Source organism: Ambystoma mexicanum, chromosome 2q (genome assembly GCF_040938575.1).
Source record: "Ambystoma mexicanum isolate Mex_15411 chromosome 2q, UKY_AmexF1_1, whole genome shotgun sequence".
Lineage (NCBI taxonomy): Eukaryota > Metazoa > Chordata > Amphibia > Caudata > Ambystomatidae > Ambystoma > Ambystoma mexicanum.
In genome coordinates, this window is record NC_090924.1 from 963,188,219 (window position 1) to 963,476,576 (window position 288,358).

Below are 288,358 nucleotides of genomic sequence, written 5' to 3' on the forward strand. Positions count from 1 at the left end.
GCTTCATTTTTTGTACTCATTATTTCTTTTTTATATAGGGAGGATGCATTCATAAGATTAATTTTATGTTCCTCTGTGGGATTTGTTTTTCAAAGGGTTTCCATTTTGGTTTTCTTGTTTCTTAGTATTGTCAAAGGGAAAAACTGAGGACAGCTCAGTTTAGTTCCCCAGCCGCACATGCTCACTGAGCCATGCAAGTGCTGGGGCGTTTTGCTTCGCCAGCATTGCATAGCTCATTGGAAATGCTGGCTGGGGCACTGCATGTCTGTATGTTCGAGGGAGAGCTCCTGGACTTCCTTGCACATACGGACAGAGCAGCCTGGAGCAGGGTGTTTCAACACCCACACGCAGGCCAATGCAGAAGGTACGTTTATGTTCATTGTTTTTATTTAAACATGTGTATGGATGCGTGTATGCTTATGTTATGAGTGAGTGTATGGTGATGGATGATCGTGTGAATGATAGAGTGATTGCTGTATGAATGTGCAGCGCCTTGCTTACACACATAATCATGTTGATTGTGTAACGCCCAGTGGGGCCCAGGGGACAGGGATGGTATCTTTTTACTGGACATCTATCATAGATGTCCAGTAAAAAATGTCATGCCTGTCACCTGGGCCCCCCAGCACGAATTGCAAACTGTTTGGCTATTTAACAATTTTTTTGTTAAAAGTATGCTCTACAAAGCAACATTTTAAACCATTATTTAAAAAATATTCACAGGGGGTAACCCCCCCAAACCTCCCTTTATTGGTTCGGGCTCCCTCACTATGCTCGGTCGCTATGGCATTTTTGGGGGAAATAGTTATGCCCCTCCACTTAAAAAAATCACCAGCCTCCACTGGCCCTCAGACTGTGTTGGGGATGGAGGGAACCCAGGGACTATGGTGGGAGCACAATGTGCGGGAACCATGAGATAGTGGTGGGAGCAGAGTGGGGAGAGCCGAGGGTGTGTGATGGGGTGGGGAGAGACCAGGGACTGGGTAGGAGTGGGATGACGGAGCCCAGCGACTGTGATGGGAGCAGGTGACGGCGCACAATATATACTGTCCATTTAGCATTTCTGGGGGGTCCCAACCTGCCCAAATTTTGCTTTGGGGGGCCCCGGCCAAAAAAGTCTGAAGACCACTGGTTTATAGGGAAGGTTAATAATCACTGAAAAGTTCCCAGTGAACATTTCTTGTCTTTCAAAATGGGGTTATGGCTACAATATGCCAGCTACTACAAAAGTATTTTGGGGGTGTTAGGCCAAATGCACCAGATAAATGGTTTCTGAGTAAATGTAAAACAAAGTGAAGGAGGTGAAAGCACAGTGGCTAAGGCCTCATTGTTTGCATTTCAGCTTTATTACAGTAATCCATCAAAAGTCATTACCTCTTTTTGTATAGTGATAACATTGCAAAGCCCATGGTTTGTGCATTTCTTTCACCCCATATGTGCATTTGTTATCATGAATTCCTAGGCTGTGACAGAAATGGTCTCTGTGCTCTATAAGATAAGTTCACTTTTCATCCTAAAGATTTACTGTGCCAACCACAGAAGCAACACAACCTGACAAACCCAGTTGCCACCCATTGAAACTCTACTTTTCTGATCTTATCTGGGGTTGCTGTTGGTACCCTTGTTCAAAGGAGAATTGCCTAGCATTTTGGTGCTGGACTGCTCTTGTGGGTGCGAAAAAGACTGATATGCAAATTGATATTTCTCCTCTGTGAAAGGTACAGTGAGCTAAAAGGTGGTTGTAGACCCTCCTGAGTGGGCACCGTCCCATATAACTTTCTCGGTAGAGGGGCTAACAGACCTTTTTGTGTATATATGTTTTAAGAATTATTTTATAGCCGTGGCAACTCAATGCACTCCTTGCCAGTGGCTACTAATTAGAAGCATCTGCACAGAGTGCCTCGTATACCCACGGGCAACAACGCTGCACATGGGGTGGGTATGGGATAGCCATGTATAAACACCCCAGTCATTACTGTTCCTAGGCGTGATCCTCAATACACCAATCACACCATTTTAGTACAGTTGCAGCAGTAAGTTTTCTTTTTAAAAAAAATATGTAAGTATGGAATATAAATGACGAAAGAGACAGTAGTGATAAAATGGTAGTTAAAAGATCAATACAGTAAATGACTGTGATACCTGCAAACTTCAACTACATATAGGTACAGAACTGTGAATAAACTCACTACATATAGAAAAGGAAAGATATAATAATATCCTTCTACCTGTAAAAAAGAAAACAAAATTAATTATAGAAGAGACACACTTTAAGAAACACAATTTAATATACAACATATGTGCATACAACGCTTTTGTTCTCTTCACACATAGTAATTATTGGGTCATTGGAGAAAAAAATCCAGGGTGGATTAAAAAAATAAACACTAACGCAACTAGCAGCACTAATAACAATGTCATGAGAGCCATCCAGTTGTTGGGAGAAAAAACATGGTAGATTAAAAGAAACTACATGAAAACACGGTGTGATTTACGGCTGGACTGGACCATACAGCTGCATTGAACTACCCATGCCCCTGGGATTTCCCCGATATTCCCTGTATAATGCTCGAGAATCACAAATGTTTGCCTGTCCTCACAGGCAGTCACCAAGTGCCCCCTCCTCTTTCCATGGTCTCTCATTTGCCCTCAATTGCTTTTTTCCTCCCTGTCCCTCTCCAGGCCATTGCCCCCTACCACTGTTTGGTTCATGTGACGCATTTTTGTTCTATGAGGTGGACTTGACTGAAATGCGAGTGCTGAATTTCATGAGTTTTGTTGCATTACATCTGATCATGTTGACTCTCTCTTAACAAATGGGTTTTCACTGAATTTCAAGGGTTTTGCTATATTTTCGTTTCCTCAGGTGCCACTAGTCATGGCCTTTACACGTGGCCACTGCACATGTTCTACCAATAGTTTTCTTTTGGGCCCACCAGCCATGGCCGAACATGTTGCATAGTTTCTTGAGGTCTCACTAGCTATGGTCTTCAGACATGGCCTCTGTGCTTGTTGAACCCATTTCTTTTGTTTGGGCCAATTAGCCATGGCCACTGGCCATGTCAAACCATTTATTTGTTATCAAACACCCATTGCCTCCTGCCCAGTAAATGTAAACCTTTTTTTTTCCTAACACCTTATTCCGGTGATAATTTCACAGCAATCATATCCAATAGCAGACATTCATGTGATAGAGTACGTTCTCACGGGCACTCAACATGTGTCCCCATTCTGTTTTATGGGTCCCTTCACTCCACTCAATTGCTTTTTTCTCCCTAAACCTCTCCCATTACCCCATCAGTCATTGTTTTGATTGATGTACATTTTGTTCTCAGCGCGTCTTGGAGTTTTGCCGCTATAATCTTGTGAGATTCCAGTGGTCTTACCCTGATAAACCAAAACTGTTCTACCCTTAATTGTCTCCCCAACCCTCCCAAATCACCAACTTCACATGGTGTCTTCTTTCCTACTCCCAACCTCTAGCCTGATTTATTTTGCTGCTATTGTATGTATATAGTGCCTATGGCCAGGCCATCTAAGCGCTGTGGTTCAAAACAGTCTTTCAATAACAGTGACTACATAAACAGAAGAGTTTTGCGTCTCTTTCTGAAGTCGAGAACATTATTAGACTCTGTAAGGTTGTGGGGGAGTTCATTCTAAAGATTGATGGCATCCTGTTGCATCCCCCAAATAGAATTAGGAGTTTTATATTTTGCGGCTTCTCACGGTAATATCACGGGAATCACCAGCATCAAGAAAAAAAAATAAAAGCCTTCTTTTCATATCTGAAAATCCTCTCAGCTTCTCTGCTGCAAAGCACCAAAGCCAATATTGAAAGATTTTAAGGAAAAGGGGGGCAAATATTTTAAAAACTACTGGATGGATTTACTGCAAACCAGTCAAAGAAATTAAGTCAATACTTTGTGCCCATATTTTGTTTTATTTGATCCAAATCTGCCCAGTGGTTTTCGTGCTATGGAAACTGCATTTATTCTTTATGGGCAAATTAATGCGAGTAGGCTGAAAACAGTGTATTTTATGTTTTCTTAATAACCTTTTCATTTTTTAACTAATTGTTCCCGAAATGTCCACTTTGGGGGACCCTTGAGAAGCCTTTGGTTTAGAACATTTCATCCAAATCCATCTAGCATGTCAAAAGTTATTAGCCTCTCTCAGTCCCTCCGCTGCAATACCTGAAGATTGATTTAAAGGTTTTAAGGCAAAGGGGGCACCCCGTTGTCTGTCAAATATTTCAAAAACTACTGGATGGATTTACCCCCAAACCAGTCAAGGAAACTAAGTCAATACGCTGTGCCCAAATTGTTTTGGTCCAAAACTGCCAAAATGTTTTCACACTACGACTGTTCAAAATCTGCACTTTTTCTCTATGGGAAAATGTATGTGAGTTGGCTGAAAACAGTGGTTTCATGTTTTATGAATAACTTTCTAGCTAATTGTTCCCAATATTTTCAGTTTAGTAGGGCTCTTGATAAACGTTTTGTTTGGAAAATGCTTTCCAAATCCATCTAGAAAGTCAAAAGTCATTAGCCTCGCTCAGCTTCCGTGCTGTAAAAAGCACCAAAGCTGATATAAAGATTTTAAGGAGCAGGGGGCACCCCTTCTCAGTCAAATATTTTAGAAAATAATATGAATTTATGCCCAAACCAGTCACAAAATGTATGTCCATGATTTGTGCCCAAGTTGCTTCTCATTTGGTCCAAATCTGACCAGTGGTTTTCAAACTACCACTGTTCAAAAAATGCACTTTTTCTCAACGGAAAATTGAATGGGCTGAACACTGTGAAACTGTGGTGTTTTGTTTTCTTAATAACTTTTTCATTTTATAATATTTTGTTCCTAAAATGTGCATTGTGGGAGGCCCTTGAAAAACCTTTTGTTTTGAACATTTCATACAAATCCATCCAGCATGTCAAATGTTATTAGCAATAGAATTTTGGGGAAAAAAGGCTGCTTTTTCTGAAAAGTCTTTCTGCTGCAAAGCATCATGGAAGAAATAGCTATATTTTTGAGAGAAGGAGGAAACTCCTCCATAAAACATTTTAACAACAACTAGACAGAATAAACTCAGACGTATCCTGGAAATGGAATCAAAGCTTTGTGCTCAAGTTGTTTTGTACCTGGTCCAATTCCATGCAGCGGTTTTTGCTGTGCGCTTTGCAGAAATGTGCAATTTTTTCGATAATGGGAAAATGAATGGGAGTAAGCCGAAAACTGTTTTTTTGTGCTTTCATAAGACGTTTTTCCTTTTTAACTAATCTTTACCAAAATGTCCCGTCTAGGGCGACCTGTGACAAACTTTTTATTTGCAAAATCACAATCAATTGTCTGGTTTACTATGGAACTTAAACTATGGAACTTGACACTCATCTTAACTATAGTGCTGCAACCGCTACACTATAATCTATATTATGGGGTGGCAGTTACCCTATAATTTATGAATTCATAACTGTTGACTTGTGCCACAGATTTGGATGACATTTTGCTAAGTATATGTTTGTCACAGGCCGCTCTGCCCGGCTGGAAAGTTGTGAAAAGAAACTTGAAAAATGAAAAAGTTATTAAAAAAACAAAAAAAGTGCAGTTTCGGCTTAGTCCTCATTTATTTTCCTGTCAGCAAAAAGGGTACATTTTTGCCGGAGCGCACAGCCAAAGCCGCAGGACAGATTTGCATCAGGTCCAAAACAACTTGGGCACGAAACGTTGACTCACGATTCTTTGGTGGTTTGGGGTTATTCCGTCCAGTACTTATTTTAGTAGTTGAAGGAGAAGTGTGTTTATAAATGAAACAGCCGCCCAATTTTCTTTTTCTCAATGCAAGAGATAACTGTGGCTATAACCTCGGTTAGCCGAAAACAAAAAAGCAGGAACATGCATTTAGGGTAGAGGTGGGTGGAGGTAATAGGACACCAAGCTAAATTTAGGAGTTGGAGGAGGTGTAGGAACATAGTTTGCAACAGAATGCGTGTCTGTAACCTCGGCTATCGGACAGAATATCCGCAAATAGCTGACATTTTGAAGCAAACTGCATCATAGAAACAGTAGAGGGGGGAATGGGTGAGGACAGTGGAGGTGAGGAGGCTTTCAGAGGAGTTGCAGGATAGCCGGCACACATGAGGGGGGCACTTGGTGAGAGTCTGGGCATTTTTGGGTTTTGCTGCTTTTCCCGATAACCACGGGTATAAGGACTACAATAAAATAACCAAGGGTATTTGTAGTTCATAGGTTCGGGTATGAAAAAAAAAGAAAAAATATATATGCCTTTTTACAGCTGCAGTGATGTTGGACCTGGCCAGTGACAGGATAGACATCGGGGACAGACCCATCTTAGCTTCAAAGCATGGAAGGGGCCAGTAATATCAGTTAAGGTAAGATCAGTTAAGGTAAGAAATTTATCGCAACAAAACTCCTGAAATTCAACGCATTGGGGAGCTCAGGACCGGCTTAACTTGACGCATTCTAAAGCCGAAGGGGACATATTTATTAGAAGAAAAGGGATTCACAATATCATATAAAATGGCATTATGGGGGATATATTATTATAGGGGAGATCAATGGGAACATGCAAGTACTTTCAAATATAGACTGGGCACAGCCGAAGGTCATGGCTAGTGGTCTGGTAGTGATTTTAAAAATACAATGGGACTGATCGGAGGTCATGCCCACTGGCTGGTCTGGCAGTAATTAAAAAATATGGTAGGCACTACCGGAGGCCATGTTCATTGGCCATGGCCAAAGGCCATGACTAGGGTGGCTGTAGAGTTCAAAAATGGATGGTGGGCACGACAAAGGCCTGGGCCACTGGCCATGGCCAAAGGCCATAGCTAGTGGTCTAGTAGCATTCTAAAATATGCACGGGCCATGGCCTTCCAGCGGTGTCGAAGAAATCTATGGAATAACAGAAGCCCTCAAATTCAATGAGAATAACTTTAGTTAATGATCAGCTGAGGTACAAAACGTATCCCAACAAAACCCTGGAAATGTAGCTAAAGCCACCTTAACTTTGCGTGCCCTTTTGCACAGCCTATAACCTCAATGAAGACATCAAAGAATACTTCACTGGTGACTCAGCTCTCCACTCACCAGTGGCCAGATTAGAATTCCTTCATGCGGACACAGTTTTCGTCCCTGTTATGTGTGGCAGACCCTGTCCTTGAACAGCCAGTGCTGGCTATTTGTTGAACTCTGTTTTTCCAACATGTTATGATAACAGGCCCTGTGTGGGCTCATCATTGTGACATGTGCCATGCAGTCCTCATCATTGTGACTCTATGCTTCTCTCCATGACGCAGCTGTACCCTGCTTCTGACCCTGCTGTGGGACTCACTTTGTCCTCTACATCTAACTCTCCTACTCCCTTTAATCTCAGCCTGGGAGTGGGATAAGACTGCTGTGGGCAATGAGTCTCCTCTATCTCTCACTCCTTCATACCATGGGCAACAGACAGAAGGACTGTGCAGTGCTTATGAGGAACAATGGCGAACACAAACGGCGGCCAACAAACTCCCTAAACCACTAGGGAAAACGGAGGTGGTCTTCAAATCCTTCCACCATGGAATTTACCTTAGGGGCACCAGAAGCCAGTCCCCCAAACACGAAGAGTTGCCATTGTCGATCCATGCTGGGTCGGGTGGGGCTTAACCTGCTACTTTTTAACAACTTTTTCTAACTTTCGGATTCTTCATGCCATCTTGTGTGGGGAAGACAGGGCCATGTTGGCCAGGCACAGAGGCTCAATTCTAGAAGGAGGAAGGGTTATTTGGATTTGTTTGGTCAGAGAAGGAGGTGGGTGACTCAGAGAACAGCTTCGGGGAGGAAAGAGCTGCAAAGTGTGGTGGCATTTTCTGCTGCAGGTGAGATATTGGCTACTTAGTGGAAGAGATGCTGCACTGTCAGTGTGCATGTTATTGTGACAAGAGTGGTTAAAGTAGTTAGTGCAGGGAGTGACTGTGAAGTCTATGGTACTGAGTGAAAGGAGGGTGTTTGAGTAATAGCAGTGGCCTCGAGGTGGGTTGAGTCGTTTTTAGAAGGGAGTATCAGTGTGGAGTAGTAATTAGTAACGTGGAGGAGGGAGTAGTAGTGTAGAGGTGGTAGTAGTGGTGTATGTAACAACAGAGAATACACTTTAAGAATGTATTATTCATTTATGAATACACTAAAGCAAAATGTTTCAGGGTGGCGCAAAGCTCAATAACCAAAGTGTCAAGGATAACAGCGCCTCCAAGTTTCAGGGTGTAATATGTGGGAAGAGCCAATATATCTATAACAACTGGTCAAACGAATGGGGTCCTCCCATGCTGCACCAAAGGCGTCCATCGAAGAATTTTTAAGTGTGACCAAGTAACCGAAACAAATGAAAACAATCCAGGTCAGGAAAACAAAGTCTTTAAAAAGTTCATCCAAGTCCCAGCAAAAGATAAAAGGGCACGTGCCTGATTCACCTGATTTCTCAGATGTATCAAATATATCTTTACACGCTAGTGGTGGAAAACTAAATAAATCTCATGAAGACCTTTCGTGTGGGGTAGCAAATCAAAGCATTATGGCTCAACCATCAACTCTGTACATGACTCCTTTTTGCTACCAACACCTAGACGTTGTTTACCAACTAATACGTCTGCAAATCCAATAGAAAATTTGGCTCTAATTGAAATCACTTTAGTAGCCGTGAATACTGCACTAGCCAGTTTATACAAATTGTTTGAATCGCTTGACCAGAAATCCACATCTCAAGCTCTGCAAATACAACAGCTGGCTGAAGGATTTGCAAAACTACCTGACACTATCCAGTCGCTCTCAAAGCCCATTAGCAAGGCTGATGTGGCCATAGGTCCTGATCAGCCTATGATTATGACACAAGAGTTTGAAGGGCCTGCTGCCCCTAACTCGGTTTTACACTTTTTTGCAAATATTATTCGTCCTGTAACATCTCCTGCCCCTGATTGTTTGTCTATTAATAAATCTTGGATCAATCTTGACAACAGCCCAAAGAAAATAACAAAAATAAATATGGCTATTGCCAGACAGCCTTCTGTTTCACTGGCTGATTTGCAAAAAATAGCAAAAGTCTGCAGTACTCGTTTAACAAAGGCAAAATCCAAAATTGCATCCAAAAGGAAGGATGCGATGATCACTCAACATCAGATGGCTCTGCAAATATTATTACCAGCTTGCTTGTCTGACGTGCCAAACATACCTCCAGCACTCCCTACTTTTAAATCCGCAGTTTCCATTGGTGTAGGCTCAGTGCCTCCTGTGAATTCAACGCTAACCAATGTACCAACTGAATATGCTCCTCTGACAGAAATTATTGATCTAATTGATGAACCACTCAATAGAAATTTGCCATCAAATCCTCCTTCCTCTCAACCTACACAGATTCCGGTGAATTTTCCCCCGAATCCCAAACAGAGCCAATCTATTACAGAGTGTCTAATGGGGAAGCTTTCTGCTAGACAGTTTGATTTACAAGAACAGATGGCCTCTATTAAGATGGCAGTAGAGGCATATATGAATGAACATGTTGCTTTATGTCCCCCTGTCAATGTTGCAAATGGGTCCAATTTGAATCCGCAAACTCACGCACATTCAATGTACACTAATTCTAACCCTATGAGTGTCGTGCAAAACTCATCCAATGAACAGTTGGATGGTTGGAAAAAAAAAGTAAACTTTGTATCTGAGGTTGGTCCCTCTAAGAGAAGTGAGGATATTGCTTCCATCCCTACTGCTAGAAAACAAGGTGCACAAAAATTTAAGCGGACATGTGGCAATACTTTTGCAAACTGTCATTCCTTAATCTTAAAATGCAGAGATGCGCCCCATAAACAGTACGATCTATGCAGGGCCAGCATCCTAAACATCTTTGGGGATGTAAGCAATCTCCAGGATATTGCTTCAAGTGATATTGACCAGGTCGAATTTGTGTGCGAACAAAACCTCGCAATTGTGCGACTTTGGATCAAATCTGGGCTTGTTCTGAATTCAATCTGAAAAGAAAAAATGGTACTCTTTAAAATGGGCTTCCTTATTGCCCAAGATCCGGACCGTTTAATTGAAGAAGCCAAAGAGTTTGAACCAACTGTGCCCACTCCACTTGTTCCACAAAATCCCTCTGGATGTCTCTGCTCTTATTGTGGCACAGCACAAATTCCCATTATACCCACTTTCAGCAACCTCCAAGCATAACCATTAACCGAGCAATCCCAAGTAAAACATAGTTTAGTTTCATGGAACACGAGAGGTAACTCTCACCTGCAATGGTCAGATTCATCTAACATTAACAAATATGACATTGTGGCCTTGCAGGAAACTTGGTTGGTGACTCCCCCTATATGGGATGATCATGATGTAATTCTGTTCCCAGCTTCAACGGCCCCTAAAGGGAGACCAACATCTGGCCTTCTGGTGACGGTTAAAACGAGTAAAGGATTAAGGATTACCCAATGGGCCTCTCCCAACAACTTCATTCAATTAGTTAAAATTACAAGCTCCGTACTATCTTTGGCCTTAATAAATTTATATCGAAATCCTATGGGTCTGACTGAGAACACCTTTTATAAAGATTTGACCGCAATGTTGAAATTAATAGCCTGCGATAATTCTGTTGGTGGCATACTCATGGTTGGGGATATAAATCTCAATTGTTTTAGCCCAAAAACATCCAGTCAGAAGCGTGACACTAGAAAATGGCTAAATTTTGTGAAAGACCACAACTTACACATGGCCAATGGTGCTATCTCAGGTGACATTCCGGCTAATGCGACATGGGGAAGAGGAAAGTCCCAGTCAATTATGGACTATGTTTTTGTGTCTGATAGTCTCTTCCATAAGGCCACCCAATTGAAAGTCATAACGCGAACCATCAGTGATCATCATATGATAACTTTTGAATGGGAAGGCCTTTACGACTCCACAATATCAACACAACGATGGTCAAAACAGATTTTGACTGTCAATACTGCGCAAAGACGTATTAAATGGACTCCTGCATCTTTACATGACCTTGAGCTTGCCACTCAAGGATTGCTTATTTCTAAAAAGGACTTCTATGCAGATATCCTTCCAAACTTTGGCTCAGTGTTTGTTGATAGATCAAACAACACTACTGCACACAAACATCATTATGATCAAATTATGCAACAAGCCAAACGTACTTATAGAAAAGCTATAAGAGCTATACGAAAAATGCCCATGGTTGATCGACAAATGAATCGACAGAAAATTAAATGTCAGTATAGAAACTGGTGTCGATCTAGAAGAGCCACTTTATATCAGCAGGATGGCGAAGCCTTTCTGGCAGCTGCAAATAACAAAAATTCAGGTCAAATATGGTCCCTACTCAACAGTGCGGTGTCTCCAACTCAACTGAACCTTCAACTGTGCGGAGTCACCGAAGTTCAGTGGCTTGAGTACTTTTCGAAATTGTACTCTGATCCGATGTATGCAAACTTTAACTACATTTCTACTACACCAAATCATTGGGACCTGGAGTGCTCACTGAGTATAGTTGAGGGTTTAATCAAAAAATCCTCTTCCTCACGTGCTGCAGGGCCAGATGGGCTAAGTAATTTCATGTTCAAGCAGAACCCCTTGGAATGGGCGCTGATTTTGAACAACATATTTCACAAAATCATCAGTTGCAAAAAAATTCCAACCTCATGGCAAACATCTCTACTTGTTCCAATCTTTAAAAAGGGCGACAGGAAATCCCCGGCGAGCTATCGACCTATTGCCCTGCTCGATGCTCCCGGGAAGATCTTTGCTCGCCTTGTCTTAGGGGATTTCTCTCGTTGGACGTGGTCCACCAGCAGCGAGACCCCTATCAAACAGGCTTTGTAGCTGGTCTGGGTACATCAGTCAACCTAATAACTCTTAATGCCTTAAAAGCCCAAGCGCAGTCCTCTAAACAGCCAATGTACTTTGCATTTGTTGACCTCCACTCAGCCTTTTATTCTGTATCCAGAACCAGATTGATGAATAAATTACATCTGGTTAATTGCCCTAAAACATTATGTGACATTATATATGCCTTGCATTCTTCGACTTCAATCAAAATCAGTCTGACTGTCTCAGGCCTTCTGTCAAGGGCAATTCCAACTTTCCGGGGGTTGAAACAAGGATGTGTGCTGGCTTCTGCCATTTTCAACTTCTTCATCCAAGACGTCAAACACATTTTTTCTGATGTGATTTCAGATTCATCAAAAATGAATGGCTCACCTATCAAAGCCTTGTGGTACGCCGATGATTTAGTGTTGGTTTCTAAGACACCCATAGGCCTTCAAAAATTATTGTCTGCTCTCCATGAATATTTAACATTGAATGAGCTGATAATTAATCTAAATAAGACGCAAGTAGTCATCTATGCCCCTAGGTCCATGAAAAAAAGACCCTTTGAGTGGAGAATAGATAATAGAATTGTTGAAGTTGTTCCAACATATCTATACTTGGGAATTTTATTCGATGGTTCCTCACCTGTGGATTCGCACTCAATCATGTTGGACCACAAGATCAAATCTGCCATTTCTCAGACTAAAATCATTTTGCACAAATTCGGAAAATTCACGATCAGCCCGGCCATAACATACTGGAAACAGAAAGTAGTTCCAACTATATTATATGGCCTTGAAACTAAAAGAATTGGCTGTTCAGACAGCTTACAAAAAATGGAGGCAAAATACTGGCGAGCTGTATTACAACTTCCTCAATGTGTCCCAGGTCCCTGGCTAAGATTTGAACTAGGTTTAACATCCTTGAGTGCTGAATACCACTGGAGATTATGTGCCTTGTTTCGGAAATGTCTTATTTGTGATAAATCTGATACTATACTGGCTTCTTTATCCCTCTACTTGTTAACATCGGATCATCAATTTGCAAAAGCGTGGATGGCCCAGATATTTAACATATTGGCTAAAATTGATTTGTCTTTAGAAATGCTCATCGACCAACCAAACAAGGCAAAAGAAAAATTGTTCAGATTTGACTGGATTGAAACAAGAACGAAGTGCCTGTTATATAAAGATTTTGAAATGCTAATCTTTGAACATAAAACCCGTGGAACTCTATCCCCATATTTAAAACAGTCACCCTCTGTGCAACTAAGGTCAACTATCTTACGGCTGCGATTTAAACTCTTTCCAACTAGAGATGTTCTAGCTAGAAGAAAGTTGTTGCCGGTTAATAAAAATTATTGTTCCTTTTGTAAGACTGAGGGAGTTAGAGAAACACTTCGACATGTTGTATCTGCTTGTCCAGCACTAACTGAACTTAGAATTAAATTTTTTGCACCTCATTTATCCTACCTTGGTGAACTAACTCCTGAAACCCGATGGTCGTTACTGTTGTCCACCAACTCAATGAGTCTTCATATTGCCACTCACAATTTTTTGGAAGTCATTATGTCAAAACTTAAGGATGTGTCGACCGTGATTTAAAGGCATAAATATGACGACCATCAAGATTGCAGCTGCGTTTAAGCATTGGCAAAGTAAATTTGTGAAGGGCCTATTAGCAATTGTTAAAAGAATCGCATGCTAAATGAGGATGAGTCTCATACTATATACTAATGACACAATGGTTCTATGATTTATGTCTTCCAACTAAGAACATATTGGTTTAGTCAAGCTCCTAATATGTTAGGCCCTTTCTCTTCTTCCTTCTTTCTTTCAAATCGTATTTTCTTGCTTAAACCTTTTCTTTTTTAAATTGCTTTCAAATTGTTTTTTATTACCTAAAATTATTACAATTAAGTCCTAATTGTTTTAGTTATCTTATCATATGTTTTTATCTATTTGGACTATTTGCACAATGTATTACATTATTCATTGAATGTTTCTTGTTAAAGTAAATGCTGAATTTCGTTTTTATTAGTAAATGAATATTGTCTATATATTGAAAAAGTTGTTTATTCAACTATATTCAATAAAAAAATAAAAAAAATAAAAATAAAAGGGCAATTGAAATGGTTCTGTCCACAAGCAGGATATCATCACTCCTCCTATTGTCGAACCAGGAAGGGTTGTCTGGTCCTCCGACCCTTGACTCAGGCCATAGATGTTCTCCAACCTCTGACCCACACCTCTCAGGCATCCAGTTGTTTTTTGGGTCCTCATGCTCTCTACCTCTTCGAGGTCTCTTTTGGTCACTGCCCTTGCGGGCTGGCAATGACTTCCTGCTAGGCTGAACTGAAGGTCTGTGTTATCGTTTGGATCTAATCCGAACTGGTGGATTTTGTTGAAGAAGTCTGGCTCGACTCTCACCTTTCACCCCATGCTCCTCAGGGGGCTTCTGTCAGCCCCTTTTCTGCTGTGACGCCTCCTGTGCTTTTATTTCTGTCTTTTCCCTGGTGTAGTTGTGCCATCGCATTCCTCCACTTGCCTCCTTATTCTTCCCTGCGTCAAAGTGGTCTTTCAGAACCTCCCTATAACTGATAACAAAGAAATTGGTCATTTTTTCACTCCCCAGCAAAAGATGGGCTACTGCTATTTCCTCTCAAGATCTTCTTTCTCTCTGTCTCTCTCCTGATATTTTCATTTTCCTTTCACCTGTCAACAACAATTCCTGCGCTGGGGATATTTCTCCTTCGTACTATATCCCTTCTGTGCATCCAATTCTTCTCCTTCCTCCTCTCTACAACAAGCTTCTCCCCCTAGATCTTGACTACCCACATTATGCCCAATACAAATCTCAAATCGAGTCTTCTGCTCCCCTCTCCAAAATTATTTCAGTATCTGTCTTGTTTTGCCAAATGGTAGCTCCATCCTTCTCTCTAGCAACATCTCCCTTTTTTCTCTCCTCATTCAACACGCCTCTCTCCTCCACTGTCACCTTCCATGTAAGTTTTCTCTCCTGCACATTACTGCTCTCCGCCTCATTCCAGATACTGCTCCCCACGCTCCTAACTCTTTATCCTAGACAATCGCGCCAGTCGCTGTAGACAAAACCTCTGCCCCCTTACCTAGCACTACTCTTGGCATAGGGACTATAGGGCACAGGTCTCCAAGGCCTGCTCTTCTTTTCCTGCAAGCTCCCCCAGGGCCTGACCCTGACTGACTTGGCTGGCAAAGCCCAATGAATCAGAAATCATCCTGTTATCCTTTGGACAAACCCATGCGCCTATTCCAAGCATGTGCAAGTGAATGTATGTGTTTGTTCCGCTTTTGAAAGCATATTTTATTTGTGAATACGGAATGCCCTTTAGACTGTGTAAGAATGGCTCTTGATTCATTTAAAAGGGCAGTTGAATGTGTGAATGATGATGCTGACATTGAAATGCACGTTTAGAACAGGCCTCAACTTGTTTTGGTGTCCTCTTTGGTACCAGTAACTGGCCACGGTATGTGCCACTTTTAAAGAATAGTGTGTGACTGCCTCTCCTGAGAACGAACTTGGGTCAACTATCCTGTTCTATGGAATGTCTTCCAATCAGAAGGGTCCACATTGACGTTTTAACTCACTGCACTCTTTACAAAGGAGAAATATGCATTTGCATATCACTCTGGTCCCACCCACAAGGGCAGTCCTGCACTGAAATGCTAGGCAGTTCTTCTCTGAACAAGAGTACTAACAGCAACCCCAGACATGCGACCCCTTTACCCTGGACCTGACGATACAGTTGTTTCATTGTTGTAAACAAGTAGGATCAGGTGACAGTTGTTGGGTGAGCAGTACATCTGGTGGTAGTTCTCCATAGAGGTTAGTGGGTTTTGTCATAATCATTTCGGGAAATGTGGTCATGAAGCCTGGTCTAAGGCCTTCAGAAAAAAGTGTGGTCTAGCATTCATAATTTCTTTTAAAGTCATTAGAATGGTTGGAGAGTTTCCAGTGTTGAATACGAAACAAGGAGGTTGCACTAATAGATTTCGGAACGTTCATTCGGCATGCATAAGTACATGCAAGGACAGGGGCTCAGAAGGGTGAGCTGTGATGCGGACGGCTGAAACACTGGGGGCTTGGAAAGGCTGAGAAGGTTAGGGGGAGGGGGAAATGGTTTGGAGAAGGTAGAGTAGACTCGAGAGTGAAGGAGGGGGACGGGAGGCGGGAGAAGAGAAGAGGGGCACTGGAAATAGATGTAATTCCAGGGATGTCCCTCAGAACAAGAGGAGTTGAGGAAGGTCTGGGGGTTGGAAAGGTGGGGCCGGAGAAAGGGATCAAGTTCCGAGGCCATCCCCCAGATTAGGAGGGGAAAGGGTGCAGTCAGTAGTTGTTTCAAAAATGAAAGTGTGCGAAATGAACACATAGGACTGGTTGGAATGTAATAAAGGAGTACTGCAATATACATATTTAGAGAAATAGAATGTTATAAATACATTCCTAAATCTAAATAGCCACATTTAAAAAAAACTAAAGCAAATATGAAAATCACAGAGAATGCGGCTAGATTCTTTGCATTAGTTTCAGAAATGAGCAGGTCGCATTATTCTAAAAGGACGCCTTCACATTTCTCTCCCTTCTATTTCCATCCCACTTGCGTTTCTATAGAAGTGTTTTACACTGTTTTATACTGCTGCTGCTCCACTTTAATGGAACATAACGTTCTGTTATCCTTTATACACCCCCTGACAGCTGTTCCAAGCAATGTCAGGGGAATTGATGTGTTTGTTCTTCTTTTAAAGCATTTACCATTTGTGAATAAGGAATGCACTTTGAAATGTATAGGACTGGCTCTTGTTTCATACATATCTGCAAAGGGTTGAGAATGGTCATTTGAATGTGTGAATCATGATGCTCACGTTGAAATGTTTTTTTTCATTTGTTTTATTGATACAGTTAATAAATCAACTTTTCAATACGTAAGTGCAATTTATAAAATACAAAATTATGCATACAAAGCCGAACAGATATGAATCACATCATTACACATCAAATCGTATCAAAACAGATCATATTAACTCAGAGTCAAAAAAAGAGAAAAATGACATTCAAATTTCATGTTTTCTCTTTCACACTTAGTAAAAACAGTATGTTAGCTTTAACTTAAGCCATAAAATATATTAAAAAAACCTAATCAGAACAGCTAATTAATCTTTTCTGTCACTACAAATTTCGTTCAGGTATCATTATAGTTTCTCCTTGAAGTCTTCCTTTAATTTCAATGCCATCAAATAGTTCACAATTGCTAATCTTATAGTTGTTATTTGAGTATTAAAAATCCGGAGCCAAAACTGTTCAATCGTTAAAGGAGTATATGTTACAAAATGTTTTTTGAAACACTCTATTCTTTTGTGCAGTAGCATGGGAAATTCCGCAATTAGATGGAATAAAGTTTCAGGAATTCTTGGATCTTTACAAAAACGGCAATAATCCTCCTTTTTTGTAATGATGTTCAATTTTGCTAGAACATTTCTTGTATGCCGTAGGTTCATTCTAAATCTTAAAAATGAATCTCTCGCTTTAGCACCAGGAAATTTCAACAAATAATTTTCCGGTGTTCTTACATTCTTCATAATTATCTTATGGACTTTGTCATGTTTGGTGTTTTGGCATTGCTCATATGTATTAATCCAATCCCATATCATAACGTTCTCCTTAGCTCTGTTGGGATTTGTTATTAGTAATTCCTCTGAAACTTCAGCACTTTGCAGGAAATATTTAACACCTTGACGCCATGTCCACTGTTTTCATATAGATAGACAGAATATACAGTAAAGATCTTTCTTGTGGATCCATGATACGTTTACGATACAGACCACATAATCTCCACATGTACATGCCATATAACGAAGATAAACCCAATTCATATCTTAACAAACACATCTGCACTGTGTTGGGTACATGCCATATATTTTTCCAAAATTGGCCTTCCAATCTCGACCAGGCCATCTCGTTTCTCCATGACCTGGTCTCAGCACCATATAATACCGTTGGTACTACCTTTTGACAATAACACATAATTATAGGTTTTAGAGAAAAGGTACCATATTTTTGATTTATGATGGAGGCTTGTGAGGTAGAGGTTCTGATTTTCTTTTTAAGTTCTTCTAGATACGGAATGTCAGCCATAGATATATTGACATTCATCCCCAGATATTTATATTGGGTTATATTCTCTAGCGGTTGGGACATTAGGGACCACGAGAAACGAGATGCTCTGGCTTTGCTGTTGGGTACATTCTTCATTGTTTTAGTTTTGGAGACATTTATAACCAGATTATTTTTTTTCCACATATTTCCCTAACTGGTCAAGTAAAGTAAATTCTGCCAGCCCCTTGGTGTTTTTGCCAGCAGAACCAAGTCATCAGCATAAAACATCCAAGGGATTGCATGAATTCCAAGCCGAGGTGCGCCTGATATCACCATCCTAAACTCCTTCACCACGTCTGCTATAAAGTAGTTAAAAAGGGTGGAAGCCAGTAGGCACCATTGCTTCAAACCTTTGTAAGTACTAATCGATTTGGATAGAGTTCCATCTATTGTCAATCGAACTTGTATGGATGTTTCTGTATGGAACTGAACTATCCAATGTTGCAAATACTCAGGACATTAATTTTTAGCTAATTTATTGAATAAAAGTTTTCTTGATACAGAATTGAATGCAGTTTCAAAGTCGATGAAGGCCATAAAGACTGATTATTTAGCTTGTAGCCCATGTTGTTTAATGGCATTCAAAACCTGTAGATTCACTGAGGTGCCTATGCCTGCGACAAATCCTGTTTGAAAGGGGTCATTTAGACCAGCTACTTTAGACCATTTGTTGAAGTCTCTTAAAACCAAACGCGCAAAGATCTTTCCCGGTGCATCAAGTAGAGTGATAGGTCGATAATTTCTTGGATCCAATCTGTCCCCTTTTTTGGATTCTTTCTCAGCATAAAGTTAGAAAGACCGTCGGGTCCCAGGGCTCTCGATTTGCTTAGTTTTTTTTATATACATTTCAATATCTAGGTTATCGAAAATCAACTGTTCTTTTCCCTTGAAGTTGTGATCTATTTGTCTCATCGGAATATGGGTTTTGGCATATAAAGAGTTATAGTACTGTACCCATATTTCCTCAGGAACTACATTTATTTGTTTTATTGATTGTTTGCCCCCATAGGTAGCTTTTATCAAGCCCCATACTAAAGCAGATTTCTTTGAGGCTATTGAGTACAACATGGTGTGAGCATCTTTCAGTATCATTTTTGCTTTTCGTTGTTTTAACCAATGTCTATATCTATTTTTGCACTTAGAAATCATTAGTGCTTTACTGTTACAGTTCTGATGCATAATAATACGTACCTCTCTTCTAAACTCCGCTTTCCTAATTCTGATTTCTTCATCATATACATGTTCATGCTGTTTGTGATCGATAGAGCATAATTGTTCAGGTTTTTTAAATAGCTGTAATGTTCCCACATAGTCTCCATCTAAATAATATAGGTTCGGTTTCAAAATGTCTTTTGGATATGACACCGCCAAGAGAAGATTATTTAAGACCGCTGGAGTCCATCTAAAACGATTGCCTTTAGTAGAGATTTCCAGATTCTTAGTATATTTTTGGCAGTGATTTGTAACAGTTTTAGCTTGCCATGTCCATGTAAGTTGGAGAATATTATGATCACTTTTTGATTGCTGTAAAACTTTGAAAGAGGTGACAAAGGAAAATAGTTCATTGTTGGTGTAAACATAATCAATTGTTGAGGCATAATTTCCTTGCTGCCATGTGACTTTGGGAGGAACATCACCAGACACTGAGCCATTTATCATGTTGAAACCTCTCTCTTTCATTAGGCACATCCACTTTTCCTTTGTTTCCTTTAACTTCCCCGTTTTTTCATTTATGCAATCCATGTTTAAATCACCTGCAATAATTGTATATTTGACAAGGGGATCTTTATCAATCATATTTAGGCATTGTATCAAATCTTTAAAAAACCGATTGTTAGGAATACTTATATGGTTCCAATACAAATTAAGGCAGGCAACAATGTGATTATTCGAGATGATTCAAACCAACTGGATATAACTATTAGGAGAGGCCCATGCTTCAACTTTCATTCCACTTGACATTTTTACAGCTGTTAGAAGACCCGCCTTAGGTCGGCCTCTAGTTGGTTTAATGGCCGGTTCCAAGATCACATAATGATTCTCCCACACTGGGGGAGAGGTAAGCCATACTTCTTGCAGCATGATAATATCATATGCACCTAATATGGACATTGAAGTTGATGCAAGATGAGCATGGCCTCTGGTGTTCCAGGAAGCTAGCTGAATATTCTGTTTACTTTCATCAAAGGGTAGCTAACATTCATTTAACCCCTTGCTCTGAGAGAAACTCGTTACCATTCTTGTTTGATTATCATTAAATGTGAAGCATTTTATCGTCAACGGATCAGCTGGTCTATCAGCAAACCATACCTTTCCGTTTGGAATGTTCGTATTGGTTAAACTTGAAGGATATATGTTAGCTACATTCAGAGGAATGGTATTTACTATATTTGATGTTACTGTAGGATTGTGCAGCAAAAAACCCAATTGATATATTTCGTACCTTGCTTGCCAGATTGTATATTTAACTATGGCTGATGACATCCATATCTTAACAACTGACCTGTCGTGATCATGGATGAACTCTACTTGTGCTATATCATCAGACTTTAACCCTTGCAAAACAGGAAAACTCTGTAGTATGTTTAGTACTGAGGATCGATTCAGATCATATAACCAAAAATCTCCGCCTCAACATTGCAAAATTAAGCTCACATGTGTTGCATCATTGCATTTGTTATGTCTGTTCCTCAGTGGTAGTTTCATTTCCTTTTGTTTATTTGTTGCCACAGCATTTACACTTGCAGGAGCTGCTCTTCCTCCACCAAAGATGTTATTTTGATGGGATTCTGTCTCATGAACATTTGAGTTATATTTCCCAGTCTGATTTGTCTTAGTCTCAAAAGGCCTGGTTACATTCGTTTTTATGCTCTGTTGATTTCACGAGAATAAAATGCCCATTGATTTCATAATTTCTTCACGCCTATCTTCTAAATTTAAAAATTAGGAATCTTGTGGTCTATTATCATGATCGCCTCTCTGTTCTTTCAACTGAGACAATTGGGACGAAGGGTAAGTTCTTAAAACACTGGTGGTTTGTTCATTTTTCGCAACCTCATCCACTAAATTGTCAAGAGGATCATATCTGAGGTCCATATTCATTGCAATTTTATTTTCTCGAGATGCCAGTTGTATAGATGGCAAGGTAACTTTATTTTTATTAATAGCAAAGTATTTTCGAACAATTGCTGCAATCTTTCTTGACTTCTTTTGTCAGGTAGAGACAATAGCTTAATAAATTGCAGTGAATTTCTGTTCTTCTGCATTTTCATTATCTTTTGATTCTTAGTTTTTTTTTGTCTCAGGTTGTTCAATAACAAGTTTTTTTTCCCTCTCTTAGTCACACTGAGTATGTTATATGTCTCATTATTTGGGGCGGGAGGCAGACAGGACACACTAGCCTTTTCAATAGTTCTCTCTCCTATTACTTTTTTCTTCTCTTCCACTTCCTCTTGATCAATGATTTCAATTACACTCTTATCATGCATCACAAAACCAGTGGCCACTTCCTTTTCATTCACACACAGTGGACTTAGCTTTTCTTCGTGTAAGTTATTTTTATTGTCAAGCAAGACAGAGGCAGTTTCTTTTGTAACTGCTAGTTTTGGTGAACATACTTTCTGGTCACTTATATTTTCGCCCAGTAAGTTTTCAATTACCAGACTCACAGCATTCTTACTTTCTAACAGTTCTTTTAGTAAAAATTTCTGATCTATTATTCTTGCGTCTAAGGTTTCATATAACTTAACTAAGGAGAACAATGCTGTGTTCATAGCTTGTAATGTTATTTTTGTGGGAATCAGTGAAGCTGGATTTTGCGGTCATTGAGATCCAACATTGCCATGCTCAGAGTACTTAGGGGAGTGTTGCGTGAATGATATAGATAAGATAGATGAGTCATAGGAGCATTCCGGAAACATTACCGGAGATTGAGACAAGGGTTTTACCTCGTCTTCTACATTGGCTTGTTCTGCTATTTCACTGCTAGCCGGTGATGCCATACCATTTAGCGGATTAGAGATAACCTCCACGTTATCGTTCATTTCTTCAAGTTCGTTATTTGCAGAACATATATTAAGTGGTTGGACTGGCTCCGGGTGTATAATTGCATCAATCATGGATTTTGCATTTACAGGTAGGGCAAAGTCGCCCAACAGGTTATGTTCAGTGAAAGCAGCTAAGAGTGAGTCTGACGGCGTACACAAGTCGATCGCAGGCGTTCCCGATTCAGAATTTTCAGGGATCGCCGTGACCCCTTGGGGGTTGTCGCTAATAGGTTTACAATTCTTTTCCTTCCCTTTTGAAAGATTACAATCAGCTCCAGACAAGCCATCGGAATAGAACTTACTAATGTTGCAAGTATGTAATAGCGAAGATCCGCGTGGGGGAGGCCCATTCATAATACATTTTGGTGTAGTATGAAAATCATATGGTCGATCAGTTAAAGGTTCAACATCAGGCATGTTTGTCTGCAAAGTATACAATTTTACCATTAATACAGTTGACCAATATCACCAGTATTACCTCACCATATAAGGACCAAAGAGGGAGGTCAAAAAGAAATACCAAAAAAGTGGATATATATTATTGTGGTTGGGGGTTTATTTTAGTTATTCAGACGCTAATCTATCTGCCACTCACCGCTCGCCGTTCACCGTTAACAGTGAACAGTGTACTTCGAGGTACTTCCAGGTGCGCACGCGGGTGCGCTGCACACTCAGAACTTGAAGCTGCTGTGGGGCGGGTTCAAGGGAGTGGCTAAAGAGGCTGGGCAAATCACAGTTGTGCTACAATAGTAGGAGACAAAGAAACAAATGAAGGAAATTATAAAATGTCAGTGACTCACTCACTACACAACACACCAGGCTCAGATCCGCATCCTGATTGGCCTGGAGTCCCTATTTTCTGGCCAATAGCAAGCCGTCAGGCCCTTAAGCCGGCCCACCACCAAAGGCACACTGCCTAAGGCTTCCTCCTGTCGTGAGCCTGGCAGGAGCCGGAAAGTGCTGAGTGCCAGAGCCCCTGCTCCTCCTGGGACCCACTTGTAACATCTTGTTCCTGCATACTCATATATTAGGGTAAGCAGCTCACCAGTGTTTTGGTCAAACCTTCATTGCAACCATTGTTATGCTGTTTATTCTGTCAGATTGTTACTCACATTGCTGCAAGGAACTGTTTAAAAGGTGAGCCCTGTTTGCACATGCATTTTTGCCCTAATTTGAAATCTGAATCTACGGTGAACCCTGTTTGCACATGAAGTTTTGCCCTAATTTGAAGTCTGAATCTAGGTGAACCCTGTTTGCACATGTATTTTTGCCCTAATTTGAATTCTGAATCTAGGTGAACCCTGTTTGCATATGCCTCCTCTAACCCCCTGCTCAACTGTATCTGCTTTCACATGCATTCTTAGCCATAGCGTGAATTCTGATTCCTGCATCTAGGTGAACCCCCCCCTGCTCAACCGTATCTGCTTACACATGCATCCCTAACCATTGCGCGAACTCTGAATCCAGGCGAACCGCTTTTGCTCAATCGCATATGTACTTGCTATCACACTCACCTCTGCCTATTTTAGTAACTGCCTTGCAAGTGCCTGTATCTGCCCACTAGCCTCCAGCCCATCTATTCTTGCCTGCTTCCTGCACCCTGCAAACTTGCATCTAGCGTGCCTGTTTTAGTAATGTGCGCTTAGGTTCCTTGACCTACACTAGCCCACTATTATGTATCTACCACTACTCTACACAGTTCTACTCAGAACCATCCTCCACTTGACCACCATTGACCACAATTGGATGACCACCCTTCACAACATGAACCTAGTTCAACCACAGAATCAGCTACATCATGGTAATGTACCCCCGGAACAAACCAACATGGCCATTAAACCATGCAGCCTCCAACAGCGTAACCTTAGACTCTGCGCCAGACTCCCAAGAATTTATGACCCTTTAGCCAATGCCCAACCCGCCTCTAATCACAACAAGCACACCCTGCTTACCACCAACAATCCACTACACATAACCAACACCGGCCAACACCGACTACAACTCAACAGTCGAATCTTTAGAGATTCCTCCTCCCCTAAATGCCAACACAAAGCCCAACCGTCTTCTGCCCCACCCGCCCTACCTGGAATAAAAGGCGCCTTATTAAACGCCCGCTCTATGGTAGCCCATGCCACCGAAATACCGGACACAATCCAATATGAGAACTTGGATTTCTTGGCCATCATGGAATCCTGGCTCCATCCCGCAGCAGGACCAGCCATTATGTTAGCTATCCCAGACAATTACACTCTTATACGCATGGATCGCACCACGTCTAGAGGTGGCGGCCTGGCTATAATTGTCAAAAACAACCTAACCCTAAGAATAAAACCTATAAAACCAATTCCTGCGAATCCCTCACAGCTAAACTCACCATTGCCAACAATCAAACCATCATTATCCACCTGATTTATCGACCACCAGGCCCCATAGGCTCCTTTGAGGAAGACCTCACGAACCTATTATCTGACAATTTAAAAAACTCCACTCAAAGCCATATCCTAGGCGACTTCAACCTTGGATTCAATGACCCACGTGGCCCCAATGCCACAGAAATTAACAACACCCTGGAGGAACTAGGATTCTCCCAAAAGATCACAGATCCCACACATATCAAAGGAAGGACCCTCGACTGGATTGCCGAACATAACTGCCCAACTACTATCACCTCTATAATGCCTCAGCTATGGTCCGACCACTACATGGTATCCTTTACCTTAGAAACCACCACACCTATGAACAACAGTACCCTAGCCCCCACTGCACCTACTAGAAACAAACAAAATATTACCCCTGAAAATCTTATCCCCCTCATTCTCCCCACCTTAAATTCCATTTCAGATCAGTCTGACCCAGCCTCCATGGTAGAAAAATACAATGAAGTGATGCTCGCCTCTCTGGACACTATCGCAGCACTGAAAATTAGGAAGAGCAAACCCTGCCAACACCTAAATACCTGGTTCACACCCTTACTGAAAGACATCAGACAAAAGAAACGCATAAGCAAAAAAACTTGGAGATCAGACCCCTCAGACACCAACAAAAACAACCTGAAGAAATAAGCCACCCTCTACAAAAAAGAAATCATCTTAGCGAAACAAACCTCCCACAACACCTGTATCACTCAAGCCAAATCCAAAACAAAAGAATTATTTGCCATCCTGAAGGAAGTAGAATCCCCCACCCAAGCGCCTGACTCCTGCCTCAAGGACAAGAACTGGTGCACAGGCATACAAAATGCCCTTGCCAACAAAATAACAATGCTTCAGGCGAAGATCAACAACAAAAAAGCGTCCATAACTGCCCCAAACACTGTTAACATAGGCCCCCCCTCCAAGGCTACCACTAACCCATTACCGACTCTGAAACCTCTGGACACCCCCCCCCAATCTACTTTCGCAAAGTCTCCACCAAAGAAGTCGAGAAAGTCATCCTCACCCTCAAACCCTCTAATTGCCAGGGCGACCCATGTCCAGCCCAAATCATAAAAGACGCCGCCCGTGAACTCTCACCCTTCATTACTAAACTTATAAATGCCTCTTTCACATCAGGTACCATACCTAGAAACCTGAAACATTCCTGGGTCCTCCCCCTCCTCAAAAAGCAAACCTTGGACCCCTCCATCCCAACCAATTACCGCCAATAACCACTGTGCCGTTCCTACTGAAAATCCTAGACAAAGTAGCTTACCAACAAATTCAGCACCACCTGGAACTAAACCACCTCCTAGGAGTCCGACAGTCCGGCTTCAGACCACAGCATGGCACCGAGACTGCACTCCTAAACCTTAAGGCACAAATAGACACACTAAGAGATAAAGGCACAACTTCACTCTTACTACTCCTTGACCTCTCTGCCGCATTTGATCTGGTAGACCATGCAATACTATGCAATCATCTGGTCACGGCAGCCTGCTTCTCCCAGGAAGCAGTCGCATGGATCCAGTCTTTCTTAGATAACAGGACAAAGCGAGTCTTCTCTACTCTAGCAGCTGCTGACCCCGCACCCATTTCTTGCGGCGTACCCCAAGGATCCTGCGTATCTCCCACCCTCTACAATATCTTCACAAAGCCCCTTTTCGATGATCTAGACGGTCTTGGTATCACCTACACCAACTATGCAGACGATACACAGATCCTCATCCTGTTGACGGGAGATTATGACAAGGATTTGGCCTTTGTGAATAGAGTCTACCTCATCATCCAGGCATGGATGGCCACCCACGGTCTATGCCTGAATGATGACAAAACTGAACTCCTCATTCTAGGCACTTCCAACATCAAAAAACTGGGCCCCAACTATGACTCCTTCATAATTGACAATAACATCATTACTGTAGCCAAAGTAGTTAAAACCCTCGGTTTTTATATAGACTCCACACCTACCTTTGGTAAACAAGTGAATTCCATGGCTTCAGCCACCTCCTACACCTGCAAGCTAATTAGAGCAACCAAGCGCTTCCTCTCACCTAATAATTGCGTCATTCTAGCAAGGGCATTAATCCTGTCGAAACTAGATTACTGCAATGCCCTCTACATAGGCAGTAACAAATACATCACCTCCAAAATTCAGACACTTCAAAATAATGCCCTGAGAGCCGCCCTAAACTTCCCTAAAAATGCCCACTTATCAGACCTTAGGAGATCTACCAACTGGCTTTCCACTAAAGACAAAACCCTCCTCAAAACAGCCTCCCTTACACACAAATGCCTCAACCATGCAGCCCCGCAATACCTTATAGACAGATTCACCAGACAAACAGCCTTGCGCCCCTTATGAAAAGCTAAATCTAACCTTTTGTTAGTACCCAGATTCAAACTTACTAAATCTGGCGGGAGTAGCTTCGCTGTTGAAGCCGCACAACTGTGGAACTCCCTTCCAACTGCTCTAAGGGAAGATCTCCCTTACCAGCAATTCAGATCCAATCTGATCCAGTGGCTAAAAGATGATGATCCCTAACTTCGCCCTTCTGTCATTTGGGATCTCATGGATATTTTGTATATTTGCTCTGCTCTATTTATCTGTCACATCTGCACTCTTGTTAACTCACTGTACATACTTCTGTGATTTTTTGACACTACATGTCTACAGCATTGTAACCATAGCTGTACCCCTGTTTATTTGTAACATGTAACCTAAGTTGAACAACCCTCTTTCTGCCTTCGCGCCCAAATACCCTTGGGTCTGGTGCGCAATATAAATAAACAAACAAACAAACAAACAAACAAACAAACTATCCTCTGCATTGCATAGGACTCTCATTACAGTTCAAATTTTCGAAGTAACAAGGAAGGAAGATTACTTTGAGATCAGGCAACTTCTGTGTTGCTTCTAGCGACGTCCTCTCCTTCACAAGGCTCAGCCACAGTATAAGCCTTACAGGGGGGGAACAACCGCAATACGAATTCTGACAGCAAAGGAACTCTGCAGTGAACAGTGTACTTCGAGGTACTTCCGGGTGCGCACGCGGGTGCGCTGCACACTCAGAACTTGAAGCTGCTGTGGGGCAGGTTCAAAGGAGTGGCTAGAGAGACTGGGCAAATCACAGTTGTGTTTGAGGTCAGGCAACTTCCGTGTTGCTTCTAGCGACGTCCTCTCCTTCACAAGGCTCAGCCACAGTATAAGCCTTACAGGGGGGTATGACCGCAATACGAACGCTGACAGCAAAGGAACTCCACAGTGAACAGTGTACTTCGAGGTACTTCTGGGTGCACGTGCAGGTGCGCTGCACACTCGGAACTTGAAGCTGCTGTGGGGCGGGTTCAAAGGAGTGGCTAAAGAGGCTGGGCAAATCACAGTTGTGTTTGAGGTCAGGCAACTTCCGTGTTGCTTCTAGCGACGTCCTCTCCTTCACAAGGCTCAGCCACAGTATAAGCCTTACAGAGGGGTAAGACCGCAATACGAATGCTGACAGCAAAGGAACTCCCGAGTGAACAGTGTACTTCGAGGTACTTCCAGGTGCGATGCTCACGTTGAAATGCACTTTGAGAATAGGGCACCCATTTTGTTTGCAAATGAAGAAACGTGCTAGCACATCTCATCATTTCTGAATTTTAAACACTCACAAATGATTATTATTTTTTGTGGTGTTAATAGTTTAGGATATGTTACTGGTATATCTTTTTCATTTACCATGAAAGATATTTTTGCTCATCGGTCAATGTGAAAAAGATCAAAAGACTGCTTTCTCCAAATTGAGAAAGTTTTGCATAATGTCAATAAAGCTATCTTTGAATTTCCGTACAAACAATGTATGCCATCTGTTGAAAATCCCGACAACAGTCATGATTCAATTAATGTTTTCTGAAAGATTGGACTACATATCACTTGATCAGCTCTTTTGATGTATTATTCACTGTTCAGTAAAATAGACACCCAAAAGTTCATTTTGACAGCCACTGGTATTGAATTAAAAAGAGATTGGCGATATTTGTTTTTTTATTATTATACAGTTTAAAAAAAACTTTTAACAAAACAATTTATCAGGATACAACACTAAAATTCATAAGAATAGCAAATGCAAGAACATTTAAAAACCTGTAACATAGAATAGAAAGAGAAAACTGATATTTGCAATTCATTCCAAATGCAAAGATTTAAAAAAAGCATGTTACTGCCAAGACCACAGAAGTCGAGCATCCTGCTAAGGACAGCTGCATAAAAGAAAAACATGACATTGTAGTTCAAATTGATAAAAATCGTCTAAAATGTATCTCTCGAAGACCCCGAAGATGAGGACATGAAGTAATTAAATGTTCAAGGGTTTCAACAGTGTTGAGAGAACCACAGAACCTGCAAGAACCTTGGTCAACCGTTAACATTTTATAACAAATCAAGATCTTTTTAGTATACACTTCATTCATTCGAAACCTAACAAATAGACGTCTCACAAATCTTTGAAGGTACACAGCGAGATAAGGAGCAACCATTACAACTGGTTTAAAGTCGTAGTGTAAATGTGTATGAGATTTATATAAATGAAAAGATTCAATTGTATTTACCCAATCCTGCCTATAAAGTAGATTTCTGACTCACAATGGGTTATCTTTAAGATCAGCTGTTACCAGATCCAAGCTGTTACCAGATGCAAATCAGCAAGCAAATGATCACAGTAATATGAACATTCACGTATACAAACTTCCATTCTATCAATCAAAACCGTTTTTAAATCCATATATAAAGAGGGACCACAAGGTGGACATAAGAACTTATGGTAAAGAGATAAATACTTCCAATGGGCATGACCTTTAAGTGAGATCAAACCAAGTTCAAAGCGGATAGTGGATAGAGGAGTACCATGAGAAACCTGGAATATCTTTCTCCACAACCAGCCCTCTATATCTAAAAGAAAATCTAGAGCCCAAAATGGAAGTATCTCAAAGCCATAAAGTATCTTGGGGATCATTTTCCCTTCATAAAATGTCAAAGAGGGTACAATTGAAAACTTCCCATACGCAATGTCCACTCATACCAATTGATTGCCTAGTGCCATTCCAAGAGAAAACAGCCAGTCCTTAATGAATATTATATTCTGTTTGATAGAACTAGGGAATCCCAAGTATTCAAAATCTTTCACTTTTTCTAGGGGCACATGATCGATTTGCCAAATAAAATAATTAGATCTACGTTTGCCAGTGCAGTGCATAGTTTTAGTTTTTTTGGGGATCATCTTCAATTTATGAACATCCGCAAATTTAGAAAAGGTCGTCAAAAGATGCTGTGATCTGATTGGGGTCAGATCAAAAATGTAAAAAATCATCAGCATAAGCTAACCAAACTAGCTTCAGATGCTGTATTACCGGGTTAGCTAGGAGTGCCGGATTTAGGTACTCGCTAATGTCACTCAAATACTAATTAAACGAACATGGTGTGAGAACACAGCCTTGCCTTACGCCTCTGGTAGTGGGTATGCTACTCTACTTGAAAGATTACCCTCATGATCTAATAAAACTTGTATTTTAGTATTGGAGTGTAACCCAATAATTGGAGGCATTTAGTTTTAGCAATTTCATGTTCTCTGCTTTGATCATCAGTTCCTCAGACACTAGCTCAAGAATGCCCTTTTCACCAACTTGTGCTTGAATAGTCTAATACAATCTAGCAGATCGGCAATAATGGCAGTAAAAGACTGAGGTCAATTGCACTGTACATTTTTGTTATCTGCAAGGAATGTAAAATGTGGTTATATGTGTGTAGTGGGTGTATATGCTACTATGTTTGACCAGCAAATGTGGTTCTGAAAAGAGCCTTTTTCATTATTTATAAGTTTTGATTTATTTTTGATTGTAGTACAAAAAACAACAAAAAATCAGGAAGAATGGTCGCAGAAGGTATACACACTGAGAGTAAAGTAAGTGTACAAATAAAAAGGGAGCATGAGCCTTTATGGCAGCATCCACTGCAATCATGACCTGCTTCCCTCTGCAATACACGCACAGGCTAGTGGTCCATGCTAGCTGCAATACAAGCACAGGCTAGTGGTCCATGCTAGCAAGGGATCTGCTGACGTCTGTATCGAGGCAGCAGTGGATGCCGGAACCCTCGGTCCAACTGGGTTTGTATTTTTCTGGGAACTGCAGCTCTCCGTTCAGCTAGATCAAACTGCCGACAGGGCGGCACATGGAAGTAGTGCCACAGGAATACTTCCCAGTTGTGCCACTGCTGAATATGAGCCCACACCCACTGCAGCGCACCTTTGAAGCGTGAGCGTTTGGTGCCCTTTCTCAATAATAAAGAAACACCACTTCTTCCTCTTCCTGTAACTGCTCCTCCTGGGCCTCTTCTTCAGTGACACTTATTGCCTTGCCCTCGCCTGTCTGCTCCAGGTAGTAGGGAGGCTACTGATGGCCCAGCTGGGTCTGCTGTCACTGTGACAGATGTAAGTCCAAGACATGTGCATAAATAAAGTGAAGAAATAGAAGGGTCCCCTGGGCGAGCACTATGTGTGAAGAGTTTTACCTGTCTGCGGACAGCAGAGCCCAAAAAAAAGAGGAAAAGTACCAGAAACTCAAGGGAATTCCTGAAAAGGGTTATGGTCCATGTAGGGGCGATGAGATTCCACATGTAAGCTGGCGGTACCTGAGTTTTGGATTTGTATATGGTCCATAGACACGGTGAGCTTTCTAGGGACAGCGTAGTCATGATGAAAGGATGTTGTATGTGCTTAATATATATATTACATACAAACAACCCTTTCAAATCAAGAGTTAAGGTTAATCTCACAAAAAGTTAAAAGAGCAGGACTAACATGTTTGAGATACATCCACCCACTCTATGCCACTACAGACTGAACCATAACACCCAGAAGTATAAACACGTACTTCATACCACTACAAATCCAATGTTAGTCCTGACTTTGATGTCAGTTTTTATATGTAGTGTACATGTATGTAATGTACATTTCATACTGATACTTGTCCAGTTTGTTTAGAACACGTCCATTATTTAGCACATGTCTTGATGCCTTCCTAATATTGCAAAATTGGGTACTCCCAGTTTTTTGTTATCAGGGGGGCGGCACTATCAGTGGGAGACTGATACGTAAGAAGCAAGGGGTGATAGGTCGCCTTCCCCTACCTAAAGACCCTAAGTCACACCAGGTTAAATCCAAGGTAATCTCATGTAGTTTTAAGATTACATATACCACACCTAATTAATGACATCTAATTAACAGGGATATTTACTTTTTATTTTCCGATTTGTTAAAAAAGGTTAAAAAACCTTTGAGGCATACATTAATAGTTGGGAGACTCCAATATCTTTTGACTCTTTCTTGTAATTATCTGTGTTTATATCTGCAGTAATACATACTGTTTTTTTTCCCGTTACCTATCTGTATGGAATCTGACATCCTGATAGGCCTGGTCGATTTTCACCAGTTAGATTGTAAGTTACTAGCACAGTTTGTTTTTATAGATTTAGGTGTCTTTGTTTTTATACATTTGTCATTTGAAAAACAAATCGGAAAATAAAAAGTAAATATCCGTGTTAATTAGATGTCATTAATTAGGTGTGGTATATGTAATCTTAAAACTACATAAGATTACCTTGGATTTAACCTGGTGCGATTTAGGGTCTTTAGGTAGGGGAAGGCGACCTATCACCCCTTGCTTCTTTTGACGCCTTCCTATACATAGGTGAGTGGGTGGCATACGTGTGAATTGTAAGTGAATGCGTCTTTAAAGTGTATGGTGTAAGGCAGATGCTTGTTTGGTGTGTAAGTGTCTGTTGTATAAACACATATTCATAATTAATATCTCCAGTATGTTTTAGATGCAAATAAATAAATGTATACTAAGAGTGACTTGTTGGGGTAGTTCTCCCAGCTATACCAGAGGTCGTCTGGGGGTCCGCCTGACTCTCAAGGGCCCAACTCCCTTCCACAGAATAAACAGAGGACTCAGCCAATGGCAAGTTAGAACTATGGTTTATTGCAAAAACCAACAGGGATCATACAAGACAATCAAGATTCCACACTACTACTCAGTGTTGCCCCGTGCGCATTGCGTTTTTGTGAGCAATTTGCATCATCTCTGGGCCCTTCCCTGAAAAACCTATCACCACACATGATTGGGTATCGAGTGATAATACCTATGGAAGTACCCTATAGAGGTTTTTCTACTGGTCCTCACATGTCAGGTGGCTGGCCTGTCCCATCCCCAAGAAACTATTACATTGTTGCAGAGTAATGGGTAAGGGTAAGTAAGGGTTCTTGCCCCTTGCCATCCATCCCTGATTTTCTATGCTGTGTTTGGTTAGAGCTGATCTCCCCAGGCCTGGGACTCAATTCAGTTCTCAGACCTCTGTGCACCTCTTCAAGGTGATGTGAGTGATTATTTTTCTGTATTGTAACTGGTAGTGTACCACCTTTGCCTATGAGAGTGCGCTCCTATGTTGCAACAATTGTTGCCTTCTTCATCTGGCTTGCTGGGATCAGCTCTGCTTTCCCACCACAGGTGAATGCCCATTGTCTACCTCGGCTGTATCACGTGCTTGGAGACCACAAAATCGAGCTCTTGATCTTGCATTTATCAGGATTTATTCAATTTCTGTGCAACTGGTTCCCTGTTGCCTAATAGTTTGGAAAGCGGCCTAAATTAGCTCTTCTCATCTCAGGCTCTGTGGCTTGAGGCCTGCTGTAATTTTCCTTAAACTTATAATATGATTTCTACATGCTCTTCTTATGCTATGTAACCTATACGTTAGTCACACATGGTCCTTTCAGGCTACATATATACTCAAGTAGTTCCATATAGTTAATAGCTTCAAACACCTGGAAGTTTGTTCGGGATCTCTTGTTGCCTTGCGTTTCTGCGTTACTGCATTTAGCTAATGAGAAAAATAATAAAAGCGTTGACAGTATACATATGTATCTGTACTCTAGCTATAGAACTGGAAAAGCATGTTCTTCATGTATGCGAGTGTGTGTCTCTGTAATGCGATGCAGGACTGTGAGTTTGCTTCATGACTAACTCAGCTATGTCGTGGTGACACTGGTGACATCAGCACAATGGTTGTTTCATGTTTAATCAAGACTGTCCATTAAGGTGTTCCCTTCCATGATCTCTGTTGTCTCCCCAATACCTGCAAGAACGTGCAGTGGATTGGGTCTGTATGGTTGATTGAGGGGAAATCTTTAAATGTACGTGTCAGCAAATGGTGCTCTTAGGTTTAGTTCGAAATAAGATGGGTGGCTGCAAGCGTTCCTAACTCGTCGTCCCATCATGTTTCTGAGGGTGAGGAGGGGCATTCTTGGGACCCACTCTTCTGTCCCCCTATGGTCGGCCTGTCGACCACATCCTCATATGGCACAACCTTTATCCTGGGTAGCCACATTTTGGTCAGCCCTCCGAGGTGTCCATAGTAGTTTGCATGATCGTCGAAATTGCATGTCATGTAGCTGCATACTCCTTCTGAGTTGCACATATCCAATTTTCTGCATAATGTTTACCGTTGTATGGATTATCTAGCATCATCTTGTCATGTGGGAATTGTGGACATTCTCTTATTCTCTTTCCCAGCTTATCTCTTTCCTCCACTATCTTGTCCTTTGTCCCTCTGACATTCACATCCATCATTACCTTCATCCCTATTGATTTCTCTGTTGTCTTGCGACATTGAGTAATGAAGATCTTGATCACACACAGTGCAACTAGTACCAATATTAGTGCCCCTAGTACTACTTTTAGTCCATCTGCCAGCCATGAAGGCATCCATGACCAGAGGTATGCTATCCAGTTTTGGTCTTTTCCAGTCCCCTTGGCTTCTTCCTCCATTTGGCATGCATCTTTGACAGTTGGGTGACTGCTTCTTTCAGGGTGCCATTCTCTCTGTCATTGGCAGGTCTGAATGTGCAACAGGAACTCCCAATGTTTGTGCAAACTCCTCCTTCCATTGCTGTGAGCAGATCCAGAACATATGTTTTCTGGAGTGCCATCTACATAACTTCTCAGAGCTCTTCTTTTATTGCATTGAATCCATTCACTGTACAGTTTATTGTCAGCATCAGCTCCCATCTGATAATCTGAGGTCATTTTGCTGGAACTAGTGATGCAAAAAGCATTTCAGTTCTGCTAAACAACCTACATTCTGGTGGCACATAATCTAGCACTGTTTCTGATGCATCTGAGAAATAGTTGTTTCTTTTCACTCTACTCACTTCCTCAGACCTTTTCTCGCTTCCTTTACTTCTGTTTTCATGGACTGCTTCTTAAGTTAGTGTCGACCATTGGAAAGTCATCGAGCTTTATGTCCTTGTGGGGCACCCAGACAACTCCCTCCAGATATCCTCTGAACATCACACCGGATAACATACTCCCTCTCATCTCAGCATTGACCTTAGACCCACCCTGTTCAGCCCTTTGAATATAGTCACGCTATACAACCAGACCCTCCTTGATGCTATCAACAAAATTGCCCCATTGGGCATGTGCAAGCCTAAACCCACCGCCCAAAAAACTTCCTGGTATATCTCTAGTCCTAAAGCTTCACGTCTAGAAAAAAGAACAGCAGAAAACCCATGGGAAAAAAACTCCCACGCTAAAAAGAGGCAATTTGTCACCCTTGCCACAGAATATAAACTAGCAACCCTCCAAGCAAAAGGTAATTCCTACAACCTCAGAATTGGGCAAGCTAAATCTGGAACTAGAGAACTTTTCTCGATACTACGTGAGTTGGAATCCCCTGCCCCATCTCCAGAACACTGCAACAAACACTCACAATGGTGCAATAACATTCAAAAGGCTCTTCTTGGCAACATTTCAACACTCCAAGAAAAAATGAACGCCAAAAAAAACAAGTTAGCGTCGCCTATCCATAACTTTGATACAAAATCTACTCTGCCCATTTCTCTGCCCATATTCAAATTCACTCCTGAAACCATCTCAGACACCATGAAAACCGTCCACGGCCTAAAACCCTCCAAATGTCAAGGTGATATCTGCCCAGCCTCGCTCATAAAAGAGTCTGCCATAGAACTAGCCCCATCTATCACGACCTTAATCAATAATTTGTTCTCCTCAAACGATATACCATAAAATCTCAAAGAGGCTGGGTTCTCCCTCTCCTCAAAAAACCAACACTAGACCCAAACATCCCAACAAACTACCAACCAATCACCACCATATCCTTCATTCTCAAAATACTGGATAGGATAGCCTACGTGCAAATACAAAAATTAATTCCTGGACACACATAACCTCCTTGGCCTCAGACAATCTGGCTTTCCCCATGACCATGGTACTGAAACCACCCTTTTGGACCTAAAAATCCAAATGGACGAGATAAAAGATAAAGGCAATATGGCTGCACTCCTTCTACTGGACCTCTCAGCAGCCTTTGACTTGGTTAACCACAAGATACTGTGCAAACACCTAGCTGCAGACACCCATTTTTCTGACAACGCCACTAAATGGATTGAATCATTCTTATCCAACCCCACCATGAGGCTATTCTCAACTACAGCACCTGTCCCACCTGCCCCAGTCACCTGCAGAGTCCTCCAAGGTTCCTGCATCTCCCCCACCATCTACAAAGTCTTCACCAAACCTTTGTTCGACCTACTAGACAAATTGGCAGTCACCTACACCAACTATGTGGATGATACCCACATACGCCTGCCCATTACGGGAGATCAGAACCTAGATTCCAACACCCTAAATTAAATATACCTAACCATTCAGGCCTGGATGGCACATAATGAGCTCTGCCAGAATGACAATAAAACAGAGATACTGCTCACAGGGAATCACTCTCACATTAATAACCTCTCCAATGACTACAAATCATTAATTATTGACAGCAACATTATCAGCACATCCAAAGAGGTAAAAACACGAAATGTGTACCTTGACTCATCACTCTCCCTAACCAGGCAAGTTAATGCCATTGCATCAGCAGCAGCCTACACAGCCAAATTGATCACTGCCAGCAGACCCTTCCTGACCACAGACAACTGTGTCACCCTTGCTAGAGCTCACATTCTGTCAAGTATCGACTAATGCACTTCTCCCTTTGCAGACTCTGACACCAGGAACATTAAAACACTACAAATCATTCAGAATAACGCAGTCAGAGCAACACTTAACATCGTAAAAATGATCACATCTCTGAAGAGAGACGCAAAATCCACTGACTCCCAGTCCGAGAACGCATATCATTCAAAATGTTATCCCTTACACACAAATGACTGTCCAAAAAAGCCCCTAGATATCTTTATAGCAAATTCTCCAAAGCTCAGTCTATCAGACCCACCCGAGCATCCTACTCCTTCTGCCTAGACATCCACCGCTTCAAGCGCCAAAAAGCAGGAGGTTGTAGCTGCCCAGTGATCACTGCTAAACTCTGGAACTCCATGCCAACATCATTGAGATCAGATCCATCCCTATGGTCCTTCCAGAAAGAGCTCAAAACATGGCTTTTCAATCAAGAGTAATACCCACTCTTGACTCCCCTCTCCAACACAAACACCAAACGTGTCATTCATGTGATCCACATCAGACTCTCTAACTGTACCGTTAATATGCAACCTCTGTATGTAATTGTCAACTGTAACCTATGTACTTACTGATGTTTACCTGATGTAACCTGAATGCAAACTAAGATAACTATTGCAGCCACCATGCTTCCTAACCTGCGCCTGTAATGCCTCCGGGCTAAGTACTCTTAACAAATGTCTAAATATATAAATAAATAAATATGTATGTGTACCAACGAGCAAACTCCTCCCCAGTTGAGTGGCAGCTTCTCATATGACTTGGATCCACATGCCCAGTAGTGGTCCATCAGTACTGCAGTGCCTATCTTCATTGCTGGGTGCTTTTCTGTGTACCTACATTCTGTGTTCTCCCCAACTTTGACTTCTCCTTCATTCTTGTAGCACAATGCTGGTTTCTTCAGGGGTATTACGGCATTGGTCCAGCTTCATTTTCTACCCAAGTAATCAGCTTTGCACTTGCACCCATTCCTTGAGATACTCGTAATTGTATCCTTATACTGTATTCACTGGTGAATGTACTAGGGTGTGTTCTCTGCTTACTAATACTCCGTCTTTCCATCCCTCTTCTGTGTTTACTTGGCCATACACAAGCATCTGCGGTCTTTCCCAACATTCTGGTTCTCTGCCCATTTCATTCACCCACCTCTTCGGGCTTGACTTCGATATTATTGTTTTTCATATCACCTTTCTATTGCCTGTCAGTTATGTACTATATAGCTTGTTCTAATTTCCAAGAATTGTTCATCATGTCGAGAGTCTTCATGTAACTGTCTTCGTACGGGAATGTAGCTCGAGACATCCATCTTAATGTTGCTGTTTATCCTTGAAATCTTCCTCGAGTTGTTACCATAAACAGGTACATCAGACATCAGGCTCTTACTGCTGGTATTTCATTTGTTATGAATGTTCTGGAGTCACTCATGGCATAGGGGATGAATGAGCAGACATAACAGCTCTCCCAGGTGGTTTCTGTGACTACATTGGTCATGTGCTTGTTCCACGTGTTATTAGACAGGCGAGCAGTGTCAGTGAGATAGAGATCCAACCCCTCATGTTTGTGTCAGCACTGCGCTTACCTCTCTTTACCGTGCTCTCAGTACTCTCCTGTCCGTGTGACATGGTCGTTTCACCTGCTGGGGTTGGGGTAATGTTAGTAGAGGATACAGCGGTTTCACTAGATACGAGCGATATTCACCAGAATATGAATACAAATACCCCATTTGGAAATAAGAGATATGACAAATTAAGCACTTTTTAATTATTTCACCCATCTTTACCTATGCTGTTGTATTCTTGTGCACCTTGAAGATATCAGTTGCCTGCCTGAAATGTGTAAAGGTGAGTGTTAGTGTGTTAGGGTCAAATTAGTTTTAATGTGGACCAGATAATCGCTCATTGCAAATATGAATAGCTGTTCGCACACAGTTTTAATTCCAGGCTCTCTCATATGGCAAGAATGGAAGGATTTACACATTCAAGTTGTGGGTCAACTTGGCCCAAATATGCTGTGAAAACAAGATAATATACTCTAGGTGGACATGCTCGGAATCGATTGGGTCTCGTAATATAATGATCAAATTGGCCCGAAAAGGCATCAGGCATCATTGGGCAACTTGAACAAATATTAAATATCACAGTTGGCTTTCATGATGAATGCATGTAGAGAATAAAATAACAAACAGTGTATTCTCACTCTGGATGTGTAGGAAGTCCTTGCCCTAACTCTGCTGCCCTTGAGCGAGTAACCCTTGGGTGTCCTCCACTCGGCAGTGTAAGTTCGGTATTATCTTGTTGTTCCTCTGGCTGCTGATCATTGGCCCTGTCCATCTCATTGCCAGTTGAGGCCACAACTTTGCAGGGCTTGACATCTGAAAGGTGGTTCCAGACTATCTTCCCTTCCAATTTGACAGCTGTGTCAGCCACCGTCTCGACAGTACATGGACCAGTGAATCTAGGTGCGTCCCACCAATGGTTGAAATTGCGTAGGAGGACACTGTCTCCATGGCGAACAAGCTATTCTGTCAGGGAGTCCTTTGGTTCATTGGCACCGTTGCTGTCTTTGCTATCTTGCTGTCTTCAGGGACTTACTGGTGTCATGTCATCTGGCGAGAGATAAAACAAGCACTAGCAATCAAGGAAGTAATGTAGTCAAACATTTCCTGGCCTAACACAGATGCACTACTCTCTGCATCTTTTAGTGCCCTAGTGGGAGGAGCCAGAGGAAGTTGCATGCGCCGCCCATTCACCACCTTATGTGGGGTTAAATAGCGGTCGAACCCGGGCTTGTTGTCCAATGCAAAGAGTGCCATGGGTAAGCAATGGAGCCAATTTGTATCCGTAGTCTTTTTGGTCTTGGCAATACTTTCCTTGAAGAGGCCATTGAGGCGTTCACACACCCTGTTTGCTTGTGGGTGATAAGCACAGGAGAATTTGCGTTGAATGCCCAGCAACGTTAACATGTGCCTGAACAGTTCATTGGTGAAGTGATGGCCATTGTCAGACCACAGGACCTCACACATGAACCATCGCCAGAATACTTCCCGGACAAGGAACTTCACTGCCCTGAGGGCATCAGGATGGAAACAGGGTGCTGCCTCAATCCACTAAGAGAATGGGCACACAACGATTATCATGTAGCGTTATCCTTGGCAAACTTGGATCATGTCAACATAGTCGACATGGAGATGTTAGAATGGACCAGCTGGTCGAGGTATGGCTCCTCTCACAACTCTCAGTGTATGTCCTGCAGTAAACTGTTTACAAGTTAGGCAATTGGTCATAAATTCAGGCACATGTTCCACCAAATTAGAAACAGAACCATGTTTCTCCAATATGGGCGGCAAGTACTTCCTTCACTGTGTGTGTTGAATACTGCAACTGTGTCAGTGCTGCGTGCAATAATGCTAGTGGCATGACCTCTTTCCCTGTGATATTCTGTCACCATAGGGCGTCTGTTGGAGATACTGTACACCCTCTCCTGGTCCACAAGTCTTTTTCCTCCCTGGGTATAGCTCCCTGCAACTCCATTATTTGTATTTCTGGCAATACATTGTACCCCTCCTTTAGTATCATTATTCTCACATAGTCACGGGCATGTGATGATGCCTCCATTTCTAGGAGCTACCCAAAATATGCGGCACACTTTGTTTCCATTCTGCTGCTTCATTTCCCCTTTAGATCGGATCCCCCCTGTATGTGTGCTTGGCATTTCACTACAGCTAATTGCTCAGTATACTGTATAACTTCTACTAGCTTGCCCAACAAAAGTGCATGCTGTACTGGGGACCCATCAGCGCCCCTCATCCATTGTGCCAGTCCTGACTGTACTGTGGATGTAACGTACGCTGAGTCTGAGTAAATGGTCACCTCCTTCTCTGAATAATGTGACGGCAATCACACACTGACCACTTATTCACTTGTTCCATTCTCCCTTAGACTTACCACTACCATTCCTGTATATCTGACACAATCTGTCTAGTCAATTGTCGAAGACCCATAAATGTTAAGCATGTCTCCTCCCTCAAGTGTATCCTCTTGTACCTTGCAGCAATCACTGAGTTCCTGTATGTTTTCTGTGAAGTAATGTGCATAGTCACCATCCTGCAAGATGTTGGTGAGAAAGGTCACTGGGTTAATAAGTCTATACCTCACTACCTTAAGTGATGGGTTTGACAGTAACACCGCATACTCTGATGCTCTCTGTGTTATCAGTGTGCTCTTTGGTTTCTTCAGTATGGCAAAGAGGGCTTGCTCCACGTAAAGAGTGGTGGTGCACCCAATTGTAACACTTGCAGATTTGTCCACTGCGAATGCAACAGCAGGCAAAACTTGTTTGCAAGGATAGTGTTCTCTCAGCTTGTGCCCCAAGCGAGTCGTCTGTGTCAGCACTGTTGTCATTACTACCCCATTGGAGTGTGAGAATAAGAATAATTCCTTTCTGTAGTCTGGGATCCCTAACATTGGAGCTGTGTACATTGCTTCTTTCAGCTCATCGACTGTCTCAGTCATTTCTGTTGTCCATCTTAGTATCTTGTGTCCCTTTTGTGCTTCCTTCAGGGCACCCAGTAGAGGTCTGCTGTACGTGCTGTAGTTAAAGACCCATGCTCTGCAGTAATTGCATAGCCCCAAACATTGCTACATCCCTCTCACTGTCATGCGTTTTGCTGTCCTGCGTATTGCCTCTGCCCTTTCTGGCACCACTTGTCAGACATTTTTTGAGATCATCCGTCCAATGTACAGCACTTCTTTCTGATGGTACTGCAGTTTGTCTTTGTCCACTTTGTAAACCTTGTCAGCTAACACTGTCAGCATTTCTACACTGTTCTTCTGTCTTGCTGCAAATCAAAATGTTGTCTACATATTGTATGACCATGCTGTCCATCTGTATGTTACCTGGAGGGAGCTATTGAATATGGAGGGTGACTCACAGTACCCTTGAGGAATTCTTGTATGTTTCCACTTCTTGTTTCTATACATAAAGGAAGTCAAATCTTGTGAGTCTGGGTGTAATGGTATAGAGAAAAAGGCATGACCATGAAACAGGCAGCTTCCGCTGGGATACTACATAAAATTGTCACTGGATTTGGAACCAAATGATACTCTGCTTCAACAATATGATTAAGAGGGCGCAAGTCCTGAATAAAATGCCATGATCCCCCTTTTGCTTTCTTGACTGGGTACCAGCAGTGTTACATGGTGATTCTGATGGTATAATAATGCCCCTCTCCACTAATGCTGCAATTGTCTCTTAAATGCCCTCATCTGCTTCCTTTGATAGTGGGTATTGTTTGACTCTGGGTAAAATTGCTCCTGGCTTCAGTTTTATCTTTACTCCCCCCACTCCTTTCAAAAGCCCCACATCATAGGGACTAGTGGTCCATAGGATGCTGGGCACCTTGGCCAAGTCCTCATCGCAGAAGGATGGCGGTGCTTTCAGCACCATTGCCATCCCCTATGGTACCTCTCTATAGTGTATCTTCAACAAATATGTCACACTCATTTCAAACACCACCTCGTGATCTGATCTTTTGTCTCTGAATAGTTCTTCGTCAGGCAATGTGGTCAACCTGTACCCTTCAGCTATGGTGATCACTTCTCTCCATGATCTTCCTGTGTTGTCCATCCCATGTACTGCTATCCACGCGTCCTTCGCAATCACTGCCTCAATTTCCAACTGTATTATTGTCCCTTCTGCCTCATCCAATGGTATCTCTGGTCTGAACAAATACTCATTTGGAACACACCATATCTTCCCATGAATCCCTGGGTGCCATGCAATTGCAATCTCAGCCCATATTGGAACAGCTCCTCATCCACTGGCACCCCCCTCTGTACCTTCCATCCACAATATGCTTGAATGATTTCCCTTATGTTGAGAAAGTGTATCCCTGGTGTAGATCACACTATCTTCGTCATGCATATTCTACTCATAATGTCTCTACCCAGTATGCTTACGGGTGTCTGTCGAGAGTAAAATACAGGCATAGATAAATCACGTTCTTCTATAGAAAGGGAGATATTCAAGGAACCACTTCCATAGCCCTAGAGAATCCTTGAGTATTTATGGCATCGTCTGATAAACTATATGATCACTCTCAAATGAGGGACCTAGTCACCTGTTTGTCTAAAAGAAAGGAAAACCTATTGCCTATTGCCACTCCTGTGCGTGGTTCCTCCACAGGGTTGGGTGTGATCGACAGGATGGAACAAATCAGACTCCTAATGGGGGTTGTTGCCATGGAGTCTATGTGTGCCACTGTCCCGTCATTTGGCTGCATGCTGTTCTGTATCTGTGACACCTGCTGTTTGCTGCCTCGAGTCTGGGGTGATTGCAAATACTGTGGTATGGGTGCTTGTGACTGTGGTATCTGGGTCATGGGCTGGTGTGTCTGCAGGAGTGTGCTTGGTGTTGGTCCGTGCTGTTGCTGTGGTTGGTCCTGTGTGTAATAATTAGCCAGATCCCCTTGATATGCTAGCTGGTACTGCGCTCCCCCATCTGTTGCATCCCCCTGCTTGTGCACACTCTCAAAATGCGTCCAATCAGTCCGCACAACCAGCACTGTGGTGACTCCATCCCTTGCCTTTTGCAACCCCCTGCATAATCCCCTGCACCTGTTGCTCATATCCTTGAAACCCTCCGGGGAAACCCCCTTGGTTGTGATGTATCTGAGTCCCATACCTGCGTCCTCTGTATGGCCCCCCTCTCCCTCAAAACCCATGCTGCATGCTTCCCCACCCAATGAATCCTCTCCCCGTGGGCGGCAGTGCATACTGCTGCTGCTGTGTCCCCAGTGCTCCCACGCTCGTCAGTCACACCCCTTTCAGGGCGTACTTCGATAGTTTCTTCTGTACTATCTTTGCTTCTACTAGCTTTGTTTCCTCAGCCTTCTTCCTAATTTTCTCATGTAATAGCCGTCAATGATGTATTATCCTGAGCTGTATTTCTGGCCATGGTTTTGTCTCCATGCCTACTAAGCTGCTTCAGAACTGGCTCTGGCAGCCCCTGGCACAATATGTGGTAAAATAAAGCTACTGTTTTGCCCCATGGTTCATGTGTTTCAAGACGCCAAAGCTCTAGGATCACCTGAATGTAGTGTAAGGGGTCTTTTTTCTGGCCCCATCTGCGGGCCATAATAGCACTAATGTATCATGTGTCTGGGTTTTGTGTCCTTAAAGCTTGCCATACAGCAGCTCTGCAATTCCCAAATGGTGAACAAGTGTGCGCCATGTCCTGGATAGTCACTCCTGGGAACCCCGCCTTTTTGCATATGTCATCAGCAGCTTCTCTGAGAATCGCAACTAGTAGCCCCTTTACACCCCCACTGCTAATATCTGTCCTGCTGTCATTCTCTCCATCTCATATATCCATTCCCTGCGCCCATCTTCAACAAAGGTAACCTATATCTCACGTTTTCAATGTGTTTCCATGGTATATATTGAGGTTGCGCCCCCTCCCTTTTCCAGTATGTGGATTTGTGTAAACCCATCTCCCCACTTGCTCCTCTAGTCAGCCTGATCTGCCCGTCAGCGTTTCTAATGTCGGTGTACACATCTATTGGTTCTCCAATGGGTATTCAAGCATAGTTGCCGAATCCCCCATGATTGTCCTGGGAGATTTCTCAGTCTCTCAAGGTATGGTACTAGGTCATCTATATTGCATAACTCATCCGCTGACCGTGGTGTTCGATCATCCTCGTCACCCTTAGTTCCTCCTGTACGGGTCCCCCTCTCCCATGTCACACATTTGTCTGCACCTTTCCCTGTGGACTGAGGCTTGAATCGCTCACTTCCCTGGTCCCCACTATCCCGTCCTTCGTTGTCTGAACCAGAGTACATATTACTGCAAAAGTCATCCATGAAGTTCAGTCCCTAGTAGTGGTGTATGTGGTAGGCTTCATGGTGAAGTCGATGGCACCCAAGTCCTGTCTGCTTCCTCCCCCGTATGACTGCTGCTCTCCTTAAGGCCTACTATTATTATCTCTGCCTCTCCATTCATCTTTCCTTCCAGCTTCAGGAAAATCTGTCCCTGTACCCACTTGTTCGTGGCTATGCCTCCTAGCCCCTCCTTCATGCCCGTCTGCACCTCACTGCTTGCTCCCTTTTTGCTGGTTTGCTGCCCTGTACCTTTCTGTCCCTCTTCCTTAGTTTATGGTGGTGGTTTATATATCAGGTTAGAATAATCCTCAGTTGCTTTTAGCTCACGTAATGGCTATATCCTCTGCTCATCGTCTGTGTCCTCGGAGTTCTCACAGGAGCGGGTGGGGAGAGGAGGGTGGGGGCATGGACCCCTGCACCTCCTGCTGGTTTAGCACCCAATGACGCCTCCGTGTGTAACCCTTGTCCTCTTGAAACAGCCTCCATAACTTAAATATTGTCATGTGGTTTGTTAGCTTCTTCCCCTTCTAGGTACCCTGTAAGTGTGTCAGTAGTGATTGCTACACATACTTGGAGAAACTTCTGCATGATGGCCATGGTTTGGTTAAATGTCCCTCTGTGCTTTTAGACCATTGTACGCTACATTTGCAAATCTTGTCTTTATAAGGTGGGAGGGTCTTCCACAGGTGCTGTAGGGGTGTGTCACCTCTGAACTTCCCTTGATACATTGCTTTTGATCTTACTTGACATCAAATCGAGGATTTCGATCATCCGCAGTTAAGGGGAAAAACAAAGTGTAACCATAATGCTTTTAAATGCACTACGAGCTTATCTGGCTCCACAGCCTGTCAGGCGTGCTCCACACACTGCCCTCACCCAACACTCTGCCTCCTCAAGCACGCCCCCATTCTTGTGCATGCGCCTTCCACACATCGCCACTGTTTCACCTAGGCTGTCAATCTCAAGCTTTCCAACGCTAGCTCCTCACCCTCTCGTGTTCTCCAAGTCCTATGTACAAACCTACAGGTGACATCACCAATTTACTGGACAATATAGTGCTAAGAAGTCAATTACAGCATGCACAATGCTCTAACACGCTACCCAAAAATACACACAACCCCGACACAAACCCCACAGCTGTCTTCCTGCCTCCTAGCAGAGTATACCACTATTCTTCTGTGTTTGACCTGTACCTGCATCGTTGCCATACAAGTAATACGCCTCCACGAGACTTAACCAGACAAATCACCTTCCGCAATCTAGGTCAGCCCCCTTGCTAAACCTTACGGAGAAACCGTCATCTATGACCTGAGCTAAAACGCCAAACCCACAGGAAATCTTCTGTCATCAGTGCCCTGAAGTAAATAGTCTAGGTTGTTCACCAGAACCTTTTACCTCGAACCCAAATGTGCCCTAGCCACAAATAATGACATCTACCTCCGCTTCTGTCCCTACTAAACTTGACAATGCTAGACTTGACAATACTCAATGATGCTAAACAACATGCTACAATACTCCACAATACTCAATCCCCCATCACACCGGAGTTGCCATGTGGCATGGTCAATACTTACACTCCGTGGTGTGCTGATGCTGCGCGGCTGCCATGTCCCCCAAAGCTGCCACTTTGCCTTCCAGGTCTGCTGGACGCCTCATAGACTTCAGGCTGGATGTTTCACCTCTGCTGGCTACTGATGGCCTTTCCACGGGGCACGCATTCCCTGTCTTCTCGAAACACGCAATGGGTGCTGCAGCATCTGCGGCGGGAGAGTCGGCATTGCGCTGGACTAACGCAGCCAAACCATCACCTCTACTACCAACTTGTTAGGGTAGTTCTCCTAGGTATACAAGAGGTTGTCTGGGGGTTCATCTGACTCTCAAGGGCCCAGCTCCCTTCCCCAGAACAAATGGAGGACTCAGCCAATGGCAAGTTACAACTGCGGTTTCCTGCAAAAATCAACAGGGATCATACAAGACAATCAAGGTTCTCCAGTACTCAGTGTTCCATGGTGTGCATTGCATTTATGTGAGAAAATTGTGTCTTCTCTGTGCCCTTCCCTGAAAAACCTATCACCCCACATGATTGGGTATTGAGAGTGACAATACCTATGGAAGTACCCTATAGAGGTTATTCTACTGGTCCTCACATGTTAGGTGGCTGGCCTGTCCCGTTCCCAAGAAACTCTCTATTACATCATTGAAGAATAATGGGTTTACCATTGGTTCTTGCCCCTTGCCATCCACCCCTGATTGTCTACGGTGTGATTGGTTAAAGCTGTTCTCCCCAGGCCTCACGCTGGATTTGGTTCTCAGCCCTCTCTGCACCTCTTCAAGGTGATTTGAACGATTATGTGTCTGTATTGTAACTGGTAGTGTACCACGTTTGCCTATGAGAGTGTGCTACTACGTTGCAACACTTATTGCCTTCTTCATCTGGATTGCTGGTATTGGCTCTGCTTTCCCATTATGGGTGAATGCCCATTGTCTAGCTCGGCTGTGTCACATACTTAGAGACCACAAATCAAGCTCTTGAGCTTGCATTTATGAGGATTGATTCCATTTCTCTGCAGCTGGTCCCCTGTCGCCTAATAGTTTGGAATGTGGCCGTGTATCTCTGACCTTGGCTGTGAGCCTGCTTTGCTCTTCGTGCAGCCTGAATCAGCTCTTCTCATCTCAGGCTCTGTGGCTTGAGTCCTTCTGAAATGTTCCTTAGACTGAGGTGATTTCTACATGCTCTTGTTATGCTAGGTAGCCTATAAGTTAGTCACACATTGTCCTACCATGCTCCATATGTACTCCTGAAGTTCCAAAGGGTTAATTGCCTTAACCATCTGCAAGCTTGTTCAGGATCTCTTGTTGCCTTGCGTTTCTTTGTGACTGCATTTGGCTAATGAGAAAAATAATAAAAGCTTTGACAGTATGTATATGTATCCGTCCTCTAGCTATAGAACTGGGTAAGCATGGTCTTTGTGTGTGCAAGTGTGTGTCTGTGTAATGCGATGCAGGACTGGGAGTGTACTTCATGACTAACGCAGCTATGTCGTGGTGTCACTAGTGACATCAGCACAATGGTTGTTTCATGTTTAATCAAGACTGTCCATTAAGGTGTTCCCATCCACGATCTCCATTTTCTCCCCAATACCTGCAAGAACGTGCACTGGATTAGGGCTGTATGGTTGATTGAGGGGATATCTTTCCATGTACCTGTCAGCAAATGGTGCACTTGGGTTTCATCCGAAATAAGATGCGTGGCTGCGAGTGTTCCTGGCTCGTAGTCCCATCATGTTTCTGGGGGTGAGGAGGGCATTCTTGGGACCCTCTCTTCAGTGTGTCATAAGAGCATGTGTCATAAGTGTGTGTGTGTGTGTCTGTTAAGTGTTTGTTGTTAGAGTGGTTCATAAGTTTGTGAGTGAGTGTGTCATAAATGTGTGTGTCATAAGTGCGTGTGTTGTAAGTGCGTGTGTTGTAAGTATGATTATTGTGTGAGTGTAAAAGGTGTCATAATGTGTAAGGTACAAACTTGCATGTCCCTTTTTTTACATCAAATACCAAGCCCAGCCTCAAATGCTCAAATGCCCCAGTGTATGCTCCATATTCACTCATCCGTCTCCAACTCCCTCAGGGTCAACCGCTTCTCAAAGCAACGAGCTGGGGGTAGATCTCTCTCCGCGGCAGGGGCCTCCCTCTGGAACAGCCTTCCTGCCTCCCTGAAACTTGAGGAGAACCATCTCCGGTTCCGGAAGCACCTCAAAACCTTCCTCTTTGCCTCTGCCTTCTCTGTCCCTCTCCCCTGCTAAATTCTACACTGAAATTGCACTGAATCTGCAACTGGGCCACTCTCACCGACCTCGGTCCTGGGCCCAGCCATTCTCCACTTGCACTGCCTCCCTGGCATCGCATCCCCTGCACTGCGGGACTGTCTCTGTATCCCTACAGCACCCCCTTCCCAGCACTTGCCTGCACCTACCTTGCACTTGCCACCAGCTGGCCCTATTTATTTATTTTAATTTATTCTACTTACTTGTACTGCACTTCCCCCTCCCCTTCCCCTTGCACTTTTTCCCTTCCCCTACCCCTGCACTTGCGCGGTCTGAATGATACTTGGCCTAGTAGGATCGTTGTCTGTCTTCCCCTTGTTTGCCCCCCCCCGCCTCGTCGCGCCTTGAAACACTTGTGTATAGGCGCGTTACAAATGCCATATCATATCATATCATTAGACCTACCACGTGTTGAGGGCGTTAGACCAGGATACTTGAGGGTGTTAGACTGCTACTGGCATGATCAGGTCATCATAATAATAATATGTATTATTATATTTCTAGTCATTGTTTGATTGTTCCCTACAATCCTTCTAATTACTGTCTGCGTCATGGTTTGGATAGAGCTTCTCTCCCATTTACACTTGAGGTAGACCTAGCACCACTCAGCCTGAATAGTAATTTCTCACTATAACTCCTCCGCTCTAAGATGGCGCCTGTCATTGCGTCATTGTAACCAAAAAAGGACTTATCCCTCGTGTTGCCATGGTAACATGCAAACACTACTATCCAGCCTCCCAGCGCGGCTCACATATTGTATCGAACAGGACCCGCGATCGCCGCTACCCTCTGTGCCAGGCTACTAGACACTTCGTACTCCCAACGAGGTCTACTTGAAGGTAGGGTCTCTACAAGCCATGACATGTTATCGGCCTGAGTAGACTAAACAAATCCGTTTTATAAACAGTGATTATATCGATCCCAGGCATCTTTTTTCAGCATTCCGGCTGCAAATCCAGCAGTCTGCGTTATTCACTTATGCCGTGACTATGGACTAAATTAACTCTGGCGGCTTATAAATTCTAGTCACGCTTAGGGAACACTAGAGGTAATACTATTCCAACTTTCATTAACCCTATCTAGACACGGACCTTACTCTGTCTAGATAGCTGCCGTTTTTCATGAACATAGTCATTGTGTTTTCCTATCCACTGGCTAATGCTGCACATCTGCTCATTTGACTAACTAAGCAAGCGGAACCAAGAGATTAATTATATACTAGAACCTCTGCTTCTATTGATCCGCGCACCACGATTGGAGCTCGAATTCTATTACTAGTTCATTTTTTCACTTTCAAGCTGGATAACAAGCCATCCAGGTGAGTGCATGTCTCTGCTTGGCTGTTCATCTGATTTTCACCCATCTAGGTAGAGTGTGTTAGCATTACCTATGCAATTGCGAAGAGCTAGGTTTTCGTTTTTCTTGCAGTTTCGGCACCAAGGGCCTACTAATAAGTCCCCTACAACCACACTCAAGAAGTTGCTTGCCCCCACAAGAACCAACTAAGTTAATCTAACCCTAAGTTTATAGGTTCCAAGTTCTACTATTGAACTGTCAGAAGGAAATTTAGCTAGTTTTAGCTTACCCTTTGTTTTCTTTTAACTTACAGGTTGTACGGTTTTACCCCCTGCAGTTAGACTCACGGAATAGGACTCTGTTATGCAAATACCATCCTGATGAATGTTCAGTATTTAATTCTTTAGAACAGAAACATGTTGAGAACCTAACTCTCTGGATTGTAACAGGGATATAAATGATTGCATATGTTAATGAACTGATGATTTTATGCAATGACACAACACTTTGCTTTCCATTCTGTAACAAGAGTCATTCATTGGTTTTGACATATTCCTATAAGAATTGTTTTTTATATATTTGATTATTTTTTATTAGCACACATGTGCAATTGAATGTCTAGTGATGTTGTACTTGTTTAGCCATGTGTTTACATTTAATAAAGTACCGTTGGTGGTTTTTATGAAGGTTTGCTATGAATTGCTACCTTAAAAAGCACAACCTGTTACCTTTAGCTCTATCTCATTTAAAATGATTGTCTATCCTCCCCAGACCTAGATAGAGTTTACACTCCAAATGTTTGTTTGTATAGTGTTAAATGGGATACCTCTGATATTTGGAGTTATTTTTATTCCGGCCACATTCCATGAAAGTAATGACAAATGCTCGCCCCCCACGACACCCACATTGAGAGGGCCCAGAGCAACACTTTATACCTCCTGCTGGGACTGTCCATGGGCTACCCCTGGGGATTGGCATCATTCAATATCGTCCATATCGGTCAAACAAGCAAATTGGCTCTGGCCAAACACAGAGTCAGATACACTGCCCTCATGACCAGTCATACCCCCTCCCTGCGACCCGGACCATATGGGAACTGAGCCACATTGATGGGTGTCCGACATGGGCCTAGGGCTCTTTTGAGCAGATACAACCCTTGTCCCTTGGTGCTGCCCTACAGTTCTCCCTGTCGTATGGGTAGAAGAAATGTAACCAACCCCTACGGTTATGGTTGTGGGTGCCCAGGTTAGACTCAACAAAGTACTTAGTCACCTGTGCATCTTTAAAGGTTACCACCACACAGTCCATGGCTATTGATTTGGCCATGGAGTCCACCCACGGTACTCTATGAGCCATTAGGTTCAGACAAGGATCGATACAGCCACCCCGAATGTTTGAGTTAACCCATTGAGCTGATTTATTAATCAGGGCCCCACAATCTTCATTGCACCGAATTTCCACAGTTGGCTGGTACATACAATATTACAGCAACTAATCGTAGAGCCTCTGGGGCAGCTAGAGGGGGTAACGCCTTAAGTCTGCCTTATCCTGCACCGGCAGTGTCACCTCTCTTATTGAAGCTTGCTCCCTGCGTGGAGTACCCAAAGGTCTCGAGAGCTGACGTCTGACAGGGCTTGTTCTAACATTAAGGGAAGAGTACGCTGGCAAGGAGGATGGTTGGAAGGGGCATGTATTTCCACGGGCACCACTAATTCTTGGCTCTTAGCATTCTCCACACTCTTCCCCCCTCCTCTTCCTGAATTAGCAAACTGCCCAGGGGGTAGACTTACAACTCCCAGACCAACCTCCTTCCCTGATGGATCGCAATCACGCCTTGTCTAATCTGGGTGCTTAATGCCTCAACCTCTTTTTTTAACAACCTTACCTGGTCATCTATGATCAGCAAGGTGTTTGTGATACCAGTTTTAAAATTCATCATAAAATTCATCAGCAGTAACATTAGTTGACTATTTGATTTCACAGCACCCAGTTACAGGGAGTAAAGAATGTGTTTCTGGTACAATGGCCAAACCAAAAGTTTCGCCCGGGGTACTGGTATGGCTGTCTCTTGGGTGCTTGCTAAAACGGGCTTGCGGAGGGTGGCAAGCCTCCCCGTAGAGGTGATTGCCAGCTCTGCCACCCTAATCTGTTCATCCAATCGTAAAAATGTTTGTAAATAAGAGTCCAAAGCCCCCCCTTAGAAACCGCGACATCCCGGGTGCTCCCTCTGCTAGTGCCACCATGTTCTCCAACAGAGGGAATTTTTACTTCTCATTGACTTTCCTATGTTTCTTCGGGTCCTGGGTAGCCATAAGGCTTGTGGTCGCTTTGCGTTCGCCAAGGTTAGTGCCCCCATGGCACAATCACACAGTCGCTCTAATGTTTGTTTAATCTCTGTAGCTCCTACGGTATCATTAATTTACCACAGACCAGATCTTACGGGATTTTCTACTGACCAGGCTCAACAACAAAAGTTACCATGCAAAGTGATAAAGATGTCCGTGGAATTCCAATTCACTTCATAAGAGTCCAATAAAAAGTCCCAAATAAAAAGGGAGCAGTGAGACGAAGCAAAATAGAAACCTTACTGTCCACTCCATATAAAGTAGGGAGACAGACAGTAAAAAATGGTTAATAGTGAGAGAACAGGTAAAAAGTCAAAAAGTTAAAAAAGTTAAAAAGTTAAAAGGTTAAACATTATGATGGTTACTGAGGCCAAATGTAGTCATGATGAAAGGATGTGGTATGTGCTTAATATATTTATTAAATACAAACAACCCGTTTAAATCAAGAGTTAAGGTTAATCTCTCAAAAAGTTAAAAGAGCGGGACTAACATGCTTGAGGTACAACTACTCACGGTATGCCACTACAAACTAAACCATAACACCCAGAAGTATAAACACTTACTTCATACCACTACAAATCCAATGTTCTATTAATACAAAAATGTACATCAAAGTTAGTCCTGACTTTGTTGTCAGTTTTTATATGTAGTGTGCATGTATGTAATATACATTTCATACTCATTACTTGTCGAGTTTGTCTAGACCACGTTCATTATTTAGCACATGTCCTGTAGCCTTCCTAAACATAGGTGAGTGGGTGGCATAAGTATGAATTATAATTGCATGTGTATTTAAAGTGTATGGTGTAAGGCGGATGAGTGTTTGGTGTGTAAGTGTCTGTTGTATAAAAGACTAACAGGTCACACATATACATAATCAATACCTCCAGTATGTTTTATATGCATATACCTATGTGTGTTGTAAGAGTCTGTGCAATAAGAGCATGTGTCATAAATGTGTGTGTCTGTTAAGTGTGTGTTGTTAGAGTGGGTTGTAATTTCATAAGTGTGTGTGTGTCATAAATGTGTGAGTCATAAGTGTGTGTGTTGTAAGTATGATTATCGTGTGAGTGTTATAGGTGTCATAATGTCTGAGGTACAGACTTGCATGTCCCTTTTCTTACATCAACTACCAAGCCCAGCCTCAAATGCCCAAATCCCCATTGTATGCTCCATATTCACATTAGACCTACCACGTGCAGGGTGAACCTCACACATACAGTTGATGCCACCATATGCCAACTGCAGTCTCAAATGCTCAAGCGATGGATCTAATACTGGTTAATGCTTTATGCACATGTCATAGTCACCAAATGTAATGTGCAGTTACACATGCATGTTTAATTGCTTCTTTCATAAGCAAAGTGCAGTCTCAAATGCCCTGGAAATGCCAGTTATTGCCTTATGGGCATTGTATAGTTACCAGAGGAGGTGTGCAGCATCACACGTGCAGTTGCTGCCATCATACTGCTTTAGATATCGACTATGTTCCACTTATTGCCTTATATGCATGTATAGACATCACATGTAATGTGCAGCCACATATGTTCAGTTGCTTCAATAATATGCCAAATGAAGTCTGAAATGCACCAGAAATGCCACAGTAATGCCACATTGTTCTTCATAGCTATGGTATTGGTACTGTCCAGGGTATGCAGCTCATATGTCGAGATACTGCTATACTATGCCAGGTACAGCATAATATGCCCCAGAAATAACAGTTACCTTAAATCTCAAACTGTGGGCAAAATGGCCCATTATCGAAATCAGATGCCTCCCTATTACGGACCTCAATCTGATGAATGTCTGAAGTGCACCTGTGAACCAGATATTAGTTTACAGTTCTTTGTAACTGATGCATTGGCCCACTGAGCTATTATGTGACGTTGTTCCTGCCATTTTAAATACACAATTCTTAACCAGAGTTTACATTAAGTATTAAAATAACTAAGCAACCTTTAACATATGTGAGATAAAAATGTATTTTGACTGCTTGGCTGGGGTGCCTTCTCCCCTTTGTGTCTGGCTTGAGGTGATGTTGCTGGGAATGGGGCAGGTTTAGCCACACAAGACTAAAAGATCCAAGTGAAATCATTCTTGGCTTCAAGATAGTGCCTCAGGAAAATACAGCACTGAAGAGCTGGCGAGATCCTGTCAGTACAGAAGCGGGCAGTGAGATCCACTACCATTGTAAAAGGCAATGCGGAGGGGTGGCTAAAGAAAACATGGATTTGTTGCAGGGGAACAGACTTATGAATTTCCCGGGGGTGTCCAAATTTAGGAAGTGACATCTCCAGCAGTTATATGACCGCATTTGCACGTAGTCGCCAACTTGTTGCAAGTGGGGTGGGGGAGGCGCAGAACAGTGGAAACATTGGCTGCAACTGTTTTCCATTTTATAGCCAAACCTCAGGATAACATCTTTTAAAATGGCAGAGTTTGTGTTGTAGTGCTAGACTTTTGAAAACAAACAAAAAACATCTCCTCTACCTGAAGATCTTCTTTTGCAATGGGAACGACTACAGAGACATGCTCTTTTATTGACACATCAGCAGTCTCATCTAAAATAATAGAAAATAATTTTCCATCATGAATCTCTTTCATCGGGCCACAGAGCAAATTATGGAACATAATTGGCAGAATTTCATTTGATGTCATGCAACATCCATTTGCACTCTGTTCTTTGAAGCCAAGTTTGCAGTTCCGGGACATCTCTGCCACGAAGCGACATAATTGCCTTTAGAATAGAGTCCTCATTATTATGGCCCCAAATTGCAAGACCTTGCCTAGCTAAAGCCAATAATGTGGTGAAGATATCACTCGTCTGCTTGAGGTGGCCCAACGACAGAGCTGCTGCAACATTCGTATCCCTTTTCACAGATGCTAATGCCATTGCAGCCGCCCAATGAATATCTGAAGTCTGATAACTGGTATATCTCTCTGTGGCCTTCCTAAACCTGTTAAAGCCATGTTTAATAAAAGCATTCCAGACATCCTTATTACGACTACTTTTTGGAAATGGTGCACCCTTTTCATTAGCAGCCTGGCATACCTTACAGAATATGTTTTGAACAGACTCATCATATGTAAGCCAATAATAGGTTTCTAACCATTTCTTTTGAAAAGTGTGGCCCTGCTGGGACTTAAAACCATTTGATTCACTCAGGTTTGGGCAGCCTTCCTGTGTCACATTGTGGCTGCCAGCATCACTGACTGTAGGTTCATCTGGTATACTTTCCACGCATTGTGATGGCAGTTTGATGCAACTGTGCAGCTCGAAATTGCTACAACTGCTTTGTCAGACACATGGGACCTCTGCTTTGGTTTAGCAGGGGGTATTGTAATAAACCTCTCCATGATCGGTTTGGGTTTTCAGATGCATCTTCTCCAGGGGACTTGGGCGAAGTGGGCGCTGCTAGGTATAACGTCTCAGAAAACATCTAACTGGCCTACAACTGCAAGAAAGAAAATTGGTTGCTGTAATCCATGCAAAATGTATCTCTTGATGCAAGACATTGTCTTATATTTCTATTTGAGTTTCCTGACTTTATTTTGTATTAGGTTTAGTTCATCATCAATCAAGTTATCGTCTTCAGGGGTTGATCTTTAGTTTTTTGTCTTTTTCTGAGGGGGCACAAGGTCCAGATGCCTGGTAATGTCACAGTACATAGCCATAGGTTTCTCATGATTTGATGACATACGGTTCTCCCACTTGGGAACAAGAAGTTAGTACATAGCATCCGCAAATCGAACTTATAATTTTGTCCATTATATATATGACCCCATATACTGTTAATGCTATACAAATGTGCCCTAAGATATGTTCATAGATTGTCCGAAGCACACAGAGTTAAAATGTACGTAGGTGGGTTCGATGTGCATGTGCCAATATGTGTGGATGCTGTTGTGTATGTTTTCCTGCAAACCCATGTATGGGACCTGTGTAAGTAATGGCGTGTTTATTATTGTGCCTGTGTGTGGGAAATGGAGTTCAGAAAGGTCAGTGCACCCTGGAGCAAATGTCACAGTGACAGCCTTTAGTTCGCCTCATTCTCAGAGATGCACCAGATCCAGTGATAGGGCTAATCACTCCTGTCCACTCAAAAGCAATGGTGGCGCCACTGATTAATGGCTATTATGGATGGCCCCTCTTGTATTAAACTTCTGTAAAGATGCCGTGCACAAATGACATTTGCTACGATGTTACCTGTGGGTCACCAGATTCTCAAATCGTGTTAGGGATGTAACTTTCTCTTAACCTCTTAGTGGACACATCAGATGTTTCGGATGAAGTATGACACAATCACGTGTGGTTTCAGACTTGGGAGTGAGCGTTAAGTGCTTTTAACATTGTAGTTTACCAGAAATTCTGCTAAAGTATTGTACAATATTAAAAGCAGTTACCTAGGCTCACCCTGCACCCAGGTGATGTTTGGGACTGATGGAAACACTCACGTCTAAAAGTTGTAGCCATGGTTGTCTCAATTCTTTTTAAACACCCACATTCCTGGTTTTTAACATTCATTTTAAACACCCCTTATTCGAAAAATGAAGGAGTCAGTAAAATAATTGCACCCCACTTATGCTTAATAACATACTACCTTGCAAGAGACAAGCATACACCTCTTTATACTGCCTTATTGTATTCACAACACAGAAGCCACTATTTCGCACACGCATCTACAGAAAATATGAAGCATACAATGAATTGTTAACACAGTTTACATATCCACAAATTAGATACTCACAGGCTAGTCATTGGTAAATTAAAAAAGGCATGGGGCAGTGATTAAATTGTGGAAAGGTTGGGGGACCAGGAAATACAGGGTAGGGGAGGGGAGAGTTTTCTGACCTCACAGGGTTGCGTAGGTAACATGACAATTACAGAATCAATGGGGGGGCACCATTAATTTGGCTCAGGCCGGACAGTCAAGCACTGCCAGTTTCCCCAAGTCACAGCTAGGCAGACACACAGTTTCCGTGGCTCTGCAGATCATTAAAGAGTGCAGGCTTCAAACACATTTCTTTTATCTGTGGCACAACCTTTCATATGCATGATGGAACATTTCCAACTCAAAGAGCTCGCAAAGCGCCACCTTGCAAATCTGTGATAGTTAAAGTAAGGTGCACAGATGTAGAAGTACACCCAACCCAAAACAATTTTAAAAATGGAGGCATAGATGCAAAGCATGAGGGGTGCACAGAGGTAGAAGTACACCCAACCCAAAACAATTTTAAAAATGGGGGCACAAATGCAAAGCAAGAGGGGTGCACAGATGTACAAATACACCCAACCCAAAATGATTTTTAAAAAAGGAGGCAAAGCAAGAGGGGTGCACAAATGTACAAATACACCCAATCCAAAATGATTTTTATAAATGGAGGCGAAGCAAGAGGGGTGCACAGATGTATAAATACACCGAACCCAAAACGATTTTTTAAAATGGGGGCAAAGCAAGAGGGGTGCATACATTTAGAGGTACACCCAGCCCAAAACGATTTTTAGAAATGGAGGCACAAATGCAAAGCAAGAGGGGTGCAGAGATGTAGAAGTGGGGAAGGGAAACGGTGTGGGTGTGGGGTGTTGGGTAAAAAAAAGAACAGCAATCGGGGGGGAACAAAACCTTGTGGGCAAAGGAAAAAGAGGGCCGAAATGGAAAAGGAAAAAAACACCATAACTGCTTCTAGACATGCTGCTCTCTGCTTCAGCTGGCGTTGTGCCCCGTGTGCCTGCTGCTCCTGCCTTCAGCATGGCCGAACTGGAAACAAAACATCAGAAGCTTCCAGTGGCCTCTAAGCCCTTCCCTCCAGGACCATCCACCAATATGAGGCTTTGAGGGGAGGGCTTAGTTGGACATTTTCACTGCTTTTATCCGCGCCAGAGAGAGATACAGTATGGCGCCCAAAACAAAGGGCCATCCATACTGCGTTGCTTCTCTCCGGCCCGGGGGAATCAGCTCTGAGTTCTTTTTGCCGGAGAGTGTCCGGCCCCGGAACACCCGCGTGATTTGTTGTGTTGTATGTCCACTATGTTGCTTCCATGACTAGTAGCTTGTTAGCAGCTCCTCTGATCACCTCTTACCTACCATCAGTGTCAGGACTCTGGATGCGGGGCGCGCTTAAAACTCCCATCACTCATTTAACTTTGCAACAGCAGGCACAGCATGGAAAAGAAATACTTAAATGCGAAGGCCGTATCTAAAATGTGCCCCTACTAAAGCAAACATGTATAGCCCTTTTGCAGGCTTGTTGTGGGGACGCCAATGGCATTCTGAAGAATCATGTCGCCCCTCGGAGCCTGCTCAAGGTGGCTGAATGAAATACTGTGCACATGCGCCTCGCCAGCATGCAATGGAGAAAGCCAAATGTATTCCATACCTTTGTATGACAGAATGTTTCCTTCTGTTTTAAGAACGTCTCATGAGTTAGCTATGATGGTAAGCAACATCTTGTCTTGTTTGGTAATCTCTTCATTCCCCTTCCCCCCTTTACTTGCCCTGCACATGCCTTTACCAGTTGTGCTCTGGAGTAATGTACATGTATGTGGTGCTTTACAAACTAACAAATAAATGAAAGAAATGCAAGTAAAATAAGAGATGGACTCCGGTACATGTTCCATGAAAACAAACATCCCACCATCATGTTTAAGAATGCTCTTGAGGCTTCACAAATGGAATTCATATTTTGAACACTATATAATCTAATGAAGCCTTTGACTTCATGGCTTCTATTTGTGGAAGTTCTTTGTCTCCTCTCAGACAAAAAGGAGATTAGTGCACAATACATTTCAATGTATGATTTCCATTTGTTGAGCTTTGTGCCTCTTTGCGAAAACAGCTGTAAAATGCGTATAAAATATTGTGATTTTGAACAGCACCCTTCGGATTTTAGATGGCTGAAGACTCTTTTTACATTTTCAGGCCCTGCATTTACATAAACGCAGTGGCTTATATAAAATTCGGCGTTCATATACAGTGGACATGTGCATAGAATGCTGCTATTTATGTGCATACATTCTCGACAGTATGTAATGGCTGAAGGTAGGCTTCCTGGGGCATGTAATGAACCTGGGGAAGGCAAGGTCGAGCAGGGTGTGCAGTCCTGGTGGCAGGCCAGTGGACCAGTGGGCGCATGGATTTGCACTAATAGTGTCCATCAGATCCGTGAAAGTTACAGGAAACTTAACTAATACAGTATTAATTATATGTCCATCCCAAAAGTAATGCAAATTGAATGTAATCAGTGAAAACACTTTCTAACATTGTTCATCCTCTTTCTAGTGTGATTAGCAAGAGCCCAGCTGAGGACATGCGTTATTTTTTTCTATTATCCACTCCTCCCACTCCATCTGCCCGGCTCAGAATGATCCACAGGGGAAGTATCTGTTTGCCTCTTTTGTTTCAGAGGGCATTGCTGTGCTAGTTTCAGGAGGACCTGGCAGTGTCCACGGGCCACTGGGCGTGGCAGCCTGTAGGTTAGTGCACATCTTGAAGAGCTTTGTTAAATACACTTATGTTAACCTATTATAATAAAACACATTCTGATTTACTGAAAAGGCTTTCATTGAAGGGAGCTTATGAATGAGTCGCTAAACTTCAAAACCCCAGAAATATGGAAGTTATGGTTCCTAAAGCAACCATGGATCAACCGCTGAAATGCAACGCTCATGACGTCACTACATCACAAATGACAGGCACACACATGCATTCATCCACAGTTCCTAAAGTACACCGGGCACAAAAAGAGCTAAGGAAAAAGGCCAGACTGGGTACATTGAGCTTTTTTCTTTGAATGGCTCACACAAAAAAACATCCAACTCGACCATAAAGATTACTATGAAGAGCTGATGTACAATGCAAATGGGCAAATGCCGCGAGGTCATGAGCAAAGAAAACCTTAAGCAGTTCCAGTTCACCAGTACATTTCACATCCGTTCTCCTTTTGTTGTCCTTCTTCCCTGAATCTTTACTGTCTGCTTCCTTTTTTTAAAACGCTGGGCCTATGAATGGCAGCGCTCCCACTGATTCTTTTTTACACTGGAAATTAACATTGATGGCCTCATTATGAGTTTGGCAGTAATTCAGTGGTAATTGCACCTGTTTTCAGCAAGATAAGTCAAACAGGAATTACTCCAGATGTTGAAAAGAGTTAAGGAAGGATTTGTGCAGTGTGAGATAAATTACAGAACAATAAGGGAACAATACCCCAAATTAGTTTGACAATAACAACATTAGTCACGTGAATCCTGTATGGCCCTTGTGAGAGAACCAGTACGGAATGTAGCAGGATATGCCCCAAGAGTCAGAGCGCATACAAAGAAGACATTAGAATAGGGTGAAGTTATAACTGCCACTACCTACAATCCCTCTAGCACTAGGTTGTGCAGGTGTGCTGCTTATCTAAAAGTAGACAGGATACGGAATGGAAATATTTACCAACATTTCTAGTATGCACCTGAAAGCCGATATTGTTTGAGGGCTGGAGCGCTCCTGTTGGGAAGAATTTGTAAAAGAAGCTAGATGAAACGTGACAGGCAGTGATAAAATCGATGTTTGGAAAAACAATGTGAGATAAACCCTAAGAGCTAGTTTTTGGAAAAAATGGGGATTCTAAAAATATCAAAGCAGATATACTTGTTCTAGACACCAGGTCATGCACAAGGCACCTTGTCCACAAAGGTGGGCTGCATATTTCTAGGTTGCTGTGCTGCATCACAAAATATGCAGTGGCCAGACCCCTTGTCTACATTACTGTCAGGACCACACACCCAACATGACAAAAACCATTTTGATTACTGTTTTGGGGAGAACAATGGAACTGGGAGAGCAGTGGTTCCTCCCACTCTCTTTAATCACTTTATAAACAAATGCATGAAAGGTTCAGAAATGTGTCTGTCATGCATTTCACATACTGATGCGCCTGTTGCACTGGGTAATATATTTGTTTTCTCTGCATTTTAAACCAGGACCTCTTTGTAAATTCAGGATTCCCTTTGAAATGCACAACAACAACAAAAAAATCATGATTTGCACAATCGTGCAAAGCCGGTGAATAAGGGCATCCGAATGTACACGTAAGGTGCAAACATTCAGAAGCTGTTTTGTGCATTATGCACAACCTTTTTGGCATATTTTCTCTGGGCATGTATTCTCACCTCATGAATTCATGACATTGCACTACATGATATTGCAGGACTCTGGGAACCATAACATGGCCTGTCCAGTGCCCACCTGCTCTGGACCAACCTTGGTGCCCGCTGGTGCACTTGAACGCCACTTGGTAGATCAATGCATATCTCCTCCTCTGAACTCTATGCTTTATCGTGAGGCGATGCCTGTGTCCTGAAACTTCAGCCACTGATGCTAAGTGGCTGTATGTACTAGCAAGTGCTTTTCCGCATTTCAACATGCGCAAGTTAGAGCTCTTTGAGGGCAAGCACAAGGCATTGCCCAACTTGGTTGCAAGCCCTGAAAGGAGTTCAAGCTTCCTCTAGATATCCAGGCTCTCACTGGTCAAGGTTAGAGCTCTGCAAGGGCGAAAGGGGCACTCAGGACTACACCCAGGCTCTAGGGCTGTAGCCAATGAGTAAAGACTGCAAGCCTCCTCCAGCCAGCTGAGCAGTGACCCATCCAAAGTAGGACTCTACGAGGCCCAAAAGAGGTTACTGGGTCTGTACCGCAAGGAGGGGAGCACCCAGGGAAGTATCTAGCATTGAATGAGTGTGGGGGGGAGAGTCAGGACACAAAAAAGTCTTGGTTTCCCCCGAATTGCAACCTGTAAAATGAATTCTAAACTGACACACAATTACCCCCACTCCCCATGATGACTTTAGCATGTCCCCTCTCCCTGCAATATTCAGACCTGAGTGGGGCATGGAGATGTGTGCTCCTGTTCTGCATCTGGATCTGCCCCTTATTGGGCCTGCAGGGCAGCCAAGGGCTGGGAGTGGAACACAGAGGGTTTTCCTGCTATGCCCTCCATTGTGCATCGAGGGCAAAGCAGGAGCACACAGCAACACTGCTGTCCCAGACAGGATGCCCAGAAAAAAGTCATGTCACAGTAAGAGAGGGCTAGACTGGCTTCTCCAAAATGCCAGTCTAGCATGGATTGATACCAATTTAAAAAGTGGCACTGCCATTATGACACACTGACAACTCATACATAACATATCAAACCACTGAGAGGATAAGGGTTTCGAAATCATGCTAGCTTGAATACATCTTCAGTAGGGAAATTATTTGGGGGTCACCGGGGTTTGCAGCTGCAACCCCTGTGTTCTCCCTTGCTATCCCTGCAATCTCCCTTGCTACGCCTGTAAAAAAAGAAATTAAGCTCCTAGAGTAGCTGGGTCCCCGCCACACCATGTCTGGGGGTGCCCCCATCCAGTTGAAGGCTGGGCCTGGGCTTGCAGCATGAGAAGAAAGCGCACAGTAGGTGTTGGAGCTGACCGTCACATGCCACGTTTAGCTCCAACCTCTTCTCCTCCGGCTTCATCATGGCTCATATCCTCATATCCTCATATATTTTGCATGTTTGAAGTAAGTGTGTGTCAGATGTATGGGTGTCCAGACATTTGGTCGAATGAAAATTGGTCGAAAGACATTTTGTCGACGCAATTTGGTCGAAAACCAAATGGTCGAATTTATTTTTAATTTATATATATATTTTTCGGGTTTTCGTTTTTAAAAAAAAAGGGGGTTTTAGAAAAAAAAGGGGGTTGGGGGGGACCCCCCCAAAAAAAAAAAAGGGTGAACAAAAATAAATAAATAAATTCAACCATTTGGTTTTCGACCAAATTGGTTCGACCATTTGTCTGGTCGACCAATTTTTTTCGACCAGATGTATGTATGTGCTATGGGTCAGTGAGTGGTGGGTGAAACCGATAAAATGTGATATTGTGTGTGTTTGAATGTTGTGTGTGTGTGTGTGTGAGGACCTGGGAGACTGGCGATCACTAGAGCATTTATGACACATCCTTTATTGACTTTGCATATTTTAATAGTATTTTCGGGCAAAGCCACGTTCATGTGGGACATTACCATTTTGGAACAGCCAGTCTAGCCATTGCCTACTGTGGCATGACATTTATTACTCAGCATCTTTGATAAAAAAAAGCGTGATAAGTTGCATTACTTCGCTAGACTGATATTTTGGTTTAGAGGCCTGCATATTTTTTACTGTAGCATGACTTTTTATTAACTGAGCATCTATGATGAAGCAACGATGATAAGTGTTCTAATGGGTCTAGACTGGCTTACATTGGAACCAGTTTCAACATGTTTTCTTATTGTGACATGTCACTTTTAATGGCCAAACCAATGGGAGTATTTTCTTACATAGGAGTACTGTGCCTAGTGCCAGTAATGATACTATAAAAAAATTTTCAAAGAGAACATGAGTATGTACTTATATGGGAATAATAGCATATGTTGGGGGAGCCAGCATGGAAATGTATGGGCACAGCCAGCATGAACATGTTCTTTATATTGGCATATATTGAAGGGACCAGCATGTGCCTGTGCGCTTTTGGTGACTTGCACCTATTGTACTTTTTTCCATGAGTTACCCTACACCCCACAAAACTGATTGCAAACAGTCTGGCCTTCTACCCAAATGTTGACAGAAAGTGTGCTGTGTAATGAACCATTTTAACCCATTATTCAAAACATTTTCTCATGGTAGGCGAAAGAATCCCCCTGAACCCATCCCCCAATCTGTTTTTGTTAGTTCAGACTCCCTTGCTATGCTCCGTCGCAATTGCATAGCTGTGGCAAATATTTACACTCTCCAATAAACAACTCACCTGCCACCACTAGTTGCTGGTATATTTTGGGACCAGGCACTGCCCCCTTCTTTCTACGCCAGGTGAAACATTTAAGCTTTGATTAGAAAACATATTTGCTTCTTTCAGTTGAAGTAGTGCATGCCCCTGCAGCCGCATAATCATCATGGACATTACACACACGTGGTGGTCCGGGCTGGTCCAGGGTGTGGTGTGCCCCGTGTTTTGTTAAGGAGCTTGGGCGGGGGTCCCCCTCATTGGCTCGCAAAGGGGCCCTCACATTTTGTGCTACACCACTGATTGTGCTTTGCACACCTTGAACGCATTCAAGTGTGATGTGAATCGTTTAGAGGGGCCACAAACTCAACCAGGACCCTCCTCTGGTGCAACACTGTTTAAGAAAATAAGCCTTGGGCATGGCGTCTCAGAATTGAGCTAGCCATGGAGTGACCCACCTCTCCCCCTCAAACTCCTTCTTGGAAAGCGCTTTGTCAAAGCTTCATTCATGGGCCGTCCTGGGGGGGGATTATTGAATAACATACCTCACACATAGAGCTCTGAAAATCATAGATACATTGAGCCCCAGCATCCCCCTTTTGCCCGACACCTCACCCTGTTACAAAAGATTGAAGAAGTGTCATGTATCAGAGTTTAGGGCATTCCGGTGTTATGTTCGGATCTGGGTTGTGGGGGACAACATGTGGTTGCTTGTCACATAACTTAAAGATAAATGCACACAGAGACAGATGGCCTCAGCTTAAACCTGCACAATAGGTTTTTTCTATCATATGTGTTAACTGACTCATACATACATTTATAACCAGGGAATTCTGTTGATACTAAATCCTGGTCAATTATTTAATTTTGAGGTCTTCCTTGTGCAGCATTTTGCTCCTGGGTAAACAGACATCAATGCCACAGATAACGAGTACTTCTGTGTCCATTGATCTATAGATGTTTCATATACTAGCAGTAGCCTGCATTATGTATGTTTTACATATAGGCTCCATGTCAAATCTGGAAAATGACATTTCCCCAAATGTGTAATTGTGGCCAAATCTCGCCTCCCTCTGTTCCTCGGTTCTTATGTGTGGCTGAAATCAGAGTGCCCGGAAACATGAGTGTTAGAAGCATCGAAGGTCAAATGCCATCACTTCCTGTAATGTCACTTAGTGCGGGGTCAAACAACATCAGTTCCTCTGATGTCACTGGAGGTCAAGGGTCACTGATGTCACTTGCACTACCCCTGGCATTTTGGTGAAATTATGTCCCTGATCTTCAAGGCCTTCTATACTAGGCAGCACTTCTAAAACCTGATTCATCTCGGTACTGACCTGGCATTGACTCAAATTACTGAAACTGGCTCTGCTTCAATTAAGGCATTCCTAGCAAAGTAGACATAAACCCAGGGCAATTGAGTGTGCGGCTCTCAGCGGATGGTAGGCATCACATGATTAGGTAATCCATTAACAAAGGACAAAGAGACGTTGAGATCTCTAACCACATTGTAGAGGGTCACAGTAATCTTTCTCAGAGCACTGCCATTGTTCATAGAGTTCGTTAAGTCACATGCTGGCGGGACATTTATTTCTGAACGCAAACTTAATATGTTCTGATCGCATAAGTGGTTGATAAGATAACTGTGTTAGGTTTCAGTATGCAAGCCAGGTCGAAGCAAATGGGGCGGACCAGGATAGCAGAGGGAGGCAAGAAGTGACGGAAAGAAAAGCCTCTGCTTATGAAAAGGAGATCTTTTGGGATTATAGTAACCCATTCATAAAGTCTTGTACAGCCAACGCCTCAAGCATCCACTCCAAAGAACAGCATTTCAAAAGACCATCGCAATGTTTTGTACACTGTACACTTCCGAAAGTTGTATCCCACATGAACAATTAAGTGTTCAGTTTAACAACACAAACTGAGAATTCCAGAGGAATGCATTCAGCAATGTATTTATGTGAAGGCTCCTGCTGCTGTTCATTGATATATATGTTCACTTGTCTGAATAAAAACTGTAGACATAAATGCTAAAGTTTTAATGCTCAAACTGCTGTTTTGTTAGATGCATGCACACAATCATGTATAAAACCTTAACGCATGCATTTCATGATGCAACGATTTTCAATGCCTTATTAGACTGATTAACCCCATGTACAATGCTCTTATCTGTTGTCTATATCCTGTGACCAGCACCTTCGTGCACACGGGTCTAGAGCGCTTAACAATTGTAAATAAATAAATACATGATTTCTATGGCGGAGTGGGGTTACGGATTGTACATTTCGGTGCTACCATTAGCTGCTCTATAGAAACACAAATGCATGTCACGAGCAGCTGATTTTGATGATGGTGGAAATGCATTGTATTCCTATTGAATGTGACAGTTTTGAGGGGGTTTCATGGGAAACCAAGTAAAGGCCTCCCACCCTGGCCGTATATGATAGCAGGCAAAATTGTTTGCACTACGATTTGCAAACATGCAGAGAAGCTGGGTCTGCCTGCATTTGCAGGTATTTTTTTGCACTTCTTAGCGCATACAGCAACATTGGCACAGAGATGACTGCATGCATGGAACTTGGGCTCCTAAAACTTCACCTTTGATGAAAAATGCTCAAATAATACAATCTATTGGTTATGTAGAGAGTATATTAACCAGTAACCACAATGTGGTTTCTTGCTTCTCGATCTGACAAATTGCAAGAAAAAGCAAGCTGAAAGAGAAAGAAGTTAGTTGCCAGAAGTTTCAGAAAAGAGCACAGTCTTAAGTTTTCCTCGAAAGACAGTGATAATAGAAGAGGTTCTTTGATCGTGAGGAATGGAGATCCTCAAAGAAAGAGGAAGAATAGAGAAGTCGCGTCCACATAGTCGGATGAACGGACCTAGGAACAGCAAAAAGATAACGCTGAGAAGTCTGGAAATGGTGAGCAAGACTATAGAGCTTTCATCTAAAAGGGAGAAAACCAGGTGCCGAATTAGAGGTAATGACAGTGCTAAGAGTTTTGAAGAGGACCCGCTAGTGAACAGGGAGCCGATGAATAAAGCAGCATAACAAAATTCTGAAGGGCCTGAAGTCATTTAAAACAACCTGAAGGAAGACCCACATAAGGAGAATTACAGTAACCCAGATGAGATTAGATATTCTTTGAAGCAGTCAAAATGCTAGCTGACAGAAAAGAAAAATTAAGGTGAATGTGACGATTCATGGGCTCTCGTCACTTCTCCCCAGAGGGGAGCCCTACTCTGTAAATCTAGGGAGGTGAACGTGCTATGCAACATTCGCCCTAGGGTTGGCGGAAAGTGGAACCTCACAGAGAGAGACTCCCCTCTTTGGGACAACGACTTCCGTTCCATTCAGGAAATCCCTAGAACCCCCTTATGAGTTGACAAGGTTATCTGAAGGCCCATCAAGTAATTCCCAACCAGGCTCTATGTGTTACTGCAATACCTACAAGAAGCCATCTTCTCAGGTGGAATAAACTGGAAAGAAGAAGAATGGAAGACCCATACAGAGTATGCAGTGATTGTGAGCCAACCGCACAGGGACAAAGAAGATAGATCAAGGAGTCATGAGTCCTCAAATGAAAGAAGCAAAGGACTGTGTTTCTATCCTGGTGGAGGACCCACCGTGGTATAATAAATACAGAAGAAGGACCAGTGAAGACTGCCACTAGAGCCTGGAAAGTTCGAACCAGGGCTGTGGAAGATGCCAGGAGACGCCGGAAACTCATGAACAGAGAGGACTCTGGAGGGCCGAAGAAGCAGCCCCTGGTAAGGCAGAGAGCCGACCTGTTGACCTGGGAAGAACCTGAGGGCAGTAATCATAACCCATAGAGGGTGGACTGTGTGGTCCTTGAACAGTGCCAAAACTGTTCCACGATGGGCTCTGTGGCGCCATGTGAAGAAGAGGAAGAAGCGAACAACCAAAGCAGCTGTACCAGAAACTGGAACCTGACACCCTGGGAAGAACCAGTGATGCCTACCCGATTCAAAAGAGGTAACAGGGGACCCAGGTGGGAGATAGGATCGAAAGAGAGTGAAAATTACCATGAGCCTAATCATACTCGTCCCAGTAAAATTGAATATTATCAAGAGATGAAAGATTACCAAGGGACCAATCATCCTCGTCCCAGTACAAGTGAATATTTTCAATAGACGAAAGATTACCAAGGGACTAATCATACTCATTCCAGAACCAGTGAATATGCTCAAATGAGGAAACAATACCAAGAGACTAATCATCCTCATCCCCGTAGCAGTGAATATTATCAAGAGATTGAAGATCACCAAAGGACCAAACATAATCGTCCCATTGAATGTCAATATTGGGAAGAGAATAAAGACTGTCAAGGGATTAGTCAGACCTCTCCTAGTAAATAGGAATACGATAAAGCATGCAAAGAAAGCCACAAAAGCCATCCAGAGCACTTCTAAGAAAATATAGAGCCACTGCAAAGTTTAAATAAGAATCAGGCCTTTCGTTGTAGAATCAAGGGTCTGTTTGTCTAGAGAGCAAGGCGAAGCCCCAGGGGGGAAGAAGCCCCCTTGAAGAATTAAGAGAACTCATAAAGAACATTCTTAGAAGCCATCATAAGACATAACTGTTGAGGCTATAGAAGCATTCTACTCCTGCACCCTATCAAAATGGATGAGAAGCAGAGAGTAATCCACGCTAGTAAAGAAAGAACAACTAAAGGTAGAAATAAGAGCAGCACGAGGCTGAAAAAAGAGATTAAACAAGAGGGCAAACGGTGGCAAATCCTGAAGAACCCCCCATAAGTGGGAGGTGGGTTCAAAGAGTAGGGAAAAAGACTGATTGTTAGCGATTGGAATAGAAAGCAAACGCTGAAATGCCATGACAAAAAAAGACATTTGTGAGGAATGTCACGGTCAATCGGGTGTAAGGTCACTGGCAGGTTGAGAAAAACCAATGGCATTGCCTACATCATTCACCAAACTAATCCTCCAATTGAGATCTTTGTTTCTTCCTCTTCTACATATTCTAAGACTTTTCTTACCCAGGTTTCTTTTTGAAATTCCCCTTTTAATGCTTTTGGACCTTCAAATGGTCTAATTTCTATTGCATACTCATACTACAGCTTCCCCTTTCAAACCCTTAACCTCTCCTCTTACCCCAAAATCTTGCCTCATCCTCTTCCCTTTCTGACTACATTCATCAATACATCCCCCTCCTTGGCTATTCTCTCTGTGGACTATGAACACGCACTCATACTTACAATCATTTAGAACCCTTCTAGTGATCCTTCTCTTCCCACTAGCTTTCACCCTATTTCTCTCTCTTCCTTTTACTTTCTAAAATCTTGGAACAAATCATCTACTCACAGAAATACCACTACCTCGGTCACCACTCTCTACTCCCAATGCACCAGTCTGGCTTGTGTCCCCTTTCTAATGAAACAGCCCTCTCTCTTTCTCAAACTCACTCCCCTTTACTGGCGATTCTAAACTTTCTTCTATTCATATTCTCTTGAATAAGCTCTTCAGACTCTTTCTTCATTCGGGTTTTCAAGAACTGGCCTACAATGGTTTAAAACCTTTCTGGCTGACTGTTCGTTTTCTATCTCCTGGGCATGTAAATGTTCCCCAACCCTCTCATTACTCAATGGGGATACCCATGGTCTGTTCTTGGTCTCCTACTTTTCTCTCTCTACACCTATCCATTATCTTCTGTAGTCTCTACATTTGGTCTTTCATCACACTTTTATGCTGATGATTCACACATCTTTGTTCCTTGCTCTTCTTTTGCGAATTCACTCCATTCTCATCTTGTCTATTTGCTATCCAATCATAGATGCATGCTAACATTTTACACCTCAACCTCTCCAAAACTGAAATTATTTTTTTTCCTGCTTCTACCATTCCTTCTCCCCTCCACCATTTTATCTTTTTTCACCCTCCCAACTTTTGCCTTGCCACCACAGCCCGTAATCATGGTGTCTACTTTGATTTTTCTCTCTCTCAGAAGTGCTTTATCTACGGGACCCAGATGACAGCTCTTACCCTGAAGTGGCAAACCAACAGTTGCAGCTAGCAATCCCATACAGTGCAGTGCCAGTTACACAAATAATTGAGTTACAAGGTCAGGTACCACAGGAAGAGTTGTGAGTTAAAAGGGTGTGCTCACTGTCACTGACTGATTTGATATGGAGACAATATGTCTGCAGAGTCTCGTGGAGTCGCATAGATCGAGCAGTCCTGCAGTCGAGCAGGGCGATGCAGGGGGCTAAGGTCTCTGTGGACATTATTTCTCCAGAAAATAGGCACAAGGTGGCGGCAGAGAATGTCGAGACCCCTGACACATTGTATCCTTCTGACTCGACCAAGATGGAGCTGGAGCCGGCAAGGTGTCTCAGGGGCAACTCAAAGCTCCTCCCTCTGGCGGATAGAAGATCCCCGCAATCCAAAAGAGGTAAGAGCGCTGTGGCCGCCTCAGCATACGCTTCAGAACCTCTCTTTGACTTCGAACCACACAACAGAATAAGGAAATTGTATACTTCTGTCGCTAGCGGAGCACAGGCGATGGCAATGTCCCTTTTCACACCTACTCCGGCATCAACTGCAGTTTCTGAAGTGTTTGATGATGGTTCGGGCCGGAATACCACTTCGGCGAGAGGTTTGCAAGCTGAGTCTGCTGTAGGGCAGACTGGGCTGACCCTTTTTCCGGCCCTTCCCCCAAACACAGACAGACTGCATACCACGAGCAAGTGCATCAACATGAAAAAAACAGACGACTGTGCGGGCAAAAGACACCATCAACATCACCCTGGCAGTCCCACTGGAAACGGCCCAGGGAGCATCTAAAAAGTCTGTAAATGTGAGTGAGGTCCAGAGTGACCAACCCCCCTGTGAGGTGTGGGAGGAGGGGGACGTAAACAAGAAACCCCTGGAGGCCCACATGAAAAAGCTGCATGAGCCACATGAGTACCATCCGCACCAGGAACCCAGCCCCAGCCCCGGCAAAACGGGAAAGCTGGATAAGGTGGCAATCCTGATAATAGCACAAATACACCCCCACTCACAATCAGAGACTTTAAACCTAATCCTTCCAACTAATAAACCATCAAAGGACCAGGACACTCCAGTTGCCCTCCTTTCAGCACAGGAATCGTGCAATACGGAAGACAACTCAATATGTGATCCGTCTAACAAGGGGGCCGATCTTGCCTTGGCTACAAAGCCCAGCTCTGATATGGACCCCCAGCATTCGGCTGGAGCCGAAGGAGACAAAATCCCAAACACTAAAAAGGCTCTCCCTGTAAAGCCAATAAAAACAACTTACAACAAAAGACAAAAAGGAAAGACACCAAAACCGAAAAGAATGGACAAAGTAAATTTCAATGATATGTCTAGTAGCAGACACAAAATGTCTAGCATCGGACCAAAAGACCCAAAAAATTCCAAACAGCCCACAAGCAAGAAGATGGAGGCGGTTGTTATCTACCCTGCCAAACCCTCTGATCTCAAACGCCTTGCTCAACTTTTTCAAGCAACAACAGTACAAACGCAAATTAAATTCAGAGACAGAACTTTCTGATGCCGAAATCTTGGAAGTGGTAGATGGGTTACTCCCCGCAAATAAAGCAAGAAAAACTAATACAGTAAGATCTCAAACCAGTGAAGAAGCAGACGATGGCCCCCAGGCGAGCACTAAATCCGCCGAGGGCCTACAAGGAAACGATCTTAGTTCAACGCCCGGAGGGGAAAAGCTCATCCACCCCCCAATGTACCCCAGCGAAAATAACATCCAGCACCAAGATAAAATGGATGAAGTGACGGCCCCAGCTCAACTAAACGCTGCTGCTTCCTCAGAGAAACATGACCTATCTAATACGGAGACACCACAAAATTGTAACCCGAAACAGCAGGGGGCACAAGATCTCATAGAGCACAATTCACCTCCAGTAAGCAATGTTGAGGATAGGCTAAATGAGAAGAGTCTTAGGCCACATCCCCAAGCGTCTGGGTCAAAGGGGATAATGAGCGCGCAGCCCTGGACAAAAATACATCTCCAACACCAAGACAGGAGCGAATATCTTCTAAATCAAACTACGGAATATCCAATGCCATTAACCCCTCCCTAGTGCCTTTCCGCCCTGAATTGCCAACACAGTCCCGCCTTCCATCCCAAAACCTAGACTTTCAGCAAACGCCGGGGAAGCACAGAAGGTATATTGAAATGGCATCGGACACGCAAAGATCATATCCAAAGAAAAAATTAGATATGACAACAATTATGTCGGCAATCACGATTGCCCTGGCCCCTTTCGGCAAACTCTACGAGACAATAAACAAATCAACAAAAGATAACACAACAATTCTCTGCAAACTTCAATCAAAATTTCATTTCATTGAAGGTTATTTAACAGCTGTAGAAGCGAAAAATGAAAAACAGGCAGCACTATTGGAGGCTAAATGGGCTCGTATGGAGGCAGAATTTAAGGAGGGCAATCAAAAGAACAAGTGCCAAAAAAAGACAATGGAAAGAGCATCCCGGACAATCCCAGTGAAGGGGAAAGGTGAAATCAAACCAATATTCGCCAAATCCAAACTGACGGTTCGACCAGAAGAACCTTCAGTGCAAACACAAAACTTCAACGCCAATCAAAAAAACAACGGCACCCTCGCTCACTGAAAGGGAAAAAATAGGCTTGCAGCTTGCAGCACAGCAGGAACGCCGAAGACTAAACCCCCACCAATAGATGACAACAAAGAAAAGAACAACATCGACTTGACCCAGAGTCCAACACCAACTGAATTGAAAGCCCCAAAACCCCAAAAAGACTCTAACTCAAGAGAAAAATCCCCAAGAACGGTGGAGGAATTTCAAACATTAAGCGCATTAATGGACTTATCTACGCATCTGGAACCAGAGACATGCACGGACAATGCACAAAAGATACATACACAGGCCATGGCACTAGAAGACCCCACAATAAGACCTCAAATGGTTGCAGAAACCCTCGGGACATCAAGACACAGAAACCAAGGGAAAAAATACCGCCTAAGCAGTCAGTAGAAGACCACCTAGAACAGGAACTATCAGACAAAACCTGTGAGAAATGTGGAGCACACCAAAGAAACGAAAACAGTTGTGCGCCAATTCCCCAAAAGCCAAGAATTCAAGCACACTCCGAGGAAAAAATAAGGAGGATACATCAGCGGGAGAGGCCCATGATACTAGAAAACCAACTGGAAGAAATCAGAGTCTTCAAACTAGAACAAACATCCTGTAAAAGCAGCTACATGATACTCAATGGGAAAACAGTTTTAAAAATACTAAACAAACTCGAGTCCCTCCAACAGCTGAAAACGGAGGACTTTATCCTCATTGGACCTTACCATCGCGTACAGAAAGCAAAAACCTATCAAAGGTAGGGCACTTAAAGGACTTACGAATGAGACTTATAAAGATTTACAAAAAGCAGGTTTTACACTGACAGAAATTCCACAAACAAAGCAGCATTCAAGGGGTTCGACTAGCAGTGAGAGTGGCGACCATAAACGCCACTACATATCAAAAACCTAAGCTCTGTACAACTGGAAAAGACTTGGTTCAAGATCGAAATATACAGAGGAAAACTACAACCACAGGGCGAAGATCAATCGAGAACCCAGACGGGAGGCCAGCAGGCGGAGAGAGATCGACACGAGGGATGTAAGGGACACTCCAGCTTGGAAGAGCGACCAACGTCGCAATCATTGATATCGACCAGGAGCCTACGACAGCTATCAGACTTTGACCACACATGTCAACAGAACGGAATTAGAGAAGGAATACAAGAAAGACCGCGAAAGAGGAGAAAATCTCTCAGAAAGGAGAGACACAAAAATATCAAAGGGCCCATGGAAGTGGTTAAAGGCGGCCTTAAACTCTAAACCCGACAAATAGCAATCACTAGGAGGAGCTCCAGGAAAAAGATCTCCTCTGTCTCGTCTTCAAGATCCGCCGCCGAAGAATCGTCTGACAATGGCTTCATGGAACACGAGAGGCCACCATCATTTAACTAACCCGGATAACCAAGACCTTGTAGCCTTTGATATACTCTTTCTCCAGGAAACGTGGCTAGTGGCAAAACCATCTTTAGACGGCTTTGAGATAGCATTTTCATCGGCAACAAAAGGCCTTTTCGGCCGCCCATCCTCAGGCCTGCTAATAGCAATTCGACTGGGGTCCGGGATCGAGATCACAAAAACAATAACAGAATCTGCATCCTTGCGGTTTTAACAACATGGACCCAAAAACACAGCAGAGTGAGTAAGATCGAAATAGCAAAGATAGCAATTATAACTGTCTACTTGAATCCGCAGAAAACCACAAGTGTAGAGTTTTGCAAACACCTAGCAAATGTTGTTGATAACATCTCAGTGGAAGACCCCCCAGATACACACAATAATATGTGGGGATTTAAACTCAAACTGCAAAACGGAAAAACAGCATGGTGAAGAAACGCAATCGGAAGAAAGAGAAGCAATATGGATGTCCCTGATGAAATCAAGAAATCTACACAACGTTGCATCATTGAAAGCGTGGGAAGTGACGATACCTACCTGGGAGAGAGGTGACCCGAACGCAACTCTCGATTATTTCTTCATCTCCCACAGTTTGCTATATTATGTAGAAGGCTACTCGGTATCAAGAACCAAGGAGAGTGATCACAATCTCTTGGCAATAGCATGGTCATCAACATCTCCGACGACCCAAAGCTACAATCACCCCATAGAGGTGATCAACTCACGTGCTTACGTCTAACTGCATCCAACTTCGAAAACATCACAGAGGCCTACACAAGAGGATCCCACTCTTTGGAATCAAATTCGGCATGCCTGGACTATCTACCCTTCCTGCGTCAGTACAGGAAGAAAACGAAAGGTGGTAATCTCGCCGCAAGCAAAAACAGCCACATGTATGACAAAGAAGTAGTAGAAAAAAGAAAAGCCCTAAGAAAAGCAAAAAAGACAAGTCATAATAGCCAACTCTCCGACAGCTTTGAGTAACCTCCAACTTCTAATAAGGAAATATAAATCCTGTATTTTAGGTCACAGGCATGCACTGTACGAGAAGGACGCGGAGGAGATGCTTCGGGCACTGAGTGCAAAAAAAACAGTGACTTTTGGGCCCTTATTAAAAGGCCTAACAAAGCGACAGACACCCGAATCACTAACTCAGTGAGCGAGGGAACGTGGGTCACATTTTTCTAAAAGCTCTTTAAGGCCCCGACGTCCACTGAAACTCCATCTCAAATCGACACAGGCACCCCATGGATTTACCTTTCCAAACAAACAAGACATAATGATGGCAATAACAAAACTAATCAAATCAAGAGCACCGGGCCCGGATAGTCTCTGCAATATAGACCTCAAGCAGAACGTAGACGAATGGTCAAATTTTATCAGCACCCTCTTTGACGACAGCAGAGAAAAAAGAGCCATCCCAGCATCGTGGGCCAAAGCGGTAATTATACCGATATTCAAACAAGGGGACAGAAAAGAACCGGGCAATTACCGTCCGATTGCACTTCTCGACATAATAGGGAACATTTTTGCAACCTTACTTCTAGGTCTCTTCCGCACTTGGGCAAAAATGCCACCTGCCAATGACCCTTTTCAAATGGGGTTCCTAAAAAAACAAAGCACGACAGTCAACATCTTAATGCTAAGCATCATAAAAGCAAAGGTAAAGCAAGGAGCGCCCCCAGTGTTTTTGGCCTTCGTAGACTTGTCACAGGCATTCGACAGAGTGGACAGGCAAAGATTTTGGACAAAACTGAAAAAATGGAGATGCCCGAAAGAAGTGCTTGACCCTGTGATGGCCCTTCACAGGAACACAAAGTTAAGAGTGCGCCTTAACATCCAAGGTGGGCTATACCGCGAAATATCCTCAAATCGCAGAGTGAAGCAGGGATGTCCCCTTGCGCCGGCTCCGTTTATTGCTTATCTAGGGGACTTCAAAGAAACTGAACAATCCATCAGAGCCTTCCTGGCTAAACTGGGTAATGTGAATATTTCACGCCTGTTATACACAGACGACCACATTCTGCTAGATCAGACGCAGATAGGCCTTCAGCACCAACTTTCCAACTTGGCTGCATACATGGAACTAAACAACCTGCAAATAAACAAAACAAAAACAAAGATACTGATACTTGGAAAAAGTTCCTTACATAAAAAGACAAACAACAAATGGTATCTAGACAAAGTGAACATCCAGGTGGTCCCTACCTATAAATACCTAGGAGTGTTTATCGATGGATCGGTGAATGAAGCTACGATGCAAGCAAAACTGTAGGAAAAAGCAAAAAATCTGGCAGCCCAAATGAAGACAGTTGACAGAAAATATGGGAAATTCTCAGTTATACTGGTCATACAATTCTACAAAGGGAAGGTAGTCCCTACTATCACCTATGGGATGGGTCCAACTCTGAATATGCCAAATACTATCTGGTGGAAATAAGAAGGTTACCTTTGGAAATCTCTGCTGGGCCTTCCAAACTTCAGTGGACCTCATCAGGCGAGAGCTAGGTTTGCTTTCTGTGGAAGCGACAGTAACACTCGGCGCCATGCAACTCATGACCTGATTCTCCGCCGATTTACAAGATCATCGCGAGAGAAATATCAAACCGCCATCTGACTACTCTAAATGTTTGGGTAGACAAACTAAGGGAGAAGCTGGTGGAGATTGCATGCACAGAAGAAGATCTGCAAGCAAACCCAGTAAGAGTAAAATCCAAAATAGAAGCCCAAGATTGGATTAATACTCTTGAGAAAGCACAGTCTAACAAACTTACAAAACACCTCCCGCCGACCTTTAACAGACTGAAGACACCACTGCCATACTGCATAAAGTTTCCAGACAAACAACTAAGGATAACCTATATGAGAGCATGCTTAAACCTTCTGCCAACACGCGAAATTCAGGCTATCAGATTAAAAATGGCCATCAAAGAATGCAGACTCTGTGGCAAGTCCAACCAACCTGAAATAGTAAGACATCTCCTAATGCATTGTTCGGAGCTAAGAGAAATACAGGGTACTTACATGAACAGCCTATGCACCGACTTTGTGGGATATCAGGGAGAAAAAGAATCCAAATGGTGGAAAAGACTGACACCAGGCGAAAAGATGAACTGGTCAATAGCTGCGGCAAATATTTTGGAAGGTGCTTTTCAGAAAATTAATGCACAAACTGATGCACTTACTATGCAGCCAGCCCGAGACCAGACTGAACGAACCGGACGGGATTTTACTCTAACCGTATGAGAGGGGGCTCTGTGTAATTTTCTCACCCCCCCTTTGAACTTTAAACGTCTCGTCGTTGTTTTTGTGCGCCCTTGACCTTTGATTATCCTAACTATTTTTGACTGTCCTCGCTACATTTTCTTTGCTCTTTTCTCCTTTCTTCTTCTACTTCTTCTCCTTCTTCTACTTCATCTTTTTTTTCTTCTTTCTCCTCCTCTGCCGTAATCTCTTAGCTCCTAAGGAACATTCAAGATTCTTGTAAAAATTGCTAATGTGATTATAAACAAGTAAATTATTATTATTTTTTTTTAAATACAATTATTTTCTTAAGTTCCTTCAAACACGTGATCATTTCTCCCATTAGTGTGAGTGTGTCTTCCTTTTTCAGTGCTTCCTTAAGTCCCTGCAGCAGAAGCTTTGTGTAACTAGAATAGTTGAAAATCCATGCCCCACAATAGTTAAACAAACCCAAGAACTGCTGCATCTCCTTAACAGTGGATGGCTGTTTTGTGTTCTGGACTGCAGCTGCTCTTTCTGGGGTTTTGCTGCAGATGATATTATTTGCCCCAAATGCACCACCTCCTTTTGACAATATAGCATTTTTTCCTTATCCACTTTGTATCTCTTGTCCGCAAGCATTGTTAGCAGAGTAACTGAATCTGCTCTACATGTGTCTTCTGTTGTGCTACTCACGAGAATGTCATCCAGATAGTTAATGACAGTACTCTTTATAGGTATTACCCAAATCCATGTGGAGCATTCTGTTGAAAATTCTGGGGGATTCACAGTACCCCTGAGGAAGTCTGGCGTGTTGGAAGCTTTGCCCACGATAAGTAAACGTAGTGAGATATTGAGAATTGGGGTGCAATGGAATAGAGAAGAACACATTTTTCAAATCAATGACAGTGAAATGTGTGACCTCAGTGGGAATATTGCAAATGATTGTGGCAGGATTTGGTACTACTAGGAAATCAGCTTCTATGGAATTATTCAATGAGTATAGGTTCTGTATCATCCTCCAACTTGACCCTTTCACATTCATGACAAGATATAGCGCAGTGTTACACAGGGATTCTGAAGCTACTAAAATGCCCTGCTGCCATAACGCCACAATTCTCTCATGTATTCAGTGATCGAAGTGGGTGGGAGCGGTGCTCCACTACTTCTTTTAATACATGTTTTGGGGTTTGTATTGTACGTGGAAAGGGGCGTGGTGATGGGGTTTGTGGGAGTGGTGCAGGCCAGTAGGGAACATAGTATTCAATAACAAGATGAGGCTCTTATCTTAAAGCTGGTCTCTTTGGTAACACCTTCTTACTGTTCCTTTTCTTGCGTGTGTGGAATATTGGATTGGTAAAGTGAATTTTGTTGCCTGTCGCGTCTCACTGGAGTATGGCATTGAAAAGCCCAAAACCGCTCAGAATTGTAAAAGAAAGAAGTACTTGCGGAGACCTGCGCCAGTTAATTTAACATTCTCAAAGTTTAATCACACAATGAACAGGGTGCCCCTGCTGATGACATGTGTTCCGGCCGATCGCCTTTATCAAATCAGGGCAAATTCTCATAAGTCATTTTAAATTCATTGCTTTCGGATTTCGCATTTAACATGGGTCAGATCCTGTAACTCCTGTACTATCATTCGCGTTGGCTCTTCTGAGAAGAGCCAACGCGAATGATAGTGCAGGATTACGGGAAAATAGTTCCACTACTTCTTTTCATACACTTCAACCACTGCATGTATTCCCTCATCTGCTTCTCTTGACAATGGATACTGTCACTATCTGGGTAATATTGCACCCTGCTTCAAATAAATACATACTGCTCCTATGCTCTCCAAGAGCCCTACATCATGGAGATTGTCAGTCCATAAGGTGCTGGGTAACCTTAGCAAGTCCTCATGAAGATATGCTGGCATGGATTTGGCAATAAGGATGGGGCAAGGTACATTCCTATGCTGGACCATTATTTGACACAGAATACAAACCTCCAGTAGCATTTCAACATCATTATCAGCATCTTCAAACAACAGTCCATCTGACAACCCACTCAATGGTTGTGCCGGGTCAATAAACAAATTTGTGCAACACTCATCTCCCTCTTCGTCAGTCCCTAATAGCACTACCTTGTAGTCAGCAAACAGCACCCCAGCCAAGTCTATCGTGACTAGGTGAAATCTGCCCAGCGCAACCAATAAAAGACGCTGCCAGAGACCTCTCACCGTTCATTTCCAAACTGATAAATGCCTCCTTCGCCACAGGTAACATCCCGGCTAACCTAAAACAATCATGGGTGCTCCCGCTCCTCAAGAAGCAGACTCTAGACTCCCTTATGCCCACCAAATACCGGCCCATTACTACAGTACCTTTCTTACTGAAAATACTAGACAAAGTTGCCTATACACAAATTCAAGGACAACTTGAATTACATAATCTATTGGGAGCTAGACAATCGGGTGTCCGTCCACTCCATGGAACTGAAACTGCCCTCATTGATTTAAAGACCCAAATAGATGAATTGAGAGATCAAGGTAAGACAGCACTCCTCCTTCTACTTGATTTCTCAGCTGCTTTCGATCTAGTGGACCACAAGGTGCTTTGCAAAAACTTGGACACTACTGCACACTTCTCCACCCATGCCACTAAATGGATTGAATCCTTTTTGAGCGAGAGAACAATGAGAGTCTTCTCCCCTTCGGCAGCGGCCGACCCTTCACCAATCACTTGCGGGGTCCCTCAAGGCTCTTGCGTCTCACCGACCTTATACAACATATTCACTAAACCTCTCTTCGATGATCTGGACCTTCTAGGTATCACCTACACTAATTATGCAGATGATACAAAGATTCTCCTCCCGCTTTCTGGGGACCACAGCAAGGACAGGGGGTTGGTGAATAGGGTGTACCTCATTATTCAGGCATGGATGGCATCCCATGGCCTCTGCCTGAATGATGATAAGACTGAGCTGATTATCCTGGGTACGCAGGCCAATATCAACAAGTTAGGCAAGGACTACTCCATGTTTAGCATAGACGGCAATAGCATTAAGGTTTCGAGGGAAGTAAAAACACTAGGTTTCTATCTTGATTCCACCATGTCTTTCACCAAACAAGTTAACTCCTTAGCTTCCACCACAGCATATACCTGTAAATTAATAAGAGCAGGTAAGCCCTTCTTATCTAATGATAGTTGCATGATCCTAGCGAGAGCCTTAATATTATCCCGACTTGATTATTGTAATGCCCTTTACAGTGGTGCCAACAAAACTATCACCAAAAGGTTACAAATCCTACAAAACAATGCCCTAAGTGCTGCTCTAGGCATAAACAAAAGGGAACACATCTCCTCCATCAGACACCAATATAAATGGCTCTCCACCAACAACAAAAATCCACTTAAAAATGATCTCCTTGACGCACAAAGCTCTCAATAACGCTGCTCCCAGCTACCTGATGGACAAAAAAAAAAGAAAAGTCTCTAGTAGACCTACAAGAACCCCCAACTCCAACTGCTTGGTAATACCTAGATTTAAACTTGCCAAAATTGGCGGCATCAGTTTCCCTGTGCTAGCTTCTAAATGGTGGAATGCCCTGCCACACAACTTGAGAACAGACCAACTTTTCTCATACTTTAGAATGAATCTTATCAAACACCTCGATGACAAAAATATGTAATGTATTGCTAGACACTTTTGTTGTGCTACTTTATCTGAACTGTATATATGTATTATTAGAGATACACCATAAATGTAAATAATTATAGTAACACTGTATATAACTTATTGCTTCGCTCGACAGCGTGCCTTAAACTTTGATCAGATCTGTATCCTGCTAAATTTGTACATACTTATCTCTCTACCATTATAAATTATGTAACCTTGTAATTCCATGTAACATTGAAAGCTTTGCATATTTTCCTCACTGCACCCGGTTACCGGTCTGGCGCGCATTACAAATAAATAAACAAACAAACAAACAATAGTACCTGGAGCATGGTCTCAAGGAACAGCTGGCCTGAACAAAAATTCAGATAGCCCTCTCCATGGTTTATTTCTGATGCCCAGCACCCAACTAAACAACACTGTCACTCTATACATAAACAAATCTTGATGCAAAGGTATTCCTCTGGTAGCACCGTCACTGTACCATGCTCATGTTATTGCTAGGACCCTAGCATAACAAATTCCTGGTGTGGAACTCACTATCCCGCCTTCCGTAAATGAGATCATCATATTTAACTTGCTTGGCAGGTCCCTACCTAACAAGTTCACTGGTGTTTTAGATGTAAGCAATAACAGTGCTAACATCTCTTTAGCACCTACTTTAATGCATGTGCCTTCTGTAAATGGAAATGATTTTATTGACCTAGAGAAACTCTGCGTGTCCATCATCTTCCCTGATAAAGGGAAGCACCCTTGCTTTATGCATGATTTTGTTGCACGTGCATCAACCATGAAAACAAATGATTTGCTGCCACACCTGCCAGTGGTTCCTCTTCCGGCTCTTCGGGGTCGGCAGTGATTGAGAGGACAGGGCATGTCTGTTCTCTCTGTGGGCTGTCCTCATCTGGATATGTGTTCGACTATGGGAATAAGAAGGGGTTACCACCCACCACACTTTCCCATGTATACTGTGGCACTGTACCATGCAGCAATGCATTTTTGCCCCATACTTGTGGTGCTGACTGCTGTGTCTGTTGCTGTGCACACACTGGTGCAATATTGGTCGCAGGGGGTTGCATCTTGTGCGGTAATGGTGCTTCATATTGATACTGAGTCTGCTGCCCCTGCTGGGGCACCTGCCCAGGGACTGTACCATATGGGGCGCTGGGAGGCATCATTCTGTATTACTGTTAATATGTAACCGGGGCCACCGGTCCACTGGGATAAGGACATGAATCGTATGAATGTGCTTGCCTGCTCCTACATTCTCATGCAAAATGGCCCATTCTCCCACATGACCAACACAGTCCCAGTCCTCGGAATTCCAACCCTACCCCTGTGAATCCTCCTACTCTACCCCCATGTCCTCCTTGAAATCCTCTCTCTCTTACTGATAATCTTGGTTATCTGTATATCCTTGGTACCCTTCTGTCCACTCGGGTGCCATTCTCATTTCTACCTGTGCTATTCTTGTTTCTGCCTGCACTATGGGTGAGCCTGTAATCACTGCTCATTCTATACTCAGCTTTACTAATTTATTGTACACTATTTTTGCTTCAGCATTTTGGCCATTTTCCACCACGTCCTTCTCTTTTTCCTGCCGTTGCTTACAATGGTGTTCTATTCTTGCCTGAATCTCTGCCCATCCCTTAGCCTCAATCCCTACCATTTTGTCCATATATTACTGTACCTCCTTTGGGAGTCCGTTCTTTAACTTATCAAATATTGCTAGGCTCTTGTTTCATGGTTCACCTGCCTCAGCCCTCCAGGTCTCCTGAATTTGGATTATATATTGTGCTGGGTCTTTGTCTCCTTTCATTTTGCATTCCATAATTGAATGTATATCCGGTGTGTCAGGATAGGTTGCCCTTAGGGCAGCCTATACCTTGGCCCGACAAACATTAAAGTGTGCTCCATCATGATTATTATCGCCCATTCGTACAACTGGGTAACCGGCTTTTTTCCAAATATCATCCGCCTGGTTTGCTCATAATGCATCAAATGCATTTTTCATATCCCCTACTGCTACTGTAATGTGTGTGGTCTGTTTTCTAGTGCATACATCCACTAGCCTGCTCCTGCTGTGCGTGATGTCAGTGCCTTTATCAAATAGTTTCTATGCTTGTTTGGCCAGGGCACATACTGTGCCCTCCCGGGACTTTGTGTCACAATGAAAGTTGCTTAGCAGGTAACTTTCTCCCCCCTCGCTTCGTCTTCACCACCATCATACAGCCAGGTTGCGTTCGAAGTCTAGGACCCCATAAACATTCTACCTTTGGCTTCGTGTCACCCTGGGCAGAGCCTCTTCCCCTGTTCCTCCTCTTCTGCTACTACCACATCTATCTCTGACTCAATTGACTCATAATCTAAACTGTCCACACGTTGTGATGCTCCTTGACCACTCTCATCATTACGGCCATCATCCTTCATCTCAACATGTACCTTTCTAATCACTGTACTGTCAATTCAAAATAAAAATCACATTCCCTCCATTCATCTGTCCCTATTTCACTCTTTGCCCTTCTCCCTGTCCCAGTGTTATTTTATTTATTTATTTATTTATTGGGTATTTATAATGCACCTATACACGAGGTGTTTCAAGGCGCAACAATCCAGGGGGGTTAAAAAACAGGGATGAAGAAAAACAAAAATGGTCCTACTAGGCCTTGTGACATTCGGATCATGCATGTGCAGTAACAAGAAGTGCGGGGAAAAGGGGAAGGGGGAAGTGCCAGTCAGGCCAAAAGGGCCCGCGGGTTAAGCGAGTACCAGGGCAGGGCAGGTGGACAGTGCCAGGGCTAAGCAGAGGAGCCAGGGGAAGAAGGTCCATGTGCTAAGTGCATAGGAGGGGAGTGGAAGGACTCAAGCGGTGCAGGCACATCTGGGCTAGTGCAAGGGGAGGGAGTCCAGAGGGCAAGTGCACGTTGGGTGTGGGGGGTTCAGGGGAGACTAAGTGCAGGGGAAAACTGCTTGACAAGGGCCTGGTGCCCTGTTAGAATCTGAAGGAACCTGGCAGCCAGTAAGAGGGGCAGAGGAGAACATTAGCAGGGGACAGGGGAGGAAGGAGGAAGAGAAAAGGATGGTCTTGAGAAGCTTCCAGAACTTAAGGCTATCTGGCTCAAGTCTGAGAGGGGAAGGGAGGCCATTCCAGAGGGAACCACCTGCACAGGAGAGAGATCTACCCCCCACTCTCTGCTTGGAAAAGTGTCTGATCCAGGGACGTCATTTCACCAAAATGCCAGGGGTAACGGAAGTGACATCACAAAACCCTTGACCTCTGATGGCATCACAGGAAGTGATGTCATCTGATCCCAGCCCGAAGTGACATCACGGGAAGTGATGGAACACGACCTTTCGCCCCTTGACAACACAGGAAGTGGCATCACATATCATTGTTTCTAAGTACACTATGAAAAATATGGTTACAATATCCCTGTAAAGTGATATACATTGCATACACGAATGGATCACAATATGTATTGTTAATATCAGTGTGTATAGGCCCATATTACCAAATAACTGTGAATGCAAGCAGACATACAAGGCCAAACGATAATGATGTGTTATTATATAGCACTTACGCTTAAGCACGTCATATAGAACTAATTTACATACAATATCACCAATCCTGTGTTGGCACTCATTTATCAACCTCATCAGGAAGAAAGGCTGAGTTGATCTTGCTGGGAGTTGAACCTGAAGAACACACACACATTGCAGCAGCGAGCACTCTACCCACTGAGCTATCTTACCAGCTATAGCTACCAGGATACCAGCCACTCCAGAAACAAAGGAACACATGCTGCTGGCCACAGCCTAGGAGCCTCAATTTTAAAAAAAGATTTTAAAAACATTTTTAGTGGTAGGAAGAGAGACCACAGGGGTAGCAAGGGAGACTTCAGTGGTCGCAGTTGTGACCCCTGGTGACCCCTATATGACATCCCTGGTCTGGTCTGCAGAGAGTTGGAGGTAGAAGACCAAAGAGCTCTAGCAGGGATGTATTTAAGGAGAGAGAGTTGGATGTGGTGGGGTCCCAGACCCCAGAAAGCCTTGTGGATGATGCTGAGGGTCTTGAACTTGATCCTCAGAGCAACCAGGAGCCAGTGGAGAGATGCTAGGGCTGGAGAGATGTGGTCCCTGGGGTTGAGACCAAGAATAAATCTTGCAGTCCTATTCTGGATTAGTTGAATGGGGCAAAGGGATGAGTTAGGCCGAATGAGGAAGAGATAGGGTGGTAGTTAGCTGGACAGGAGGGGTCGGCAAAAGGCTTTTAAGGAAAGGGTACACACGGGAGTGCTTGACAAGTAACAGGACAGATCCAGTGGCAAAGGAGTGATTGCAGAAATCAACCAAAGCTGGAGCAAGGGGGACAACGTTGTCATTGATAGTTCTGGAGGAGCAGGGGAGCACCTGTTTGGATGAGACTTTCAAAGAGCAGAGTTGTCTAGAGACCTCATCAGGTGATATGGGAGAGAAAGATGAGAGTAGGAGGGGAAGGGTGAGGGGGGACAAGGGAGGCCTGAGAGCGGGTGAGGGAGAAGGGAGTGGTGTAGAGGAGAGGGAAAACAGGATGCCCTGATTTACTGCCTCTACCTTCCAAAGTGTTGTTTCTATGTCTCTCTGTGCCCTGTTCTCTGTCTCCATAACTAATGGGTCCCACATGGTATTCGCTGGTGAGGGCTGGTGGACATTTTCATAGGTGAGAGGGGCTGCATGGGGCACATACTTGTGGTTAGTATAACCTGCTGCTGCCTGGGATATCACCCCTCTGGGCATGGTGGGGCTTTGGGGTATGTAGGTGTATGTTATGTTATGTTATTTTATGTTCAGTGGTCAAAGTGGGTGGGAGCGGTCGGGAGCGGTGCTCCTATGCTTTTATTAATTACGTTTTAACGTTCCTATACTTTTATTTTAAAAGGAAACCATTCCAGAATGTTTTTTTTTTTTTTAAATAAAAGTGTAGGAAGAAGTTGAAACTTGCACTTTCAGTGCACTGCACTGGACACTCCCTTAAACAGCATGCACGTGTATTTTGGGATTTGTATTGTGCATGGGAGGGGGCATGGCGATGGGATTTGTGGGAAGCGATGCAGACCAGTAGGGAACATAGATCCACTACTTTTTTTCGCACACTTCGACCACTGGTTATGTTATGTTATGGTATGGTATGGTATGTTATGTTATTTGGCATTTATATAACGCTCTATACATCATTGGTATGACCTCAAAGCGATGGTAGGTTGAACGCCCTCGGGAACCATAGTTCTGGTCAGTAGAGAGGGATAGTGTCATAGAGTGCGTGAGTGCACCAGATATGTGTGCAGCTGATGTAATTGCTGTGTGATAGCTGCATCCTCGCATTAAGTGTGGTGCTGGAGAAACCAGTTGTATGTGTGCAGTCTGGTGGGTGGACATCTAGACTGCGCTCTGTCTGAAGGATGCATATGTGAGCAACTAGGCCAGAATGTGCTCGGCTAGCTGCGTTTTACTAGGGTGATGAGGTATTCATGGGGTCATATTTGTATGTGAACAGCTAGGCAGAATTAATCAGGGGTATAGCTGTGTTCTAGTTGGATGATGGTGTAATGTAGAGAGTAAGCGTAGTGATGTGATATGATGGTGATCTTTAAAGCGCCCAAGAATAGGCACGTGAAGAGGATGGCAGGGAACAGAGAGACACACGGGCACATATAGACCGGCGCTGGGATTACAGCAACAGGGGGGGTACGGATATATAGCAACAACTTGGGGAACGGGATGGAAGGGGACACAGTGATACACATGTGGGCATGTTAACATTTGTATTTCTAACCAGATGCAATTCACGCTAATGTTCACAGCTCCAAGTGTGGGACATGCCAACTTTTGCACTTCCATCCAGAAGCGACACAGGCCAAAGTTCACAATCCTGTCAGGGTATGGTGCAGGTAAATGTTCACATCCACTCCATCACATTCCATCTGCCCCATTCATTCCGTCCACTCTGTTCTTTCCGTCCATTTCATCCACTCTATCTATTCTATCCACTCTATCCGTTTTATCCATTCCATCCATTTTATCCATTACAAAAATTCCATCTATTCCATCAGTCTCATCCATTGCATCCATCCACTTCATCCACTCTATCTATGCCATCCACTCTGTCCATTTCATCCATTGCATCCACTCTATCCATTTCATCAATTCCATCCACTCTATCCATTTCATCGATTCCATCCATTCTATCCATTTCATCCATTCCATCCATCCCATCCATTTCGTCCACTCAATCTATTCCATCCACTCTATCCAATTCATCCATTCCATACAATCTATCCATTTCATCCATTCTATCAACTCTATCCATTTCATCCTCGCTATCCATTTCATCCGTTCCATCCATTCTATCCATTCCATCCACTCTATCCATTTCAACGATTCCATCCACTATATCTATCCCATCCATTTCCTCCAGTTCTTCCGATCTATCTGCTTCATCCATTTCATCCATTGCATCCATTCCATCCATTCCAACCATTCCAACCATTCCATCCATTCCATCCACTGTATCCATTTCATCCACTGTATCCATTTCATCCACTCTATCGATTTCATCCATTGCATTCATTCTATCCATTTCAACGATTCCATCTACTCTATCCATTTCATCCATTCCATCCACTCTATCCATTTCATCTATTCCATCCACTCTATTAATTTCAACAATTCCATCCACTCTATTCATTTCATCAATTCATCCACTCTATCCATTTCATTTATTCCATCCACTCTATCCATTTCATCTATTCCATTCACTCTAATCATTTCATCCCTTTCATCCATTTCATCCATTCCATAGTTTCATGTATTTCATCAATGTCATCCATTCATCCATTCCATCCATTCCATCCATTTCATCCACTCTATCTATTCCATCCACTCTATCCGTTTCATCCACTCAATCCATTTCATCCATTTCCTCCACTCTACCCCTTTCATCCACTCTATCCATTTCATCCACTCTATCCATTTCATCCATTCCATCCGCTCTGTCTGTTCCATCCACTGTATCCATTCCATCCACTGTATCCATTCCATCCACTCTATCCATTTCATCCACTTTATCCATTTCATCCATTCCATCTACTCTATCAATTTCATGCATTCCATCCACTCTATCCATTTCACCCAGTCCATCCGTTCCATCCAGTACATCCACTCCATTGAGTCTGCCCAGTCCATCCATTCCATCCATTTTATCTGCTCCATCCATTTCATCTGTTCCATCCATTTCATCTATTCCATCCACTTCATCTTTTCCATCCACTCTATCCATTTCATCCATTTCGTCCACTCTATCCATTCCATCCACTTTATCCATTCCATTCACTCAGTCCATTTCATCCACTTTATCCATTTCATCCGATCCATCTACTCTATCAATTTCATGCATTCCATTGACTATCCATTTTACCAACTCTGTCCATTTCATCCAGTCCATCCATTCCATCCATTTCATCCATTTCATCCACTTCATCCATTCTATCCACTCTATCCATTCATCCACTCTATTCATTTCATCCATTCTATCTACTCTATCTATTTCATCCATTCCATCCACTCTATCCATTCCATCTACTCTATCCATTTCATCCACTCTATCCATTCCATCCACTCTATCCATTTAATCTATTCCATTCACTTTATTATTTTAATCCATTCTATCTACTCTATCAATTTCCTCCATTCCATCCACTCCATCCACTCCATCCATTCCATCCACTTTATCCCTGTCATCCATTCCATCTACTCTATCCATTCTATCCACTATATCCATTTCATCCATTCCATCTACTCTATCTATTTAATCTATTCCATCTACTCTATTCATTTAATCAATTTCCGCCATTCCATCCACTCCATCCTTTCCATCTACTCTATCTGTTCCATCCACTCTATCTATTCCATCCACTCTACCCACTCTATCCATTCCATCTACTCTATCTATTTCATCCATTCCATCCACTCTATCCATTCCATCTACTCTATTCATTTCATCCACTCCATCTATTCCATCCACTCTATCCATTGCATCTATTCCATCCACTCTATTCATTTCATCCATTTCATTCATTTCATCCATTCCATCCATTTCATCTGTTCCATCCATTCCATCCACTCCATACACTCCATCCATTTCATCCACTCTATCCATTCCATCCACTCTATTCATTCCATCCACTCAATTACTTTCATACACTCTTTCCATGTCATCCATTCCATCCACCCTATCCATTCCATCCACTCTATCCATTTCATCCACTCTATCCATTCGATTCACTCTATCCTTTCCATTCGCTCTATCCATTCCATCCGCCCTATCCATTTCATCAACTCTATCCATTTCATCCACTCTATCCGTTTCATGCATTCCATCCACTCTATCCATTTCATCCACTCTATCCATTTCATCTATTCCACCCACTCTCTCCATTTTATCCACTCTATCCATTTCATTCATATCATCCATTCTATCCATTACATCAATTCCATCCATTCTATCCATTCCATACGGTCTCATTGTGTATTTGGTCATTAGGAGTTCAGACATATCTTTGGGTTGTCATTGGTGTTAAGGGAAGAGGCATGTTTTTAGTAATTTGCGGAACGTCATATAGTCTTGGGTGTGTCAGATGTGAGGGGGAAGCTAGTTCCACAGAGTTGTGGCCAATGCTGAGAAAGAGGATCCACCGATCCTGATGGAGTTGTTGGTTAGGATCACTAAAAGAGGGCTGGATCTTAGGGTTTAGGCTGGGAGGTAAGGTTTTAGTTTATCTTGCAGGTATAGAGGGCTGGTCTTGTGCACTGCATGATGAGTGATGCACAGGGTCTTGAAAGTGGCCCTTCGTCCAACTGGGAGCCAGTGGAGGGTTCTGAGAGCTGGAGTGATGTGGTCTCTTGGACCCAGGGCTAGTAGCATTTTAGCAGCAGCGTTTTCAGCTCTTTGGAGTTTATTAAGTGGTATGCTGGGACTTTCAGGTAAATGGAGTAGGCATAGTCTAGTCTCGACACTACAATGGACATAACAGCGGCGAGTCTGTTCGGGAAGGAGAGGTAGGGAAAAATGCACCTGAGAATTTATTTTGAGATGGTAGTAACAAGATTTACCTAGGGTTAGGTCAGAGTCCATAGTGCATCAAAGGTTTTTTACTGAGAAGGAGGGGGTGGGTGGTTGGCCCATGGAAGGGGGCCAAGGGAGTAGAAGAGGGAGAAGCTCAGTGTTGCCATGATTTCAGTTTTAGTCGGGTTTAGGAGGAGGTGGTTTGTAGTGATCCAACAGTCGATATATAGGAGGCAGGCTGCAAGGTCGGGCTGAGAGTTGGAGTCTGAGATGTGGAGTTTAAGGACACAGGATATTGTGCTGGCAGAAGATTCCAGGGAGGGTAGACATGTAGAGGTTGAATAGGAGATCTGATAGATGAGCGCCTTGCTGTACTCCAGAATTAACTGGGCGAGCAGTCGAGACAAAAGGGGAGTAGAGGGTAATTTGTTTCCTGTTGTTGAGAAAGGAGGCGATCCATTTGAGAGCGGTTCCACAGATTCCTAGGGAGTGGAGGCGGTCAAAGAAGATTGAATGGTTAATTGTGTCGAAGGCCGCAGCCAGGTCAAGGAGAATTAGTGCAGCTCATCCTGCAGAGTCTGCAGTGATCTTAATGTCGTCCCAGATTGAGGCTAGAGTGGTTTCGGTTCCATGTTGCGGTCTGAAGCCTGATTGGGCAGGGTCAAGGAGCTTGTTAGATTGAACAAAGGTGTTTATTTGGGAGTATGCAATTCGGTTGATGACTTTTGCAAGGAATCTGGTGTTCGAGATGGGACAGTAACTTTTGGGGTAAAAGGGGGCAAGGGATGGTTTTTTAAGAAGAGGCTTGACGTGTGCAATTTTGAAGGCATTGGGAAAGATTCCAGAGCTGAGCAAGTAATTTAGGGCTGTTCTTGCATGCTCTCCTGCGCAAGTGGACGAGAATATTTCTTTGAGGACTGAGGCGGGGCATGAGTCTAGGGGGGAACCAGAGGGTTTGCAAGCAGGTATAAGGTCAAGACATTCTTCTCTGGAGATTGGTTTGAAGGAGTCAAAGGTGGGTAGGGTAGGGTAGGGTAGGTGGGTAGGGATGGGGTTGCGGCAGTGGGCGGGTGGTGGTTGTTGGATTGTACGGTATTTGTGGCGGGGGAGGAGGGACAGTTTATTGTTAAGGGAAGTCGTTATGTTGAGAGCAGTGGTGTAGAAGTGGAGGGAGAGAGAGTCGCACAGCGATTGTGATGGGTTAGATTGGGCAGAGGTACAAGCGGGTTTGACAAATTCAGATATGATTCTGTAGCGTTCCTTGCTGCGGTTTCCACAGTTGAGAATCCGATTGTTGAAGTGGGCTTTTTTGGCTTTTCGTATTTCTGCTTTGTAGTTGCGATGGTGCAAGGCGAAGGTGGATCTACTGAGACTGTTTTTGCGTTCCAAGGATCTATTTCGTTTTTTGCCATTCCTCAGTTCAGGAGTAAACCATTTGGGAAATGGTCCAAGGCGAGGAGGAGGGGCATGAGGGGGTGAACGGAATTAGTGAGTCATTGAGCCAAGAGTCGAAGGAGTCGATGGTTAAAGTTCCATAAGGGGGGGTGATGTGGGGGTTTGAGAAGGAGGGCTTTGGCTAGGTCAGGGAAGATCTTTAGTTTTTTCCAGCATTTGTGGTGAAGGGGGGTGCCGGGTTGGGGGTCGGGGCAGGGGTAGGGGAGAGGAGAGGATGAAGAAGGGGATGACAAAAAGGTTTATATATCCCTTCTCTTGTATCAACAACCCACTCACAATGGTACTACATTATTTTTTCCTGGTACAGCGGGAGCTAGACATACCTGTATTCTAGTGGGGTAAGGGCACACATAATTACGTCAGATTCTGGCGGCGTAGTACTCTGTTTTTTCTTAAATATTGATCCAGTGGTGCTGATCCACTTCATCCTTCCAACACTGCTTGCACTCTGCGTGCCCCTGCCCTTTTCTTCTCACCCTACACACTTATACCACACCTCTCGTCATACCATTCAACAACCACCACTACACACTATAACAATTCCATAAACACCAAAAACCACAATTCCATACAACACAATTATATACACAATGGTTTAGAGCCTTCCTCAGTCTCTTCATTGAGATAAGAGAATGTATCTCCTTACGCCCCCTTATGCTGGGCAAAGGCATCCCACGCACCCCATATAATTGGCCTACGCAACAAAATTACACTTATGTACACAATGATTTAGACCCTTCCCCTGTCCCCTTGCCTCGGAATGAGGACATTTCCCCTATTCACACTCCCTTTTGCAGAGTGAAAGGATCCCAGGTCCTTCGTATGCAGTACCTCTACACTACTTGCAGTGCTGCCTTTCCTCTGAAATGGAGGAGATCATTCACTATAAATTGCCATGACGTCACCTTTACTCGCAACAAAGGAGATCCATCTGGCCACCTATATACATAAATATATATATTAAGTCTGAAAACAATTAACACAAGTGTTAGGGACTTGCACTCTCATGGCTTCACATCAAATGCACACAAAAATCATGCCCAAAACTGCTGATTACGATGAGTGACAACATTCCAGGTTTATTTAAGGCATCACAAAAAACAGAAAAGAAAGTGAAGAACTACGTGGTTTAAAACCTCCTGGTTGCTTTTTCACGTATAGCTTGCCCACATTGAACTCGTCTTAAGTAATGAAACAGGAATTAGCATTAGCATATATTTATATCACACGGCCCGCGGAAGCAGCCGTGTAGTTATGGTTAAGTTGCTAAACCCATAGGAAGACCACTTTTTGGGCGGCGTTTAACTTCTCTCCCCCTGGACGAATCCTCACCTAACTTTGCAAAAGAAGTATATGGAATGCTCTGAATTTTGAGGTTTCGTCAAGGGGGGGAAAAATTATAAAGGGGGTCCCAAACATTTTTTCCATAGACTGAATGGAGAAAAACTTTGCGCAAGTGTACAGCCCAAACTACTGGACGTATTTCCACAACATTTGCGGCAGGAGCGGCGGCTTCATCCCGAAAGCGTACTTTTGTAAATTTGGTGAAAATCTGTCCAGTAGAAAAAAACAGTTAAAATGTATGTCCCACAAAATTAGAGATATCTGGCTCCGCTCCACGGTCCCATTTCCCTGTTTGCTCCGCTGCCAGAACTCTGACTGATTGGCTGGGAGTAAGTGTGATGTGCATCATAATTTTCAGAAATGCCCACCATGTTGTATCCGAGGATAGTGCGGGGGCGAAGGGGCTCAAAAACATTATTTGAGGCATCTGGTGGTGGGAAGAGGGGTTGGAAAGGGTGGCAGAGTAAAAAATGGTTCATATGATGTATTTGTTTAGGTGGAGCGTGTGCGGTGTCCGCGAATACTGCAGCAGTTCGCGTGTAGCTCCTCAGGCGAGCACCTACTGTGGTGACTGCAAGCATGCTTAATTAGGGAAGGGTGTGGCTTGCAGATTATATGGGGATGTTTGTATAGGGTGTATTATGCTGTGTTGTGTGTGGTAATCCCCTAGACACATGGGTGCATGTTCATGTACCCAAGAGTGTGCCCACTGGTTGTAGTACTGAAATAATATGTGTACAGAAGTGGACAGGACCTGGCTTATTGCACCCAACAGTCTGCCGATTGGTCGCAAGTACTTCAATAGTATGTGTACAGAATTGGATAGGGCCTAAGGCGGACTGTTTATGTGGGTGAGTTGTGGCCAGTGCGCAGATTGTTGGGTGCATGGCTGGAGGCCGTAGGCTGTAGGCCATGCACCCAAGAGTCTAATCCCTGGCCTGAACCACCGCAAAATAATATATCCATGTAGTCAACATTGTGATAGTGGTGTATGGATTGCAGAAATATGTTTTACAGAATGCAATGTGCAGATTACAAAGAAGTAAGATACCAATAATGGTATACTTACTGTTTGTATTGTTGAGGGTATACAGTATGGCTAGAAAAGTGTACAGGGTTTAGGTGACTGCTTTATTGAAGCGAAGAGTGTGGTGACTGGTTGTACGTATTGGAATACTATGTGGACAGGTTTTCAGGTGGTTGGCTTATGTGTGTGGTTTTGACCAGTGTACTGATTGTTGGGTGCATGGGTGTGTTATGTTGTGGTGATTGAGATCAGCTACTACAGTCTTGGGTGCATGGCTGGAGGTGATGGAATCAACAGTGCAAGAGTGTGCCCACTGGGTGAAGTATTGGCATACTATGTGTATAGAAGTGGACAGGGCTTTAGGTGGATGTTTTATGTGTTTGGGTTGTGGCCACTGGGCCGATTCTTGGGTAGTTTACTGTATTATGATGTATTGGTTGTAGTCAGTTAATAGACTCTTGGGTGCAGAGGCCATGCATCAAAGAGTTTGTGCATTGGTTGGAAGTACTATAATCGTATGTGAACTCAAGTGGGTAGGGCCTCAGGTGGCTGTGTTGTGTTTGTGGGTTGTGGTAACTGGCAGATATTTGCATGCATGGTTGTATCATGGTGTGTTAGTTATGGCCAGGGCCTAGGCCATTCACTCAAGAGTCTAGGCCTTGGCCACAAGCACTGCAGGATAATAAAACCATGCATGGAAACATTGTGACACTGGTATATGGATTCGACAAATGTGTACAGAGTGCAATGTGCACATTGCAAGGAAGTATGACACCGATAATTGCATACTTATTGTTTGTATTGGTGAAAGTCTATGCAGTTGTGATGTAGTATGTCTAGAAAAGTGTAGAGGGCCTTAGGTGGATGGGTTATTGGTTTGAAGAGTGTGCTTACTGGTTGTACGTACTGGAATACTATGTTTACAGAAGTGAACAGGGCCTCAGGTGGTTGGGTTATGGCAATGTTTAGATTGTTGGGTGCATGGCTATATTATGCTGTGGTGATTGTGAGCAGCTATTAGACTGTTGGGTGTTTGGCTGGAGGCCATGTACCCAAGGGTTTGTGTATTGCCTGTAAGTAGTGTAATAGTATGTGTACAAAAGTGGAGAGGGTGTGTATGAGGTGGTTTGTTGGAATGTCTTCAGATTCTTGCTTGTACCAGATTGCATACAGTGGGCTGTAATTGTGCTAGCTACTATAGTTTGAGGTGTATGGTTGGAGGTGATGCATATAAGAGTCCAAGAGTGTGTCCACTGGTTGAAGTACTTTAATGGTATGTGTAGAAAAGTGGATAGGGTGTCAGGTGGCTGGCTTATTGGAGTAAAAGAAATAGTGCGCTCAAAAATTCTATTGTAGCGATCCTTTTGGCAAGTCATTATAAGCATACGTTGATCGATCGTAAACATTTCTCCTATGCATCTTACCTTAGTTTTCCTCACTTTTACAGATGCAAAGAAGAATGTGTTGGGCACAGCCATCTTGTTCTATTCGTATGCATGGATTGATCGCCCTAAATTTAAGTGAGCACGCGGCAATAAATCAAAACACCCGCCCCCAAAACTGACATCAGTTGTCCCAACGATATGTTCCAGCTATTTTCATCACTTTCATGGCCAGCGTAGCCCAACGTGCCACGTCATCACCTACGCCCACTCAAACAGGAAGATAAACACAAGATAAAACACACCTACTCATCCAGAGCGTACCTTCTCTGTCTTGCCATAAAGTATTTTGTAAGTGAATATTTCAATAAAACATCAACAATAGTGTGCAATGTTGCAAGTGCTTTTATTTTTCAAAGAATGTTCACAAGAAATTGTAAACGCTATGAAACAAACGATTTTTTTAATTTTGCTGTTTTTTTGTCCTTTTGTGTCCTTGTCTTGCCGTATGGAACATTAGCAAAACAATTCAATGATGGCCCTTGGTGGTCCGTGTGGGTGAACACAAGTCTTTTTTGCATTTTGAAAGGTGAAAGTTCTTGTTTCTGTGGCTTCTTACATCATGAATGCTGACATGTTGCTCCTTATTGCTGGAAACGCAAATGGACATATAGGGCCATATCGATTGTCCCAGATAACGGTGAGCAAAAAAACACTGCTTATGGTAATCCTCCAATGTTGGTTCCAGAATCCGTCTCTTGGCACTTGGAAGCAGTGACACGGGCAGTACGGTAGAAAGTATCTGTGAACAAAACACAATAACAATACATGTAATTAGCCGTTCTTTATTTTAATATAATAAGCGTATAATTCATAACTGTTAGTAACTTAATCATAAGCACAACACAACCAATATTTAACACACAAATGAAAACAAGTTGTACTTTTTGAGATCACGAGTTGTGTACAATTTGAGCGCTGTGAATTAGGTATAGCTCCGAATGGGATGGAGAATCACATGGAGAAAACAAAGAACATTGATAGCAATCATTCAGCTTGAACCCCAGAGAGATGTCATTGTGACGAAGCGTGTAAGATTACTGTTCGAAAACCGAGCACAGTGCACAAGGACGCCACCATCAATTAATAATTATGCATACAGCACTCTATCTTACTCATTTTAATCCCAATAAAAATGTTATGTAAACTTCAATTTACATCATTTCAGAAGATTCCACGGTTAGATTGTTTCCACGGGCAATCGCACTGTACAACGTATTACACACTTTCAGACTAACTTGGCGGCACATGTCCGGTCTGAGTTTATTTAAAGTTATCTTTTCTTTTTTTCAATTTCGCACAAAGTATGTCCTTCGAGCAATTTATGTGTAGCATTGAAGGCCAAATTACAATAAGAACTTGTCCTGTCCAAAGGCAGACACTTTTAGGTTTCGATTTCCGGAAAGAATGCAGGAAAAATAAGGCATTTCAGTGGGACACTGTTAGAATAAGATATTATCATGTATTTCGCAATGTAACTAGTGTATTTACATATACCTTAGCATTAGCTACATGGAGAGATGATCCTACCCTACACACGGTGCAATGAATAGATGGATGTGCAAAAAAACAATTGTAGAATTATGCTGCCTATGTCATACTGTTATGTACAGTGTCTTACGAATCAACGGTGCATGTTTAGACACTGTGTGTGACAGACTGTGTGTGTCAGACGGCTGAGCATACGTGAGTGGCAGGGCCATTTTACGCACTTTTGGGGCCCTGGGCATGGGCAATTTTGGGGCCCCCCCTCCACCAAACCAAAGAAATTACTTTTAAAAAGATAATAATTGGGACATGGTTTTCAAATAGTGGTTCCGTTAGATATCAAAAGATTAAAGGAGAAGTTTAATACTTAAAAGAGTAGAGCAGACTATGAAATATGCTTGCCGAATCCTGCACTATCTGGTACAGTCCATTCTGTCTCCTACCCGTTCCACTCAAATGGCCTACAAAAGAAGAAAGATGAAGTAATGGGCTAAACAATGCCACTGGCATGCGAGGAGGCAAATCTTACAGAAGACAGTTCAGTTATGTACGAGATATAGATGCATTCGGTGTTTGGGTCGTGGCCGCTGGGCAGATTATTCGGTAGCTTACTGCATCATGATGTATTGGTTGCAGGCAGTTATTAGAGACTTGGGTGTAGAGGCCATGCATCAAATAGTTTGTCCATTGGCTGGAAGTACTGCAATACTGAACAGAACATAACTGGATAGGGGTCAGGTGGTTGTGTTATGTTTGTGATTTGTGGTAAGTGGGTAGATGTTTGCATGCATGGCTGTATTATGCTGTGGTGGTTGTGGCCAGGGTCTAGAGTATAGAGTGCATGGCTGGAGGCCGTAGACTGTAGGGTATGCACTCAAGAGTGTAGGCACTGGCTACAAGCAACACAGTATAATATACCTATAAATTCAACATTGTGATGCTGGCATGTGGATTGCAGAACTATGTGGACAGATTGTAATTTGGAGATTATAAAGAAGTATGACACCAAAAATTATTATACTTACTGTTTGTATTGTTGAGGGCCTATGCAGTATTTGTGCATGGTATGTGAAAATGTAGGAGTAATCATTGTTTCATTCTCTGTGATAAAAGAAAACATAACATGCTAGGGTAGGTACTTTGTGATTTTGTAGTTCATTGCATTGCAGACATTTGTATACTCTGTGGACCCTCATAATTAGTACTTCATAAGTACCATGCTTTAAACAAGTTTACTGTGCAATGTTCACCATTCCTGTGTTTCTTCGCATAATCAATGGGTCTTTGGGGAAAATAATCCATGCAGGATTAAAAAAAAAAACTTCTGCATTAATTTGTTGTTATGTTCCACAGTCCGTTTTAGTGACATGTGCACCAGTTAAAGCAGTGTTTAAGGTGCACTGTTGCATTAGGAGGAATTTAAATGGTGTATGATTTGTCTTTTGAAAGTGGTGGTAGTATGGTTGCAGTTAGATTCTAACTGTTTATCTGTTTTGTCTTTTTAGCTGTATTTCTTAATGCGTTTGGTTGTTGTTGATGTTTTGTAAGTATTGTGGCATTGCACTGTGGTATTGCAGAATTGGGGGGGAGTTAGATACCTGTTGCCATATTCTAACTGTTGATAATTTGGAAGTTGTTGAGGGTATGTTTGTAGCACTTTGGTTGCTGAAGGTTGGGTTTGGCAGTTTGAATGCTGCAAGTAATATTAAAGTATTATGGTTGCAGTTAGATACCAGTTGGCGTATTCTGTTTCCAGTTTCTCATTTTTGCACGGTATATTTAGAAACACATGCATTCTTGTTGGTTCATTTACATTTTTCAATATTTTGAAGTGCCGGTGCAGCACTATGGGTGAACTTAATAATATTTGCATGTTTCTTGCATTGGTGTGGCCATTGTTAGACAGCCGCTGCCTTATTGTAGTAGTTGGTGGTTTCTGAGGTTACTGAGGACAGTTTGTAAAACCTAATACTCAGTACGTTTCTTTAAGTACTATGTAGTAAACAATATTAGTGTGTCTTTTCTTCACTTATTGTTTTTATGTCTGTAATCATTGGGTTATTGGGGAAAAATTGTATAGCAGGCAAACTGATGTATTTGTTAGATATATGCTGTATGCTAAATTGTTCTAGTCCCACAGAGTAGAAGGTAATTATTTTTTTGCAATTATATATGTACTGGTGGGTGTTGGGAGCAGGTTATTCTAATTTTGTAGATCAGTGAGTACATTTTGGTTTCAAGAATACTAAGTAGGCATTTGCAGGATTTGCTGGTAATCTCTGCTTTAGAGTAATGGAAGTATCATTGCATTCAAACCATCCACATTGCTTTTAAATATATATTTTTAAGTATGCAGTATAGTGGCCTGCACTGGTTGTGGTGCCTGTGTGGTAGATTATGGCTACTATTGTGAAGGTTTTCTTGCCAAGTGATACTTGCCCATGTTTGAAGCTAGTAAGCTTGCAGTTGTTTTTGGTTCCATCTGCAGTGTATCTTATAAGCATTACTATTACGTATTGGTTATGTGATTGTATGTGTAAGGTGGAACAGTTAAGGTAGTGCATAATTTGCTATGGTTTGCATTTTGTACGAGTTGCTGAAATGGAATGGATTCACAATTAGGAATAGTACATGGGAAAAGTGCTTGTTAGGGACTTGGTCTTGCACCAAATGGTTGCAGAGAGTGCATATATGTTTCCACATGTATGAAATCTGGAATATTTCATGTATAGGTATATTTTTGCTTTTCAGTACTTGTAGTAAGTACATTAGAAATTCCTGTGGATTTTCTTGTGTGTTTATAGCGAATCTCACCATTCCAGCACAGTAGTCCAATTCCTGCCTTATTCCTGAGACACTGTAAGTGTCCTCATGATTGTTTGTTGCATTTCTGTGAAGGAATAGCATTTGTAAACACAACTGGTCCGAGCAGATTAAGTAAATGTTTTCAACAATTGCTTGCATAGATTGCTACATTTTTGTATTGGAAAATTTGAATGGACCAGATAGTTCTGTGTCTAAGTCATTTGATGGAAGTCCACGTGGTTTGTTTGAAGAGGTAGTTGTCTTTGTTTGTACATTAGGACACAAAAAATGCTGTAACACCCCCGGCAGCATTGGAAATGTAAATCTGAGGTAATATTTTTGCTACAGAGAATGAACTCAAAACATATGTCAGTCTGCAGATCTCACCTATGCTAACATTTTAACAAGCATTAGAACTGTTCTGTTTATTAAAGATGAAAAATCCACATTAAAAACTAGATTAATCCATGAGCTACAGGGGCAAAACACATCTGCCACTGCTGTCATGGAACAATTAACTCAACAAAATACAAAATGCATGTTCTTAATGCCAACCCTCGCAAGCAGTAGTCAATTCAATGATACCATTTGAAAAAATAAATGCAACTCATAGTGCATATCAGCTCCACAGACACACTAGAAGTGCACGGCATGACACTCCCTATGTGTCAACAAGCAACAGCACGACTACGTAGCATAGAAAAATGTATCTCCAACACCACTTAATTAGAAAAAGTATAAACTCTGTGTCTGAATTGCAGAGTAATCCTAAAACTTAATCTTGACGTGGAACAAGGTTTAGTGAATGGAGCATTTGGCACAGTTGTTGGCTTCCAAATATATCCACATGACAACAACATTCAGTTTGTCAACATCCACTTTGACAAACTTGCAGAAGTTAAACAATAGGCTACACAAAAGCATGTTTCCTTCTTTTCAGACATGTATGTACGTAGAGAACAATTCTCTCTATCTCTTGCATATGATGTCACTTCACAAATTGCAAGGTCTAACCCTAGATCATGCATTGATTGACATTGGCAGCACAGTCTTAAAAGGAGGTATGAGTTACGTAGCACTATCACATCCCTGTACACTGAATGGGCTATTCCTAGTTAACTTTGATGCAAACAAAGAAAACACTGACATTCCTTACATCCTATATTACTAACAGACTATGTTAACTGTACAACCCACATCTAGATATGTAGCCTGTACCTAAGAAATCTTTAAAAAGAAAACAAATACAAACAGAACACTTATGCCTACACTTCCTTGCACTTGCCACCAGCTGGCCATGTAATTATCTTATTTATTACAATTCCCACGTACTGCACTTTCCTGTTTTATGTTTATTCATTCCACTTTCCCATGTACTGCACTTTCCGCTCCCCATCCTCCCCCCGCACTTCCCTTTCCCCCCTTCCTATGCACTTGCACGATCTGAATAACAACTGGCCTAGTAGGATTGTCTGTCTTCCCTTTGTTCCCCCCCTTGCCTCGTCGCACCTTGAAACACTTGTGTATAGGTGAGTTATAAATGCCATATCATATCATAGCAGATCTCCCAACAATACCGCTAAAAAAACAAAGAACAAATGCTATCCCATCAAATAAAACAACCACAACTGCACATCCATCAGAAGACAAAGAGACAAATGTCTCTTCTCAAAAAACAACTGCAGGCTCATCAAGCATACAGAGGCACAACTCTGTGGTCCATTTAAATTCAGCAATACAACTGGATTAAATTGGTATGCAAATGTAGCAATCAATCTTCTGTTCCAATTACCACCAATTGTTTACAACATTTACTTAAACGGCTCATACCAGTTGTTTGCAAATCAGTGATGCCATCAATGACATTTGTGATGTCATCTATGATGTCCCAGGTGTTAATTTTAGCAGTGCATGTTGTTGGCGCGAGTTATGGTTGCTAAGCTTACCATAACTGGTGAATTTTTGTGGGGTTTCGGTTTTACTTGTAACTATAAAATCTACAGGGCCACTACTGCATTCCCATATATATATAAAACAATTTGTTAAAGGGACGTTATGGTTAGGTTGCACTAATAAAAACCCATGAAATTCAGTGAAAAACTTTGTTAAAGGGATTTTATAGTAAAACCAGGCGTCCTTAACGGGTCCCTTTTACCAGGCATCCTAACTAGGTCCCGCAAAGGGAACCTCGTAATAGGGCGTCCCGTAATGAATGAAGGGTGTCAGTCCCGTACCGGCACTCTTCATTATGGGACTGCCAGGGTCGTAATGAGGCCCAATGTCTTTGAACGTTCATCAAATGTATCATGTGTTTTTGGATGGGGCCAGAAAACCTCTTTGTCAAATCTAGTAGACATTGTGGACAAGGTCAAACAGCACATTACCTGGGAAAATGAGGAAATATTTATCAATAAATGTAACCATTGTTAGTATTCCATTACACTTTAATAGTTCCATAGTTAGGATTATACGGCACATTACATAAAAAATGTTTAAAACATTTGCCTCTGCAACCTTTGAACTCGTCCATGGAATTTTAAACAGTTTAGAAAAAGAAAATTCTGGCCACATAAGAATACAAATGCCAAATTTGATTACACCTGAAGAAAATATTAATTTTGAAAAGGTAGTTGTTTAAAAAGATGTTTTTTGCAAAGGGTGTTCTATAGAACACCAAAAAATATGAATTTAGGATAAATATCTCAAAATTGTCCACTTTGATTTTAGAGATTTTGGCAGGTCCCTAGATCTTATAATGAACTGCTACACGCACCATACATGGCACATTTCGAAACAGGAACCTTTTGGTTATTCACATAATTTCAAAATGTGTCTATATTTTGGGCTTGCTGGAGTCTGAAAACATACAAAACATATCGATGCCAGCAAGAACATCTTATCATTTAGGCATATGCTAAACATATGGAAAATGCACTCACATGCCTAAAAAAAATGAGGAATCAGGATTACTACATTGGATTTCAAGGTAATTGTGTTTCCAGGCCAATCCAGCTGGTTAGCTGACCACAGAACAGTTGCTGGTCCCACTGCCACTTCGTCACAGACTCTGGAGGTACACTCCACCATGCATTCCTATTGTGGACAGTTCCAAAATGGCAGGCCGGCCTTCTAACGGCTTGGTTGCAGGTGCAGAAAACATTTAATGCACTTGAGCTTTCACTACTCAACCAATTCCACATGAAGAATAATTACTGATGACATGTGTAACGCAAAGACCATAGCCTGCTTCAAAGAGAGGGTTAAAGGCTCTTTAAAAGTATGGGGAAATCAATAGTGAGGTTGGGTGTTTGGCATAGTGGTGTGACAAGCTGTGTAGAGGGGAACGTGCAGAATGAGCTAATGCCTGGTGGATGAGGGTGGTGTCGGAGCAGTCCTACTCCTGGATCTGTCGGCTGCTTTCGACACCGTCGATCATTCCATCTTGCTTTCCCGCCTTTCCAACGCTGGTCTGTCTGGCCGGGTCCTGGACTGGTTCACTTCTTTTCTGTCTGATCGCTCTCAGTCTATTTCTCTTCCTCCTTTTCGTTCTAAGTTGGCTACACTTCTTTGTGGTGTCCCTCAGGGTTCTGCACTCTCTCCTATTCTTTTCAATATTTATATTAGATCCCTTCTGCTCCTTATTCATTCACACGGTTTCCACTATTATTCTTATGCGGACGACACTCAGATTCTTGTCCGCCTGGACCTCACTCAAGCTGAGACTGCTGCTCGTCTTAGGAATTGTCTGGAGGATTTGGGGCACTGGATGATGACTAATTGGCTAAAACTGAATGGCAGTAATACTGAGGTCCTGGTTATGGGTACCTCGTCTCCCCTTCTGTATTGGACCTCGCAATTCTGGCCATCGAGCCTTGGTCCTCTCCCCCTGCCGTTTCAATCAGTCCGTAACCTTGGTGTTAAAATCTCTGCATCTTTGGCTCTTGATAATCAGGTGGCTAGTGTCTGTAGTACCGGGCACGTTAAACTCCGCATTTTGCGGAAAGTACTGCCTTTTATTCCGGTTGAATGCCAGGCACCGGTAGTTCGAGCCTTGGTCCTCAGCACGCTTGATTATTGTAACTCTTTATCTGGCCCAGCCTTGCTATCTAATCCAAAGGCTTCAACTGCTGCAAAATGCCGCCGTTCGTTCTATACTTCGCCCTCCCTTTGGATCCCACATTTCTCCTCTGCTTAAGAAACTCCACTGGCTTCCTGTGGCCAGTCGGATCTTGTTTAAATCACTATGTCTGGTGCATCGCGCCTTCTATGGCTTGGGTGCTGAGTATCTTCAAACTAAGTTTGTCCACTACTCTCCTTCCCGTCTAATGCATTCTCAATCTGCGTGTTTTCTTACTATCCCCCACTACCGTTTGTCACGTATGGGAGGCCGCGCCTTCTCGATGGCGGCTGCTAAATCCTGGAATAAGTTGCTTATTATTAAAGTTGCTTATTATTAAACAAGGAAGAAATAGACTGTGCTGAAGACACTGAGATTTGAAATGTAATTATTTATTTATATAGTTGAATGATACGGTCCAGTGAATAAATAGATTGAAGTAAACGTGATACAGAGGCTTGGAGCTGCGACGATTGATGTACACTCATATTGTATTATTTTACTGGAAAGCATTTATTTGTGTGAAAAAACAGTGTGTAGTGACAGTCATGATGGAGGATAATACTATGCTTATACACTTGTGCAGACAGCAGCCAAAACATGCACCCAAGCTCAAGCAGTACAGTGCAGAATGGGTTAAGGGTACGGCAGATAAAACTTTCATGCCATTGCCACAAGGGGGATCACTGTCTAAAGCAGTTTTACAACATATGATGACATATTTGCATGCAGCATATACGGGAAAGAAGCTAGAAAAGAGGTTAGCTACCTTAGAGCTTTGGAAGATGTACCAGGATGAACGGGAAGACCCACCTCCTGAAGACTGGATGCTTATCCAGTGTAAAGAGGAGGGTGAAGAGCCTTCTGCTCCCCCTACCACAAATGAAGTAAATGGCGATAGTACGAAAGATGAAGGATTATATCCTTTAAGAGAGCTTAAGGCAGCGACAGAGTATAGCAACCCAACGTATAAATCACCTGCATGTAGTAGCTTAGTTTAGTTTAGTTTATTATTTGTAATGCGCTCCAGACCCGAGGGTATTCAGGCGCAAGGCATAGGATATTCAAATCTTGGTTACAACATGAAAATACATTTGTGTGCAGGTGCCGATTGGTTACATGTGGGCACAATAAAGTTACGATATATACAGGCAGGTACATTGAAGGCATGCATAGTTTTACAAGGTAGTTGGTGCGGTTGGTGCATGCAGTGTAGAGAGAGGTGCCTGGCAAAGTCAGCAAGGTATATGCCTAGATGTCGGCATCTTTGAGCCAGCTGGTGATGCTCTGGCGGAACTTGTGAACTTGTGATCGATTCTTAGAGGGGATGGTAGCGAGTTCCGTAGGAGTGCTGCCTTGACCTGGAAGCTGCTGCCTCCGATTTTGGCACGTTTGTATCTGGGGACCCAGAGGTAGTTGGTATTGGCGCGTCTGGTGATTCTTGTGGTAGGCTTCAAAGTGAATCTGTCGGATAGGTACGGGGTGCTGCATTGTTCAAGCATTTGTGGGTGAGGGAGGCCGTTTTTAGTTTTATTTTATCTTGAGTGGAGAGCTAGCTGTTGGCTCTTCTGGTATTAGAGATATGTTCTCTCTTGGGGATTCCTAGGGCTGCTCTCAGCGCATTATTTTGTAGGAGTTGGATTTTTTTGATGGTTTGTTTATTGGCTCCTATGTATGGAGCGTTGCAGTAGTCCAGCCTGGATAAGATGAGGGCTCTGGCTAGGGTGATGCAACTGTCCTGTGACAGGAAGGCCTTGCCTGCTCTAATCAACTTGCATGTATATGCTGTGGCCGAGGCCAAGGCATTGACCTGCTTGTTGAAGGAGAGAGTGGAGTCTAGATAGAAGCCCAGAGTTTTAACCTCCTTGGCGACAGTAATAATATTATTGTCTATGTTGAATGCTGAGTATTCGTGGCTGAGTTTTTTGAGGGTCGAGGGAGTGCCCAGGATGATTATCTCTGTTTTGTCATCATTCAGGCATAGACCGTGGGTGGCCATCCATGCCTGGATGATGAGATATATCCTGTTCACCAAGGCCAAATCCTTGTTGTAATCACCGGTAAGCGGTAGGAGAATCTGAGTGTCATCTGCATAGTTAGTGTAGGTGACACCCATAAGGTCCAGATTATCGAAAAGGGGCTTGGTAAAGATATTGTAGAGGGTGGGTGAGACGCATGATCCCTGGGGCACTCCGCAAGTTATGGGGTTGGCTGCTGCCATAGGAGAGAAGACTCTCATAGTCCTGTTGGTTAGGAATGATTGTATCCATGCTATGGCTCCTTTGGAGAAGTGAGCTGCCGAGTCCAGGTGGCTGCATAGGACCCTGTGGTCGACCAGGTCAAAGGCAGCAGATAAATCCAGGAGAAGAAGGAGGGCTGATTTCCCTTCATCCCGGAGTTCATCTATCTGTGACTTGAGGTCTATGAGGGCTGTTTCTGTCCCATGTTGGGGCCGGAAGCCTGATTACCTAGTTCCTAGTAGCAATGAGAGTCCCGAAAAGACTCCAGAAAGAGATGTGATCCCTAAAGTCCCACGGGACAAGGAGAGAAGTGATCTACCAGGTATGTCTCTAGACATATAGATAGAAATAAAAAGAAGGAAAGGAGAGAAAGACAAAGCTGAAGAGGTAGCGCTCATACAGAATGAATGGATGGCCAGTCAGATATTGCTCAAACTTGATGGAAAGAGCATTGAGGAGGTAAGACAAAAAGAAGATCAGGACGAACAGTATAAAAAAGATGAAGAAAGAGACAAACGACTGAAAGAAGACCAGGCCAAAAGAAAGAGGTGTCACACCCTGAAGTGATACAGATGTAACTCCCCTATCTGGGAGTTCCTTCACTCTGAGGAGATGTCTTGAACGCAATGTAAAGAAAGACTTTCCCCCCAAGATCGCAGCCTGCAGGAACTAAAATCACCTGGCAGGCCGGGGGCTTGGGTGAAAAGGCAGGAGCAGCAACAACAGAGCTAAGGGAATAAAAAGCAAGAAAATGGGGGTAATTACGACCCGGGCGGTAAGGAATTACCGGTACCGATAAGGGATTACCGGTACCGGTAATCCCTTAACGCCCAATTACGAGGTCCCTTTGCAGGTCCTTACCATAACGGCTGGTTTTACCAGCCCTTAAGGAAGGGACCCGCAAAGGGACAATGGAGGCAATTACGGTACCACAATTTGCGGTGCCATAATTACCGCCTTCCCCATTCCCATTGAGCCCTATAGGGGCAAGAATGGGAATGGGAAAGGGCCAATGGTGAATGGGGAATTACCGCCCTGCCAACCTTGGAATGGGGCGGTAATTCCGCCATTCACCATTGCGGAATCCGGCGTCAACCATGGCGCTGATAGCGCCATGGTTAACGCCTGGGTCGTAATGAATCCCAATAGTTCAGAAAAACAGCTGGAAATGCCGGAGTGCCGCAATTACCACCCACGATTTCCCACTCTTACCTGCTTTGTAAAGAAGAAGACCAGCAACCTACTTGTAGTCAGTGTATCAAGGTGATGACTGTGAATGGGGAAGGAGATAGTCCAAAATCCATGAAGAATGTGCAGAGCAACCTAACCCAAACGGCACGAGGGCACAACCTAAATGGAAAGTCCAGTAACAATCCAAAGGAAAACAAATCAGCAAAGCGTCCTAAAAGTATATGAAGCAATCCACCCAGTGATCAAGCAAGCAGGAGAGCGTCCAAAAGAACACCAATGTGTTCAAAGTATCCCTTGCATGAAGTAGGAGAGCGTCCAAAAGAACACTGATGTGTTCAGAGTATCCCTTGTATGAAGCAGGAGAGCGTCCCAAGGAATCCTAAGGTAAGTCAGTGGGTTACGTGAAGGAAAGGGGGAATAGTAATAGAAAGAAATACAAATGAACTGGAACCAGGGTTTAGAACGCTATAAAGATCCAAAGCGTGGTTCCCCACAGAATACAAGATTCAGAGAGCCAAGACGTCACAACAGTAAGGGTTAAACCAGCGAAAGTCGAAAGAGCAGAAATCCAAGTTCGGCAGCCAAGGGAGACAGCAGAGGGAGCCAGGCGTCGGGACACAATAAAGGGCAAAGGCAGTAGAATAGTCCTTGATAACAGACCGGGTCGAAGTAATCAAAACAGCAAGAATAACAGGATACAAAGCACTCGTAACTTGTTTAGTTAAGGAGCGCCTATTACTGCAATACCAGGAACTAAATACACAAGTCGCGCATGGCCGTGAAAGCACGTTGCGTGCACATCACATGACTGCTGGAGGGAGGATTGATGGGATTTGTAGTCTGATAAGCCCTGCGAACCAAGCGGAGCTGCGAGACACGCCAGGGCAGTCTTCAGGTATTGATGGGCATGCCCAAACGCCGCCAACCATGAAACCGAGGTATGACAAGAGTAGACAAAGGCGGGAACAACTGTATCAAGATGAACAGTTGAAAAAACAGGAAAGAGCAGAGGAGCAAAGAAAGTATGATAACAGGCAAAGAGCAATCGAAGAATGAGATAGGCTAGAAAAGAAAAGAGAAGGAGAGGAACAACAGAAATTAAGGGATAAAAGAATGCAAAGACAAAGAAATGAAGAAGTGCGTAGAGCAGCCTAAAGAAGAGAGGTGAATTCAAGAAAGGCTTGGCTAGCCCAGCACCAGAAAGTCAAGGCCACCGTGAGCCTGAATGTTGGAGCAGTGGTTACAGAACGCGTGAAAACAACAAAACTCATGTTTTAGGTGAGGAGTGAGAACATTGAAGACATCAGAGGTTCATCATTTAATAGTATTTTAAATGCAGAAAGACTCTAAAACATGGTCTGCAGTCACGTGGATGGATGAAAATAGATACTGGGACGAGCTTTATCGAAACTAAGAGACAGAGTTTGCCTATACTCCCTCTTATTATGCAGAGCAGAGAACATTTCCAAGGCCACTGTTCAAAGGGATAATTGACTGGCAAGAGTGATGATAGATGATGGGCTAATTGGTGGGAAGCTATGGTTATGACCAGCACCTGGATGCTAGCCTGCGTGCTGCTTGCGTGTGTGGAATATTACAGAGGGGTACGAGGGTGCCAACCAATTATAGAGGGCCATGTAATAAAGAGCCCTATAGTTTGTCTAACCAATGGGATGTGGTGTATTTGATGTTCATAGAAACCTCCACTAGGGGAGGGCTTAGTTGCTCCACCTGACAGTAGAGACCCAATCACCTTCCCTAACAAGTATGGAACATATACCTAGATGTTCCCTGTAAACCAATCACTTTCCCAAGTAGGGTTTTGTAGTTTGCCACGTAGATTGACATCAATGATGACCATTTTTTGATATATAAGCTACATTTTTTATGAAATGAGTTGAGTGAGAAGATCGAGCGAGTTTGTTGATGTTCGCTGTAACTCCCTGTTTTAGATAATTGATATTAAAACAGACGTATTTTGCCAACTTCCTGAGTCAGTTTGATTATTGATGTTTCAGTATATTCTGCATCCCCATTTATCTCAAAGTATTGTTAACTCATCTTAAAGGGCTTGTGTTGGATACACAAGTTCAACTTCCACCTCTACCAACACCACTGTAGCTACACAACACCTACCCAGGACCCCGAAAGCCCATACCTGCCTCAGGTGTGCCATGTCAGCCCTATCCATGTCATCTGGGGAGGGCAGCACCCCCACGTTGAGGCAGAGGTTGGTAAACTTCAGCAACAACGAACTTGGCAACCTGGTGGATCGGTTCCTGAGCGCCTATGATGACCTCTTCAACCCAGCTCGACAGCTGGGCACCAACGCAAGGCAAAGGAACTGGGATGACATCACAGATGCCATCAACACAAAGGGGGTGGCAGTTTGGCCCAAGGAGACAGTATGAAAACGCTGGGACAACCTCAAAACCCACAGCCATACCAAGGTGTTGGCAGCCCTCTCCACGGAAGCCACCATTGAAGTGTACCATGCTGGCTGCCACCAGTTCAGCCAGATACAGCTGCGGGTACTTGAGAGGTCCTATCCAGAACTCCACACTCAGCTCTTTGCGTGGAAAGGTCATCTGGATGCCACTGGTGAGTACCTATGTGGGACAATGTTCTAAGGCATATGTGTGGCATGCATGTTTGCAGATGCCTCATCCTGTTTGTGGTTTGTGTGTTTTGTGAGACGCAGCTGATTGCCGACTCATGCAAATGCAAGCCATGTGGATTGCCGGATTGTGCATTTATGACTTGTTGTTGTTGTGCACATGCAGGTGTGAGCATGTGAGTGACGTGCATGATATCTGAGTCTATGTGTGGCAGAACTGACAGTGCATCCATGCAGGCACAACTATTGATAGTGACACATGTGCTTTGATGCATGCGTTTGTGGGTTTCATGCATTGACGCCTCCGGGACTGGGATGTGACATATCCTTCCACTGAATTTGTATTACAAATGTTTGTGTGTACATGCAATAATAATATGGTTGGCCAACTGAGTTGTGCAATTTGGTGTCAGGCATGGCTGGCGGTACATGTTGCTCTCTTGCAGGTCATGTTATAGCATGCGGACATTGGTGACTGTGTTTGTGTGGGAAGGTGCCCTGGTGCTGTCTCCATGACCATCGCTGCAGGTGGTATGGTGGTGTTGCCTGTTGTAGGGGATGTATTGTTGGGCACTGTACAATGTGCATTGTTCACACATGCATGGGTCATGACTGTTATAGAGCCTTCACACTACAATCATGCCATATTTTCAATGCAATTTGCCAGGGCACATACATGTGTGTGTGTGCATTGTGTGCGTGTCAGTTCATGGATGTGACATGATGCTTGATTACTCTTGTTAATTTTGTGTGTGCAAGACATCCATTGATGATGATTACTGTTGTCAATGTTTTTATTTTGTACGGTTACTGCAGCTCGTGAAGAGGGTGGAGGCATTGTTGCTGAGCGGTAGGGCAGGGACAAAGACACCAGGCAAAAGCGCACACCCCGGCCAGCCCTACTGGAGTCTACATCATCTAATGGTGAGTTGGCTGGGGGAGCGCTAGTTCCATCGGGAGGAGCTGCTGAGGGTATATACCAGGACATTGTTGTGAAGGGGGCCTCCTCAGTGGCTATGGGCCAGGGTGCAGGAATGTAGGGGCCATCCAGGGAGGAAGGCTCTCTGGAGTCATCCAGGGAGATGGAGGTGATGGTGGAGGAGGAAGATGAAGGCCAGTGCACAGGTGGGGATATCGAGGAGGGTGTTCAGGCTGCACCCCTGGGCCAAGGACAGGAGGATGTGCAGTGCACCGTGGAGGGAGCTGACCAAACTCCTGTCCCTGCTCCATCTGATGCAGCCGTGACCACAGTCGTGGATGCTTCCACCCAGTACGGGCCCGCCTTTGGAGCCACAGAGATCTCCCCTGAGATGTTGCATGCCATGCTGGTTGAGATTCCGAGGTGTACCTGCAGGGTTCATGATGATGTGAGAGCTCCTCTCACATAATCATCAAATGCTGTGCGCCTCAATGTCCCAGCTGTCATGTGTGCTGCTCTCAGGTGGTCTCTGTGCGCTGGCACATTCAGCTGCCCCCTCCACTGCCTTCTCTGTGCACCAGTCGTCCTCCAGGGGGTGATGGGGCTGGTGGGTGATGTCAGGACTTGAGGGGGCCACCTGGGGTAGTGGCAGAGGTGAGGGGGGCTGGTCGGTGGTGTCAGGACTTGAGGGGAATGCCTGGGGTAGTGTCAGAGGTGAGAGGGACGGGTGGGTGTTGTGAGGGCTGCCTGGGGTAGTGTCGGAGGTAAGGGGTGCTGGTGGGTAGTGTCTGCACTTGAGGGGGCTGATGTGCAGTCGGGTATGTGCCAGCACTTTGTGTGTGGTGGGAGTAGGGGGTACAGTTCACAGGGGTGCAGCCATTAGTTGTGTGACCTCACGCAGAGCAGTTGGGGTGCAGCTGTTACTTTCATGGAACCTCTCGCAGATTAGCTAGGGTGCAGCTGTTACTTACGTGGTACCTCGCACAGATTAACTGGATTGCAGCCATTACTTATGAGTAACCTTGTGCAGATTAGCTGCGGTGCAACCGTTACTTGCGTGGGACCTCGCACAGAGTATCTCAGGTGCAACCGTTACTTTTGTGGGACCTTGCGCATAGTAGCTGGGGTGCATTCCTCGTGCAGCTCGATTCTCTTTGCACGTCTGATAGAAATGTGCGTTTGGATCCATGAATACACGGAGCGTGCAGATTTACTTATGCACGCAGGTTCGCGCAGTGTCGTCTCTTGGTGTGTGGACCTTGCGGGTTTAATGCCCTCTTTTTCATGATTCGGGCTCATACTCTTCATACATCATGTGGCTGAAGACACACTTGATTGACATTTGCATTACCCCACGAGCTCTTTTACAGTTGTAGTTAAAGCATTAACTCTCAGAAGACTCCTTAGAAATAACACTGGCAGGCAAATACACAACACAGTTTGATGCTACTGCATTATAGAGCAGTTCAAAAAAGGTCCCAAGAGGACATGTTTCAGGCAGGGAGGGTCAGGTAGTGAGTATTTATGGCCACATATATTTGCAACCCAGAGGCAGCAATGGATGAGTAAAAAGACAATCAACACCCCCAGCCTATCTGTCAGTCCTCACAGCCTTTCCTCCACCTAGCTGTATCCCAAAGCACATGATTTATCTTATAGGTGGTGAAAAAGTGCACCCAATAGTTAAAACTAACTCGGAAAAGGGGCAAATAGGGGGTGTGGTTCACAAAAAAATACCTTTCACAGTAGTACAAAAACACATTTGTCATTAAAATAAGAGGACACAGAAGTATTTTGCAGGCGGGGGAGGTGGAAGGTGAGCAATTTCTATACTATGGAGCCGATTCATGGAATTATTTGCGCCGAAAAACGGGGATTTGTGCGCCATTCTGCCCGCAAATCCCTGTTTAACAAATGGTGATTTGAAGGCAGAATGGCGCGCAAATCCCAGTTTTTCGGCGCAAAAAATTCCATGAATCAGCCCCTATATGTTTGCTGTTTTTTAAAAGACACCTCGATCAGAATGCGGTATTTTACTGGCCGGCAATTTTTCTCATCAACGCAGAACATCATGGGTCAATGTCCAGAGTTATAGGAGGTTCAATGTAATGTGTTACAGTTGTTTTCACTGGTGACTTGACTCCGCTTATCTTGTTAGATTCATACGTGCAGTTTTATAAATTACTCAATATATTCAAATCGAAACAATTTCCCTTTGAGATTGGTACATGTGTCCTTCTAATCATCTCCGCATGAACCCGCATTTTAAGATGTCTGCGGTAATTTGCCGCTGGAGTACCCCAGCGGTCAATGCTTTTCAGAAGGCAGTACTAAAAGGGCACACACGATTGCAGTCATTGCTAAGGGTCACAGAGTGTGTGACATTATTGAATGGATTATTAGCAGTCTGATTGGACAGCATTAGCTGGCTCCGTGGCGCACAGAGCAGCTAAACAGTCAGCATCATCATTGACAGACACAGCAGCATTACTAATTAATGAGAGGAATCCATTTGAAACTCCTCGTGAAGCAACAATGACTCTATCGCGAGTTAGGATTATGGAATGGATGATGATATCTGGCATGTGGGTAATGGAGTAGATGCATTCCAAATAAGGCGGCGGGGCGTGGATTCCTTGAGATAAGTATCTATCACATCCACTTTTCCTGTTCATCTGTTCGCGTTGTCTTTTTGAATACGAGCTGAGTAGCTGGGCGAAAAACACACTTATTTATTTATGCATTAATTTATTTTCGTTTGTAGAGCTCGCACAAAACTGTAGGCATCAGGGCGCTTTTACCAGTTACATGGGGCTCATGGTGTGGCGAAGGCATAGGTACATTTTGACAATTATAGTATGTATTTATTTGTTTTTTCCATTTGTAGAACGTGCACACTTGTCACCTAAACATTCAATAATTAGACATTATTAGAGGGCTGATTTGGTTTGCAGCTATTTGCTCCATACTATAACAGATTTGCATTTAACTACATTTTTTAAAATATTTCCTTATGATCATACCATTAGTTTCTTGCTTCACTCTATATTAACAGTGGGGAGCGCCAGGGAATGTTGGGGAGTGACATCATTTAATGGGCTGTAACCCAGGTGATTGTCCTTGTCCCCAGATGGGGAGTCCCTCCCCATGAGGTCCTCCAACATTTTAACCACCCCTAGAGGGACTATTGGGTAGCGGCCGCACCTCTCTAGAATAATGCGAGAAGGCTCCCCCTTTGCGAGCAGTGACGACACCTTGTGAGACGACACCATGTGAATGTATCACATACCCTTCCCCTAATGCTGCTGTCTTCCACATCTCCATCTAAGAGAAATCGGGAAAGGAAATCGACATTTCCCTGTGTTATGCCTTTTCTGTGTTCTAAATGAAAACAGAAAGGATGGAGATCATGGAACCAGAGCATTATCCTTGTCACAACCCTCGCCCAAAACCCCCTATGGCAAACCCATTGGCCAGGTGGAGTCAGGACTAGGGCCTCTAGAGCCTGGCATCCTCTTCAAAAGCCCTCATGGGGCCAGTTCTGGCGCCTATGGCGCCAGGCTCATACACCATGAAAAACAATGTGCTTGGGAACTACTTTATTGTATTGTCAGCCAACATGGAGGCATCCACATAGCTTGGTTCCTAAGAACCAAGCTATGCGGTCTAGTGTTTTGGGTGTGGCAGCCTAGGGACTACTTTACCTGGACTATTTTGTTGGGGCTATTTAAACCACACCCGAGCAAGTCAACATGCTTTGCGTTACTTTGCAGCTTGAAACGTGACGCTCACGGTGTCCAGCTATTCCCTCGAACCTCAGAGAAGCAGAACCTGCAAGGAGACAAAAGGAACATCATTAGCAGGAGCATCTTACCTGCAGTCTTCATCTTTAAACACTCGCAGCTACTGAGAACAGCTTCCTCGAATCTGCACGCCTCCCGGGCAGAACGACCTGAAAGAGGAAGATAGAGGCAACATTAAAGAAAGCAGTAGAGACATTTACAAATTACGAACTGTTCAAAAGGCTTACCTGGCTGGCCGCCTCTCGGCTGGCACCACTCCGGACATTCCACTCGCGCTGAAGAACACCGCGACCTACAAGGAAGGAAAACACAGGTTAGCAAAGGCAAGACTTTGCAGCGCTGCGCATAGCGCTTACTTAACACATCATAGCGCTCTTAATGCGCCATCATTTACCAGCGGGGCTCAACCAAGCCAGTTCGCCGCGCTGAAGCTCCGCATACCTAAGGGAGAAAAAAAGAGACATTTTAAACAAAGAAAGGCATGCAGGATAGCAACAAAACTAAAGAACAGCAATAAGACCTACCTGAACAATATCAAACGGGCCGGCGTCAGTGAAGTAACTGGACCACACTTGCCCATGAAAGACAACGCGCCCCTGCAAAGAAGGCAGGACAGAGAGCACGCCTAATTCTACCAAAAGGCAGAACCTTCCCCGCAGACCACATCAGGGCAAAGCTGAGAAGCATACCAGCGATTAACCCGGCTGGGTGGCGTTCCTGTGGATACCAGGTGAGCGTAACAGAACGCGAAGCCTACCATAACAAATCCACCTGGGCGCCATGGAGACATCAGAAATGGACCAATTGGCCCAATTACTAGGAGAGCTTCATGCTGAGGTTCATTCTGCCCGACAAGAGACTAATGCCCTCCGGAGAGACCCAATAGTGACCAAAGAACGCACTGAAGAGATTAGCAGGCAATACTTGCAATCACAGGCAGGACAGACGCCTCTACCTAGAAGGAATCCAATGATGCAAAACCCCACCATACCACCCACTCCGGTACAGATCACGTTACCTGGAACAGTGCCCCTGGCACCACCAGAAAGGTTCTCAGGCGACCCACGGAAGTATGCAGCATTCATCAGTCAGTGCCACCTTCATTTTCTTTGTAGGCCTGGAGCATTTCCAAACGACCAAGCTCGGGTAGCTTTTGTCTTATCATACCTGAGTGGTAGTGCAGCAGATTGGTCGGTGCCGTTGGTAACCCATGATGATCCTCTAATACATGACTTTGGGGGGTTCCGGAGAGAAATGGAAAAACGTTTTGCTCGCCATACCCAGGAACAAGCAGTAGACAATTAACTCTTGTCCCTCCGACAGGGGAATCAGGACTTGTTAACGTACATTGCTACCTTCAACAGACTGGTTGCCGAAGCTAGGTGGCCAGAAAACAAAAGAACCACGTTATTCCATCGAGGCATACGAGGCGAATTAAAGGACGTCTTAGCCCAGGTGGTTGATCCACCCAGAGACTGTGCAGAATTCATAAATCTGGTCGTGCAGCTAGACCACCAGTTGCAGGACCGAAAGGCAGACCGGTCTAAGACGGACCCTCGGACTGTGTATGTTCGACCAAGGGAAAACACACCCCGTGTACCTAAAAATGCTGTAGAACTCATGCAGATTGGAGGGATACGGCCTCCATTAACAAAACAAGAGCGGGACAAAAGAAGACAACAGCTTTGTTTGTATTGTGGGAAACCAGGACATTTCCTGAAGGACTGTCAGTAAAACCCCCAAGAAGAACAGTCAGGGCCACAGAGAAGGATGAAGCTAAGGAATCGGAAAACTACCAAGCTCAACAAACGTAGAGGTCAGTTTGTCGAGTGAGAAGAAAGAGTTGCTGACCTCGCACTTTACAATACCAGTGATCTTAATTAACCACCAACAGTCGTCAAGAATGCATGCCGTTGAAGCATACATCGATAGCGGAGCAGTTGGAAATTATATTGATCAAGAACTGGCAGCATAGATGGGGCTTCCTTTGTGTTCTAAGCCAACTATGGACAAGGTAACCACTGTGGATGGGACAGAAATCGCTTCCGGACCAGTAACCCAGTGCACAGCCAGGGTAACCTTGCTGTGCCAGGACAGACATCGGGAGTCTATTTCATTCGATCTCATCAAGGCACCTCAGTTCAGGCTAATACTAGGGATGCCATGGTTGGTTGCTCACAACCCTTTGATAGACTGGCGGGCACGAAAATTAACCTTCCCCGGTGACTGCTCCCCTGCCTGCTATTACCAAGAGGAGAAACCCGACGTTTGTAGCCCCATAACTCCCGGAGTGACAGTATCAACCCTGGGAACAACTAATACCTTGCCAAGTGAATACCATGATTTCCAGGATGTTTTCCGAAAGGACCAAGCCAATACATTGCCGCCGCACAGGCCCTATGACTGTCAGATCGACCTTGTTCCTGGGCACAAAACCCTTGCGGCAGGATCTACTCTCTCACAGAACCAGAAAACCTTCATTTGAAATCCTATTTAGACCAGTACCTTGCAAACGGATCTATCCGTCCTTCGAAGTCCTCCGCAGCCAGTCCTTTGTTCTTCATACCGAAAAAGGAAGGAGACTTGAGAACCTGTATTGCCTACTGCGCATTGAACTATATCACCGTGAAGAACCGCTACCCCTTGCCACTTATCCCTGAGATGCTAGACCAAGTTAAAGATGCCCAGATTTATACCAAATTGGACCTTCGAGGAGCGTACCACCTGGTCCGAGTCAGAAAAGGAGATGAATGGAAAACCGCCTTCCATACTATGTACGGCTTGTTTGAATATCAAGTCATGCCCTTCAGGTTATGCAATGCTCCTGCGGCATTCCAGTAGTTCATGAATGACGTCTTAAGGGTGTTCATTGATGTGTGCGCCTTAGTGTACATAGACGACATCTTAGCATACTCAGCCTCGGAACAAGATCATGTCAGGCACATTCGTTCAGTCCTCACCAAGCTCCGTCAACATCGCTTGTTTGCAAAGCTTGAAAAATGCTTTTTTAACGTCACCGAAGTAGAATTTCTTGGTTTTATCCTTACTCCAGGAGGCATCAGAATGGACGTGCACAAGGTAGATGTCATTCTGAAATGGCCTTCACCGACGTCTCTGAAAGGGGTACAAAGCATGCTGGGCTTTGCGAACTTCTACCGCCGGTTCATCCCAGACTTCTCTCAGGTTGTGCACCCAATCACAGTACTATTACGAAAAAACAATAAAAAGTTTGCTTGGACCGAAGAAGCAGAAGAAGCCTTTCAGGAACTTAAACAAATGTTTACCTCCACTCCAATCCTGCGAAATCCTCGTCCAGACCTCCCTTATGTCGTTGAAACTGATGCGTCCAGTCTCGCAATGGGGGCTCTCCTTTCACAGAGAGACCCGGAAACCGGCCAGCTACATCCTGCGGCCTTCTGGTTGAAAAAGTTCTCACCTCCAGGGATTAATTATGCCATCACGGACAAGGAACTCCTGGCTATCAAATCTGCCTTTAAAGCCTGGAGACACTACCTTCTGGGGGCCAGACACACCATTACAGTCATCACAGACCACCGAAACCTGCAATATCTCAAAACAGCCAAAGCCCAGTCCTCGCGCCAATTTCGGTGGGACCTTTTCTTCGCCGAATATGATTATGTAATCACATTTCGACCAAGAGTCAGAAACGGAAAGGCGTATGCCTTACCTCGCATGGGCATAGATGAAATAGTATATACAACTCCAGACCCAGTACCTATTATACCTGAAGACAAACTCTTGGGTATCACGGCAGCCTTAACACAAGCAGAACTACGAAAAGAAATCCAACGGACAATGAATCCTGATGCCTACCTCGCATGGCAAAGTCAAGGAGAGCAATATACCATCAAGGACCATCTACCCTTTTTTAGGGATCGCCTATATGTGCCCAAGAAGGAATGACAACAGCATATTATTTCAAACTATCACGATTCACTGATCGAAGGGTATCCTGGGATCGCCAAAACCCTATCTAAGGTGAAAGAGGACTTTTGGTGGCCTACCTGGTGTAAGGACATCATTCAGTATATTCAGTCCTGTGGTGTCTGCGCACAAAATAAATCACAGAAACAAAAACCATCTGGTCTCCTACAACCATTGGACATTCCTGCAGTTCCATGGCACACTCTTTCCCTTGACTTCATCACTGATCTACCTCCAAGCATAGGGTTCAATACCATCCTTGTAGTTGTGGACTTATTCTCGAAGATGGCCCATTTTATTCCTCTCAAAGGCCTCCCAGACGCAGCCATTTTAGCAAAAGCGTTCCTGGAGGGTGTGGTTAAGCTACATGGCCTCCCTTCGGTTCTGGTCTCTGATCGAGGCAGCCAGTTTGTTTCAAACGTCTGGAAAAAATGTTGTGCAATGGCGCAGATCGACGTTCGGCTATCTACCAGTCACCATCCCCAAACGGACGGCCAAACCGAGAGAACCAATCAGACACTCGAGCAATATTTACGGTGCATGCTGCACCACGAACAAAGGAATTGGAAAGACCTACTATGGATAGCCGAATATGCATATAACAATTCTTTGCATTCAAGCACGGGACAAACGCCCTTCTATACCCTTTAGGGCAGACATCCACGTACCTCTGAACTAGACCTTCCACCAGCGGTAAAGACTCTATACACAACCATTACTAAGGCTTTCAAAAGGGCAAAGGAACATCTTATTCATGCCAAAGAAAAACAAAAGAGATTCGCCGACCAACACCGGAAAAAGGCCACTGATTATCGAGTAGGAGACTAAGTTTGGTTAGCCGCTAAATTCGTACCCATCAAGGGAACCCGGACCTTTCATCCCAGATTCTTAGGACCCTATACCATTAAGGCAATTATCAACCGAGCAGCCATGAAACTGGATTTACCACCTAATCTACACATCCACCCGGTATTCCATGTGTCCCTCCTGAAACCAATGCAACCCGGCACACGGATTGGGACACCACCTAAGCCCATACTTGTTGACGGAGAACCAGAATTCGAAGTCAAAGATATCTTGGACTCTAAATACTCTAGGACCAAGCTTTATTATCTCATTGATTGGAAAGGATTTGGACCACAAGATAGATCCTGGGAGCCCAGTGAGAATGTCCACGCACCACGTCTAATCAGGAAATTCCATCAGAACTTCCCAAACAAACCTGGGCCAGACAGAAGGAACACCATGGGAGGGGCCTTAGGGGGGGGGAGTGCTGTCACGACCCTCACCCAAAACCCCCTCTGGCAAACCCATTGGCCAGGTGGAGTCAGGACTCAGGCCTCTAGAGCCTGGCATCCTCTTCAAAAGCCCTCATGGGGCCAGTCCTGGCGCCTATGGCGCCAGGCTCATACACCATGAAATACAATGTGCTTGGGAACTACTTTATTGTATTGTCAGCCAACATGGAGGCAGCCACATAGCTTGGTTCCTAAGAACCAAGCTATGCGGTCTAGTATTTTGGGTGTGGCAGCCTAGGGACCACTTTACCTGGAATATTTTGTTGGGGCTATTTAAACCACACCCGAGCAAGACAACACGCTTCGCGTTACTTTGCAGCTTGCAACGTGACCCTCACCGTGTCCAGCTATTCCCTCGAACCTCGGAGAAGCAGAACCTGCAAGGAGACAGAAGGAACATCATTAGCAGCAGCATCTTACCTGCAGTCTTCATCTTTAAACACTCGCAGCTACTGAGAACAGCTTCCTCGAATCTGCACGCCTCCCGGACAGAACGACCTGAAAGAGGAAGATAGAGGCAACATTAAAGAAAGCAGTAGAGACATTTACAAATTACGAACTGCTCAAAAGGCTTACCTGGCTGGTCGCCTCTCAGCTGGCACCACTCCGGACATTCCACTCGCGCTGAAGAACACTGCGACCTACAAGAAAGGAAAACACAGGTTAGCAAAGGCAAGACTTTGCAGCGCTGCGCATAGCGCTTACTTAACGCATCATAGCGCTCTTAATGCGCCATCATTTACCAGCGGGGCTCAACCAACCCAGTTGGCCGCGCTGAAGCTCTGCATACCTAAGGAAGAAAAAAGAGACATTTTAAACAAAGGAAGGCATGCAGGATAGCAACAACACTAAAGAACAGCAATAAGTCCTACCTGAACATTATCAAACGGGCCGGCGTCAGTGAAGTAACTGGACCACACTCGCCCATGAAAGACAACGCGCCCCTGCAAAGAAGGCAGGACATAGAGCACGCCTAATTCTACCAAAAGGCAGAACCTTCCCCGCAGACCACATCAGGGCAAAGCTGAGAAGCATACCAGCGATTAACCCGGCTGGGTGGCGTCCCTGTGGATACCAGGTGAGCGTAACAATCCTTGGGTTTGTCTCTTTCCTCAGACTGAGCCAGGTTAGTGCTGCGTGGACAGTTATTAGTGTGAATTTTCTACTTTTCAGGTAATATTTTAATTAACCCACCACCCATTTGATTGCTAGGGCCTCAAGTTTGATGGTGGCATAATTATTTTCCCTTTGGAAGCGCTTCTGACTGATTTATAAAACTGGAAGCTCTATCCCTTTAAATTCTTGGGATAAAATGGCTCCTATCCCTACCTTGGAAGGATCCGTCTGTAGGATGAACTCTTTATTGAAATTGGGAACTGTCAGGACAGGCTCACTGCATAAAATGTGTTTCAGTATATTAAAGCTAGCCTGATCTTCCTTCTGCCATTGCAGTTTTTGTGGCTCAGCATTTTTCAATTTTTCAGTGAGGTAAGTTGTTATAGCTGAATAGTTTGTAATACCCCTCCGGTAATACCCAGGAAGCCCCAAAAAGGCCCAGGGTCTCTTTTGGTCTTCGGGGGAGGTGTTTCCTACACAGCCCTGACCTTTTCCAGTTGTGGTTGGACTAATCCATTACTCACAAAAAAGCCTAGATATTTTACTGCTGACTGGGCTAAATGCCACTTTTTGGATTGGCAGTAATACTGGCCTGCCTCTAAGCATGGGTTATCTTGTACAAGTGAAACATATGCTTCTCGCAGGTTTTGCTGTGGATCATGATATTGTCCAGATACGCACTGCAGAAGTGTGAAAAGGGTTGCAGTATCTGGTCCATCAGCCGCTGAAAGGTTGCTGGGGCCCCAACAAGTCTGAAGGGAAGGACTTTGAAATGAAATAATCCACTGATGGTGGAGAAGGCCATCTTTTCTTTATCAGAAGGGTTCAGTGGCACCTACCAATAGCCCTTGGTTATATCAATCGTGGAGTTATAGATATCCAATCCCATGTGGTTGTCAAGGTCGTCAATCCGAGGCATCGGATAGTTGTCAATCTGGGACACAGCATTCAACTTCCAGAAGTCTATACAAAACCTCCATGTCTGATCTGGTTTGTCACAAAGACTATTGGAGATGACCACAGACTCAGTAATGGTTCAATTATATCGGCGACTGCCATTTTCTCCACCTCCTGGAGGACTATCTCCTTTCTCGCCTCCTGAATTTGATAAGGCCTCTGATTAATTACTTTGCCTGGGGGTGTGCAAATATAGTCTTTAACACCTTTCACTCATCCGGGTTAACTATTGAAGACCTCCGGGAATTTATCCAGTAAGTCCTGGATATCTTGTTGGTGTTGCTTGGGTAGATCTGAGCGGACCAAACTACATTCAGCTGTTTCTTCAGATAACAAGGTAGCCATTACGACAGAAGAAGACTCTACCGGGCACTGTATCCACTCCTTGTAGAGGTTACTGTGGTAGATCTGGTTTTAAGCCTTCTGTATAGCTAAGCGACCTTTTAGTTATAAGGGCCTTTCTTCTCTAATATTTCATAAGGCCCATACCATCGCAAAAGCATTTTGTGCTCAGAGGTGGGTAAGAGGACTTACACTTTCTGTGCAATGGAAAAGCACTGCGATACCGTCTTCTTATCATAATGACTCTTTGGCTTGCTTGGGCCTGCCATAGATGTGTTGCACTAGGTCCCACACAATGGTCATGTGTTCTTTAAGCCTCTGGGTTGTTTGGGACACATGTTACACTGCCTATTCCCTTTCTTCTCAGGTCTCCCGGAGCATGTCCAATACATCGCTGGGCTTGCGTCTGTAAAGGAGCTCAAAAAGAGAAAACCTAATGGAAGCTTGTGGGCTTTTCTAATAGCAAAAAGGGCCCAAGGGATCATGGTGTCCAAGTTGCGTCCATCTGCTTCCACCAACGTTTTAAAAATGTTTTTCAAGGTCTTATTAAAACACTCTACTAAGCCGTCTGTCTGAGGATGGTATACAGAGGTGTGTAGGGTTTTTATTTGCAAGATCTCCTCCACATCCACCATCAAATTTAAAATAAAGGTAATATTGATCAGTAAATATTTCTCTCGGAAAGCCTACCCGTGACAGAAAAGAGATTAAATGTTTAAGAATCTGCTGTGAGGTATTATTTTTCAATGGGAAGGTCTCCAGATACAGGTTGCATAATCTAGAATTACTAGAATATATGTATTGCCTAGTTTGAATGGATCTAGTTGTACCACTATATCCATGCCAATTCTAGAGTACGGTATCTCTATTACTGGGAGGGGATGTTTTGGTGTGGGTGGAGGGGAGTGTGGAGCTGTTTTCTGACATAGGGGACACGTAGCTATGAAGTTCTTAACATCAGCATAAAACCCTTGCCAGTAAAACCAGTTGATAATCTGCTCCTGTGTTTTTGCGGTTCCCAAGTGTCACAAAGCCAGATGCGCTTTGGCTATTTTAAGGACATTCCTCCCCTTCTGCTGTAAGGTCTCCCCTATACACAAGGCCTTGTTTTAGAAAAGAAATTTCCCATCCTTAGACTTTCCTTCCTCTTCAGGCACTGCTTTTAAGAAGGCTTGTGCCATAGTAGAATAATTTTGTTGAGCTACAGCTAGGTCATGAATCATCTCTGTCCTTTCCCCAGTAGTTGTTTGGGTTACTGAGGTTAAAATAGAAGGAGGTTCTTCATCAGCCTCTCCAAAACCCTTAGTGTCTCTTTCTGTGATCTCTTGTTTCTGAACCTTTGCGGGTTTGGAAAAGAGGGCTGCTTTGAAAATTCCCTGGGCGATTATAGCTTCAGTTTTCATATGGTACGTGTGCTTACCATTATTCTGCATTAATATCATTATATCACCCCTATAGTCTGGGTCTTTTACTCCAGCCATTATGTCCAGGCAATAATGCCAGACTAAACCAGATTTGGACACTAGGCAGATGTAGGTACCCTTGAGAACTGACAAAATGAGTATCTGGGGATCAACTGGCATTCTACTATTTCAATAGAGGTATCCCGATTACTGTGTAATTCAAAACTTATCAATTTGCTAGTAGCTACAGTGGGACCTGTCGCCTGATAGGTCAGTTTGGAGTACTTCAGGGTTCCCCAACATATATCAGTTGAGTCAGAACCCACTCCTGACAGCATATATAAGGGTGTCAAAGAAGGAAGCTGACAAAAAGGTGGCATGGTTTTGGTTATAGACCTTTATTTGTGCATATAAAAAAGGTCCTCACTATCCTTATCTTCTAAAATGGGTTTCCTGGCCTCAAAATGAATACTAAAGGGTCTGTCAGAATGTTCATAAAATTAATCTCCACCGTCCTGTGTCACAACCTACTTCTATATCCCACACCACAACTAAAGGATAAACTAACAGAAAGTTCCTTTTTGGCAGATTTCACACATACTTTATGCTTAATGTCTCCGTTCTCCTGGTGTAGATATATACAGTTTCCAATAAAACCCGAGGGAATTATTCACTTCCCCTGATGTCTGCAGCACAACTCTCATTTCAGGACCAGAAGAGTGTCTCCCTTCCCCTGGTATTGCTTGGCCCAGTTCACAACAAGGCCGGGGGGAATGACACCCTTCCCCTGGTGTCTTTTGCACAACTCCTAGTTTGGGACCAGGAGAATGACTCCTTTCTCCTGGTATTGCCTGGCATAGTTCACAAAAAGTCTAGGTGGAATTTATCCTTTCATCTGGTGTCTTTAACACCACTCCTAGTTCGGTACTTGGAAATGAGTCTTGCTTGGCACAGGACCTTCTCACAATTATTTTTAGCATGAGGTACACTTTGCCACTCTGGTTGGTTGTTAGCAAAGTCCCAAACCCTTCTTAGTTTATCACTGAGCTCAATGTCATCAATGTAACAAGGAAGTTCTCCTTGTTTGCTCAGTTCCATTTTGTTTGGGTTCCATACCTTTCTCTGGTGGTCAGTGGTTCTCTCTTTCCCACTGTGACATGGAATATTTCCTCTAGTACGCTTAGTATTTGCTTCTGGGTCCCAGGCCCTTTTCTGATGGTCAGTGGTTCTCTCTTTTCCACTGTGATGAGGAAGATTTCCTCTAATGTTCTCAATTGTCACGCTTTCCCCCGCACACCCTCTCCCTGCTCCCTCCGCACGCCCGGCCTCTGCCAAAAACCATCAGGGGATCCCGCATGTGCCCTCTGGCAGTCGGAGACTGCATCCTCTTACCCGCCATATCAGGACACTGTTTGGACCAGGGGTTTACCGGCCATCCCAGCGCTGGCAACTACAATGGAGACTCCCACTGGCAGCCCGCAACAATCCACATCGTTTGCGAAGATCCTCGCGTCACGTGAGGGGGCCAACACGATCACGTATCACGTGAGGGGACTAGCACCGCCAGGAGTCACGTGGCGACAACGTTTCCGCATCATGTGACGCGCATCACGTGTCATTCCGACGCATCACGTGAATTCTCCCAGTGATACAAAAGCGTCCAGGAACACGGAAGCGTTGCTTCACAGCTGAACTCTTTCAGTACTGTACAACTCTTGTTCCTTGTTTTGAACCTTGCTCCTACGATCTTTGCACGACCTCGGATTTGTCTACTGGATTGTTTTGTCTAACCCCTGGCACTTTGAACCTTGGCTTTGCATTTTGTCACGACCTCGGATTTGGATTTGGATTGGCTCACGGATTTCGTTTTGTTTTTGGTACTTTGGCCACCGGCCTCTTGCAAGGCATTTGCCTGGCTGCATAACCTGGACTGCCATAAACCACGGTGTGCGCCCATCCGCAGAGTTCCGAACACCAACCCCTGACCCTCTGCTACTGGAAGTTCAAGCCCCGTCCCGGGCCCCACTATCCTTCAGGGTGACACTTCCTATACTCTTAGGTAAGCGGTGCTCTCTTTTCTTGCTGGGTATTCATTATATAACACGCACATTGTTTGATAATCACTCATTGCCTTGCAGCGCTCCAGGGGTCCTTCTGGCTGTTCCCGGTTCCAGACCTGATGGCTCACAAAAAACAACCTGTGGCCTCAAAGACCGCACAGGCACTGAATATCTCGTTGTCTGTGTGGTACTTGGGGACGGAGGCATTACTAATCTACACGACCATCAAGATCAAGTCCATAACAGACTGTGAAGCCTTCTTGGTCGTGCTGATTATGGATGCCTCCGCCGGGGACCCTGTGACCGTTTTAATGCAGGCTGTCGCGGCCCTTAGGACCGACATGGCCGCCGCCACCACTACCATTCACCATTGTCTCGACGCTTTACAAAGCGCACGTCAACCTTTGCCCGTTGACGCCGAATTTGGGGATCCCAACCCTCCACTCCAGCCTGCCTCTACTCCGCCTCCTGCTCCCACTCCTGTGCTACTCCCAACTCCTCTTCCCCTGGCGGCCCCAGAACGCTACCAAGGCGATCCCCGGAAATACCGCACATTCATCAACCAGTGCAAACTACACTTTTTGTGCAGACCTCAGGCCTTCCCCGACTCTGTTTCCAAGGCCGCTTTCCTCCTGTCCCACTTATCCGGTGTAGCCGCTACTTGGGCAAATCCATTACTAGAGAACGACCATCCAGCTTTGTACGATTTCGAACTGTTAGTGTCTGAAATGGCGAAAGTGTTCGATACTCGTTATAAGGCCCAATCACGAGACCTGGAACTCCTTGAACTATCACAGGGCAAGCATTCTCTGATCGAATATATCACTCGGTTCAACCAGCTTGCAGCAGAAACATCCTGGCCAGAGCAGAAAAGGGCAATTGTCTACTACCGAGGCCTATGCAACCCCATGAAAGACGCCCTCGTGGTGGTTCCATCCCTTCCTTCTGTTTTCTCTGATCTAGTTGATCTCACTCTCCAGGTGGACGCTCGCAGAACCGAGCGTAAGGCAGAGACGTCTTTTTCTGGACAGCTCTCTCCTGTTTCGACTGCCACTGGTGTTGAACCTATGCAAATTGGTGGCATCCGTAGTCCTATAACCCCAGCTGAGCGGGAACGCAGGAGAACCAGTAATGCCTGTTTTTACTGTGGGATTAGTGGGCATTATGTAAAAGAGTGTCACCGTCGGCCAAAAAACAAAACTCCGGGTTTTCCGAAGACTCGCCCTTGAGATCGGGGGTACCGGCGACCCTCTCATTGACCCCCACTGGACCCGTATTTGGCCCTATCAGACACATAGTGGTACATGCACTGCTGAAACCCTCTAGGGAGGTCATGCATGCCGTACGCATTGTGATTGACTCAGGGGCCACTGGCTGTTTTATTGACATCACTTTAGCCCAGCATCTCAATCTGCCCCTAGTTTAGAAAGAACATCCTGAGCCTGTACAAGCGGTTGATGGCACCTCCCTTTCATCTGGTCCAATTAAACAGCAGACTGCCCCTCTAGAAGTGGTGATTCAGGACACCCATAAAGAAACCATGTCTTTCGACCTTATCACCACGCCCCAGTTCGGTATCATACTCGGTATTCCCTGGTTAAGACAACACAACCCCTTGATCAATTGGGGTACTGGGTAGGTAACATTTGAATCAGATGTATGTCAGCATTTCTGCTTGACAGAACCCGAGACACTCACCTCTCCCACCGCTATTCTTGGCGCCATGGCCTCTTCCCGATTTGAGGATGTTGATCCACCCACACCTACACATACCATGGGGGCTGTTGCAGCTGGTATTCCTGCTGATTACCACGATTATCTGCAGGTTTTTGACAAAGCCACGGCGGAGGGTCTCCCTCCGCATAGGCCTTATGACTGCCCCATTGACCTAATTCCCGATGCACCAATACTAAAGGGTAGGATTTACTCGTTATCCCATTCAGAAGAAGCAGCTTTGAAGGACTATATACAACAAGCCCTACGGTTAGGTCACATTCGTCCCTCTTGTTCTCCAGCCGCCAGCCCTATCTTTTTTGTGCCCAAAAAGGAGGGTGACCTAGGTCCATGCATAGACTACAGACGGTTGAATGCCATCACTATAAAGAACAGGTATCCCATCCCGCTCATCTCCACCTTGCTTGATAGATTGACACGCGCGTCCATCTTTACTAAGCTGGATCTAAGGGGGGCATACAACTTGATCCGAATGCGCCATTGATACGAATGGAAGACAGCGTTCTGCTCCCGACAAGGGTTATATGAGTATACAGTAATGCCCTTCGGGCTGTGTAACGCCCCTGCCACCTTCCAGCGTTTCATCAATGAAGTCTTCTCTGACATCCTTGATGTATATGTTGTTGTCTATCTGGATGACATACTGATATTTTCATCCTCCTTGGAAGAACATGTCATGCATGTCAGAGAAGTCCTATCCCGTCTCAAGAACAATGCTTTATTTGCAAAATCAGAGAAGTGTTTGTTTCACTCGAAGGAGGTGGACTTCCTGGGTTTTCACATCAACCCTGGGGGTCTCTCCATGAATTTGTCGAAGGTTCGAGCCATCATGGAATGGCCTGCCCCGGTCAATGTTAAACAGCTTCAATCTTTCCTTGGCTTCGCCAATTTTTACCAACGCTTTATTGCCGGTTTCTCTGCCATTGTTTCTCCCTCACAGCCTTGACCAGCCCTCTTGATCCGTTTTTTTGGACTCCCGATCATCAGAAGGCATTTGAGGCACTTAAATCTAGGTTTGTCTCGGCTCCGGTCTTGCAACACCCAGACCCAGAACTCCCGTTCATCCTAGAAGCAGACGCCTCCTCTTTCGCGTTAGGGGCAGTCCTTTCACAGCATTGTCCAACCACAGGCCGTCTCCATCCGGTAGCCTATCATTACCGGAAATTCACACCAGCCGAATCCCACTATACAGTTACCGAAAAGGAACTGTTAGCCATCAAGGACGCCCTCCAGACATGGCGGCACCACCTCATCGGGGCAAAACATCAGACGGTGATATATACCGACCATAAGAACCTGCAAGATCTAGCAACGCTGAAGTGTATAAACAGCAGACATGTCCGCTGGCATCTTTTTCTTGCAGCATTCGATTTTGTGGTGAAACATAGGCCTGGTCTCTCCCACGGCAAGGCGGATGCACTTTCCCGGTCTCCTGGGGGGGGAATCGTTACATCTATTTCCCGACACATTGTTAGAAAAGGGCCACGTCATCTGTATGTGCACGCCATCCCCTCCCATGCTTGCCATTATCAGACACTGGGTTTCCCAACACCCACATGCCTTAACAGAGTGGGACGTTCAACTACAGGAGGGGTTGCCTTTTATTCAAAGGAAACTATTTCTCCCAACCAGCGATGTACGCAATCAGGCACTCGCTTGGTCTCATGATGCCGCAATCAACGGGCACCCGGGGCAAAAACGCACACTAGAACTCCTACAGCGGTGGTGCTGGTGGCCTTCAATGAGGAGAGACATAGAGAATTACGTCAACACCTGTTCAATATGCGCTCAGTGCAAGTCATCTAGGGGACGGCCTCTGGGGTTGCTCCAACCACTATCAGTCCCGCCCAGGCCCTGGCACACGGTCTCTATGGACCTTATCACAGACCTACCCCGCAGACGAGGTTACGACACAATCTGGGTTATCGTCGACTCCTACACAAAAATGGCCCGCTTTATACCTTATACGGGAATACCCTCATCACCCACATTGGCCCGTTTGTTCTTTCAGTCCGTTTTCTGTCTGTTTGGTCTCCCTCAGGTCATTGTTTCAGACCGAGGGTCCCAGTTCACTTCTTGTTTCTGGCGTGCCCTCAATGGCCTCTTGGGTATCGATTCCCGCTTCTCCTCTGCCTATCATCCAGAAAGTGACGGGCAGACCGAGAGAGTGAACCAGGCCCTGGAGCAGTATTTGCGCTGTCTTACCCTCCAGTACCAGGATTCTTGGTTTAACCTGCTCCACCTGGCTGAGTTTGCCTATAACAATTCCTGGCATTCATCTACTGGTTTCTCCCCTTTCTACTCCCTGTACGGCCAGCATCCTCATGCCCTTCCTCTTCCTGACTTTCCCTCCGCCACCCCTGCTGCTGACGCCTGCACTCGTGACTTGGTCGCGATCCATGCCCAAACCCTAACCCACTTGCGCGAGGCCCAGGTGGTGATGAAAGCAAAGGCGGCCTGGAGGCGGCTCCTAAGTATTCTGTGGGTGACCGGGCTTGGCTCTCGACTCGCCATTTGCATATTCCTGGCTGTTGCAAGCTGCTGCCCCGTTTTGTTGGTCCCTACAGAATTGCAAAGGTCCTTAACCCTGTGGCTTTGCGCCTTTCCGTTCCACCTGCCTGGCGGATTCACCCTGTTTTCCACACCTCCCTCCTCAAACTTTGTCTTGCTCCTACCCGACTCAGTGCCCCTCCTGCTCCTGTTTCTGTGTCCTCTCCTGACGAGTACAAAGTCAGTGCCATTTTGGGTTCTCATTTTCTCAGGGGTCGTCTTCAATACCTTGTGGATTGGGTGGGTTATGGCCCTGAGGACCGCTCTTGGGTCCATTCCTGGGATGTGCACGCTCCGACCCTGGTTGCACGTTTCCATAGGGACTACCCCTCTAGCCCACGGGGTTGTGGGCCTTTGAGAGGGGGCTCCGTCACGCTTTCCCCTGCACACCCTTTCCCTGCTCCCTCCGCACGCCCGGCCTCTGCCGAAAACCATCAGGGGATCCCGCATGTGCACTCTGGCAGTCGGAGACTGCATCCTCTTACCCGCCATACCAGGACACTGTTTGGACCAGGGTTTACCGGCCATCCCAGCGCTGGCAACTACAATGGAGACTCCCACTGGCAGCCCACAACAATTCACATCGTTTGCGAAGATCCTCGCGTCACGTGAGGGGGCCAACATGATCACGTATCACGTGAGGGGGCTAGCACCACCAGGAGTCATGTGGCAACAACATTTCCGCATCATGTGACGCGCATCACGTGTCATTCTGACGCATCACGTGAATTCTCCCAGTGATACAAAAGCGTCCAGGAACACGGAAGCGTTGCTTCACAGCTGAACTCTTTCAGTACTGTACGGCTCTTGTTCCTTGTTTTGAACCTTGCTCCTACGATCTTTGCACGACCTCGGATTTGTCTACTGGATTGTTTTGTCTAACCCCTGGCACTTTGAACCTTGGCTTTGCATTTTGTCATGACCTCGGATTTGGATTTGGACTGCCTCACAGATTTCGTTTTGTTTTTGGTACTTTGGCCACCGGCCTCTTGCAAGGCGTTTGCCTGGCTGCATAACCTGGACTGCCTCAAACCACAGTGTGCGCCCATCCGCAGAGTTCCGAACACCAACCCCTGACCCTCTGCAACTGGAAGTTCAAGCCCCGTCCCGGGCCCCACTATCCTTCAGGGTGACACTTCCTATACTCTTAGGTAAGCAGTGCTCTCTTTTCTTGCTGGGTATTCATTATATAACACGCACATTGTTTGATAATCACTCATTGCCTTGCAGCGCTCCAGGGGTCCTTCTGGCTGTTCCCGGTTCCAGACCTGACGGCTCACAAAAAACAACCTGTGGCCTCAAAGACCGCACAGGCACTGAATATCTCGTTGTCTGTGTGGTACTTGGGGACGGAGGCATTACTAATCTACACGACCATCAAGATAAAGTCCATAACATCAATATCTGCTTTCGGGTTGCAGACCCTTCTCTGCTGGTCATTGGTGTTCTCTTTCACACTGTGATGAGGCCAATTTCCTGTACTGCTCTCAATGTTGGATTTTCATGTCCCAGGCCCTTCCCTGGTTATACCTAGTAGAGAGCTTTGTGAACCAGACTCCCTTCTATCCTCACACCCCCTCCGGGTCTCCTGTACCTCCCGTTACCTTGTGTGGGATGGTAGTACATCACTGGGACTTCTTTCTGGCTCTGATGCTTCACTGCTGTTGCTCCGTCAGCTGTGCAGTATTTATCCTGTCTATTCCGCAGCTCTTCTCACCTGCTCAGTCTTTGGGCCAGGTTCCAGTACAAGTGGACAACTCCCACTGCACTTCCCCAGTGTCCTCTTCCCTCCAGTCCTTCGGCAGCTCCTCCATCTCTTGCAGTGGTCTGCCTCCACACCTGCTGCCAGACCCGGCGAGGTTTGATACGGCCATGCTTGACACGGCTGGCTTGACTCATTTGATAGTCCTTTGTTCCTTTTTATACATTGCATCCAGTACCTCCCATTTGGATTGTAAAAGTCCATTGTCTCTGTTATCAACTTAATCCTCATGCCTCCTCGGGCCCCCTAATACCAGTACTAGCACAGTCAATGTCCTTCATGTCCCCTGTGCTTTTCTTTGTCCTAGTACTTTTTACTTTATCTCCTATGTTACAATATATAGATTTATTTTCAATTAAGTAGTTCTTAACCGGGGAGGGCTAGGGAATGTTGGGGAGTGACAACATTTAATGGGCTGTAACCAAGATGATCTTCCTTGTTCCCAGAGGGGGAGTCCCTCCCTGTGAGGTCCTCCAGCATTACACCACCCCTGGGAGGACTATTGGGTAGCAGCCACACCTCCCTAGCCTCATTGGTAAGGTCTCTACGTTGAGGAGAAATAACTACACCTTGTCAATTGTCACACACATAAGCAGCAACATTAGACTCTGCAAAGACTATTAAATATACTCCTTGCAAACTTCTCGCACAAGACAATGCTACATAAGACATGCCTTCCTTAAAGACCTGCAGTTCTTTAATGTGGTCAAACTACATTAGAATGAACTTCACTGAAGTACTCTGGGAATAAGGTACAAAATCAACTACTTTTCCAATTGTTCCATTAACAAGTCCAATCTCCATATTTAAGTTATGTGTCAATTTGGGATTTGACACACAATTTTAAATTTGATTTTAATCCTACTGTTCACGATATTAACATTCCAAGTCAATCAGACGTGCCTTTGCTTTTCTATTTAATTCAAATGAAATTGCTTGGCCTTTCCGAAACATCTACCCATTATATTTCTACAATATCTTCATGCTCACTTGCCATCATTACAGAGTTGAATCAATCACATTCTGCAATAGCAGACAACAAGCAAAAACATTCAATTTTCCTTTGTCGCAAATCCAACATAACCTGAAAGCACTGCATCCTTTGTTGTACATGTTAGAATTTAGCCTATTTTCTAAGGCCTTGCATGCACCATCTCTCAACACTCCCACAGAAACATCTTTTAAGAAGTCTGCATACTCAAAATCAGCCATTCAGTTCATGATATTGAAAAATATGACCATAGGTTCACATTTCCTATAATGCCAATAAACCTTTGTGTATCTTTACTATGCAAGATATAAAACAACAGACTGACTTTTGACAGGAGTTAACTGCAGGAGATCACTGAAAACAATCACGTGATTTCCACCAAACAGTTACTCATAACCTGTCTTCAGCAACTCCTGCATTCTCAAATGTACAAAAGCAAGCACGAGATTGGATACCATGCTAACTTCATTGACAATGAGAACATATTTTAAAGAGAATCCTGCCAAATTCACTAGCAGCTTCTCCAGAGAGATTACAGAATGCCACCTTGTTGTCATGTTCAACAGGTAACATCAACAAGCGGTCAGAGTAACACCTCTTATGTTAAATGCTGCCAAACTAGTGGGAGCAGTCACAAGACAAGACAGAGGACAGCTGGTCTTTCCCTGAAGAAAGGCTCTTGGGCATAAATTAAGAAACGTTTTCCTGTTTCAGTTTGCCCGCTTATGTAGGGCAAAACAAAGGACAAAAAACGGAGCATGAGCATACATTTTAGTAATGGTCAAGGACATCAGAAATATGTTATGTGATGTTGTGTTATGTTAAAGGTTCTTATACCGTGCACTGTTGCCAGCTGCATGGTTTCTTGGTGCTCTGGCAGATCTGTAAAGGCAGGGCTGGTAAGTGAGTAGGACTGGATGGGGAAAAATGGCAATAGAGCTGTTATGTGCTGTTAGCAGCTTCAGTTTGGTGACACTGTTCACTGAGCGTAGATGTGTTTTTCGGCTGGCAGCTGATATGTGGAGTTGGGCGAGACTATGGGCCTCATTACGAGTCCAGCGGTAACCGCGGCGGTAAAACCGCCTGGTTACCGCCAGACTCGTATTACGATTCCGCCTCCGTGACTCCCGGAATGACCAGGGCATTACAGCCCCGGTGTCCCAGGAGTCACGGAGACGGAATTGTGTTAATCCCCATTCCCATCTCGTGATGGTGCTGGTATTTCCACGTCCGCCTGCAGGCGGGAGGTGTTCAACCCGCCAGGTCAGACCTGTCGGGAAGATCACCTCCCACCTGCAGGACTCGGGATCGCGCGGTCCGGAATTAACAGTGGCGGCGGGTTTACCGCCACTGTTAATTCCGGACCGCCCGACCCGTAATGAGGCCCTATGTGTGGTTTGTATCATTGATGTGGTGGTGTTGTGAAGTGCATGTGGTTTGTTGTGCTGTAGTGGTATGGTTGCGTATAGTTCAGAGTTTGAGAGGTTTATGCAGAAGGGTGAGCTTTTAGTAGTGTTAGTTCGTGGGCAAACCTTTTGTGCCCCTGTTGTTCCTACTAAGTGCCGCCCATATCCCATCCCCTTTGTACATTCTGCTGTGCAGCAATTACCATCCCCACAGGTTCCTCCAGGGGAAGATGCGTTCCCTGGGGCTCCTGGTCCGTCCGTCCGAGTGTGGTACGCCTCTCTCTCTCCTGTTTCCATCTTCGGCCCTCTATCAGAGGTCCTATTAAGTCAGACCCATCTCCCTCCCCTGTTTCCCCTTTGGCCTTCTATCAGGATGGGCACACCCAGGTCTCAAAACCACACCTCCCATTCAGATGCCTCTCTTTGCCCCTGCCTTCGACTCCGGTCCATCCTACTCCCCACTCCTTCTCCATTTTGTGTTCACTTCATGGTATGTGGATGTTGTTCAGTTGTTTTAATTACATTCAGAGATGAAGAGCCAGGTTTTTAGATGTTTTCTGAATTTTAGATGGTCCTTCATAGTATATATTTCGCTGGGCAGGGAATTCCAGAGTTTTAGGGCTAAGCAAGAGAATGCTGATCAACCACGTTTTTTTTCTCGTATATGGTTTATGTTCTAAGAGGATGTCGTCGTTGGATCTGAGTGTTCCAGTGTGGTAGATGGTTTCTACTGCATTTAAAATCTTGATTTGTTCTTGGCTCTGACGCCGCTGTGTAGATTTGTGCACGCGCATTTGTGGGAAGTGCATTGGGCAAGTGCTTTTTCGCTGCATGGAAGTTACATCAAGGAAAGCGTTTTTCTACTGCATTTAAAATCTTGATTTGCACTTGGCTCCACTGCCACTGTCTAGACCATCCTATATTAACTGGGGCTGCGCCGCATTTGTGGGAAGTTCATTGGGCAAGTGCTGTTTCGCTGTGCGGCTCTCCCTCTTCTACATGGATGTTACATCAAGGAAAGCGGTTTCTACTGCATTTAAAATCTTGATTTGTACTTGGCTCTACCCCCTCTGTCAAGACCTTCCTATATTAACTGCATCACTCGCATTTGCGTGCACAAATTTGTGGGAAGTGCATTGGGCATGTGCTGTTTCGCTGTGCGGCTCGCCCTCTTCTACGTGGAAGTTACATCAAGGAAAGTGGTTTCTACTACATTTAAAACCTTGATTTGTACTTGGCTCCGCTCCCTCTGTTAAGACCCTCCTATATTAACTGCCGTTGTGCGCATTTGCATGTGTGCATTTGTTGGAAGTGCATTGTGCAAGTGCTGTTTCGCTGTGTGGCTCTCCCTCTTCTACATGGAAGTTACATCAAGGAAAGCGGTTTCTACTGAATTTAAAATCTTGATTTGTACTTGGCTTGCCCCTCTGTCAAGAACCTCCTATATTAATGGCGTTGTGCGCATTTGTAAATGTGTATTTGTGGAAGTGCATTGGGGAAGTGCTGTTTAGTAGTGCAGCTGTAGGTAGTGCCCTGTTATTATCACATGTGTTTTCTTTTCATATTTCCTTACTAACGTAAATCCAGCTCTGCAGCCATTCTGTTACACTTCCACTGTAAGTCTGCTCTGCAATGCCAAATGCCCCCACCAACAGAAATCAGCAGGCTTTTAATACATCCGAAGGGAACTCCGACAAGAGTATCGCATAAACTAAACCTCATGTGGAATAATTCTATCGCAGCTTGATCTCGCACTCAATCCCTGACCGCTGATATTGGAGGTTTTTACTCCCCGAGCCGTAAGCTGCTACATGTTCCATCTTAGCAAAAACTTCTATGACAGCATTTCGATGTATTCGTCCAAATAGTATATTATCTAATGTGGACACTCCCTTAATTGATCTCTATACACCTCCTGACTCCATCATGGTGGCAGGCATTACGCTCACAGCGCTAGATGTGCCTCGACTCACAACTACAGTCACTCCAGCTACGACTTCACCGCAGGTTGCTGGTAACCCTAAAACCATCAATTCAGAAATTCAAACCGAGTCTGTTGTCATAGCACAAGTTCATAATAATTTTACTCAGCCCATCTTTGTTATGAATAAAGCAAAGAAAATGAACAACCAATCTAGTGATGCTTTAAATTTAGAGACTGAGCCTCATCCTAATCCAAGTATCACGATGCCCGCACTCAATGGACTTCCAGGCCATTTTACAAACACCAGAGAGACTAGAGGAAATATTTCTATGGACCACTTGGGGACAGCCCTCTACAAATTAGTACAATACATTGTATTCACAGGGCCACTTGCTTCCCCAAGACCATTTGTGTCTGCACATTTGTATGTATTAATATTTATTAAATCATAACATACGATTTCAATTTGTATCAAAAATATCAATTTACTAATTCTTTGTATAAAGTATTTCAATAAAAGCATACACATCTACTGTTTTGTCGATTGTCTATACAACATTCTAAAAAACATTACAATTTCAGCACAATCCTACTGTACATCAACAATATTTTGTGGCACCTAAATTCATAAACAATTCTTTATCACTAGAGTAAGTTTTCAATAGGGATCTGTTGTTAGCTACCCTCTCCCATTAAAGGAGCACACCCCAGTCCATACAACTTTTAGCTATCCGTGCTCACGTCACTCATTCCATCTTTCATACAACACTCACAAAACACCCAACATGTTTCTTTCCTTACACTGTCACGCTTTTGTCTAGGAAATTCTTCATCGATTTTAGTACTTGACAAATCCTGGTTGTAATTATTATTAAATACAACATGCTGTGTTTAACATCACAGCAGAAGGGAATCATTAACTTGGTAACTCCTTCTTATCATCTGTTTTAGACTCATTTCTCTTGAGACTTTAACCAGGTTTCACATGACTCGGTCTTTGGATAACCATTTATCAAAATAGCCATTTCCAAGTTTTACTTTATGTCCAGACTGTTTCGGAACATTAGTATAATGGTTCGAAACTTTATTTTAAGAGGCATATTATCTCATTACCTCAATTAAGTCACCCGATCTCGTATTTTATGGTCTTTCCTTTCAATGTTAACGCTACAGCTCCAGGCTAGTGCAGTGGGCAGTGTCTCTTCCCAATCTCTGTCCTTCCATGGTCACCGCACCTGAGCAAATAGAGTGTACAAAAACAGGTGCTTAGACAAATTTGATTGTTTTTCTTTGTTGTTAATAACCCTGGAGCACTGATCCATCTGGTAATCTTACCCCGACTGTTTGTTTGCAGTTGACCAATTTTGGTTCTGCTATCGAGTTAGGTCAGTCAGTTTTATTTGGGGTCCTTCTGCCATCCTTTGGCCATTTGGATTTTACTCCAGTGCCATAGGCAATAGGGAACACAACAACACGCAAATCGTGAGTCTACCTATTATGCTGTCTTCTACCTCAATCAATTCTGTGATGCCTCTATGGTATGTAACGTGCAAGTGAATTTTTTATCCTTACCGCAGATATACGACTTTGTGTCACTTTTAATCTTCCACGGGCTTAACAGTGCCTGGTGGCTCGATTCCTTTCTGCGTAGGGACTGCACGTCTCATTCAGGCCGATACTCAGATGTCATCAGCTAGTGGGCTGGGGGGGAACAAAAGAACATGGTGTCCATTTATTTATTATTTATTTATTTATTTATTTATTAAATTTATATAGCGCGCAGGCAGCCCAGGGGCATTGTGGCACTGTTACTTGCAAGGAAGACTTACAATGTGTGCAGGTTGTGCCTTGGGTTACAGTGAGGCAATGACCTGTGATCAGATATACCACATAATACATCATACAATTAGGGACAGGATACGGGGACAAAAGGACTTAAAATGATGCCCATATTCTATGTGGTGTCATCTGGTTGCCTCTCTGACTGTGGAACACCCTTTGTCAGGGGCCTACTATGTGTCTCTTACCTGAGTTTTCTTTTGGTGGTGTAACCCTTTTGTGGTTAGGATCACTTTCTCTCCAACTTCTGTCTGGACCACACTCGTTGCCTGCGGTCTGATTAATCACGTTTGGCTTCGGCAGTAGCTTGCAAAACCCCTGGTGTTTGGCTTCTTATGTATCTATTGGTGCAGGGCCTCACGTGACCGCATCGTCACGTGATCTTTTCTATCTGCCAGGGTGCTTTTCTCTACTTCAGTGTAACAGGTGGTGTCCTGCCTTCGGCCCCCCCTCCTATGCACCAACCCCTTTGGCACATCGACTGCGCACGGTGGGGCAAGGTCTACCATATCGCCATTATCCACTACGCGTCCCAGGTTCTCACACGTATGTAAATACTTTAATTACTTTATCTAACTCTGCATGGTTCTGTTAGTTCGGCAAAAGCTCCCGTCTTCCAAAAGCGTTATTTTTGGTCCGTAACTTGATATCGGGGCCAAACAAATCTATGAGACTGGTGCAGTTTCAATATCCTTGTTACGTTTGCAGTTTTACACCATTTCCTTAGGCTAAGTGTCCTCAATAATCTAGTCGCAGTACTTATTATTATGAGTCCAGGTGTGCATCAAAAATATTCTAATGTCCTACCTACTTGGACGTGTATGTTAGAATATTTAAGACACATTTGTCAGTATTTCTTGAACGAGCTGTATGAATACGAGACTGCACATCAAGTCCCTCGAATTAATAGATCGCATATCTATATATTCTGTGGGTGCAATAGCCCGTGTCCCATCTATGGTACAGTATCTAGCTAAGGGCATTTAGGTGGATCCCCCACTTCATATTTTCACATCCATACTTGGTGTCCATATCCAAAGGATGTATTCTGTCCATTTTTGTGTTTCGTCCATTTTTTTATCTTATTGGGGTCACCTCAATATCACTCTGAATTCACCAGTCTATATAGAGCCCACATTTAAAAAAATCTAAACATAGGTTTGAAAGTCTCACTATTCTGCTCTTTCGTTCAATCCCAGTTCTGTACTTTTGGTTAAGAAGATTAGTTCTTTTTCTTTCAATAGTAGTTTTTTTCTATCCAGATTGGTGTCATTACTGGTTTTCACCTGGTAGACTATAGACCACCTTAGGTTGTCAGCTTTATGTATTTTTTCTATAAAGTGTCCAACTAGGGGGGGCTGAATGTACTCCATTCTTTATGCAACTTTTCTGCTCCATAATCCGGGTCTTAATTTTTCTTTCCGTTTTCCCTATATATATTTTCTTACATGGGCACCAGATGGCATATACCACGAACTTAGAGTTACAATTTGTCAAAACGTTTGGTTTTCATGGGCTGTTTAGACCTAGATCTATCTCTGTGGACTTTTTAGTTTGTTGACAGCATGCACAGGAACCACATGGATAATGTCCCTCTGGTGCCCGCATTCCCCATGTTTCTGTTAGAGTTGGTTGTGCCTGAATTTATTTCGTAATGTCGTTACGCATAATCTGATCCTTGATTGATCTGCTCCTTTGGAAGGCAATCAGAGGTCTTTCTAAAGGGACTTTCCCTTTCTCCAGGATTCCCCAATTGTGATGTACAATTTTCCGGATCCGATTAGAGAGGTTACTGTATGTGTTAACAAAGACTAAATTGGGCCTCATTCCGAGGCTGGCGCTATCCATGGAGTAAATAGCACCATGGTAAGCAACCATGGAGCTATTTACTCCATGGAAATCCGGCATGGTGAATGGAGTAATTACCGGTCCATTCCAAGGTTGGAGGGACCGGTAATTCCCCATTCACCATACCGATTCCCCATCCCCATTCCTGCCCCCATAGGGCTCAATGGGAATGGGGAAGGAGTAAATTACGGCACCGTAAATTACGGTGCCGTCATTTACTCCAAGGTCCCTTTGCGGGTTGGATTTTTAACGCCTGCTAAAAGCAGGCGTTAAATGCCAACCCGCAAAAGGGAACTCGGAATATGGTGGTAAGTGTTAACGGTCACCGTTGCCATTAACGGTGACCGTTAACCCTTACCTCCAGCCTCGGAATGAGGCCCATTGTCTTTATTCTTCTCTTTGGGTGTTTGTTCGAGGATTGCTTCTCGATGGTTATTATTGGCTCATTTCATAGCCTTTTTTGTAAGGTTTGCCGGATAACCTCTTTCATGTAGGTTAGTTCTTAGTTTTTTAGCTCCTTCTTTATAATCTGCCCTGTTGGTGCTGTTCTTTTTCAACCGTAAAAACTGACCAAAAGGTAAGTTGTCACGTGTATGGGTCGGATGAAAGCTGGTATAATGCAACAGTTGATTACGGTCTGTAGGTTTTTTGTATGGTTTCACATATAGCTCTCCCTTCTCTAGGTCCACTTTGATTGTTAAGTCAAGGCGATTTACCTCTTCCCTCACCTGAAACTGCCACCTCTCAACCCCCCTTCTTCTATGCCCCATTCATGCTCTACAAACCTATTCCAATCACCCATTATGTCCACAAATTCTACACATAACTCATCTGTCCTCTCCATCTCCTTTGCGAATCCCACCCTGAGGAAAACAATTGTGCATTCACAAGTCCAACACTCAATTTCACCATGCATTAGCACAACTCTCTTTGTAGATCTAACTTTAACGGCAATGAACACTGCACTCTTGTCGCTAACTAAGTTATTTGAAAACATGGACAACAAAATCAATTTACAGATGTCCCTAATAGTGAAACTTCTACGATGAGATCCTGTTACCCTTCCTGAAACTCTATCCCAGAACCGGGCTGAGAGACACTTGCATCTAGAGGATGAGCCTTTAGGAACATCGATGAATGAAAAAGCCATTCCTCAAATTTCACAGAGAAAAGAAAATTCCGCCTTCAATCTAATTCAAGTTGAAAAGACTAGCATATCCTTCAAAGCTGAGGATTTGAATGACCCACCCCACCAGTTCAAATGATAGACAAGCCGACTTTTACTATATTTGCTAAATCAAACAAAATAATCTCTGAAACCTCCTGACACCCTCAAAAATCCAAGAACATGAAACCGGTTATGACTCAAACACGATCCAGTTCACACCATTTCATCCATTTCTTAACTTTACCTAATAAACAAATGCAGATCTGCCATTATAAAAAGTATGCAAAGTGAGCCCAGAATAAAAAGGCCACAGATAAGAAGAGTCCAATTGACAATTTACAGTAGGAATCGCTTGACAAACTGTTACAAGAAGTTGAATATCAAACCGGGAAGACCCTCTTGTGCTCTTTGCATGCTCAGTTGACATCATCTCTTGTGCCGTCTGCACTCCCTAAAGAGATGCCTTTAATCTGTGAAAAAGAATTTCGAATTCTGGAACAAAGGCGTGCAGAAATTGCGAACTCAGTCGTCATATATATTAACCAATCACAGGAAAAACAAAATAACTCAAATGAGAAATTCACACCTCATCCTTTTGCAACGGAGAGAATGCAGTCGCATCGACCATTAGACAACCTAACACCTAAGCTCCGATCTACAACTAAAAACAATACTCTCTCAGATTGGACTGATAAGTCCTGGCAGGCCTCCTCATTTAAACAAAGAAAACATTCACCCCTCTATACATTATCAGCATTTGATAATTCAATGTAGAGGCTCCTCTTATCCGACTTATGACCTAAATAGAACTAGTGTCTTGAACATTTTCAGTGATATTCCAAGTCTTGAAGATCTAACTTCATCTGATATAGGCCAGGTAGAGTTCTTACAAGATACTGATCTATCTATCGCAAGACTCTGGATACAGTCTGGCCTTGACCTTAACAGCATATGGCAGGTGAGGACTTCATTGTTTAACCTGGGATTTCTTCTTACTCAAGAGCTTACTTCCGACAAACTTAAGGAGCCCAAACCATTCGACGAAACTACTCGCTCAAAAAGGGAAATTACATCTCTCCCTTCCTTCAAAGTAACATGCACACAATGAGCCTCCAGCTCTTTAGGACAGGTAGACCTACCTCAAAATGTAATGACTTTACATTTGTTGTTCCGGTCCGATAGCACAGCGAGTAGAGCACTCGCTTTGACATCCGTGCAGAGCCTGCTGACACAGGTTCAAATCCTGGCAGGGCCAAACTCAGCCTTTCATCCTTCGGAGGTCGATAAATGAGCACCACACACCGTGGGTAATAACAAGCAGCTCTCACATACCTGAAGGTTCGTAGCGCTATATAAATGCTAAATTATTATTATTATTATTATATCTTTGGTTTGCGAACCACAATGAACAATTTGAGATCGATAGCATTCAGGGCTACCATGCAACCACTTCGAATACCAAAGGCGTCAAGCATCTTATGAACAACAGATCAAAGGACTGCTGATTTGGGATGGTTATAGTGTCTCATTACTACCTGCCGAAGCTCCAGCCAAAAGAAGACCCTTGGCTGGGCTATTAATTGCAGTCAAGACTGCCTACTGCCTCTGGTTTACAATTAGAATCATGGCCTCCCCCAATTTACACATCCAATTGGTAAAGATAACATTTCCATCTAAAATATTTGCCCAGATAGCTGTCTATTGGAATCATGCTGGCATAGAAGCGGACAGATTTTTTCAAGATCTAGAAGATATTCTGGATCTCATTACAAATTATTCCAGGATAGCTCCTATGATCTTAGCAGATGATCTGAATATGAATTGCATTTCTAAAACAACTTCTGTGGACTCCACTCTTGTTTGACATTGGTTCTCTTTGATGGACAACAGACAATTAGTCATGCTAAACGGAGCCATTCCAGGTGACATTCCTTTGAACAACACCTGAAAAAGACTCCAGCAACAAGCAATTATTGACTATGTATAAACGGATAGAGATCTATTTGCTACTATCAAATACTCTCAAATTAAGCCTCAGAACCACAGTGACCATGAGCTCCGTTCACTGACTTGGACGTGGCAACCATCTCGAGCTCCAGCAAAACCACAATTCTACACTAATGACCTCACTTTATCTGGAAGCAGACATCAATTTCGTTGGACCGCAAAATTACTGAAAAATGTAAATGACCACATTGTAAGAAAGAACAATACATTATGTCCGGAAACAATACACTTTGAAGGTCTCTACGTTGCAGCCCTACAGATATTCAAGCAGCAACCATCCATTCTCTTAAAGTGTATAGACAGGCACAAGCATGTTTATGATGCGGAACTACAGGAAAATAAAACTGCCTTTCGTCAATCTAAAAGAGCAATTTGCCTTTTACCATCTACACTTAGCTCTAATGCACTGAGACAACTCGATATAAAAACTGGGCCAGATCACGTAGAGCCCTAGTTATGCAAAAAGATGGTGATCATATGCTACAAACCCTTGCAACCAGAAATTCAGCCCTCATTTGGAACGTACTTAGCCAGGCAAACTACATCACTCAGACTCATATGCAGATGAATGCAGTCCCTGAGGAAGTCTGGAACCATTATTTTCGTACCCTCTATGCTCCAACCTCTACTGATGGCGACTCTTCAGACAAAACAATGCCTGGTGAGATTACCATAACATTTGATCAAGAAGATATCTTGCATTACATCTCGAAGCCCAGATGGGCTCATTAATGCCATGTTGAAGACTCACCCCGAAGCCTGGCCCAAAATCCTTCTAACTATATTTACACAAGTTGTAAGATCTCAGCAATTCCCGCCTTCTTGGCAGAAATTAATCATTGTTACCATCTTTAGAAAAGGAGATCGGCAATTGCCAGCGAACTACTGACCTATTTCCCCCAGGCAAATTGTTTTTGAGATTATTTTTGAGAGACCTCAATCACTGGATAACTGCCCAGAACATCCAGGACCCTTTCCAAATGGGATTTGTTGCTGGATTAGGTACAGCCATTAATCTATTAACTATCAATAGTAATAGATACAATAAATGCAATAATGTGCGCAACAAAAATGCACGAGCGACAGATGAAGCAACCAATTTATATGGCATTCATTGAATTTAAAACTGCCTTTGATTCTGTATCCAGAGACTTACTTAAAACAAAATGAAGTAGTGCAGCTTGTCCATCTTCCATACAAGCGTTAATTTTACAGCTACATACTAATAAAATGGTTCAAATCCGACTAACGCTATATGGTAAATTGTCAACTCCCATCTCCATTTTTAGAGGGCTTAAGCAAGGATGCATCTGGCGTCTGCATTATTCAACTTTTTTATCTCTGACATGAAGCACTATTTCACTAGAGTCATCTCAGATGCTCTAAAATTAGGCCAACAGATCATACCATTATTATTTTACACAGATTCGACTGTCAAAGATTCAAAAACACTTACAAAATCTTCTAACCGCTCTAGGGCACTACACCATTGAGAACCTATTGACGATCAATTTGGAGAAAACCAAGATTTTAGTTTGTGACTCAAAGAATACAATCAGTAAATGCTCCTACACCTGGTCTCAGCATGGAACTCAAGGGAAAGTGTTTTTGGGTCTTTGCCAGGAGAATCAAATAACAATGGGATGGTCTTTTTGATTGCTACAGCTGAAATGTTATGGGAGAACATTTTTCACACTCAACCTCCTATTATCTTTAGACTTATCCTAAGCTAACTCAAATATTCTGCTGATAAACAAAACTAACTACCTATATTTGTAACACTGAGATAGTCTTTTAATTTATGCTTGTAAAGATATATGTTATGTATGTGAATTCATGTAATCTCTTAGATCTAGTCTCTTAACGATTATGAATTTAGTGATTATTGTATTTTTTTAACGTTTTGATTGCAAAATCACATATTGAAAGGTTGATTTTTCTTTTATCAACCCTAAATATTAAAACAAAACAAAAAGAAGATTCTCTTAGACCTGCAGGGGAGGTATTTGATTGTGTACGGAGTTCTGGCTTGTAGGGAGGTCATATTGCTCAATGTGCATGGTCCCACTATGGATGATCCTGCGTTTTACACTGAGCTCTCTGACATGCTGGCCCTCTATCCATTGGTGTCCATATTATGGGGTTGGGGGACTTTAACACCATTTTAGATGTTGATCTCGATCGGTCTGGTCAGTCCCATAGGTTGCTTTTCTGGGGCAGCATTGAGGATACATGAGGGAGTGATTGATCTGAGTTTGATTGACTCTTAGAGGACTCTCCACCTTGAGGACAGGGCCTACTCATTTTACTCTTCTGTACATGAATCTTCCATCTTGGATAGACCTCTTGCGGGTATCTTATGCCCTGTTTGGGGATCTCTGCCGCAACCATATTGCCTCGGATTTATTCAAAACACTCTCCTGTTTTGATCTCTTTGCATTTGGATGAGCTCCCGAAGGCCAATGTTAACTAGCGGTTTAAGCATCAGGCGTTGCTTGATGTTGCATTTGTAACTAACCTTACGGAACATGTTAGTCTCTATTTTTAGATGAATGAGGGGTCAGTTTACCTCGATGGGTACCTAGTGGGAGGCCTTCAAAGCTTATATTCGGAGGATGGCCACATAGTTTTGTGTTCTTCGGGTCATCAGGCGGGATATTCAAATTAGTGAGGAAAATCTCTGCTGTCTTGAGCGGCTCACCCCCCCCCCCCACTGCTACACTTTTACAGGTAAAAAAAAGCCCTGGACCATTTTAGCAATAATTCAGATAGGGAGCCCCTTTTTTTGGATACCCCAGTGGCAGCAAAAGGGTACGGGGGGGGAGACCAGGCCGACTTCATGCTCGTGCGGCTTGACAGGTTGGTGGAGGCTGCTGTGTATCGATCATTAAGAATAGGGAGGGCTCTATGGTACACACATTGGCTGAAATAAATGAAGTGTTTAAAGACTTTTATGCTGCACTATACACTAACAATGATACTTGCCCTGTGGCTGACAATTATAGATTTCTTGAGAGACTCCAGCTTACGCAGATGTCCCCTGAGGCCAGTGCCTTCATTGATCTCCCCATTTCCTCTGAAGAGATCTGTCAAGCCATCGACTCTCTACCCCTGGGAAAGGCACCTGGCCGAGATGTGTTGGTTGCTGAATTCTATCAACACTTCAAAGCCTCTCTCATGCCCTATCTACACAAGGTATGGATTGAGGCTTTGGACTTCCACAGGCTCCCCAACACCATGCGAGAAGCGGTTATCATGGTGCTCTTGAAGCCTGACAAACCATCGGAACAGTGTGGCTCACATCGCCTGCTTTTATTAATGAACTCGGACTTTAAGATCTTTGACAAAATATTGGCCACCCGTTTGTCCCCACTCATGTCTCATATTATACACCCTGACCAGTCAGGGTTGATTCATGGTTGCTCCAAGGCACTCAACTTGCGCTGATTGTTTAACATACTGGCTGAAATTGTCCCAGAGGTGCAGGCAGTGCCTGCCACGTTCGATATACAGAAGGCTTTTGAATCAGTCTCATGGCACTTCATGTATGCGGTACTAGAGAAATGCCAATTCAGCACCAATTCTGTCTTAGATGTGCGATTGCTTTAGACTTCTCCGATTGCTAGGGTCTGTACAAATTGGATGCTGTAAGCTCCAATACACATAGCCAGGGGTACGCATCAAGGGTGCCCACTATTGCCCTTATTGTTTGCCAGGTGATAGAATCGCTGGCTGGCCTCATCAGGCACAAGCACCGGCATAGACTCATTTGGTTCGCCAGTGAGCAAGAGATCATTTCTCTATATGCTGATGATGCCATACTATATGTGCACGATCCGCAGACACACTTAAGGGGTCATCATGCAAGATGTTACTATTTTTGGGGCTATGTCTGGTCTTCGGGTGAATTGTGGTAAGTCTGAGCTGTTCCCCCTCACGGATGCTGTGTGCAGATCTCCTGACTTGCTTGGGTTCTCCTGGGCTCCGTCTGAAATACGATACTTAGGGATTATGATAGCTAGGCACCACACAGTACTACTAGAAAGTAACTACACTGCATATTTGGTGCATCTTACTTCCCATCTGGGGTAGTGGGGGAGGTTACCACTGAATAAAGATAAGAAAAGAGCACTAATTAAGATGACAGTTTTACCTAAACTCCTATACTTCTTTGAGAATATACCTCTGTGCAGGGGTCAACATTTTCGGAAGACTTCCAAGCTGCCGTAAATTCTTTCTTGGGGCATTTGGGTGTGGTATGCCTCAAATGGGACACCGTGGTGCTGTCTTATACTCATGCAGGGTTTACCATGAGTATATCATGGAGATATACTGGCTGGCGGCACAGATGCAATATGCTGCCTACTGGTTTGCGTCGGAGAAGCCTCTCCCACATGTTAAGCTTGAAAGATACTCAGCTGGTAGGCTTGTGCTTAAGTCCCTGGTGGTGGCCCTCTGGTTTGTGGACCCATGCCCATTTGATCCGTCAGAGTTACACATCCTTATCATGAGAATTACCCGATGTGGAATTGTACACTGACCTTTTCCATTGTGGATGTGGTATCAGAGCGATGTTGGGTTCAGGAGGGATTTGGCACATTGGGGAGCATGTTTTGCGAAGGGAATTTTGTTCTTGTGGGTGAGATTTCTACACTGAGACAATCCAAATCTTCTCACTGGTTGCAGTTCTTAGTGGTTAGTAGAGCCTTTAGGAGGCGATGGACCTGCTTTACGACTAAACAAGAGAATGATTCCCTGTTGGGGTACATTATAGATGCTCATGGTTGGCAGGTCTTGGTTTCTTCTCTATAGACACTAATCCAGAGTCATGCACTGTCGACCTTAACCAAACTCTGTTTGAAATGGGCACAGGATTTAAGTCTGGACATTATGGATGAGATGTGGGGGATATGTGTGCGCAGACCCGGTAGGTTTCTCGTAACTCCCGGTTTTCACCTCATTCAACATAAGGTGTTACATAGATACTACTATTCCCTGGACTGAATGAGGCTCTTCTTCCCTACAAACATCACCTGCTTACCGGAGATGTAGTGAGGATGATGCAGGATATTATCATATGGTATGGGGCTGCTCCAAACTTGATGAGTATTGGAGGGATCTATGCACCACGCTTACAGATATGACTGGTTATAGGTTAGATGCTACTCCCATGCAATGCCTTTTCCATGTATTTTATGGTCAAGTTGGACGAGTTTGTAAACTAGTGAATTTAAATCAAGTGCTTAAAATGCGATATCTGCTATTACATTGGTCATGGCCCTCTTTACCTACTGTCAACCAGTGGTTGTGAGCTATGGCATGGGTCAGCAATACTGAAGAACAATGGGCTGCTATGCAATTTATGGCGACCCGTCCTAGAGACATATGCCAGCCCTCAAAGGTCTATCTTGCACATATGCTGGATGCCCCCACATAGACTAAGGTAGTATTACAGTTCTGCGACCATTTTATCCAACTCCCGAAGGGTGAGAGTTTCACCCACAATCACATGTTTCCCAAATTCTGTATGCTGTTCTCTTTATCTTCCAACTCTTTGTTTTTTCCCTATGTTTATTCCTGTTCAATGGTTCACACGTGTTACGAATAATGCTGATGGTCTTCATGTGAATGTGTAATCCCTATTTGTTGTCTTAACCAAGTGCTTTAATAAAGAAATGTTTTTTTAAAAAAAATTTAAAATAGAAATGCAGACCCCTATCTACAATGAAAAAAACATCAATTTCAAAATTATTTACACCTCAGACAGAGCCCCAATATCCCAAAATGAATTAGACCCATCCCAAAGCAGCATACATGGCCAGTAGCAACTATAACCCTTGCAAAGGCCCTCTTTCTAATTAAGCCTGTACAGGTTCATCCAGTCACTCATTACTAAACATGTACACCCCAACACAAGATAGATACTTATAACCAATGTATTACCCCCATGTCAAAAAGCTTACAGACCCTGTAATAATCTCACCCTAGACAGAACCAAGCAGAGGACACCTTCTAGCCTTCCCTGATGCCAACAACCAAACTGACAATTTCTACAGGATCTTATCTGCTACCATGCTATATAAATATTCTCTAGAGTTACACTTTTCCTTAAACCCTAAGCAAGTTTATTCTCGCTACAATAGCTGAACAAATAGACCAAAGGTCATGTAATATCAATGTTCATCTGTTTTCTGCCATGTTAACCTTGAGTGCAGTGCCATCCTGTTTCCACCTAGATCTATACAATCTATGCACCATACCATACCTCTCAATTCATATGCGTTTAGCGGGTGCCCACCAGGGAATCTAGTTACTCACCCACCAAGTCTCTTATGTCTCCATTCATATCAATGGAGTCTTATCTGGCAAAAAAGAAATAGTATGTTTTCACCCACCATTGAGGCTCAAAAGGTCGAGAAGTATGACTACAACCAAGAAATGGCCTATAGCCAGAACAATGCACTAGTAAACCTATCTCTATATACACCATAAATAATAACATTACTGCAAATTACACCACATTACAAGCAAACATTATGTCAATAGCATATGTAGATTTCAAATTGCACCAACTGTAAATTATGAAGCTTTAATGAAAACCATGGACAACAGGAACACCTCTCATCACCCTACCAATGAAACAACATTCCAACATAGTATATTTGAAAAATCCTACCCGGTTCATTTCATTATTTTTGTAGTAAACTTTACTTCATAGCAATACAATTCTCTCCTTTAAAATATCAAAAAGTTAGCTCAGGGGAAATTTTGATTACAGGTGAAAACAGAATCTGAACAAAAATATCCAACAGTCGAAGATTTAAGTTCATAATACAATCATACAAAAATCGTTAAATACCCATTATCATAAACATGAACATTTGTATTTCCTAACTTCAAAATATCAGCACAAACGTAGACCTCATAGCCCCTACGCCCTTTCTAATGATCACAATCCTTTCCTACATAGCAACATCACCACGCAAACAACAACTAGCAATAAAAGACATCATAATCACTTTTCCTATGCCATCTAAATCACTGCACATTACACAAAATATACTCTTTCTATTAAATTCACATTGTGAATCGAGAAACACACCACAAATCCCCTCCCCCAATAAAGAACTCACAGTAAATGTAATTAAATTGAAACATTCCAAAAAAATGTACATATTTGCATTAGTTTTACAAAATATATAATACTCCTAAACAAAAGTCTGCACCATTTAAGTTAACTTCTCTATTCAAATCGGTATCTGACACCATACTTAACTACACAAATATGTGCTTCTAGAACTTTGCCTAAAGGTACACTGATTTAAGAACCAAACCTGTACAGCACAAAAATTGCATCTAGGTAAAATAAAACATGTCAAATTGAATTTAAACATTCAAAGCACATTTGACAATATGCACTATTTTCATTAGTCACAAATCTCCAATCTACATCTGTCACACGTAGTCCCCGCTTGAATCGAGAAATCAAGTAAAATAGTGTGAATGTTTCTCGGCACATAGTACACCTTACCCAAAATTATCAGCAAGCATCTATCATCGGTTCACTCATCATACTCTCCCTTAAACCAAATAAAACAAAGAAACTTCCTGAATAATACTTTTGGGTTTGACTAAACAAGTACGAGATTCGAGAATCTCATAGATCACGTACAATACAAACAAAGCACACTTTCATTAATATATAGGGCCTAATTACGACCCAGGCATTAAGGGTTAACGCCGTCGTTAACCCTTAACGCCTGATTCCAATTTTAACGGCTGCTTTTAGCAGCCGTTAAAATCCATGGCGCTAACCCGCCATGATGCTAATTACGCCACCGTAATTTACGGTGGCGTAATCAGCGCCTTCCCCACTCCCATTATGCCCTATGGGGCAAAAATGGGAATGGGGAAGGGAAAATGGGAAATGGGGATTTACCGCCCCACTCACCTTGGAATGGGGCGGTAAATCCGCCATCCACCATGGTGTAAACATAGTTTACACCATGGTGGTAAAGTTGGCGTAATTACCGCCTGGGTCGTAATGACCCCAATACTGTTTTTAACTACTTCACGTGAATCGAGAACTCAAAAGTACTCCTCCCTCTCCGTCATGTCAGTTTTTTCTTAGTTTTTGATCTCAATATACCAACCGGGTAACATCTAAACAATATATAATACTAATGCACAAACCTAAACTACATCTCAAATGTAATATCCTATGAAAAATACTTACTCTGGTTAACTAATTGATCTTCAAATAAAATCTGGACTCTATGGGATTGGAGACATGGAAGCACCGGCACCTTTGTTAACGGTGCCAGTGCTTCCGTGACGGCTTTGCCTACCGTGACCACTGTGTCTGGTAGGGTCAGACCCGTCGTGCACAGCAGCACCGGCAGGCAAACCTGTAGTTTGCTGTTCCCGAAACAAGGGCGCTGATGAGCTTACCGGCAACCTTATTTCCGGACCGGCAAACTCAGCATGAGGCCCAATGTATGTTGTTTGTGGTTATGAAGGAATAACTGTATAAACCTGCTGTGAAGAGTTATATTTCTTCAGAGGTATTCAGTTGTGGCAAATCATCCTCACAAAGACAATTGTCGTTGCTCGTGTGAAGAATAGAATTCTGAGGCGCATTCTTGCTCAAATAGGAGAAAGAACATTCTATTTTCTTTTGTGTCTCATTGAAGTGTTGGAACTTTCTATTGGCATGTTGATGCTTGAAAGTTTGGTACAAACTAGAATTCCTTATTTTCCTTTTTTTTACTGTGGGACAGACTCATACTTGAATCTGGGAAGGAGAATTCACCCAGTCCATAAAAAGGAACTGGTCATATTACGAACTCAACTGTTACAAAGATTATGCTGTTTTGAACTGCCATGAATTTTCTTATTGACCTGTTGAATGTATAGGCGTGTGGGACAGATATCCTTTATTAGAGTGTTTCCTTTCGTTTATTTTAGGCATGGAAATCCTCGTTGGTGTAGGGATAGTGAGGCTTTCATCCAACCTTTTTTTTTTTTAAAATGGTGAATTTGGAAAACTCTACAGAGTTGTCCACCTCACATTTCTGCCCCCTCTCAGTACCCTGCATCCTCTACTCTACTGGGTCGACTTGACTGCTGACTCTTGCCTCTACTGTGCCAACTCCCTCTATGCCAGCCATGTCTATGATGCTGGCCACATTCTCCTCCCAGGGTGTGAGGTGTATTTGCTACATGCATCCTCCTTCTGTGACTGCTGTCTCACTGCTGTAGTTAGCAAGCATGTTCCACACATGAACCTTCAAATTGTTCCAGCACTTCCTGAAGTCTTTGGAATCACACTGCACTGTGCCCACTGCCTCCACCTTGTCCCTTATGTTGTTGCAGATGGTGTTCTTCCTTTCCATGGATGTCTTCCATTACTGGCCACCAAGCAGCTTCTCAGCATTGGCCACCACCTGCTCTGTCAACACCCGTAACTCACCCTCACTGAATTTGGGTTTGCAGGCCCACATTTCTGGTACCTTGCCTTTCCCCTTATCTCCTGGCATCTTTCCTGTGTGTATTGCTACAGGAAGTGGGTGATTACAACTGGATTGTTCTTCTAAAGATGGCTGCTGACGAACTTCCTGTGTGTGAAATTATGCTATTTACATGCAGTGGTAATTCCACCGCCATAATTACCATTCAGTAAATCCTCCAATGTTCCTGTGTTAATGGTAATTCTGCTGAAAATTGTAGGATCTACTGTTCAAAATTGATTTTCGGCAGTAATTCTGGCACACAGAATTACCATTACCACTGATGGGTTGTGCGCACTCCCGTCAACATGTAATGTGGCTGTATTTCCCACCGAACCTACCACTTACCTTGTAACGAGGTTCAAAGTCATATTGTAAGAGAGGTTGGTTTATTTAAATTTAAACCTACCTTCATTTTTTTGATGTGGGGGATTTCACCAAAATTTGACTGGGTGCTATCTCAGTATATTGTACTTTATGCTATAAATATTATTTTAAATGGTTAAGGGATTTTATTATATTTTCTTGTATAGTGGCCAAGGATTGTATTATATCTAATTTCAGTTATATATTTTTAATGCAAATGATGTTTTATAATGTTGTTTCTTTGTTGTTTCTTTGTACCTTTAAGAAATGTTTCCCCCAAAATAAAATTGAACTGACTGATTTTCATCATTCCCTGCATGCCAGAGCCTAACCACCACCCTAAACGTGGTCTAAAATCCTACTTGGGGCTGGAACAATCTTTGTGTCAGAGAACAGTGCTATACCCGGAACAAGACCCTGGAGAGAGTTGAATCTGTGCACTTAATGAAGGAGAAACTACTACTCCCAAGCACTTGAAGACCTTAATATTGAACAGCAATATCGCACTAGATCTATCTCTAGTGTAGCTAGAAACCAATTCCTAATGGCTTGTGTATTTGAGACAAGATGACTATTGCTCTAGAGAAGCACAGGAATGTGTAGTGGCTAAAGCGCCTACTCATCCCCAAACTACTAGTAAGCCAGCAGAGATTTCAAACATAAATGTGAAAGAGGAGCAGCCCAACAGGTATACTTACTTCAAGCTTTACGATGGGGTAAACCGGGGCAGACCATACATTTCAGGAGTGCTATAAGTTGATACAGAAGGCACTCAAACAACAGTACTGTTGACCCAAAACAAAAGAATGGCCAACTAAGGTTCTACAAAATAGGATGTTCATTTCAATAAATAATAAATACCCTACTGACCCACCCCTGTGATGGAAAACTCAGTGAAACCAGACTTTAAAACAACGGGACAATCTGGGTTTGTAAACAGGGGTCCTCAGGCAAAGTTTTCAGCAGCAAAATCTAAAGATGATAGCATATGGCTGTCAAAAAGGTATCTATAGATAGAGAGGCTTAAAGGTAACTAGGGTTTCTTAGGGCAGACTAGGGAACAGAAAAACATCAAACTCGTTAACATCTTAAGGGCATCAAATGAAACTCTAGATGTGAGCATGATTGAGTGTGGAGGTCGAAGATGACTCCACCGGTTCCCTTGCACCAGGTTGGACAGCATTGAAGGTGCCCAAACTGGCAGCAAGGTGGTTTAGAGATGCTGAGGTCACTTCTTTGATTCATTGGATGCTGGAAGACCTAGTTCAGTGTCTCAGGCAAGGTAATACCTTTCTTCTGCCCCAACCACCCAGGCAGTATGTAGAAGGCACTTGCAGAGTTCTGTCACCTACAGTGAGAAGGGCCCTTGGTATCAGTGTCTCGGAGCAGTAGGCCTTGTTCCGAATGGTAAGGGAGCAGAGCTTTCTTCTTCTTTGGGGCTCTTGGTCTTCGCAGTTTTGGCAGAGGATTTGGATTAGACTATGCTCCCAATCAGGTTCCAGAGAGTCTTTCTTCAAGCAGCGTCCAAAGAACACTCACATTAAGCAGAGGGTCTCCTCTCCCACTTATATAGGACAAATGCTATATTGGATTGGTCCCAACAAATCCTGTAGTTGAGGGTCCAATCCTGGATGCTCTAACAAGTGTCCTTTGCCTTCTGATGTCATACCTAGAGTGCCTTGTCTGCAGGAAGTGTGGAAGGATACAGGAAGTTTGGTCGCCCCAGCAACATCCAAAATGGCGAGACCCCTCACACATGCTGTAGCTGGCTATTGATTTATTCTAACTCTGCCCTCTTCATCTGTCTGCCTACTTCATCTGTCTGTGTGAGGAAAAGAGTCTGTAAAATGGCCCAAAGACTGTATTTGCAGGCCAAGACGACCCAGGGACTAGATTTCCCATGATGACATGGGTTTTGTTTGCGGGCACAAGCCCCTCCTCGGCCCGTGCTGCCTCTTGGTGATTGTTTGGTATGACAGGCACAGGCCGGTGGATGCAGGAGGCAGAGTTCATGGACCCGGCTCAGACGGTGAGGAGGTGTGTTCCGGAAGGTCTCTGTCCCACACAGTGGAGACGGAGCAGACCACAGCGGTCTGACCGCTCAATGTGGGAGAATCATTGCCTGGGGAGGTGCTGGTGAGCCCCCCCAGGCTTCAGTTAAGTGAACTGCTGGGAACCCAGGAGTGTGAGAGTGTTTGTTGGAAGTCATAAACCTGCGTGGCACGCGATGTGTGTTACTTTGATACGTGCACTACTTACAAGCACACTGCAGACATCTGAAGCACTGCGTAGTTAGGTGCTTCCACGTGCGTTCTGCTGCAGCCTATTCTCAGGTACTCAAGCAGGGCAAGCCGTGGAGAGCGGCATCTTGGTTTTGTGAACATTGAACATTCTCTCCATTTTAGTGTATAAGAGTGAGGGACACTATATGTTGTTCGTGGCTACTTGCTCTTGTCAAACCCTATGGAAAGAAATGGGTTTGCTGCATGCAGTTCGCTCTAAAAGCATTCTATGAAAGTAATCTTGGGTTCTTGGGAAGGTTCAGTGGGGGTACCATTATTTTTTGCCAGATGTATATGTTGTTTTCCTGCTTATGTAATTTTCCATGTTGTGTGCTACAGCTGTTATCAGGAGGTTCCTGATAACACATTATGTGCTTATGTTAGTTGCTGGTTTAGGTATGAAAGGTGTGAGATACAGGTTGAGAGGGCAACACCCTAATCAAGAAGGGTGTTAGCCTGCTTACAGGAGCAGGAATAGGAGGTGTTTTTTCACTGTACAAGACTCTGGGCCTCATTAGGACCCTGGCGGAGAGGGTGTTACGCCAGCGTAGTGCATGGCGTACCTCTCCGCCATACTACGAGTTCCCGTAGCGCCATGGCGGCCTTTTCCGCCTGGTTTTACCAGGCGGAGAAAACCATGGCGCTACGGGACCTCGTTGTTAATTACGCCACCGTATTTTACGGTGGCGTAATTAACTCCTTCCCCACTCCCATTATACCCTATGGGGCAAAAATGGGAATGGGGAAGGGCAGAATGGGGATTGGGGATTTACCGCTCCGCCGAGGTCGGAATGGGGCGGTAAATCCGCCAACCCCCATGGCGCTATCGGCGGCTTTCCGCCATGCTTCGCGGTGCATTTAGCACCGCGAAGTCCGCCTGGGTCCTAATGAGGCCCTCTGTCTTGTTAGGCATTTTTTTCCCTTACGTGCCTCATATCCAATTTCAGAGCCCTAACAACACCTACCTATCCACAACCTCTCGCTAACCCTCTTCTCCCCATTGGCTGCCTCGAGGTTACCTGTGTATGCTAAAATCAGGAGCCCGTGCCAACGAAGGTGGGAGGGGTCAACTCCATTTGGCTTCCGTGGCTAGGAAGGAGCTGTGAGATACTCCAGGGGTGTGACAGTCTATCTACTATAGAACATCAGTGAACCGCACCCCATTGAAGTGACAGGGATATCTTTGAAGCACCAGATCATTGGGAAACTCTCAAGGAGTGGTTGTGTTCCATGGCGGAATGTGAAAACCCTTAGCAGAGAGAACCACTTCCTGGGTTGGGCCCAACATGGATTTTGTGTGAATAATCACCCCAGACAGCATAATATACTGTCATGAATGCATCACTGTTAACCAGGCTGACAATAATATAAAATCAAATGCATGCGATGTTATAACATTGTAATCTCAGTAGCCACTATGTTAAAAATAGGCATAGTACATATTTCTTTTTTTTATTCTTTTTTTGTATTGGTTTGTCACAAACCTTTCAGCTATACAAAACAACGGTTCAAATAAGTTAAACTCCTTCAATTAGACATTTCATAATACACAATTTCATTAAGTTCCTTGTACCTGAGTGATTATTCTTAAAATATCATCTTCAAAACATTTATCATATCTAAACATGATGAACATTCTCACCACCGATTAAAACTACCGAACTTTCGTCTAATGATATGGTACTGTTCTGCAAGAAGAATTTCCCCACGTGCACAGATCTCAGGTTGGTTAATCCCCTGCAAGAGAGTAATAGATGTTTTATAGTTGCCAGGTTATTTTGCACTTTACAGTATAGACAATCTGTATCCAGCACCTCCAGTCTCATACGTGAGGCAAGTATCTGCCTAGTTGGGAACAGATTCAGCCTTTCCCTAAGAAATTGTAGTAGCTATTTGGGATTTTCAACAAGTATGCCAGCATTGATACATGTGCACTTGTCTCATGGACACAGTTGTAAAACAGTTTGATCTCCTGGCTTTAGCCTTCACTTCTTCCGGGAAACACATAAGTTCATCTATCGTGGAGTCCAGTTCCTTCAACAGAAAATTGCAGGCCTTGTTCCACTCCACCAGTATCTCCTCTCTATTTGATGTTATTGCTGGCCTTGGGTGTCTTCCATATACTTACGGTAGAGGAACACACGTTTCCAACAGATCATTCCATGTAAAGACACCAGACCCAGTTCTGATCGAATTACTTGTATTGGATTAGCTTTTGGTAGACCCAGGGCTATTTTCCAGAAAGCTTCCTCTAGAGTCGACAAAATCTTGCCAGGTAGGAATAGAGCTGTCTCAGCCGCATACGACAAGGCTGACATATTAATTTTTTTACAATTGCCACCAGACTTCTGAAGTACACAATTATTATGTTTCGAACCAGTAGTGCATACAGTTGAAAGGCCATCTATGCCTGTTGGAACTCAGGGTTCCAGCAGCTTCATTCAGGAATGCTTATGTTACTTTTGAACCTGACCCGCTGCTACTGCGTGGCAGCTGCTCGGGATGTCAGGAGAATTTGACAGCAAGGATAATATTTGCCTTATGCTTTTTTGGCATCACGCATTGTAAAAGTGAAGTGTGATTAGCAGATCTCACTTTTAGAAACAGAAATAAGCAAATTTTCACTTTCTTCCCATCACAGTTATCACAAACCAATTAGTATTTAAACTTGCAATATAGTGTCTTTTATACTCATAAACGAAAGCCCCTTATGAATGCTGTCACACTCTTTGTTAGCATTTATGTGTATTTATTCTCTTTTACAGATAATATATTAGCATTAAACATGGTATAGTCAAACAACAATCATGTTCCAATAGTAGCGATAAAGTAGTTGGATTGGGTCCCAGTATGCTCTATCCTCTCCTCTATTCACTTCTAAAATAGTAAAGAATTAAAGCAACCTAAAACCAATCAGTAATGTGTGTTTAGCCATTGTAGCACAGTAAAACTTACATGTATACTCACTGTAGGGCCGTCAGGATTTGTTGTGCAAGGGGCAGTTGAGGTTATACATATCAACCCTGGTCAAACCTATTGTTTGCACAGGGTAAAATAACTGTCAAAAGTCCATGGTATCTAAGGGAAGTTAATTAAGAACAACCAAAAAGCAATCTAAAGCTGTGGGTTAAAAATGGTAAGTAAAACATTTGTAATCCCCTTTCAAGGATTCCTCTCTTCTTTCCTGGGTGCTTTGAGGGGTCCACTTGGCTAAAACTCAATATCACGATAAACTCAGTGTGTCACCAGTACAAGGAGGTTGAAAATCTTAAATTATGGTGTAACCTTGGAAAAAGTATTTTGCATAATATGGGGAAGATCGATTATTATAGCTCCCAAAATATTGAAACAGTAAAACATAAAGAATTTGGCAAAGTGCCAGGTTTTAGGCCCATGAGCAGATTTGATGTTTCAGAGTGAAGCATCTGAACACTGTTTGCTGTTTCCTATCAAAGCAGTTCAACCTTGTGGTTTAGATGTGCCTCCAAATTATGGAAGCATGCATAACAGTTAGAATTCTTAATTTGAATTTTGAAAATTGGCACATTTCTATTTCTAGGCCCATAGATAAAGGTACTGCCATGGTGTATATATTAACACAGCTGCTTGCTTTCTCAAACCCAGGCAGCCCAGCTTGTAAATCAGCTAAGCCTCCAACTCTGCCACTACCCGTTTCCTTCAGAAAGGTAGCCGCCTGTTGCCTCTGTGGCAGTGTCTCTCTACTGTCCTGCTTATCCTGTTTTAAAGGGTGTAATCCCACCCATCAGGCCCAACTAAACCACCCATATTTCCTTTACAGTCAATCCTACCCATTGGAAGTGATTCTTCTAAGCACCATATTTTATTAGCTTCCCTCAGGAATAGTGTCTGTGGCATGGATTTTTTAAATATAGTTTACATTTCAAATGTCCTCTATCTTGGTAATGCCTTCAAGTACCAGTGCTGTTCCACTGTCGTATTTTATGAACTGTCCTTGTTCAGCTGCCTTTGCCATGAGGCTCAGGGTCCTATTGAAGGACATTCGTTTTGCAGAAATCTTTGACCTTATGGCTTTAGAGATTGGGCTCAATTCACCATGATCATTAAATGTACAGCCAGTTGGCATCTGTTTCATGAGACAGACTAAGCATTTTCCCGTCCATGCCATCACATTTTCAAACGGCAAATTCTCAAATTTTACATAAACTTTAATTGTATATTAATGGGAATTATTCAAATAACTTTTATAATGTCAAGGATGCATAGTGTCAGAAAACGTAAATATGATTTTCATAAACCACTGTATGCAATGAAAGCTTTTCAAATAACCGTTATTCATCAAGTAGCTTTGCTATATTTCAGAAACCAAACATTAGATAATGGCCTTTCAACAGTTAGTCATTATTGCATTAAAATCAAAGCAATAAAATGTTTTTAGTGTGAAAAACGAGCATAAACGAGCAGTACAAGGAGAAAAATGAAAACATTCAGTAAGTTGTCTTTGGCTATGTTCAGTTTTCATAGTAAAAAAATGTGTGCCAGGTTATTATGCAGGTCTATGCAAAAAGGACAAGTATACTCGACCCTGGCACTTAAGGACATTAAGCATTTTTTCTGGCATGTGAGCACTTCCAATTGTCTTGTGCAGATGAAGCATTTGCACTTCAATCAGAATCAAATGCCTTTGAAAAGCTCTATTGCTGGGTAACACTTGTGTTTGCGACCAAGGCATTTCAAAACCTATAATTTGGTGTGAAAATGGCTTTCTTGTTTTTGCCAATACGTGCTACATTGAAGAGGAATGAGTGCACATAGGTGTAAGGCGCATAGCTTGCATTTATTTATTAAGTTGTTCAGTCACAGGTGTATTCTTATAATTTGTGACATTTGACAACAGCACCCCTTTGTCCATTGATGTAAAACAAAGTGCAAATAAGAAAATTAGTTTTAATGCGGCAAAAAAATAGCAATTACCTTTGAGCGAGAGGAAAACTTCAGCTCTGTATGACCATGTGTATAGACACAGACCCGGGTCTTTTTCAAACGTTGATTTATGTCTTAAAAATAAGAGTGTACCGAATATATTCATGAAATAACAGCCAATTCAGATGAATGCTAAACACTAAGAGGATAATGGCACAGAACCTAAGGAAAAAAGGTGCACAATTGAATCATCTTTGATTTATAAATGTAATTTCATTCCTGCAGAGCCCTAGACCAAGCCACTTCGACTGTATCTCATTTAAAATGACAATATAATAGAAATCCACTTCCCCGCACATTAACCAATTCCCTTACCCCACATCTATATTTATTTTAAATTGACCGAAATTCGTAAATAATTCAAACCAAAAAATTTGGTTAAATCTGGAAAGGTCAATTAGGCCCGCAATCAAGCATGCTGATACTGGTGTTTCACTCCTATTGCAGCTCAGTGGTATTTTGATGTATCGGCTCTCATGGATAGAGGGCCTCAGCCTTGATTTCTCCAGAAGGTCACAGCACCACTAACCAAGGAAGGAGTGACAATGACTAGATTGCTATTAAACTGCTTTGGGAGGACTGCACTATTTTGATGGTGAGGAAATTCCAGTAGATCGAATCACAGAAATAGAAATAAAAATAGGGCATTAAAGGCTCATACATCAGGCAATAGTCATGGCTCAAGAAGTCACACCTATGCACCAGGAGGATGATTGTCTTTGATGGACAGCATGAACCAGATTCCCATGACCCAAACCTACCACCATACCAAGTACAAAGGAAATACCAATTAATTACATGCATCTAAATGGAATGTGACATTTTATTCAGCAGCATGGATACCAGTATCCCATTCATATCTGTGAATAAAGAGATTTATGTTGATTGGATTTCAACATGACCTTTGAAGATAAACCTAACAACCATAAATAAGTGGTACACTCTACGATGGAAACACTCTGAAGTCTAATCCACAGGACACTTTCAGTAAGGTTCAACGTCAGGCTGTGGATAATGCAGAAAATAAGAAAAGCAACCTTGCTAATATTAAAAAACATGGAAAACAGATGCTGTTCCTGATTCAAGTCAATGGAGCTAAGCATCATATCTCCTTTAAGGCATGGAAAACCCAGGCAAGGTGCATCATATTAGTCAAGTGATTACAAAAACAATCATTAATAACAAGTAAATGAAAATCAAATCTCAACACTATTGTCTGCAAACATCTGATCAATTGGTATATTGATAAGTCTCGTGTGAACTAAGACGAGAAATCCTAATAGATGGTTCTTGAAAGATGTTGCTTCTGATTTGTACTTCAGTCGTGATATATCACATTGATTAGCTATTAGATTTTAATTAATAATAATGCCTGGTCCTAAACAAGAGGGGGTGGGGGTTAACCACATGGATTGCAGCAAAATTAAAATGCCTTTCCTTCCGCACAATGTCTGTGTATGCAGTTGAAAAATAAATAAAAGAATAACTTACTGTCCCTAGAAATGCTAGATAATTTAGATTACCTTCAAAAACATAACATGCTATAAGAAGAACTTTTTATCCATCCAACACTGCTCGTAGACATTGATGAATATTCCATTATGGTATTTGTGAAGAAGTATAATTCTGAGTGAAGACAATCCAATTGGAATGATATAAATGCTCTGTAATTTTTAATGGAATTGGTGAATCCCATTGAAGCATTAGAGCTTGGACTGAAAGTGAGTGGTCTCGAGCCACAGGCAAGGGACTCTAGCAAGGGCGAATGTTACTTAGCACAAGATAGAGCGTGACCGTAGAGGCTCTAAAGCTTTAGAGCTTTTGCATGGGGAACAGATAGCTGGAATTAGCCGCGGTAGGATTACCTCCAACATCAGGCGGAAATAGCACTGGTGCTAATTACGCCAGCAACATTACCGCCAATATGTCAAACAGTATTTCTGTAATATCAGAAGTCAAAATACAGCAGAGATGCGACCAAAAATGAACAGTAATTCCTCATAGTGCAGTTACCTTCCCCTAAATGTGCACTCAATCCACTCTGAAAGACTACATAAGGCCTGCACCTTACCCAAACGAACTTTCAAACTGTCACCATAGATTTCTTCGAATACCATTTCACCTAATGAGATTTCAGCACATTTATTTCACCGAAAAAGGTAGGGGAAATGCTACAACTGTAATGCATAATAGGTGGGTTATGGGTTAAGGGTATACCTTAGGGTAGGGGAGGGTAAGTGGGGCTACCGCATTAAAAAAAGAGAAGTAGAAAAAGTAAAAAGTGGAATTCGTTTTTCGGTGAAATGGATTTTGTGAAATCTCTATTAGATGAAATATATTCAATGAAATCACATACATCCCTTTCAAACAACATGCTGCCATCAGCCATTGCTAACTAGAACATGCATGTCTGTGCCATATTTCCTTGCCAGTGGCAACTTCCAGCACACTGTGGGCATGCTGCATGGCATGTCCCAGCCTACTTGTTCACTTGTGCTTGTGCGCGTGCTGGAGGTATCCCTGTGCGATGCATCCCAGCTCATCTCCCTGCCCATCACCTTGGTACAAATAACTTCCACAAAGGCACCTGTCTATGCAGCAGCCCACATGTCAAACGTGATTGCCACGCTTGACTCAGCCCATGGTGGTCGACTTATGCTCAGCTTTCTTTTCAGTTCCCATAGAGAAGGAAAGTCAATATTTATTTGCACTTTCACATAGGGGGGCCCAGTATACATGAACCTGTTTGCCCCATGGGTATACAGAGTCCTCAACCCTCTTCTTACAACAGTTAAAGAAAGATTTAGATGGCATAAAAGTACCAGGAAAATCCGTGCTCATACAATATGTTGATGATGTGTTAATCGCCTCTCCTACATATCAGGCGCGTAAAGAAGATATACAAGTACTATTAACAGCATTGGCAGAGAAAGAAATATGAGACATCAAAAAAGATGTTGCAGTTATATGCCTTAAGAGTGCACTTTTTGGGACATGACATTATGAATGAATGTCGAATAATATCACATTCACAGAAAGAGACAGTTTACAACATACTGAAGCCACAGAGCATAACGTAAAGGTGAGCTTTCATTTGGGGGCATCAGTTACTGCCTGGAATTGATCTCAGGATTCGCTGAGATAGCTAAGCCACTACAACATTACACACAATTAAATACTGTTGAACCATTGCAATGGACACCAGGGGGAGAAGAGGCTTTCAGAAGAATAAAATGGTTATTAACTGAACCCTTCCCCCCCGCCTTAGGTCTACTGGATTACAAAAAGGGATTTAACTTGTATTGCCATGAAAGAAAAGAATTTGCTTTAGCAGTCCTCACCCAGAAACACAGGATTCATCACAGACCTGTAGCATACTATAGTAAATAATTGGATCCAGTTGCAGCAGGAATGCCACCTTTTCTCTGATCAGTAGTGGCAGCAGCTCTGGTAGTGGAGCAAAGTAAAAATATCATATTAGGATCACATTTAATGGTGGCCATTCCACATGCAGTAGTGTCAATGTTTTTTTTTTTTTTTTTTTTAAACAGCACATTTTCGATTTGAGGGCCAGCGAATATGAAATGGTGCTGTTAAATTCTTCAAATATCACTTTGACTCGATGTTCGGTCTTGAACCCAGCATCACTGTTACCAACTCCATTAGAAGAGAAGCTACACAATTCAACCCCACTAGACTGTGTCAGTGACAGATTGACTGGTAATGCCCCAGGCAGACCTCTCCGACGTACCACTGTCAGACCCAGATGTTGAGTATTTCATTGATGGGTAATGTTTCAGAAATCAGAATGGCCAAGTGTTCTCGAGTTATGCAGTATGTCCCTCTGGAGAAGTAGTGGGGATCGGGAAAATACCACTAGTAACGTCTGCACAAGTGGCCAAATTAGTGGCCCTTACAAAAGCCTGTCAAGCTGCATCCCAGCAATCTGTTAATATTTGCACTGATTTGAGATATGCCTTTGTCGTTGCTCAACTCCGGAAAAAGAGAAGATTCATGACTTAAACCGGGGCCCACCTATATATGAATATATGTTAGCAATAGTGAATATATGTTAGCATTGTGAGATGCTATAATGTTGCCCGAATGGATTGCTATCATCAAATGTGCGGCCCACCTGGCACTACATGATCCTATTATTTGAGAAAATTATTCGGCTGATCAAACAGCCAAATTGACTGTCACTTCAGAAGGCAACAAAATGTACATCATGCCGGTGCAAACTACACAGGAGGAGACATCATATAAAACATTAGAGGACATTGCGCAAATGAAGGAAAATGCACTGACAGATGAAAAAGACAAATGGATAAGAAAAGGGTTCTGGTTGCATGAGGACTCTCTGTGGCAAGGTGTACTGGGTTGGCTAGTGGCTCCAAAAATATTATTGTCACATCTAACAAGAATGTTTCATGGGCGGGCACATGTAGGTAGATATGGGATGACAATGCTAGTGGGACAATCCTGGTTTGCACTAGATCGTACAATTATGGCTCAAGAATACTTTCAAAGATGTGTAATTTGTTTACAAAATAATGTGGGAAACAGTGTGCCAATCTGACCTGGAGCACACCCTCCACCATATGGTCCGTTTGTAGGGCTACACATTGATTTTCTCCAACTGCTAAAAAGTTATCAGTGGCAATACATACTAGTAATATTGGATGTTTGTTCAGGATGGGTGGAGGCATACCCTTGTAGAAAGGCAGATGCATTGACGGTCATGAACATTTTGATTTGAGAAGTTCTGCCTAGATTTGGTATATCGGCATGTATTAACAGTGATCAAGGAACTCATTTTGTTAATTATATTATCAAAACAGATATAGTGACTGTCGTGAACATTTTGATTTGGGAATTTGTGTCTATATGTATTAACAGTTATCAAGGAGCTCATTTTGTTAATAATACTTACAAAACACTGGTGTTAACTTTAAAGGTCCACCATAATTTGCATTGTCCTCACCATCCTCGATCAGCCGGGGTATTTGACAGACAAAAAAAATAAATTGGGCAAACTATGTCAAGAAACAAGGTTAAAGTGTCCAGAAGCACTCCCACTAGTTGTGTTTAGCATTAGAAGAACACCCTCCAGGAAAACCTTGTTGAACCTGTATGAAATCCTCTATGGAAGATGTGGAGAATCCTGCAGATACCTCAATAAAACCTACCTATTGCCAGGAGAGGGCAGATGCTTTATGATCCTAATCCCGGGGGTGGTGTACTGCAGGAGGATCAACTGGGTGGAGAACAGGGCTAGGGAAGTGGGGAGATTGTGGAGGGTGAAACATGGTATAGTTTCATGGACAATAATAACATTCTTCCCAGAGCGATTATAGCCTCTTTTCATTTAGATGAATGTCAATCTAGGATAAAAAGGTACAAAGATGTTAAAGTTCCAGGACCATTCTATTGTATCCATGAAACCCCATATCCTCACCAATATCAAAGATATTGCAAAGGAAACAATGACCTTGTGCCATTTTCTGTCCCTTGTGTCTCTAAAAAGGGTTAAACCTTATAATCCATTTTAACATCCTTTGAAAAATTAGACACATCAAATGTTTCCAAATCAAACTACAAGTCCCAGAATCCCTCAGGGACTGTGAGGAAGAAGAGGGCTGAAGAGGCAGGTAGGATTCCAGGTCAGGTAGGCAAGCCTTATGATTCTAGACAAGGTCAGGCAATTAATTACAAGGGCCTGAAGCTGAATCTAACCAGCCTACCTGAGGGTCATAAAAGGCTGCCTGAGAAAGAAGCAGTAGAAGAAAGCTTGGGCAGGAGCTAGAAGCAGAGAAGCAAAGGACTTAGCCAGCAGATCACAAGGAATTGCAATTGCAAACTCTGAGTTGGTCCTGTGCTCAAAAACCCTGAATAGCTGTGACAGCACTGGAGAGAAAAGACAGTAGTAGGCGGTCTTTCCTGGTGCGCTGTAATGCTGTTAATGTAGAGCGGAAGTTCCATTTGTTCCTAAGGCCGGTGTACAGAGTCAAGCCGAGGGAAAATGGAGTGTGGGACGCTCTTAATGAGTGCCTGGAGTAGTAGCAGAAGAAACAAAGTCTGGAAGCAGTAGCAACCCGCAGCTGTTATAAATGGGAGTCAGAAAAGGCAGCTACGTACTCCTGAGAAGCAGACGTTCCTTGCCGCTAACTGTAGCCAGCTTTTAATTGCACTTGCGTTGAGTTATGAGCGAGTAGAAATCAACCAAAGTGGGAAATCTTTTTACCAATGGGAAAGTAGCATGCACTTATTGAACAGATTTCTTTCCCTAAAAGCAGTAACACTTTGTTGCCGAGCAGTTGCGTGGCTCCGGTTAACACGGAACACGCTGCCGGTAGCTTCATTGAAGATAAACTGACTTTCCTGAATAGTTGCAAGTATTGTTAAAGGGACTGCTCACATGAGGTAAGGGTGCCGGCGCCGTGAACCCCTTACCGCCCTATTACGAATCTGCTTGCGGGACCCTCAAAGGTGCCTGGTAAAACCAGATGCCCTTAGCGGCTCCCGCTAGCAGACCAGGAAGCTAACAACGGGCCCGTTAATAACGGCCCGTTGTTAGCTCCCCCCCATTCCCATTTGAGCCCTATAGGGGCTCAAATGGGAATGGGTATGGGTTCCTTGAATGGGGAAATACCGGGTCCTCCAAGGTTGGAATGGCCCGGTATTTCCCCATTCAGGGAACCAGGACCTGGTATGCGGTATATGCTTAGCCATGGCGCAAACAGCACCATGGCTACCTCCATACTCGTAATGACCTCCTATGTTTCTCGATACCTTGAGGCTGAATGCTGAACTAGTCTCTCTGTGAAGTGGCAGTTCAATATTAAAATGCTATCGCATGTGCCTAATTTTGGTTTCCATTGGAGACACACATCTTGCAACACATCAAAGGCTGAAGCAGGAGATTATAGAAGTAGTAGAAGACAAAGCCAGAACAAGCATTACCGAAGCCCATAGAGAGATCTCTATGAAATGAAAATCCCAAGCATATAAGAACTGTACACTGGTGTTTTGAAGTTGATGACTGTATTGTTATCCAAGAGTCTTCATCCTAAAATAGGAGAGTAGCACAACGACTTTGGGGTAACCATTGAAGCCAGGTGTATATAAGCTGGGGAAGAGAGCTGGGTACTTGTTCACCAAAGTTGTTTTTATATCTGCATGGCAAAGAGTGTTTAGAAGAAGAAGAAGTAGTCTAGACGCCTGAAACAAATTCTATGGTAGCTGCAAGACAGGCAAATAGGCTGCCCTTTCTTAAGGTATAGAAATAAGAGTGCCTGGCCAACCTTTGGAGGTAGAAGATGTCTTGTAGAAGTGCCCATTCTTGAAGTTGCCGTTTTAGCAGCACATTGCAGAGCAGTAGAAGTTATAGTAGCAGTAGTAGGACTGTGGCTGACAGTACTGTTGAGACTAACTCTGGGGCCAAGGATCCTGTTCTCACAATTACATGCAGAAGGAAGTTGTTGAGAGAAGAGTAAATCTTAAGCAAGAACATCCAGAGAATGTGTACATAAGACACCACAGATTCTAGAAGTGAAGACATTGTTGTCAAAGTGGGAGAAGACACTACTTTTGTCAACTTCATCTATTCTTTCTTAGAAGGAAGTCATCCAAGAAACTCCATTGGTGCTGTTAATTCTTTGTGTAACTGTAAAGAAGGAAATCGTTGACCAAACAATGTAGAAACTTTGACCAGTGGATTTTATTTGTGTGAAATATGTGTTTTTTGGGAACATTTCAAGACTTTGGTTGAGATTTTTTGTTCCTTGGAGAAAATTGACTCTGGGAAATTCTTGGGGAAGCAAGATCCGCCCAGGACCACGGGAAGTCATCCAAGACACTAGGTGTTTTGTAACCTTTTATTTATGTTGTATTTATGTTGTTTGAATGTTTATATTGTTTAGAGTAAGGGTTTGTTCTGTGAATGCTAGGAGGTTTTCCCATAGATCTTAGAATAGGTGGGAATCCCCTGGTAGAGTAGGTTTAGTTACGATTTTTGTTAGTTATTTTGTGTGTCAAATGACAAATCCTCACATTGCTGACCCCTCACAAAGACCTATGAAATTACCTTTATCACCACCTGTGAAAAGTGTTCTAGACAATTTACAATTATCAGATGATCGATTTTTGGAATATGTTAAGACACTAAAGTCCTCTGTCAGTCTCATTCACAATCAGCTTTAGGCTTCCCTGCCATGGGAACCAGGCTTTCCAGGTCATTCCTTACAACCCAGTGATATAGTGGCCTGAAAAAGGTCCACCAGAGAAAGACTGCACTAGCCCCAACGGGTAAGGGGTGCTACCTGATCGTACTGATTTCTAACTCAGCTGTGAAGGATCAGGGACACCCAACATGAGTTCATATAAGCGACTGCAAATGGTCGGTAGACCCCACAGTGTAGCTGCTATTGTCTGGCTGATCTGTTTTTCTGTACTGGTTTATGCTAACATAGATTTAGGATAACTTGATTCTATTGTACAAAGAATTTGAGCAATGAAAACCTTGACTGATTTTGTGACATCGGTAGATCTTAAGGCTTGGTTGAGCTATAAAAAATGATGGCTAGTACACTGTCAAGGAGGGACTTGCGATCTAAATGGATCATGGGAATGTGGATTAGACCTTTGTTTGGGATTTATACCACGACCAGCCAATTGTCCAGTGGGGCTAGTACCATCTCCCTGTGAGGCTCTACCTAATTGGATGAGTGATGAAGACTATTTGAAAGTTTTGAACTCAACAATAGAAGAACCCACAAGGAAACCCCAACCTAATCTTAGAGATAGAGGTACTAGCACTGTTACTAATATACCAACTACGGTAACTGAAAAACGAACAACATTGTACCATGAACCGTCACATGTTTCTTATTTGACATTATTGTAACCCTGTCCTCTTTAATAGGAGATAGATCATATGTTGGTATAAACAGTGAACGGGACCATTGTTGTGACAATGTGGAGAGAACTTGGTGAAAATGCAAGCATGATTCCAGATGTGGTAAACTTTCCCATGGCAATGCACTGGGTGGTTTTGCAAGGCTATTGTGAGATGGAAGATTTCACTGTGATAATAGGGAAAGAGAAGGGATGACAAGTATGTTGGAGTGTGATTTATTAACCATACTGGACGCATAGCTCTCAACTCACATGCTTTTGGTGGGTGTCACTCGTCTTGTAAAGAGCTGACTCACCTGCTAAGCCTCCTGCACGCCCATTCATTTCAAGGGGATCTCACCCGCCTTTGTTACAGAAATGGTTGAGAGCTATGTGGACAGGTCTAAAAGTACCAGGTCTGTGAAGGTGTGTTCAAATTCTACAGAATCTCACTGTATCTTTCAAACAGTTTAGAGAATCACACGTGCAGTGTGGACAATCACCGGAGGAAGAAATAGAAGATTTTATCAAGTATAAAATCAAAAGTTATGATATAATGCAGTATCAAACCAAGACAGAACAGGTTATAGATACATGGTATTTAATGCAACATTAGCCATGTTTTTTTTTACCGTTTCAGTGTCTGCCTTTCAGGTGACCACCCATTATGGGAAATGAACTCAGGGTGCCGGTATCCCATTTGTGCAGCAACAAGAGAAAACTGATTCACGATCTGTGGTTTAGCGTGGTTCAAATTGGGAGTTATGGCCTCTGCAGCCCCAACCACTGCAATGCTTAAGTAAGTTAAATGAAGGCCATATAGATAGGGCCTCATTATGAGGTGGGCGGTAAGTGGTTAACGGCGCCAGTAATGCTACCGGTGCCATTAAACCCTTATCGCCCTATTACGAGGTCTCCTTGCGGGACCCGCAAAGGGCACCTGGTAAAAACAGGCGTCCTTAGCGTGTCCCGCGAGGAGACCAGGGAGCTAACAACGGGCCTGTTAGCTCACTCCCGATTCCCATTAAGCCCTATGGGGGCTCGAATGGGAATGGGGATGTACTGGGTCCATCTTCCTCAAATGAGGAAATACCGGGTCCTCCAAGGTATGAATGGCCCTGTAATTCCTCATTTGAGGAACCCGGACCCGGTATACAGTAAGGAGGTAACCATGCCGCAAATTGCGGCATGGTTACCTCCAACCTCATAATGAGGCCCATAGTGTCGGTCAAGAACAGGGTGTTTTGGGAAGGTGAAAGGTGGGTATAGTTTAGTAGTTTGATTTGCATTTCACCATTCATACTAGTAGTAAGCAATTTACAATTTTTTGGCCAGGTACAGAAAGAAGGAAGATAAAGATATAGGTTGAATTCTTGAAGGGGTGGCCAAAGGTAGTGCCACAAAGGTGTAAGGATTTGGAAGGAGTGGAAGCAGTACGACATGTCATAGATATGACAAAGAGCTTGCAGGTGTTGGACACAGTGTATAGGAAGGAAAAGAAAGTGTTTTAAGTGGGTCATCGCACAGCCACAATTGTGTGGATGGAGATATTTTGTACACTGTCAACAAAAATGTATCTGAGCAACCTTATATTACCATCATAGTATGTCTCACAGTGTTTTTCCTACTATTTGCAGGGCCCATGTGGTGCTGCACGTGCTGTTGTCGCCAAACAGGGTCAGTAGCCATACAGAATCAACCCATCATCTAACCTTCTCTTCGTTCTGTCCCCGCTTCCAAATCTTCTTTTGTTCTGACAGAAATGAGGCAAGAAAGTATGATTCTACAACAAGAGCTTCGCCAATTGTTAATAAACCATAACGATGACTGTATGTATTGCAAATCAAGTGTGGAAAAAGTAGCTGGTTCACCTGCACAAACAAAAAGTAGGAATGGGTCATAGTAATGGTAGGTTTAGAATTCCTTGTGCAAACGGAAAATAGGTGAATTGGGGATGCTGTAGGGGTATTAGATCAGCTATGTTGGTAGCACATTAAGCGCAAAAGGGGGGCTTGTGAACGCTGATGGCCCCAGGGGGAGGGTGGAATCTGATTTGTACTGTAAAATGTTGGCATAAAGGCTATCGGATGGCCATATTAATGGTAATGTTCATTTGTACCACGCACCGTCACCACCAGAGTGAGTGGTCCCCAGGCGCTATAGCGGATCTGAAATAGATGGGTGGGGGAGTTAGTAGGGTGTAGTGGTAATAGGAGAATGAGAGCTGTGATGTCCTGATGGCAGCTTCAGTTCGGTTTGCACCATCCACTGAGCTTGAGTGTGGATCTCGGGTCGGTGCAAGTTCCCATTTGCTGTTGATCCGGGTTATGTGTTGTTTGTCTGTTGTTGCAGTGTGGTGAAGTACGTGCGGATTGCTGTGCAGAGAAGTGGTTGTGTGGGTTTCTGTATGAGAAATGTACGGGGAAAGTGGGTTAGCAGGTTTTTCTTACCTCTTTGTCTTTGCCTTTCTTTGCTCCACAGCTATGATTATCCTGTGTGTTTGGTATTGTTGTTTGTCTGCTGAGTTGGGAGGTATGATCAGGGCTTGCCATTTTCCTCTGTATTACTTTAGTCGTTTGTTTACCTGGATGAAGCAGTTGTGTTCCCCTAGCATGGGGTTGCAATGTTTAGGTTAGAGGATTCTGGTCCCTCCCTGCCCATTCCTGTGTGGGGTCCTAACCTACCTATGTTTCATCTGTGGGCTAGCGGTATGTGGACGTGGCATCCTCCCTGCACCCTCTCTGCCCATTCCTATGAGTGGTCCTAACCTAACTATGTTTTCTCTGTGGCTTAGTGGTATGTCGACATGCCATCCTCCCCGCACCCACCGGTTAGGGAAGATTAAGTTAGGGATAATGGGTTCCTTTTCTGGGATTCTTGTTTCCTGCTGTGCAAATGCTTCCTATTTGTTTCCTTCTGGTTCAAAGAGACAACTTTTGAGTAGTTTTATGAAATGAAGATGATCCCTTGTGTTGCATATGTTTTTTGGTAGCTTATTCCTGGTTATTGGTGCCAGGTGAGAGAAAGATGATCGTCTGAATTTTCTTTTGTTGTATGGTTTTAGTTCTAGACAGATGCTGTTGCTTGATCTAAGTGGTCTTGTCGAGTAGTAGACTTTTAGTTTCTCTTTTAGGAACTCTGCTCCTTGGCTTGGGCTCTCTACAGCATCCCTTGACTGCTACCTCAGTCCTCCCATGCAACACTTTGTTGGACTTGTGACACAGCCACCGCTATGATCATAATGGGTAAATAAACCATGATATGGGAGATGTACAGGAACGGTATTCTATACCTACAGTATTAAAATTATGTATGCGTCTGAGACGTTTGTTAATTTTCTTCTTTTTCACAGACAATGGATAGGGATACCCCTGCCTATTAGCTGTTGGCAATGCTTGCACCCGAGAGCTTCAACTAAAAAGGACATGCGCTAAAGGACTTTTGGGGTGGGACCAAACATGATTTACATATGGTCTTTGCCCTTTTGTAAGGGCTTGTCAGGCAAAAAAAACAATGGTCTGGTGGGTTGCCCAGAGCAATGCCAGAGGTTATGATTAATTCTAAACCTTCCAGCCTTAACCTCTATTGTTTTGCTATTGTCACCCCAAGTGGGACAGGTATGTCCAGATGTAGGTCCCGTGCCTGCTGGGAGTAGAGACTTAAGCTACTCCTCACTGATGAAGCCCAACAAGGTCAAAACATGAATGGGGATGCTTGTGATCTCAAGTAGAAGGGATGTGACCAAGCAGTTATGGCTGGACCTTCCCTTTTGGGGTGGAACCAAGCCTGATTTGCATATGGTCTTTCCCCTTTTGTAATGGCTTGGCAGGTGAAGAACGATGGTTTGGACAGTTTCCCAGAGCAATGCCATAGGTTAAGATTAATTTTAAACCTTCCAGCCTTCACCTCTTTTGTTTTCTAAAGGACATTATGAGGCAGCACTTTTGGAAGTTCTCTGTGGCACTGGGTGAAGGCCACCTGCACCTCTATCTTGGATTGTACTGGCCTAAACATTCTTGGACAATAGGGCACTATTCTTGATCATATGTGCATGTCATGATGCCTACCCCCGGGGACCCAGACCAAGACCTGCAACCCCGGAAGCAGGCATCAAGACATTCCAAGCAAGCCCAACAACCCCTGCTAGGGGCTATTTGGGTGCAGTCCTGCCGTGTATGGCGCCAGGCTCATATGGAGAGTCAGTCCTGGCGCCATAGGCGCCAGGCTCATAGATTAAAATTTACCTAATGCAGACCATGCTGCAAATTTACCTGATGCAGACCATGCTGCAAGAGCTCCAAAAGAGGCTTGGAAGGGACTACTTTACTTAGGGACTATTTTTTTACTTGGGTGGGGCTGGGGAGGAATACTTACCTGGGACTACTTTGGAGGCTATTTAAACCACGCCCGAAGAGCAGCATCCAGCAGCGTAACGCTCACCGTGCCTTCAAGTCTGCATCCAGTCTTCTGCCACGACGCCTCGAGTCCGGAGCTCCTAGCAAAAGGGAGAAAGAAGGAGAAAAGGTTAGAACAAGAGCAATACCTTTGATCCTTACCTGAATTCCCGATCCATCACACCTTCGAGCTGGAATAAAGAAGTTATTCACCGGCCTTCGCAGCATCTTCACATTCCACCGCATCCTTCTGCATGTTCCCGCCGCACTCCGGCACCTAAGGGGAAGACAAGAACAGCAAGGTGAGCCAAGGGAATACACAGAGGCAATATTAGTTACCCCCCATAGACTTACCTGATTTTACCACCGGGGGTACTATTCCTCTTCACGGGTTGGCGCAGCTTCCACTGCATTCTCGCCCAACTCTGGCCCCTAAGGGGAAACAAAAGGACAGCAAGGTGAAGCAAAGGGAGAAACAAAGGGAAACCTCATCACCACAATAGATTACCTGATTTTATCGCCGGAGGCATTATTCCCCGAGACTTCATACTTTCTCTCAGCGCCTGAATAAGGGAGAAAGCAACAGGTTACATATTGACATTATTTTATCGAACTGTGTTGGATAATACAAATCCTTACCTGAATATTACCGGTTGCCACGAGCAACTCTTCGGTAGGGTCAAACTGCAACCTGAAAGGAATCGGACAGAGTGAAAGTCAGAAATTTGAACTTTTACGAATTACATACTTACGGCGTCTTGCCGGGAATCTCAGAGTCAATATTGTTCTGGAACTCACCAATTCCTTCGAGCCAGTGAAGCAACTGGTTATCTACGCGCCCATGCGCTCAATGCAGGATGGAGAGCTCATCTTTTCAAACCATCAGGTGAGACTATAAGAGGGGACATCAAAGGTGATCAGTGGGGAGATCAGCGGGAGTGGGGGCGGGGGGTTAACGCTCAACTCCACGGGTGGTTAATTCCCTTCCTCCATTTGCAGAAGAATATTTCTACGGGCTAAGCAAACGAAGCTAGGTGGGCCAGTCCAGTCCGTCATCTCGGCACTACGCGTCACATTGGTGGAGACCGCAGCTGTCCAGTTCAGATCGACGCCCCTGTGGGAGCCAGGTGAGTGTAACAGAACGTGAAGCCTACCCACAAATTCCCACCCGGGCGTTATGGATACCTCAGAAACTGACCAATTGGCCCAATTACTAGGGGAACTGTGGGCTGAAGTGCATTCCGCCCGTCAAGAAACCAATGCTCTTAGGAGAGAACTGATTTTGTCAAAGGAGCGAACTGATGACCTTGCTAGGCAACTACTGCAAAGCCACGCTGGACAAGCACCCCTACCAGGTCCCGGGGGAAATCCAGCTCCTGTGTCATCGAGTAACCCTGTGCAAATAAACCTACCAGGAAATATTCCATTAGCTCCGCCCGAACGCTTTGCCGGGGATCCCAAAAGGTTTGTCGTGTTTATGAACCAATGCCGCTTGCACTTTTTATGCAGACCTGGAGCCTTCCCAAACGATCATGCCAAGGTAGCCTTCATATTGTCATATCTCAGCAGCAGTGTAGCTGATTGGTCAATTCCACTAGTTACTCAGGATGACCCAATTCTTCTGGATTTTCAGGGCTTTCAAATGAGCATGGAAAGATTATTTGCCCGGCACTCCCAAGGACAGGCCCCGGATAACAAACTTTTGTCCCTACGACAGGGTAACCAGGACCTTCTATCCTACATCGCGACCTTTAATAGGTTGATAGTGGAAACTGGATGGTCTGAGGTAAAACAAATCACGTTATTTCATCGACGGCTTTGAGGAGAACTCAAGGATGTCTTGGCTCATGTCGTGAACCCACCTCAAGACTGCGCTGAATATATAGACTTAGTGGTCCAGTTAGATCACAGACTTCAGAACAGAAAGGCTGATCGAGCCAAGTTTGAGAAACAGGTGTTGGTCAAAACCCACGCTAACCCCAAAGGAGCAGATGCTTCAGAACCCATGCAAATCGGAGAGTTAAAGGACCCTTAACCCAGAAGGAAAGAGAAAGAGATGGCAAATGCAATTATGTCTATATTGTGGAACTTCTGGGCATTTTCTACAGGATTGCCCTGTAAAACCACCCAAGAAGGTGGTAGGAGCTGCTGATAAAAGCCATATGGAGTCAGACTCGGGAAACGACCACGTCCGACAAGCGTAGAGGTCTGCTTGCCGAGCTTGAAGAAGGATACTCAGACCTCGCATTTCATCATACCAATGGTCCTCGTAGATCCAAGGCAGCCATCGTGTATGCATGCAGTAAGGGCATACATTGATAGCGGGGCCATAGGAAACTATGTGGACTACGAATTGGCTTCCAGGATGAATCTACCTCTCTGTCGAAAAACCACCTCAGATGTCATCCCCACAGTCGATGGAACTGAAATTGCCTCTGGGCCTGTAACTCATTCCACCGCAGAGATGACACTATTGAGTCAGGATGGGCATCGAGAGACTATTGTGTTTGATCTAATCAAAGCCCCACATACTGGGGATGCCTTGGTTGGAAACACATAATCCTTGTATTGATTGGCGAGAGAAGAGAATAACCTTCCTGGATTGTGCACAAACCTGTTACCCAAAGAAAAATCTGAACACAGGCCTGGCCACAGTAACCACAGCAGTCATGCAACTACCTCCAGAATACCAAGAATTCCAGGATGTTTTCCAAAAATAACAGGCAAACACCTTACCACCTCACAGGTCGTACGATTATCAAATCGATCTCATACCCGGTGCACAACCCCCTTGTAGCAGGATCTACGCCCTTACAGAACCTGAGAACCTTCACCTATGACAATACTTAGACCAGTACCTTGCTAATGGCTTCATTCGCCCATCCAAGTCCCCTGCATCTTCAGCTTTGGTCTTCGTGCCCAAAAAGGAAGGTGACCTCAGAACGTGCATAGACTACTGCGCATTGAACCAGATAACTGTTAAGAACCGATACCCATTGCCTCTGATTCCTGAACTACTAGACCAAGTGAAGGACGCTTGCATATACACTAAGTTAGATCTCCGGGGGGCATACCACCTGGTACGTGTAAAAAGGGCGACGAATGGAAGACTGCTTTTCGCACTAAGTATGGGTTATTCAAATACCAGGTGATGCCTTTCGGGTTGTGCAATGCACCAGCAGCCTTCCAATACTTTATGAACGATGTCCTTCTTGAACTCATTGACGTTTGTGTTGTAGTATATATCGATGATATTCTAGTATACTCCTCTTCAGAATCTGACCATGTGAAGCACGTCCGAGCAGTCCTTGAGAAATTTCACCAGCACAAACTATATGCAAAACTGGAAAAATGCGTTTTTCATGCCACAGAACTTGAATTCCTTGGGTTTATCCTGACCCCAAGAGGAGTCTGAATGGACTCACGAAAGGTGGACGCAATCCTTAAGTGGCCATCACCAAGTTCAGTTAAAGGAGTACAAAGCATGCTCGGCTTTGACAATTTCTACCGCAGATTCATCCTGGATTTTTCACATGTTGTCCCATCACAGCACTCTTGCGAAAAAATAAACGCTTTATGTGGACAGAAGAAGCTGAAAATGCCTTCCTAGAGCTGAAAGCGTCATTCACGTCTGCACCTGTATTAAAGCACCTGTGCCCTGAACTTCCATACGTAGTCGAAACTGATGCATCCAGTCTAGCCATGGGAGCTGTCCTCTCTCAGAAGGACCCTGAAACTGGCCAGCTTCAACCAGTAGCGTTTTGGTCCAGAAAGTTCTCGGCACCCGAGTTAAACTATGCGGTTACCGACAAGGAGTTATTAGCCATTAAATCTGCCTTCAAGGCTTGGCGGCACTATCTTCTTGGTGCCAGGCATACCGAAACTGTGATCACCGATCACCGGAATTTACAGTATTTAAAGACAGCCAAGACCCAATCGTCACGCCAACTCCGATGGGCATTATTCTGTGCCGAGTTCGATTTCGTGATAACCTATCGACCAGGTTGTAAGAATGGTAAAGCAGACGCCTTATCCCGAATAGGGATGGGAGAGGCAGAAGTGAACCCAGAACCAGTACCTATAATTTCCGAACAAAGGATCCTTGGCATGACTACTCTACAGACACTAGAGGACATTCAGGTAAAGATCCAGCAACTCTTTGATCCTACAGCCCTGCAGCACTGGGTAAAGAAAGGCCCGGACTACTCTGTCACCAATAACCTGCCTTATTACCAAGGGCGGCTATTTCTGCCACACAAGGAACTACAAGAGCTAGTCATTTCCCGGTATCATGATACCCTAATGGAGGGGCACCCAGGTATTGCAAAAACTGAAGCTAAAATTAAGAGACAATTCTGGTGACCCACCTGGCGAAAGGATATTAAATCATTTGTGATGTCTTGTGGCATTTGTGCCCAAAACAAAAGTCAAAAGAAAAAAACAGCTGGACTCTTACAACCTTTAGACATTCCGCCTACACATGGCACACCTTATCGTTAGACTTTATTACTGATCTACCCCCATGCAATGGATTTAACACCATTCTAGTTATTGTGGATCTTTTTTCCAAGATGGCCCACTTTATTCCTTTAAAAGGATTACCTTCAGCTTCAATCTTGGCCAAGGTGATCCTCGAAAACATTGTTCGCATACACGAATTTCCGTCCGTATTGGTCTCTGACCGGGGCAGTCAATTCATTTCACATTTTTGGAAAAAATTTTGTCAATTGGCGCAAATCGATGTGGGGTTATCGACCAGTCACCACCCCCAAACCGATGGTCAAACGGAGAGGGCCAACTAGACTCTCGAACAATACCTGCGTTGCATGTTACATCAGACTGGGAGTAATTGGAAAGACATTCTTTGGATAACCGAATATGCATACAATAATTCAGTACATTCTGGAACTGGACAAAGCCCCTTTTATACCTTATATGGGCACCATCCTCGAACCTCAGACCTTGACTCACCCCAACACTTAGAAATGCCTGCAGTGGACCATCTGCACGCTACGATTACACAAGCCTTTAAGGAAGCAACTGCACATTTAAAACAGGCGAAAGAAAAATACAAGAAAGATGCTGATCGGCATAGAAGTGATACTCCACAATACCAGATAGGGGACCAAGTATGGTTAGCCACAAAACATATACCTCTAAAGGGAACATGGATCTTTAATCCCAGATATTTGGGACATTACTCTATTAAGGCCATTATCAACCCGGTGGCTGTCAAGTTGGACTTACCTGCTAATATGCGAATTCACCTCGTCTTTCATGTGTCACTTTTGAAGCCAGTGCAGCCAGGGACAAGGCTAACCAAGCCACCAAACCCCATCCTTGTAGACGGGGAACCTGAATTTGAAGTTAAGAACATCCTGGACTCCAAGCTGATAAAGTCAAAACTTTTTTATTTAATCGACTGGAAAGGTTACATGCCACAGTAAAGGTCATGGGAACCTATTGACCAGGTTCATGCACCCCGATTGATGAAAAAATTCCACCGAAATTTCCCAGACAAACCGAAACCACAGGGAAGAATGACTTTAGGAGGGGCCTTGGGGGGAGTGCTGTCATGATGCCTACCCCCGGGGACCCAGACCAAGTCCAGCAACCCCGGAAGCAGGCATCAAGTCATTCCAAGCAAGCCCAACAACCCCTGCTAGGGGCTATTTGGGTGCAGTCCTGGCGTCTATGGTGCCAGGCTCATTTGGCGAGTCAGTCCTGGCGCCATAGGCGCCATGCTCATAGATTAAAACTTACCTGATGCAGACCACGCTGCAAACCTACCTGATGCAGACCATGCTGCAAGAGCTCCAAGCCAAAAGAGGCTTGGAAGGGACTACTTTACTTAGGGACTATTTTTTTACTCGGGTGGGGCTGGGGAGGAATACTTACCTGGGACTACTTTGGAGGCTATTCAAACCACGCCCGAAGAGCAGCATACACTTCGCGTTATTTTGCATCCAGCAGCGTAACGCTCACTGTGCCTGCAAGTCTGCATCCAGTCTTCTGCCACGCCCGCCTCGAGTCCGGAGCTCCTAGAAAAAGGGAGAAAAAAGGAGTAAAGGTTAGAACAAGAGCAATACCTTTGATCCTTACCTGAATTCCCGATCCATCGCGCCTTCGAGCTGGAAGAAAGAAGTTATTTTATGCGCGTCGCCTCACCTGCTGCAGCGCCACGCTGAACTCACCGGCCTTCGCAGCATCTTCACATTCCACTGCATCCTTCTGCATGTTCCCGCCGCACTCCGGCACCTAAAGAGGAAGACAAGAACAGCAAGGTGAGCCAAGGGAATACACAGAGGCAATATTAGTTACCCCCCGTAGACTTACCTGATTTTACCACCGGGGGTACTATTCCTCTTCACAGGTCGGCTCAGCTTCCACTGCATTCTCGCCGAACCCCGGCCCCTAAGGGGAAACAAAAGTACAGCAAGGTGAAACAAAGGGACAAACAAGGGGAAACCTCATCACCACAATAGACTTACCTGATTTTATCGCCGGAGGCATTATTCCCCGAGACTTCATACTTTCTCTCAGCACCTGAATAAGGGAGAAAGCAACAGGTTACATATTGACATTATTTTATCGAACTGTGTTGGATAATACAAATCCTTACCTGAATATTACCGGTTGCCACGAGGAACTCTTCGCTAGGGTCAAGCTGCAACCTGCAAGGAATCGGACAGAGTGAAAGTCAGACATTTGAACTCTTACAAACTACATACTTACGGCGTCTTGCCGGGAATCTCAGAGTCAATATTGTTCTGGAACTCACCAATTCCTTCCAGCCAGTGAAGCAACTGGTTATCTACGCGCCCCTGCGCTCAATGCAGGATGATATGATATGATATGATATGGTATTTGTAAAGCGCCTATACACAGGTGTTTCAAGGCGCGGATGGAGAGCTCATCTTTTCAAACCATCAGGTGAGACTATAAGAGGGGACATCAAAGGTGATCAGTGGGGATATCAGCGGGAGTGGGGGTTAACGCTCAACTCCACGGGTGGTTAATTCCCTTTCTCCATTTGCAGAAGAATATTTCTACGGTCTAAGCAAACGAAGCTAGGTGGGCCAGTCCAGTCCGTCATCTTGGCACTACGCGTCACATTGGTGGAGACCGCAGCTGTCCAGTTCAGATTGATGCCCCTGTGGGAGCCAGGTGAGCGTAACAGTGCATTGGGGGTGGCAGCTCCACATCCCACACCTGAGGAGGACAACACAGGATATCGTCAGAATAGAGCATCTGACCCCGAAGTGAAGAGCTATGTCCAAGTGGGACAGACAGAAACAGAAGACAGACTATGATAGTTTACAATGTTGTCGATTGGGCTAAAAGGGGGCCACGGATACCAAAACGGATGTACAACCAATGTAAAGAGACACGACTGTGAGAGGTTAAAGGGAAGGCAAATTGTTGGCAGGTTGGGTTTTTTAGATTGGGTGGTGGGCTGATTGAATGCTGTCTGTTTATACTGGTTGCAACTTGTAAATAAACATAGGCGGTCATTACTAGTTTGGAGGTAGCCATGGCACTATTAACGCCGGGCATGGCTGGAGGTAACCATGGCACTATTAACGCCATGGCTGCCGGGTCCGGGTATGGTCTCACTGAATGGGGACTTACTGGGACATTCCAACCTATGCGGACATGGTAAGTCTCCATTCAGTAAACGATTCCTCATTCCCTTTGAGCCCCTATAGGGCTCAATGGGAATGGGGGAAGGCGCTAATAACGGGCTGCAATTTGTGGGCCCGTTATTAGCTCCAGGGTCACTTAACAGGTCCCGCAAAAAACAGCTGGTCAGACCAGCTGTTCTTGCTGGGACCCGCTAAGGGACCTCAGAATAGGGCGGTAAGGGTTTACCGGCACCGGCATCCTTACCGGTGCCCGTAAACCCTTACCGTCCAACTTGGAATGAACCCCATAGTCTTTCTTTGTCCATTTCGGATATGACTCATGAGTCCTTTTGTCCGATTTTTACATTCACAGGAAGTGCAATCTTTTTTAGGATTCAGTAACTTACAATTCATTCAGAACGTTTTGCAGATGGTTACTCCCATTAAAAGATCACTTAAGAAGTCAACATGTTCCCCATGGGATGTTGAGGCAGAAGATGCTTTTAAAATGTTGAAAGACACATTCACCAAGGCACCTGCACTCAGACATCCTGATTTACACAAACCTTTCCAGCTGGAAACAGATGCATCCAACCCAACCCTGGGAGCCGTCCTATTGCAATACGACCATTCACCAAGTGGGCGAGCAGAAATATTCTATCACTGACAAAGAATTGTTAGCAATTCGAGCTGCTTTCCAGGAATGGAGGCATTACCTTATGGGGGCGCATCAACAAGTAACAGTGTTGACAGATCAGAAGAATGTACAGTACTCGAAAACTGCGAAAACTTGAAGTCCAAAAAAATGGAGGTGGTCTCAGTACTTCAACAAATTAGATTTTGAGATCACTTGTCGATCCGGGAAGGAAACATGGCAAGGTAGACTAGGAAGGAAAACACAGAGTTACAAGTCCCTAACGTCAAAGCCATAATTTTGACAGAAATTATTGTGGGGGCTGTCACAATGGGTATACTAGAACAGGAGTGGGTTGGTAAAGATCTGCCTAGAAGCATGCATGATGGGCTTAGGTATAATGGAAACAGCTTATATTTACCTACACAAACATTATAGGAAAGCACCCTGTTTTGGTGTCACAATGCACCTATAGCTTGACATTCTGGGGAATTGAAAGCCAGACAGATACTGGGGAAACACATTTGGTGGTCCGAAATAAACCAACAGGTACAATTGTGCATACATTAATGTAACATATACATGAGAAACAAAGCTGACCATACCAGAAGAATGGGGTTGTTACAGCCTGTGTCCACTCCAAACAAGCCATGGTCCCGGATATCCATGGACTTTGTTACAAATTTGCCCAAGTAAAAGGATTATGATACCATAATGGTAGTAGTAGACTATTTCTCCAAACACTCGCATTTAGTTCCACGTGTGGGCTTTCTGACTGTGGATCAACTGGATGAATTGTTTCTTTCAAAATATTGTGAGATTGCCTGGCCCATAACGATTGTGTCTGGTAAGGGCTCTCAATTCAAGTCAAGGTTTGTGAGTGCTTCTGTGGAAAAATAGGAATCCCCTGTGCTTTGTCCACCAGTTATCCTCCTCAGATGGATGGACAAACCAAAGGGGTCAACCAAACCATGGAGCAGTATCTATGGTGTTTTATGGCTGAGGTAACAGATTCTCTGGGTAGAGTCCCTTTGTTTGGCCGAATTTGTGTACAACAACACTGATCATATCTCTTTAGGTATGTCCCCCAAACACATGTTTGCATGGACATGAACAAAATATGCTCTTTCTGACATGGAAATCATGCCGGCTTTAACAGAGCGCAAACAGGTGCTTTCAGATGTAAGACAAAAAGCACACCAAAATCAGGACAAATCAAAGCTGTCATACAATAAACAAGTGATGAATCCTGCAGAGTTATAACTGGACCCCAGCCTAGAATGTGGCCAGGGGAGGGCATCCGCTAACTGCCCCTGAGCCTGGGGGAGGCATCCTGAGGGAGGATCGCATGGGAGTAGATGGCTGTGGAGGAAAAAGGTGACTCCCTTTGGAGAGACACAGTGTTCCTCTTCTTATGAGGATCCTGTAAATCCCAAATAGCTAATGGCATGCTGTCACTGTACAGGTCTCTCCGATGAGAAAACCCACAAAAACAGCATATGAAAAGTCACCTAAACAGAATGGGTTTTGTACCTTGGGAATTCATTAACCAAATGAGGCATCCTTTGATTATCATGATTCTGTCTAGGGTGTAAGTATTAACCCCTGTGTTAAAGCACGTATTATTCACATGGCGTTTCCTATCTCTGAAAACTTTCAGTTCACAAATCAATCAGAACTAAATAGACATGGAAAACTTAAAGCTACTGTGGACTTCGGGATCCATGGTGCCTGGGCTGCTGGGATAAGGTAGAGTAATGAAGAGTCATGGTGGTGCTCCTAAGAAGATTGTGCAGTCTAGTTGTTTCAATTCAAATCACCCAATCAGGACATTTGAATTTGGTGATGATCCACAGGTGAGAGAGGGAGCAGCAGATGCATAAACAGTCAGGAGAACCGCCGATGAAGTCCGGAAAGCCACTGCAGGACAAATATCTGTTGAAGTTGAAGCAGAAGGGAAAGCACCAGCAGAAGCCCACAAAGGAAGTGAAGGCATGCAGTTTTGCAGTGTTTACACAGTAGGAAACAGACGTGTGGAAGACGGCAGTGGGGAAAGAGGCACAGCTGTGCAGGAGACATGCTCCCAACCCAATGTGAGTCGCTCAGGTGTGCTGGAGAGTATGTGGAGATCCAGATAAGGGCCATGTAGGTAATGACAGTCACGGGGCAGCTGTCAACAGTACCAAAGCCCTGTTCTCACTGACATTACACCGCAGCATCAAGTAGTGATGCATGGATGCTGAAAGAAGCCATTGAGATGGCCTAAAAAGAGAGGTAACCCCGGGATGTTCCGAGCAGAACAATTATCAGTGAAAGACAGTTTTGAATTTCTAACAGGCAGAATAAAAGGGCAACAAGGGCACAATTCTCCTTTCATGAGATATCTGCTTGGAGAAACATGTAACCCACATGACCATCAGCAAAGAGATTATAAAGAAAAGATGAAATGGCAACACATGCAAACCTTTCCTGATATCAGCTGGGGGGAATCTGCAACCCACATTGCAAACAGCCAAGAGACTATAAGGAAGAGATAAAAGGGCAACATAGGCGCAATGCTCCTTTCATGAGATACTAGTTTGGGGAAATCTCTAACCCACATTGCCAACTGTCAGGAGACTATAAAGATAGGCAAACATTGTAAAACTCTCATCAAATGGGATAATGGTGAGGAGAATCTTGTAACAAATATTGCCACTAACAGAAGAGGTCATTTTAAGTTTAGGAGTTTTGCCTCTTGGCAGGTGAATAAACCAGGAAAGGGACAAGATGTAATTAGTCCAGGCAGGCGACTAAACCAGGAAAGAAACATTATCTCTGAAGAAATGCTGTTGTAGAAAAAAGTGTTGTAGAAAGAAACTATTAACTTTCTCATCTTGACAAACTGTTATACAACAAAGGATATTTGCTGTGCTGTTCTGACAAAAGTGTTTCAATGGAAGAATAACTGTGATTTTGGAAGAAACAGTTGTTTGGTTGTGAACAGGTGTTTTGTGAAAAAGACATTTACTTTACCAAGTTGAAAGACGTATTGGATGGAAAAGACATTTTTCATTGCATTGCACTGAATAGAACTTTGTTGAATCAGAATTCTTTTTCAAAAGTTTTCCTGAATTAATTCAGGGGAAGGCAACCAAACCCTGGTCAAAAAGAGTACTTTTGGGGATCATAAGTTAGATCTTTTGCACAGTTATTTTGAACTGAAACCAGATATATTTACCTTATACATGTTGGTTATATATGTTAGTGTGAGTCAGATACATATGGACACAAGATCATCGTTCTTTAGTTTTAGTTTGCTAGGTAGGAACATTCTCATTAGGATAAGGACAGATAGGGATTTAACTCACCCTTGTTTACTTTTAATTAATATTGTAAACTTTGAGAAAACTAAAACTTTGTGTCTGTCTCTCATTTCTGATCCCTCACAACAAGCAGACACAAAACAACAAATAGCCCCTGATTGTGTGGTGGGGAATAAGGTCTGGTTATCTATCCAGAACCTTTGTATGGTGGGTACATGAACATTCAGGCCCTGGTTCATCGTGCCCTACAAAATTGAGAAATGTGTGTCTAAAACGGCAATGAGTTAATGCTTCTGAAAACTATGAAAATTCCCCCTATGTTTCGTGGGTCTGATTAAATCAGTAGCAACAAGTGCCAATACAAGAAAACCACCTGGCATTTTGAGGGACAGCCAGTGGGAATACAAGTTCTGTTGCATCTTGAATCCAAGGAGATGCCAAGGACCTCTTTGGTATTATATAGAACGGGTAGGTTATGCACCAGAGGACTATTCATGGGAACCATCAAAGTCAGTGCAGGCACCACGATTGGTGGACTGTTACACACCAAACACCAAGAGAAACCAGGGCCCATGAGGCCCCCTGAGAAGGGATATACTTTCAGGATTGTGAGGGTTGGGGCACATGAGAGCCACAATGTACGGGCTATCAAGAACTGGAGATGCGGAACGAGGGGGACCAGGACTTCATTGCACAGGATAACTTGCAGCAGCATGCATTCTTAGAGAGGCACAGCTCCACCCTACTGATGAGATCCAACCAGACCAAAACACGTGTCGGGGGTTGCTGTTGGTACTCTTGTTCAGAGAAGAATTGCCTACCATTTTGGTGCTCGACTGCCCCAGGGCAAGACAAAGACTGATATGCTTTGGATATTTCGAATCTGTGAAAGACAGTGAGCTAAAAATCTGGGTAACATTCTCATAACCAGAACTAATGTCCAGTAGAGGGACTGTCCAAGACCCCCCCTTGTTTTTTTTCATATTTTAAGTAACTTTGGGTCTCACCCTAAATTACTAGGAGAAAACAGATGTGGACCCATTGCTCACTATTCTTAGAGAGGTACAGCTCCAACCTACTGATGAGGTCCAACCAGACCGAAACATGTGTCTGGGGTTGCTGTTGATACTCTTGTTAAAAGGACAATTGACTAGCAGACAAAGGGCCTCATTACGACCCTGGCGCTAAACTATGGTGCTATTAGCACCATGGTCCATGCCGGGGTCCGCCATGGTGAATGGCGGAATTACCGCCCCATTCCAAGGTTGGCGGGGCGGTAATTCCCCATTCACCATGGGCCCTTCCCCATTCCCATTTTTGCCCAATAGGGCTCAATGGGAATGAGGAAGGCACTAAGTATGGTGCCGCAAATTGCGGCACCGTACTTAGCACCAAGGTCCCTTTGCGGCACCCTACTTTAACGGCTGGTAAAACCAGCCGTTAAGGTCGGGTCCGGCAAAGGGACCTCGTAATCAGGCATTAAGGGTTTAAAGGTGCCGACACCTTTTACGGTGCCGTTAAACCCTTAACGCCAGGGTCGTAATGAGGCCCAAAGACTGATATGTTTTGGATAGTTCTCCTCTGTGAAAGTTACTGAGCTAAAGAATCTGGGTAAGGCTCTCGTAACCAGAACTAATGTTCAGCAGAGGGACTTCCCAGGACACCCTTGTTTTTTGCATATTTTAAGTAACTGTGAGTCTCACCCTAAGATACTAGGGGAATACAGTTGTGGACCCCTTGCTCACTATTCTTAGACAGGCACAGCTTCACCCAACTGATGAGGTTCAACCAGACCGAAACATGTGTCTTGGGTTGCTGTTGGAAGTCTTGTTCAGAGGAGAATTGCCTAGCATTTCGGTGCTGGACTGCCCCAGGGCAGGACAAAGACTGATATGTTTTGGATATTTCTTCTCTGTGAAAGATAATGATCTAAATAATCTGGGTGAGGCTCTTGCAGTGTCTGGCAGAGGAACTTCCCAAGACCCCTGTTATTTTTTGCATATTTTAATTTACTTTGGGTATCACCCTAAGTTACTAGGGGATACCAGACGTGGACTCCTGGCTCACTATTCTTAGAGAGGCACAGCTCCACCCTACTGATGCGGTCCAACCAGACTGAAACATGTCTCTGGGGTTGCTGTTGGTACTCTTGTTCAGTCGAGAATTGCCTAGTATTTCGGTGCTTCACTCCCCAGGGCAGGACAAAGACTGATATGTTTTTTATATTTCTCCTCTGTGAAAGATAGTGAGCTAAGGAATCCAGGTAAGGCTCTCGTAAATGGGACTAATATACAGCAATGCACCTGGTGGTTGGGACACACTGAATTGAGACCTTAATTTGATGTTTTGAGTACAGCTAAATACGAAAGTGCTGGACATGAGTGGCGCCATTTGTCAGGAATGTGTTGACATCATTATGAGTATCTAATCAGTCTTAACTTTGCAATTTTCTCTTTCTCCACCTCTCCCCAACCCAAGCCCCCCCTCCTTTTACGATATGTGGTTATCCTTGTGGGCATTTTTTGACAACTATGGATGTGGCTCTGTTCTTTTCTCACCAACAATACATTTAATTGTTGATTTTAGCAAAAACAAATGCATGATGTTGTTATAACTACTGTTTGCCTTGGTTACATTTTTGGTCAAATAATTTGTTGAATTGATTTTCATTTTTCCTTTCTTTCTATGTATTGATATTTGTGTTGATGATTTTTAAAATGTGTGGACTCATTTGCAATACACGTAATGTGGTTATAAATGTAGTATACTCTGGTAACAGCCATGATGAAGACCTTGTACAGGCCGAAACACGTGTTGGCTATGTTTGGACATTAAATCCTGAATATATCTACATCAACAATGTATGTGTCCTTTTGAGTGATTTTGGGAAGCATTGCTATGATATAAGATGTGTAGGGAGTTAACAGTTCATGTGACTTACCTACATAGTAAACCATGAATCCTACAGAGTCCTCCCAGAGAACCTTTCCTAAAGTCACCTCCCAGGTTGCCAGGGGAAGGCAGCCGCTACCTGATCCCAACCCTGGGTGTGGTATTAGCAGGGAGGATCACCTAGGAGGAGAAGGTCCCCAAGGGAGTAGGATGACTCCATTGGGAGGAAAGCAGTATTTTTCTTCCTCAAAGGAGGAAGAGTCAGCAATGCCAGAATAAGTAATGGCTTGTTGTTGGAGGAAGTGGTTCTTTCCTAAAGCTACTTATCTTGATGATGGTTAAAACTGTTCTAACTAATCCTGTAGTGGGAGTAAGAATCTTCCTCCCAAAGTTAAGCACAATTTTAGAGTTGAAAGCTCCCATGTTCGACAAGGGAATGTTAAAGATGAATCTTTAAATATTAACCTATTAGATATGATTTTGGAAGTCTTAATTGCCCTAGTGAACAAAACCATTCAGTTAAACCTTTTAATACTCCTTTTAGAACGGTGATTAAGGATAGGAACGAATTTGGTAATAATTATCCCCTAAATGGAGCAAGTTGAACATTGTGGACTGTAAGTCCTGCAATGCCAAAAGTACTAGGATGAAGCAGAGGGATGCAGAGGCCCGGAGGCATGAAGGGCCACCTCAGGCACAGGTCATAGAGAAAAGTAGCAGTGGGAGGTGGAGTGGTTGTGCTAGTTCCACATTGCAGTTGCAGCTGAACAAGAGTAGAGACGCCAGAACCGCTTTCAGTCCTGAGTGGTCTCTTCCTTCGGAGAACTTGTTTGCAGAGATTGTGCAGCTTGAAGAGTTATTTGTAAAAGCATTCCCTCTGAAGATCGTGGTTGCATAGGTAGCGGGGCGGGAAGCAGGAAATTAAGAAGCATCCCGCCCAATACAGCAGTCTCTGGTGGCAGGCGAGCATCAGAGAGCGGTTGGAGCAAGGAATACTCCTGTTTTGATCAGAGCGGGCCAAGGAAATCTGAGTGAAGCAAACAACCAGAAGGAAGCGAGCCAAGCAGACACGCGCGTGTCGAACCTGGTGAGTTCACTTGTGCACTTTGACTACAGAGTGTTCCGTAATCGCCCACTGGCCTGACCCGTGAATATTGAATATAAAACTAATGAAAAAAGAGCAAAGTGGAAGAAACATAAGCACTATGTATGTCAAACTGATGTGAATCAGAAAGATTATTATTTTGCATGCCGAGCAGATACGAAGTGAAGAAAGTGGCAATATAAGAACTTGGCAAGCAGGCCAGTAGAATGTCATTGTGATTTTGAAGTTCAGAACCATTGCAAATAACACAAGGGGGCAATATTGCTAGAAATTGCCAAAAGAGTGCAATAAGATAATAGACCCTATTGTCAGAGGACGAAATATACAATAGGGGGAACTGACCTAGATGAGCGTTGCCTAAGTCAAAGAAGAGCAGGAGTTAGAGGAAACGATTATCAACACTTGATGAATGCAAGAGGGAGAATACAGAAGGTGTTCTGGAGAGGAGGAGCATAACTTGCATTGCATGTGGCAATCAAAAGTGTCTAACAAACAGCACCAATATGTCTCCTGGTTTCGCCAAAGAAGTAGTCAAAACTAATGATGTGAAGAGTCAAAAGACTATAAATTGTGTGAAGTAGAACTGTGCCTCAGAAGGACTTGTTGATAGTTTTATAACAATTGGACCAGACAGATGTCTTTGAGGTATTGTGGCATGGTTAAAAGTGTTACAAATGAGTGGTCAGACCACAAAAGCTCATGGTGAATTGTTGCGGGAATCATCCTGACAAAGTTACATTTCAGATGCAGGTATTTTGTGAACTGTTGCAGAGTTATCCTGACAGAAGTATTTTTGTTGATACTAATGAATTGTGCAAGTACATTTATTTTCTGAGAAGCAGTTGTGTGGAATTCTCTGCCATCAATGGAAAGATAAAAGGACTTATTGAACATTTTGAACTGTTGCTTATTCCCAGATGAGAGGCTTACTGGAGTAAGAGGCACTTTATTAGGACTTTGTTGCCAGGCAGGATTTTCTTATTCCTTTGAACTGTTGATTGAAATCTGGATTGAATCTGGAGACGGGGAGCACACGTAGATTCCAAGAAGGAACAGTTACCAAGCTTTGAACATAACTGTTATTTTATTATATCTGAATTGCAACCGATTATCCTGTTGAGTCGGCTGTATGCACACATGTGAGTATGGAATCCTTTTGTTAGCATGTTTCCTTTAGTTATTTTGATAGATAGGGAAATCCTTTTTAGGGTAGGGTTACTGAGGTGTTTATCAAACCTTTTCAGTTTAATAAAATGGCATCTGTTGAAAATCCCTTACAAAGTTGTCTGCCTCACATTGCTGAACCCTCACAATACCAAGACTGAGATAGGATCTTTAAGTGTAATGGAGGGATTATCAACATAGATCTGGGATGTAAAGGCATGCAAACATCGTGGGTGCAGCACAAATGACCATTCCCAGAACAATTTAATGCACACACTGGCCATACAGGTGCCAGTCTGAGTTCTTAAAGAGAAATTAGACTACGAAAGCAACACTGTTTCTTCTATTGCAAATATGTGCTGAAACTCACAATTGTTCAAGAGTAACACATTTCTTCTAACAATCCATCTAAGTGTAACACATGTATTGTCTCTCAAAGACAAGTATTACACATTTCCTACCTCAGCAAACTATCTATACCACATCTCCTTATCAGCGTTGGTCCTGGTGGCTTTGTAAGAGGTTGTGTTACAGTATTGCACTTGCCCATACCAAGATGGGATCCAGAGCAGGACACTCGCCTAGGGAGCCTCCCGGCATTCAAGCCATTCACCTGACTCCACCCTTGCAGTCCCAGGCACCAGGATATCAACTCCCTGAAGTCAAGACTCTACATGTCGCTACTCTTTTACAGAGATGCTCTAACGCTTGCCATGCTAGACCTCTTGTCCTCTGAGCTCTCCTTAACCTTTTGCTTATTCCATATTTTCAGACATTACAATCCTGGGCTCTTGTCACACACTTGCCGTTTCTCTGGTTCTCTATCAGAGTCCCAGCAGCACTGAAGCCACGGGAGCGTTACTCCGCCCCCATCCTCGGCTTCAGACACCGTTGTAGATTCTACAAACCCACCACAGTAGGAAGCCGTTCATTCAATCTACACAACAGTTGTGCTCTGAACGGCTTTCTTCACTTCTCATTCCTTTTTTCCCAGCACGTAAGAAACCTCCCGTGGAACATTTCCCACGCATTACCTTCCGGAATTCTCACGGCTATCTTCCAGGTTAAACAACATACTGTCTCTAGATCAGGTGGGAAAACTCTCCTCCTTTCATTTACTTCTCTCTTCTTGCTCTTACTGGTTAGCTGTTACCTGTCTATTATTCCATCAGATTGGGTTAGGAGAATCTGCTACATCATCCCCTCATGGATCCCCACCAGATATATTTGAAGGTATAAAAGATTCCAATAGAGCTATTTCCTTTTTGCCTTTCTTCAGTTTATGCTTTCCCCTTTCTCTCTTACCAGACACTCTGGCCAGCAGCTCCTCATGGGTCTCATGAAGCCACGCCTTCTACGCCTAGAAGACACAGACTGAATCCTTCCTGGTTCCTGTCATCAGGTTTTTTTTTTTTACCCCAGAGGGTTTCCCTGAGGGCCCTGTTCACTCCAGTACCCTTTCAGAGGCAGGAGGGACAGGGCAACTAGGGGGATTTCTCATATTCCTCATTCGCTGCCACTTGATCCAGGTTAGTGTCATCCAATTTATATCAAGTCTCATTGTCTGTGCATGCCCTCCCTTGACAATATGGGTGTAACTTATACCAAAAGCCCTGTGGCAACAAGTGAAAGAAAAAATACACTAAATGCTAAAGTTGCATATAATCAAGCCCTCCAAAAGTCCTTGGAGTTCTCCCATAGTGTTAGTCCTGAAACCAGACAGATCCTCCAGGTTCTGTGTGGACTTCTGGTAATGGAATCAAATCTCCACTATGAGGCCTACCCTTTGTCCTGTGTGGATGAATTGATAGAAACCCTCAGTCAAGCCCACTACCTTAGCACCATTGACTTAACAAAAGAATACTGGCAGATCCCATTTAGGAAAAAGACAGAGAAAAAAACTGCTTTTGCCAGTCCAGATGGCTTGTTCCACTTTAAGGTCCTTCCCTTTGGTCTTCACAGGGAACCAGCCACCTCAGAGTGAATGAAAGATGTATTGTTGCGGCCCCACGAAGGGTATGCAGTGGCTTACTTAGATGACATCATTATTTATTGTAAAATGTGGGGTGAACACCTGCAACATCTAGAAACAATAGGAAGTGCAGGACTATGGATTAATCCAAAGAATTGAAGCTATCCACAAAATACCCTTTCCATCAACAACAAAACAAGTAGTGAGAGTTTTCCTAGGTTTCGTTGAATACTATTGAAGATTCATCTCCTTGTTTTCGACTCCTTTGATCGATGTCTTAAAGGCATCCTACTCTAGAGACATGGGCAATGACCCTGCATCTCTGCGGACCTTCCGCCAACTGAAAGAAATCCTCACGCTACAACTGGTTCTACAGTGCCCCAGATATCAAACAGGACATCTATCTGTCAACAGAATATTTACTGGGATCTGTACTCTCACAGGGAACACCGGACAATCTGCATCTGGTTTGTTTTATCAGCAGGCCCATGGGATGGTATACTCAACAATAGAAAAGGAATGCTTGGCCATTAAGTGAGCCATCAAGCCCTGCAGTATTGTCTGTTAGTTTGGCCCTTTATGCTGTTTGCCGACCATGCCCTGTTACAGTGGTTGGTTACAGAGTCCTTCACTGGTTACTTAATTGTTTCGTGTGACTATTGTGACAAGTGTGATAACATGGAAAACAGATGAGTCCCAGACTTTGGGGTCTTCTTAAAGAAAATACCTTATTAAGCAGGTGTTACCAAAACAGGGTTTTATGAATAAAGCAAAATGTTCAAACATAAGGGACTTAAAAGTCGATCCCTGTGTGAATAATGAAACTGAAAGTGTACTTCAACTATGAAATTAAAAGGTGCCCCAAAGTACTAAAACCCCTAAAGAAAAATCACTTGTCAAAACTAATCCTTTAACTTAAAATAAAGGTTCCCTGAATCAAAAGATCCCTGAAGGTGAGTTGTCAGAATAGCTAAATCAAATTGTGTGAAAAGTATTGAGGGTAGAAAATCTGATTTAAAGTCCTACCCTAAATAACAAATGTCCAACAATTCAAAAGAGGTTTTCTCTTTCTGTTTTCTCATACAGACAAACAAAAGGGCAGCTTACGTGAAGCAATGCAACTGGGTCCTGTAGTTGCCTTTTAAGTGCCACAGATCTTGAGTGAGGAATCAGCTGGGTCCTGTGCTTTGGTTCTCTCAGTCCTTGAAGTGGTTCAACCATCTCTCTCTCTGCGTGACTCCTCTTTCCATCTGGGGTCTATCTTCTTTACCTTCTCTGCTGAATATGATGATGTCATCACTCCTTTCCCTGAGTAACCCTCTGCTCATGTGGCCAGGGGATGGCAGCTACTACCTGACCCTGACCCTGCAGTGGCTATATGAGGGAGGACCACAGGAGGGAGTTGACCCTCAGATGATGATACAACTTCATCAGAGAAAGTCGCATATACCCAATTCTCTTTTAGGCATGTTCCCTTCCTTACCGATGGCCTATTGTAACACTCTCCCTCAACCACTTACCAAATATTCCCCAATATCATATACGGAACAGTATAACAACAACTGAGATGAAGAGGAGGCAAGGAGCAATGGTGATTACTCCTAATGAGAACCACTGTAAGCGGTGTAGTCGCTGGCTGGGGATATTCAATTGGCCCGACATGGTTTAAAACCATGCTGGGAAGAAAAACATGGAGTGCTCCAGCTCAAGGCAGAGCAAAGTACTGATGGTGATGCAGACGTGCAAGCAGCTACACAGAGCGAGAAGGCAACCCGGGGAGCGATGTGCTCGAGGAGGCTCAGTGAAAACCGAACGAAGAGCGAGGAAGCGAGTCACGTTTCCTGACCGCTACAGAGACTAGAAAGCCGACCAAAGCCCAAACGCCTACTGGAGGTACCGGCAAGAGCACCGAGAGACAGGAGAGCTGGAAAAACAAATTACTTGGAGTTGAGACTGCCGGGAAAGCACAACAAGAGAACCAGTGAACCCAGATAAGGGTAAGGACACAAAAGCACCGTGAGGCAAATTAACAAAAGCCCTAGAAAGAAGGACTGGGGTCTGGGATCCTCCGTACAACTTTGGGGGGAACCAAGAAGGGAAACTAGAGAGAAATTAAGTGTTATACCAAGTATTTGCAAAGCCAAGTGTCTGAAAGAAACTGCATAGCGGTCCTGGCAGGAGAGTATAGCAGGCGAAGCCAAGTGTTTGAAAGAAACTGGATGTAAGTCCTGGCAAGAGAGAAGGCCAGGCCAAGCAAAGTGTTTGAAAGAAGCTGGATACTAATCTTGGCAGGAAAGTATACTAGGCAAAGTCGGGTGTTTCCAAGAAAGTGAAAGAGACTGTATCCAGAGCTAGCAGGAGAGTATACCAGGCAAGGCCAAGTGTGTGTGATAAACAATAGTAAGAGAATAGCAAGGAAGGCATTACGATTCTTGGATGTGAAGAGAAGCATGGGGTGGGTAGCCATTTCCTCATGAGCAGTGAACCCACAAAAGGAAAGGAGATATCATCTTGAGTTACAAGGAACTTAGTTAATGTTTGCTTGAACTTTTCGTTTTGGAGAAAAAGGAATCTGGGTAAGGAAGAATTCCTGGAACTGTGAACATTATACACCTGTCTTTTTGATTAGATTCATACCTTTTGTATTATATTTGAACATTTTTGCACTTGAAAACTCAGAGACAACATCCTTTGCACCTTAGAGTTCATTTTGTGTGTAAGGGTTAAGATAGGGTTTTCAGACAGAGGACATATTTTTGCTTTGGACATCTTGACAAAGCACAAACCCATTAGTTTTGGTTAAGTTAGAATCCTAGAATAGGGATAGAGAGATATATTTTTTAAACCCTTTATCATTTTAATAAATGTATATAGCCAAAACATGAGCCCTCTGTGTCAACATCTCATTCCTGACTGTACACACTGCTTTCCATACTTCTTCTTTTGTCCCTCGTGTCCTCAGGAGACCTCGATTGTTGCCCCTCTCCTCTTTAGGGGATCCTTGCTCCTCCCCCACCCTCCTTAGGGGTCCTGTTTCTGTCCTGGTCTCTCTCTGCCAGGATTTTAGCAAGGTTTTGCCTTAGCCTCTTCCCATGCTTTTCAGGTGGGTCAGCTCTTTCATCTTTCTGGCTGCAGATGTACCCTCTGTCTTCCCCCTGGGTTAATCAGTTTTCTCTTCTCAGGCTTATCTAGCACGTCAGCTCTTCCAACCTTTTGGCTTAGGTGGGCTCCAGCTGTGCTCTCCTCCTTCCCCCTCAGTCAGCTAGTCTCCTTAGCCTTGTCTTAGACTTCTCAGGCAGGTCAGCTCTTCCAACCTTTTGGCTTAGGTGGAGTGCAAGTGTACTCCCCTTCTTCCCACTGGGCCAGGTAGTCTCCTTTATCTCTTCTAAGGCTTCTCAGACAGGTCATCTCTTCCACCCTGTTTGCTTAGGTGTGCTGGAATGGGGAGTGCTCTCCTCCTTCCCCCTCAGTCAGGTAGTCTCCTTAGCCTTGTCTTAGACTTCTCAGGCAGGTCTGCGCTTCCACCCTTTTGGCTTAAGTGGGTTGCAGGGGTATTCTCCTTCTCCCTCCCAGATCAATCAGTTTCCTCCAGGCTCTTCAGACAGCTACCAGGTAGGCAGTGCTCCAAGCTAGTTTAGGCTCCTTCACCCAGGCATCAACTCCTCATTTGGGATACAGTCCTCTTCCTGCAGCAGTGTCTGGAGAGAAGTACAAGGAACCTATCCCTGACTTTGATAAGTTCAGAATGAGCTGCATGAATAATCTAGTAAAATTAACGCTTAGACCCCGGTATGGACATTATCTTATGTGGCCAGGGAAAGGCAAACGCTACCTGATCCTGACCCTGCGGGCGGTAGTATGTGGGAGGATCACATGGGGGAACACTCATGCTGTGGGAAATTAGTGACCTCTTCCAATCATGATTGCCCTGTTCTCCCTGAAGCATTGACGGCCTATTGTAAAATTGAACAAATTGATGAAACTGCTATGCAATCCAGTATGGACTTTAAGATCCATAAGCCTGTGGTACTGGGATGAGGAAGAAGGACCAGGAGTTCATGAGAATCAGAAGTACCATCCAACGCAATGTGCTCTCTAGTCCTTATCAAGCAAGGCATTTGAGCAGGACATTTAAATCCACAATTGAGTTGTAGCTGAGTAGAGACGTGGAAGGGGTAGCAGGTGCAGAAGCAATCCAGGGTCCTGTGAAGGATTCCAATCAGGCGTCACTCACCAGACCAGGACTCTTGCCCTTAGCCTATGACATAGCGCTCAATTAGAATACCTTTTTCTTTATTTTCTATGAATTCAGATGGAGCTGGCACTGAACCCTTCTCACATCCCCTTTTACAAATACCCCTGGTCACAATGGACCATGAACCAGGCCGGTAGGTGGGAATACAATATTTATTTATTTTGAAATTCAAATGAGATCACACAATTTTAATATTGGGCAGCAATAACCAAAGGGGTGATAATTACAGACGAAATGATGAAATACACGTAATTTGACTTTCTGTTATAACATATCCAAAGCACAGATGAATAGGAGCAATTTTACTGTTCGGGTAGCTAGCATCCGAGCTAAGATCTCCCCCTGCAATGTTCCCTCAAACCCCTATTAATAGAGATTGGAGTGAAAGGATCAACAAGAAGGCAAGGACACTAGGCAGGGAACAGAATTATAATCCGACCTTCACTCATAAAATAAGAGGCAAAAAGGATTTTAAACCCTTTGCAATTGCATAAAATGACACCCGGAATTAGTAAATAATTAATTGAAACGTGCCGTTGAATAAATTAGGTAAATATGATGTATCACAGTATCAGGAATGCAATATCAATAGAAACTACAAGGCAAGGTATCAACAAAGGGCATACAGTTCAGTAAACAACTTGACAGTAAGAACACAGTGCAGCCGAAATCACACGTTGAAAAGTTGCAATTTTCACTTTTTGCAGTTTTAAATTTCAAAACGTTTTTTTTTAAAACAACGGGTGAAATAGACAGAATAGCAATGCGGTTTTTAGGCTGGGTAATAAATGCACATCACAGGGATAATATATAAGTGAAAGAGTGGCTCTAGCTGAATACCTGGATGAGATTTTCAATGTGGAAGGAGATTCAGTTTTGGGAAAATAAACACAGTTAACAGAGAAAGTCGGTTTAGAAAGAAACAACAAGTTTTACTTAAATTAGATTATCAAGACTAGATTGTTAAAGAAAGATACAGTACGCTCCATGGTTAATTTGCAACGTACAGCTCTATGTGGGAATTACTTAAATTATTCAACATATGGCTAAGGATCTATGCAAGACAGAAATGAGTAGAAGAATGCCGCTAACGCTTAGAGATCAAGCACAGGATGCACAGAGAAGTCATACAGTTTTAAAAAAGTTACCAGAGTATGGATAGGATTACTTAGAGAGTGGAACAACGACAAAGTATCAGGATGGGGTATGCTATGTGTTCCAATGGGATGGGGAAATACAATCAGCACCTGAGTTTGGAATTTGCAGCAGCCAACCGGGTTTCTGGACTCAAAGGCTCTCCTCACAGCATGGCGGTCTCTCTGAACAGCAAATAGCTGGGTCTGTCTGGTCACTCGATAGCAAGGGTACAGCATGCCTGCAGGTAGCGGGGCAAAAAGCCGGTCTGGTCCCAGGATACTCCCAATATGGTACCACAGCTTTTCCCCATAGTTATTGGGATTTTTAGTGAGGTTTCTGGCTCAATGGTCCTACCTGGATAGGGTTATCTATGCTCTTGCCTGGCAGTAGAGTCTAGAATCTTGCAAAGTGAAGTGGAATATCTGGATACGCAGGTGCTTGAAAATTCCAAAAAGAGTGTCCTGTCTCTGTGAGCTTACCCCTTTGTATAAGGCGGGTTACCACAAAAGATTTATTGTTGGGCAGAACTAAGCTAGACCTACCCATAAGAACCGGTTAGGTCAGCCTATGTTGGTCACCTCCTCCAGGAGAGGATTCAGTTTATGGGGTTGTGTTAAATCGCTCCTTTTTACACTTGTGGCACCTTTGCAAATTACATAGGCAGGTTACATATTTCATACAGAGCATGGTATTCCAACTCCCATGTCTGCACGACACTGTATCACCCTTCTAATAAATTTTTGTGATTTTTAGTGGGAACTGCTTCACTCAAAATTCCACAATTTTAGATATGTGTACATATTATCATAAAGAATATTTCCCTTCATTTTTAACATTCCACCATATATACTTTTCCCATGATTCAAATTTTCCTGGCATTTGCGTCCCATACATGCTATAGAGGGCCACTATATCTTGTTTTAATGCCACAACAATTACATTTAAACTGTAAAACTTTAACATTACTGTGTTGTCCAGTTGTAGAAATAACAGTCTCAAAGTTTATTCATTAAAATAGTCTTTTGAGCCAAATGGGCTGGCCTTTGTCACCAAATTTCAGTTTAGCCCAGGGTTGCCAGAGAGTTTGTCTTTGGAACTCCTTAGTTTGAGTGAATGGGAGATGTCACTTCCAAAAGTAACACATAGGTGTCCCAGAATCTATTGTAGCAGGCGAGAGTCCAGACAGAAAGTTTGGACAAGCGTGTTACATTCTCTCCCTTGGTCCATTCAGAGCTTCCAGATGCTGGTCTGGGGAGATGCAATATCATTTGAAGCCAGGGCAGAGAAAACCTGTTCGGCTGGTTCCCCAGTACAGCCAATGCATTTTATTTGTTTATTTATTTAGTCTTCCTGAGCCCAAAAGGCAAAACTGTTGGAATAAAACATTATATTAGATTTTAACCAAACACCCCTTACATTTCTACGCAAGGACAGGGCCTTATTCAACATTACACTTTTAAAACAGATATTTTTCTTATTTGAAAAGCACATTTTGACACATGGTGAATTCTGCTGGGATGTCCCTTTCAAATTTGTTTTTCTCTTCCATCTGGAGTCCATAGATTGTGTGTAGTCCTGGTCAGTTTCTCTTACACAGCAATCTGTTCAAGGCACAGGTCCACTGAAATTGACATATGCACAGAGAGGTGGGGTTTCTTTTGAAGAGTTTATTTTGACATTTTGTAGCATAAAAGTCAAGCATTTTTCCATACGGCTGAGAGTAAAGTATCTGGTGATTTCCCAGATCTTGCCTGACACAGCCTGTCATTCAGTGAGAAATTCTTTCTTTTGCTAAAGCACAACTGGAATATGGCTGGGCATATTTGGGCCTTACTGGATCAGAACTGTATGTCGTTAAACAGATGAAAAGAGCATCAGGGCGCCATCATTTTAAATGAAAAATATTTCCTTTTTCAAAGGTACATTTTTAGCTAGCAGCAAAGCAGCGCTGCCTTTCAATTCTCTTCTTTGATGCACCTAAGAAAACACACTGGCAGCCTTTCTCAGTGTGCTCCCTGTTCCATCTTGCCCAATAGGTGCTTGGCAAGACAGTGCAGCCATCATTTTGTAGCTGCAAAACACAGTTTTGATGTGGGGCAATGGTGCTCAAAGAAGCCAGCACAGCATTCTGCTTGTAACTGCTGAAGTGCAGCTTGGTGCTGGAGTGGAATTCTGCTGAGTGGGTAAATGTACCCCACAGTCTTGAGATTTCTGAAGAAGCAGAACGGCAAATGCCAGCTGAAGTCATCATGGAAAGAAGAGGTGGGAGGCATTGGAAGTGGAAGAAGAAGTCCAGCCGGTTAGGAGTCGTGCGCACAACCCAATGTGAGCTGCTTCATAGTGCTAAATGATGTGGAAGACCTACAAAGTTGGCAGAGCTCCGGAGAAGAACCGAAGTGCAGTTTGTTACGTGGGAGCTGTCACAAAAGGAGGCAGAATGCATACGGTCCGCTGCAGCAGCAGAAAGGGAAGCTTAGACACCAGAGAAGACCAGTAAGTTGGCTTGTATTTAAAGGTGACCCCAGGGTGCTCCAAGCATTACATTTGGCATAAATAACAATTGTGAATACCGAATAATTAAAATAAAGAGTCAGAACTTGCTCAATTATCCAACTATGGGATACCAACCTGGGGAAACATATAACCCACATTATCCACAGCCAAGAGCCTGTAAAGAAATAGCAGAAAGGCAACAAGGGTGCAATTCCCCTTCTTTGGGATGCCAATGTGGGGAAATCTGTAACCCACATTGCCAACAGCCAAAAGGCTATGTAGAGGCAACTAAGGCACAACTCCCCTTCTATGAGATACCAGCTTGGAGGAATCTGTAACCCACATTGCCACAAACCAAGAGACTATAAAAAGAGGCAGCCATTGATCTGCCTTCCATACAAGCGATACCGGTGGTGAGAACTCTGGTACAAATGTTGCCACTGAAATTACTTGTAGATGTAGGAGTTATTCTCCCTGGCAGGAGAGAGTATCTAAGCTAATGTTAGATTGTACATTGTTACCTCACAACCTGGGATGTGGTATACAGGTACCTTTATCTCTCGCCTTGATCTATGTTTTACAGATATCCCGGGACTCTGACCATTTACTGCAGATGCGCGTGGGACTGCAGTGCAGATTACAGCCCTTGAACTTTAGGCAAGCCGCTGCAGCACTTAGCTCTCCACAGGAGCCAGGATTCATGTGTGAAACTGTACTCCTACAGCCAGGGCAGTCCTCATGAGCCAGTGATTTTTGAAGAAACTGAGCTAGCAGAACTTGAAAGGGATGCAGGGACTCCTCCCCCCACTGCTCTCAACATAGAGATTTCTCCTTCATCCCCCTTCCGCCCCACAGGTGTTAGGAGTTTGATAACCTAAGACATTACCTATTCGTGATCCAGAAGAAGGCATTCATCCACACAAGCCAAAACGTCCAGGGAAGCAGGACAGCAGAACCTTCTGTCACCCTTACAGTACCTGTTTTAGAATTATTAGCATCCATGGATAGGTCCCTTGTTCGGGTTGGACTACATGTGTTTACACAAAACTGGAACATCAAGGATTTGAGGGCCATACAAGAATTCAGAGCCCACTGTTCAGCAGTTTCAACACCACATTTTTGCTTCAATTCCTGTTGAACTTCATTGTCTTTTGTACTAGGAATTGTTGTCTGAACTAAAGGGAATTGAACTGTAATGTTGTCTGTATAAGTCATTTTGTCAGGAATGCTAAACAGATGACACATGATGGGTCAGTTACCTAAAATGCTGCCTATGACCTTACGAATAATTGTGTTTTTTGCACATTGTGCTACATATTGCATATTTTGCACTCTCTATCTGTACTGCACAGTTTGCACATTTGGCTTTGCCTATTTGCATAAGGTTTTCTGTTCATTTCAGGTATTTGTTCATGTTTCATATCTGTCAATTTCTATGTTGAGCACAGTGTAGATGCTTACCTCTCAGAACTGCTACACCGTGCTCCACACTGTTTGAACCACAGTCTCTCCAGCAAGAAAATACTCTAAAAAATGGTGATAAGGCTTCAGATTATACTTAATGGGAAAATGAGATATTAAAAGCCATTCACGGGTGGTTTATACACCTGTATACAGATTTTGTCTTCTATGATTGGTTTGTCAGAGCATTTTTTTAAAATAAGCAGGCATTGACTGTCTTGTATAACAGAATACAAAAACATAAATTGCACATGATCATTTTGTTAGGTCAATCTCTTGCTATATTAGGAAAGAACTTGTTAACTCTATTTTCATTTTCACAAACTGTTACATCATCAAAGGAAGTTGCTGTGCTATCCTGACGAAAGTATTCCATTGGGAGAATAATTACGATTGTGATGTGCTAATTGCTTTGAATCCTGAAGAAAACAATAGCCTTGATTAATGAACTTGTGTTTTGTGAAAGTGACATTTTGTCTTACCAAGAAAGATAATGTGAATGATAAAAAGTGTTTGATTTTTGAACAAGGGTTTGTGAAAGAGACATTTACTTTATCAAGTGGAAGGACGCAGGAGAAGGAAAATACATTTTGTATTGAACTGAACCAAAATTTGTTGAATCAGAACTACGTCAAGTATATTCCTGAATTGATCCAGGGGAAGGGAGTTCAACCTTGGTCATAAGGAGTACTTGCTCAAATCTATATGTTTAAACTTTCATTCTGTTTTGTGGAAGTAAAGACAGCCAAACATTCCTATCGTTACCACTGGGTCATGTGGTAGAATTAGCGCTGCATCACAACCTGGTGTGAACGTGCGCTGCGACTCGGACGGTAACGGTATTAGTGCCTTCTGGAAATTGTGCCGAAATAAGGGCTACCATAGAAACTAAATTGTGCCGAAATAAGGGCTACCATAGAAACTACTGCACTAGGCGCGCTACTGCTGCTGACGCCAGCGCTTATCGCCAGCATAAATTGCGTCACTGCCAGAATGGGAAGCAATGTGGCGAGCATTTTGAAAAACACAGTCCATCAAATATCTCCACTTCATGCAGCCATCTGAACCTGTAAGCAGGCCAGAATGTCTCAAAAGAGGATCGGAGGCAAGGGGACAGGAAATCGACTCTGAAAACCAATGCTTCGTGAGGGGGAGCTGGTGGTCCTGTCTGATGAGGTTGTTGCTCACACCAATGAGGTATATGGCCTTCACCAAAGGAAAACGTCAGCACAGCGCAGGACAACATTCTGGCATGCAATCATCCAGAAAGTGACAGCTGTTGCCGGTGACTCCCGTGATTTGAGAGGATGTCGCAAACGCTGGAATTTCCTCAGGGTGTGGGTTCATGGGCTGCTGTCACAACACCACTGTGAGTCCCATGCCACAGGCAGAGGAACCATGGAGCCGCTGGTCCTCCCCGCCTGGGAGGCAAAGTACAGCACAGTGCTGGACAGGGAGGGAATCTAGGAAGTCCTTTGGTGCAGAAGCGGGTGCCAGCAGCCAGGAGGTGAGTCAACCCCCCCACCCCCAGCACAAGGGCATGCACAAATAACAGTCTAGCAAAAGATGCCGCAGTGGACTGGGACACATGCCAGCAGACCCAGGAGCTGGGCATGCCAACAAGATGTGAGTGAGGGAGTGGCACAGCAGCCACAGGGCATGGCACCAACGGCACCCCTGTGCATTGCAGAAGGGGTGGCAAGTGACCTATCCAAGTGTCATGCACACCACACCCCTGTTGGTACGCCCGGTACCTGTGGGAATGTCGAGCGCAAGCAACCACAACACTATGAAGCAGTCACACCAGCATGTTACAGGCCCAGTTGGCCGGTCCCGAGTTGTGAGGGGATGTGGGGGAATGAAGGACCACAAGCATACATGCCAAACATCACCTGCCCCAGCATGGACACCCTGCCCCAGCAGGCCAAAGGCCAACTGGCCGTGTGCCACACACTCATTTCTGCTACCATCCCCATGATGCTGGACGCAAATGCAATCTCCCCTGACAAACCATGCCCATCTGCCCAAATGTGTGGGTTCCCACCCTGTACAATAGCAAATGTGCATTGCATGCCAAAACACGTGGGGGAACCATACCCTCAAACATTTCCTATGTCTCCTACAGGCGCTCAAGCATCACGAGAGGCGTCCAAGGAGGATGAGTGGGCAGGCCCATCTGGGAGTGGCAGATCCAGGCACTCAAGGTCAACCACTGCCACCCCTCAAAAGGTGCAGTCAGCACATGCCAAGGTGGATGTCGCACCATGAGACACTGCAACACAGCAAGGCCAGGCCGACGTCCACCCCACAGTCCACCAGAACCATTGCAAGGCCCACTGAATCCACTCCCGCAGCTGGAGGATCTGACACAGAGGCCACACCTCCAGGTCGGGACACCAGCTCAGTGTCGCCACATCCAGAAAGGCCACAGACCCCTGAATGCCCTCATGGCCAGAAGCATAAACCAACACCTGACCACCATCCCTGCAGGCAGTGTAGCCCAACACCTGAGCTGCCTCACCAGCAGCATTGTAGCCCAACATCTTAGCGCCCTTACCACCATCACTGTAGCCCAACACCTGAGAGCCCTCATCGCCGACAGCTTGCTCACACACCTAAGCGGACATGGACACCCCATCATATGGCTCCCCCGAAGAAAGCTCCGGCACAATGCACAACCCCCTCCCACATGGTGCAAACCAACGCTTCTGTGAGGCAACCCTTGTCTCGTAGGGATCCACCTCAGCAGTGTGAGGGAGAGAACATCCTCAGCCAGTACCATACCTATGTTTTTTTGTCGTTTGATGAGATAATCTCCATCAAAATTGATACAAAAGTATTATCATGGCAACAGCATCAGACAAGAGTCTCGCCTATACTGAAGACTATAGTTTACAACTCCTGAATTCCATACCAGAGTTGGGTTTAGACAGTGAACTCAGTGATATACGGAAGGACTATAAATGGAATTAACTCACACAGACTCGTAAGAGGCTGGTACAAACTGAGTTACATGCTATTATCATGTTGGAGTATCTTAAGAATCAGGCCTTACGTCAGGGTCTGATAGTATACAATGAACCTAGGCTCTTTTTAGATAATGCAGAATTCACATTAAAATGGAGCTACATAGCCAACAAGTGTGGGAGAGATTGGCTAGTACTAATCATTGAAACAGCTCAGGAAACCACGAAAACAATCTTGGTGGATTCAAATGCATTAGAAGTAGATATGAAAAAGAATTTTGACATCGAAATCTTCAAAACAAAATTGGAAGCCCATATGAAAGAAATGCAAGCATTTAAGGTTGAATCGAGTACAGAAAGAATCAAAAGACTCAAAAAAGATCTAGCGAATTTCTGACATGATAAAGCTTTCCAATATGTGACCAAGGATTACAACTTTGGAGCCCCAACGGGGGAACAGAGAGCGAATTGAAGAGTGAGATTTAGGAATACGTCCGACAACTCCAGTGAAGAAGGAGGGACACCCAATGAAAATGAAGACACTAATGTGGGTGGCCAGAGAGGAAGAAATACGAGTGCCCCAGCACAAAGAGGCCGTAATTCAAGAGGAAATCGAGGTGCAAGAAATGGGTCAAGACGCCCACCTTTTTTAGGCAGAGGGAACATCGACAAGAGTGGACGACGAATCGAATGCAGACACGCATTTGTGTCTAAATATATCGTGTCTTAGGCAAGAACGTTGCCTAAATAAAGGTCTAAACTTTGTAGTGTCTAAATATCCTAATCCTTTCGAGTTTAGATTGGAATTTATGCCTTTATGCGTAAAGTGCTTTTAAAATAATTCTTTGAAGACCAACCCGCTAGTACCTACACTAACTTTAGTGGCTTGAGAAATCCATCTACTTTTTGTCCTCCTTCCCCTGAATCACTGGTTTTTGCAAAAAAAGGTCCTTCGAGGTGTACAAAAACTTGAAATGCAAGGGGTGTCAAAAAATTCCAATTTGAGCCAATCAGAAGTTACTATGTTGCGCTGTCTGGGTAAAAATTACAAGATTGTTATCAGACAGGCCGACAAGGGAGGGGCCATCGTCATTTTGAACAAAAAAGATTATATTGACGAATGCCATAGACTATTAGCAGACAACAACAGCTATTGGAAAATCGATCAAGATAAGGGAAAAAGTAGATAAAGCAGTAGAACTGCAACTAATCAGCAAACAGGAAGGGGACTACCTCACCAGGGAAAAAGCAAGAATCCCCATTTTCTACATTTTGCCTAAACTACATAAGAACAAGGAGAAACCACCAGGCAGACCCATAGTGTCGGGCGTCAACTCCATTTTGGAACCCTTGTTCTAAATACGTAGATTTTTATCTTCGCCCTCTTGTAAACAAAATGAAAAGTTATGTACAGGATACCAGAGATGCCATTGTGAAAATCAGTTGACTTTTGATCCAACCACAGATATTTTGATTTGCTTGGACATTCAATCATTATATACCAACATCCCCCAAAGAGCCACTTTAGAAGTGGTTGAGGAAACACTGTTACAAAGAGAAGACAATCACCCTGTCAGTAACGCCTTTATTTTATGGTGTGCTGAAACAGCCCTGACCAATATTTGTTTTCAATTTCTAGGGCTGTTCTACATACAGGTAGAAGGGACTGCCATGGGTGCAGCTATGGCTCCGAATTTAGCCAACTTGTACGTCGATATGGTGGAACAAACTCTAATCTACTCTGGGGTCAATCCATTCAGACCCCACATAACACAATGATTGAGATATATCGACGACGTCTTCATGGTATGGCATGGGTTGATAGAAGAAGCAAACAACTTTCTGGTGTGGTTGAATAATCAAAAAAAATATCTGAAATTCACAGCATCCATGAGTTGAATTGAAGTCAACTATTTGGATCTGACGATCTATCACATAGAGAACCAACTTAGGATGAAACCATTTGTGAAAAGCACAGACAGAAATGCGCTTTTGCATTATGGTAGTCACCACGCCAAACATGTACCGCACAATTTACCCCTCAGGCAATGTTTGCGTCTTAAACGCAATAGCAGCACTAGGTTGGATTACGAAGAAGGTGCCAATATACTGATTAAAAAACTAACAGATAGAGGGTATCCAGCTAAAATTGTCAAACAATCAGCCAAGCGAGCGTTTAATAACCACCGAGAGGCTCTCTTTGAAAAGAAAAATAGAGACAAACATGATAGTCCATTGGTGTTTGTAAATGCCTTTAGTAATGTCTCCTATAAAGTAAAAAACATCATTCATAAGAATTGGAAAAAGATCATGACCATTCCTCCACCATTAGTGGCCTTCAGAAAAAGCACCAATATTCGTAACTTAGTTATGAAAAATGATATACAGAAGACAGGTAACTCTGAGGGTAGACAAAGTACTTTATGGGGGTTACCGAGGATTTTGGGACACCATCCCTGTGGTGATTGCGTTATGTGCCCTTTAACACCTAAGAGGACCTCTGTGAATCTAGGCTTGAAGTCTGACTGGAAAATGAAAGAACATACCAATTGTCAAACAGAGAATGTAATCTACATGATTAGATGTCCATGTGCATTACTGTACATAGGAAAGACCAATAGGAAGTGCAAGACACGCGTGATTGAACATAGGAGCTGCCTTAAAAACCACACCGATAAAGCCCCATTAGTCAAACATTATGAAGAGAAGGGCCATTCCTTTATGGAATTTGAGTGGTGTATTTTGAAAAAGGTCAGGGGGAAAACCCAGGAAGAAATTAATAGGAAATTATCAATCTGGAACAGAAACCATTTTTTTAACTAATAGCCATGTGACAGGGCTAAATGAAAATATTGAGTGGCACAATATTAAATGAGATACCATTTTGTAAATGACGATGCGTTTGTGAGCCTTGCACTTCCTTTGACATTCCCTAATATATTCAGAAGTTTTACTGCAACTAATAGAATGTATACCAACTAGGCAGTATAAGGACATCTTTGTAGGCCACGATCTGTATGCAAGAGAGGGAATGAATAGATTCACCTATGCTGTTTTTCCGCCAATGGATGTGTTACACATTATGGATGCCAGCTTTTCCCGTGGAGTCAAAGTAGTTCATACAGAAACCTAATATATATGTACAATGTGTATTCTATGGTGATACATTGATCATGAAAATGGGGGCTCCAGTGACCATCATTGTTGTTATCCTTGTGTAATCCGAACCAATAGAATGTAAACCATTTATGCATTTTAAGAGCATTATTGTGGTCCACATTCTATATATATGAGAGGTTTTTTCATCCATGTTTTTGTGCAATGGCGGTGTCTCATATCATGGATGTACAGGTTACGCTCATGAGTCATAAAGGGTTAACCTGCAATATAAAAAGTACATGCATAAGAGACAGACTATTGTAGAATAATAATCATGAAAATATGGTCATCATGGGTTGTCATTTTTTGCGTCAACCATCATGAGAATTAGGTGATAGGTAGGGCTAGACATACCTGATGGAATACGGCCCTTTTTATGGAAGTCATAACAGTGTAGCGTACTAGACATGGGAACCCGTTCTGGGTTCTTTGGCGGCTAAATCTCCTGTTCGGATATTGCCATAGGAGGTAATTTAGCGTCCCAGCAGTGGGTTGCCTAGACGAGGCTTTGACGCGTGACATTCCATGACATCATCGCGTTACACGGTACGTGATGATGTCATCGGTCCGTGCACAATCGCGTCGAGATGTGCGTCTTACTGGGCATTTAAACGCTCGCACCTCCGACCATTCTTTAGTGGAGAGCAGCTGGCTGGAGTCACGTCTAAGACATGCTGTCCATATTCTAGAGGTAAGCAAAGGACTCTAAAGGGGTGGATGTTTTTGAATTTCAGTAGCAAGTCTAGTGACCCTTAATACAATCTATGATGGGTCTGTTTTTACTATAGGTTAGACTTATCCATTAAGTGGACAGGGACCCTGTGATTTGGAACTCGATCTGAAGACTGCGGGTCCTAGGGCTTGTTAGCACCATACAGATAATTTACATTAAGGTAAGGGTAAGTATTGTTGAATGTGGAGGTAGATCACCTACACCTATTGAATCACCCACTCTAAAACTCATGGAGCTTTTTTGTTTCTATTAGAGCCATGAATGGGGTAAAATCCAATAAGTGACCCACATTGGTGTTGGTGTGTCTTTGTTTGCAAGAGAGAAATAATAATCTTCCTCAAGAGAGAGGCAACCTGTCTCTGGGACTGAGGTGAGGACTCTAATTGCATGTTTATGTTGTCCTCCCTGTTTACTTAGAGTGAGGCGTATGAAAAAACTGTCAATTTTAGGGTACGGGTAATATAACAGTTTCTGAGAGACTGAGGTTAGGTACTGGCGAACTCTCCATACCACTGTGACGGTGAACAACAAAAACTGGAATTGTTAATACACTTGGTAACATTTATTGCTACAAGTCGCAGACACAGGTTTATTATGAATTGTATACTTGATGCACCCTATTGGTGATTAGGGATTGGTTAGGTTTAGTAAATGAACCAAAAATGCCCATTAAGTAATGAGTTTATGTTTGTATGTACCCTCAGTTATAGGATCCGGGACCATAGAGGAAAGAATAGAGAAGCCTACAGAAAGCACAAGGCAAAATTCTGCCCCTGAAAAATGTCCCGTTAATTATAACATCAAGGACAGAAACTTATATAAGTTGGGCTATTTTTTACGTAGTAGAAAGCAAGAGAAATTAAGTTCCTACTGCGTTGTGTTTCAAGTATTTGTGAACTTGGCTCTGTGTGGTGGAAAAACTACTTTTAACATATACTTTTATGTGGTGTATATGTGTTTTTTAATGTTTTTTGATATGAATAAGTAAATTAATTAAAATATGACATTTTAGAAAATTGCCTGTATATGTTATTAATTAGATTACACACAGCCCACATTTGCTAAGTGGCTGTTGGTAGTGTTTTGATTTCTGAGGGTAACATGTTTTGTTATTGAGTATGTATATGTCCCTTCTTTTGATGAAATAGATATAGCAGCATAAACCAACACCTGACCACCATCCCTGCAGGCAGTGTAGCCCAACACCTGAGCTGCCTCACCACCAGCATTGTAGCCCAACACTGAGAGCCCTCATCGCCGGCAGCTTGCTCACACACCTAAGCGGACATGGACACCCCATCCTATGGCTCCCCCGAAGACAGCTCCGGTACAATGCATAACCCCCTCCCACATGGTGCACACCAACTAGCAGCACAGTGCTGCACGGGCTTGATGAGGTGGAGCGGAGACAGAGGGAGATGGAGGCGAAAGGGCACACTCACCCCGAACACTTGCAGGCCATACGGGACAGCATCCAAGGGGGAACCTGCAGGATTGTGTGGATTATCGCGAAGAACCGGGATGAGACAACTGCCAGTACAACCGCCCTGACACTATGCACCCATAGGGTCACAGAGATGACTGATGGTGTCTCTGCACTGGCAGAGGCCATCTGCCAGAGAAATGAGTTTACACCGCACCAGATGCAGGTGCCAGGCTCCATCCCTTACACTTCTACCACTCCGAAAGAGGAGTCACATCAGGGCACAGCGAGGCATCAGTCTCAGCACCTTCAGCGCCCACGGTCACGGGGGCTTGAAGGGGAGAAAAGAGGCCATGGTTGTAATGGACTCTGAGACACTAATTGTCATGAGTGGCGATGCTGCAGAGTTGGTGGGTTTAGGGGGAGGAGGGTGTGAGACAGGCATGGTATCAAGAGGGACACAGACTGAAAGATAAGTTTTCAAAACCTTTATTTCTAAATGTTCCTGGGTTGGTGTAATGCCTAACTCACCCTGACACTAAAGGGATGATTCCCTTAACTGATGTTCCTGAGGCCCGTTGAAGTTTAGAAGTCCAAAATAAAAATCTGTCTGTGTCTAAACCTATGCTTGCCCTCACTCTTTAACAAAAATGTGTTAGGAAGTCTTTCAAAAGCAGAAAGTGATGGTTCCACAAAAATAGGAAACCAGGATTGGTTTCAGGTGGTGTTCTCTCCATAGTTCAAACAATGTCAATTTCTTTACTGCCTTGGGGTTCCCTTACCCAAGCTTCAGTTCCTTCAGTAACACAAAATAATCAAGATTCCACTCTGATAGGCTTCTTAGAGCTCCCTTCCCTAGGCTCAGGCCTCTTTCAAGATCAAACACAAGTTCAGCTCTAAGGCCTCTCAGGGTTCCCTTCCCCAAGCTCAGGACTTTCTCCAGTTCAAAACACAAATTCAGCCGTTAGCCTCTCAGGGTTCCCTTCCCCAGGCTCAGGCCTCTTTCAAGTTCAAACACAAGTTCAGCCCTAAGGCCTCTCAGGGTTCCATTCCCCAAGCTCATGCCCCTCTTGAGATAAAAAGAAAACATGAGTTTAGTTTGCCAGGATGTACAGTCTTCATAAACAGTTCTTTCAAAGGGTTAGCAACAGAGGCAGAGTTTTATCCCCACTATTTTGTTTGCTGCTCTTAACTTTCTTCTTCAGAGGCTTTCTGCACCCCTTGTTCCCCTCTGTTTTCTTGACTTTCTTTCTTGTGCTCACTGGCACCTTTCCTTCCTTCTCCTGCACACTTGCACTCTCCTCTTCGTGCCCACTGGCACCTTTATTTCCTTCTCCTATACACTTGCACTTTCTTCTCCTTTCCGTACCAACTTTCCTTTTTGCTTTCACTTGCAAACTTGCAGTTTCTCTACCTTTTCCTGACGACTTGCACCTTTTCCACTCTGCCGCATCGCTTGAACCCTTCCCTCTTGTTTCGAGTCGCTTGCACCCTCTTTACTATAGTCCTTTTCCTTTGCATCCTTTTCACACTCTGCTTTCGGACTTTCTCTCACTTTCTCTCGTCCATGTCACTTTTCTTTCAATCTATTTCTCTACTATTTCCCTTTTCTTTCCTTGTTTCCGCTCCGTGCAGCTTTTATGCCTTTGATTTCACCCGCTCTGCTTCAGGCAGTCTCATACTCTCTTCTATGGCCGTCTTACTCCACAGGACTCAAATGGGCAGCAACGCAGTGACAAGCAGTGCCTCCTGGTTACGTGGGCCTGAGGTCAGGGTCTCACCACTTGCCTCTCCGATACCCTTGGGGCCGGCATAGGTCCCTAGAGAACGAGCAATGTTCCAACTGACAACAGTCGCCTGCAAGATGCTTTGCTCCGGCTCTCTGTAGACACAGCTCCCTAGCCACATTGCAGCCCTTCAGGACCATTGGGCCAACATCTCAGCATGCCATTCTCCACTGAGACATCGATTCTGCTGCTCTCTGTTCCTTGGCTTCTCTGGTCCAAAGAACACCCCCAGCTCGTTCATTCAGCTGTGTAGAACCACACCTTATATAGTTGGAAAAGCAGTCAAGTGGAGTCAGGTGTGAGTGATAATTAGTGAATTCCTGACTCTACCTGACACTATCAATGGGACAACTCAAGTTCTTTCTACAGCTGGTTTCCCTTATACTGCTCATGTAATTACTATGAGAAATCTTCACTACTGCCGTTTGCCTCTTCCTCGTCCCAGATTTGTTGGAAATGGGGAGGGGGAGCTGGAATGGGTTTTGAAATGTCTCCTGCAAGCTGGGGGAAAGGGTTTTGAGGTAGAATAGATTGTAGGGGAGATTGTGTACCTGCAACCCCTCCAGAGAATGTTTTTGGTTCATAAGACATTGATTATAGGGACAGGAGCATTGAGGAGGTTCATGACCCGGACAGGAAGCAGATGAAGGGATCTCAATACTAGAACTCTTCCCTTGTGTCTTCCTTCTCCCCTTTTCCGGGTGACTGAGTCCCCTCTTTTTACCCTTTGGGTTGCAAGTGACATGATAGGAATGACAGGCCACGGCTCCTGAATAAAAGTTGTAGGAATCAACATAGCCCATAAAGGTGTCCAGGATTTCCCTTTCCGCCCCTATTTCCCCATTAGGATACCTCACCTGGGGTATCCCCCTTCAGCAAACCCGAGTTCCTCTACCCAGGTGATCCTCCCTCGCTCATCTGCCCCCAGGGTTCGGATACGAGAGTGATGGCCCTCCCCTGGCTACCTGAATAGAGGACCTTTGGGTTTTAAATGGAGAATAACCCTAGGTTTCTCACATGGGATAGTGTTCTGGGGAGTTTGTGAGAGAGGAGGAGGGTCACTTCATTACATTAAAACCATTCAACTTCATCAATGTGAGGATATTCCCAATTGTGTCATTGTCGTATTTATTGATAGCTACAAGTGTCACATAGTCATGCATGGCTTTTGCCATGTTAAAGTGTCAGAAGAAATTGTCTATCAGTCCCTGGCGGGCCAATCTCCCATCCCTCACATCATCTCTGGCAATGCATGCATTTGCCTCTGCCACAGGCACTGCATCCTCATCCTCTGGGGGTGGCATGCCCACATCAGGGGGTAGCGGGACATTTCTCTTCAGGCAGATATTGTGCAGCATGGCGCACACAAGCACAATTGTACCCACTTTCTCTGGAGTGTACATCAGGACTCCACTGGTACGGTCGAGGCAGCGCAGACATGCCTTCAGAAGGCCAAAGGAATGCTCAATGCACACACGGGTCCTGCTGTGTGCGCGGTTATAGACATTATCTTGCAGTGTTTGTGGATCATGCACAGGGGCCATTAGCCAGGGCAACCGTTGGTATTGTAAGGAACTCATGGTGACAACAGTAAAGACAGACACAAGTGACCATAGTTCAAGGGTGTTAATTGAACAATGAATGCAGGGTGAAAAAATGCCTAACATAAACCTAAATCTAACATGGGAGCAAGCGTCAGCCATCAAATGAAAAATAATTTAGTCCTAGTGGCATTGTGTCAAAATAAAAAGGGCCTATATTAAAGAAAAACCTATTGCCAATTCCTTACAACTAATTATAGAAAGAGTGTGGCATAGGGTTTCAATAAAGAAAATAAGTCTTCCAAATAATAAGTCAGGATGTGATTGCCAGGGGTATCCCTTCCCCATGTTTTCAGAACGGGACAAGGTGGGACCATGGAGCACAGCACACATTCGAGTTTTCTCAGCACGAGATGTCAGTTCAGTTCCAGCTAGCACAGTAAATGCTCGAGCTTTCCCAGCATGAGCCAACAGTTCCATTCCAGTTATCAGGTTCTTGGATGATAAAGTCTCTTTTCATTAAAAAGTCTCTTGCCTTTGAGGCCTGATGTATCAAACAAACAAACCCAAACAAAAAGTTATTTTCCACAGTTCACGTTGCGCGACGGCTTCACCTCTGCGTCCCCCGACCCCTCACATATCGTATTCAACCTATCAAATGAACAGTTCCTTTCTCAATGAACTTTCGGTGATGACTTTTCACCTATGGATCTCCCTCGACCGGGCTTGGACCCACCTGACAAGGGGGACAATTCACTTCCCCTGGTCTTCCAATACCTCTTACCTTCATGAGTCTTTTTAAACAGTACTTCAGGCTTTGCCTCTGATTGTTGGTTTCCCTCTTCTGGGTTCACTTTCTGCAACTTCTACAAACAGTTCACTGAACTTCGGGACTTTGGACTTTGCCCCTTTTGGTTAGCATCCCTCCGCCGGGTTCACTCTTGCCAACCTTGTACCAAATAGTTCACTACTGTACTTTGGAGTTCGTCCTGTTTCATTAGCATCCCCCGCAAGGTCCACTCTTGCTAATTTTAACACACTGTTCCTATGCTTATTTCACCAAGCGGGACTCATTTCCCTTATCTTCGCAATAATCTTTAGGTCAAAGACTTTTGACGGTACAGATGATTTTACAAGACACCTATATGACCACTTTGACCTCTTTTCACCTTTTCTAAAGGGCTTCTGGTTCCGGTAGTTTCTACCATTGGGTAATCACCCAGAGTTTCCTGCCTGAACAACCACATGGTGCCGGCCACCTCCATTGCTGGCTTTCCCCCTCATTCCTCAATCGTATCTTTAAGCCTTTCAAACTTCAAATTAGCCATTGGCTCCTTTTTTCGTTCAACACAGTTTCAGTTTCTTATCGATTCTCTCCTCGACTCACCGGCTGTGATGAACCGCTTGCCTTTCTTTATCCTTGGAGTCAAGGTTGGTAGCACCGAGAGCAGTGTCCTTCCCCGGTTTGGTTATCAGCGGAGGAGGGTCTCAGATAGGGGTGTACCGAACTTCGGCTTCGAGTGAGTATTTGGCAGACATTCGCTGAAAATCCACTATTCGGTTTCGGCCGAATGTTTACTAGACTCCTCACTCAAAGCCGAAGTTACACCCCTAGTGACAGTTGTTCTTTGACCTTGAGGGAGGCGCTAATACACACACCCTTCTGGATTGTGTTAAAAGCATTTACCAACGTACAAACAACATGTGGGTTAGTTACACTGCAGCTTATGTGGAAGGTTTTCGTGAAATAGGTATCCAGCACAAAGCTTTGACAGACTATCATTTAATAAAGGACAGGATCGGGTGCAATAATATAAGTGCAAGAATATCTTTTCTGAAAATAAAATAAAATTAATACATAATGGCTTTTACTGTGTGGGCGAATGGGAAGGCTTTCATAAGATAAGAAGGAGCCCTTATTCATTCACATCCCGAGAGTCCATGAGTAGCAAGAGAAACCTAAATAGAGAGACACATTAATTTCCAGCGCTGGTGAAGAGGGGAGTGCAGGCTCCGGTCCCGTGCTCAGTGTGTTGGCTGTGGAGCCCTCTGGTGTCGGGTTGAGCATTTCTCACCACCTCCTTTCTCAGCACCTCTGGAGCAGCCTGGGCCCCTCTCTGCTCTAGTAATGAAAAGCGAGTACACAGCGCTGGATGTGACTGCAGGAGCATCTCTAGCTGACCCGGGGCTATCTGCAGTGACTGCTCTGTCTGCTCCCGAAGCACAGTCTTGCCACCATCCCCCGTCATGAGGAGCTTACACCGTGACCCGGCAGAAGGAAGACAGCAACCACGTCAGAATGTGAGCTTCTGTCTGCTCCCATTTACACTACACGATTCAAAATACTAATAACAGCGCCTTCTCTACTTAACATATAATGCCCTGCCCCTCACAGACCCGAGGTCCAGTAGGCTGCGGGTGTCTTTAAATTCCCTTATCTAGTTCCTACATTAGGTTCATGTGGCTGCCCCCAGCCTCAATGGCATAGTGATATCCACTCAGTGCTGAAAAAGGGAAACTGCCAGTGTGGCAGTAGCAATGTCCTCCTGTACTCCGCATTTGAACCTGGTGGGGTCTGGGGATGATTAGTGCCCCCAGACCGGCTCCTGTTTGAAGCTTAACATCAAATGTTAACCATACTCGGGTCCCTTTTATGAGCCACAGGGAGCCCACTTCAGAGGTACAAAGGTGCCCCGCCCGCCCCCCACTCTTTGGGAACAAAGACCACAAACGTGTACTTAAACAACGCTTTTGTTTGCTCATTGTGGAAGCCATCATGTTCTCCTGACCTGTTGAACAGGAAAAGAGATGTCTGGCCTACCACCTGCGGGGAAGTGATTGCAGGGTCAGCCACCAGTCCGCATTCTCCTTTTCCACTCACTGCTGCATTAGGCAAGCTGCAGGCAGTTCAGTGATTGTTTCACAAAGACGCAAGTGCTATGCCCCAAACCTGACACACCTAATTTTCTCTTGGCTACTGACTGCCTTTTATCCATGTTTTAACGCAGGGGCATTTCAGCAACAAACATTTATTTTGTAAAAAGTTCTAGGATAGGGTAGGGTAGGGATGCTGCCCAGCCCTGCTTGTATGAAGCATTGGTCATTTGTGTAATTATAATTTGGAGATGGCTCTCTCAGCCCGTGAATGGACAATGGTCGTTTCCCCTCCCCCTTCTTTGAGGCTGCTTCTGTGAAATGCAGTTTTTGTGCAGGCGTATGGCCAACAAGAGCTGACACTAATAAATAAACGACTGGTGCCTGATCAGGATTTCAAACAAATATAAGATTGTCCGCTGGCTGCAAAGCCCATCATCAAAGGATGCAGTGTCTCGAACATTTCTTTTCAGGAACATAGACAACTACTATCTAGTACCCTGTTGTGCACATCCTTTCAATTGCACTGGGTGGGTCTAAACTGTACGGGGCCAGTGGGCCTACATGTAGGAATGCTTTTGTGAAAATGTCAAACTTTTCAAATACACTGCCATTCCAGGCCGGTTACACCTTAGAAATAGTTTATGGTGGTGACTCCATAATCATTTCGACCCTCTCTGCCCCCCCCCCTAAGAAACCAGGAAGAAAACGAATTTGCCTCACATGCCAAAATGACTTGCGAAGGTTCAGACGAGCAGCAAACTTGTTTCCCTGACAACACACGTTTCTAGATTCTATTAAACTTAAATGTGTTTTTAAAAGTGGGTGGCAAAAGCTCTATCCTGAAAGATATTAAAACTCCCCTTCTAAAGCTTAGTTAAGATCTATATAAGCATTATGCATGTCCTTCACTGAAGTTCTGTTAAAACAAGCATTGGCAAAGCCAACAGTTTTGGCTTGTTATGCACTGCCTTTGTATACCCAGGTACTCGCACGCTTTTGCACGTGCAACCATCAATAGCCAGTTAATACCACTTCGGGAGTGCCTAGCAAGTGCCTTTCTCATGCCTACTCAATAGCTCAAACTGTTAGCATTGCCAATGCTTGTGTGTTGTTGCTTCTAGGAGCAGTGTGCATCTTCCTACACACTTATGTAATGCCATTTATATATGTTCAAAATTACTGCTGCATAGCTAATTAAAGGGTGGCACTCTGAATGAATTTTTTTATATACATAGTACAGCAATATCAAGTTCTTTCCATCTGTTTTATTTTGTAAGACCGAATAATGCAATGTTCCTATGTTTAGATTTCAAAAGACATATTTCTATACATATATTGACACATTTCTATTAGTAAACTACTATTCGGCTCACTATTCGGTTCTGGCCGAATATTTTGGCCAACTATTCGGTATTTGGCCCGAATAGTAAATGTACTATTCGGTACATCCCAAGTCTCAGATACCATTGACATCTGCTGCAACACACGCTGGCCTTTGTTTGTGGTCTCATGTTTCCATCTGCAGAGGTTTCACAGGCCTGGGTGGGAAAGGGCAAGGTTACTTCTTGCCTTGTCACCGTCTCAGTATTTGCCGTCTTTCGCCTCCTCTTGAACTGCCATGCTGACTTAGCTCTCACTTTGTGCAGTCTACCTTGCTCAGCTTGTGCTCTTTTGCTACACCTTTTATCCCTGTGGGGAAGGGAAAGGGCAGCCAGGTGTGTGTGATTCTGGTTAATAGCTTGACCCTTGTATCGGTATATGTCAGGTACACAGCTTGGTGGCTAGTCTGTTGTCTTTTACGATGTAGAAAAGTGTTTGTGTCGGAAAAGGTGAGATGTAGAGATTCCAAGTTTTCTGCATGACAGGAAGGGGAAGCAGTGTTATAGGGAATTATAGGGTTTGTACCAGGGGTTTGATAAATTTAGAAGGGTAAAACTGATAGGATTTGTGAGACAGATGGGAATGACCGGGTTTCCGATCTTGAAATAAACAAGGGGGATTGTGGGAATTATAGTGTTTTGTCCTAGTAGACTGTGTTCGGAATAGAATAACCGAAAGAACGTGGAGACGAAGGATGGAGAGTATTTTAGTGGAAGGCAGGAAAACAAGGATTCTGGGAGTATTGGGTTTTGAGTGCAAAAGGGTTTAGGCTCCTGGGTATCTATCGGATACAGAGGTTGGGATAAGGGAGATCTTTTGGGTGAAAGGGAGGTTGAGTTGGCGCAACCTATAAAAGCTTCAGGAAGCTCATCTCCTTCATCCATTTCTTTGGCATAATATCGTGTCTCACCATGGATATTTCCCCACGCATAACCCCAGGTTCCCCTACCAGGTGATCCTCCCTCGCTTGTCCACTGCCAGAGTAGGGATCTGAGAGCTCCGACCCGTCCCTGGCCACCTGAATAAGGGACTCACGAGGTCTATTTGGGAGAATACCCTCAGGTTTCTCACAGTATCCAGAGTCACCTGCATGGGGGAGGCATATGATTTAGTCACAGTGTATGGTGTGGGGGTGGGTTTACACAACATCAGGGCAATGGACAACTTGTGCATGCAAATGGGCCTTCTTTTCATGGCATGTGTCGATTCTAGGTCTGTGCATGCTGTGTCACTCGAGTCATACATTGTTTCTACTTCGCATACACCCTGTTCCCTTGCAGCATATGTGACATGAGGTGTATGTCTGTGACATTTGCAGCTGACATGGTGGCTGTCATGTGGCAGTGTATTTCCACTTTGAATGTGGCATACTGGGTTTCCCATGGACCCTCGCTGAGCATCTGAATCTGCAAGCTCACCATTGTGCACGTGCTTGCATTTCTGTGGTACTGGCAGGGTTGTTCTTATGTGAGGCGATGTGGCCGTTTGCCACCATTGCTTTGGAAAGTGCATGTCGCATTGTGGTACCTGTATTCATGTTCGTGATTATAGTCGCTACTGTATGTGTACATAGGTTTCTCCATGCAGGATTGACCTGGGCATGCTCCCTGGCCTGTACTGTGACGTTGGTGCAGGAGGTGGTCAAGTACGGAATTCACAATTGCTTGTCATGCCATCCTTTGTATAGTTATTTACACCCCCTTCCCCATTTGGGCATGTGCTTCACAGTGCATGTGGGCTGGCTTTTCTACGCACCCACTTTCCAGGTCTGTTGTCCGCTGTGCCTCTCCATGTTTCCTGGCAGTGTGCTGTTCCGTAGGACCATGGCATCAAGGGTGGAGCCAGGCTAGCAGGTGCAGCAGGGGTGATGTACAGGTTGGGGCCGCAGGTCACCTGCACATTCAGGGAGTGGTAGTGTTTACGGTTATTGTACACTGCTTCTTGGGCCTGCAGAGCTACCAGTGCAACATTGGTACAATCAAAGACAGCAATCACATTTGGTATTTGGGCAATGGCATAGAACTGTGCCTTCATGGCATTACACTGGGCTGGGATGGTAGGCAGCCAGATGTGGCATTGCACTTACCGAAGGAGGTCTTCAAGCACCTGGCCCAATACTGCACAGAATGTGGGCTGTGCTATGCTGTGCATCATGGCCACTGAGGGCTGGAAGGTGCCACTTCTGAGAAATTGTAGGACAGACACGGGTTTCAGCAGTGGGGGCTCAGATGGCCAGATGTTTATTCTGCTCCCTATGTCGTTCCGTAGTGTGGTGAGCAGCTATGTTATGATCTCCTTGTTGAGGCAGTACAGGGAGACCAACTGTCTGTCGGTGAGGGTCAAGGGTGAGCTTCAACCCTGGCGATTGGTGCACATCTTGCCTGTGCTCTCCTCCTCCTCCCTCTCCTCCTCCCCCACCCCAAACCCCTCCTGTACACCCTGTGCCCTGCTCTGGTAGTCCTGCCTCTCTGCTTCCAGCTGCAGCATGAGCAGATGCCTGTCCCAGCTCACAGTTGTTAGCGGCAGCACAGTGTTGGAGTAGGATGTGTCTTTTGTAGTACTCGGGGTGGATTGGGATCACCTGTGGCTTCATTTCAGGCACCTGTGTTCATTTACCTCTAGCTGGAAGCTGAAGGTAACTGTGTGTTTTCAGTGGAATTAGTGCCGCTGAACATGGACTTGTGATGCGGCTGTGTTTGTGCCTCGTGTGGTCGGTTGTAATAGCGCTGGCTGATTTTACAGTCAGCGGTATTTGTGCCAGCTCATGACCCGGCAGAGCGGTGTTGGCATCGATAATTCTGTAACTGCCACTTTAAGGGTTACCGCCAGACTTGTGATGAGGTCCTAGGTCTTCTTTCTTTAGTCTTTCTTTAGTCTAGATTGCTAGGCAGGGACATCCTCATTAGGATAGAGAAAGATAGGCGCTTATCTCACCCCTTTTATTTTTAATAGAGAAAACCATACATTTGTGTCCAACTAGCATTTCTGACCCCTCACAGCTGGCTCTGCTTTTATAGCCAGATTCCTACACATCCTTTTGGCTGCTGATTGGAGGAAACCCCTGCTTAAAGGATTAGTTGGCAGGGTGTTTCCAATTTGGTCCACCAGTGTTTAGGCTCTCTTTCTCTTGGCCAGTTGGGCTTCTATTGCTTCCATTGTAAATTCACTTTATTTGCTTTTTCTATTCTTGTATCCTGGACTCCATTTAAATATTATGGGCCTCATTACAAGTTTGGTGGTAACCCGGCTGGTGCTACTAGTGGGTTGCCGCCAGACTTGCAAGATTTACCGGTGCCTGGCTTGCAGGTAACAATGGGGGATTACAACCCCGGCGTTCCGGAAAGTCAGGCGGTGGTAAATTGTAATTACCCATTTTTATTGAGTCCCGGAGAACTCAAAGGTAATGGGGAACACGAAAGCACTGGCACTGTTAATAACGGTGCTGGTGCTTCCATTATGGCTTGCTTACCGTAGCCGCTGTATCCGGCAGCGTCTCCGGTAGGCAAACCCTTACTGTGCCGGTCCAGAAAAATGGTCCCGGTAGGCTTACCGTCACCATTGTTTCTGGACTTGCACAGTTATAATGAGACCCTATTTGTCCAATCCTTGGGGCTCTGGTTTTATTTTATTAATTTAAGTACCTTTACATTTCTCCTGGTTTCTCCATGGGGATTTGAACTCGGGTCCTCCCATAGGCTGTACGGAGTTCCAAACAACCTGTAATTTTTCAAGCACTATCAAATTAAAAGACTAGGGCCTTTCCTCTGAGGTCCTGCAGTGTCTCTTCAGAATCTTCTCTAATCAACTTCCATCCCACTGAGCGGAGCACGCCGCCATACCAGCTCCCGGTGTTCCAGAACTGACACCTCAAGGGGTGGATACCCATCCCTTCCTCCATGGGTTGTGAGCTGTGCCACTGCTGCCACCATTCCGCTCCAGAGGGAAGTGTCCCTACTGCCGTCTGGTTGTCCTGGTTAAGGCTCTTGTGTGGATCACGGCACTGCGATTCACCAAAATGTGTACTGTAAAAGGCACCCTTTTAACCTGGTACTTCGATTTGAAAAAATCAAGGGTAAAACTCTCTTTTCACCCTTCTATCCGTTACACTCATTAATGGGATAAGTGTTTTCAGGCAGAGGCCAATATAAATGCTTGAGTTTGAACAAGTAGTATGTGACTATTCCATTACATCCACATCCCTCTTCCCTATCCCTATGCTTACCCTAAGAGGCTACCAGCCTCCATGACAGGAACTCCTGCAAGTCTCTTTTTTTCCTGGCTCTGCCTGTGATTAATTGGATTCTGCTTCTCATAAGCAGTGGTCGAAGTGTACGAAAAGAAGTAGTGGAACTATGTTCCCTGCTGGCCTGCCCCTGCTCCCCACAAACCCCATTGCAACAACCCCTCCCACACACAATACACCCCACCCAAACACTTGCACCTGTGTTTTAGGAAATGTTCTGTGCAGTGCACTGAAAGTGAAGGTTTCAACTTCTTCCGACACTTTTATTTTAAAGCAAAACCATTCCGGAACGGTTTCTTTTTTAAATAAAAGTATGGGAGCTGTACAAGGTAATTTAAAAAAGTATAGGAGCACCGCTCCCGACCGCTCCCGTTCACTTCGACCAAAACGGCTCACTAAGCACTCACACTTCTACAACTGACAACACAATGCAATCATAAAGGTAAAACAGGAATAGTTAATAGATGTACCTCCTTCACCTTTTGTGGTAACGTTGGCTAAGGGAAGGCTATGCTCTTAAAGAGAGGTGTGAAGGTGAACCAGTAGTGACCAAAACAAAACAGTATCGCAGTCCAAAATAAAGGAAATGTCCAATCAATTTTCTATAAAAATATAAACACCTTAATGAAAGCACCCTATCTGCATGTAGAACAAATAGAGAATACATCACAAAAACCCACCCCAAAGGAAGACCAAAGAAGATTTCACGGACTGGAGAAAGTATCACTGAGTGCGGTTCCAGTGGGTGGGTAAAGTAATAACCACAAAAAGGATATCTTGATGGATAATTGGGATGTTTGTGACCTAACCAGTCCCTAGTGTCGGGGGGAAATTCTGCCGGGGTCGGCCGGGCCGTCCGCAGACCTCCAGGCAGGGAGGCCCCAACTCCTCCCGTGTATCCCAGATGAGATAGAGTATGAGACACACACAAGGAGCAAGGTGACTCTGCTGTTTATTAGACAAAACGGCAGGGATGGGTCAAGGAGCGTACGCGTCCGTCCTGACACACACACAATCGTGAGGCTCGCAGGCCCTTTTTACTGTATTATGACGCGCTATTTGCGTCACTTCAGAAAGTTAACAAAAAACCTATCGCCACTCTTAATTGGTTGCTCGAGTGGTAGGGTTAGTATAGCACACATATGGAGGACAATGTTAGTGGACAAAGGGTAGTCAGGTGATATATCTGGGTTGTCCCTACAATTAGATACATGAAAATTGTTACATGAAGACTCCTGAGGATTGGTTAATATTACTGGCGTCAGTGGTAAGAGCCCCATGTTCTGATTGGTGCGCCCGTGAGCTTCCCAGCCTGGGACCACCGCTGTTCCCAGCTCTCGGTGTACCTGCAATTGCAACAATGTTTCACTATGGGTACGTGCAGACAATGTGAGGATTTATTCATAGTTGGAAGGCTGACCGCTCCCACTGTCGCAGATGTCCATTGAGCCTTTCAAGTGTATCTGCCTTTGTCTCGTAGCGAGGGATCCAGACGCCTTTTCTCTCCTGGGTTTGGCATCTCGTCAGGTTCGGCTTGGTCACGTGGGGAGGGACCGTGTTTGAGGCAGAATTCTGCACAATTAATATTGCTTTTCCACTGTGTGTCTGGTTTAATTTGCAAGTGTGACCTTAACGTTGGTGCGCGGAGTGCGAGGTTGCAACATCGTGCCTTTGATGCTTTGTTCTTGGAATGTGGGTTTGCAACATTGCGACCTTGGCTGGTTGTTTCACCGGGCCCATTCTGCAGGATCAGCAACCAGACTCTTGCTTTGTTAATGTCCACGGGAGCTCTTGTTTGAGGCCTACTTGGGCCTGGTGCATAAGTGGTCCGTTTGGTGCATAGGTGCTTTAGGTTATAGTAACATATAGTTCCATGACCAGTATCGGGTCTTCATTATATTTCTTATGGTGGTAACTGGTTTCAAGAGAAGCGTGAGCAAGCTTTGTAGATGAGTTCATGACGCGTCTTGCGTTTCTGCATTCTGAAAGCCTATGTAAAAATAATAAAGATGCAGAGTATATTCTTCGTGTAGATCGGTGTGGGAATGTCCAGTGTGTATATTTGCACAGATGTGCTTCCCGTTGTCTAGGTCGTCATGGCATCTCTAACGACGTGTAGATTTTAGTCTAGTTGGTCCGTGCCGCAGGTGTCGGCATGGCCAGTGCGGGCTGTTGGGCAGGCAGATGGACACATCCGTATGTTCCTGTACCAGGGTATTTGGTCGTCTGGTAAATGGACAAACTCTTCTTGTGGCGGGTGTCTGGGTCGTGACCCTCTAGGCCAAGCGCGAGAGGTGAAGGACGGGAGCCTGGTCTTCCATTCTCCCACTTCACTAGTTTCCAAGTAGACTGAGGGGGCAGTTGAGAATCAAAAGTACCAGGATTCAGTTCTTTCTTGGCTGATGCAGTGAGACCATGTGTTGAACGTAGATGCAAGCTGAACATGCTCAGTTCAGGCACGTAGGATCGCTGGGGACCCGGCAGAAAGTGGAGTGAAGGGCTGTGAACTTTTTTCTGGCTGTTAGGCTGTGGCGAGTGCCTGCTGGAGAGAGACCTGTCTACTGCTACTGGAGTCTGTCCTCACCGTTCTCACTACTCATTCCATCTGAGGTGCGTGTGCCTTTAAGGGTTGTAGCAGCTGAGGGTCAGCTGACTACTTAAGGCCGCCTCAAGCACCCTTGTGGCGTTAAGCCCGGTGGAGTGAAGGGCTGTGAACTTTTTTTCTGGCTGTTTGGCGAGTGGTGAGCTGAGCTGGTGGCACTTTAAGCTCCGTGGAGGGCCATGCCGGACTTAATAACACCGTCAGCCTCAAGGACTCGTGCCCAAAAGAAGCGAGAAGGCACTGGCGGTACTGCCGTTGATGTACTTACTCAGCAGGGTCCTACTTTATAAAGTAAGTTGTTACTTTTCGTGTGTATCGACCACAGAAGAATTTGTGCCCCCCCCCCCGGTATTCTCGACTGCAGCAAAGCCAGCAAAGCTAGTAATTCATGTACTATAATGGCTGTGGCTGATTTGTCTCAAGAAGCAGATTTAATATTGAGTGACTGTTTCTTAGTAGAAGGGATGGGGTGGGGTTTGCCGCACATACTCTGTTCACACTGCAAAAGGAGGCACAAACAGTACAAGCTGCACCAAGCGAACTTGACGTACATGAAAACGATGCTATTGCAGGCAAAGTTGCCATAGAACACTCTGTTCACTCTGTGAACTCACCGTGTGTTGGCCCCGCCTCCTCCGGGTGGGTCCTGGCCACCGGCGATGGTGATCGGGGAGCCTCTGCTGCGAGTGGATGTCCCCCATCAGTTACCGCTGTGGATCGGCTCGGAGGAGCTGAGCGGGCGGAGGCGCTGGTGGAGTGGGAGCGTGTGTGCGTGGAGGAGGCGCACTCGATTCCTGGTGGTTGTGGCCTCGGAGGTAGGGGAGAGTCCGGCGTTGCGATGGGAACGGAGACTGGCGCCGGTGTACTCGCGCCGGGTCCTTTAGGGGCTGGGGTGCTCGCCGGCGCTGGTGTCCTTTCCCGTGGGTCTCCTCCAGGAGCCAGCGTGCCAGTTGTAATGCCTTGCGGCCCGCTGTGTGAGGCGCTACTGGATGATGTGTTTGATCTTCCAATCTTTTCCACCGTCAGCAGCGTCCAAGATTGTATTACAGGCACACAAGACACCAAGCTACTCAAGGCTGATCTCATGCAAAGGCAAAACAGAAGAGATTCTTTGGGCATTGCAAATAAAGTTCTGGCAAATTTGATAGCAATGAATAAAACATGTAATAAGCACGCCCACAGAGGGCGTGTGCATTCCCCAACTAAAATGGACAGACATCCAGCCAAAAGGCTCAATTGCCAATTAACGGGAACAAATGAGGACATTTGGCACAAAGTGTGTTAGAAACAAGCAAAAACAGATGGCCATACTGATAATAACTTTAATTTTGATGATGTATCTACCAATTTGTTATCATCGCAAAAGATGGTAGTATTGAAACAACACAAAACAACTGCTGACAATAAACTGTCTATGATCATGCCTCTGTCTCCCGGATTGAATGGGTCATGCTTGGAGGACTCTCAAGATTCTTCTTTTATGGAACGCCCATTTCCAAAAATTCGTCAAGGCAGGGAAGTTCCTGCAACAAACACAAGGTCTCATCAGGTCCATGAGTCTTCTCCTAACAAAACCACTCCTGTTTTACCTCATGATCTTCAAGCAATTTTGATTTCATCAATGGCAATTTCTTTGGCACCGTTCATGAAATTATATGAAAGTATGCACGAAGCAACCAAGGACCTATCGACAACGGTGGCCTTGGTACTATCTAAGCTAATTCATCTGGAACAAGTGTGCGACCGTTCATACCATGAACAATATGAAGGAATTCAGAGGCTTGACGTATCCTTTAGCCTTTTAAACGATCAAAGGAAACATGACACCCTTGACAAAAAATTACTGGCTAATGTTGCAAAAGAGGCCCTCCTGTTATTTAAATCCGAGAGCCGTCTCCCAAATAGAGAATGTCACTTTGAAACATTGGTGCCTGCTAGTACCTCATCTAACCCAAATGTTGACCAACGAGGTAAACAGGCCCCTCATTCAACTTCTGTAGAAAAGGTGGATTCTCCGGCCATTGACAGTAGTCCATTGTTGAGAGGGAATGATGCACCTGCGATACAGTCCGCACCTTCCTTTGCTCCAACTCAGTTAATGACTTCTTCCTTGACCGCAACAAATGTGCAAACTTCTTGTCCAAGAACCATAGGTTTACAAACTTCTATGAGTGGCGGTACGACCCTGCCTGCAGACATCTCTTTCAATACTGCATTTGAACAAGATCGGAGCAGTTCAAACCAGGCTTAGTTGGATTGCCAGTTGGCCTCTTGCTCGCAGCAGGAGCAGAGTGTGGACGTCGTTACCAATATCCTTCCAAAGGACTTTGAAGTGGGGCCTGTTTATTCAGTATTTAACAGGGGGCCCCCAAATTCCGTCTAATCCCGTCTTACCAAAACAGGTTATCATGCAACCACCAAAGCAAACAAAAAAAACAAAAAAACAAATAAGTCGGAAAAATAAATCTCTACAAGGGGTCCGAAAATGTTTGCGGAATATAAATGTAGGACAGAACGTAGCCAGCAGCATAAACAAATGCATAATTGCGTCATCTCAACAAAATAATCTACTGCAACAAGCATGTGCCGTACAAGTCCTCCCCACAACTGACATCAAAGCGACCTCAATGGACTCAGCTCAGGACACTTCTACTGAGTTGCTAAATTTGTCAATTTATGAAGATGCTGATTACATAAACTTGGAAAATGATCCCATAACGCCTGAGATTGTGGAGCCGATCAGTACCAAGGGCTCGATGAACTTAAACGCACAAGGCTGCTCAAAGGAACCTCAGGCATCCAGATTGGCCTTAAGAGCGCTTACGAATGTCTCTAATTTAGAGGAGTCCTCGCAAGCATCTAGAGAGGCACTGGTTCCATATGGCAGAATCTGTCGTATCATTAACAAGGTCGACAGTTTGCCACCACAATTAACTTGTCCAGCCAGCCCAGTTTTTTTAACCTTACAAGAAAAAAGGATGCAGAACTCAGTAGCCCAACCTCTTGAGTGTACCAATGCTGTAGGGCTAAATTCGTGTGACTCACCTAACCTTGTGCCTTTGGAGAAAAAAGGGGATCAAAAATGTTCTGCCGGAAAGCAGGAAATTGGCTGAGCCATTAGCCGACCTCGTGATCTAAAAGGCCCGCCAAAGTGTGTGCAAAGGTTTATGCCCCAGAAGCAGTAATTCATCAATCTCGGTTCAAAAACTGATCATTGAGAGGTTGGAACCCTCTGACAAGTTAATATTGAACCGTGGTAATATTGTCAGACTACTTCACTTGGTACCATCACTGCGAGCAATAAATTCCAATGATTTGAAGATTGTGGAATTCTTTTACGAGAACAGAAACGACAAAGTCATCCTCCATGTTTTATCTTCCTTGATTCCGTCAACTATTATAGACGCCAACGTAGCGTTGTTTTCGCTGGGTTTTGACGTATATAAACTTGACGAAAAGCACTGTTCATCGGCTTCCAGAGGGGACGACTCTTCAGCAGGAGCATCCATCTTGAAAACATCGTCGGCCAATAATTTGACTGAATGTAACTTAAAAACAAGCTCACGCTTTGGAACTAAGAAGGACAAGATGGTAGTCAAAAATAACACATCATCAAACCACCTTATTCAAGAACCATTGACGCCTCTGATGGAAACAGTTCCCCAAAAAGACAAGATTACAATAACAATCAATGGAAACACATGCCAGGCCTCATCGGAAGGTTCAAGAGCTCAACTCGAGAAACCCTCTACGGAAACTCTTGAGTGGATCTGGCTGTCTGAGGCTCTGTGCATTAAATCCCAACAATAATGCCAAAAAGCAATAACACAGGATGTGTGTAGTCTTGCATCTTGGAACACCGGCGGTTTTTTGCATCTATTTAATTCAAATTGGCTTGATCAATTGCAGATTATCTGCTTACAGGAAACATGGTTAGCGGAAGCCCCGGTCACTAACGACTTTGAGGTTGCGTTAAATCCCGCAATTAAGCCTTTAAAAGGTCGTCCGATGGCTGGCTTACTCACCATGATCAGAAGATCTTCAGGCTGGAGGATTGTAAATTCAACTAACTACTCTGCATTCATTCAGATAACCTCCTAGAATTTCCCCGCACCGTTGGAAGGTGTATTGACTCAATAATACTGGTAAACACGTATTGGAACCATAAAAGGGCCGGAAAACAAGTCTTTATAGACAGAGTAATGGAAAGATTGGACGCTCTTATGGAGGATTCTGGATGCGGTGATTTGAACATTGACCTGTTCAAACCGTCGGATACGGAAAAAAGTTCTTAATACAATCATGTTCAGCAGAGATGGCCGCACACAACTTCCAGATGCTAAACGGAAACACCCCCAATGATATACCACCTGCCAGCACCTGGCAACGGGCAAGCCTAGTTTCAACAATTGACTATATGTTTGTTTCAGAATCTTTACATCCGCGAATAATCTCATTGAAGGTCATAAAGAAAAATGACAGCGACCATGACATGTTGGTAGCAGAATTTTCAATGAAGCTAAAAGCCCCAACATATATGTGGCAGCATAAAATCCAGGCTGAATCTAATAGAGTTTGCCTGAGACTGGATACGCTTGAGTTGGAACACCTGACAAGCGAGTATTGTAACGTCAGTCAATCTTTGGAATATCACCAGCTATTGATGCAGTTTAAACCTAAAAAGGCAGGCCTTAAAAACAAGTCCTACGCACGCGCACATAGCTTTGATTTGGAGATCTTGAAACACAAGCGTTTGTTACGTAGTGATTTAAGACACTATAAGTTGCTAGACGAACATGTCCGGCTGCAAGAAACTAAGGCTGCAAAGCAAAGGTATAAAAACTGGGTGAAATCTCACAAGCACATCATGTTGCAAAATGACACTGAACTGATGTTGAGGACCTTGCAAATCAAAAACACAAAGGACTTCTGGTGTCATATTAACAATTTACATGCCCCTCAAAACGCAATTCAAGCATGTATGGTGTCAGAAGCTGACTGGATAACACATTTTGGAGTCTTATATCATTCATCTGAGTCCTCGGAACCTTCGGAAAGAGAAATTTCTAAACCGTGGGATTTAGACTTTCCAAAAGATGACATAGTAGACATGATCAAAAAAGCAAAGAATTTGCAAGCACCAGGCCCTGACGGACTCACAAACTTTACAATCAAACAGTTCCCAGAGATATGGGCAGTGTTTTGTGAGACACTCTTCAAAAGGATAGTCCAAAACCGTCAAACGCCTAAATCCTGGAAGTGTGCGATTATCGCACCTATCTTTAAAAAGGGTGACAGATCTAACCCGAAAAATCACCAGCCTGTCGCATTGTTGGACGTGTTAGGTAAAATCTACGTCACAATGCTACAGAAAAAATGACTAGCCTGGTCGATAACATCAAATCATGTGGATAAACGGCAATCAGGTTTTGTAAAGCAGGTGGGCTGCTCGCTGAATCTATTATTGCTAAATATAATCAAAATGGAGGCTATTAAATCAAATACAAAGGTGTACTTAGCATTCATAGATTTTTCGTATGCATTTGACACCATAGATAGAACGCTCTTGTGGGCTAAATTGAAGAACTGGGGGTGTCCGTCAGATCTAATGGCAGCCATTAGAGAACTCCACACAAAGACATCCATTCGAGTACGCCTGGACCAATCTGCCCTTTTATTTGCCTCCATTGACACCTTTAAAAGGAGTGAAGCAAGGTTGCCCACTGGCCGCAGCCATATTTGGCCTTTTTATTTCTGACATAGGCGACTCAATTAATGAGGTTAGGTCCTTTCCACCAAAAGTTGCAAACACACACTTAAGTTGGCTGCTTTACGCTGATGATTTGATCGTTATGGATGTGTCGCCTATTGGGTTGCAAAGAAAACTAAATGCTGTGCAACGATACGTCACATCCAATAAGTTAGCGAGCAACACTAAGAAATGTGAAATATTGGTTCTGCAGAACCTGAACAGCGGGGGAGTGTCCAATAGAAAAATCATAAAATGGTCCTTAGGACAAGAAACGCTCCAGATCTCTCAAAACGTCAAATATCTTGGGATGACAATAAGTTCCGCTATAAATGACGGGCACTGGCTTGCGGAAACTAAAAGGAAATGTAAGCAACTAGCAAGCCAGGCATTGATAATCCGTAAAAAATTTAGAAAATTTTCATTACGACCCGTTTTGTCTTTTTATCAACAGAAGGTCATCCCGGTTGTGACATATGGGGTAGAAAATGCCCTCGGTTGTCCTTATGAGACCTAGGCCTCTCTAGAAAATTATTTTTGGACCAAGGTACTAACCCTCCCTAGAGGTGTGAAGACGTCCTGTATAAGATATGAGATTGCATTAATCTCGATGCACGCAAGAATATGTTGGAGTCTGTTGATTTTATATCGAAAGACCTGTATTCGTGCGCAGATCCCACAATTCGATATCTTTCATGCCGTCTCACCCGCAAACCCCAAAATCATCCAGATGTGGTCAAATAGATGTGAGGCAATCTTAAAAAAATATGACATCATTGTTGACATGCTGCATGAGAATCCGGACGCAGACAAGCTTATAATCTGGCGCATAGACTGGGATGAAACTTGTGCAGAGAGATCAGCCTCCAGTCGTATGAGCGATGTCCCATTAGAGGCACGTGCCTTTAACACTCTTCAGAACTATGTAGTTGTATTTCCTAATCCACATGCACGCAGACTATTCATATTGTTTAGACTGAACATGTTTAAAACTGTTGATCGGCTTCGTCTATGGAAGGGTTATGATCATCTGACACCAGAATGTAGGTTGTGTTCAAGTAAAAACGAATCACTTAAACACTTAGTGTTATTTTGTACTAAATTAAGATCTGAGAGGACTATTCACCTGGGTCCCTGGAGCCTAAATCATCCTTCCCTGTGTGCAGACGATTGGTGGAAGTTGATGTTTCAGTGAACTGACTTAAAGTTAATACTTCCTTTAACACGGTTGTTGGAAATAATTGAAACATGTTTGATACCAACAGAAGAAAGATTTCTTGTAAACAGTAATTTTGGGTGAATTAGTATAAACTGATGCTAGATGTGGAAGCCATGGAAACGGATGATTTGTTGGTGTCTGTCACATGATATATGTTAATATGTGTGTGTATGTTGTACTTATTTTAAGGGTTTGTAAAAACCAATTAAATAAATAAATAAATACAGTGGGTGTCAAGTAGGAGTGACTATGGGTGCTTTGTGTGATAGATCTGCGGCTCTTCAAGGATGCAGGTTGGGGCAGACTCCAGGAAAGCTTTAGGCCAGGCCAAGTCGGGCTTAGCAGCTGGGAGAGCTTGATGAGTGATGATCCAGTGGTTCAAGTCGGTGGGCAAGGTTCGTCGAAGTGGTGATCTTGGGTGAGTCGATGTGTGATTGATGAAGCAGCATTTCAAGGGGTTAGCTGGGCCAAACTGTGATTGTAACCCCTGGTTAGAGTCGGCAAGTGACTCTCCAGTATTTTGGTTTGGGTCCCAGCATTGAGCAGTTGATTTGGCCTTCCAGGTGACAAGCTTTGAATGGGGCATGATGCAGTGTTGAGCTGGTCGTAGGGGCAAGTAATGTTCAAAGTAGTGAAGGAGCACTGCGACCAGTGCCAGTGACTTCCATGTTGTTCCAGGTGCAGTGAACACAGAGCATCCGGTTTGGTACAGTGAACAGGGAGCTTTGGCTGGTCTAGTCCTCTGGTTGCTGTGAAGCTCTTTGGGGGGAGACTCGAGGATAGGATGGTTCCATTCAGGGCCTGCTCTCCTTGGTGAGGAGATTCCAGCATAAATTGGTAGGTCCTGATCCAAAGCAGAGGTTACTCCCGATGTGCCCTGGTAGTGGTAGAGGATAGATCTTGCTTCTGACTTGGATGACTCCTTCTTCACCTCAGGCTGAGGGATTTGGAGAGTATAACGCTCACAAAGGAAGTCCACTGAGATCTTTAGAACAAAGCTGCGGCCTTAAAATGATCCGAGAGGAACTGAGCGAATCTGCAGAAGGGGTGGAATACCCCTTCTTTAAGGGCAAAAGTAATCAGGTGATTGGGCTAAAGCTAGCCTGCCTTAATGGTCCAATCCCTGCTATTGAATGGAGTTGACTTTTCCGTTCTTATGTCACACCCAAAGTGCTTGGCTCTAAAGGAAGTGGAGGGGACAGGAAAGAGGGAGGGACAGTGAAAATCAAGGAATGGAAGCCTCCTTCCCTGAACAAGAGCCCTTCTGTCTATTATAATACTGCCCCCTTCCCTCTGAGAACAAAGGGCTTTAGAGATTGAGCACCTTGGTGTGAGGCTACTTCTTTTGAATTTCTGTATTTTCTTGATGCCTGGACCCAGTGCATCTGCCTGCTGTGTCTCAGGTGGATGGTGTTACCTAACCTAACCTCACAGAGAGATTAAAGAGGAGGCCGACCCTCCCAGTCCATGTCCTGCCATTTGGCGGGCTACACCCGGCTGACCACAATACACATAACCTACCATAGTGGAGCCAACTCACAGAAGCTGACACATGGCTTTTATTTCGAGTTTACCCTGCTACCAGTATAGGTGACTTATGATCATCATAGGTACAAGGGGCATATCTTTGTTGTCTCTGCGTCTTGTCAAGTGGGTATCACGTGACCTTCGAGCCTGCCCTGTGCATCAAGTAGAAGCGGGTGCCACAGGTCAAAACGACTGATGCAGCATGGCATGAGTGCACTACCTTTTGGCATGGAGTCCACAAGAAAGGGGGAATTTGTTGGCTGATCAACCCTTTTTGAGACAAAATTATCCTCATAATTTGATTTCTTAATACAAAATAAAAAAGCCATCGCACACTTGGAAGCCTTCGATTTTGGTTAAAAAAAGCATCTGAGCCGAACGAGGGCGGTCCAAGGTCAGAGTCTGAACGAGGGAGGCCAAATGTAAACATTGAGATATCAAGAGGATTCAAGCCTAAACGAGGGAGATCCATGGTCAGAGCCCAAACGAGGGAGACCAAGTGTCAACATGGTGATAAAAGGGGGTCTGAGCCTGAAGAGGGAGACCCATGATGAACATTGAAAGTGAGAATGTGCATGTAAAAATCCTAATTGGGTTGGAACTTTGAGACTTTGTTACGACAGACCCTCGGCAGTAAAAGACTGAATTGGAAAATAGGCTTTGGCAGAAGGCCCTGATGTCTGTCCTTTGAACTGTATCCTTGTGGCAGAGAAGCCAGAGTGTGTGCGAAGCTCCCACTTGCCGCCTTGCCCCAGCCTGAAAACTGCTCAACCGTCCTAACATTATTTCTTGAAAACTTTTCATTTTGAATACACCATTGTCCCACACCCTTTTGTATTTAGAAGTAAGGACTTTCAATAGGTTTATTAGTATAGGCCCTTTTATTTGATAGAGACTTGACTAGGACTGCGTTATTATTATTTGATGTTTGTAGCTTGCTGTCAGTGACAGGCCTTACCTTGGTTGATTTAGATGGCTTAGGTTCAAAGAGGTAAAGCCTGTCCCCACAAGTAGCCACTCCGCCGACTGAATGGATACACAGGAGAGCAGAGACGCTCACCTGAAGCGGCAAGTCTGAAAATGAGGAAAAAAAACAATGAATGGGAAAATCCTTGTAATGGCTATGATGGTTCAGATAAGGACTTACTTGGAATGATGGTTGCAATGTAGATCGAGGCTGGAGACAAGTAGGTAAATCCAAGACTCAAGGCCCCTTAAAGTGCTCAGGAGAGTCCACCCAGGATTTGCAGAGGAGGAGCAAGGTCTAAATGGCATTCTAACGCACAGCAGAATAGGTTGCTCCACAATAGTAAAGCGGAGGGAGAATAGAGTGTATGGGAGCAAGAAAGAGCAAATACAGCACCAGAGTCGAGGAAGGCATCAGAAGGGCAGAAAACGGAGAAGGATAGGTGCACCAGGTCCAAAGGGGAAAACATCATTGGTGCAATACAGAAGGAACCGATATTGCGATGCAGGGCTTACTGCATCTCTCCAGGCTTTATGGGAGCATTGGTTTTCGGGTTGTCGGGATGTCCGACGTCACAGCCTTATGGCACTGCAATTGCGGGCGTCATCTTGGGTGAGGCAGAATATCTTTCCAGCATTGCCATAGTGATGTACAAGCTTGCATCTTCCAAGTATGAGCCTGGTGGCAGCGGTTCTTAACACTTGCTCCCATCCTTAGATTTAAGTTTAGATAGGCATTCAACCAATCCATTTCAAGTTAAATAAACCCCATCGAACTGTGATCACTTGTGTCTGTCTTCACTGTTTGATACCATGCCTTCCTTACACAGTGCTGGGAGCAGTTAGTGTTTGGTGCCCGCACAGGTAAGGAGAAAGGAGGAGGGGAAGGATTCCTATGTTGCACCTATTACCATCTTGATTGTCGTGTCTGTATCTTTCAGATCAGCTATGTTGGGTTAGGAGGCAATAGTTTGCATGGGTGTGAATATTCCATTACATTGAGGTCCCTCATCCTTGTACTCAATCCAGGAAGCTACCAGGCTCCATAAAATGAAGTATTCCAAGTTTCTTCTTTCTTCCTGGCTCTGCCCCCCTTAGGTAGTGCATAAAGTCCTGCTTCATCCATAGTACTTCAGTTCATCTGTTTCCTGTCGTGGTTAGGGACCCTGGTATGCTTCTGGCCTTCAACCAGCTTCATATCACTTTGTTGCTGAGCTCCAAGGGACAAACAAGTGGCTCCCTGAAACCACAGCCTGCCAACCTAGTGGCAGAATGACTCTCAGTAGTAATGCTCCCGGGTCTCCCTATGGAGCTGGAAGGCCTGGTTGAGAATTGGTAATATGCACCGGGATGACAAAGTCAACTGATGTTCAGCACGTTTTTGGAAAGAACAGTTGAGGGCTCTGGTGAACCTGATTCCAGGTAACAGTGCTGGGAGTGGTTAGCGTTTCATGCCCTCTGTTAGTTATTTTCCCTGCAACTTTCCTTTTTCCAATATTTTACCATAGGCTAGACTAGACACCGGAAAGGCTTAGTACTGTGCCAGGCACACCAGATTTGTGTGACACTGTACATACCATAAATTGAACAGGCCACACAATAACAAACAAAGAACTAGTGTATTTTTTCTTGAGAATTAAAATTATTCAAATTGAACATCTGTACCTTTTTAAAGTAGTATTCACTACACCATTGGCATCTCCAGGTTCAGTCAATGTTTCACTGAGCATTTTTCTTTTCTAGTTATTTATGGTAACAATGTGTACATCATCTATTCTGGATGACGCCTTTAATTTTATAATCAACTAATATAAATCCTGTAGACTTGTTTTGACGAATCTATGTGCTGCTCACCCCTCCCCCTTCTGAACTTTGTTCACACAATAACAAACCACCACACAGGCTCACAAATGTATATTTTATATGAAGATTTTTAGATCTGTTATAAAAACCATAAACACTTCCATCGACATTGTTTATAGGCAAGAAAACAATATATATCAAAAATTTACACTGGTGAATAGTAGAAAATGAAGCACATTTCAGACTTTCTCATTGGTGATGAGTAAGAACACATAAACATAATTTTATTAGTGCATGGTGTTGGAGAGAAGGAAACCAAAACCTACAATTCTACTTTGACAGATTTCTTTGGGTTCTGAAAAACCCCTAACTGACATTCATTGATAATATGTGTAACATGGTATAAAACAATTACTTGCTGCCCCCCGCCCCCGTTTACTATTAATAGATTGAGGATGAAATTAGGAGACACCCTGGTAAGCACTTTAGTTGGTTATGAAAGCAAATGTATTTTAGATACAGCTTCAACACATATTTAACCCTTGCCCTTTACTTAAGGTTATTTTTTATGATATTAGAAATAATGGAATCTCCTGCATAGCAGCACAATCCCCATAAACAATTTTGATTCAAGCAACAACCTTCATCCCTGGGTACCTTAGGAATAAAGGGAGCTATGCCTTTTGGGTCAGTTTAAGACTCTGCCAAATTACCCCTGCAAGAGATTCCAGTTACTTTGGTCCCTATTAGTATTCACTTTACTTCACTTGCTTAAGACTCTTGTGACCCCAACTCTTCTGGCCTGTCTGCAGTTTGAGGTTCACTCGGCAGCTGCCCCCACCTTCCAGCTCAGAATACCAGCTTGTGCTACTCTCTGTCGCGCTTCCAGCTGCACACAGATATCGTCTTTGCTGAAAGTCCCCAGGTCAAGTCCCCAATGAGATATGGCCCAAAGCCTTATGTTCAAGCAGCAGAGCTACCAAACGGGACACCTTGCATTCTCACTCGACACAAACAGAGACTCACAAATGCTTTCTGATAATCCCCAGATCTCTTTCAAAATTCAGAAACTAACAGCCCCAAGTCTTGCTCGAAGTCCGAGCTTGTTAAATCTCAGCCCAGTTTTAAAGCCTCAACCAGCCATGTAGCAAAACCACAGGCAAAAAACCCGGCCCCATAAGGTATCTCACATATAGATTCTGAACATTTTAACCCACCGATCTGGTGATACCAAATCCTTCAAAATCCAACCGCTTTCTTGTGTTATGTCGATCCCAACATTAACACATGACAGAGTCTTTGAGAATCTTCCAACTCTTCCTATTCCCATCTTGTGTAATTTTCCAGTTCAGCTCTAAGGGACAATTGATCAGCATTTGGGACATCGCCCAATAATGTAACATATTCCTTCATTCCTCTTTTCTGCTCATAAAAATTTGAATTTCACAGACTCTGATCTTCAATGCCCCTCTACTGCATCCTCATAGACTCTTGCCAGCAAATACAGCTTTCACTCTTCGCTGGCATGCTGAAACTGGCAACCTGAAACTGGCAAACCACAGCCAGTATATTTGTTCATGCACCTGCCAAAATTTAAGAATGTTACAGCCTGCAGCTCACAAAACTCAAAATCACCCCTATTTCAGTTCCTAATGCTACAGTCATCAACCTTGTTAGTAATCCATGTTAGTAATTCATGTTAATACCCATAAATTACACTAAAGAGTATATGTTGAAATCATGGGCACACAACTTCTGTACAGAGATTAGCCATGCAGATTGAATTGAGAAGATTAACCATGCATCACACCTAGATAGAACTGTGAAGTTTATCCATGCATCAGACCTAGATAGAATTGTGAAGTTTAGCCAAACTTCAGACTTCGATAGAATTTGAGAAAAATACCCATGTGTATCACTAGACAGAATTGTGGAGATAAGTAATGTGTCACAATAGATTGGTTTGTGTAGATTAGCCACATAGAAAAACTTAGTGAGTATCCACTGCACTAACCACCCTGATTCTACTTCCTCAAACACATTACCCAAACACTAAAAACGCCTACTGGTATAGCCAACCTATACCCTAACACCCACACAACACAAGTAACACACACTTACAACAAACAAACCTGGACACTGGACCTTACACGTACAGACACAACAAGCCAGTGCGAGCAAATCTTAAATACCAGCAATCTACATGTAAAAAACCCAGACACACCACAACACAAGAAACAGTCACACAGAAAACATTCCAGGCATTGGACCTTACCAATACGGATACGACAAGCCAGAGCACAAAACCTACCATCTGCAAGCCAACACACACAGATGCCAGTTTCTCCGGAATATGGACCTCTCCAATCACTCTTCTGTCACTAACCAACCCTGCCTGCTTTCTTGCAAAGCCACGTGAGTGCCTGGAGACTACCCTTGGGTGGTATCTGTGCGCGGTATAAATCAACATTACATAAGCATAATATAGCATAACCCCCTTCTTCTGCAGAGGACACTACTTAAACATGGGACTCTGCAGAAGCACCAATCCTGTCTAAAAATCATATGCACCATTCAACTGTATACTTCTTATTTCAATGTCCGTCAATGTAAAAGACGCTGTATGTAACTTTATAGAAAGCACTATCAATCATATTATGATGGATGCCATGGACACAACTATGATCACTGTGAGCAACTCATGGTGACAAAAAATAAGACAGACCCAAGTGATCACAGTTCAAAGGTGTTTATGGAAAAATGAAATGCTGTATGCAGTTTGGAAAAACACCTTATCTAAACCTAAATCTGAGATGGGAGCAAGCGTCAACCATCAAATGAAAAATAAGGCAGTCCTACTGGTGTTGTGTCAAAATAAAAGGGCCTATACTAAGAAACCTATTACCAAACATCACAACTAATACAAAACAAGGGTGTGGGATAGATCTCAAGAAAAAAAAGAAGTGGTTTCAAATAATATGTCAGGATACTGCAACCTGGGTCTCCCTTCCCCACGTTTTGGACACATGGTTAGATGGGAGCTTGGAGCACAGTACAGTCTCAGGCTTCTCCAGCATGACACAACAGTTCCAATGGCAGTTCTCAGGACCATTGATGGCCAAGTCTCGTTTCTCCTTCAAAACTCTCTTGCCTTCGGGGCCTGACGTGATCAAATAACAAAAACAAAAGTTCCTTTAATCAAATGAAAGTTTGTTCTCAAGGCTCGCTGGGTGAGGGGTTCACCCCTGTGTCCCCCTCTTCTGGGTGTTGACCCCTTTTGACTTTATTTCCTGGGTGTGGCGTCACCACTGGATCACCCCATGTCAGACTCAGACCCCTCTGGACTTTACAGGGATTCAATATTCTCTTCTATACAGTTTACTGTTTACAGGATTTACTTCCCATTCTTTTACAGGGCTTGTAGATTAAAGTCTTTTGATTGTACAGGGATTTTGCTTGACCCTTCGCTGTGATCAGTTTGACCTATTTTTCTGGCCTTCCTATGGCCTTCTGGTACTTGTAGATTCTCTCATATGGGGCTCGACCAGAGTCGCTCGAGTTAGCACCCACGTAGTGCCAGATTCCTTCTGCAGCTTGCCTCCCCTTCACAGTTTTTACAGTTCATTCAAAGTTCCTTAATTTTGTTTCAAAATTGCCACTTTGCGATTTTCAATCAACACAGCCCGTTTCTTATCGGTACTGCCTCCGACTTACCGGCTGTGATGAACCACTGGGCTTTTGGCTTCTCTGGAGTCAAGGCCGGTACCATGGCCATGTACAGTTGCCATCTGCTGCAGGACACTTGTGCTATTGTTTGCGGTTTTAGGCTCTCGTCCACGAAGGTATGGCATGCTTGGGACGAAAAGGGCAATGTCACTACTTTTCGCGCCACCATCTAGATTCCTGGCGCGTTTCTCCTATTCTTCAACTGCCGTGCGGTAGCCGGCTCGTTGTGCTGTCTACTATACTCGCCTTGCTTGTACTGTGCTCTCTGGCTCCAGCTTTTATCCCTATGGGGAAGGGAAAGGGCCGTCAGGTGAGTGCGATTCTGAGCAATTGCCTGACTTTGTCTGACCATTGTATTTGGACACGTCACGTAAATGGCTCTGGTGTTAGTCCGTTGTCTTTTGTGTTGTACAAAATAGTTAGAGTTAGAAGGGGGCAGTGGTTTGGAACGTCCTCCATAAGAGGATGGGAAAAAGGTGCAACAGGTAGAGGTATACAGAGTCTCAACCATCGGTGTCCCACTTCCACTCCCACTCTCAAAGGACTCCCCATCCAGGTGATCTTCCCTCACTGGTCCACCCCCAGGAACTGGATCCAATAGAGAAGGCCATGTCCAGGCCCCCTGGATGAAAGATCACTGGGGACTAGCTAGGGAGACACCTTCAGGTTTCTCACATCACCAATCCCTTCCCTGTCCATTGCCAGGCTCCCCGTGTGTTAACATCCCTGTCTGTCAAGCCCAAGTCATTCATCGTGATATTATTCTAGTTAATGCTCAACTTGACTGTGAGTACATTTTTATGCTTCAATAAATACTCCATGTCAGCATCTAGGGAACCATATTTCTTTGGAACAACTTAATGTTTTCCACCTTACCTTCCACAAAGTCCCCATCCACATGAATTAATATTAGCCCCTCAACTGTCACCACAGTATCTTTGGGTATTGTCATACAGAAAATATTGTACTGTAATGGTTTGATAACAAATGAACCGTGATTAAGATGGGTAACTTTAAAATTAATCGCACAAGTACTGACCAGCCACCTGTGTTTAATCAATTTGGCATGCGCTAGCTCTAAAGGCTTTGGGGTACGAATAGATACTGCATACCCTTCAGCTATGCCCTGATCTGCACACAACCCACATATTGTAATCATTGCATCATGCACAAATGGTTTCCCTGGGCATATGTAGTTCTGCTCTATGATCTTTATACAGGTATCTAATGTTGGGACTAAATATAAATCGGGCTCCCATGTTTAAAAAGCCACCATTTAAGGAGTTACAATTTTGACATATTTTTCACACTGCCAGAAACCCACATTATGCACCAACATAGTCTGATACATTTGTTCTGGGGTGATATATGGAAGGCTCAACAGAAACCCCATCTCCATCTATTCCACATCTCTATACAGGGGGATAACACTTCCCATTTCAAACGCAATTTTCTCCTGAATTGTTTCTACCTCTCTTTGTATGATCAGGGCCATTATTTGTCAGATGATGCCAGATGACACAAAATACAAAGGACTATGACCCTGTATCAGCAGAGACACCCAGTTTTGAACCTCCCGCAGGAACTGTGTCAACAAACTTTCCATGAGATTCACCACATTCAAAATGTCCTCCAATTCCCATCATGCTCAACCATGATATTTATACTATGATCTAATAGTGTTGATTGCTCATTAAGGGTCAAAACAGTTTGTTTTATATATTGAATTAACTCCTTCTGACTTTATCCAGTTTCTGCTGTATCATTTTCATATCTTGTCTTAGCTCCCCTGATTTGTCATCCAATGTGCGTACCGGCACCACATTGGCTGTTGACCCAGCTGTCCCAACAATGGTCCCTATTATTGTTACAACAATCGCTGCAATCAGAAAACTAGCCAGCCGTTGCCCCTTTTCCTTCTGATATTAGATGAACTCCTGAAAGTCTTTTTCAAATTTTAGCAGGATCTCTCTTACCACTCTCTGAGACTCTTTCTTGTGCCTTTTCACCAACTGTTTCACTTGAGCTGACTTAAGCTCAAAGACATTAAAATTATTTTCCAGAACGAAATCCGGATTTACACTGGTGTGAATATTGTGATATAATAGTCTCCTGTTTCCCAAAATAAAACCTGGGGACTCCTCCACTACAATTCCTGATGCAGGTGCCGGCTGTTTCAGAACGTGCCCATGTGCTGGTTTGGGACGTGTTCAGGTTAATAAGCACATTGTGATTGGCATTTCTCTAAACAAGACAATTTTATTCTTTTTCCCACATTGCGTGGACTGCTACGCCATCATCTGGATTTCCCTTTTGCGCACGCCTTTCTGATTCCACCCGATGGACTCTTTTGGTCCCAGGGACTCAAACGTGCTCCATCCCAAGGCCCCCTCCATAGACACTGATGAAGGAAAATGAATTAAGCAATCTAAACCAGAAGAGAGAGATAGACAGGTTAAGTACCAAGCAAGGATACTTTTTCATTTAGGATTTTCTTTCCTCTCCTCTTGTCTAGTACCTTAACATTCTTTTTCATATATTTATCTATTGACTGTCTTACACATGTATTTTTACCATCTCCTACTTTGCATTCATAATCTTATTTTTCATTCATCCCTTCAGGCACACCACACCCAACACACCAACACACCTACTTACTTGCTGAGATGAATCCTTTTACCCCTTCTGTGAGCTACTCACCTTACTGACTTACTTCGATTCTACCGTGACTACAACACCTCTCATTCCCTAATGGTTTCTCCAGACTGTTCCAACCTCTGAATTTCATGTTTCGGGTGAAATGGTTTCATTTGTCTCACATGGAAAAACTGTTCCACAGCCATATCCCATTCCTTTGTCATTATTATGTACACTACAGGCATAACTGTGTCCACAATTTTGAATGGGCAACCCCAGAATGGAATAGATCTGGCATTTTTACTCTTGCCTTTCGCACAGTTTAATGTATATACATGGTCACCTATTTCATACTCCCTAACAGATCACTTCCTGTAATAGTATGATTTCGCACCCTGAGCTGCATTTTTCAGATTTCGCTGTGCAAATGCAAATGCAAATGCATGCTGCAAATGCTTTCTCAACTCTCACATATTCATGAATTGTGGATGCATTCACCAAGACTTGCTGATTGGTTCTATACAACAAATGATGGTGGAGTACCATCTACCTGCCCGTGATCATTTCACGTAGGTTGATATTTGTAGACTTTAATGGTATTGCCCTAATAGCCATCAGTACCAACGGGAGTCGCAAATCCCAAGTAGAACCTGCTTCACCCACAAACCTTTTAAGAATATCACTAATGGATCAGTTGCATCATTTTACTCCATCACTAGAAGATGGTCAGTATGAACTATGTAGCTTTATTTTTACTCCCAGAATCTGCCACATCTTGGTTATTACTGCACTGGTAAAATGGCTTCAACTGTCTGATTCTATTATTTGAGGCAACCCAAATATGGAAAATATGTGGTTCACTCCCAACGTAGTTGTTGTCTGTGCACTATAGTCAAGCACAGGCATGCATTGCAACCACTTTGACATTAAACATGTAACTGTTCACATGTACTTGTTTACCTGGGATAACCTCTGGTCAGCCTCTTTTCATTAATGGCACTCTGTGTGTTGGGGAGGCAGCCTGGAACTGTGCACACACCAAACACCCCCAGTACACAACTCCACATCTTGGGACATATGCGGCCAATAAACATATTGTTTCAATATTTCCAATGTTTTCTGCGTACCTCTATGCCCCGCCGTTACTGCATCATGGGCATGATGTGGCATTAACCACTGCAATGATGCAAGGACTTCGCATTGGATCTGACCTGAAGTAAATTTCCAAACCAATGGTCTGTCTTGCATCACCCTCAATTCCTCTCTTCTTCTTTTGCAGTCCTCATCTGTTAAAAGATGTTGGTCTGCATCTAACATATGATTGTACAACTTACTGATTGGGTCATCTCTTTGTGCTTTGATCAAATCCTGATCGGGAGTGTCAAAACTCCATGGCATCATTGGTTGACCACTCAACACTCCTTGAGATTTTGAGCGGGTTACCACGTCCAATTGAACCAACCAGAGCAAGTGTTCAATAGGCAATAGTTCCCTCATCACTGCTCCAATCAATTTTGGCCAATTGGTCAGCCTTGTCATTCCCTTATCTTCCCCTGGTGTTTGGGAATGCCCTCGAATATTCCTCCAGTGGATTTTTATCTCATTCACTGAAACAAGTTTGTCAATGGCCTGAATCAGTTTTCCATGTTTAAGTGTTTTTTTTTTGTTACAAGTGACCATCCCTCTCAGTTTCCACCCTGGTAAGTATTCTACAAAACTATTCCAGGCATAGTCAGAATCGGTAACCAAAACTATTTCTTTTAATTTGTTTTTTACCGCAGTGGATATTGCTTTGTAAACGCAGCCACTTCTGCTACCTGGCTACTCCTGGGACCTATCATCATGCTCACTCATGGGATACCTTAACATATGACCCACACATTCAAAATTCCTGCCAACAATTATTTTCAGGATCACCAGCCATGAGGTATGCACACCCATCCACATATACAATTGGGGGATTTCTACACTATTCTTCATCAAAAGACTTGTGTGGTGATTGTTCAAATTCAATCAAATTTGTTTCTAATTCTGCACCATCTGTAGCATCTGCAGCTGCATAGTCATGCAAATCTGCCATCCTTTGAGCTAATGGACTTTTTTTTATTCTGCCCATATCTCACTTCTACAGGGAATGCCTGGAATACCAATGTCCATGATGTAATTCTTGACTGGGCTAAATTTCCTGATCTGATCCTGATCTGATCCTCTTACTCTGCAAAAATTGTAGGAGTTGATGATTAGTTCCAACAATCACCCGGTCTCTTTGAATAATAGGGTGGCATGTTGTAATGCCCAAACAGTCATCAAAATTGCTTTTTCACATTCATTAGATCTTGTTTCCACATGTGACAATGCTTTGCCAGCATATGTAATGGTTTTGTGATTTAAATCATGCTTTTGATACAAGACCACTGACATACATAAGTCTGGGAACCCTGCCTCCAGAAATAAATCTAAATTCTTCTTTGGATATGCCAAGCATTAGACAATCTTTCAATCTGGCTACCATCTCACGCTGTTCCTGTCCCCATTTCGAGGGCACTCCCTGTGCCACTAATTTAGTCAATGGCTGTGTGATTTCTGCATATTCTCAATGCATTTCCTATTGTAACTTGCCATCCCTAACGAGTTCTTTAAACACTTCAGATTCATGGGAACTTTTAGCTTTTGGGTGGCTTCTACCTTTTTCTTTAGTGGGTTTAATGTACCCTTATTCTGCAATTATACTTTTGTGCCAGCCTTTTGCAATTGGCTGAGTACATGTCTAATTTCACTGAGATGGCTTTTTATATGCTAATTTTTTATCAGGATATCATCCACATAAACCACAGTTTCCCTCTCAGCATCTGGGAGTGCTGTGTTCAGAAAGATCCCAAACTCACTTCCACTACTGAAAAAACCCAAAGGGAGTACGTTTCCAGCATACTGGGTTCCTTGGAAAATAAAGGCAAATAGATTTATAATATCCTTTGCTAGAGGTACACACCAATACCCTGCTGTTATATTTAAGGTAGTAACAATCTTCGACCCTTGGATTTGTGCAAGGCCTTGGTCAATAAATGGGAGAGGCCACCTTGCCACAGGTACCCTCTAATTAAGTTCTCTTAAATCTGCACACAATCACCACTGACCATTGAACTTATACATGCCCAATATTGGCATGTTTGAGATACTGTGAATGGATCTAATGATTCCTCTGGACTCCAAGTTGTTAATTATTTCTGTCCAAGACTCTACATAAGTCAAGGGAGCCTATATTGTTGCCTTCTAGCAGTGTAGCAACATGCAGATCAGTACATCCACAATCGTACCATCATAGTCGTCCTTAGCAAATACCTCCTTGATTTCTATGAATATGTTTCTTAATTGGTCTTTCTCCTCTTCATTTGTGCATGCATCTGCAGCCAGGATTTGTTCTTCTACCATTTTAGAGAATTCTGGAAAATCCTCTGACGGAGGAATCTCTGTGCTTTTTGTGAGAACCCTGAAGGTGTCTCACCCACTAGTCCTTGGAGATCTGTCATCCAAGTGGCCAGGACACAGCCATTGCTATTGGATCCAGTTCCTGGGGGTAGACCAGTGGCGGAGGATCACCTGAATGGGGGTCTTTGGGGAGTGGAAGCGGAACACTGATGGGTGAGATGCGGTACCCCCTTCCTTAGACAACCTTTTCCCATCCTACCCCGTAGGATATTTAGAAACTCTACTCACCCCTTTTCAACACAAACAATTTCTTGCACCGTGAAAGACAACAGACTAACACCAGAACCGTTTACCTGACATGTCCCAACACAAGAGTCAGGCAGAGTGAGGCAATTCACAATAATTGCACACACTTGAGGGCCCTTTCCCTTCCCCACAGGGATAAAAGGCAGAGCACGAGAGGACACGTTGAGCAAGGCAAAACACACAAGGACTATTCCAGGATGGCAGTTCAAACAGAGAAGAAAGGTGGTGAGACTTAAAAGAACGAAAAGAAGGGAGTACCCTTGCCCTTTTTGACCCAGACCCGCAAAGCCTCCATGAAAGGAATCATGAGATGGGGAACTACAGTATGCGTGTGGTGTAACAGATGTCAATGGTGCACAGGGCCCTCCCACACTGATACCAAGGCGGGGAGATGCGCTTGCAAGGATGGTGATACCATCCTTGACTCCAGAGTCAAGAAACGCCAAGGAGTTCAGTACAGCCGATCAGTCAGAGGAAGAACTGATAGTAAACCAGACCATGTGGAGCAAAGGTTGCCAACGGCAACATGATATGAATTGAAAGAATTTATGAACAAAGAACTTATGTGTTACTGAACTTTTAAAGCCCAGGGAAAGACCAGCTGCAGAGTGGTCCGGCGCCACAAGGGCGCTCATTCAAAAGACTCTGGCTGGTCCCCTTCTGTTCAAACTACAAATACCAGAAGGCCCTAGCAGAGCCCAATGTAAGAGGTCAAAGTGGTCATACAAGAGTCGAATAAAACCCCTTGTACAATCGAAAGTCTTTGACACATAGTCAAGCGAAAGCTAAGGGAAATGAATCCCACATTTTGATAAAGGAAAGTGAACTGTGTACCTGGCCGTAGTGAACCCGACTGAGGGAGGCTAACATTAAAGAAGGATCGGAGCCCGGTTGACGGGTGTCCAGGGGTGAAGAGTCATCACCCAACATAGGAGATTATGGAAAGGAACTTTTGTTTTATCATTGTTGACACATAAGGCCCTCTTAGGCAAGAGACTTTGTATGAAAGAGACTTGGCCACAGAAGGTTCTGATATCTCTGAAAAGAACTGTAACCTTGTGCTGGAGAAGCCCAGGTGTGTGTTGTGCTCAGGAGTCCCATCTTGTCCTGTGCTAAAAATGTAGGTAACAGAGACCCCAGCTATACCATCCTGACTTATCATTTTGTGAACACTTTTCTTTTCTGGTGAACATCACCCCCACACTATTTTGTAATTTAGCGTAAAGGATTGGCAATCATTTTTTTTAGTATATGCCCTTTTTACTTGACAAGATGCCACTAGGGCTGCCTGATTATTATTATTTGATGGTTGTAGCTTGCGCGCCTCTTAGATTTAGGTTTAGATTAGGGATTCTTTTCAGCATTTATACAGGTTAATAAACACCCTTGAACTGTGATCGCTTGTGTCTGTCTTTACTGTTGCCACCATGAATTCCTTACATTTCTTATAACTGTGTGGCAGTATCTCCACCTCAATTTGCTCGTTTTCCTCTGTCTCATTTTTATCCACGTGAAAGAAGATGCAATCATCCTGATGATGACAAATCCCATCTTTTGGTTCATAAGGATACACTGACTGAATTGTGAAAATCCTATTTGGTTTCCAGTGTAAAGACACGGGCAATTCACCCTGTGAAGTAACATAGCTTTCAGGAATATTCACAATAACTGGGTTGTTTAAATCTGAAGTACGGTATGATTCTTGAATTGACATCCCTAATGGTGTAGCTTCTTTCTATTAAATATCCTGACATTCTTTTTTATCCACAAGTATTCAGATGGGACCATCCTCAACTTCCACCACGGGTATGTATTCAAATTCTATCCCCTGCTCTCTCATGGATTCATTGAGACACACAAATACATTGGGTTCCATCATTTTCTGTCCCTTCCTGTACTTCAATGCTATTGTAAATTGCCTTGTCAATGCAGGAATGGTAACAATCTTTTTTACTTGAAGCTCAATTGCATATAGCATTATTTGGGCACAATGGTATGCTTGTCTTCTATCCTCAAATTCAGGTGCTGCCCCACCCAGTCGGGACCAAACTTTCTGACTCAATAAATCTAAAACCATATTAATTCTGCGCATGATGTCATTTCCTACATAGATTCTGGCTTCAGTTCCACCTATAATCCATCTATTGTGGTGAATGCTTTTGGACCCTATTTTTATTCTCAGCATGATTCCCCACAATCCTTTGCCCCAAATCAGGACCATCTAAACCAAATATGTGTTCATTTTTTATTCTAAGATTTGGTATTTCTTCTCTGTTATGCATTTGTTTAAACTCTTTCTCATTTATAAAACTCCTCTCTTGTTCCAGGGCCAACACTGCCTCAATCACTTCCAGATGCCAATTCATGAGCATCGACATCCAGGCCGGACCTTCCTTCATGTGTACTTCTTCAATGGTTGAAATATACGTTTTGTGATCTAACACTGAAACATAATATTGTTCACAGTCTTGATCACTTAGATAGTAGAACCGCAAGGTATTTCCCTCTATCTGGGCCTCATTACGACCCTGGCGGAATGGGTTAATGGGTGCCGCAAATGGAAGCAGACCCGTTAAACCCATTCTGCCTCATTAAGAGGTTCCCTCGCAGGACCCGGTAAGGATGCCTGGTAAAACCAGGCTTCCTTACCGGGTCCTGTGAGGGGACCAGGGAGCTAACAACGGGCCGGTCGTAATCGGCCCGTTGTTAGCTCCCTGCACCCATTCCCATTGAGCCCTATGGGGGCTCAAATTGGAATTGGAAAGGTCCGGGTCCGGGTTCCCTGAAGGAGGAATTACTGGGTCCTCCAAACTTGGAATGGCCCGGTAATTCCCCATTCAGGAAACCCGGACCCGGTTTTGAAGGCAGCCATGCCCTTATTAAGGGCATGGCTACCGCCAAAGTCGTAATGAGGCCCTCTGTGTTTGCCAGTTCTTGGGATCACAGTGAATCTCCAACAACTGATTTTCATTTTCTCCTTGAATTTCACACTGGCATATGAGAATGACAGTGACGCTAGGTACACAGCCATTTCGAAGAAACACCTCCACTACCTTCTCTAACATGGTGTGACATTCTTTTGCATTGCTAACCTGACTCACCACCTTTTGAGGCTAATGGGGCTTTTTGGCCAAAGGCCACAGGACCCCATTTACCCTATCAATCAGAAGTGACAGTCTCTTCAGACAATTTGTTCCTAATCGGAACGGGGTCTCCTCAATGGGCGTGACCACCACTTCTTGCCTCAGTCTATGTTTCCCTGCCTACATGTAAACTTCAGTGTCACCTTCCACCGCTAGCACTTCCATGTTGAAATTATGCACATGGCCTTCAATATGTCTTAATTCCAACATCTCTTGTGTGGGTCTCACTTCATCTATCCTATTTGTCATTTTCCTTGACATTACAGTTGCCTGTATGCCTGTATCCACTATTGCAAATACATTGCATTGCTCTTCTATTTGTCATGGCCAAGATAAGGCACAACCCCAATGGCCACCCTCAGCTTGCAGCAAATAAGGAGATCAGGCAGACGGTTCTACGTTATTTTGCCGCGGGATTTTTGGTCGCGGGACTTTTCATCGAAGTTTTTAAATAAAAAAACTCATTGTTTTTTTAGTTTTTTAAACCCCCCTTTTTTAAGAAAAATAAATATTCCCTTTCACCCACTAATATTTATTTAATTTTTAACCCCCACAACAAAAAAAACGATCATTTTTTTTTCAATAAAAAAATGGCGATGAAAAGTCCTGCGACGAAAAATCCAGCGGCAAAAGAACTGTATACCCAGGCAGACTGGTGGTAAATCAAGCTTCTTGTATTATTTAGCAAATACACAGCATACAGAGTGATCACCGGGGTACATAGCATGCAAGTGTTCAGGCAGTCGGACCAAGGAGTTCTCTCCTGGGGCCCCCGTAGAGTGCCGGTTTATATAGCATATCATAGGCAAACACTAATAGGTTTCAGTACTTTCACAATGGGGGTGTTACCTGGCACAAAATTACAGACCTTTGGCAAGAACTGCTGACATCTCACTTGTGACCTTGTGACGCAGCCCTGCAGGGACATCGTTTTGTATTATGAATAAGGGGCATTTGCAGAAACTGTTGTAGAGAGGGAGCTAAGTACCCCCACCACAAGCATCGCTCCCATGCTGCCTATATGCTGGGAACAAGAATGTGAAACACGTGCAGTGCCAATGAAGATACTGATACCAAGGAGAATCCTGGAAGCAAGGTTCCCATTAAGAAAGCGATACCTGCATACACGACAATATGATGGCCATTTGAATGAAACACCAGAAGAAATGTGAAAAAGTGAGCAAAAGAGCAGATTGGTGACGTCACACAGCAATACTGACGCACCCGGAAGAGATGCAGAGACACGAGAACATAGATATTCTATAGGCATCAAGAAAGTATCAAAGACCAGTAACATTTTCAAGACGGTATCCGCCATGATGGATCAAGGCATCTTAGTGACGTCAGAGTCACAATGCAATTCATCGGTGTATCCGATTAAAAAATCTAAAGCGGGGTCATGGTGTTTAATTCAGGACAAGAGCCCAATTAATCAGATTGCAGAGGCAGAGTTTCCTCTAGTTCCTAATCCAGCGACAATCTTATGTAGTATCCCTGTTGAGGCACAATATTTCATTGTGATTGACTTTAAAAATGCGTTTTTCTCAATCCCACTGCATAAAGATTCTCAAGATCCAACGTCATTTACGTTCAGAAAGACTAAGTTAAAAAGCACAAGATTACCCCACGGCTGCTGTGAGTCCCCATCGATTTTCAATAGAGTCCTGAAGATGGACTTGAGCAATATTGGTTTGCAAAGTGTTGTGTTGCAATACGTGGATGACATCTTTGTTTACAGCACTGCAGAGGAAGAGTGCAGATGTAATTCAGTTCAGCTAATGATTATTCTATCGGAGAAAGGATATAAAGTGGACTAGGAGAAACTGCAGTATTGCCAAGAATAGGTGTTATATATAGGGCAGTTAATCTTGCATGAAGCAAAAAGAGTTTCACCTGAAAGGGCTGAGGCCATTTTGAAAACGGCGAAGCCACACACGTTAAAGCACATGCAAATGGGACTATGCAATTATGTTAGAGAAAGGGGTGTTCTTTAACCCCTTCCGAAGCATTGTGGTGACAGGAAAGCACTGGTAAACCGGTGATGTCTGTAGCCTTATTAAGGGTGGCATTGCAACAAGTGCACTACCTTGTGCATGTCACTAGAGAAAGCCACGCAGCAGCTATTGCTGTCAGGGGCAGACCTGGGGGGGCACGCAAAAAGCATGCAGCAAAGCATGCAGCGAAACCTAAAGGGAAGAAACTGGTGGGTGCCCTGCACTATGGGCCACGTGTTGTGGATGTGTGTAGTGTTCAGGTAGGATGGGGAAGGGTGCTGCCATACAGGAGACTGCTTTGTCCTCCCTGTAGGCTGCAGGCACTGCAAGTGCATCGAGACTACACTTCCCAGCATGCCTCGCACACAGACAGCCAATCAGGGATCGGATCGGGTGTGGTACGCCCCAACGCGCATACGCGAAAACACCGGCATGGGGCTTGTGCTCGAGATCGCTGGGGAGAAGGACGTGAGACACTGAGCTCCGCAGGAAAACTCGTGCGAGGGGCCCCGCCCCGCCTGATTGAGAATCCGGCCCCTCGCCTATACTCAGATAAGTTGGGGACGCATACCCAGGGAATCGAAGCCGCGCAATACTCAGTCCTGAGAAAGCCCGTAGAGAGAGTTTTGGGAAGCGCAGGGGGCACAGTCTCCCAGTCCATATCGCTCGCCCCTGCGCCGGCATACGAGATAAGTACAAGCCCTGGGATAAAGAGTGTTTAGCAGCGCGAGTCATGCAGATATGAGGAACGCAACATTGGCATTGTGACACGGAGAATACCCGCGCCCCAAGCCACGCGCGGCAAAGCTCGCGCTGGCATTTTTACTAACGACTTGTTTGCTAAAAAGACAAGCACGGCGAGCGGCATAGTCCGTGGGGAGCCGTATCATTAAGCCTCGGAAGAAAGTATGAATGCGCACGGAGTGAATGACCGTGTGTATGTGTGACCAAGAATAACACATATTCTTTCTTTGTAGCGGAAGACGTGACCAGTCTACACCGTTTTCAGAGACGCAGCACAGACTGACAGCTTTCCAAGGACCGAGCACTTGGACCGGACAATGAACCCAAGCTAAGTGTTGCATGCTGCTAGTCTAACTGTGACAGTGGTTGCCCACTGCCAATTGCACTGCTCAAAGGGGTCAAATGTTGTTTATGTGATTCATACTTCAGAAAGCGTACTGTTTGGCCCAGCCTGTAGGCACTGCAGGGGTTAACATGTGGTGTGTTATGAAGATGACGATGAAGGTGTGCAGCAATTGAGCCTCACCCAATTTCCCTCTACCTACCCATTACCTCGCCCTACTCCTTTTCCCGGTTTTCCCACAACCCCCCAACCTATCCAATCAACGAGACCATAACCCTCTTTCCCTGCCCTGGTCGCGAAGGCCTGCGTAAGCTTCGTCTTGCAGGTATCAAGACCAGTGTGGGGGTAGTTGGTACATCCACTCCTGCGCCAGGTACCGGTGTGCAACCCTGACAGAAGCACAAGCCCACGAATAATAACGGCGCCTGAGTGGGTTTGATACCCTCCCCCGTTTCTCGCAACATGGAGGAGATTGCTAAAGTCCTGCAGGATCTGCAGAACGAATTGGCAGCATCTCGACAGGAATACGCTGCCTTATCGGTTCAAGTCCGAAGTCTGGCAGCGCAGACCTCGCCCTTACCTGGTTCAGCCCCGGTCCCCGTCCAAGTGCAAGTGTCACCAGAACCCACAGTTCCTCTTGCACCCCCAGAGCGTTATGCTGGGGACCCTCAGAAGTTTACTACCTTCATCACTCAGTGCCGCCTTCAGTTTCTTACTAAACCCACGGCCTTCCGGTCCACCCAGTCTAGGACGGCCTTCGTCATTTCGTATCTCACGGGGGATGCTGCTGCATGGGCCAATCCTTTGGTGCATAAGGACGACCCACTCCTCTATGGCTGGGATAGGTTTCTGGGTGAGTTTGAGAAGGTATTCAATCGACGGGCAGCCACCCTGTATAAGGATAGAGAGCTTTTGATGCTCAGGCAGGGCAACAAGGAACTGGTAACTTATGTTACACACTTCAACCGCTTAGTAGCGGAAGCTGAGTGGCCTGCCGACAAGCGAATATCTCTATTCTATCAAGGCCTGCGGGACGATCTGAAAGATCTAATTGCCCAGGTTGATCCACAGCCGGTGGAATGCTCCGACATGATCGATCTTGCTTTACGGTTGGATCATCGCCAGGCTGAGAGACGGGGCGATAAAAGAAAAGGTGAACCTTGCCCAATTGTCCGGTTAGACCAGTCTCGTGGACCTTGTGGGCCGGTAGAAAGGTCTGGTGGGGATGAACCCATGCAAATAGGTTCTGTCCGAGGACCCTTATCCAAGGAAGAGAAGGAGCGACGGAGGAAAGAAGGTGTTTGCCTTTATTGTGGTTTAGCCGGGCATTTCGTGCGAGAGTGCCCCACAAAGCCTAAGAGTCAGGGAAACGTATCCGCTCGGCGGTAGTGGGGGTCACCCGACCGAGCTTTCCGGAGATGAGGGCCCCAGTCACGGACAATCCCAATTATGCTCCCCATATTAAGATATCAGGTCAATTGAGCTATTCAGGGCACCAGAGGATGGTATCCATGCTGGTGGACTCGGGAGCAACGGGAAAGTTTATTGATACCAAGTGTGTTGTAGCATTAGGGATCTCCGTTTACCCGAAAGAAACACCAGAGCCAGTTCAGGCGGTTGATGGCTCTCCTCTCAGTTCAGGTCCTATTACTCATTGTACCCAAAAATTGACCCTACAATGTGGGGAATCACATTGGGAAGAGATCATCTTTGACGTGATTGCCGCCCCACAGTTCGGGATTATTCTTGGACTACCTTGGTTGCGTAAACATGATCCAGATATTCGGTGGCTTACTGGTCGGGTCGCATTGAACTCCACTTATTGCCAAACACATTGTAGACCAAAACCCCTCATAGCTTCGTTCACCATTGGTACTGTAGAGGACCAGCCGGCCCAGACATGTTTCACAGATCTACCCAAAGAATACTCCGACTTTGCGGATGTGTTCAATAAAAAGGCTGCAGAGACTCTGCCTCCGCACAGATCGTTCGACTGCAGAATAGATCTTGAACCGGGAGCTGTTCTCCCGTGCAGTATATGCACTGACAGAGGCAGAAAATGAGCATCTTCGTGAGTATATTGCTGCAAACTTGCAGAGCGGTTTTATTCGCCATTCCAACTCGCCAGTCTCTTCCCCCTTATTCTTCGTTCCCAAGAAGTCCGGGGAGCTCCGGACTTGTATCGATTACCACGGGGTAAACCGGATTACCATCAAAAACCGTTACCCCCTCCCTCTCATACCAGTTCTGTTAGACCAGGTACAAGATGCGGTCATCTACACCAAGTTGGACCTTAGAGGCGCTTACCATCTAGTGCGGGTACGTGAGGGGGGCGAATGGAAAACCGCCTTCCGTACAAAATTCGGATTGTATGAATACCAGGTTATGCCATTCGGCCTCTGTAATGCACCCGTAGCCTTCCAACACTTCTTGGATGAAGTCCTCCGAGAGTTTCTAGACATCTGTGCAGTTGTCTATATAGATGACATTTTAATTTACTCTCGTAGTCCTCAGGAACACGTCCAGCACGTTCGCGCCATATTATCTAAATTGCGGGAACATCAACTCTACGCTAAGTTAGAGAAGTGCGAGTTTCATCGTACCACCGTTGAATTTTTGGGGTATTTCCTGACACCCACCGGGGTACAAATGGACCAGAAAAAGGTGCAAGCGATACTAAGTTGGCCATCCCCTACTAACGTGAAAGAGGTACAATCCTTCCTGGATGTTAACATTGCCTGCCCCTTGCATTACCCCTGTTAAGGAATCAGCCAGGCTCTGACCACAATTGTATGCCCCTTGAAATAGGAACAGGGAGGCGAATGGGGACACCCCTCACTCCTCCATCGAGAGCTGGAAGTGATGCCTAGATGACAGCAGAATTGTTAGGAAATGAGCTAACTGCCTACTTATCTTGCATGACTACAAGTATCTCTGTCATTTCAGAACAACTCAAGCAGACAGGGTGTCAGGCTCAAAACACATATGAAGACCATACAGCAACCAGACAAGAAAAAAAAATACTACTGCCTAGACCAGTGATCAGATGTTAATCAGGAACTTTGTTCACAAGTGGCATGAACCGTGCTTTCATGGCCCTTTTATTGTGGAAGAAGTTACACATTCGGCAGTAAAACTCTTGGGAAGACGAGCTTGAATATTCCTTGGTAATGTGAAAGTCTACACCGGAGAGTCCCCCTCACCCACACCCCAGTCAGAAGCAAGCATCAGAGAAGAAGTTCAGCATGTGCAGACAAGAACGATGATGAGGAAGAAGGATGCAGAGACTGTCCAATAGACAATAAAAGAGTACATTGGGCTGTGGTTCTATCGAGACACTCTTTACAGCTACTAAATAAGGAGTGAAAGAGAAAAGCTATTTGTTCTTGAGCCACAGGAACTTGTTGACATTGGACTGAGATGCATTTAAGTCTTGATCAAGAAGGAAAACATGCCAGATTTGGAACACCTTTTTGATGACAGGAAGATGGACCAGTTCCCGATTCCTTTCTCACCGAGTTTCTTTTTGGAGGTACTCATGGTACTGCCGGATGGCCACTTTGACCAGATCATTCTTACTGTTTTTATTTTCATTCTTCGTGTATACCCTGCACTTGTGGGAAGAACTGTTAGTGTTCATCTGTTCCTGCAGGATCCTAAAAAAAGTTGTGAGGAAATTGCTTGTAGCCATAATAGAGCAAGTTCTCCAGCTTCCTACGCACGGTTTGGAAAACACAGATGCCCCTATCTGAGGACAGTGCTAATAGACTAGTAGGAATGGTCTTTTATTTTTTCATTGAAGAACGTCCTCACCTTGTTGGAAGGCAAAATGACGTTCATACTTTCCTGAAAGATTCAAGGAACCTAGTGGCAATCAGTCAATTTCTACGTGACATTATCGAGCAAGTACGTCTATTTTCTGAGAGAATGTAAAGAACAATCCTGAATGAAGATTTTGAGGTAAGATATTCAGAACTTACTATTCTTGGTCTTCTATTACTTACTGGAAGTACATCCTCATTTTGTTTGGTGAAAGGACAACTCCTTTATATACATCAGGAATCCTGTTAATCATCCTGCAATCGGCCAGCTGCTTGAAGACCTAGTGGAGCAGCTCAAATACTGAAGAGTATTTTATGATTTTGCCTGAATAAAGTTTGATTTTTTACTTCCTTAAAAAAGATCATTGATCTTGAGGGCTGGTATGGGCCTGACATTAGACCCAGGGACCGGGATATCCTCCCTAGAGGGTGGATTAGACTTCCTCTCAACACTGATGGCCTCCTGATGTTTGAGGATTTTTTGTTTGAATTCATCTTGGATTTCCTGACACCACTTTGAGTCCTTAGTGGGAGTTTGATCCACGACTATCTTGCCTTCAAATTCCTTCAGGATTGTGAAAAGCTCTTTAGAGCTAGACTTAGCCTGGGGCATCCGATTGTTGAAAGTAATGGTTTTAGCGACCAAAATGCCTGCTTTTAAGTGTTGTGCTGCTTGTTTGTAAAGACCAAGTGTGAGTGGCGAAGGAGATTTACGCCAATTTCTTTCTGCTACCCTTTTAGCATGTTTCTGATCATGAATATCCTGGTTGAACCAGGCATTCTTGAAAGAGGCATGTTTAATTACTGTAGTCTGGAAAGGGGCATGAAGATTGACTGTTTCATTCAAGGTTTCCATATGAAAGGAGGCTAATTCTGAGGCCTTGTCAAATTTTTCAAGCCCAATAAGCTCAGCTTCAAGAATGGGCAATAGATTTACTTCACTGACTTTTAAAAATTTCTTCAAGTTGTGGTATAACTGGGAATAACATTAGTCCTCAAGGGAGGGCCAGGAGGGTGAACAAGAGAGGAGACAAGCAAGTGATCGGACCAAGGGCACACTCAGAGATAGATGTCAGATACATACAAGCAGGGTGGGAGAATCCAGTCCAGAGTGTGGCCTGCGATGTGTGTTGGTTTGCTCACAGCTGGGAATACCGTATGAAGCCTAAGGCTGCTAATAGAGAGGTGGCCCGTTTGTCAGAGGGGTCATCTGCCCAAAGGTTAAAGTGACAAGGACAATGACAGGGTTGCTAGCTTTGGTGCGTTTATTTAAAAAGCTGATGAATTGTTCCACAAAGTAGGGCATGACTCTGGGTGGTCGATACAGCGCAAGTAGGTAAGGGAGACTTTGTGGTTTATTTTGATTTTTATCACCAGGCACTCACAGTCCTCCGGGCCCTTGCACAAAATCAGATGGCAATCCCAAAGTCTGTTGCAAAAGATTGCCACCCCTACGCTTTTTGCCCTGCTGATTCCGAAATAGAATGTACTGTGGAGAGGATGCAAGAGTAGCCTCCGAGGGAATGGACTCATTGGGCCTCATTACGACCCTGGCGGAAAGTGACTGACCGGACCGCAACAGCGTAAATAGCGTTTCCGCCATTGCACGAAGGAGCAAAGTGCGGCTAATTACGACCCATCGGGCACGAGCATTACGCCATGGCGGAATCCGAAAGGCTGCGATGGCGGAAATGACCCCAAAACGGCCCTTACCGCCGCCGTACGCTGCACCAGGTGCAATACCGCCACCCATCTTAGCGGTCACCGTAATGAGCGGTCACCGTAACGAGCGGGCACCGCAAATTACGGGCACCGTAAATATACGGAAACGGAAGTAAAAGCATGTGGCCGGAACGGGAAACAGCACGCCGCACAACTATAAAATCCGAATCCCAACACAACCATTAAAAATCCGACCCTGACACACATCCCAACCCGTTAGCAACCCCAGTTAAAAAAATAAATATGGGAAAGGTAGCCAAGAAAGCGTGTGATCGCAAGCGGCAGGTACACTTCTCCCGAGAGGAACTGACCGTGCTCACCGAGACCCTCCAGGAAAATGCCGCCGTCGTCTTCTCCAGTCAAATGACCAGGACGGCCCTTGCCAACAAGAAGGCCATATGGGCCCTGGTGGCACAGCGCGTAAGTGCGGTGGGGACAACACCCCGCACGCCACAGCAATGTCGCAAGCGGTGGGACGACCTGCGGATCCGCGTACGCAGCATACTTTCTGCGAACAGGAACATCGCCACAGCTACCGGGGGGGGTTCAGAGTCGCCCATCAAGTTGACCCCCTGGGAGGATATCTGCGCCTCCACCATAGGAATGGAGAGCATAGAGGGAGTCGGAGGGATGGAGAAAGGAGTGCCGACATCCGGAGAATCAGGTAGGTTGGCCAAGAGAAACAATGCGAAATCCACAAAACACGAACATGTGCAGTACCATGTGACCCCATAGTGCAATACATACTTTGCCCTGACAGCGCCCTCTAAAAGTCAGAATGAATAAACAAATCAATCAAGATGCCATAAACAACCCCTACATGTGCAGCATGCACCCCCTAACTGCAGGCAGCCAAATGAATGCATCCTCAATCCACACGAAAATGAGACCACCTCCAAGGCCCAGTCCCAAATCAGCCTCATGTACCACCCCAATGCATTTGATACGTTGCCATTCCAAATCCGACAGACCCATAACTAACGCTCGCCCCTCTTTACTCCACCACAGGGTCCGATACCAACGACGAGCTGCAGGACACCCCTACCAGCACGCCTGCAAAGAGGGCCAGGACCAACGTCCCAAGAGCCTCCACCTCAGGTGCAAGGATCAAGACACGGCAGCAGCAGGAATCAAGTGGCAGCACACTGGAGGGGACTGCAACAGGCACCCCAGCAGCCAGCAAGTCCACAACCCCAGCACCACAGGTCCCCCCAAAGAACGTATCTGATGGCACTGCCTCTGGTGGTAGCAGCACCATAGGTGACACAGCTGTCATGCCAGCATGCTCCGACACGGAAAACAGTGCTGGCGACGTAGGTACCATCCATGACCTTTCCCAATCCCCCTGCATGTTCCATCCCCTACACCATGACGAAACCACGCAGGGGCACCCTGAAGACGACGACTGGCCAACCCCCACAAGTCCTGTGCCAAGGCAACATGTGTTGAGCAGCCCCCCTGTCACACCACCGCAAATGTCCATGGCCCAGCAGAGGCAACAGTCCCTCGACCTGCTGATCGAGCAACAGCAGGAAGTGTCCACGCTACTCAAGGACCATGCAAATGAATGCGGGGGTTCCAGGGCAGCCATGGAAACATCCACCGAGACACTCAGGGCACAAATAGAGAAAAGTAGTGAGAGCCTCAGGGGAGAAATGGAGAGAAGCACCGAGAGCCTGAGAGCACAAATGGAGAAAAGCACCGAGAGCCTGAGGGGGGAACTGCATGCGACGTCCAAAGACGTTTGTGCTGAACTTGCTGCTGTGCGCCGTGTGCTCTCGGAGCTCTCACAAACCCTCAGAGACATGCATGGACGCGAGCAGGCAGAGACATCATCCGTGGCAAGTTCCGTCCAGGGCAGCCCCCAACGCAGATCTGGCAGGAACCTGCGCTCCACGGGCAGGGGTGCCCCTGATACCCGTAGAGGGGGCTTGCAATAGCGTCTACCCACGGACAGCATGCATATTTGGACACTGGTGTTGGGGGGGGAGGTAGTAGGGTGGAGGGGGTGTGTTGGGCTTCACTGGGTGGCGGGTCCATAGGGTGTATAAATCAAATCACATTAACAATACAGCACCTCATTATCATCCAATGACATGTGTGGACATTGATATTTGCGTACGAGGCCTTCATAGGCGTACAGTCCACAATGTGCCTGTACTACACACACACAGTGCCACAGGTCCCCTTTCCGTGTAATAGGCACCATGCGTGGTTGCTAGAAGCATGCATCTATGATGCTCTGTCGGATTGCACGTGCATCCTGTGCCTCATGGACTCCTTGAGGTGCCTCCACATCCCCACCCTCATCATCATCATCATCTTCAGGTGCATGCAGTACAGCGTCAGGGGGCATGGGCACATTCCTACGTATGCACATGTTGTGCAGCATGACACATGCCATGACCATCTTAGAAACCTTCTCATGGCTGTACATGAGTGCCCCGCCAGACCTGCTGAGGCTGCGGAAACGAGCCTTCAGTAGGCCGAATGCCTGTTCAATGACCACACGGGTACGTGAGTGGGCATGGTTGTAGTCCTCCTCATGCTCGTTCTGTGGGTTCCGGATTGGTGTAAGGAGCCATCTCTTCAGTGGATACCCGGCATCACCTGTATGAGACGAATAAAGGGTGTCAGTGGAATGATAGTGCTAAGTAGCCCCCCCCTCCTGCAAGGTCATTGACGCATCAAATGGGCCACGATGTCATGCATGGAATGAGACTCACCGAGTAGCCAGGATCTGTGCCCTGCGTGTCGCTCCATGTAGCGTGGTATTCTTGTGTTCCTCAGGACCATAGAATCATGGGTAGATCCTGGAAATCTGGCACAACAATGCGTAAAGATCTTGTTGGAGTCACACACCATTTGCACATTGATTGAATGAAATTGTTTCCGGTTGCGGTACTGGACCTCCATGGCATGTGGGACAACCAATTCAACATGGGTGCAGTCGATGGCACCAATGCAACCCGGGATGCCGCCAAGTGCATGGAATCCCACTTTTGCGTTGGTAATCTCCTGGTACGTGCGTGGTAGTGTGATGTGGTCGTCGGCGTGCTTCAGGAGGGGATCGTGCACTTGGAAGAGTGTCCGTGAGAACAGTGGCTGTGAAATGCCATGCAACTGTCCCACTGTGTGCTGGTAGGTGCCTGTGGCCAGGAAGTGGAGTACAGACACCACCTTCAGTAGGGGTGGGATGGCGGTTGGGCTATCTATCATGCTCACGAGGTCAGCATGTGTCATGTCCACAATGGCGATTATGGTGTCCCGGTCCAAACGGTAGAGGGTGTGGATCTGCTCAGCAGTGAGGTTGAACGGATCAGCTCGGAGGCGTGGGATTGCGGGCCGCCTGCGTGGTGGTAGTGGCAGTGCTTGTGGGCCTTGCTGACCCTGCCTTGCCCTCCTCCTCCTCCTTCTCCTCCGTCTCCCCTGTGCGCCCGGTTGTTGTACCTGTTGTTGTTCGTCGTCTTCTTGTAGTTGTAGCACTTGCAGTGCTATCTGGTCCCCCAGGCCCAACATCGCTAGTCCTGCCGGTAGCATTTTGGAGTGGGAGTGGTTGTGGGAGGGGTTTGGGTCTGCTATATATGTGCTGTCGGCCTGTATGGCCTCCACCTGTGCTGATTGTATGAATCTGTGGCAGATGCAATCCCTTCTGGCCGAGCACGTCCCGCACGTAAGGCTGCATTTGGCCGCATGGCATCTTGGGATTGGAATCATGTATCAAATCCCGATGGCAGTGTGATGTACTTTGACTGATTTTCATGCTATGCTCCCATTGTTACACATGCTATAATTGCAGCCGCTTACATACCTGTGAAGAGTCAGTGGTATGTAGGGCTCGATCGATGGCCGACCCTCATGCAGCACAGTAACGTACTTCACCGACGGGCGTGGCGTCCCATTTGTGATTGCAGCCAGTTAGCATTATGACACACAGCCGCACTACATTGATGTAATTGTGAATGCAAGCGTTCACAGAAGCCTTTTCGACGTAATGTTGCAAGTGAGGAATTCGAAGGCCAGCATTTTTGGTTTTGAAGTAGCGGCGAGGATACGCCCACAGGTCTGGCTGGGAATGTAACGTTCTATTGTAGAATGTCCTTGGGACATGGCCCATAACGAGCAAGCAATGAATGATATGAATTGAATGGGATGCGCAATAGCGTAGTGGACGATAAGGCAGGACGTTCCCAAATCCATCTTGCTTCACAACACTACAGATCCGGCCAGGAGCACAGTGGTTTTTGCAGACTGCATTACGCACAGACGCGATGGAAGTTTCACATATTATGTGAGTGAATATTCATGCGTTTTCATTGCGGGATGAGGGAATGATGAATGGATGCATGGACAGATGATTCCGTTTAGGGTCTGCCATGTACATGGGTTTTTTGAATCACTCCCCTTCCCCTGCGCTATGTGATGCAAGGCTGCCATAGTGGGACTTACGTCTATCTGCCCTTGTCGGATCCTCCCTGTCTCGACGCGCCTTCATACACTTGTGTCTAGGCACGTTACTAATCCCATGTCATGGGTTCTATCTTGACGGACGCATGCACAGTAACCGACGTTGCCAATGGTGTATTTACCTCGATTGATTTCGTTATGAATCGATACTGATTTAGGGGTGTGTATATTCCTTTGGAGTGGGCTAGCATGCATATGGGTGTGGATTTGGTGTGTTGAATGAAGATTGTAATGCATCATGAGTCCCGTAATGCAATCGGTTAATTTGTGTTTCATTTGGGTGACAGGTATCTCCTGCCCTATTGCAGATGCCATCTCTACGCCACTCCTCCAGATGGGTTTTACTCTCGACACCTGCAGCTTCGGGTGAATCAGTGGAGCACCATTTCGATCTTATGGGACGATCGCCAATGGGCCACATGCCCTTACGCTGTACTGGTGGCTAGGTGCAACATTTCGGCCTTTCAGCTCGACTAGTGCCTGCCTCATGGGACGGACCTGCGGTTCTTGCCGCTTCCATGTTGCCTTTTGGAACGTTGATGTAGGCCCTGTGTGCCATGATGGTACAGGGCGTCACACAAGTGGAAGCTGGTCAATTATTGCAGATGCAGCCCTCGGTGATGATGGATGTTTTGGTGTTATTTTGCAAATTGCTGTGGGGCCTTTGTCATTTGGATGTGCATTTAAATTGTATTCCGATATTTGTCGTGTTGCGTTATTCTTTGCAGGTGATGTGGCGATTTTCGATTTGTGGCGGTATGTATTGCGAGATGATCTGCATTGTGTTCCGCCTTCTGAGTTGAGTTGTGTGGTACAGTACTGGCCGCGTTTGCCTACGTAGCACAGTATGGTCACGGATAGGGGCTGCCATTGTGACTGTTTACATGATGTGCTGTTCAGGGGCGGGGGATTGGCTTTTGGCCGACTGGTGCCTGTCAGCCAGGTCGATTGGTGGAATGATGGGATGTTCAGAATGTGGCTGGTCACAGGTGCCTGTGTTTGCGTGCGTTTGTTGGAGGGGGACTGGGGTCATGTCCATTGGAATGGCTTCTGTATTCATGCCATCTGTGCCCTGCAGCTCCCATCGGCCCCTCTTGGGATGAGCCTGGCTGCTCAGTCACTCTGCCAACTTGTGTGGTACATGCTTCTGCTGATGGTTGGTTTGTTTACTGGCAAGAGTACAGGGCTGGTGCAATCCCCCTCAGGATGCTGTTTTGGATGTTGCCTTGCGCTGGTGGCAAGCGATGGGGGACTACTGTTGTTTTGTGTCATGTGTTCTTGATTTTCATTTTGATGTATTGTACCTTCACATGCCTGTGCTGCATCAGTACGGCTATGGTGACATGCCGTACATGGATGCCCACTCATGGGGCGCTTTGAGCCCCTGCATGCATTTCTACGTTGGCATGCATGGGTGAATTGTAGATTTCACTGGTTGCATAGTGTGAGTACATTGTGCCTGCCAGGAGTTGTGCAATGTGGCCAGGGAGTGGAGTACAGGCACTCAGTGGGCCATTTACGGTTGGTTCACGATGCCGTATTTCTCGCCATGGCGGAATGGTACTTTACGACGTGCTTGATGGCGTTCAGTACATGTCCGCTAGGGTCAGAATTCGCGTACCGTTGCGCCATGGCGGTGATTCCGGTTTTGCAAGGCGCGCGTGCGCGTACTTGGTGCAGTTAGCGTTGCCGTTCACTGCGGTGTCGCTAATGGCATCGTACTTTACGGTGACGGGTCATAATCGCAACGAGCGGTGTTCGATGGCGGTATTGCATTTCCGCCATCATTTTTCCATTTCCGCAAGGGTCGTAATGAGGCCCATTGAGCCAGGATTCTGTAATCATCAGAAAGTCAGGTGCCTCTTGAAACATGAGCTCCTCAATTTCTGCTCTGTAGAGAAAGAGGGATCTAGTATTTAGAAGGGAGAAGCGGAGTGGCCAATCCTGCGAATGCAGACCTGACATATCAGCTTTAGGTGAGGATGGGGATAGAGCAATTGTGTGTGTGCCAGGATGCTACCCCACCAGTCTGCCAATCATGTTTTCCACGTGAAGTGCTGGGGGGAAAATCACCTTGCTCTATGAGTAGAATGTGAGCCAAGAAGCATGGATCAGTGATATAGATATTCATATGGGCATAATAAGCAGGGGATATCACAGAAATAGAAGTGGTACCTGTGAGTAAGACCAGCAAATCCATAGAGCTCCCCATACACTAAACGGCGCCAACTGGCCTCTTCAAATGCATCGGCGCTAAAACACATGCGACGTGTTCAAGAAGTCTGGGGTGGCTGGGAAATGTATCTAATAAGCAAGCTGAAGGCAAATGCAAAATTCTGTTTTAAAGAGACACAAATGATACCAGCAAAAGCGGTGAAATTCACGGCTAGCATGAAAGTCAAATCAAAGCACAATTCTGTGCAGATGTAGCAAAATAACAGCTATGGCAGTCCTATGGCAGTCCTTACTGCTTGGTTAACTGAATAATTATATACTCAGATAAATCCAAATGTTCACACACAGATGACACACGCAAAGCTACACACAATTACCTCAATGCTTCTGAGGGGCAGCTTCATGCTCCGGCGTCAACTGGGCTCATCAAACGCGCTGGCGCTCATGCGCTGTCCACGTGTTGAAGAGAGTTTTGGTGGCTGGGAAATGTGGTTTCCATGAACTACGCAAGTGTTTGCAGCTCATATCTAATAAGCGAGCTGCAAATGCGAAATGCCGTCTTAAAGAGACGCGGATGATTCCAGCAAATGCAGTGAAAGTCAAGGGTAGCACGAAAGTCAAATCAAGCACAATTCTTTGCAGATGTAGCAAAATATTAGCTATGGCAGTCCTTACTGCTTGGTTAACTGAAAAATGAGACAATCCGATCAATACAAATGTTTACACACAGATGATACACGCAAGGGAAATCCGTCCACTGGCATACATTGGAGTGTGGGAGCACACATACCAATCGGATGCATCCATTAGGTCCGCTTAGGCCCAAGAGAAGTTCAGAAAGGTATTGATGCTGTTGGGATGGAAATGAGCCTATCCCACCCCCCTAGGCACTTCCAAATAAGACAAACCCCTTATGAGGCTATATGACCTACAAAGGGGGGGGGAGTATACATCACCAGGTATCATGAAAAGACCCTACAGCGCATAAAAGTAAGTACTTAGCACTAGAAATGCACACAACCTGCGTAGCCATTTTGTGTTAAGCACCGAAGGGAGAGGCTGCAGGCTCACACAGCTCATGTTCCTGGTTCACAAAGCCCAATTCCTGCACAACATGCTTGCTCTGCTTGAACCCTGTTCCCACTGAAGTCAATTTTCCTCTGGTCCCTTCAGTGTTGCAAATATTTAGTATCGCCTCAAGGAATGCGCCCAGCAAGGAGCATGAGAAAGCACCAGGCTCCACGCTGTGTCCAATCATCTCCACTAACCTGCCATCAGGTCCCTAACCGCCACCCAGCCAGGCCACAGCCAGCCCTACAACACTCACTTGACCCCCACACCTTTGAATTCTTCATAAGCACAAGACCCCTTGGTCCTAACTGAGTCCAACAAAGATCTAAAGCCTACACAATTGTATTTCTCTCCAGAAACAACACACGTCTCCTGTAACAGGAGGTACCGGGAAGGGTAAATCAAAGATCAATCCCCATGGGGGAGACGTTGGGTGTGGGAACTGTGGTATCAATGAACCCCTGAGTGTATGGGTCAGCACAACTGTATTTTATCCTCCCCTCTCCCTGGCACCCCTTTCCTGTGCCACTCAGGTGCCCGACTATAATGAATCAATAGTCCATCTTAGTTTAGTTTAGCAAGATACATTCTGGGTCATCATGAGTTTGGTGGTAACCCTTAAATGCGGCAGTAACGCTATTACCGCTGCATTTAAGGGTCACAGGTTTGACAGCATTTACCCCCAGCTCTGAGCTAGGGGGAAATCCACCGCAAATGTGCTGATTTCTGGCATGATTATCGCACAGTAATACTGCTGACGGTAGGCAGGATGAAAATTCCCCATTGGGCCCAATGGGGAATGGGGAATTCCCATTCTGCCAAACCCATGATCCAGCGCCAATAGCGCCGGGGGGTTTGGCGGTAATGCTATTAGTGCAGCCGGTATCCCAGCGGGAATACCACCGGGATACCGCCCAACTCGTGATGAGGCCCATTGTGTTTTATGCATGCATGCCCTGACCTTCACCATAAGGATGAGCCCAGCTGACCCACGTGCATCAAGATCGATGGGGAAGAACCAGCCAATTACCGCCTGGCATCCTCTATTGAGCAGGCCCATGCTTCTGGTGCCTCCAGTCAGTGGCGCAACTCATTTTATATGTAAATGACGATTTCTGGGTTTATAAGCCTATGTGTACGAATGTAAGACCAGAGCGCGCTCTTTGCTGGCATTTGTATTTTGTACAAGTAAACCTTGTTATCCTGGCAAAGCTATCTCCTGGCTTATTTCCCTAGTGGGTTGTATTTACTCTGGAGTGTGTGCATAAAGGGACTTGCTTTCAATGCCTGGCTGTAGGATGGTGGATGTGGGGTGAGGCAGAACAAATACCATGGTAATGAACAGCAACATAGTGCAAATACTTCACATTTCCTATTGTAATAGCAGCACTATTCCTATATTCAGCAGTGCAACCCTATGCAGATTGGGGCCTTACACCTAAAAGTTCCAAAGAGTGTCAATCATTCCAGGACCCGGTAGACAGCAGAGACGATGATGCAAAAGTTCAGGATCCCTGCCAGGATGATGATGATGACAGATGCGTAGAGCTGGAAGAAATCTGCTGCAGTGCTGGGAACACTCATATGGCCTCCAAAAAAACCTTTGGCTGGAGGAGTTCTGCACCAACACACCAGGTATGCAGCATTATTGTGGCTACTTGGTGACAAAAAAAATTTGAAAGTGGTGGGCTACCCGCAGGACACCAAAGTAGCAAAACCCTTTGAGAGCAATGGGCCACCCATATGAGACAAGAATAGCACAATTTTGAGAGCTGATGTCAGGTGAGATGGTGGCTGCACTCTGCAAATTCTACCTTGGGACCGGTAGCGGAACTTCGTTGTTGAGGAGCGCTGAATGCAGAGACACTGGGGTTTTAACTGTATGGACCCAAGTGGGCAGCTGAAGCGGGGTCTCTTTCTCCTGTACCCCTGCAGATTGCAGCTTTTCTGTATCTTTGGTGATGACGGATGCAGGGTTGTCTTTGTCCTGGACTTCTTGCTGTTTTTCATCATTGATGGGAGGTGCTGCTTTCACACTCTGGTTAGCATGGACCCAGGAGTCATTTCCTCTACAGCAGACTGCTCTGTGGAATGTCAGGAGGATCTGGAAAGTACCTTTCCAGCGTGAATGCAGGGATGGTTTTCGCTGATGTACTTTCAAGACCACCCAATCCCCCGGCAGGAGGCTGTGGCACAGTGTTTCAGGCAGTTGAGGCCGAGATTCATCAATATGCTGGAAGTGAGAACTGACAACGAGCATTAGTCTTTTGTAATATGACACAACAAGATCATTATTCAGTTGTAAGTCACAGAGCAGGGAAGATGCCGGAGTAACTGGTATATGCATGGGCATCCTTATATGTATCTCATGGAGGGAGAATCCATGTACTCTGTGTACTGAGTTACTTAGGTTCATGAGGACAAGTGGGAGGGCATCAGGCCATTTTAGGATCGTTTCTTGGCACACCTTGGCAAAGCAGAGCTTCACATCGATGTTTCGGCGTTCCACAGCCCCTTGCTGATTGTGGGGGAAAACTTCAATGAAGGTGCTGGAAGATCCTCATGGAACCGCACATGTTCTGTAATATCTGTCCAGTGAAATGGGTGCCTCTGTCATAGTTTATGGATACTGGCAGGCCAAAACAGCACTGTCATGGAATCAGCATATTTACAGGGATAGGCCTCAGTCCATCCAGAAAATGTATCAATCATAACAAGGATGTACTCAAAGGAGGTGCACTTAGGTAAGGTTAATGAAATCTATTTGGATATTCACAAAGGCACCATAAGGGACTTCCTGGACCCCTGAAGTGGATTTTGCAGGCTTTCCAGTGTTAAGCGTGAGACAGGTTGGACAGTGAGCACAGTATTTCTGAGCAATGGATGGAAACTTGGGGGCAAACCAATATCTCTGTGCCTCTGAGGTCATTGTTCCCTTGCTTGAATGGGACACAGAGTGAGCAACACATGCAGGATATGGCAGGAGAGCTAGTGGGGCCACCATCCAGCCCTTGATATCACACACATTCATGTTTTTCCCAGCCCTGTTTCTTAGCCTGGGGGGTGCATCTTGGAGGTCCCCTAGGATGTAACGAGATACTATGGGGTCCTCCAATGATAAGAGAAACAAAGGCACATAATCAGGAGCCGGAGGGCCATAGAAGGCTGCATTTTTCACATGGCCACCATCCAGCGCATTACCCTGTGAGATGTTGTCAGAGAGTTGAGTGTGGGCTTAGCATGTTACAACTGCCAACTCAGTAGGTGCAGAATCACATTCAGCAGGGCTTCAACACAAGGTACATTAAGAATAGGAGTGCCTTGTGCAGTGAGGTAACCTTACTGTTTCCAGAGGGTCCCATCGTCATGTGAGATACCAAAAGCGTAACCTGAATCAGTGTATGTAGTGGCTGGCATTGAGTGGCGATCGCTCAAGCCCGTGTTAGGGTAATGAGTTCAGCAACTTGTGCTGATTGTACTGATGGGAGCAGAAAAGCTTCTAATAATTCAAAGGAGGTACAAACGGCAAAACCTGCCCGTCATCTCCGTAAGGAAGGCATGGTATCAACAGTGATGACAGACACATGGGATCACCGTTCAAGGGTGTTTATTGAACTTCAAATGGGTTGGTTAAATGCCTATCTAAACCTAAATCTAAAGATGGGAGCAAGCTGTGATCATCCATGTAAAAATAACACAGTCCTAGTGGTGTCCCTAAAAGGGCCTATACTAATAAACCTATTGCCAATCTTTACTTCTAAATACAAATGGTGTTGGATAATAATGTATGTAAACAAAAAGTGTTCAAGAAATAATGTATCAGGATGATAGAGCAGTTGGCCCCCCCTTCCCCACGTGTTCATCACGGGAAAGTCTGTATACTTGAGTATAGCACATATTCTGGCTTCTTGGCCATGAGGTAACAGTTCCAAATATAGGCATCAGGGCCTTCTGCCAAAGTCTCACTCTCAATGACAGCCTCTTATTGCAGAGGGCCTGGTGTAACAACCAAAACACAAGTTCCTTGCTCTTTCTCTGGTTTTCACATTCACAAGTTTCCACAATGTTCACAGTTTGGTCTCCCTTGTTCGGGCTCGGACAATGGATCCCCCTCCTCCGGGCTCAGACCCCTTTCTCACAATGTTCACAATTTGATATCAGAATCGAAGGATTTCGAATGTGTGATGGGTTTTGCTAAAACCCTTGTAGGACCTCTTCCATTCACTTCACACAATTGTATTTCACATCAATCTTCTACTTTTTTGTTCGCTTGGTGGGATACCATACAGAGACTTTCAATTGAGCACAGTCATGGTTCTGGACCACTCTGTCAATGGTATTGTATCTTTCCTTCTCAAGTTCAAACATTCATCAGCAGTTTAGCTTTACTCGCATCTTTCATCACATGCATTTAACAATGTTCGTTCCAGCTCTCTTTATACAATGTTGCTGCTTGCAACCTTGACTTAAACACAGACCGGTCTTGCACCATCTCCCCAACTCACCAGCTGTGTTAATCTCTCTGGTGCTTTTTTGTTCTTGGAGCCAAGGGCGAGACCACAGCGGCTGCTGCTGTTCCTCCCCGCCTTGGTCAGTAACGCGGGAGGGCCTTCGGTATCTCCGACACACAATGCAGGATTCTTCAGTCTTGTTTCCTGGCCTTACGCTTTCTGCCTCAAAGGTTTCTTGAAAGTAACGACATCTTGCCAAAAAGGTTATGGGTACTTCCCTTCTTACTAACCCTTCTTGTTTCGCTGTCTTTCTCTCCTTGTTCAGCTGCTGATTCGAAACTGCTGTATCTTCGTGTACTTTGTCTCGCTCAGAGTGTGCTTTCGTGTTCTGCCTTTTATCCATGTGGGGCGGTGTAATGGAAGTCAGGTGTGAGTGGTTATCAGTCATTGCCTGACCTTGCCTGGCCTTGCCTGACCATAGTAATAGGACATTTCAGGTACACAGCTTGGGCGTGAGTCCTTTTCTTGCCAGAATGGGCTGTCCATGAGAAAGTGTTCATGCAGGGAAAGGAGGAGGGGGTTGAGTTTATAAAAATATCCTATCAGCTAGGATGAGGTGAAGGTGTTACAGGGAGGGGGATACTGTGGCTTTCCATCTGGTGTCCCACACCCACTATCCGAAGACCCCTCATCCAGCTGATTCTTCCGTACTGGTCCACCCGCAGGAACTGGACCCAAAAGCAATGGTCATGTTCTGGACACCTGGATGACAGATCACCGGGGACTAGCGGGTGAGACACCTTCCGGTGTCTCACAGCTCCCTGTTGAATATCTAAGACAAGACCCATCAACAAAGAGAATGAGGTCTGCATTCAGGAGGGGGATATCCTTGAAGTCTGTTCTTAGTAATGATACAGCATCAACTGCTGCAAGGCAGTCGTGCGGGTGACCATCATCAGGTGTACACAGGAGGGAGGCAAGGTTGAGTGGAGCGCATCTGATGAGAGTGATGTTGGTGGCAGAGAGGAGCAGTTTTTCATATTTGGTGAGATGTGCAGCAGATAGGTGTTGTATTTTACCCCTGAGGAAGTGTTCCAACACAGAGTGTGGCATTGCTACATTTATGTCATGTGCTAGGGCGATGTCAGCTTTTGTAAGAAGAAGGGCATCTACCGCTGTGAGACATTTGGGAAAGGCAGAGGCTATTTGGTCTAACTGTGAGCTAAAATAGGCTATAGAGTGTTGTAGGTCCCTGTGCTTCTGTGTGAGTATGCCTAAGGCATACCACTCTTTCTCAGCACAGAACAGGGTAAATAATTTAGAGTATTCAGGAAGGGCAAGGGTGGGGGCAATGGAGAGGGCAGTCTTGATCTAGGTGAAGGCTGTGAAGCGCCGGGGGACCACGTGTGCTTGTCAGGCTGGGAGTCATGTAACATCTTCTGTATAGGTGCAATCGTGCAGGCATAATCAAGGATCCAGGAGGACAAAAATGGCTAATTCCTAAAAAGGAGCACAGCTGCCTTTTAGTGGTGGGGATGGGACTTTGCAAGATGCAGGACACTCGAGAGGGGGCAAGGCGCCTAGCACCATGGGAAATATTGTGGCCTAGGTAGCGGACTGTAGGTAGTCAGAGCTGCAATTTTACTTTGTTCACTTTGTGACCTTTTGCTGCCAGTGCAGTAAGGACCACTTTGGAGCCGGTGAATAGGTGATCCATGCATTTGATCGTAGTGGAGCCCCCTGGAAAGGTAACATCCTGGAGGTCTTCCTGCATAAGCTGGTAGAAGAGATATGGAAAGGTGACATCCTGGAGGTCCTCCTGCATAAGCTGGGAGAAGATCTATGAAGAGTCAATAAAGCCCATTGCAAGGTACCTGGAGGTGAGCTGGTGACCCTTGTAAGTGAATGCAAAGAGATACTGAGAGTCCTGATGGATGGGGACAGAGAAGAAGGCAGATGCAAGATTAAGGCAAGTGACAAATTGAGCATGGAGTAGGATACAGGAGAGAATGGTCAGGGGGTCCGGACCCACCAGATGTGAAGGTATTACCGACTTATTAAGTGCTTGTAAATCGTGAGCAAAACATAGGGAACAGCAAAGTATTGCAGGGGCTTTTGGTGTAGTAGAGGATGCCCCGATCAATGAGGGAAGATATGACAGGCTTGATACATTCCTCTGCCCAAGGGGATGTTTTGTACTGGGGCACATGTGGGAGAGGCACCTCTGCATTGAGAATGATCCGGACAGGTTTAGCAGTGATAATGTGGCCCACCTCATTGGCATGTGCTGGCCAGAGAGCCACTGGCACTGAGTCAATAAGGTGTTGTACCTGTGCAGCTTGCACGGGTGTCAGTAGTGAAGGGGGCTCTGTAGGAGGCTCCGGGTGAGTGGGCTGTTGGAGGAGAAACAAACATTCATCTTGCCTAGATTGTAGAACCTCTAGATAAATACCAACAGGAGAATGATAAATGGAACACAGCATTGTGTATAGTAGATCAATACCTAACAGATTTGCAGGTGATCTAGGGCTTAATAGAAAGGCATGGTGTTCAGTGAAAGGACCAATCGAAACAGACTTTTCATTAGATACCAGGTGTAGGATAGTGGTGCCAGATATGCCAACAGTATTGACAATTTCCTTTGAAACATCCACATTTGGAAATTCAGCTGCTTGCAGCGTGGTGCAACTGGCACCAGTGTCAATTAAACAGTTCACTCTCTTTTCCTGAATGCCACATTTGAGAAAGGGTCAAGACCGGTCCACTGGTAGCAAAGGAGCAGACAATTCAGCAGGGTCCCTCTGGCAATGTCATGGTGGACCATAGGAGATCTGAATGTCCTGGTAGCCCCAGTTAGGAGGCGGAGGAGGTAGAGGGGCAAGTTGTGTGGCTGTAGGGTAGTAAATAGAACTGTTAAGTAGAATGAAATCATGGCGAGGAGTAGTGGGACCATATTGCCATGGTCTAGAAGGTTTGCTAGGCATTGATGGATGAGATGGCCTGTCTGCTTACAATATATGCAGAAAGGTTGCCTTGGCAGGGCTTGCTGGCAGGCTAAAAAATGGGTATGTAAAAATATATTGTGGCTGGCGTCACTGGTGAAATGGCGGTGGAAGATTCTGTTGGGCATAGTTTTGGCGTGAGGTACCCAGGAATCCCCATCCCCCAGAGGCAGTCATTTTCAGCATGCTGTATTTGCAAAGCCATGAGGCTGGTAGCCCCATCTTGCTGCTGACGTTTGAGTTTGTCATAGAAATGTTGTGCTGCTTGCAGTGCTTGTTCAATAGATTCAGCCTGTCACCCAATTGCAGATTCTGCATATTTTTGGAGATTTCAGGAAGGAGACCATTAACAAAATGAGAAACTAATGCAGGTTTTTCTCATTCCCCAGCGTTCGCAATGCCGGAGTATTTAATTAAACAGTGAGTTAATCTAGACAGGTAGTCAGAGGGAAATTCTGACTGGTTTTGCTTGCAGGTAGCAATCTTAGACCAGTCAGTTTTTGCAGGGTATTTCTCTTTGATGAGGGCGGTAATTCCGGTAATATTAGCAGTAGTAGCCTCACCTTCCGCCAGCCATTGCAGTTTGTTCATAAGTTGTTTGTATAGAGTGCCTTTGAGCACAGCCCATAGGAATTGTTTAAGGTCCCCAATTGTGGAAACATAACAGGCAATTACTGTGTTCAAATGTTCCATGAAAGCAGTGGGGTTGTCAGGAAATGTGGGGAATTGCTGTGCAATATGGTATAAGTCAGTAGAGCTCCAGGGAGTGTGAATTCTCACAGGTTCCACATTGGTATTCGTCTGATATAAGGTGAGCATAGGCATAAGGATGGTGGCTGCAACGGAATATGTGATGCGCCCATAGTGGGTAGCGAGGGTGGCTCAGAGATGGATGAATGTGATAATTGAATATCTTGGGTGATTGAAGTGAGTACGCACAATCAATCTTTCGTGATATCTTCTTTGATATTTAAGTAAAAATTCTTGGAGTTCAGGGTGCAAACCCGCTGTAGATTGTGCCTCCGTGGAATAGCACTGAAAAATGACAATGTTCAAAGACCTTGGCCGTGAGGCCAGCGGTGCGGGTTGCACTCCTATATCCACTTAAAAGTGGCTTATTTCAAGTGAGTCAAAAAATCAATCTCACTGGTACACACAATCTGATGCAGGATGCTTGTATTATATATATATTATTTATTCGAACAAAACAGAAAACGTTGCCAATTACTATTTCTTCTTAATGCAAATGCTTTCTGGGATAGGCCAATGCATTTCGGACTAAATCCTTCATCAGGGCATGTATATAGTCATAAGTAACACAAATTGAAGTCACAAAAATACCAAAAAATAATAAAACAAGCAATATCAAGTCCATGGTCAAAGTTGTCAAGTGTGCACAAAAGTGCAAAACATAGCAGTCAATGAATACCACATTACCAGAGCATTAATCCCACATATAAATAAGTAAATACGTATCACCAATAACATGAAGAAAAAGTGCCACCATTTCATACCCATCAGTGTGCAAACCAGTAAAAAATATTAAATATACGTACGGAAACGAGGAATGTTGAAATATTAAGCGAATAACCATACAAGAGGAGAGAAGACAGAGATGTCATTTAGTCATTACCCAGGGTCACATTACTTAGGCATAATGCTAGGGAACTTATATTTACACTGACCTGGTCTCCCTGTAAGCAATGAAACTTTCAAAAATGGCTGCGCGTTCACTAGCAGAGATCGCAGTATTTCCTCTCGCACGAACAATTTTCAAAACAACAATCTGTAAATATATGTATCCATTAGGTAGTACTCTAGGTCTACTCTGCTTATCATCCATACTGCTGGAGGCACGAGCTTACCTGATGTTGTGTAGAGACTCGTCTCAATACACGGTGTAACCGCAAAAACGCGCGTTTCACTGAATGTCTGCTGTTGTTTAAAGGTTACCATGGAAACCCCATGGTGCTAATACCTTTGCTAGGCCAACCAAAAATGGCGGCCATATTGGAGTGGTGTATTCGCTACTTATCTCGAATGAATCATAATGAAAATTCGAGTGTACATCACAACAATACCTAAATCCTCTAATTTAGGATTAACACATAAGCCTGTGCGTTCTAATTATGAAATATAGCTGAAAAAATAATAAAAATTAAGAAACATCCCATTACATAAAAGAAGAACTCTGCTTGACCAGACTGATACAATAAAGAATCTTCAATATACAAAATCTAATGTATATATTGTGTCTATCTATCGTGGACACGGGAAAGAGCGGAGGTAAAACTAGATAAGGAAAAGGAAACTATGTATCAACGAATCACGTCCGTGCGATATCTGGGATCGCTGCTGTCTAAAATCCTTAAGTGTGGCTAGTGCCTCATTATCAAAGAATGTATCAGACACACATGTTTACTGTGAGCTAATATACTTAGAAAGTAGATACGTGTACGAACGGAAAAAAGGAAGAAAAGGAAAAGAAAAGAAAAGGAAGAATGACTACTCGCTTGTCACGTGCATCTAGTACGATAGAAAAAAAGGGTGGTAAAATAACGAATGAGAATTAAAGAGTAAAGTATAACAAACTGCTGTCTGGGATCCTCTTGAGCGGCGGCGAGTGCACCGCTCTATTCAAAGAAAGTGGGTAGGATAACTGTAAAAGCAGCTAAAACTCTAAAAGAAACTCCCTTCTTGTTAACTGCAGTTATTAATATCATTTTACCAAGTGCCAAATTACACCCCACAGCACAACCCTTTCCTTAATGTAAAGGATAATACATCTGAATCGCATGTTCAAGAAAACATTAGAATCATCCGGAATGATAGAATGTTAATAATTAAAATCACATACATCCAGATCGCTTGTTTAGAAAAACATTAGAATCATCCAGAATGATAGAGTGTCAATAAATAAAATCACATAGTAAACCCCTGTGAATGTAGACAAAAATAACAGTGATAACTCAAGACCAGCTTTAGAGACCAAATCAATTCATACTACAAAATTGAGTCTCATCTCTCAAAAGCCCCGATCCTAGTTGGATAATTCATTGATGTGGGAAGTCTGTCTTACTGTATGCTAGCATGGACCTTCAATAAATTCTAACACATAGTTATAACATCTCAAAAAAGAAAACATTCTCATAGAAAGCAACTCAAATCCAACTCCTCGTTAATTCCATCAGGAGCAAGAGCATCCAATTTGTCTATCCAAAAAGCTTCTTGTTGTGCCCTCCATTTCTTCATATCTTTATTATGTCTTTTCGTGGATAACACCTCCAGTACTGCATATCTCAATTGTGTAAGAGATTGTCCATTTGTTTTTAAATGTCTTGCCACAGCTGAAGTCATGTTATTATTTCGGATACATGATTTATGTTCATTTATTCTTATCCTTATTTTACGTGCTGTTTCTCCTACATAATAGATGCCACAGGGGCATCTAATGGCATAGACAACATTCTCTGACAAACAAGTTGCATGGTACCTCAACTTAATCTTTGCGCCAGTTTTAGGGTGCATTATTGTATTTCCCTTCATCACATTGTTACAATTGCTGCAACTCATACAAGGATAAGTACCGGGGTGTTTATCTGGTTTTCTGTTCGAGTCTTTACCTCTTGTATTCACCAACATATTCCGTAAATTATTGCTTCTTTTATAGGCAAAAATGGGTGGTTGTGGGAACAGATCCTTAGTTCGGGAATCACTCGTCAAAACATTCCACCTGTTCTGAATTATGTCCTTTATTTTGTTGCTTTGTATAGGATATGTCGTAACAAAGACGAGTTCAGGTTTAGTCTTTTCTTTTCTTTTTGTAAGCAATTCTTCTCTAGTCATTGTTCCTGTCTTAGCAGTTGCTGCTCGAAGATCAGCTTCAGGGTAACCTCTTTCTTTTAATCTTTCTTTAAGATGTTCCAATTGTCTCTCGCAATCTTCTGGATTGCTAACTATCCTTTTTATTCTTAGCATTTGGCCAAAAGGTAAGCTGCGTAACATGTTCGGAGGGTGGAAACTCATACGGTGAAGGAGATTGTTGCGATCAGTCTTTTTTGTGTAAAGTGTGGTATCGATCCTGTTCCCGTTGATCACTGTTTGTACGTCTAGATAGTGTACATTAGGATCACCAATTTCAAGTGTGAATTGTAAACGTGTATCTATGTTGTTAAGGTATCCTAAGAAACTATCCAAATCTTCTCTTTTGCCTGACCATATTCCAAAAATGTCATCAATATATCGAATCCAAGTTTTCAAATACGGTTCCCATCTTTCGTTTTCAAGAATATTCTGGCTTTCAAAAGCATACATGAAGCTGTTGGCATAAACTGGCGCCATGGTTGCCCCCATAGCTGTTCCGGATATCTGTCTATAGTATTTGTGATCATACTGAAAACAAGAGTGTGTAGCAATAAACTGTAGTAAGATCATCAGGAACTCCTTGTTTGCTCCGATATCTCCTGTTTGAAGTAGAAGATTCTGGACTGCTTCTTGGCCTTGATCATGAGGTATACTGGTATATAAACTGACCACATCGATTGTAAAAAGGATATCTTTTTCTTCCAATTGTATCTGGTTAAGTATCTGTAAGAAATGAGTGGTATCTTTAACATAAGTAGGAGTATTTTGTATGATGGGTTGCAAGAAATAGTCTATATATGTGCCAAGGGGCTGTAAAATACTCCCTGTTGCTGCCACGATTGGTCTTCCCGGGGTTTTTTCCATCCCTTTATGTATCTTTGGCAAGGTGTATAGATGCGGCATTTTGGGGTGAGCTGTGAATAAGTATGATTTAGTTTTTTCTGTGATCCATTGATTCTCCAAAGCCTCATCTAGGAGTAATTTGAGTTCATTTCTCACTTCCAAAGTAGGATCGTGTGACAATACTTCCTATGTATTTACATCCGCTAGTTGTCTGAGACATTCATTGTGGTAGTCTCCAGTGTTCTGTATTACTATGGCGCCACCCTTGTCCGCTGGCCTGATTGTGATGGAGTCGTCGGTAAACAAACTTTAATTGAATATCTTGCCTGATAAGTTTTCCTGGCCTGGTGTTAAATGCGGAGGAGTCAGACAGTGCCTGCAAGTCCTCCATGTATTTCTGGCAGATTGAGTCAGACATTCTCTTGAGGACTCGGGTGTATGAAGGGGAGTGGATGTAGATTGAGGTGGGAACCTACTTGGCTGATAGCGAGTCCAGGGTGGCATGTAAGTTGACGCCACTAGTGGCAGTAATGGAGGCAGGGCAGGGGGAGGAGAAGTTAAGTCTGCTCGTGGAGTGGATGGAACGGTTGAAGAAGCAGGCTGGATGTGAGGGGCAGGGGAATGTGACAGTTGGCAGTGGTGTGGCGGTTGGTGGTCAGGGCAGAAACTGAGGTGTGTGGGCTCTCAGTTGAGGTGAGTATGCTGCTAGTTCATCTAAAATGTCTGCAGGTGGTACTGTAGGTGCTTCTGAACCAGAATCTCTAATGGTGTCTGCAGAAACACATGGGTAGAGGCCTGTTTTCTGAGTGTCTTTACTGTTTAGCTGGCCGGCCTTTGAGCGATGCCTGTACTGCTGTAATTCTTTCTCTAATTCAGCCTAAAGGTTCTTAAGCAATCGAGTCTGACTGTCGTGCAATCTGTCCATAAACACTTAGGACCCAGTGAAATAAGCTGACCAATGTCCATCAGACACCTCAAACTTTCTTTGTTTTAAACCCTCGAGCAAGACAACAATCTGCATGAAACAACCCCTCAAGTGGCCACTGAAACTCCTTTTAACCCAGAGTCAAATAATTCCACTCTTTCAAATATCTACAGGTGAATGCCCCATACATTGAAAATATGAAGAAGGCATTAGTTCCTGCTGCAGGAGTAATTATTGTTGTGGAAAGCTTAGAGCCCATTTCTTAGTCTAGAAATCAAAGAGTGTCGGGACACAAAGGGAGGAAGGACCGCAAGTACTGCAGATCAAGAGGGGTGGTGCAAACCACCTGCTGGCAATTGGTATTTACTGGTGGTGACAGCAGAAAGACAAACCAGAGAGGTGGTACACAGAGGGAGACAGGAGCAAGCAAGGGTGGATAGAGTTCGCTGAAAATAAAGATAAAATCAGATACAAGAAGACCATGCCCGGCTTATCTCAGAAATAAAATTCGGTACTTAACTGCCAAATTGCCAAAAGGCCCTCAACATCACCTCTTTAGTTGAAATAAGAACATAGCTATAGACTGAGTGCTCTGAGTGTTGTAATAGGTAAAGCAATGAAGATGGAAGCCAATCACCAAAATGTAGTTAAGCTGGAACATTTTTTGCATCAAACAAGGCCTCCCCGTGCCTGGAAGCAAAGCATTTCGGTATTTCTGTAGCACTAAGTTGGCTGTGGCATGGACAGGACATCAGTGAAAAATACCAAAATAAATCTTGATAGTGCCCATAATGAATCAAGAAAATAAACACAAAGTCAATTCATCAACCCCAAAAAAATCACAGTGACACAAAACCCCAATGGAATAAGGAAATTCCCTAAACACAGCAGTGATGCAGGAATCAATTTTAAAGACATCTGGCGTAGGCTAAGGATATATGGTAATGGCATACCATGACGATCCTCTGATTGCGTGGCAGAGCAAGCCATGGCTGAATAACAGGGCGGTGGAGAAAAGAAACACAAGACAATTCTGTCAGGCTCAATCATGGAAACGGCAGCCCCCAGGAATGCATAACAATCTACTGGAAATGTTCCTCTGAGAAAGCACCCTTAATAGACACACAGTGGCAAATGTCTCTGAACCAGTGTCCAAACCTGGGAGCCATGCAACAATACACCTGGATCCCCCTAGTCACAATCCATGTCTATGTGGTGGCACACATAAACCACGGGCAGGAAAAGTAGCAGCAACAGAATTACCACCATTTTCTTTCCCACACCGTCAAATTTATGAGGCCCATATGCCCTGCATGGTACAGACGGCACTTGGGGATTTGCTCAAAATTCCAAGGCCATTGAGGAAGGTTTGAATTGTGCACCCATACTGGAGTCCATGCAAGGCCAGGTTGCCTTGTTATTAGATCCGGCATGTGATGGGATTACAGTGTCTGCTCTCACTATGGGGCTCAGAGCAGCTAAAAGGTGCCTTCTGCATCTTCAGGATTGATGTACAGACTCTAATAAAAAAATCAGCTGCTCCCAGGACTCCTTTGGAGGGAATCCTGATATTTGGCAATCCTCTTGATGACAAATTACATTGTGCATTTAAAGGAAATAAACATGCAGACAAGGTATAACAGAGTATCGATTGGCGGACAGGCATCACAGAAAAAGCAGGTTGGCTACTGAGTGAAGCACAACTTGCAGCGTTTCTCGAGGCCAAGGCGAAGGGTACAGTAACCTCCAGGAAACCCTTTCCTGTTTCCAGTGTGTACTACCCAGAAGTCTTATTGCCGGGCCAGTGGGGACTCAGCTTCCATGGTTCCTAGTAGAATAGAAGAATATGTCATCAGACACCTAGGTCACAATATTGTGAAGGACAGCTGCACAATAGTTTTCAGAAAAGCCTGCTCATTCTGGCTTAGTCACTACCCTGTTTCCCAGTCTCTCATCAAAATACCTAGGCTTGGCCAAGGATATTTTGGAAGTTTTGAAGACGAATGTGGTGTCTTTGGTACTGTGAAGGAACAAGGAAAGGAATTTTATTGTACTGCATGCTTGGTTCCAAATGGATTTAGCAAATGCTGATTTATCCTGGACCTGAAGAGACTGTCAACCTCCGTCGCCTTCAAGAGATTTAAAGTGGCGACTCTGCAGTGGATCATGCTGTTGATCAAGGAGCAGGACTATCCTGCATTGATCGATCTCCAAGATGCTCATTATGGTGCACCGGTGCATCCTTCACATCACACATTCCGGAGGTTCCTGGTGACAAGCTCTCATTTCGAGTTCTGGGTCCTTCCCATCAGACCTGAAACAGCTCCCAGTGTCTTCACGGAGATATGGGTCTAATGGCAGCCCATATTAATCAATCAATTAATTAGTTAGCTTTTTTATTGCACCAAATCTACAAGATGGTTCTGGTTGTATTTGTGTTCCTGGACGACTTGCTGATATGGGCTCTGCTCAGATGGTGGTGAAATGTGTTATATAAAATTTCATGATTTTGTACAACATATTTCAAAGGTTGGGCTCATGGCAAATTGGGACAATTCCAACATCTCAAGGTTGTATATTAATACTAGAGGATTGTGTGGTCAGGCTACATGCCAGGTGACTGCTGAGGCTGACGTGGCATATGGCTTCCACAGTATGTTGTGCGATGGGCAATACTTCATAGGAGTCATTTGGTGAACTATATGCTCAGGTACAGGGTTCCTGAGTCCAAGATCTTCAAAGACAAAATACTGGTTTCCCACGAGTGAGAGACAAACTCCAGTTGTGGCTTCATATTGAAAATCTGCTGAAGCGGTTCCCTCTGCCTTCCCATTAGATCATGATTAGCAAAGATGTTAGCAAGCTGGGGTGGTGGACATTGTTAGGGAATTTCCATGCACAAGACATTTCTCAGAGTGTTTCAACAGGCATCACTGTACCACTGTGGAATTTCCAATGGCAAAAATGTGGCAGTTCATCCAAGACAGTTTTTACTTGGGGTTGCTAGTTTCTCTTTAAGGTCTCAGCGGGTAGCTATCATGGTGGTCATGGCACTATGGGGCTTAGGTTCGGAAAGAAGTGATCAGATAGGCAAGGTCCTTAAAAGCTGCATGCGTGTCATCTTGAACTTCTACTGTATTGGGTGTTGTGCCTTAGGACCTACCTTTGGTACCAAAGGCTCTGCAAGGCCGTCCATTTGAACCATTGGAGTCACGTGGATTGAAATGTTTAACTTTGAAGATTATATTTCTGGTGGCTATACCCTTGGCTCGAAGGTTTGGGGGGTACTGGAGTTCTACTGTTGTTGGTAAGGAGAAGGGGCTTCCCACCCCGCTAAGTGACATCGAGTGAGAAACATACTCTGGAGAGCACATCCAGGGAGTAGGAGCAAGCGGGTGCACCCGAAGGAGGGTGCACAATCACAGTAGTGAATGCATTAGAGGCTACATAGTACATGTGAGTGTGAACGCCATCTTAGTTAGTGGCTGTCATTTTGGAATGCAGGCCTAAGCTTGGCAAAAAGCACTAAATGAGTTAGCATTAGATCCCCTGCCTGAACGTTAGGTCTCAGAGATTCATAAACCCTTAATTGTCTGAGAGGTTACAGGCCTTCATGCTCTGCGGAGAATGTGATCTGCAAGGTCATGAGAATGCAGCAGAGCACCTCTTGACAGTTACCATGCCACTGAACAGATAGCAAGGCCCTCCTGCCCCCAACAACCCCACATGAGAAATACAGCTTTACAATGCTTTAAGCCTAAGACCCCCACATACCACAGTACCGGCCAAACCCAGATCACTGACCATAGAACTGTTACTCCCCGTGATCGATCAATAAGATCAGAAAACAAGGCTATCTTGCCTTCACAATTGGGTCACGTGATTTGTTAAGCGGGGTGCAGGGTGGTTTCAGATTATAGCCTTAAACAAAGATGGAAGGCCTTGGAGGTTTCTGGCTTGTCCGGGAGTGAGTGAAGTATGAGAGTTAGCGTAACCTCAAAATATGTATAGTGAACGTGCACCACCCACTCTTGTTAAATAATCCTTGTAGTTGATCAAAATTCAATGGAATTAAAGGAGGGGTGCAAACCCGCTGAAAAGGTGCCTCCGTGGAATGGCACACAACGAAAACAGGGGGTATGGACCAAGGCTGTTAAGCCAGCCGTGCGGGCTGTACTCCCAAACACCACAGCGTGGTGTGTATATTCAATGTAATTTGGTCAAAAAGTCACAAACTTCTGTTAACTTGTTGCAAAGTGCGACTGTTTAATCTTAGTTTAATATTTAACAACTGTACATCCTAGTAAAAGCAGATGTGCAGGGTGAGCTCAAAAAATAGCCAATGCATTTCAGAACTAAATTCCTTCGTCAGGGCCAGCTCATTCTCAAATTAATTGGATCCGAATGTCAAAAAAATAAACAAACAAATCTATTATGTAATACACAACATATAGTTGGTTGAAAATACAACATTCATGAAGTGAATTTGCATAAATCATGAAAGGACAAGTAAACAAAGCCATTAGCATGTACATAATCATAATTGAAATTTTTCAATATGCCGGGTATAGGTACACCATGTACAAAAAAAGGTTTGAATACCCAAATTTGATGACGCAAGCCGTAATTAATCATATAGATATCGACACATACCAGTGGTAAGAAAATAAAGAGTACATACGTGCGAAACCGTGACATATGCTAGCTTGTTAGTAAATCATAGGATCACAGCAATTGGGGGCGCCAATAGAGATAGAAAAGAAAGAAAAAAAGAAAAAGGTAGAGAAAATGACAAAAGGGAAAGTGATTAGCTATTTCTTTCTCTATAGAGTAATGTAATCTTGTAAATTAAGCTGCACTGACCTTGCCATGAATACAGCATAAGCTTGAATCTTGACAAACTCGTCAGGATAATGGTTCCTGAGAGGCGTTCCTAACCGCGTGCAGGCTCTGTCTGAAAGAGACGTGCAACGTGGTGAATAATTTGCTTAAAGCATATTCCATTCTTGGAGCTCAAGAGTCTACAAAAGCAGTTAGGCAGGGTCTAAATGCGAGAGATGCCTTACCTGACAACGGCAGGAAAGTAAATCAACTGAGGACGCCACAGGGGCGCACTCCTCTTATGCATGGTTCTTTTACTGTGTTTACCTGAGGTTGCCAAGGCAACGTAAGGAGCCGTGATTCTCCAGCGGCCATGATTGAAAGGCTACTGGTGTGCGATACATGTAAAGTCTCCTGCATTGTTGTGCATAATGTTAGTTTTAAAGTGATTCTAGACTAGCACACACAATTCACCTTAATCTTAACAAGCCAAATGTGGAATAGATAAAAAAATATAAAATAAAAAATAAGAAACCAGAAAAAAAGAAAACGCGCAACTGCAATGTATAGTGACAGTGCTTTATCAATTGATAGACAGGTACCCTATAATGTCTTGAATCCGATAGCCACAGGGGGGACCAGTAAAGGACAGACTAGGTTAGGAATGGATTGTCTCGCGCTCCAACTCATCGATAACCTTAGTCAAAGGTGAAAGAGAGTAGGAGCAGACCTAGAACGGCAGAGATTCCGGGTAATGTAACCAAAAATACCCTTAAATCAAGATCACTTGGAAAAGAGGAAAGGAAATAGGATAGACACTAGACAGATAGAACTGGAAATGTGCTGGGGATAACCAGGATGATTCCAAAAAAGTGCATGTACTGTTCCTTACTTACTGTGTTGGCTATATAGCTCATCATGAAAGTGAATAAATTCAAATCCATACCACCAATGGCATTTCCAAAAAAGACTCAATGTCATAGTGCGTTCTAAAGCATTGCACATTTTCAATCACGAAAATTCATAATGTGACTTCTCATGCATCAAAGGAAACAGCTGAGGTCGAATTCCTCATTCATCCCATTCGGTGATAGTGAGTCGAGCTTGTCAATCCAAAATGCCTCCTTCTGTGCTCGGCATTGCTTAATGTCTCGAGATTGATCTTTGGAAGGCATAACTTCAAGTACCAAAAACCTCAATTGGCTCACCGCATGTCCATTGTCATTGAAATGCCTAGCAACGGCTGACATTCTGTTCTTGTTCCTGATATTGGACTTATGCTAATTTATCGTAATATGGATCTTACGTGAAGTCTCTCCTACGTAATATTTCCCGCAGGGACACCTAATTGCATAAATGACATTCTCTGAAAGACATGTAGCATGTTGTCTCAATGTAAATCTTTTGCCAGTTTGTGGATGTGTAACTGTGCTTCCTTTGATAATGTTGTTACAGTTCCCACAACTCATACAAGGATGCGTTCCAGGGAATTTGTCAGGTCTCGTTGAGGGTGTCTTCTCTTTGGTGTTAACTAGTAAATTCCGCAAATTGCTACTCTTCTGATACGCAAATATGGGTGGGGTAGGAAACAGGTCAGCAGTACGTTCATCGCTGGTGAGAACGTTCAATCTATTATGTATTATAGCCTTGAACTGCTTGCTTTGTATAGAATATTTGGTTACAAAGACCAATTCAGGACTATCTTTTGCAGGTTTTTTCACTAATAGTTGCTGACGTTCTTGCGCGTTGGTCTTGTCACGAGCAGTTTCGAGATCTGTTTCTGGATATCCTCTTGTTCGTAATCTTTCCTGTAATTTCTGCAATTGTAAGCGACAATCCTCTGGATCACTAACTATCCTTTTGATCCTTAACATTTGTCCATAAGGTAAATTCTGGAGAGTCTTGGGCGGATGAAAACTGAGCCGGTGCAGCAGATTGTTCCGATCTATAGGTTTTGTGTAAAGCGTAGTGGTAATTCTGTTTGCTTGGATAACCGTTTGCACGTCGAGATAGTGGACATTCGGATTGCCTAAATCCATAGTAAACTGGATGCGTTGGTAGATTCCATTGAGGAATATCAGAAACTCATGAAGGTCCTGCTTACTACCTGTCCATATGCCAAAAATGTCGTCTATATACCTGATCCATGTTTTCAACTGGTGTTGCCATCTTGGTTTGGATAATACATACGTGGTTTCAAACTGATGCATGAAGCAATTGGCCTACACGGGTGCCATAGTGGCTCCCATCGCTGTTCCTGATATTTGGTTGTAAAATTTGCCGTCATATCTGAAAAAAGAATTCATGGAGATAAAATCTAGCAGAATGATGAGGAATTCTTTATTGGCTCCAATCTCTGTCGTACTGAGTAAGAGGGCTTCCACTGCTTGTTGTACAAGATCATGCGGAATACTTGTATAAAGGCTGACCACATCAATTGTGAATAAAATGTCTTCAGAGGTCAGAGAAATAGTGTCTAATATTTGAAGAAAATGCGTCGTGTCTTTCACATACGTGCTTGTAGTTTGAATGATCGGTTGCAGAAAAAAGTCTATATATGTTCCAAATGGTTGTAACAGACTCCTCTTGGCAGCCACTATTGGTCTTTCAGGCGGGTTAATCAAGCTTTTGTGGATCTTCGGCAAAGTGTATAGATGAGGCATTACTGGAAATGGAGTAGATAGGTATGACCTTGTTTTTGTGCTGATCCATTCATCTTCGACTGCCTTGTCTAGAATTTCTGTTAATTTTCTTTTAATCTCTGGTGTAGGATCTCGTGGTAGTAGTTTATACGTGTTAGCATCTGAGAGCTGTCGTAAGCATTCTGAATTATATTGTGATGCGTCTTTGATCACCATTGCTCCGCCCCGTTTTTCAGTCAGCGGGACGGATGACTATAGAGTCATCACTAAACAAATTGCGTATAGCTGTGATAGTTAGCGTAACCTCGGCTCTCCCACAGGGCCCATCGCTGTGCCTGCCAGTTGCCCTGTTACAAGGATAAAATAAAATTATTTTTCCAAGTAGCTAATTAATTTCACTGCGGATGATGAGCCCAGCAGCACCCACATGAACAAAGATGGAAAGATGAAGATGGACCAATGGCCTGGCAGCCCCTATGGAGCAGGCCCTACATGTACAGGACTCCTCCAATTAGTATTGTAGAATTGTACTGTATGATGTTAAGGTTACTAAGGAACAAACTGGCTACAGAACCAATATATATCAAAAACCTACAGACAGGAACAACATCCTACACAAGTTAAGTTTTCATCAGCTGAGTCTAATCAAGAATTTACCCTACAGCCAAATGCTGAGAGTTAAAAGGATAGTAAGGGCCTCATTACGACTCAGGCGGTAAGGGGTTTACGGCGGCGTAAACAGCGCCAACCCTTACCGCCTGATTCTGAGGTCCCTTAGCGCCATGGAGGTTTTAACACCTGCTTTTAGCAGGTGTTAAAATCCATGGCGCTAAGGGACCTTGATGTTAATTACGCCACCGTAATTTACGGTGGCGTAATTAACGCCTTCCCCACTCCCATTATGCCCTATGGGGCAAAAATGGGAATGGGGAAGGGTAAATGGGGATTGGGGACTTACTGCCCCGCCAACCTCAGAATGGGGCGGTAAGTCCGCCAACCACCATGGCGTAAACGTAGTTTACGCCATGGTGGTAAAGGTACGACCCAGGCGGTAACTTACCGCCTGGGTCGTAATGAGGCCCTAAGTGATCCAGAGGACTATGAGGAAGCAATTAACATGATGGGAAATACATTTTTGACTCGAGGATAGGATGGATCAGAAATTGAGGAAGCGAAGGAAAGACTGAAGGGTAAAAGAAGAGAAGAATTACTTCAACCTAAATTGAAACAGAATGAAGCACCCCAATTAGTATTCGTATCCAAATACTCTAAACAGAGCAAACGGATCAAAGATATCATCAAAAAGAACTGGAATATATTGACACTAGATGAGAGAGTTGAGCCTTTGTTCAAAGAACTTCCTACATTTGCATATTAAAGGAGCCAAAATTTGAAAGACAAGTTGGTCAGAACAAAAAGCCTTAAGAAGAAAGAGAGAACTACCAGAACCAGAACTTATCCATGTCTAAATTGTTCGAATTGTGGATACGTGTTGAAAGGAAATATAGTAAATCACCCAAACACTGGAGAGAAGATCAAATTGAGACATTTTGAGACAACACAATTTACTCCATCAAATGTCCATGTGGGTTATACTGTGTAGGACAGTCAACGAGAGCAGCAAAGACCAGATGGTACGAGCATCGCTCATGTATCCGAACACACAGTAAGACTTCAGCAGTGGCACGGCACTAGGATCACAAAAAACACAATTTGTCCCAGATAAGGTTCCAAATTTTAGAGGTAGTTCAAAAAGAGGAACCTCACATGAATCTGCAGCAAAGACTGGATCAAAGAGAATCATTTTGGATAGACCGCCTTGGAACCCTTACCCTTAAAGGGCTCAATGAAGAGATCAATTTTGCTTGCTTTCTCTAATGTAATGCAAACACTAAATGTAACAGTATCCTGGTTTGTTACACAATTTTATCTTTAAGAGGGCTGTTTTCCCTTAGGATGTAATAGGTATGCCCTTGGGACAAGATGGGTGTCGGTATAACAGTTTAATGATAATGTAACGATTATTGACAGGTTGATTCACCTTGCATCGAGAGAATCATAAACAAGCACAAAGTGCCGATTAGTAATGAGATGCTAAATGTATAATTTATAATTGTCCTCATCTTGACACATTGCACAGATGGAACCACAGTGACAAATAGCAAGGTATGCAACTACATAACATAGTTTGTGACTCCTCCCATCTTCGCACACACACAGACGCCACACTCACGTCCTGGTTACGTGCACAGATGAAAGCCACAAGGCAGTATAACTTTCATACTGCCAAATGTAGATCTGATGATGAAAATGCATATGTGGACCTTTGTACCTGGTTGTAAATGTTTTTTATGGATTGAAAGTAACCCCGCGATGCGATGACGGCACGTTACCTAGGAGACACATCATCCCGCCCCCACGCTCAAGCGAGGAGGTGGGGCCGGAGGCACGTCAGTCTTGTCCAATCATGGACGACAGGCGGCGCCGGTATCTCCTTGGTGACGAGGCTACTTAGCCGCGCACAGTCATGCGCAGCTGCAACCATTTCTATGAACAGTTGGATTGAGAGCTTAGTCAAGGTAGGAAGTTTTGCCGAGTCATGGCAGTCCATGCTAGTAGTTAATGTTACTAAGCCAGACAGCAAGCTTAGAGTATTTTCTCTTCTCTTAACAGAGACACTGCATTGACATATCTACATTTATGAGGCGTTCACGCGCATACGAGACAGCTCAGGTAATGAAAGTTTTATATGGCTGTATGCATACGTTCAGTAAAGATAAAGACAATGATTTTGGCACGCATAATGGCACTAATATACACATTACACTTTTTTCTTTTTTATGGGATGGAACTAATCTCATTGCTGGTATGTACATTTATTACTTACATTTGTTATATATGCATTATGTTAATTTATGTTGAAATTTAGCCCTGAAGATGGGGCTAGACACCGAAATGCATTGGCAAGAGCTGTGATTTTGAGTAGAGGGATTGGGAAAACGCCTAATGCATTGTGTGATTTGAACACCATCTCCTGAGTAAAAGCTTTGATAAACCAAGTGGCTGAAATCGCATTTTTGAAAGAATTAAATCAAATAATTACACAGATTTTTCAAAAACCAGTTAACTAATTTAACAAAGAATAAATTGAGCTTCAAGTACTGAATTTAGCCTTATGATATGAGGCAAACAGTGAGCGCTGGGTGCTACAGGGTGGTTTCCACTCTGTTTTTCAAGTCATTACTATATGAAATGATGTCATCAGTGACGTGATTTGTGCTTACAATGTCCCACACATGCCGACA